This window comes from Dermacentor silvarum, chromosome 5 (genome assembly GCF_013339745.2).
Source record: "Dermacentor silvarum isolate Dsil-2018 chromosome 5, BIME_Dsil_1.4, whole genome shotgun sequence".
Taxonomy (NCBI): domain Eukaryota; kingdom Metazoa; phylum Arthropoda; class Arachnida; order Ixodida; family Ixodidae; genus Dermacentor; species Dermacentor silvarum.
Window position 1 is genome coordinate 13,505,960 of NC_051158.1, and position 222,445 is coordinate 13,728,404.

A 222,445-nucleotide genomic window follows, 5' to 3' on the forward strand; every position below is an offset into this window, starting at 1 on the left:
TAATCGGGATACTTCTACTTGTCTAAGGGCGTGTCACAAAGACAAACACTTTAAACTCAAAGTGCCTAAAGTAGGCAAAAACGATTTATTCCAGTTCGTTACTTATGTGAAGTACAGGGATTATTTCACGTTCCTTTGTCATATGCGTGTAGGCATATCCTGCATCGGCGAGATGTCGCTGCGACTCTTCCATTTCTCACACCAGTATCACCGGCACCAGCCGCTAGGGTCACGAAGAACATGATACATTTCAGGAAGCTTTACCAACACCTCTATTATAGACAGGATTTTGGTTTTACGCACAGAGCTTTCCACAGCCCAAAACAAAGCCCCTGCTTGCGCTCGGGTTGTGCTGTCGTGTTAAATGAATGAATGAATGAATGAATGAATGAATGAATGAATGATAAGTTTATTTCCATACGAGTACAAAAACATCCCTGCTAAGCCACCTAGGCTCTTGCCAGGACAGTTAAGGCTCATTCACACCGGCGACTGACAGTGGTCGCGCGACCAAGTTGGTCGCAAAGCGACCAGTCGCAAATGGTCGCAAATGGTCGCTTTTCTCGAAAAGCGACCATTTTGGGCGAGTCGCTCACTGCGCGATTTTTCAGTCGCGCGACCGTGGTCGCAAAGCTGCTCAACCAATCAGCGCCGCGCCGAAAGTGATGTGTGTCGTCGTCCACGCCAAATGCAATGTCCGCGTCACGATATGCAGGCTACAGGCCGTTAATTGGTGTCTTGTTTTGCGATTCTGGGACGCAGCAGTTGCAGCAACGTGTCGAATGTACGCGGTCGCATTCGCTGGAAGCTAAACAGCAGGAAAAGAAAGCACAACACAAACCCTTTTTCCAGCTGCCGTTCGTTGGATGAGCACGCCACCCAAAGGTGAACAGCGGGTGAACAGCTTTGGTTTAATATTATGCACCGAATAACACACAATGCGAACTAGAAATTACAACTTGCTCTCGATAATACTCGTTGTCATGCGCACAAAGTTCGGGCAGGACGCGGCTTGCGTGGCCGGTCACTTCACGCGAGCGGAGGCACGGGCGCACCCACGAGCGTCGCGTTTTCTTCGGAGGCTTCCGCGCTGCCACAGCTGACACCCCGGCGGAGCACATCAGCACAGGGACGACGTCTTCCTGTTCGCTCGAATCAAAATCCAGCCATCGCTCGAATCAAAATCCATGGCTGTTGCCGGAACGCGAAACCAATTTACACAGTGCCAGCGAAGTGCGCGCTAACTGCGTAGATCCCTAGAATTCTCGCTGAAGAACGAGAATGTCCGGGATTGCGACTTGCAGGTCGCGCTCAGCCGGGCTTGCCGGTGTGAACATCAGTCGCCTTCGGTCGCTTTTTGTTCGCGAGTCGCAAATGGTCGCGCGACCTCCTCAAGTCGCCGGTGTGAATGAGCCTTTAGTTTTGGGTCCATGCAATTGATACAAAATAGTAGCTTAGCCTTCGAGATTAGCATCTGCTACTCGATGGGAGGTGTCAACGGGGAATGGATTTGGACTCCACATATTGCTGCACTTTAGCCACCAAATTTATTTTATTCATGTTACTGGGTCTTTCCTTGAAAGTAATTTTCCTCTGCGCTTCTCTGACTTCGAAACAGGCCGAACCCATCGCCTTTTTGCCAGGTTCGTGCTTGTGGTATGCAAAAGCACTGCCTTTGAGATCGGCAATTCTTATTTCAACAAAATAGTTGCTGGAAGATTCCATTTATGCGGGTGTCACAAGGTGCACTTTAGATCGTGCTCAATCCCGATCGTCATTGTTCGCGATCAAAATAGGTGTTGTCCAAACCAGACGTCTATGATTTGTTTCCGGCTCTCAAAATTGCTTCCGCCGTATTCAACCAGCAAAACCATAGGCTTTAAGATTGGCATTTTAAATCCTGAGGGCGCCACCTCATGCGGCAGTGAATGTAGAATAATTCAAATGAAAAGCATATAGGCGTACCTGAGTAACTCAAGCAGGCTAGGTGACTATTTATTGCTACTTATCACCACCCCTTTTCGAAGGGAATGCATCATTATCATCATCATGCAATTGGCCCGCTTCTATGACGTGTTTCTGGCTCCCAAAATCGCGTCTGGCGTGTTCAACCAGCAAATGCATAACCTTTGAGATCCGCATTTTAACTCCAGATGGCACCGTTTATGAGACGTAGAGTTTAGGGAACCCCTAAAATGTAGGCTCCCTGAAGGGAGCTTATACAGTCACTCTAATGAGACTTAGATTTGGACACTACCTACTGGCTCCCTCCCGTAGCTTACACAAGGAGCCAATCGCAACTGAGAAATTTGATCCGATCGGGCTCGATCGCGATCGAAAGGGCACCGTACATCCTACCCGTATGACGGAATTAGGTCTCACCACAACGAGCGGATCTCACGTAGCACGTAAAACAATCCCGGAGGCAATCTAGTACACCATACCAATTAGCTGCCAAAAAACGTCAGGACCGCCATTTTGCAAACATCATCATCACCAGTTTCAGCCACACCAGTCACACTTCTAGTAGCAGCCAAATCCAACACCTGCACCAACAAGTCCCAAATAGTACGCGTTTTTGCAACCGCGGCTACTGGACTGCTTTCGAACTGCGTTACCTCTGCTACAGCCTTTGCGCGTGAACTCATCTGTAGCCATGGCTCCAGCCGGAACTCAAACAGTATTCGGCTATGGTAGCAGCCTCGACTGGCGGCCCACATCTTTCGTGAGCCCGTTTCCGTCAACCAGAGTGTGCAGCGCCTGTGGACTGGTACCCCCGGCGACGGCCATGTTACACTGCTGTCACGTGCTTTGTCAGCCGTGTTTCGACTGCCTTGGCCGCGACAGTTGTGGGAGGAAGCGCTGCCCTCTTGACAAAGAGTGTTTTGGAGATGAAGACGTGACGTGGTCAACGCACAGCAAGGACAGTGTTATGAACAGCCAGGTACGCTGCTGGAACACGGTCAACGGTTGCGACGCCGAGGACAATGCTTCTGCCATGCTGGATCATTTCACAAACACCTGCCGATTCCATGCCGTAAAGTGTCACATGTGCGGCGGCAGCGTGCTGCACCGTGACTTTGCAAACCATCTTCAGTCAGGCTGCATTCCTACGTGCTACGGCAGCGAGCAGCCGCTGAGCGAAAACTTTGCCAACGCGTTCTTGGAAGTGAAAGACGCGCTGAGGAAGATCTCGGATGATAATGTGTCATTACAAGCTAGTCTTAACACGTTTCAAGAGCGCCTCGACTCCCAGAGAGACCGTGCCATGGCGTTGCTGTCTGTGAATGTCAATGACACCATGACAACCGCCGTGGAAAGGATCAGAGAGTCTTGTCAAGCGTCGCTCGCCGGCCATTTGCGCGAAGTGTCCGCAGAACGCGGGCGTCAGCACACTGAGAACCGGCGAACCATGCAACGGCTCCTAACCGGCGAATTCAACCGGAACATGGTGTCGCTGAACGCCAAGATAGACAAAGTATTTGGTGAAGGGTGTACTCGTGAGACTAGTGATGATTCTCCCTCCAGCTTGGCCAGCTACGTGACTTCCAGCATAACCAGAGAGATTAACCAATTCATGAAGGAGCTCTCTGAGCGTCCGACACTTTCCGGGAGGGACGCGTCCAGGGTCCTCAAGCTATTGGCTGCTGCTGCCTTTGGTAACAAGAACAATGCTCTAGTGGAACATCCACCGTCACGTTTTTGGGAAATAGATGACTGGAATGATTTCTGTCCGGAGTCTGGCGGCCGAGGTCGCCAAAAGCGTCGAGATAGGATCGGCACTCCATACTACTTAGGTGGACATCTGGTGGTGCCACGTTTGTGCTTTTACCCACGCACTGATGATGTTCAGTATCGTCCCTACATTATCAAGGGTTTGTACGATGAGTTCTTGGACGAGCCCGAGGAGGCATCGAATGTGCGCTTTGTTCATCCCACAGATTCTTCGAGAGACTTGGGATTTACAGGTGACTTCAGTTGGGTCAGGCCGGATCACTACTTTGAGTGTATGGGCAGTGAAGTGCTGTACATAGGGTGCAACTCAATGGCCATAGAAGTCCGCACATTGGAACGTGGTAACTTCATAACTGATGACTCAGCTGAGCTCGAGATATGCCACTCTTAATATATCGCATTGTGTCATTTTGCATGAAAGTTTCTACAAAATTTCACCATGGTGATTCGGGGAAGATGTTACCTCGACAGGATAAAGCTGGACGGCTGACCTGTGTTGTTAAGAACAGATAATCACGTTGCCTGTTTATCTTCGTTAGCCTTTTTCATTTAAAACTTCTTGTACTGATAACCTTCATTGTTCAACTCATGTTCTTGTGTGTTTCTAAAGTTTACGTTGCTTTTATTTTTTGGATCACCTTTAGTGCAACAGAGTTGGTGCCATATGTCTCTCAGAGCATGCATAAAGCACATTCTGTGCGAGTTGGAGGTGCTCACTTTAAAGCATGATTGTCTTTTATTTCATGCTGTGTCTTTGTCGTTTGTAAACAATGACTTGATGTGTGTGTGTGTGTGTGTGTGTGTGTGTGTGTGTGTGTGTGTGTGTGTGTGTGTGTGTGTGTGTACGAGGGAAGGGGGCAAGAATTCCCCCGCCCTTGTGTCCTAACTTTGCCGAGATGTCTTATCAGTGTCTTCCATGCAGAAATATTAGTGGAGCGCACATAAGACGGGGTCAATAGAAGGCACATGAACACACAGATGGTGCTACGTGTCTGCATATTCGTGACCTTTGTTGTCCATGTCTTGTATGCGTTACACTAGGGGCGCGATCTTGTACGCGTTCCAAAATGGAACGGAGGCGTTCCATTCCATCGAGCCGCCCACGATTGGTCAATTTGAACCGCGACGTTCAAATTGACCAATCGTGTGCGGCTCGATGAAACGGAACGCCTCCGTTCCATTTTGGAACGCGTACAAGATCGCGCCCTAGTATTCCAGGATAACATACCAACACGCCTGCATGCAACACTAGTTGGTTCCATGCATGGTTGTTCTATCTCTCTTTGGATGCGATGCATGCCTTATGTTATGACTGCCATTCTGAAAACAGTGACTTTCACACTTGCCTGCTTCCTAGGGTGAACAATGCTCAGTGATTCATTTTCTGTTGTCTAAAGTTGGAGTTTGGCGGGCTATGCTGAGCAGAACAAAATTACATGGCTGTACGTGGCAGTCATAATGAAAGCTGTCATGCTGAAAGACCGATTCAGAACCAGCCAGTTTCTTGCTCACTTCTACCAAACAGCTTTCCTGGCATGTACATTGCATTTATATGAGGCCAGTGCCAAAAATAAATAAAAAAGAGTCACGCCAATGTTCACTAGATGTGATCTTGGATGAATTGTCTACAAGTTGGCCATACCCCGTCAAAACTGAAGCATATTCAAACTTGCACAGCAGTAATTGGAAAGTCTGTGACCCCACAACATTTAGTTATAAGGTATTCGTGGCACTGTGCTTTTCTTGCAGTATTGGCAGTTGAAAAAAATGCTTCAGTATTGAATTCCGCAAGGAAGCATACTGGGGCTGTTATTTTGTATGTTGCGTGGGAGGACATAAGGCAATTTATCTGCTGTACATGAAGCTGGATTCAGTGCAAACAGCCAACTCCACCTGTAATTTGATATTGATGGCACAGCTGCACGAGAAGATGCATGCCACAGTTGTCCTTGGTTCCATTCTTCAGATGTTTTCCTTTGCATTAGCGCGTCTCCATATTCTTCTGGATTGACTGTGGCCATTTAGCTGCCTTCAAGTCATATTGGCACGCTAACAGCTGCACGACCATGCTAGTCCTTTACTGTGAGTGAGAGCTGCCTTTCATAGCATGAGGTGTGCCAAAAAGAGTGACTCAACAGTTGTGTTTGCAATCTATGCAAGAAAGACTTGCTTGTTACAAATGCTTCTAGAATGTGGCAAGTTTAGGTAATTGTTTATAAGCAGAGGAACTATCAGCTGTTTTCACACGTTCCCTCTGAGCACTGCCCTCCATAACATCACCCAGTAGCGCACCCAGGATCTCTGCCAGGGGGGGGTTGACAGTTTGCCAATACCATCTAAACAGCACTAATTTTGATTTCTTCATGGGAAATTGTAAAACAAATGCGCTTTTTGCAAGTGTGCAGATGATTGCGCGTCTTACATCTTAATTGCAGTACTCAAATGCGTAAGGAAAGAAAATGGGTTAAACAAAAGGGGGGGTTAGGTCGGCCTCAGGGGGGGGGGGGGGGGGCTAAAACCCCCGAATCTCCCCCCGTCGGTGCGCCACTGACATCACCTAACTTTGAGGATATTTGAAACAAAGGGCAAAATAAAACTGAATAGCAGGAAAATGAAGCACTCAAACTGAAGTGGTGTGCTGCCATTAGCTACCTAAAGGACATATTGTGTATGGTTTGTTTCCTTGAGCTTGTTCAAAAGCAATTTGATGATTTCACTAAGTTCGCATAAGAATTGATAACTTTTCATCTTGTGTATTGCTATCAGTGTTGAGTCCCACAACTACTTTTTGTATGATGTGTTGTGCCCTACGCTGCAATAAACATCAGAATGTGCTCTTGATTTGCAGTTGCATGCTTTGGCCACAAAGTATCCGACTTTTTTCGTAGATTCCACATTCTGTAACTTTTCTGTAAGCAGGTGTCATGAAAGGAATTAATTTTGCTTGTCCTTTGTGTGGGTGCATGCAGGCGGTGCACGTGTGTGTCTGTGGGCATGCATAAATAGAGATGGAAAACTAAGAACTCTTGGTATTTTGGTCCACTGCACCATGAGCTTGTAGAATTCAAAAGGCAATGCAACTTGTCATGGTTTTTTGACACACGCAAACTTGGTGCCGAATCACTCCAGTAGTCTTGGATGTTGCAACCGCCGAAAGAAAGACTGAGCCATCCGAAAAGCAAGTTAATGTCTTGCCTAGTGACGTAATGTGTACAAACCAATCGCATTGGGCACATGTCAGCGCACCAACTAATACATAGTGACACTTCCCATTAAGAGATGGTGCCACAATCAAATACTTCCAGCCTTTTCCAACACCACTGCTCCATCATTGCAGACCAGCTCCCATCTGGACCTGTACTGGGACTTGGTCCCACTCCTTTGCTATTCCTCTGTGCCCGATATCAGAGAAATGACTTTGAGACCTACGAGACAAACACAGCCCAGAGCCTCCATTACTTTAACCATGCCAACACCGAGCTCCCTTTCCAGCCTTCTCTGCTTCTAGAGCTGCAGCCATTCTTTGTAGCATAAAAATGATCAAACCAACAGATGAGAGTCAATTGGCCGAATGCTGCTCAATTATCTGCTCACCAAGATCACAGTTTCAAAGCAATGCTTTATACAGCTAGGCGAAACGAAAAAGCGTCTGTTAGTCGCCTGTCCACAGAAAACTATCATCATCAGCATTGGCTTGAGCGTCGTCTTGCGTGGCTGGTGCGTTGGCGCCCGTTGGGCTGCGCTCGTGCTACTGCTGCCACGTTCGTCGTCGTCGCCTTCCACAGCTGGCTGTGTTGCCCCTTATCATTCCAGAGTAGAATTTCACTTCTCTTCTGCCGTTGTAGTGGGGAAGCCGCGTTTACGGTGTTATGAGCCATTCGTTGTCTTACATAACAGACAGATTTAATTGTGAAGCAATTTAATTTCAAAGAATCGCAAGCGGCAATAGCGGGCGAACGCTGCTAACCACGCCACCGAGACATCGAACGCAAGCGTCAACGGCAGACTGCGGACCTACCGTCAGTGACTTCGTTCTCTCCGTCGCAGCTGAACATGTGTAACCTTATTAAGAAACACAAAGACGTAACCAATAATTGAGAAATACTTTAATGAATTGTCGGGATTAACCCAGTGATAAACACCGGGGTCGCACGTTTCAGCTTCGCTGGTTAACCATCTGTACGAAGTGCTTGGGCGGTGATTTCCTTTTCTTTTTTTTCGAAGAGATCGTGTTGAATCTGAGTTTGAGGGCTCAACAGCACCAAGAGTAAAAATTACACATTCAGGTGCTACTTTCACAGATGTAAATCTCTTCAAATAGGTTTCACCTGCTGTGCTAGCTCAGTGGCTACGGTGTCTGTGCTGAGGTTGTGGGTTCAATTCCCATCCACTGCACTTGCATGTCGATGGAGGCAAAATGCAAAAACGCTTGTATCCTCTGATTTGGCTGGATGTTAAAGAAACCCAAATGGTCAAAATTAATGCAAAGCCCTCCGTGATGGCGTTCCACATTGCCTCGGAGTTGCATTTCGACATTAAGATCAATCAAATGTGTTTCACTAAACCACAGCTACGAGTTCACTGCACTTCAGTGCCAGCTTATCTTTCAGTCTTTTGTGAGCATTGTTTAGCATTTAGGCTTGAATGTTTGAATCTACAAATCATCTTATGAGGAACTTTCTTCAGTACAGTTACACCAAGAATATATAACGATGTTTGAGGACCGTTAATGTGTCATTCCCATGCTTCAGTCGAACTGCCATTGTTGGCTGGTGCAGACACCCCTAATTTCTCTCTTTAATGTTTGACACAGTTGTTTCGTCTTGCACAAAACTATGGTACATTAAATCTATTTAGAGCTTTGTTAATAATGCCCAGGCATGAAACATTTTATTTATTTATTTACAACATATCCTGCAGCGCCGAAGCATTACAGCAGGAGAGTGGGTACAGATAATAAAAAAACAAATAAGCAAGACAGACAAACAGTTCAAGATATGATGATTATAAAAACGAGGCATTCGTAATTTCAGAAACTGTTATACAAACCATAAAACAGCACAGTGCAAGAATAACTATATTAATTACAAGTTATTGATCAGATGAGCGAAGTGGACACCGTCAGCTGTGACCACCTCCTCTGGTAAAGTGTTCCATTCAGATATTGTATTTGCAAGGAAAGAGTGTTTCATGTAATTTGTACGACATTTAATTTCTCCAATTTTACGGCTGTGATCCCTCCTGCTTGAGATGTAGTGGGGAGGTTTTATATGTTTAAATTCGTCCATACGAGTTGAGTTATTATACATTGCATGCATTAGTTTCAGCCGGTTTTCCTTCCGCCTTCTGTCAAGAGGTTTGATTCCAATGCTGGCCTTCATTTGTGTGACACTAGCTCCCCGGGAATATTGTTTTAATATAAACCTCACCGCACGAATCTGTATAGCTTCAATTTTATCAATGAGGCATTTTTCATGGGGGTCCCACAAGCTGGACGCATATTCCAAGTGTGGTCTTACTAGTGATCGGTACGCCGCCATTCTCAGTATTTGAGGAGCCACGCAGATTCCGAATAACAAGGCTAAGCATGCTGGCTGCTTTTTTAACGGTGTTATTGATATGCTGATGAAATGAAAGATCTTCCGAAAGAAGCACCCCTAGATATTTCACTTCGGGTATGTTTCGAAGTACCTTATTACCAACTGTGTACCTTGTGTTCAGTATGCACTTCCCTTTGCTAAATGTTATGTGGCCGCTTTTATCTGCGTTGAGATCTAGTTCCCATGTGCTACACCATAAAGTGACATAATCAAGATCTTGTTGAAGTGATTGCATGTCACTATCTGTACTGACTGCCCTGTATATTACGCAGTCATCCGCGTATAATCTGACACTGGAAGAAATATTAGACGCGATGTCATTGATGAAAATTAAGAATAATAATGGTCCCAATACCGAGCCTTGTGGCACACCCGAAGTCACTTCCACAAATCTATATTGTTTTCCCCCCAGGACGACGCATTGTTTTCTGTTGTTGAAGTAATCTCCAATCCATTTCAAAATATTTTGATCAATGCTGAGAGCAGACAGTTTGTGCTTTAATAGTTCATGCGAAACAGAATCGAATGCTTTTCTAAAGTCTAAGAATATTGCATCAGTCCGCAATCTATTGTCAGCCGCAGTGGCAAGGTCATGAAATAGCTCTATTAATTGGGTGGTACATGAAACACCAGCACGAAACCCATGTTGATTCTGGAAGAAAAAATTATTAGTTTCTAAATGTTTTATCATATTACTGTACACAATATGTTCCAGTATCTTACAAACTATACAGCATAAGGAAATCGGCCTATAATTGGCTACCATAGACTTCGGGCCATTCTTGTGAATGGGTACAACCAAAGTCGTCTTCCATTCTTCGGGAACAATTGCAGTTTCACGCGATTTTCGATATATTATGTACAGGTATTGAGACACAATATCAGAGCATGCCTTTAGTACTTTCAGGGATATCTGATCTGGACCAGCTGGTTTGGAATCATCTAATGAACGTAAACATGTTCTGATACCCTCAATTGTGATTGTTACAGGAGGCATTAAACATTGCATGTTGTATTTAAGAGTAGGTAATGTATAATAACGCTTTGGTTTCAAGAAAACTGATTTAAAGTAGTCACTGAAGCAGCTAGCTTTTTCAGCATTGTCTCTTAATTATACTCCTTCATGCAAGATATTGGGGGTACCGGTTTTCTTTACGCGTTCTTTTAAGATAGCATTTTTTGTTATAGCCTCTGCTAGTCCAGAGAAGTAACCCTCCTTTGCCATTGCTATAGCCCTCTTATACTTCACGTCCAGTTCCTCCAGACGGGGCTGAACAGCAGTAGGGTTTCTTTTATATTTCTGGTATAAGCGAGAGCGTTTTTTTATCAGCTTTTTCACATCACTGCTTACCACGGCTTATCGACTTTGCACTTGTCTTGCGCATACTTAGAGGGAATGTATTTTTCAGTCAGTGCGGATAGCAAGTTTTTAAAAATGGTCCAGAGGGTATCGATGTCTTCGCCCTGGGATTTAACAATATAATCATCCAGAGCTTCCTCTAACCCATTTATAATTTCATTATAATTGGCTCTATTATACATATATACTTTTCTGATGTCGTGGCTCGTAGGAATTAGATGCGGAAGCATGAAGGTAGCAGTGACCATGTTGTGGTCGCTAATGCCAGGAAGGACACACACTTTTTGCACAATGTTGGGGTCATTAGTAAATATCAAATCTAGGATGTTGCTTCCGCGTGTAGGCAAAGAAACGTATTGCTCGAGGCCGTATTTAACAGTTACATCATAAACTGGCGAGGAAGCTCCTACTCGTGGTGTCTGATCATCCCATTGTATGTTTGGTAGGTCTCCTGCAAGGATGATGCGTTCATCGGGAAGAGTGGCCAGAATAGAGCTGTCTATTTCACCACTGGCTCCAGGTGGACGATAGAAAGAACCCAAAGCAAGGGTACCTCCATCTGAAGTCCTCAGGCGACACCATACCGATTCTGTTTCATTGGCGGCAATGTCAATTTCCGTACTGTGCAAGGATTCCTTAACCATTAGAAATACTCTGCCGCCACGACGATTCCTGTCGTTTCTATAAACTTCATAGCTTGAAGGAAAAATGTCGCCATTCTTAATTGACTCATCGAGCCATGACTCGGTCGCAAAAACAATATCGGGATCCAGTGCCCCCAGTAGCCCGTTAAAATCATCAATTTTATTTTTTATGCTCCGACAGTTTAGTAAAAGAAGTGAGCACTCTGTCACTCTGTTTTTGGGTTTCTTAGCCTGTGGTCACTTTTTGTTTATTTTAGCTACAGTCTGGGCGTCAATATCCCAAGTATAGGCTTCACCATTTATGATCAGCTTATCATGCACAAGTGAAACTTTGTCCTTTCCATTATTCTTCCTTAGTTTTGCAAAGGACCACAGGTTGCGTCGGATTTCCTTCACACGTGTCGAAAAATCTCTGGATATGCCGTAGATAGTGTTTTTCAGTTTCCTGCCATTGCTTAAAGCTTTCTCGGTGGATCTATATGATAAGAAATTGGCGATAATGGGACGGTTGCGGTTTAAGGAATGACTCCCTATCCTATGTGCTCTCTGGATTGGTCCTATGGTGACTCGCAGTTTGTCCCGGCAAATATTCCTGGTCGTATTTTCTGATGTTTCCCAGCTTTCATGAGGATAGTAACCCGTTACTATCCTCTAGGCCATAAAAGACAAGATTCATTCTGCTGCTGTGGTTCTCCAGTTCATCTATTTTTTTGCCCAATGCTTCTGCGTTTTCGGATTGCATTTGAACTTGGTTTTGAAACTGTGCAGCATGTTGATCCGCATGTTCAAGCTTTTCCACCCTAGATTCTAAGAATTCAAGCCTAGTCCCAACATCGCTCATTAGAGTTTCCACCTTTGTTTGTCTTTTTTCTATGTCATCCAGTTTACTAAGAATAGTACTTTGGCCATCCTGCAGTTTCTGTAAAATGTTAGTCAGTTCATCCGTAGGCCCAGGATTTTCCTCAATGTCGCCAGCTACTAACAGTAGCCTAGCAAAAAACACTTTCACAGATATGAACAAATTACACACTCTTTGTGGGAAAGGCAGCAGCAATAGAAACCAATCATCACTACGATAGCAGGGAATGTCTGCTCTTACCTGCATGTACCTGCTCTTACCTGCATTTCATGAGTTGTAAGACAAAAACTAACAAAGTTTCACACATTTCGCTGTGCAAACTGGTCATTTGTGTGGTACAGGCTCAGTGCGTTTACTTTCCCACTGCAACCATAGCAAGTTTGTGATGAAATTGCATTGGTGTACTTAGACTAGACCGGCATCAACACGCAAAGCCCTGTTTCCGGCTCATTTATTTTGAGCAAAAAACATGCGCTTATATATACAGGACATGAAAGTATTCTCAATATAAATTATTTGAAAGTAGCACTTTGTGTGTCCTGGTGCCCCTTCTTGCGTTTGTGTCTGTCAGCGCCAATTCATTCATTCACTATTTATTTATTTATTTATTTATTTATTTATATGTATTGTAAAGGAGAGAACAGAGACAACACCCGTTAACTGGGCCGGCTGTTCTATTCTCTGCCTCGTCGTCTTCTCCTAGCGCCTGTCGCGTGAGCACCCGTGCCCAAGTATTGCTTTTCTTTTTCATTACACTCGACCATGCTGCCGCAAATGGCGCTGAGAAAGAGAGTTCGCCGAAGATGGTTCTGGTGGGTGGCATTGGCTGTTTCGGGACGGCCGCTGTTGAAAAAGTTCGCGATGGGATCCTGGACATTGAAGAGCGTCCGGCCACACCGACGTGCCATACAAGCAGCGAAACCATCTGCTCACTCGTCAGGTGCATCTTAGCAGCGTTGCTAATGCACTCAAACTGCCCGAACTCGGCAAAGTGCCGCGTGTCGCCGAGTCTTACATGTACAATGATGGAACTAATGGCAATTCCTGGTCACCGTGTCATGGGCAGCTGCAAGAGCGCTGTCGTTGCCCACTGGGAGGTGGTCATTTCCAAACAGGGGACAGTTGCGTCTGTGCAAAAACCTGTCTCTTGCGCGTCTGATAGGTAGACTTGAGCTGCACTGGACAATCTTCGATTATGATTTTAGCTGTGTTGGTCGCTTCGACTTCTTTGAGCAAGATATCGCAGCGCGTGGCACGAAGGGACGTACCTTCAGCTCATGGCTGCTCTGAGAAGCGGAGATATGGCACCGGAGGGTCAGAAAGTTTCTCGTTTCAGTGGTCCGTAGACCCGTTGGAATTCTAGAGTAGCAGGACATTGGTAAGAGAGAAGCTGGTGCCTCACTGTGCCTAATCATTGAAAAGAGCAATGACCAAGTCAACAACTGCTGAGGACTGAAAGTGGTCATTGTCTCTGGAATTGATGGTATGGTGTCAGATGTTACAACGGGGCAGGTGGCGAGGCAATCGGCCAAGACCTTCCTGGGTGCAGCTGCAGCTGCAAGATTGTGCAGCTTCCGAGCATCGCCGGGTTTTGTTCACATCAGCTCAGTTGACGTAGTCTGCCCTGGGAAAGTAGCAGCGGTGACCTGCTGCGTGTTTAGAGGTTGTGGTGGAGCTGATAGTGTCGGTGGGTGACTAGCCACCCGATGCTGGGACGACGTGGGAGCGGTGGTCGCCATGGACTTCCCACCATCTGCGTTGAAGCCAACAGCAAAACCCGGTGAGCCAGCGTCTACGGCGGGGCAGCCTGGGGCCCTCCCTGTCGAGGCCTTGCTGGGTACACCTGCCGCAGGATCGAAGCGGTAGCTCTCCTGAGTCATGTGCACAGAACTGCGCTAATTGGACTCGCCGCAGGCATAAGGAAGCGAGCCGAAAGCAGCCATCAGAGCTGCACTCCATTCAGGCCATGACCCCTGCTTGATGCCTGCGTAGTTGTCCCATGCCTTGGCGGCACCACAAAGTCATTGTGCTGCAACCAGCCATCGTTTTCGATCTCGCCAAGCATGACGATCGCCCAAGGTATTGATAGTGTGAACCCAAAGGATGGCGTTGTCTTGAAAGCCGTGAAACGGCAGTATTTTTACGTAAGCCGGCTGCTGGAGGTCGTAGCGCCTCATTTCTACCAGGCTGCCTGTCCAGCTGCCCAAGGAACCAGAGCTGGTGTCCACGAACCCATTGTGGTCGTTGTGGTAGTCGCAGCAGCCGGTTCTATCACCAAGGAAGCATCGACAGCATACCTTGGTGGCTTGGAGGTTGAAGTAGCACCTGGGAGAATATCCTCGCCAAGAAAAGAGTGGACGGCGTTCCCAGGCAGGACAGGTTCAAGAGGGGTAGGCCAAAGCACTGTCTCAGTAGGAGGTCGAAGTACGGTGCAACCGCTGACGGATGCAAAGGCGCTCGTCATAACCTGGCGCTGTTTTGTCAGCTTGGCGATGGCTTTGACGAGGTTACTGGTACAGTCCTGCCCTAGAGCTGCCGAGGAGACTTGGATGCTGTCCCCGGACGGTGCAGTGGGCACTTGCGATGGTGGTAGGGTGGCGGGCTCCATACATGAGGAAGTGTTTACGGCATTCCTGTGCAGAAGGGACCTGGCATGCCGAAGAACCGTGAGGACATACTTAAGGCTGGAAAACCTTAAGGCCACTTCGGTGTAGACTGCGCCATTGTAAAGGAGAGAACAGAGACAACACTCGTTCACTGGGCTGGCTGTTCTATTCTCTGCCTCGTCATCTTCTCCTAGTGCCCGCGCCCAAGTGCCGCCTTTCTTCTTCATTGCAATACATACATACTTCCTTTCTCCATGACTTTAATTCAAACAAAACAAAGGTCCAATGAATTTGGAGACATAGATTGATCAACAGAGTGAACAAGCTATGGCAGCCTCGCCCTATTTTTCCTGCGGTATTGTCATTTAATAAGCAACAACCTCAGCCTGAAAACATGTTGTCGGCTTGGCTTGCTCTGTCTTTGTCCTAATTAAGAAATCTGGTCAAAACGTTGGCTCCAGGCTGACCCTTCCCTTGCTGGCTCGGCCGCTCTTGACCATTGCATGATCGTACGAAACAATGCAGGAGGCCATGCTAGTGCCAAAATGTTTGCTTTGACTAAATGCCAGTGCTTCGCCTCACTCACGTGAGTGCTGTAACTTGAGCTGAACAAGTGGGTGAAACTTATTGCTCATGATCGTGTCTAGAATAAGTGGCGTTCAAAAAACACATTTCAGAGCTTCCCAATAGCATGCAATGTTTATAATAGTGCTCCAGTTTTATTGCACTGTTGTTGTTAGTACACAATATTACTACAATGTTCAAGCTCAGCGTACTCCTCCTTGTTGCACTGCTGCGTGTTGCTATTGGAACTTGGGTAACATTTTACCGCCGGCAGACAAGGACAGAAGAGAAACGTAGACAGCACAGTGCGCTGTAGTGCACCATGGTGTCTATTCTAGCCGCTGTCGTCATCTTCCTCGGCTGCCTTTATATATGCGCACTCCAGTGCGTGTCTAGTGCTGCGAGCTACGAGGTTAGAAAAAAAAAGGAAGAATAAGAGAGCTTCTGCTCCTGCCATCGGTCCGAACGGTTCTCAGGTCTTTCGCCCGCTGACTCGTATATATTGTAGTGGAACTAACCGCGGTCCCTGTATATGTGTCTCCCTTCTGTCCTTGTTTTCTGGCACTAAAATGTTATCCATTTATGTCTTGTTTTATTAACAACTAGGGAGGTTCAAGTATGAATATTTGAGAAAAACTAATCTGCAAAAAGAGCTTAATTACATTATTTTCACATGTACTACAATTAATTACCCTTTCCCTCACGCCCAGTATAGAGTAGAAACCCGGATGCTAGTCTGGTTGACCTCCCTGCCTTTCGTCTCTTCTCTCTGTAAGGCATTTAACAACTGGATGTTGGGTAACTTAAGAAGCTTGTAAATCAGAAACGGCTGAAAGATTATTGTATCTGGTGCTCCAAGACAGTGACAACAGTGAAAGAAAGGGACAGCATGTTATTGCATGCACATATTAGAGTGTTATGTCCTTTGAAGGAGCCACGTGTAATACTGCAGAACTGCACATTGTGCTGAAGGAATACAAGCAGAGTGAGATTGGCCAAATATAAGTTGCTTTGTCTAAACTGAGCCAACAAATTTGTAGGCTGGGTAGGGCAAGGTGAGCTAATAACTACTGGAAGCTATTGCGCAAAAATGACCTCCTCCGTTTGCTCAGAAATTCGTGCGTCTGCACAGCGGTTAACCGCAGCTCTCCGCATGCGTTGCTCTTTCTCCTTGTCAACAGGAACACTGTTGTTATCCCTTCTAATAACCATACAGAAATGGATATTCAAAAACTGCAAATAGTCAATTCTCAAACCGAATATGAATCTATTCAAGAGGTTGTTCGATTTTATTCAGATTTTCGGATATTCACACACCCCTGCTTTGAACAGCAAAACGACATTGTGAAGGTAACCTGAATAACATGTTCACATAACATTCAACAGGAGTTCCAAATTATGTGTTAAGTGCAGTGCACAACTAATATGTAATATATGTCATAATTATATGCTAACTGCATAAATGTTTTCAAGAAAAGTTTGATACAACGATTGTTCTTTACACTTAGGTGCCCTGTTCATTCTTGTTTTTGTAGTATCAAATTACTTTAGCAAAGACTTGCCTGTGTACCTTCATTATTACAGCCAATTAGGACAGTACCAGTTACCTCGATATTTATGAATAAAGTTGTGTCATGTTTTCCACCTCTATTAGATGTTAGTCTATGACTTTTCCATGTGATGTTCCAAATTTTTACAAAGTGATGTTTTGTATCACGGTTTCTGTATGAGGGTTCGTTATATTGGTACACTCTGTTTGTGAGGTGTGTGTTACTTACATTTGCATTGATTGAAGGATGCTGTAGTGTTCCTGTGCTTCAAAGGGGCTTCACATTATTGGCTGCTGCTGCCCTCAGTGTCAGAAATTATGTACTTGAAAAGCCACAGACACTTACGTGGATACTATATGGCTGGAATGATTTCTGTCATCTGCTTAGTAGGCAAGGTCAACAAGAATGTCAGGCTCAACACGGCACTCCCTACTACTTAGGCGGATGCCTAATGGTCCCGCGTCATTGTTATTACCCGTGTAGTCATGTTGTTCAATTTCACCCCAATATATATAATCAAAGGTTTTTATGAAGAATTCGTGGGGATTCTTGATAAAGAACCGGAGCTGCGCTTCATTCATGCCACGAATTCCTCAAGAGACATGATATTTACTGGCAAGTTATATTGGGAGGGGCCACAACACCAATTTCAGTATATGGGTAGTATGTACGGCAAAACCCACCACCCATAAAGGTCGGCACATTGGAAGATGATGCCTTTATATCAGACAAAAAAGCTGAGCTCCAAGTATTCCACTTGTAGGATATCATAGAATTGCCAATTCGCTCAGAACCTTCTTCAAAATCCACCAGAGGCGATCGATCTGGGAGAGAAGTAAAGACAGTATTGTGACCATGTAAAGATTGACAGCTGACCTGTGTTGTCAGACATAATTATGTTCAAGCACATCTTCGTCATTCTTTTTCTGTTTATACACGTTATATATAGCTTCTGTTGTTTTCAGGATCTGCACACTTCTGAAGTTAGCAGGTTCTTTCTGTGGGGTGTATATCTATAAGGTTGGAACATTTTCAATGCAACAAAGTTAGGGCCATACATCTCTATGGAAGCTTAAATCAACTAGGCTTGGCTGTGCTGAGTTGCTGCATTGAGGTCTAGTTGGAGGTGCTCACAAACAAGATTTTCATCTGTTATTACACTCTGGCTTTGTTGTTAGTAAACAAATGACTTATTTATGGTGTTTTCATACAAGGGTGTGTAAAACAATAACCCACACATTTGTTCTCTGTTTGCCATGCTTTCTTATCAGTGTTTGCCATACAGTGTTGGTGTGTTAGAATGTGCTACATGTGTTAAGTCCTGAATGCTGTGCAAGAAACAGTGGCTTCCTCACTTGATTGCACCTAAGGAGTGTGCAGCTGTTTGTTTTCTGTCGTCTGAGGAGTTCGACAAAGGCTCTTTCGCAAAGGACTGTTGTGGGCTGTGCTCTGAATTACATGGTGGTATGTGGCAGCCAAGGTAGAAGCTGCTGTGCTGAAGGACGCGGTGAGCACCAGCCAGTTTGTCACTGTCTTGTAAACAGCTTCATTGGGGCACACTTCATGTCCTTACCAGGCCAGTGCCAAAAATGAAGAAACGCACCACACTGTGCTCCACTGGACGTGCTCTGCGATGTCTTTGTCAAAAAGTTGTCCACTGCTGTGTACAGCACCAGGCTCTTATTCAGACAACAAGCATCTGATATCGACATGTCTGCACAGCTCAAAAGATGAGGACAGAAAGAAGAACACAACACAAGAACCACAAGTGGTCAAAAGTAATCTGGAGCCCCCCACAAAGGCATCCCTGATGAACAACTTTGCGGTATTGGAATGTTGAACACAAAAATTTATGAAATGTTGCAAGCACAAACAGTTCAATCTATCAATCAATCATATTTTTTAACCGTATTACAGAGAAAATTGGGAATGCATCCGGATCCCTAGCCATGGAGATTGCATTGGAATTCGTTAGGTAAATATCAGTTTATTAGGTCAAAGAAACACTAGGTACAGTAAAGAATTGTGGAAAAAAAAAAGGGTCCGGAACTCGTACAAGGCAAAGAAAAATAAACGCTTCTACAAAAGTAGGAAGGCATACACCCGCCGTATCATGGCTGTTGAGGATTAATGTTGAGCTCCAAAAACATGCTTTATGATAAATTTTCTGATGCCCAGGTGGTTGAAATTTTGCAGAGTCCCTCACTACGGCATGCCTCATAATCATATCACGGTTTTGGCACGTGAAACCCGAGAATTTAATTTTTAAACTAAATTTTCTATAAGCACCACTGTGCGGAGGAATACCTGGAATTAGGAAATTTGCACTGCAAGCTCGGCGGCTAGAATTCACGCAGGGAAGCTGGTGCAGTTGGTTATTTGTATTTTGCACCGTGGTTCACCTCTGCAGGAACTGATGAAACAAAGGAAGGTCATATGGTGCAGGAGATATGTGGAGTAAGTATAACATTTGCCCTGTGTGCACCTAATGTGTTGGAATTATTGTCTGTGGCATTCTGCTAAGTGCGAGGCTGCAGCTTCGATTTGCGTCCGTGGCAGCTGCATTGCCATGGCGAAATGAAGAGGTGCTCACATAGTACTCAGATTTAGGTGCACAATAACCACACAGTGCCCAAACACCATTCTACATCAAGGAAAATTAGAACAACTTGCAAGGATTGTTCAGCTTTATAATCTGGCCATGGAAGGTACATTTGTATTTAAATGAAACAGGTAAATATTACTTGAGTTCCTTATTTTGTGTAAGTGATTAGCGATTCGTTTTCTGTGCTATCCACTAACGAAGCGCATCAAAAGCACTACTGTAGGATTTGCGTCGTTCCCACCATATTTATTATTATTGGCTTGGGTTGCCACATTGCATAGCTTCAGAATGAAATTAAATATAAACATGTAAGCCCATCAAATGCATACTGCAAAAGGGGTTTATAAAATGTGTTTGAGTCAGCATCTAAATCATAATTTAAAAATATCAAGGTCGACATGTCAAAAATGATATGTAGGGCTTTGTGGGTTTCAGGAGCACCAGCGAAAGTCCATGAATCGGCACTCAGTGAACCTGTCTCTGAGCATATCTTTGACCTGTCAGCTATTGGTAATGCATGCGATTTCTTCTTCCAAAGGTGGTACTAAAACAACAAAAAAGCTTGCAGCAACTCGGCTACAAGAAAAGGGCATACGTAATTAAGGTGTGCAAGACTTATGCTGCAGTCAATTCTTGGCATTTAGAAGAAATGTTTATTTATTACTTGTTAAAAAAAAGGTCAACGCCTTACGTATTCTGTTGGAAGATTTGTTCGAACAGCCATTTCAATGTCCGATAAAATGACACATTGAATCGTAGTAGTTGGCATTCATTTTTTCACAAGTGACTGCTAAAGCAGTCCAAGTTTGCTAGAGTTTCCTGGATAATTTCGTGGCTGGTAAAATTATGCCCAGAAAGATTTTATTAGAAATCAGCTATTCACTAGGAGCATTACTGCCAATAAACAAATCTCACCCTAGTAACCTAAATGTCTCTGCTCGGGACTCAACCGCAAAGATAATTATGCAGATTTTATGTACAGTGTTGAACTGCGGCGCACATTAAGGATGAAGGACACAGATAGAGGTAACAACCAACCACTAACAAACCAACTCCGCCTATTTCATTCATCTTTTGTGTGCTGCAGTTCAACATTGAATCATTACCAACTCGCTCAAGTTTCAGTTCTATTCCAGTGCACATGTTAGATTCTGTGTGTGGTGAAGCCTTCGTGATGTGGTTAATTAAATGCTATGAAACTGTTCTTTCGTATGCCTTTCGCAGTATAGCAACTACATACCTAAGCAGCAAAACTCTGAGACTTTCACTATACGACCCACATGAGCCACACGTTCACGGATTGCACTGTCTACAGGATTGGCCCACCTTTCGTTGCACGACGTTTGGCATGACATTAGCCACTTTACGTGCCGAGAAATGGACACAGCAGGCGTGCGAAACTCCAGAAAGGAACGTACTATAGAAAACTTCGCTTTAATAAAAAAAAAGGTAATTCGCTTAAAGGCTTATATTTGTTACAGTGAGTATACTTAGGTACCGTTTATTGTTTCACTGCATAATTCCATAGAGAGCAGGACTAGCCACTTGCAGATATGCAAGGGTAGTACAGTTAGTTATATACAAACCGATTCGTTGTAGTCTCCCGAGACCCCTTGTACATTATATTGCATGTTGCCTTAAATTCTTCTCAAAGTTAAGAAGGAAGCGATAACGTAACCTATTCCTTCGGATGTGATGTCAGGTTCGTGCGGAACTTTACGAGTGTGGTTTAATTATATCCTTGCCACCAGCTTTCGAGAAAATTGACACTAATTTGGCATAAACCATTGTGGCATCACAGAAAGCAAAAGTGCGTTTCAAATACCTTGACTTGGCATAAAAACCGAGGATACAGTGTCAACATGACAACGAACTACGCAATGTTGCCTCTTCATCTCTGTGTTTATGCAAAGAAAAATCAATCAATCAAAGTAACTTATTTCTCGATGAGAAATATGGGGATGATGGAAAAATAAAGCTGCAAATTGCAGCTTGACAAGGCTCCAGCCCCCTACAGAGCTCAACAGCAAATGAACCGCATTGCACTTCCAAATAACACATGTGCGGGAAGCAATAAAAACATGCTAGGTGAAACCATGCACTAGCAAAAAAACAAAGAAAAACCCAACAAAATAATGACGAGTCCTTATGTATGAAACATGAGGAGATGGTTACTTCCTTTACGTGCAAGGAGGTGCTGTTCTGGCATCTAACAGAGGCACTTAAACAAAAGAATGTTTCTTCACATTCGTAAGTATAATGTCAGTAATAAAACAGACTGGACGACAGCTATGTTTCTAAGCTTTTTTTGGGGGGGGTCTTAGGAGAATATAGCGCTGTCCTGTATGTGAGCTTCATAAGGGTGGCCTGTTGGGCAAGCTGGTACATGGTATTTAATAAGGGTGTGCCAGCAAACGGAAACGATAACTAGAGCACCTTTCCTGTTCCTTTCTCTATGTCTTGCCTCACAATGTTTTCTAGTTATTGTTTCTGTTTGCTGGCATACCCTTACCAAATGTATGTGAGCTATTGAGCAAGACTGCAGCCACAGTCAGCTAAGTTCGGAAGGGTAACACAAAGCTAGCTTCTCTCTGAAATAGGATGGCAGCTCCGAAGCTTTTGTGAGCACCCACTGCGCTTCACTTACCTACCATGGTGACTTCCGTGTGAGAAATTTGTAACTGGGAGTCCTGGGCATCGCATGAGCAAAGTGTGCTTCTCAAGTAACTCCGTCGTAAGAATAATCAAGATGCGTTATTCAAGTGCAGAAGGAAGGCACTGTGCTTCACTTGGTGCGGTAGTCATATTAATTGGGTGTTTGTCTGTTAACCCTCTCAGGTCTCTTGTGACAATGGCGTGTGCAAAGGTTAGTGCGACAAGAGCAAAAGCATCGATGTAATAAGATGTGCCATACGTATTGAGACACTTTTAATTGAAGCTGCTCAAAGTGTTTTAGTAAAAGGAGTTGGGAGGTACACATCTGACTGTTTGATCTTGATGCCAGTAGGTCGCCGTGTAGAGGGCTTGCTTCTTTCATTGTTTCTGCCACTGTTTTACATCAGGCATGTTTTTTCAAATGGCAGGATGGGTGCTTTCCAATGATTCCAATCTGCCCAAATGAGTGAAAATTAGTAATCGTCATTGCTGCAGTCCAATTTTGATGATTTTGAAAGTGGAATAAATGTGGTGAAACAAAAATTTTTAATAGACAGAATTAATTAGTATCTGAAAAGGATAGAAATAGAGAAAATTTCTGCTGGCTGCACTGTAACTACTTAGCTGAGTATTTAACAGTGACCGGCACAGGGGTATGGGAGTAAAGAACAGGGGTGAGAGGGTAGCAGTAAGGATAAATAAGGAGGGAAAAAGGACAATTCACAAAACTATATACAATCTTTAACCTCATCACAGCAGTCTCATCCGACATGAAAAAGATAGGAGCACATATTTGTTTACGCTGACATTAACAAGACACTTTTCCTATTTACATTGCTATATCTGGTTATAATATAGTGACTATATACAGTGTTGGTCAAAAGATTATGGATAACAGGCTTTTCCTTTAAATAGGTGACAACTGGATGTGTGAGCGTTAGAACCAATACTCAGAGTATCCATGTTTGTTAGCAACCTGAGCTGTTAATGCCAACTGCCTTGAAAAACACAACCCAAGATTTTTGTGGAGGTCGTTTTTCATTTATTTGAAGGTGCCACTTTTAAGTGTCTTTGTGCTAAAAGGAGAGTTCAGAAAAGAAACCTACACATTGGTGATTGCGTGACAATCAGCATCTTAAAGGGGAGCACTGCGAAATAGTTTGGCCTAGGGTGCCTCAGTGTCCTTATCGTCCATTAATTGCTCGATAGTGACTGAACTATATATAGTACCATCAACAGTATTCCACCTCTACCCGCAAGTATTGCCACTATGCGACGCATTCAGGCTGTGTAGGTGGCAGCATTGCTTTGCAGCTTTCGGTTTCTTCCGACGTGGCCACACTGATTGAAGTGGAAAGGAGGTGTCCACCGAGGGTGGGATGATGATGAAAACATTTTATTGACAGGAAAGGGAGAGGGGAGTTAGGGGAAGGGTGGTCGGATCCTTATTCCGGGATTCCGTTGGCTAAGGCCGCCGCCCTGGCTCTTTTCACGAGGGCTTGCTGGTCCTCGAGGGTTGAGCTGGACAGGGCTGCCTCCCATCCTTCCCACGTTGGCTGTTGTGTGGTTTCTAAGGCACTATTAGCCTGACAGGCCCATACCATATGGTACAAATCTGCTTTCTGCCCGCAGAATTTACATTCGGCTGAAAAGGATTGTGGCTCGATAGCATGTAGCTTTACTGGATTGCTAAATGACATGGTTTGTAATCTCCGTAGAAGACATTCTTCTGCTTTATCCAATCCTTTGGCAGGGCCCGGGTATTTTCGTCGCGATAGGCGCAAGTGCTGTAATACATCTGCATAAGTTAGTAATGGCAATGGGTGTTCCGGTTCTACGGGGAGGGAGGAGGAGGGACCCCGGGGGAGGAAAGCTCGGGCGGCGGTGACTGATGACCTGGCACCCAAGTCAGCTCTTTGCGCGAAGCGAAGACCCCAGATTGTTTCAGAATCCTGCAAGCTAGCGGCGCAATTCTGCCCCGCATGTAATTTCTATATGCAGTTTGCGAATCCGTAATGATGTATTCGGAATTAGGATGCGAAGCTGCCATAGCAATCGCCACCTCTTCCAATTCTGCAATTTCCCCGTGCCGAACAGAAAGTCCACTGACCGTCTTCCCTTGATGCACAACGGCTATTGTCGAGACCCCTCCTACAGGACCCGCAGCATCCACGAAGAAGGCTCCCTCTATTTTAGAATAGATCCCGTCCATCTTCTTGGCTCTCGCCCTCCTCCTTGCTTGATGATATTCAGGGTGCATGTTTTTCGGCAGGGGCAGTGTCGCAAACTTGCTCCTCCACTCTTTCGGGATGTCTTGTCTTGCTGCTGTGTGGTAAGGGCAGCTGATTTTCAAGTCCTCCAGCACCTTGCGCCCCGTTTTTGTTCCTGCCAATCTGGCATATTGACTTAATAGGTGGGCCTCAATTAGCTCATCTGTTGTGTTGTGCACCCCCAACTGCAGCAAGCGCTCCGTAGATGTTTTGACCGACAGTCCCAGCGCCTTCTTATATGCTGTTCTAAGGATGACATCGAAATGATTTAAATCGCACTTCCTCATCCGAAGGTACGGAGCCACGTACACGATTCGGCTGAGTATAAAGGCTTGGACCAACCGAAGAGTGTCGTTTTCCATCATCCCTCTCGTCTTATTGGTGATACGAGTGATGTGGGAGAAACGGAGGGCTGAAGGTATACAGCGTCGGGTGAACCATCCTCATCACGGTGCAAACTGCAGGTGTAGAACGCAGGAATATGTTCACTTGTAAACGGTAAGTAGAACAAAAATAATTTGGCAGTTTGCCTGAAGGGCGCTGCATTGAAATTGATAGCAAGGTTTAACATTGCTTGAGCTCCTCGGACAGTGTTCTACACGGTTCCAACATGTTGGCACGGTGCAGCTTGTGCACAAGGCAGAAAGATAAGGACCCGGGTAGCTACCCAGTCATCTCACAACGAGGGACGTTGGAGGCGTCGCACCTTGATGGTGCCTGAGTTGAGAGCGACGGTAAACCATCCGCATTAGTCAGCGCCCAGTGAAAAAATGTTATCTCGACACTTACAGGCCATTCCGCATAGTAACTCACCAGGAAAGCTAGTGTGCTTATAGTATATATACAGACCTTGGTATATATGCCTGCACACAATGGTCATACCAGCAGCGTAGGGTAGAATGCTGGCCTGGCGTTGACGGTGCGTCCACTGCGCTACGTCATTTGTGTACTTCTAAGTGGCTCGTTTTGAGAAAGGTTGGCGCTATCTTCTGCAGCCCTTGAGGGAGCACGGCTCAGTGCCAATTATTTATGTAGGAAAACACACTCCGCGTCTTTTATGTTGTTGTAGTAGTTGCCTATCACGTATGTGGCTCCGACCCACGGTGGGGGATTGGCGTCTTTTAAAACCATCTAACCCTCCACGCGCGAGCCGCGCATGCGCCGTCGATAGCGGGACAGCACGACGACGTCGCGAACGCGTCTTGAGCACGACCTACTGAGTTCCAGTAGGTCGTGGTCTTAAGCCTCCGTGTAAAGACTCTTGGTGGTTTTAAGCAGCGACAACTGAACGACAGTGGTGAACATTGTACAGTTAGAAGCGGGAAAGGGAATAACGACGCTTGGTAGACGGGTCGTGTTGAAACGGACACCGCACCTACAACGAAACATTTGCGTCATCGCGTTACTTCTCTTCCGATCGCGATCGAGCCCTATTCGGACCGAAATTCTCGACCGCGATTGACTCCCTCTAGCAACTTGCGCAAAAGGAGACAATCACGGTCAAAAATTTCGATCCGGATCGGGCTCGATCGCGATCGAACGTGCACCGTGTGACAGCTGTATGACATTGCACACCGATCTCGAAAGTCATGCTTTTTCTTGATGCATCAGCCTGAATGACGTCATATTTACCATGTTTTTGAATAACATCCTTTTAAATGAAAAACACGCCGGATGTCCAAGGAACGGCCGTGACGCCACTCACGGAGTGCAATAGAAGAATACCTAGAATTATAAATCAGTATTTTGGGCTAGTGTGCTTTGATTTTGTACAAACTCTGCCACTGATAACTGCGTTGGCGCTTTTGTCGTTCTCCTGCGACGGCAGTTGCGCAAGCAAATCTCGAAGGCCGTGCTTTCGCCTACCTTCAGTGGTGCGCTTTTGTCATCATCATCATCAATAACTGGCGGGAGTTGCAGGTGGTGGTGGTTGCAAGTTCGTTCCACTCGTTCCATTCCCTGGGTTAACTTTGGTCTGGTCCACACACGCGGCTACTGTGCTTCTGTTGGAACTGCATTAGCCTTCTGGTCTAAGCATATTTTCGGCGATGGCTTCAGCAAGTACTCAAACAGTATTCGGCTATGGTTGCAGCCTCGACTGGCGGCCCACTTCGTTCGTGAGCCCGTTCCCATCGACCAGACTGTGCAGCGTTTGCGGACTGGTGCCCCCAGCGACGGCAACGCTTCCCTGCCGTCACGTGCTCTGTCAGCTGTGCTTCGACAGCTTTGACGGCGACTGCCACGGAAGGAAGCGCTGCCCTCTGGACAAAGAGCTGTTTCAAGAGGAAGACGTGGTATGGTCGACGCACAGCAAGAACAGTGTTCCTTAGCCGCCAGGTACGCTGCTGGAATGCGGGCAATGGTTGCGACGCTGAGGACAGCGCTTCTGCCATGCTGAATCATTTCACGAACACCTGCCGATTCCACGCCGTGAACTGTTCCACGTGCGGCGGCAGCGTGCTGCACCGTGACTTTGCCAACCATTTTGAGTCGGGCTGCGTTCCTACGTCCTGCCGCAACGAGCGGCCTCTGAGCGAGAACTTTGCCAACGCGTTCGTGGAAGTAAAAGACGCGCTGAGGAAGATCTCGCAAGAGAATGTGTCCCAGAGAGACGGTGCGATGGCTTTGCTGTCTACCAGCTTTAATGACGCGATGACAACCGCCGTTGAACGTATCAAAGAGACGTGTCGGGCGTCGCTCGCCGACCATTTGCGCGAAGTGTCTGCGGCGGTCAGGCGTCAGCAGGCTGACAACGAGCGAACCATGAAAGAGTTACTAACCGCGGAATTTAACCAGAACATGTTGTTAATGAATGCTAAGATTGCACAAGCCTTTGCTGAAGGATGTGACCATGTCCACGGTGCTGCTGTTTCTGCGTCCAGCTCGACCAGCTCCCTGGTTTCCAACTTAACCAGAGAGATTAACGACTTCGTGGAGGACCTCTCTGTGCAGCCAACTCTGTCGGGAGAAGATGCAGCAAGAGGCCTACAACTGTTGGCTGCTGCTGCCCTCAGTGTCAAGAACAATGCACTGGAAAATCCACAGCCATGTATGTGGACACTATGTGACTGGGATGATTTCTGTCTTCAACTTGGTGGCCGAGGCCGCCAGAAACGCCGGGATAGGTACGGCGGTCCTTACTACTTTGGTGGACGCCTGGTGGTCCCACGGCTTTGTTATTACCCAAATACTAATGAGGTTCAGTTTCGCCCTTATATAATCAGGGGTTTGTACGATGAGTTCTTGGGGATTCTTGACAAAGCAGTGGAACTGCGCTTCATTCATCCCACAGATTCCTTGAGAGACGTGGAATTTCAGGGACACTTCTACTGGGAAAGGCCAGGACACAAACTTACGTGTATGGGTAGTGAAGTACTGTATGTAGGGCACAACTCGTTGCCCATAGGAGTCAGCTCATTGGAAGATGGGGGCTTCATAACAAACAACAAAGTTGAGCTGCAAGTCTTCCAGTTGTAATGCATCACGAAGTGACATTTCCAACTGTAAGCTCCTGCAGAATCCTACGGAGTCAATCTGAAAGAAGCACAGACTCGTGACCGGGTAAGGACTGACAGATGACCGGGTGTTGCCGAAGCAAGAACAGATAATGTCGCATGTAGATCATTGACACTGTTTTTTTGTTTAACAGTTTATCTGCATATAGCCTTTATCATTTAAGTTGCTGTGTGCTTCTGAAGAGCATTCTTTCTTACTTTTTTTTCTTTTTCTAACCTGAAAGGTTGGAACTTCTTAAGTGCAACAATGTTGGTGCCAAGTTACTGCATCCAGCCCAACAGGGTTGTGCTCACTGTGAAACAGGATTTTCTTGGGTTGTTACCTTGTGGCTTTGTCATTCGTAAACAAATGCTTAACTTATTGATGCTGTGTGCATGCAAGTCTAAGTAAAAAATTACCTGTACTTTGTTCTTAAAAAAAAAAAAAAACCTCCACTGTTATATCTTATCAGCATTTTCTATGTGGCATCGCTGTCTCTCCAGCTGCCGCTGTGCAGGTTTGGACATGCTTTCTTGTATTAAGTTTTGGTTGCCTAAGGGACAGCAGTGCTTGGTGATTCGTTTTCTGTAGTTTGAAGTGGAGTTTTACAAATGGCTCCAATGCAAGCAACTGCTGTTGGCTATGCTGAGCAGCTCAAGATTGCACGGCTCTCTGTGAATAGCAGTCATGATGGAAGCTGCCACGCTGAAGTATTGGGCGAGCGCCCGCTGGATTGTCGTTGTCTTCTGCCTACCAGCTTTGCTGGCACACACTTCATGTTTCGACCAAGCCACTGGCAAAAAAAAAGTGTGCTGCACAGAGGTTTTCTGGATGTGCTCTTCAGTATTGTCTTTGTGACCAAGTCGCCCTCCACTATGTGCGCAGTCAGGCAACGAAAACAAATTACTGCACACTGTTGTCGTTCGGTGCTGACAAGTGAGGCAGTTGTCTTCCAATGCTGTCAGAACTGAAGTGAAGAAGCATTCCTAAAACGTACACAGCATTGGCTGGAGAGGCAGTGAGCCCACATGGAAAGCGCTAAGGCAGTGCTGCATATAAATTTTGTTAGGAAACGGGTGCGGATTGTTTTGCCCTGCCCTCAGACAATGCACAGGCATATGCGGCTGTATACAGGGTGTCTCATCCAACATGGAGCAAGTTTTAAAGGAACTGACTACCGATTTTTGTTAGATGTGTTAGCTAAATATACAGAAATACTGTAAAATTCCTAAAGAGGTTAACAACATGCAAATGCTTTTGTCTGCATGGGGCGTGTCGATTTTCTTTAACTTGCTCTTATGGTCTGATATACTGTGTGCACTCTTTATTAATTTTTATTTTCAAACAACCTGCAGTCAATTGAAAGCAGATTGGTACATACTAGTATTAGCATAGTTAAGTATTGATAAGAACAACAAAAACAGCTTATACAAAGCATAGACTGACAGGTTAGATTAAGACATTTCGGTTTTAAAAATTATTGGTAGACACTCGAAAATTTGCAGCATGCCCATTGCGGCTAATTCCCAATGCCAAAAATTATGTAGCGTAAATGACATAAGAGTACAAGTTTACACAGCAGATATAGAAAAATGGTCTCAAGCATTGTCTATGTGGAAAACAAACAGCTGCAGACACTCAGTGGTAAACAGTGAAGCAATGTGCTTTCTTTGAGTGCTTTGTGTGTGTATGCACACATTTGAGACAGGCACAGTGTACAAATCTCTCACCTCATGTTTGCAACTATGTAATTGCATTACAATATTTTTCATTCTTCTGTGTTCATTATAACCTTTTCTTTTTTTCTGAACAATGTGAAGCCGGGGTCTACATCTGAAGGTTCCATTTTCTGCAGCTACTTCCATCATCCATCTCTGTGGTCCAGTTTAGTATACTTGTCGATCATGGATTTCTTCCACAGAGGCTAAGCATAACACTACTGTGTAATAAAAGTATTTCTGCTACTACTAAATGCATGCAAAAGACAGTGCCAAAGTATGTTATACAGTACTCAGTGGAATGAAACGCAACACAGAAACTTTAAGTAGAACACTTCGTAAGTGCGATTACTCGAGAGTGCCATGTTGTGTTGTATCGGCACAAATATGGACACCAAAGGTGATACGGACTCTAAAAGTGTACGGGCCAGAATCATGCTGACGTCGCATGAACTGTATAAGGTGTAAATGAAAGTATGTGCATAAGTTTGCCCTAAATTGACATGGTTCATTCCGTCAGCACTGTACTTGTATTGCTTTATATACCGAGAGTTTCAGTTAGGTAAAACCAATAAATATATTTCAGTGACAAACTTCAGCAATGTGCACTACAATGCAACGCCGCCTCATGTAGTCTTCGCAGTGCAAAAAGAAAGCTATGCAAAACGTGTCTGTGTTGTGCTTGCATGCCTTTCCATGGCATGAATACCGATGAACACAGTCAGCTCTCTAGCATTCTAAGCTTATGTAGGACTCTCGGGCAGTGGCACACCAATGGAGAGGGAGCTTGGGGCTTGGGCCAGGTGGCCCTTAGGTCACCTAGCCCACCTCCCCATTCCTTCCTGGAAGGTTGTCTTTTTGGCTTCAGCATGTGTGTATATATACATATAGTGTGTAATAAATACCATCATGATGTCAAAACTTGGGCAATGAATAAGTGATAAGAAAGCCTAGCGTTGCGCTCGAGTTTCTCGTACGGTGTTGCAATACGCAGGGGTGCCCCATTTACGCAACACTGTATACAACGCAATGTTGAGCAGCAGGAACAGCACCCTGGAAGCTACCAGGCATCTCGCAATGATGGCACGATAAGCAGGCGTTGCACCTCAATGATGTGCGAGTGAGACTGACGGGGCATTTATTCGGCCTGTGCCAGCAGTAACACTGTAGAGCCAATTGTGGAGACCTTCTAGCCCTCCAAGCGAGGGTCTTGCAGGCATCATTACCATGACAGCATGCCAGCAATATGAATGCACTTTGAACGTTAATATATGGGGTGCTTTTTTTCACCAGTAACGGAATGTTTAAAAATCGTCCATGGCATGTAGCTCAGTTTTACCTCTTGAGCTAGATTACTTCGAGAGGCAGACATTATTTGCATGATAAATTGAAATGATTATTTCACTAATCAACAAAGTATTGCTAATTAACTTCTGAACAAATTACATTCCGGCATACATTGCAACTTACGAATTGTAGCCGGTGACTTGGAAGTCATACCTACTTCAACCAAATTCTGAGGATGACACCAGTTCAAGATGTTTTCCCAATGTTTGCGACGAAATGCATTAATGTGTCAGTAATTTTTGAGCTTCAATGTATAAAAAGGCATTTGGGTAAAAAGTAATTGGAACAAGAGTGCTTTTTTATCTTAAGAATGACCACGCTCATCTCAAAACTGGTGCTAGTTTAAAATTTTGTTCCAAGTGGGTGTGGCTTGTGAAATTGCTGGCTTCAATTCATGTATTGCAGTATGTGTGCAAGAGAATCGGTTTAAACGTTTATTAGTTAAATTTTGTTTATTAGGCAATTGTGCATATTGATTTTTAGTATAACTAACGTGCACCTCTTAAAATAATTCATCTCAATGAGTAGGTTTGTGCTGTATGTCGTAGCCGATATTTAAATATTCTGTTAATAAAACAAAAAACAGTGTGCTAACGCAATAAAAAGTCAGTGTCTGCTTGAATGCACTAGAGTGAATGCATGTTTCTTGAGCAACTCCTTGTCGTAGGAGTGACAGAGCAGCACCCTTGTAAGGCAATGTCGTCTTCTGTCGAGAGATGATGCTGTGCTCGAGTTGGTGCAGTTGAGGAAGCCCATTTGTGAATATAGTAGGGGTAAGATCCGTTAGACCTAGCGGAAGGATGTGCCAAAGTGGCAGCAACGCAATTTGAGTATGCACTATGTACATTATGTAAAGCTTAAACCTGCAGCAGCATGGCAAGCTACTACTATGTTCAAGCCAATGCATAAAAGGCAAAAGTATACTTATCGGAGAAGCTTCCACGAATTTGTATGTTTGTATTTGTGAACGTACGGTAAACCATGCTAACCCCAGGGAAATGTGCGACTGCTGAAAGAAGCATAGTTGGACAGATCACGCGATACTTGAAACGGAAAATCGATGGTCTGTTAAATGATGGAATGGGTGCCAATAGGAGGAGAGTGCAGTCTGAGACAGCAGAGCATTACGGTAGGTGGCGAGATTACCTATAGTAGGAAATTTGTAGGCATGGGATAGAGGGGGCTTATGAAGGAGAGCGGATGATGGAACAGGCCTTTATTCTGCAGCAAGCACTATATATAGGTTGATGTTGATGCTAGGCAGTGGACATTTGGGGATGTTTTTCATCCTGTAGGCGAAACGGGCTCGCCTGGGCGACACTTCGGGAAGGGCGCCAGTGCATCTCTTTGTCCCTTGCATCTCTTCACCAGCACGTTTAACTAGCAGGCCACAGATGTTGGATTCCAGTGTGTGCTAGCTGGACTTCACTTTGCTATTTTATGTGCTTCCTCTTTATTGTTCACGGAACAATAAACTGATACTAGGAAACTTACATGCTTTTTCCATTACAGTATAATGCCTCATAAGATAACTTTTCAATTTTTCAGTAAAGGTATATAAATTTGGCAACAAAGTGGCAAAATAATTTGAATTTGCCTAAGGTGGCAAAGTACACCTCAGCTCTGCTGTGGAATTGCAGTTAGTCAAATTCATGAAGGATCTGAAGCAGGAAACAGCAGAGAAGCAAAGAAAAAAAAATAGTATCTCACTCAGAATTGTCAGGATAGTTGCAATCTTTTTCTCTCAACAAACAATGCTGTACTTCCACATCTCCTTTAGCCAAATTTCTTTTTGTATATGCTTCAATAGTCCTTATATACTCTTAAAATTAAAAGTTTACACCCTTTGGGGCTTGTCTTGTCCCACAACAATAATGGTCATCTACCTCGCTCGCGTTTCCTTTCCTGAAAACTCTGCGCTGGCTACTTTCTTGTCGATAATGCTATGTCATTGTGCTAATGCACATGCGGTTCGTGACCTGGGAGTACCAGGGCACGTAGCGTTAAAGAAAGGAAATGCGGGCAAGATAGATGACGATTATCATTGTAGGGGACAAGATAAGCCCCAAGGGTGTAAACTTTTTTAAGAGTGTAGTGTTGTGTTTTCGTCTTGTCCATAAGTTGCAGCGCTGTTGGTGGAGGAGCCGCTATTATGGCTTAGCGGCTGTGGCATTCTGCTGCTCAGCTTTAGGTCGCGGGCTTGACCTCCAGCTGCAGCCGTCGCATTTCGATGGAGGCAAGTGCAGAAACGCTGTGGGCGCGTTAAAGAACTTCAGGTAGTAAAAATTAATGCGGAGCAGTGTGCTATGGCTCCTCTCATTGCCCAAGTGTTGCTTTATGACATCAAACCCCACAAATCAATCAATCATTGTTGGTGGAGGAAGTGCGACTGGCTTTTTAGATTGCAAGGGCAAATCTTATCCGGTGCCCAATGATAGTAGGTATCGGTAAGCTCACGACTTATCATTCATGTAAATTGGCCAAAATGGGTCGCTCATATGCTGCTTTCTCCCCTGGAATGCATTCTTTGCAAATATGGGTAGTTTGTTATTTTTTTTATTGCTTCATAGGTGTTAATCTGCATTCTTTGAAACACGTAATTCACTAAAAAGACTGTTTGTCCTTAATGAACACTGGCTAATTAAACGAGGGAAGCTTCAGCTTGGAGCCAACATTTCGAACAGGAGCCCCTGACTAAAAGAAGTCTGCAAAGTGGTTGTCAGCCGGGCTCGTTGGTACGACGACCTACTATGGCAAAGAGCGTGAAAGCAGGACTGAGTTTAAGGGAACAGACCACACGGACCCTGTGTTGTCCGTTCTCTGAATACTAGTACTACTATTTTCATGGTTTGCCATATAAAAACAAGTCTCCTTGTTAAAACGTTCGGCCATTGTTGATCACTTCAACAATCTTTATCTTTCTGTTAACGCTTTGTCCTTCTCGTACTCGGTTTCACAAGGACTTCATTGTAGCATTCCTTGTGTGATAAAAGAGACACTCATTTTGAACAAAATCTTTATTGAGGCAGCCAGCAGGATAACTGCTCATGTGCTGTGCACGGTCAAGCAGCATAAAATGTATTTTCGTAGCTTTTTGTTTAAACGCTCGAGTAAATTCTCATTGCTCCTCGATCCTGACTAGTTAGATGTTGTGCTGAAGTAAATCGAGATAGCCCTGTAATTTCAGTGGTCCTTGCCTTTTAAGCTATTCTTCCAATTCATGTTTTCATGTAATAATGGCTTTTTTGTCTTGCTGAGTGGTAAACGACTACTAGCCCCATTATTAATTTATTCTATCGAAAGCAAACCATCACTGTTTACCATTATATTGAGCGTTACTGTTTACAAATCTGGCTGGGAAGATTCATACAAATTATTATCGTGAGTCACTTGTATAAGGCTTGTAAAAAAAGGTAAAAACTAATATAGTATGTCAAATCTGTTCTGAGGAAATCCGCAAGGCAGACAAACTTTCACGAAAGAGGAACATTGCCGTCCATCCAAAACTAGTACAGTGGTACAAAGGAAACAACGGGTTTCACTGAAAGAAAGCTTCAGAGTTTAAGGAAAATTCATCCTGGTAAAGGTATTGACCCCGGGACCAACGCCTTTCTGGGGTGACCGCTCTATCAGGGATGCTAGCAGGTCGGTGGGCGATGACAAATTGATAGACAACACGAAGCACAACCCTGAATATTGCAAATAACTTAAATGCTTCCTCTTTAGCTTCATACTACCACCAGATGGGCGACAATTCTGTGATAAGTAAACATCCACGCAGCTGTCATTCTCCAGGTGTCGCAACTCTCTCCTTCTCTTTACACACTGACATTGCAAAAGAAATCTCGCGAACAATATAAATACCGGCTTTACACTTAAAGGACAGTCGGCTAATTCAAGCATCAGCAGAACCCCCTCCTGCCCTTCAGCATGTCGTTCGAATTGGCCTCTGGAACATTTTTTGTGTGTTGGTCCTTTTCCGAACGGCACCATTGTGTGAAGGTGGGCCCCTCACGTGTGGCAGTCACGCCAGGTCATCGTCTCGACCATGCGACTTTGGAGGTCACCTTGACAGTAGTAAAAACTTGAGTACTGTGTAGGAGTGAGTAGGACCCTGTCAAGCGGTGTCCAGAATGGAAAGGATGAGCTTCTTTCGCCGCAAGTGGTCCCTGGAAGAGAAAAATGCAAGAAGCAGACTTCGTTAAAGTAATTGAACTAAATCTTTTCACAATTGCCAGTCTAAGTGGCTCATATGTGAACTAGATAGAAGATAAACAAATTTGACAGAATTGCCTATCTGGTTGAAGCACTTATAAATTAAGAAAGCAATGGGCATTTTCCTCGTTTTTCAGGTTCAACGATGGATAGTGGTAGAGTTGGCTCCAGAACTTCAAGTTTAACAAATCACATTTTTGTTTGAATGTATTACCAACTTCATATTGAACAGAAAGGCCAGCAAACAGATGCTTACACAGAAGAAGTGTACAGGAAGAGTGCTCTGGACTTCGTTAACTTTATTCTTGGAGGATTTTGAAAGATCTTCCACAGGTTAGTTGTAGCGAAAGTCCAGCACTTCTCCTGTCTACTTTTTCCCTTGCACATGTGTCTATTCACTTCATTCCTGTTAATTTGCCAGTACCATGTAGCAATTCACCAAGAAGAGACTCTGCTGAGCCGACCTTTCCCAAACAATTGACAGCGACAGGATTTCTTGTCTCAAGTTTCAGCTTATGCTTACCTCAACTAACAGTGCAAAGCAGTGCCAGTGACAAAGTGTGGTGACATGGATGCAAGTCATTTGGGGCAAGAGCACTCCATATATAGCCATAGCTGTGTAATGCCTTTGCGGGTGCCCTATCATTCGTAAGCACTGTCAGTCGAGTCACGCAGCACTGTCTGGTGCATTTGCATAATTATTGAGGTGCTGTGGGCACAACTGTTCTCGGAGAGCCATGCGTCGTGCTAAAGTGTACTATATTTGCCAAGTGGATGCTGCATGAAACCCATACACTAGTCAAGATGCCCAGATTGGAAACAGATTACACATTATCTCGGGATGTGAATGTTGTGTTGCTAAGAAAGCCAGGCATTGATGACTCTTCTGGCTGCACTTTGAAGATTTACCCTCTCTATGCATTTCGTAACGTATCTTGCTTCATGCCATCTTTATACATAATGTGACGCAAAGTGTCTAGTCTCTTGATCATCCGAGAAAAATATTTTTTTAATGGATGAACAGCACGAGAACAGCAGCTGGTGCTTTCAACAGAAATGTTTAAAGCAGTTTCCTGACACTCTTTCCTTAAGAAAAGGGGTAGCTGCATAAACATCCGTTTCTGTTTTCTTTGCCATCTTCAAAAGGGCCCTGTGACTTAGATTGGTCATGTAGTTTTTCTTTATTGTTGGGCTTAGCATTGTTAGGCGATTACTCAAGTGACGACACCAATGTCAGGATATTTAGTATTTTTCATTGACTGCAGCAGCATCTTTAGCAGTGTATGTGATGCAATATTGACACATGTACATTCTTTAGTGTTTTCTGGTGACTGTTTTTCAATGTCTTGGAGTCCATAGGCAAGCCGAAAGCACCAAGAAGGCTATACCTGTGTCCACATTTTACTCTGACTGGATACATTCTGATAAAACATGCCAAATGGTTTCTGCACTATGTCCACATGCTATGCAAGAATCTCCATCATTGATGATGAGTGGAATTTCCTTTGAAATGGGGTGGTAGGATCACCGCTACCATCCAGCATAATCAAGTTCTTATGCATCATTAATGTCACTACATGCTCCAATTTCCACTCCTTAGTGTCTATAATAAGCACATGATTACGCTATGCGGTGTCCATCGGCTAATGTTTATTCAAAGTCTATGTATACTTCTGTGGCGTCAAAACTTATCTTGCCAATGTTCACTGTGCCGATGCTTACCCTCCAATTTCTGCCTCTAAACTCTAGGGCTTCATGGAGGACTGACCACATTTTTGTCTGCTTCTGGATGTAGACTCGGACATTGCAGAAAAATATGTGTTTAAGTGCCTCCGCTGTATTTTTCCATGTTAGGCAAAAGTAATCTTGGGTAAATATTTTCTAACTTCGCATTCTTAGATACCCTGCCCTAACCTCAATAAGAAGTTCACTTCTTTTGAGTTATCTGTTACCTTTGAGATTTCTTCATTATCTTTGAGTGAGTTATGCGTCACGTAAAGCGCCATTTTTGTTTTCAATCATGCAGCTTGTCTATTCTGCGGTGTGTACTACTCACTCGACAATCTTGCTTGCGCGGTAGTGCACATCCGCACTGGGAAATCCGTTGAACTGAGAGTTGATGGTGATTGTGTAGGCGCCCATGTTCTCGAAATAGAGCCACTCGCCAACTGCCAGATCAGGAAGCTTGCAGACGGCCTTGATCTTGTCCACGCCGTCGCAGGTGATGCCCCACACAATGGTCGGGAGCAGTGGCCCTTCCACGTCCTGCAATATGCATTCGCAGGCTTTTACTAAGTGGTGCATGGTGTTGCAAAGATGTCTCTTGCTAACATAGGCCTCTGGGGAGAACGCAATTCATGACACTTCCAAGAACATCAGGTTGGATCATTAATCGTCCTAAGCAGCAGCCTGTCGCTCCATGGCTGCATGGACGAATTTATATACGAAAGATTGAGAATTCCTAAGGTGCAGATACACATAAGGTGCATTCATGAATGCACCTTATGCTAACTATATTTACTTTGTCGACCTCACATGACAGCACAAAGCTTTTATTATTTTTTATTGCTTTTTTTTACGCTAATCTGCGCATTGCCGCCTATCCCCTCTCCTCCTTTTTTTGCACACATTCTTATACTCAGACCAACCACAGCAACGTCATCTAGTCTGTGCATTGCATGAAATTTGAACTAGGATATCGCCTATTTGTGTCTGGTTTATAATCTGTAGTGTGGTTTTTCTGCCCTACCAAGTTGCACCTATCACTTATTTCCAGTGATCTCTACGTGGTTCTTAGCGTTTTTCAAGTTTGATGTTGACGACAGCAGAGCAGTCGCTGTCATTCATGACTTCCCTGGCAGAGTTTGTCAAATGCACACCAGGCCAATTGTATTCTCATAGATATCTTTTTTGTTCCTGTTTTTTTTCTATTGACCAGGATTCTATGTAGCCTACGTGATAAGTGGTTGGGCATTATTACAACAGCAGTACAAATGGAACTATAACTCGCTGAAAGCACGGTTGCACTAATTATCGAGATTAGCCAATTAAGGAAAAGAAAAATCTTAGCTGCAAGCAATCTGCCGCATTAATGTTCGCGAGCTGAGAAATATGTGCTATAAGACCTTGGTGCAAAAGCCAAGGCAACTCCTGCTCACCTGTAGTGACTCTGGCTCAACAGGTTCATCGTTGAAGAGAGAGACGACGAAAGACTTGTAGACAGATTCGTTGACGTAGTACATGCGCTCTTTGGGCTTTGTGTCTGCAACGAAAGTATACAGTCTCACTCCTTGAGAATCGATTGCGTACTGGCTAGCATGCCAGAAGCTAACAATTGGACATTTTGAATGATGGTCGCCAGCTAGCTTTCCGAAAACGAATTATGTTTTGGTAGCACACTTTGCTGGAAAAATGGTCACTTGAGTCAATGATAGTCTTCCATGTCACACAGACTAAACAGCAGGCTGAAGCACTCTCCACAGAGCTACACATGGATGTGCAAGTTAATTCTCGTAGTTGCATGAAGTGCCGACCATCAAGTGGTGTCTGATGAGTTAGTCCAGATGCGTATAATGTTTTGGTAAAAAAAAAAAAATTATGCTGAACGTCGCGTAATAAGAGCGTCATGTACCATAGCATGCAATTGACTCTTCGGGCTACGCCGATGACTCGTTTGCACTCAAATTTCGCACAGAGGCTGCATTTCCTGATGGACTCATTTTAATACCATGTCTGAAGGCATCACTTACATGTTTAGCGTACAATAAATCGGAACTACGCGTCTTCTGCTGCGATGCCAAACTGAAAGTTTAGAATTGGTGGGAATGGAACTGTGGTGCTGTCTGTCAGTTTAAATGCGAAACAAGACGAGTGCGTCGTGTCCTCCTAGGCTGCTACAACCTAGGAGGTTATTGACACCCACAAAACGCGTTGCACTCTTCAAGGCCATAAGTCATAGCAGAGCCTCCAAGATTAAACAATGTGAACTGCCCAATCTCGGAGGCTTTTATGATTTTGTCGATGAATATTGTGAAGAAATGGAAGTAGGTCATGCGTACTTCTGACTTATTCTAGACGAAAACCGGCAAGAAGTTCTCCAAACCTGATGCGAAAATGAATGCACCACGAAATGCAACTTCTGTACAAATTTGAGTGCGAACGAGCCGCCTGTTTAGCCGGTAGAATGATGTATACCAGCCGGTCCTATTTGCGAAACATTCTGGGGTACAACCCACTTCGTATGTTTGTCACGTCACGCAATGTTCAATTTGCTGTGTGCGCGGGCGCTTACCGTCGTAGCTTTCGTTCAACCGCTTGCCGATGATCTTCGTGTAGATGGTGAAGGCGGATGCCACGAAGAATGTGCCCGGCTCGCTGATGATGCTGACGCCGTAGCTTTCTGGGAAGTGCTTGTCCAGGCCTGCGTTGATGATGTCCGCAGTCTGCAAGAAGACAGGTGAATGTTGATTCTGCTGATGAATATGTACGGTAGAAGAGACTTATGCACAATGAGAGGATGAGGCTAGGATTGGTGGAATCATATGCCTTGTGGCGCTTGCTCGGTCTCAGTTTAGAGAGTTTCATATAGCTCTTTGTCAAATGCTGTTCGACGTCTACTTCAAAGAAACACCCCGTTTACGTATTTGTTCATGCATGCACATAAGCAGCACAAACAAGCACGTGCACAGGAATATTGACACGTGTACTTGTTTATCTTTCTTCAGTGACCGCTTTCACCAGCTAATGAACAAAATATCCAGCTAGCTAACAAAATATCCATATTAAGTGAGTTTTCTTCTTTTTGTAAATATAGACGAAAGTCGATGTTAAAAGAATGAAGCACCACACTAACGAATAACAGATATCGAAAACCTGTAATTCCATTCACTAAAGGGGCCGACTTGAGGGGAAAAACTTAATGCACTAGTTCGCGCGAGTTTGTGAATACTCCAATTAATAAATGAATGGTATATATGTATTAAGACTTTTAAATAACGTCCCAGATTACAGTTAGTTTCGGACGTCCTTATGATTGAAGGTCACACTAATGTGACATATGTCTTCAAGGCGGAGCTGCAGAGCTGGAAACATGCAGAATTTTTTTTCCACATTTTTTTATATTCTAAAATTGGTGTCGAAAATATCGCTAGACTCATCCGACTGATTCTCTTTGCTCAATTGCTACGAATAGTAGTTATGAGCCCCTTACTCCTGGATACATTCAGATAATCCTGCGGGGACATCGGACGCCCACAATTTGTCCGTACTATTCATCAACTGCAGTCGACGACTGGCTCACAAGGTGGCCTCTACACGCTCTCCAAAGGCTCAAAACGCCAACATGGCGGAATTTGTGTGCCCGGAAGAGCACCCCCGGATTAATCCGGAGGTTGATTGGTGCAGTAAGATTTGAAAATCTGCGATGGTCATTTGTTTCACGTTCTCGTGACACGTTCGACCAGCCATGTGCAAAAAACGTTGGTGCCACATACGTTTAGGAATCGACTAGGGGTGAGGATAGTGAAGGCATCCCGATTAATTTCGACCACCTGCGGTTCTTCAGCGCGTGCACGAGCGTTCTCGAAATGCGACCGCCGCGGTCGGGAGCCGAACCCGCGACCTTGTGCTCAGTAGCAGGGGACGTATTCTCGGACGATCACCATCGCCTTCGCGAGACGTAGTGCTCAACCAGCGCGCGCTGATCATACTGAGAGCAGTATGATGGCTAGCATTCTAGTCACCATAGCGATCGCATCGCCGAAAGTGATCGTCCCAGAATACGCCCCAGAACGCCATAGCCACCGTGGCACACGGGCACTTCAGAGGTAAGGTTTTCGTCGTAAGAAAAGTCGCAGAGAGAGATTGTAGAGAGGAAGGGGCACTCTGCCTTACCTTGAGGAAGACAGTCTCGAAGCCCTTCTCCCCGGCATAGCCGCCGCCGATGTCTAGCAGCCTCAGGTCGAAGCCGAGGTCGCGCCCAGCGTCGAACGTCCGCCTCGCCGCCGCTATGGCTCCCGTGAAGGCTCCGGGGTCCTGGTTGGTGCTTCCCACATGGAAACTGGCCGTGAGAAAAGGAAGGACACGTGGAATTAGGTTGCGGTCGTTTAGTTAATGATCGTTTAATCCATTCTGCGACCACGGGGCTACAATGTGGTCTTTGGTTTACGCCGTACCGAAAGACGCCTAATTAGTTTTTAATGCGAAAGCATTATATGCCACATGAAGCGGGAAAATGCGGCGTCCGTCGTTAACATCGGATGGTACCAAAAACCCTCATGACCAAGCGATGACGTTACGTTCCCGAAGCTGGACCTGCTGCGGCTCGCACTGCAAAATCTCACGGTGAACAGCCACGGCGTCGGACGGACGCCGTGCCCCCCCCCCAAAAAAAAAAAAAAAAAAAAAAAGGCCTTGCATAATTCGAAAATTGAGTGGACCCACGTTCAATACCGACCTGGCTCATTCCCAAAATGGACTTGGCCCACCCCCAAAATTTCGTTGGCTCAACCCCAAGATTGAGTTTACTCAATTGAAAAATTGAGTCACGTCAGCCAACCAAGACAGAGAACCAGATGAAAGGCTCCTTCACTGTACGCGTCTGATTCCTCTCCGCGCGATGGAGACTGAATAGAAGTTTTACGGAAAAACTAGTAGCGTTTAACGGGCGAGCACCCTCTTCCTTTGTCTAGAGCAAGCAAACCACTTTCGTTATCGATTGGCTCGCACGAGTCCTAGCTCGCTGCACCGGCCGCACTGAGACGGAGTACAACCGCACGCCGATGGGGATGCATGCGCACCTGCCATTGCCTTTCCACTTTCGGATTTTGGCAGTGGAGTGCGATGTTTCGGTGCGAGGAAAAATAGAGTTTATTTATTTGCTTACTCGTTTCTTTTTGTATTTCTAAATTGTAGGCGAGAGGCGGTGCGTGTGCGACCGTCGGCAGCCGGTGCTTTGAAAGCAGTCTTCGCCACACAAAGTCTATCCTTGTGGAGAAGCCCGTCCAACTATTTTAGGTTTGCAGGTAGTCAGCACGTAAGACGCATTTATGGAAAATCAGTTTTGGCGGAAGCCTGCAAGGTGGACGAAGGTTGAGGAAGGTTCATTTGTGTTGGTCCTCCGACCAGGGCAAATTTTTCTTCAGCTGCGAAGCTTTCTGTGAGAAACCTGTATGGGTTGCCTGTGTTGCTGCGTGCTTATAGAGATAGAAAGAGGGAGATTGAAGTCAGCTAGAATCCACGTAATACCTTTTTGACCGGGTGTATACAGCCCGCAAACAAATGCCATGAAACAAAACGCCCACAGCGCATGCCTTTTATGTTAAATCTTCTCAGACTGAAATAATAAAAGTGCGAAATAAATAATAACTGAAACCTGAAAATGATGTAAATATTCTGGCGCGGTTCTGCACTACCTCCGGGATCGGCCCACGCAAGAGGCCGCGTTTCTACCACAAAGCTCTCCTTCGTGCATAGCGTTCGCCGCAAGCGTTTCCCGGTAAACATTGCGGTTACATGAGCCGCAGTTGCCGGTGAGAAGCAGTCAGGGATCTTTGAACGCTGTCACGTTCCATTCTTAAAGGCGAACTTTAACTCCTTCTTACGGCATTTACGCCTAAGGGCACTTTAGTATGGCTTACCAACGAGCCCAACGTGCTACCTTATTCTCTACAGAGAAAAGGCTACGTAACGCAGCTCACCACACGCCCACGACGGTGAGGTCGAGGTCCCTGGCCAGGTGGAGCAGGTTGATGGCCTCGGCCTCGGAGCAGCCGAACTTGTCGCCCATGGCGAACAGGGCCTTCTTGTTGTCGATCTTGAGACGCAGCACCAGACGAGCGCATGGATGGTGCTCCTTGATCTGTAGCGATGAGAGAGAGAGAGAGAGAGAAAAAAAAAGGTGGTTGATGAATTCAGCGATATTTGCGGCTCGGAAAGGGCGCAAGAACAAAAGGCAGGTGGCGACGCCGCGTTGAATGAAGTTATCGCGCCAACCAGCAGCCGTGACGTCACGAATTTTTCATGACGTCTCCTGAGGCGTAGTTAATTTTTTATGTTAAAAATAGAGTACGTATACATTGCGTTCTAAGGGAGCCAAAGAGCGAGCTTGGCAAATTTCAAGAACTTTTACTTAGCCGCAACGGCCCAAATACAAGAAAAATACTTTTGAAATAAGTGACGTCACACTGAGGTACCGGCGCGAAATTTAAAAAAAGGCAAATTGAACGTACGTTAACCTTTATTTCCTCTTCGAATAAACAAACCATTACCGCGAAATAGACGAGAAACAGTGTTTTCAAAATATTGCCAAGTCAGTTTAAGCTGATTTAGTGTGCCTGTATTTAGTGTCCCTGTTAAAAGCTCAGGCGAGTCGGTCACTGACCTTGTACAGCTCCTCGGCGCAGTCGAAGGTCATGAGGTCGACGCCGAGCTCGTGCGCGCGGTGCAGGTAAGTCACGTGTTTCTGCGGGTGGGCGTAGATGATGCGCGACGGGTCGACGCCGAGCGACATGACGGCCTCGATTTCGGCGAGGCTGGCGCAGTCGAAGCCCAGGCCCAGACCCGCGAGCACTTCCAGCACGATCGGGTTGTCGTTGCACTTGACAGCTGTCGGGAAGGGAAGGAGACACGCGCATTGAATTAAAGCGCGGCTCAGCCATCTTGCGCGCAGTGCCTCCGTTAAAGGCTCATCCACACGACGCCGACATGACACCACTTTTAACGCGATGGCGTTAAGGGCGCCGTGCCGGAGGAAATCCGGCGTCGGCGTTAGCGCCGGCGTCGTTGGCGGAAATAATCATCCCGAACCACCCCGACCGGGCAGGCCCTTCGAGTGGTGCAAGGCGTTAGTGAACAAAAACTGAATTTCTCAAAGTAAACTTCGTCAGAAAAATCGTAAAGTACGACTTAGTCACAACCTACAGACGTGATAGCGTCGGATTGTAATTTGAATATACGAGAAAAAAGCCTGGTAAGCAGCCAGGGATCTTTGAATGCTATCGCGTTCCACTCACTGTTAAAAGGCGAAGCTTAAGCGTCCTCCAAATTTTGGTCTGCCGACTGTTGGCGGCAGCAGTTTACAGGAGGGAAACGCTGTGGCCAACGGTTTAGAGGAAGGAAAACGCTGTCGCCAGCAGTAGGCAGACGAACATCGGTGTCGTGTCGGCCTAGTGTGAATGAGCCTTAAAGGGACATGCAGTGGCACTACAGACACGGGCGTCTGCGATGGTTTATATAGACATTGGTGCGCAACTTCAAGTGTGCGCGCAGCTAATATGCTCTCTCTTTTCAAGCCTTTGTCCACTTCGACAGAGCAGGGTAGCAAAATGTTTATAAACTGTGCGAAGAAGACGAGACGTGAGCAGAAACATAGAGGCACACACAAAGCGGAGACTTGCAGCTGACTTTATTTCGTGAGGGCAAGGAACTTATGAGGGTCTTCAAAATAGCAAAACGAGCGCTTTGTGTGTGCGTCTATGTTTCTGTTCACGTCTCGTCTTCTCCGCGCAGTTTAAACATTTCGCAGAATCTATGAACCGACTAGCCCAACAACATGTCCTTACTTCAGGCTAGCAAAAAGGCAGTGCGTCTGGTTAACCTGTCGCTCTTTCTCTCTCTCTCTTAAGACAAAACTTTGTTTGACAAAACAAAAGAGAAAGACGAGTGGCGACGCCGCCTTCAGCTTCCCGCACCAGTTCATCGTGACGTCATATATTTCTGATGGCTTATTCTGGGGCTTAGTTATTATTATTATTATTATTATTATTATTATTATTATTATTATTATTATTATTATTATTATTATTATTTTATCTACAAAGATGGGCTATATTGTAGAGCAGCCATAGACTGAACTTGGCAAGGTCTGAGAACATTTACTGAGTCGCCGAGGCCCATACGCGAAAAGAAGGAAGCTTTGAAATTTGTGACGTCATACTGACGTACCAGCGCTGAGTGTTCGGCGTGACATTGAAATAGGAAGAAACAATAGTAAGCCTGAGCTTTGGTTTAGCTTCTAATAATCAAACTGACGTTAAGGGACAGGAAGAGAGCGGTGTGGATCAGAGAACAAACGGGGATAGCCGATATTCTAGTTGACATTAAGAGGAAAAATGGAGCTGCGCAGGTCATGTAATGCGTAGGATGGATAACGGGTGGACCATTAGGGTTACAGAATGGATACCAAGAGAAGGGAAGTGCAGTCGAGGACGGCAGAAAACTAGGTGGTGTGATGAAGTTATGAAATTTGCAGGCGCAAGTTGGAATCGGCTAGCGCAAGACAGAGGTTATTGGAGATCACAGAGAGAGGCCTTCGTCCTGCAGTGGACATAAAATAGGGTGATGATGAGGATGAATCAACCGGTTACCCCGAAATTAACCAAATTAGAATTTCTAACAAATACTTGATAAATCCAAACTCAATGAATGTTTCTTGTTAGAGTCTCGTTTTCCCTTTCCTGTGTATATGTTTTCAAATCAAATAATAATAATAATAATTAAATGTGTCATGGTGTAACCCGTATCATTTCATTAGGTGCGTCGCACCATGGGAGAGTTGCCGGTTCCTAGCATGCCTTCGCCTGTGACAACGTCCGTCGTTCCTTGCGCTTGTCAAACATGTCTGCGTGGGTTTCGGTACAGCTATTTAGCAAAATGTAGAAATGCTGCAGACGATGTCGAGAGACTTAGACAACCCTTTAAAGCACTGTTGCTGCACTGCGTTGTTGACTGTCATAACACTTCGTAATTGCTGTTTGGGAGAAAATGCGAAGCCGAATTGGGCACCTTCTAACTAGAGTACTTACGCAAGGTAACCAATAACGCCTACAGCAAACATCGTTGAACCGTTTACAACCTGATACCTGCTGAGGTTCTTGGTGTGAACTTCACAACTTACACCTCCAATTATAATTTTTTTTTTATCGTCAAAGAAGGTAAGACGTGCAGACACGGACGCAAGAGAAGATAACCAGACAACACAAACGCCGTTGTGTTGTCTTCTCGTGTGTCCGTGTCTCCACGCCTTACCTTCGTTCACGATGAATCCCCAGCAACTAGCTCAACTTTCCGTAGTTTTAATTTTTTACGCGTGTGACGTCAACATTGCTATCAACACATTAAATTTAAAGAACCTCGGGAATAGAGCAAGCTTACCGTAAAAAGCCTTCACCCGGGGTATAGACTTGCGCCATAGGTCGACCTTGTAGAGTAAGTCGTCAATGTCCAGGATGTAGAACGGGTTATCCAAGTCATCCTGCGGTTACGCACGAAACACAGTTCAAACGCGTATGTCGATGTTACCATCGGCGCAAAGGCACCTGAATACGGAAACCATCAAAACGATACATGGATCAATGTCGCTTGCTAGAAGTGGTGGGTGATCAGCTGTTCAGATAAACATATTTTTTAATTATTCTTCTCAAGGCGCAAGAGAATTGACCCCCTATAGTGGCGTGCTGCGATAAAATCTTTGTTTCAACTATACGTCCAAAGGGATTCTTCGCGGTAAAGACAGTTTCGACTGTCCATTTGACACTATACACAGGTAACGCACGGCATACCGCATGCAGCATCTGTAAAATATGTGTACTATTTCTATACGCGGACACCGGATGGGCGATGGGAAATTACCTATAAACGACATTTAGTGGGCTCATTCGATATACCGGTTATTTCGCGGTAGAGGATGCTCGACTGTAAAGTGCGGTGCTTCGATGCTCGCTCTATACAGTAACGTTTTCTATAGAAGCTCACAGTTTGAACAAGTGAAGGGGGAAAAAAAGAAAAAGAAAGAAGAGAAAAAAATCAGCTTTTTATTCTTCGATGTCCCCTCGCATGACAACAGGTCAAGACATTTCGCTAATACGCTTCTTATCTGCTTGAAATATACTACTTCTAATCACAGGTAACCACGCCGTTGATGTCATCGACAGGATATCAGTGGAACGAAAACAAAACCAATGCTACCAGAAGACAGCTGAATTTTTCTCTTTTTTTTCCATTCGAATATTCGATGGTTCAACTAGACCCGATGGTCCCACTTTCTTTTTTCATTATTTTCTTTAAAAGGTCATTTAAAGATCAACTGAACCAAAATTATTGTTTTCTTGAAGGACGCGCGAAGCACTCAATTTTCCTCACAGGTCAACAAGCCGGAGAACCGGCACTTCTAAGCAGGGAAAAATCGATGGTCTTTCACTTCCCTCTTGTTTGGATCGTAATACAACGTGAGGGCTTTAGGTTAAGAGTGAGGGTAAGAGTGAGGCAAAGAGTGAGGCAAAGGGAAGCCCATCGTTTTCGTGAGCACATTAAAGGAATTGCTCGCAGCTCTGTGAGACTCCTAAAGTAAATTTAAGATAACAAGAAGACACCGGAAGCCTAAACAAAAGAGTTGATCACTTGTACTAATAGCCGCTTGAAAAATATGTTGATCTCTCTCTCAACAAAATGTTCGTGTTACAACAATATTTTGCCAACGAAGAAATAACGAAATATATAGTGATTTTACAGCTTGTATTTCCGTAACGCTTACACAACTATACGAAGCCGAGGAATAAGCAGAGGGGAAATTATTTGTTGTTTTAATTGAAATGCAGAAATGTCAAGAGAGAGAGAGAGAGAAATAGAAGAGAGGAAAGGCAGGGAGGTTAACCAGACGCACGTCCGGTTTGCTACCCTGCACTGCGAGGGACATCTACAATGACAAGGTAAATAAGGTTCTCATCGGGTCAAGTTAATTGTTGTTTTCGTCCACTTTCATTTTAACTTATCAGTTCTACACTTCAACTAAAGCTACAAATAACATGCCTTATGTTTTCAATTGGCTTCATTATTTATTGGCTTCTCACATGGTTGCGTCTAACAGGAACAGTGCCCCTCGATTTGCTCCTCCTTCTCGTTCTCCATAGCCTTTACAGCCACACTTAACCCCCGGAATTGGCGTCACAATTACCCAAAACGCTCAAACGAAGATTTATAAGCGTGAAAACAAACTGAAACAAGAGGAACGAATTGGTGCCCTCGTTTCCGTGCGCTGATCCGAGGGGATTAAGGGGGGATTATCCGGCGGCGTTGGTCGCTGCATTGCGCCATAAACAGCAGACGTCGTCTTCGCCGTCTCGTGGCTCTTATCTCGGGTGTGTTATCTCCCGAGCTTTCAAACTTCAGTGTCAAGCGAAGAAGCTCAGCAGCGTTCAGAGAGAGTCTGCGTTCCCGCTGTTTCGGTGAAAAAGGGGGGCATGACCTCGTCGTAAATTTCACTGCCTGTAGTCGTCGAGAGGAAAAAGCAAACAAAGAAGCTTCTAACCCCGCGCTTGTATAAATATACGTAGAGTGGGGCTGCGTACAGGTTCTTGCTTTAGAGGATTCACGAAGGTAGGTCCTTCGCTGTGAATATATGCGACAGTCGCGCTGAGGAAACACCTGACATATTCGCTCCGTTTTACGATCGTTATTAACCCCGCACGGCGGAAATACCAGTCCACGTGAAGCAAGACGAGAAACAAATGTTATTCGCCTCTAGTTATAGCCTGTGGAGCATATACATAAAGTGGAGCATTCGTACATAAAAAACAAAAACGAAAAAACAACAACAACAGTGACATTTTTTTTCGAGCTCTTATCTGTACCCTAACCTCTTTCCAACAGCAGCCTTGTGTGAACGTGTATCCTGCAATTTCATCTTCCTCGCCTTTGCTAGTGCTGTCATTTGCCAAGTGTGAACGCATACCAGCTTGTCCAAGTTTCCATGCTAACGAAATGTTCTTCAGTGTAAAATTGATATACTGCCGAAGTCATGCCACCTTATACTTAGGGATCCATGTCTGCGGGACATCACCGCCGCGACGACAACAAACACGCGGGATCAGGCATTCCCGCAACTGTCAAACTCCGAGCATTTAGAATCTGGTATATCACCTTTTTATGCGCCATCGCCAACAGTCTACCAGCGCACGGCACAGTAATGCGTAAGGACTAAACGTCTACACATGGTATATAGTCGACAAGAAGTGGCTGTGACGACGCCGATTCACTCCACGGTATATAACAATATATCAGTCATTCGCAAAGCGTAATCCCTTCATTCAGAGCGTCACACTCGCTCACTAGATGCAACGCCAAGTATCGTTCAGAACCGTTGTCATCCCTGGTCATAGCTGCAACGATACGCAGACCCGCCCTGGTGGCGTAGTGGGTTTGACGTTGCGTTGCTGAGCCCGAGGGCGCAGGATCGAATCCCGGCCGCAGCGTCCGCAGTTTCGATAGGGGCGAAATGCAAGAACTCGTGTACCGTGCATTTTGTGCACGTGAAAGAATCCCAGGGAGTCCGAATTATTCCGGAGTCCCCCACTACGGCGTGCGCCTCATAATCATATCGTGGTTTTGGCACGTAAATCTCAGAATTTAATTTTAATGATACGCAGGCGTTGATCCGTCGATCATCACTGCCATCCACAACGCCATCTATATGGGTGCGTTGGTTATCATCACGTTACTGTCTCGAGTTCGAAAATGTATTTTACGTGGCGCACAATACCCACACATAGGTCTCCCGTAAGAAAATCGCGGTGGTTGCAAGCACAGGCTACCGTGGAACGCATAATGAAACAACCACATGAAAGTATTTAGAAAGTCCTCACCCACACAAGCCAACTCATATGTGGGTGTCTTCGACACTAATCAGCACATTCTCGTCATCATTGGGTTAAAAGACAAACTATAGGTAACACGCACCAGACGCACCAGATCGCTCGGATTGCCGCAGCAGCACTTTCACCACGGTCTCTAAGACGAGCCCACCCACGTACGGGCGTCGCACATCAATCACCACTTTTCAACACCCGTTCGCGCTTGTCATATTCATCGTACGTGTCTTTTGTATGTGGTCGTGTAGTTACGACTTCGGCGCAGTTAGTGGCACGGTTCACTACGAACTAGGCCATCTTGTCGCTGTGTCAAGCAGATGTCACGAGCTTAAGGGCAAGATGTATTGGTGCACGACAATCAGACATACATCGTATAGCCCACCGGAAATGCGGGGCTGTATACTTCGGGCACAAGCAAATCAGAGTGAACACGCTGCGATTACTACCGAATCACCCAACAAACCGAGCACCCGCTGCACTGCGGCTCTCGGTGCTATAGCTAGGCCTCACCTTGTTGGTCTTGCCGACGACTTCCTGGGCGAACTCCCTGGGCTTGAGGTTGCTGAAGAGGATCGCGTCGTGCCTCATGGTTGTTCGAGATGTGCTTTTGGAAACGCTGTGCGGCTGCTTGACCCTCGACGGGCAGTGCTTCTTCTTGTTGTTGTTGAGCGAGTGGTGGCCGGCGGCGCGGTGCTTGTGGTGGTGGTGGTGGTGGTGGACAACTCCGGATGACTCGAGCACGACTTCCTTGCCCATGGTGCCGGGGACGGTGGTGGCCTCGGCTTTATATCGCAGCGCTGAAACCTTCGATGGCCCCTGGTTGCAACAGCAGCAGCAGCAGCAGCAGCGGCGGGACAAGCAGCGGGGGGCTCGGTGGGAGAGGAGGAACAGCCTTATCTGCGAGACAGAACGACCACGAATGGAGCAGTTTGAGAATACGGCATTGAGATAGCGGAGTAATATTGCCGTTGTGATCCGTGTTCTTTGCAATCGTTAATGCTTTTTTTTTTTTTTTTGCTTCGTGTCGCGGCGTGACCACTACCATCCGGCCGCCGCCTCGTAAACGCGAAATGGCTTAGAGTAGTCGTATGCGGTGGAAGGCAATGTTGGGAGAAGGAAACGCGGTGGTCCAGGACTGCGCTGAATAGCGCCGCTGTGCACTAAGCCGTTAAGCCTAATACCAGGGGGCTATTTGGGGTAAACTGTCAAATTCTGCCATATTGGTTGTTTTGAACCAATCAGAGAGGCCGTAGAAGCAATGTCAGCCAATCAGCGCTGACAAGATGGCGAATATTATGTAATCAGGTAGTGTCTATAGTATAGCACCCCAGTCGTGGTGAGGAGCCGGCCTGTTATTCTAGGTATTGTCACATACGCCATATTGTCGAATTTTGTAATGGTGGCATTTTGAACCAATCAGAGAAGCCGTAGCAGCACTGTAAGCCATTCAGCGCTGACAAGATGGCGAAATTTAACGATGTCCCGAATAGCCTCCCTGTTGCCTTAGGAAGTTAAAAGAAGACGTTCTAAGGGTTATGCAACAGGGTCATGTCTTTACACGTCACCTCGAAGCTTGTAGAATAATGACAAGTGCATCTAACGAAACGCAGAGTCATCTTTACGTAGGCCTAGTCTTGTCATTACTAAGAAGAAAACAAATGTCCGGCACCGTTCTGAAACGCTTTCGCAATAGAGCAATTTGCCACCGTGCACAGATCACTGATCGGGATCTCGTCGATGAGAATCGAAAGGAGGAGTGACAATCCTCTGAAAACTAAAGGTGTCCCGATATATTTTAGAGTTCCCTAGCCTGATATAATTGCAAGAAGCCCGGCCGTTTCAATCCCAGATACAGAAATGGTCTCCAATTGCTCCGTGTAGTGCCTATCCTCGCAAGCGCATTTGAAGCCTAACAAATGAGAGAATTTGGAGAAAAACACCGGGAATTAGCAGCTGCACAAAACCCTGTATATATATATATATATATATATATATATATATATATATATCATCCTGGGGTGCCATTCTGGACATCGTAAGATTTCGCTATATTATCAAATTTTGAAATCACGGTGTTTAGAGCCAATTAGAGAGATTGTGGGAGCCTTCTGGGCCAATCAGAGCTGACGAGATAGCGAATTTGGCAATATGGCGTAATTTGGCAATGTCCAGAATCACGTTCAGAAACACAGACTTGATTTTGAACACAGTGGTTCTTTTAAGCGAGTCCACTGAAACCATTCTAAAGGTCCATTTTACGTCATTAAGCCGTTCCATTATCACGATAATCTTTGGTTGGGTTTCCGCAGAATGACAGGGCGACATGTCCAGTGTCTATACGAGACATATGACATCAGCGCCGATGGCGGGAACTTGCGCATGTATTCGATTGACGTAGGAAAATCGAATATAACCTTTTCAAAGTTCGAGCCACGCTTATCAACAACGCCAACGTCAACAAAATACCCGTCAGAGCCAGAACTGAAAGAGTAACAGGGTGCGTATAGTGTGACGTTTTCATTTTGGCTTTTGCTCCCGTCTTCACACACTTTCGCCGGCAATTACTGTCCCACAAACACTGTTGACGACAAACTTACTTCAAGGTAATGAACAACCACCCTCTCGTCCGGTTCTCGTTCGACATTTCCTGTCGCATTTCCTGCCCGCTCCTCAACAAGCAGCCAGCACCGCCTAATTTTTTCTTCTTCTTCTTTTTATGGTTTCTTCGCGTTTCCTGGCCTCAGCCAGTTTTGCCTTATCATGGTTCCGCGTCTGAGTTACCGCTACAGCCGGCCGGGAGCCATCCCGTCGCGGGGCGAACCTTGGATCATCGTAAAGAGGAACCTGGCGACGAACTCCGTGCACGAGCCTGTCACGCCCTGCCGTCGACGACGATTGTTGTGGATATCAGCAGCGTGGCGAGATGCCTCGGCAACCGTAAAGTACTTTCGTTTTGTTTCTCTTATGTTGCTCACGCCGTCGTCCCCGTACGCTCGTGGCGCGAACCGACAGCTTTACAACCGTCCCGCTCTTTCCTCTGTATCGTATGTATACACACACACACTCCGGCGCGCGCTTCCAGCACAGAGTTTTTGAATGGTGGCAGTGCGAGGGCATCGGGATTACGTAAACCAGTAAGAAAACTGTCGCTGCATCCCCTGCAGCTGCTAGGGTTGTCCGCGTTAAGGCTGGTTCACATGCTGCGTACTGGAGCGAAAAAAATATCGGTGCAGTCGCGCAGGCGTCGCAATGCGATTTTTTTTTAGAGCGATTCATACGTGGCCCGCTGAATTGCGACGTGCGCGCGTCGATTGAAATGCAAAAGGCGGTGTGGGTTTGGGAGGCGAAAAAAAAAATGATGTTCGCATAAAACTGCGACTGAAAGGTATTCTAATAGCAAATTCATGTCTATTTCGCGTACGCGATCTTGCTAACCAATCGTCGCTTCAGGTGCGCGCATTGATGAACTCGCGCTATAGCAAGGGGCAGATACATCGCGCCCTGGCCTTGCCGCTATATGTATTTGCCAAGGTGGGGAATTGTGGCGTCATCTACGTAGAATGCACTCGGCCGAATGACGGCTGTTGTCTCCGAGACTTCGGTGCGCTCCTTTGCGTCTCCTTCCACCAATTTTTTTTTTCGGGATTAGACGTATGGCATACAAGAGGCTTGATACATGTTGGCACGAACTAGTGCAAACACCGAGTATAATCTTACTATCGCCAGTAAAATGTTTCCTTATGACTCATCTCGGAGGCACATATGACACACTATAGGCTTCAGACAAGAGGGTTTACAGACTAGCGCAAAGGCTATGTATAACTTGCTATTGCAAACAAAAACGAAAATAGGAGGAGAAGGGGGAGGGCTTTGGACGATGCCACACTCGCCATTGCATCCTTACTAGTAGTACGAGTAGCGTTGTTTAATTTTTATATTTTAGTGCTTCTGGCTTCAGACGTTTTTGTGTCCTTACTTCCTAGGTTTTGTCTGCCTTTATTGAAATTTCGAAGCAGTCCTATCTTTACAAACTCGGAAGGCAACACGACTCCGCGCACATGCATAATCCGAATTTTATCGCGCATTATCAATTTGCGAAGTCACAGATCAGTCTGAAACCAGAAGGACGACGTTTAGGCAAATCCATGCCTAATCATCATTGTCATGCTTGGAGGTCCCATAAACGCTAGAGCCAGAGTTCTTCCTATAGTAATCTTGTAGGAAACTATGGCTGATACATTCATAGTATGATAGTTATATATATATATATATATATATATATATATATATATATATATATATATACTGTGTGTGTGTGTGTGTGTGTGTCGACGCGACCTTCCCTCATATCACAATATCCTATGCTTTTCAATGTCAAAGCGATATATCTGGGGAGTACTGACACAGTCTGCTTCCGTTCCTTCCATCTTTGAGCCCTACGTGGCCTGATCCACCCCTACATGCCGGATTAATGTCAATAAAGTCAATTTCTCTCTCTCTCAGCTCATTAATTGGATCGACTGCAGCAGCCTTTCACAGCGGACGCCGCCGTCTTCTAAAAAAAAAAAAAAAAAAAAAAAAATTAACGCCCTTCGCGATCGATGCACACAGTCATCGTTCTCGTATACGCTGTGGTATTGCCCGTTGTTGCCTCCGCAGGAAAACCCGTACAAACAACGCTACTCATATACACTTGCAACTCCCCGCACATATTAATTGCCCAGTGCGAATGCTTCGCGGTAGCGCAGTGGTTGGAACGCGCACTGTTGCCGATGGCTGCCGGGGCCGAAGCTCGACCTTCAGTGGCGATGCCGATCGGTGTTTTTACTTACAGAAGTTTCTGTCGCTTTCCTGCATGCAGCGGCGGCGGTGAAGGTCGTGATCCGTATCGAACCTCATTCAGAGAATAGCCACCGACGCAGCCTTACTATAGGTACACTTCATCTCACAAGTCGTTTGCAGCGCTGCCGAAGGCACGAGGCGTGCACAGGCCTTGCGCAGCGGAATACACTTCCGGGCGCAATTATCCGATTAATGGCAGGTTTAGAGACGTTGTTTTGGCTTAGAGCGATACGTTACGGCGATACGAGACACGTGAGGACGTTTGCGCATGCGCGTCGTATATCAACAGCCGCTGAGAAGACGACGCGACGCGGATGAACACATTGTTCATCGATGGCTTAATGCACGAACAACAAGACATGCACACAACTTTTCCCTTACGCCAATATTTGCTGAAACAACATCTCACATGAATAGTTTTTTATCCGCGTACTATAAACGAATGGAATTCCCTCCCTGTTGATGTACTACAATCGAGGAACTTCACAAAAGAGTTGGAGGACTATTTGTCCCATAAAATTAGCGCAACATTAAGCAGTATTTGTAACTATTTTCTCGTTTTTATGTGAGATTTCCTGCATTTTGTTATGTTTAGTGCCCGATTGTGTTTTGGCACAGCGTTTTTCATCCACATGTAATTTCAACTCTACGGTTCTTTTTGTTGTTGGCACTGTACTAAGGCGAGCATTTAGATTGCTTTGTAACGGGGCTATAGGCTGCATCCTTTTCATGCACTGTTTATATTTTTCTGTTTTTCTCGCATCGTCGTTAGCTTGTCACTGCATTGCCCCTTCTGCACGGGCCAGTATCTTGGCCTCCAGTATGAATAAATAAAAATAGATGATAAAATAAATAAATCACGAGGGGCATTCGAACTTCCTATTGGCTGAGGAGTCCCGCAGCTTCCACAGTGCTGAAAACGACTTGTGAGATGACGTATGAGCTCGGATTTGGTGGAGCGTCTGAAAGGACTCGCACCCGTATATATTGTGAAGCGTTTGCGAAGTCTTGGGTAGATTTCAGGCAGTGGCGAAACAGATGGGACTTTTGTAGGGCATGCATCTGCGAAGACTTTTTTAATGGTATTAACATGCTATGGGAACTTCACTCATTCTGCCGTATGCCTCTATGTCCGCGCCTAACCCTCTTCCCCGTCAACTTGGGTCCATGGGTAAATGGGTAGAGCACCAGGCTGCTTTGCTGGGGGAACCGGCCGTTCAAACGCAACCGTCGGATCAACTTGGATCGCTGGCTACGTAACTGTGGATACCTGCCGCTCTTCCAAGACATCTATTTGATGCCAAGACTCGGTGTGTTTGACTGGCTACGTGCCGCATTTCGTAATAATGAAACTAGGTACCATTGTTTAATGACCCTCTTTCACGCCAACTTGCTTCAATAGGCACGCGCTATTGTTTATGTGCCGCTTTTCAATGAACCTCTTTGGCGCCAACTTGGTTCACAGGTGTATTTGCCACTGCGTACGTTGCGCCTTTCATAATAACCATTATATAAAACATCTCAACAATTACCCGCCAACCGTAAGATAGATTGCTAATAGCATTAAAGTCGCCAATCATCTCTAAAGAATGGATGCAGTGACAATCTTTTTTTTTTTTTTTTTGTATGGCTGTCCGGCCATACAGTTATTTCACTCACTCATGTCACACGTAATCCATCTCTACAATAGTACAAATGTCATATTTATTAGCGCTAACACTTAGAATTGCTCATCGTGAAAACGATTAAGTGTCGACAACCGTAACGGAACGGATGGTTATCGGCGTGCCAATTAGGCGTGATCACTTCACCGCTTCTTAGGTATTTAAGCTGTTTCATTGCTGATTGATGGCCCGGCGTCGTGAATAGGGTTTTCGTATATAATACCGAAACGCCAAGATATATGTATATATATATTGTGTTTTATAGTCAGTGCAACGATTGTAAGTTCACGATAAACGGGATTGGCTCCCGTTTTGAAGCCCAACTTTTCTTCTTATTTCTCCACTGAATTGCTCTCGTCGCATCGTGCCGAACTCAACCCCCGGAGCGTTCCGTAACCGTGACACACACAAACCCTCAAAAAAAAAAAAAAAAAAAGGGGGGGGGGGGGGGCAAGCAAACGTTGCTTTCGGGATCACATTGCACACTGAAGCATCTTTCAGTCGCGGAGGCCATGCAAGAAAGCATATAACTTGACACATTTCCGCGCTGAAACCTCTCAAATACCGTGGGAATCATAAGTTCTGCATAGCTTTTGCTGTAAGTTACAGTATGTCTCAGTATTTAACATCACAACGTTAAATTGATAAATAAATGAAGCACGATGATAGGTAAAGTGAAACCTTTGAACTATTTAGCAGTTTGCTTACCAAACGCGTAGTATATATATAACTTAACAAAAAAATCACAGAAGATAGATCACATTCTTCGTAGTCTGAGATGAAAACAGTCATCCACGGATAGCCGAAATTTTTAACAAGAACTGAATGAGGGGAAAGAAAATTACGCTCGAATAATCTACAAAACGAAGGCAACTGAAATGTCGACCAGAATAACTAGAATGTAAATAGAGTATAGAATATAGAACATGCGACTCGTACGTCACCCACCCGTTTCGTCTTTGGATAGCCCGTACCACTACCAGAATGCTTGCAGATAACATCAACATCATCAACGACAATAACAACCACAACTAAAAAGAGCTCCAAGAGCGTACGATCACTGTTTTATCTTTACACGAGCCGCAACAGCTCTAATCCCCGACGTATTCTTGCCTTATCGAATTCACTTCGTAAGTTGATCGTGTGTACTCACCGCGCAAACTGTCTCAACTCCGCTCTGACTTACAATCGCCTTCCTCGGCACTTGGTTGTCGTTAAAGTAACAGCGCGCCGCCGAAACCGAAAACACTGCGCGTAAAATTAGCATGCAAAAGCGCGCACATGTGGCCTCGATTTATTCACCTCACGAGCGTGGCATTCGACACCCAGTGATTAGGCGCGCCTCGAAGCGGTGGCGTCGGCGGTGGGTTTGGCTCGTATCGAGATTGCCGCATTGGCTGTGTGTGTGTTTTTCGACGGAGGGCGAAATATGGCGAGGAGGAAGACGATGAAGGGGGAGGGGGAGCGTGTTGCTCATCAACACGTGTGCTGTACCGCGCTCAATGAGCCGCAACACGTTGCCTGCGGTGCTTGCAAGGGACTCCGAGGCTGCACGCCGGCACCGCCGTACACTTGTAATGCGTTCGCATTAAGAGTGTCAAAGTGTCACAAAACGGCGAGCAACGCGAGAACAAGGTGAAAGCAGCAGCCAACGTTTCCCCAAGTGGATTTTTTTATTATTATTTTTTTTTCAAGGCGACATATGCTCTCCTCGGCACTGTATATATAGGTACGGTTCTTCTTAAGGGGAGAAAGGGTAAGGAGGGTGGGCGAGGGAACGATCGAGGGTGTGTTAGCGGCGAGGGTGACAGAATTGAAGAGAAAGAGGTGCTGCTCAAAGTCGGAGGAGGAATGTGAGGTAGCGACGTGTGTCAGCCGGTTGACATGTCATTGTAGGTGCCACTTTTCGTGGAAGGGGCCTGGGCGACGGGGGAGGGGGTATCTGCGTCGATGATCATCGATTCTACACCCTCGCCGCTAACACACCCTCGATCGTTTCTTCCTCACCCTCTCTCCGTACATAAAGTGCCGAGGAGAGCGTATGTCGCCTTGAAAAAAAGACAAGTCCACTTGTCGAAAGGTTGTCTCCTGCTTTCACCTTGTTCTAGTTTTGCTCATCGTCTTGAACTTCCATTTACCGCCTTCCCCGTGTTTGAAAGTGTGTAACAAAAGTGTTCGTGAAGAAGCCGAACACGTGGTGTAGTGCAACTGACGGTGCTCTGGTCCGGGCCACCGTCAGTTGTATACTTTGGCCCTCGAAGAGGCAGGACGGCTGTCGAGTGAGCTCCTGAACAGCGAACACTTTGCAATGCGGTGAACGCTGTTTAAATCATGGACCCGGGACCTCGAGGAGGCGCGACCGTACTGATTTCTCTCGCATTTACCGCTGAATCGCCACTGAATTTTTAAATCTCGTTCCACGTAAATTTCACAAAGTGGTGCATCTTTGCAAATAATGTTACACTTAATTAGCGGAACCTGACGGGGGCGAAATGCGATTACAGCCGTGTACTTAGATTTAGGTGCACGTTAGAGAACCCCAGGTGGTCCAAATTAATCCGGAGTCCCCCACTACGGCGTGCCTCATTATCAGATCGCGGTTTTGTCACGTAAAACCCCATAATTTGATTAATTAATTGGTATAACCTACGCGAAATTAGATTGAGATGTGCCTCTTACGAAAAAAAAAATTGTGTACTAAATACGAGTATTTGGAGCCGTGTTTTACTTCACCAATTTTTCGTACACTGGTTATCTCGCTCCACATAGCTAAGGTTCCACTTACATAATTAGGTGTAACATTAACTCATATCTACAAAGATGTTCCAGTGGAACGTTACCACATATGAGGAAAATGTGTGCACTGATGTTACACCTAATTAGGGGAACCTCCGAGGAGCTAGATTAAGATGTTCCACTTAGTGTAACTTATGCGGCGGTAAGAATGTTACTATGTATAATGGCAATAACCTCCACTAAAGGAACAGGCGACGCTCAATGACACTTGCAAACATTTTTGAAAACATGTTACACTTAGTTAGTTGAACTTGTGTGGAACACCATTAATAAAACAGTGTACCAAAAATTGGTGAATCGAACACACGGTTCTAATTACTGGCATTTAGTTCACCAATTTTTGGCGCGTCGGCACCGCCTAGCATTCTCGGAGCCTCTTGTACACCACGGGCTACACCGTGTTGGTATACTCACAATGAGCGCGACTGTAAGTGGAAAAACGGGGGCGCGCAGTAGGCAGATGTCATATACAGTAGAACAAATAAAATAATAATTATAGCAATATTAATGATGATGCAGCGGCCGAAATACTGAGACTCCCGCATGGCCTGATCCTCGCGATAAAAGTAAGTCGAGGTAATCAATACGCAGCTGGGAACGAACGCCGCGCAATATAGTGGATGTGTTATAGCTCTTGCTTCGGGTGCACCAGATGCGAGTCTGTGCCGACAAGCAACTGCGCCTGGCGATGGGCTTCTTTTTATTGGTGAAATGTTGCGCGGTGCAGCTCATATTGGTGTCACATATATTTTTGCTTGAGCCGCGATACGGAGCTTGTACTGCATCCGTTCTTGGCGGCATCGATTGTAACTGTCAGTGTTGTTGCTCTCGATGTGTCGTGTCCGAATGCGGCGGAAATAAAGAAAGTAATAAAGATAGATAGATAGATAGATAGATAGATAGATAGATAGATAGATAGATAGATAGATAGATAGATAGATAGATAGATAGATAGATAGATAGATTCATTAATTTATATTCACCCATTCATTCATCAAAATACATAATTCAAGTTACAGTGGCGCTGCGTAATCATACTTTCAGTCTGCTGAGTGCGACGTTATACGAACGGGAAAGCCTGCGCCCAGAGGCCGCGATACAGTTCTAATTTCGTTTCGTGGGTAAAATAGACATAGCGAAGTTTCCCTCCCGTGATTTTTCCTGAACGCCACCTTTCTTTTTTTTTTTTTTTGTACGATAACAAAGGGGTTGGCAGCGTGAGCTAAGCAGGACACCAGCTGCGCTTCCAACTCTACCATATCGCGGACGAAAATTTCGGTCGCGCTTCTGCGTTCGTGTCCCAAGTTTATATACAGGGTGTCCCAGCTAGCACGCAGCACGATATAAAAAAAAAAAGGGGGGGGGGGGGGAACGGCGTTACGCGAAGCAAACCTAGTGCGTATTGTTTCCAGTGCAGTGGAGTAGCCGCCCGTAATTTTTTCTTTACTGAGATTTAATTACCTAATTGTAAATAATTATCTAACTCGAGAAGTAATGTCCTATAATTATGAAAGTGTCAATGAGAAAATTGTATAGCAACCTGAAAAACTCCCGATACAGCTTTTTGTTGCTCAGTACGTGCTACATAAAAGTGTTTTTCCGAGCGTGAGAGCAGCCCGCGAATACACGCAAAGTCCTCGAGCGACCAGTCGCGCGGCAATTCATCGTGTATTCGCGGGCTCCTTCCACACTAGGAAAAACACATTTATGTAGCACGTACTGAGCAACAGAAAGCTGTAGCGATAGTTTTTCATGTTGCTCTACAATTTTCTCATTGACACTTTGATAATTAGGGCAGCACTTCTTGAGTTAGATAATTAATTACAATTAGCTAATTAAATCTCGGCAACGAAAAAAATTACTGCCGGCTACTCCACTGCACTGGTAACAATATGCACTAGGTTTGCTTCGCCTAACGCCGTTCCTCTTTTTTTTTAAATCGTGCTGCGTAATAGCTGGGACAGCCTATATATATATATATATATATATATATATATATATATATATATATAAACAAAAAAAAACGTGAGGTTTTACGTGCCAAAACCATGATCTGATTATGAGGCACGCTGTAATGGGCGACTCCGAAATTATTTTCACCATTTGAGGTTCTTTAACGTGCACCCAATTACGTGAACGTTTTGCGAACAGCTGTTATGATTCTTTATACAAGGAAAAAATCGTTTTTATCGCGCGAAACGCAGGTATACGAAGGAAGAAGGCGACAGGACAGAGCGGCCTGTCCTGTCGATTTCTTCCTTCCATGTTTTGCGTATAAGAAAAGGGTTTTTGCTTGTCTAACGAATGTTTCACCAACCAGCCCAAGCAGCCACCCTTTAGCTGTTGAGATGCAGAATGGGTGAACCTGTTCGTGCGACGTCGGTTCGCTACAAGTTCAAAGAAGTTTGACTCCACAAAGCCCAAACACCACCCCCGCATCAAGAAAAGTTTTAAACAACTTGTTCACCATTATTTCTTATTCATGAAGATTACATTCGCGCCAGGAAAAGTATGAAAGGTTATTTCAGCTATAATTAATATTCTAATTACCTAACTAGTAACGGGTTTTCTGAACTATCCACAACTGAAGCTTCACTCCAGCGTATAGATCTCTTGCAGCACCATACCCATGGGCGCCGCCATATTTGTTCACGTGACAGCGCCCGCCATTGAGCACCTTCCGATCAGTGCGCGTTCGCTTGTTTACAATGTTCGCAGCGGCTTCAGGCCGCCGTAAACATTGCTGCTGGGAGCAGGCCACTGTGAATATCTTTCTGCAGCAGCTTCGTTCTGTAATAGGTGTGTGCGCGCATGCAAAAGATCTCTGTTTGCGACCTGCTCCGACCACAGTTGTTGGTTCCGATCGCGTCATTCTCAACGCCAGCGCTGATCAAATAACTCAGTTTGGGAAAAGTTTTTCTAATTATTTACAGCGCAGGTGAAAATGCAGTCGTGTTATGCGTGGATGAAAATGTTGCAAATGGCTGAGCGATCATTCGTCTGCTGTTTGATTCACGGCGCTGAAACAAAAGTCGTTGTGCACCCCGCCTATTATCTCAAAATTTGACTTCACTGCTGTGGAAAGTGAAGTTGCCCGAGAAAGTCAGTCGCGCTTGTGTAGAAAGGACGTAGCGCTGACTTTGCATGCCTAAGTTCGACATTCTGTGCTATATCGTGCCAGGCGCAGTGGCAGTAACGCTTTGTTGGTCCTGCAGGCGCTGTTTGTCTGCAAGTCATTACCGGCATTCGGTTGACGGTCATTGCCACCAACTGGCTATAGTTTTTCGCTGGTGGTTGAGCTTCGTGTGCACGCCTTCAAAACGTGTGCATGACAAACGGTCGTAAAAACTGGCCTTATTTGTGCAGCTGAGGCTGAAGAAGCTCACACGCAGTCTCGTGCTATATACATTCAAGTACGTGGCGTAGTTCTTGCAGTTGACGATCGAGCTCGTCTTCCTTCTGCTCTTACACATTTTAAATAAACCGTACCGTAGTATTAAACGATCCCCCGGTCTCTCGGCGGAACGCTATTGGAGCGGCCGGCTTGCTCCCGAATCAAAAGGCCTTCAATGGCCGCGTGTATATATGGCGGCCTCTGGTGCTCAGCGCGCAGACTGCTCGCTGTAAAAGTGCTATAAAAGAGTTACTGGATTGAGTTATTTATTAATTTACTTTCTGTGAAACAAAATATTTCGAATGAAAGCATTATTAAAGGAACAGAAAAAGGCAAACACTGATTCAGTCTAGAATATCTGTCTAGCTATACACTTCTAGAAAAGTCGCACTTTTGTTCTAAGCTAAGATATTGTTGCAGATAAAATTTAGGCTATACAGTACACTTCCGTTTAGACGAATCCGGTTAAGCCGAATATTAGGATATGAGGGACAATGTGTGAATATTTGGTTAGTTTTGTATATACCCATTGTGTGTGCGAAAACTTTTTATTTGCAGAGCTATAGAAAAAACCCACTTAATTAACACGATCCGCTAAGTAGGTTAAGCCTAACTTTTTGGGGATTTCTGGTGGCCTGTTGCGCAGTTGAAGACGAGTGTGGTAGTAAAGATATTTAGGAGGTGACTAGCGCTAGATAACCCAAGGAAGCAAATGGTGTTTCTGTGGACTTATCAACAGCTGTGGCAACGTCGGCGATCACGTGGGGACATGTATCGGCTGTCTCTATGGTGTCAGAGACAAGTCATAGGAGGTCCTCAAGGTTGTTTTGCAGTCTGATAATGATGATGACCACACTGCCCAGGAACCATTAGATGCACCGGTGTTATTGACGCACGATGCAGCTGACAATGCCATTAACGGATTGGCGCACATTTTTTTTTCAGCAATAAGGGTTTTCATTTCTTAAGCAAAGCTAGTGAAATGTCCGCTTTTGTGATGGCGCACAGATTTTCACAACACTGACAAGTAGAAACTACTCCGTGGCTTAAGAGTGCATAAAGCAACGCAATTTCCATTATGCAAATTTAATAAATGTCCCCCTTGTACATCTACATTTTGGTCTTAAATTGTAATTTATTGGTTTAGATAGCGGATGTAGTTTAGTATTGCACGCAGCAAACTGTGTTTTATGGGCCACTTCTTTCAAGACAAACTTCTGGTAAGACGAACAAATTTTCATGGATCCTTCGAGTTGGCCTTCACGGCCGGGAGTCTACTGTATACTGTCGAACCCAGATATATCGAATCTGAAGGGCATAACAAAAAAGTTCGATATATAGGTAATTCGATATACAAAATAAAATTTTTATACAACAGTTTTCAAGGGGATTTTACGGCTGTTCGATGTACACAATATTTCGTTATATACGTGGGTTCGATATATCCGGGTTCGGCTGTACACACTGTAAAAATAGAAAAATAAATTGGAAGGCGGTACACATGGCAACACGCAAGCAAGGTGCAGTAAACGAACATTTCCAGCTCGTTTGTACGAGTCAGGACGAGGGCATGTGCCTGGCGCGTGTGCAACAACGCAGTATATATATACGGCCACGCGACGAACGGTGATTCGTTCCTTTACGACGCCGTTATACACGACCGTTACGACACCGTTACAACGTCCGTTACGACGGCGCATCATGCGCGGCGCGTCCCGTGCTGTACTCAACCGTTTTCAGGGCCAACCAAAAACTACGACGACGCCGTCGTATACGTCTTCCTTCAGCTTCCGGGTGTCTCGCCGGACGACCGCGCGCTCACTGCCGCCGTAATTCCGCGCATTGCTTTGAGAGACGAGAGAGCTTAGCCCGTATGCGGACGTTTGCTCGGCGCGGATAATTTGTTCATTCTGATTAATTGATTTGAGATATACGTCATGCGTAGTTACATGACACGTATTGCGGGGAGCATTCGTCGCTGAACGCCGGCTGTCTTGAGACGCACGTCCTGTCGCGCGAGAGCTTAGTTCGTCTAAAGGCTTATGTCCTGTGGTCGGTGGTGGTGGCGTTTCGCGTTTCTACGCCGCCTAGGCTGAAAGTTACAGGGCGCGAAGTCCACTCCGCGTCTCTTTGTCGAGATGCGCCCAAATGTTACAATTTCAATGCGATATACAGTCGAACCTGGATATATCGAAACCATATATAACGAATTATTGTGCATAACGAACGCTAGTAAAATCCCCTTGAAATGTTTGTATAAAGCTTTTATTTCATATATCGAGTTACCTATATATCGAACTATTTGTGATCCCCGTCAGATTCGATATATCCGGATTCGACTGTTACTTGCAAACCTATTTGTGACTACTTCCACAATTTTTCATTACACTCAGCAGCCGCAGCTCCTGCAGCAGCCTTGTTTGGTTCAGAAATCAAGTAGTCCTAGTTTTCTTTTTATTTGTCTAACGTTCGGTGTGTCATATCGCCAAGCCAGAGGTTTGTATGACGTGTTATTACGCCATACAAGCCATTGGTAGTTCCAACAGAGAAATGGGGGGACAGGGAGGAATAAGTTAACCAAATCACAATATCCGGCCTGCTACCCTGCGCTGGAAGAAGGGGAAGATGTGAGGATAAAAAGAAGTCGCAGTTTCGCCCGAAAGGCGAATCATCAATTGCAATAGCAAATTAGTAGAGAGCTATACGTAGTAAAGATAGTATACTGTTTTATCGGCTTTATAAACTTGGACACATTCGCTTACTAACAGAATTAACAAGTATGTTGTCAGCATGCACAAGCAAACATGAATAGATCACACTCGATGACCGCAGAAAACCACTGTCAAAACGCTGGCGTGAGCAAGCGCGGGCGGGCCGCGAGCGAAGGTTCGTTCGGTCTATCGCTTCAACGGAAACAGAGCGGCGAAAGCACAGCGCATGCAAAGGTAGGAGCCGTGTGGAGATCGCTTTCAAGATAATGTGCGCACGACAGCCCGCAGCCGCGCAAAGTACAAGTACGCAGTTGGTGACAGAGTACAAGCCGCGGCCCCTCCCTCCTGCACTGCCTTCCGGCTTTCCTCCTCTCGCGTGGGAGATTGAGTTGCCAGTTCCCCTTTCGCCCGGCCGCAAGATACGTATTTGGTGCCGCAGCTAAACGTCGCCTCCCCTGCCTCCCTCCCATCCCTCGACGGCCTTTCGCACGACGGAATACGCCGCGTTTGCTCTCCGCCGTGCGTTCGCTCTCCGTGAAAGCGCGCGTCCCTCGCGCGCTTTCACTCGCACATACAGCATACGGCGCGCGGTGACGGTTTTATCGCCCTTGTACTTTACACGGAACCTCACGGCGACGCCGACGGCGGAAATCCGTTTGGAGGGTCCATATAATTGCTATCGCAATAAAATTAAAAGAATGAAGCGCGAGTAGAAGGACAACACATGCGGGAAATGAAGAAACAGGCTGATTGTGCTGTCGTTCGCGCATGTCCGAAGGAAGCTCACCATTTTCCGTGCTGACAAGCGGTGAGGGCGCTTTTGGATTTTCTTTGCAGACAAAGTGATCGTAGCTTAACCCTCTGGGAGCTTTCCTTACCACGCCCATAGAGCATGGGTCATCTATGTCGCATACGCGCTGCGCGAAAATTTAAGACTATATGCCGGCGCTCCTACGGACTGGCTGTGCCATCTAGTTTATTGTCGAAGAACTAAAATTTCGTTTCCTGAGTGGCTTTTCTTTCCCGACCGGCGGCGAGTTGTGACAGCGGTATCATCATATCGCTGCAGTAAGCGGTACAAAGCGCGCTGTTCGTATCGTTTGATCGCGAAGATATTCCTTATGGCCTAGAACGTTGAAATTTCCAGGTGTTACCGGCAATTGATGAGGGGGGGGGGACATTTTGTATATTTCACAAGTATTGTTTATTTATTCTTTTTATGTTATCAACGCAATAATGTCAATGTCTTATCCATCTTTCAAGAAATATTGCTTTTCAAAAATATTACACATTATGCCCTAACATTTGTTTAAAACCATTAGAAAGCACAATCATTTACCTTTCTATTGATATACAGCATGGTATTGTAATCATTATAATATAAATAAAGAAGCGTTACTAAAACCTTCAAAAGGTGGCCACTTTTCCCGTGGTAAGGAAATAGCTTAACACAGCTCGATGTAAAAAAAAATGTTATCTGAGTAAAAATATATTCACTGTCGTAATTAATTGGTAATTGGTTTTCTGGGCTATCCTGAACTGACAATTCACTCCAGCGTTTCAAAAACGCTATTATAGGCTACAATAAATGTAGGACAAAGGAAGCAGACACAAGGCAAGCGCTACATTAGCTTTAAATGAAGCTCGCACGCTTTGGAGGGTATTTTTGTTCTACAACCATATTGATAATCTTTCGTGCGTGTTTTTGGTTTCCATTACGCTGCGCGCCCGGTACTTTTAGGTTACGAACAACGTGCTCATAAGCGTCTCAGAACATTCTTGGCAGGGAAGTATCGAACGCAGAGTTTTCAAGAAAGGAAATGCAAAGAAAGATGGTTATTATTTGGGGGCAAGATACGCCCCAAAGGGTGTAAACGTCTTTTAGAGTACAGTTCCTTTGTCCCGTCTAAGGTGTGCCTGCAATTATGAACCAAAAAGCCCATCAATGCGTTATATAAATGACACTTTGGGCACTACAAGGTCAAAGCACTACAATGGTTGAGCGCTCGCATCCTCCTATCTTCCGGGTCTTCACGCGTTCATCGGTGGGCTAACGCTGCCCGCAACTAGTGAATTGCGCAGCGCATGCGCATTATAGACTAATGACGTCATAAAGGAGAGGGACGCCGCACGTTGTATATTGTCATTGTTATGACGGCGAGCAGTTCGTATGCATACGGAGCAGCGGCTGATAACGGAATAGGATCGTTACGACGAGCCGCCACTGCGCAAACACGCAAGGCGGTCGCTGCGCAGGGAAGCAACGCCAACGACGCGCGTGATCGCGGAGTCGGTGGGTTGTAGCGGGGTGGCGTATATTGTGAATCTTGAAGGCCTTAGCAACCGCGGTTGAACGCGATTGGATGAAATGCGGCCGGCAACCTTGTCATGTCACGCCGTGATGATTATTGCCTTTGCGTGTCGCCCATGATAGTTTAGGTTAAGGTTAGGTTATACTTAGGTTAGGTTAGGCTAGGTTAGCGTAAAATGCGTTAGGTGGCGTGGCGTACTCTCACAGCGGTCGCAAAGGGCTGTGCCTTCTTGGCTGGTTGGCTGGTTTCAGCCAATCGCGTTCTACCGCGGTTGCTAAGGCGCTGTACCGTATAGATTTTCAATATATGCGATCGTCAACGAAGTCTGACGTGCGCCCGCTTGGGTGCACGTCAGACTTTGTTGACGGTCACCTCAGGGTAGGATATACACTGGAGAGACGTGCGTCATCGGTGCATTGATTAATGTGGTTTTACGCCATTGGTTGATCTACCGATTGACTGATATGACGTGACGTGACGGTATACGTGACTCGCTGGCTGAGTCACGCCCCAAAGCAATGCAGAGGCTACGACGAAGACCGCAGTAGAGGCTTCCGGATTGACTGAGTGATCGACTGATGGGTCCATCGATCGATCGATATTATACCATCACACTGGTAACACGGTGGCCGTATACGAGAGACGCCACAGCGGTAGGACCCAGAATTTTTAAACGCGCGACCGAGGCTTACAATTCAAACTTATTTTTTCTTTACTTTCCACCCGTAACGGGATGTGCAGCCCTGACGATGGGGGAATCGTACCAGCAACCAGCAGTAGGGCACCATAGCAGGCCGGGGAAATGATTTTGACAACCGGATGTTCACTTTAAGGGGCAATAATGACAGCGTAACCCATGGTGCGCCTCTCTCTTCCCTCTTTCTTTCCCTCTTCCCCTTCCCCCAGCGCAGAGTAGCTGGCTAGAGGAATGTACCTCAGGCCGACCTCTCTGCATTTCGTAGCGTTAAACATTTCTCTCTCTCTCTCTATGACAGGGTAGGTTCGGGTGTTAAATCATATTTCTTAACGTACAAGCTGTGACCATGCATGGGGGGAGACTCGGTGAGTCACAAAATAGTCAACACCGCAAAACACGCGTCGCCTATATATACATAGAAGTTCTGTCGCTCCAGTCGACCGCTGTACACGGGCCGGATAAACAAACAATTAACTCGGTCACTGTCCGCTAAGTATTTATTATTACGCAGAGAAAAAGAATTACAATAGCAACATGTTGCTCACGAACGCGTTCCTGCACAAATCTTACACGAACAGTTAAAAAAAAAAAAAAAACGCAACAGAGGTAGCAGTCACGTAATCTTGCTGTTTATATCGGGGCATGACCGGACTTTTTCCGACGAAGATTGAGCGGCTTGTTTTCGGGTTCATTTCCGTTAAAAACACCATACCGTCCGTCGTGCGTAGCGCGCTGGGAATCAGCGGCATTTAATAGCCTCGGCCCTAAACGCGCAAGCTACGAGTGGGCACATTAATGGGTGTATTTACCGCGTTGCGTCTTAAAATTATGGGGTTTTTCGTGCCACGAAATGATTATGAGTCACGCCGTAGTGGGGGACTCCGGAATAACTTGTACCACCTGGGCTTCTTTAAAGGGCGCCTAAATCTAAGTATACAGGGGTGTTTTTCGCATATTGCCCCCATCTAAGTGCGGCCGCCGTGGCCGGCATTTGACCCCGCGACCTCGGGCTGCAGCCCAGCACTATAGCCGCCAAGCAACCGCGGCGGGGTCGCGTTGCGTCTTAAAGCTTTCCTCCACGCAGGCACGATTCATAGTTACGCCAGACGCTTATAAAGTTTATTCCTATCCTATCCTTATAAAGTGCGTGCGGGCGAGCGTGTGTGCTCGTGCAGGCGTCTGTACTAGTGTGTGTGTGTGTGTGTGTGTGTGTGTGTGTGTGTGTGTGTGTGTGTGTGTGTGTGTGTGTGTGTGTGTGTGTGTGTGTGTGTGTGTGTGTGTGTGTGTGTGTGTGTGTGTGTGTGTGTGTGTGTGTGTGTGTGTGTGTGTGTGTGTGTGTGTGTGTGTGTGTGTGTGTGTGTGTGTGTGTGTGTGTGTGTGTGTGTGTGTGTGTGTGTGTGCGTGCTTGCTGCTGGTGCTTGTGTTTGACTTTGTACTTGTGTGCAAGTATCTGTGTGCGGGTGCGAGCTTTAACCTTGGATTGGCGTGATGACCACACACACATGAAGGACGCCACCGATGAGGCATCGTCGCTGACGTCTTGTGCCAAGCACGTACTACCTCAATTACAAAGCGAGGACGCTGAGCAGAAGAAAAAGAGGGGAAAAATAACGTGGGCAGCTTGCACTAGTGCTGCAAGGCTTGAGTAAACAGCGGAGCTCGTGATCAATCTAGTTTCTTCCAGGTTTTATTAGGCTTGGCTAAGTACAATCAACCTCTCTATATGGCTTTCATAGATTATGAAAAGGCATTCGACTCAGTAGAGATATCAGCAGTCATAGAGGCATTGCGTAATCAAGGAGTGGAGGAGGCATACGTGAATATCTTGGCAAATATCTACAAGAATTCCACAGCTACCTTGGTTCTCCACAAGAAAAGTAGAAAGATACCTATCAAGAAAGGGGTCAGGCAAGGAGACACAATCTCTCCAATGCTATTCACTGCATGCTTAGAAGAAGTATTCAAGCTCTTAGACTGGGAAGGATTAGGAGTGAGGATCGACGGCGAATATCTCAGCAACCTTCGGTTTGCAGATGACATTGTCCTATTGAGCAACAATGGAGAGGAATTACAACAAATGATTGAGGACCTTCATCGAGAAAGTGCAAGAATTGGGTTGAAGATGAATATGCAGAACACAAAGATAATGTTCAATAGCCTGGCAAGGGAACAAGAATTCAGGATCGCCAGTCAGCCTCTAGAGTCTGTAAAGGAGTACGTTTATCTAGGTCAATTACTCACAGGGGACCCTGATCATGAGAAAGAAATTTACAGAAGAATAAAATTAGGTTGGAGTGCATACGGCAGGCATTGCCAAATCCTCACTGGGAGCTTACCACTGTCGTTGAAAAGAAAAGTGTACAATCATTGCATTCTACCGGTGCTAACATATGGGGCAGAAACTTGGAGGTTAACAAAGAAGCTCGAGAACAAGTTAAGGACCGCACAAAGAGCAATGGAACGAAAAATCTTAGGAGTAACGTTAAGAGACAGGAAGAGAGCGGTGTGGATCAGAGAACAAACGGGGGTAGACGATATTCTAGTTGACATTAAGCGGAAGAAATGGAGCTGGGCAGGCCATGTAATGCGTAGGATGGATAACCGGTGGACCATTAGGGTTACAGAATGGATACCAAGAGAAGGGAAGCGCAGTCGAGGACGGCAGAAAGTCAGGTGGGATGATGAGGTTAGGAAATTCGCAGGCGCAAGTTGGAATACGCTAGCGCAAGACAGGGGTAATTGGAGATCGCAGGGAGAGGCCTTCGTCCTGCAGTGGACATAAATATAGGCTGATGATGATGATGATGATGATGATGATGATGAAGTTTTGCTAGGAAATGCTAAGTGCTGCTAGGCACGGTATTCCGAATCGGCTCGCCGCCGACGCGCAGATTCTCGCTTGGCCGCGTGACGCGTTTCAAGATGAGCGGCTTCATCTTCGGGTGTCCGGATCTTCTTTGGTCGTCCCATGTCAAGGCTACATGTACGCGCCACAGAGTTAACGAGAGTTGTGCCGCCGCCGCGGCGGCTCCGAGCTTTATCTCCCCGGTGACGTCATGGCCAAGCCGCGCCTCCACACTTGCCGGAGCGTGGCTGGTCGAAACCTGCCGAGCCGCCGCCAGAGGCACCGGCAACAGTCACGGACATCGCGCGCGTTCGGCGCGAACGCGGGGAAACGCGGACGGCGTCGGCAGAAGCTCTGCGTGTTGCCTCGTTGGTGCTGCTACAATTTCTTTCTTATTCTCTCGCTCTCATTTTCTCTTTCTCTCTCCCGAGCATAGCGCGCGTCGCGCGCATGCTCTCCTTCCATCTCCTTAACGTCCCATGTCAAGGCAACATGTGCGCGGCAGGGAGAGGAGGCGAAGCACACGCCGGTGGTTGCTAGGCAACGCTCGGTGACGTCATCGTTCAGCGAGGTTTTTTGACGGTCGGCTTAAACAGCTCCGCTGTTAAAAACGAGAATTGCATTGGAAAGCCACCGAAAGTTCAGGTGTACGTTTTTAAATAAATGTAATGTGTTCATTTTCAGTGTACGTTTTTGTAGCGTGAGCTACACTGGCCGAGGTTGAGCAGTTTCGCGTGGCTCCTGGAGAGCCGTGCTGCTCATGCGCGAGGAGCAGTGACGTCACACGGCGCACAGCTGGCGCTGGCCGTTTGATCGTTTGCGCTGGGCGTTTGCCAGTGTGATATAGCCATGGAGAAGGAGAGCGAAATGGCTGCTCAGCGGCGCAGAAGAGCGGAGAAGCTTAACTCATCGGATCCCGAAGTAGTTGCCTGGCAATTAGCCGTTGAGCGTAGGAATAACGAACATAAGGCTAAACGTGCTGCGGAGACACCGGAGCAAAGGGAGGAACGTCTTGCAAAGCGGCGTCGCCAGGAGGCTGAGCGACATGCCCGACCATCTCAGCAGCAGCAACAAGACGCCGTCGATGACGTCAAGGCTCGCCGATTGACTGACTATACGGTGAAACTTAGCGAAAGCGCCAGTGCGACTCGGACCTTCGAGACGGGCTTCGTAAACAGTCCGTTTGGATATGTGCTCGACGTGTGTGAAAGGCTGTGGCACATGAAAGACTTGACGACGGTAAGTAGTGCCATGCGTGAAACGTTGAGTTTAGCGGCGCCGCCTGAGAGGGGTGAAACCGTTGCGCGGGTTTGTACAACGTGCAAGAACTTTCTCGTTAACCAGAAGATTCCACTCTTTAGCGTTACGAATGGGTATCGTTGCCCGCCCATGCCACCAGGTGCACCGGTTCTGAACGATGTGGCCGAACGCTACGTATATCCTGGCATATAGCCGAGCTAAGCCACTGCTATATATATTTTTTTTTAGAATGGAGTTTCGCAGTTCTTCCCCCAGCTCGAACGCCAGTCTTTCTCCCTTGACGACTGGCCGACGAACCTCGGCCTCCCGTCGGCTCCTTATCTGGGTCATTGAGTGCCGCGAGCCGCAATTTGGAGTACGTAGGCAGTAACGTTCGGGTGCGTGTTCGATAACGGTGTGCACTCGGGGCAGACCCCATGGGTGACGTCCGTGCAACGTCTATAAGGCCGCCCGAAGGTCCGCGTCCCGTTGGGGCGTTCACGTTTTGACCGGTCCTCCCATTTGCTTCGCTAAAAACGCGACCACAAACACCCACGCCTGGTGAACTGAAAGACGGGTAACGGTATTTTCCGGTGGGCGACCAGGAACTATCAAAACTGTTCAAAGAGTGCTCTTGCGAGCGCTCTTTGCCGTCGGATCGCGCTGCAACTTTATTGCGTCAGACCACGGAGAGAGACTACGAATGCTAGAATACTAGAATGCTAGAATACTAGAGTGCGAGCTGCTGTCTATCAATTTACCTTCATTCTTGATACGATCTCAGTGGTTACGAAAAGTTCAATCGAAAGACGGTCACAATGACGACTTCATTGCATCGTGTGCTTACAGAGAGAAACTTCTGATAACGCTTCGCGTTCAGTCTTCGCTGCATATAAGAGCGTGATGGAGTGGAGGAGACATGTCCTCCTGCAACCTGAACACAGCTCAAAGACACCATCGCTTTTCAAGCTGGTTCTTATTACTGTCTACATGTTAACGAACGTGAAAAGAGAATATGTTTTGTTTGTTTAGATGTCACTGTTAGATATCAGAAGCAGCGTCCCCATGTACGTGGACAAACTAACATCGCCTCATGTTTTATGCGGTAAAAATGTCATTTCTTTGCTTGAGCACAGAGACAAAGATCAAACATTGTGGGGCATGTTTGCCATATTGTCGCTTGCCCTGGCTTTTCATGTCGTTTTCGTGTTACTCGAAAGGCACTTTATGGTTGTTTATTGTCGTCTGCGATGACGATGACGGCCTATATCAAAATGGTGTCAATTTTCCCGAAAGCTAGCTATTTGATTAAACCACTTTTGCGCGGTTTCGTAAGCACTTTCGCGCATCTGACATCACATCCGCGGTGTTACGTAATCTATACGTTGCGTAATCGCTTCCTAGTGAATTCCGAGAAGGACTGTGGGCAACATAATCTACAGGATATCGTCAATAGTAGCTCGGGTCGCAATGCACATCAAAGACTCTCCATAGGAATTTATCTACAAGAACAACCCATATGGTATGCGAGCAATTGTGAAGTGCTTCTTACGAACACATTGCCATGCTTTCCTTCTTATTTCTTTTTTTTAGCACTTCATCATGAGCACTGCGCATGATCCGCATAAGTTGCTCCTGTTTCCCACTGAGCATGCGTAGATATTAAGTTACAGAAATTACGTCGTTCTTAACGTTCGTTGCACTCTGACCACTGCATGAAGTATATACGCTATACTGAACTAGGTCAGCGACTCCATCTCCGACGAGATCCAGGGAGAACCGTGAGTGACGACATGGGCCTAAGGCGTTCCGCGAGTACGACTCGCTGAAAGTATAGGCTCGTGCAACGAAGTTAAACGTTGCATCGGACATCGCTACATGAACTCCTACAGAGGCCATGATTTCACACCTCGAGTTCCTCTTGTACGTCCGAGTAGGACGGGGAAGCCACGTGTTTAACCAACGTAAAGTCGAGTACCTGGAAGGGAGGTGCCTAGGAGCTTGCGCCCACCGGAAATTCGGACGGCACAATCAACGGTAACAGTGCATCTCGGGTATTTTACTGCTGCGGACGCTGAGCAACGAAGGAGCGCATCGGATCGCCCATGGATCGGCCACCGGGTTCTCTTCGAGCATACGCTTTGAAGCCGATTCTCAAAATCAACCCAAGTACCGCAGCAGCAGACGCATCTTTCCACCACTATACCCACACAGCTCTCCAGAAACAAGGCACACAATCATCCATCGTGCGTTATACCCAATGCACGACCACAACACACTACACATGCCATGAACATCATCATCCTCGCACCTGGGTGTCTCACCTGTGGTGGACACACTGAGACGCCTCACGTAGCTGTAGGCCAGTTGGTGATTTATGATTTTGGAAGGTTTATCGCAAAAAAAAAAACGCATTGTACACAGTGCTTTCGCACTGTGGACCAGCCCCTCCCAATACCCTCCCACCCGAAAACGCACCGACCTCCTCACCTAACCCCTATAATGGCTGACGACAGCCTCAACACTTGATCGACAAGTGAGATTGGCTGGCTGCATGGACGCAGAATTGGTGCCGGCAGCCAGCGGATCCTGGACTGAGGATTTTCAACATCGCCTCCTCTCTGTTAATTTTCATATAATGGAATTAGGTTCCGTCCTACTACTACGCTTACTTCTATTAGGCTACGTCACTAGGCCATATATCTGCAGTCACTTAGCACCATATTATGTCACTTAAGGTCACGTCGAGGACGTGGAAGGACCTGCCCTCGCGCACAAGGTGTCCCGCAAGAGATATATACTATAGTTGAGGCGCCGATCGCGCACTTCACCGCGAGTTCTCCGCAGCAGGCGTCCTTCCTCGAGGAAACGTTGTCTCAGGGAGGTCTCGAGCCTCCTTCTCGTAGATCAGGTGAGCCGTATTTCAATGAACCAGAGCCGTTGACCTGAACCGCTGACGGGCAGCAGGCTGACGGGCCCCGGTTCAGTGTGTCAGCGCCTCGGCAGGAGCGCGCAAGCAACGCCGGGGGCCCAGCTTTGACCAGAGGCTTCCCACTGTCGCTTGGGGACCGTATGGATCATTCACGTGCGTGGCCAGGGAACGTACAGAAGGACCGCCTTTCGCGAAAAAAGGTGCCGGTGAACCAGGGATTCGCTTCTCGTCAACGAACGATGTGCGAGCCGGAGTTCGCGGAGAACTGCTGGGTGTCTACGGGTCCGGAGGCACTTCGAGCCTCTTATACGGTGACAGCGCAATCTCTCTGCCTCTTTTATCCCTCTCTCTCTCTTTTGAGCTGAGTCACTGCTGGGGACGAGGGTTGCAAAAAAACTAGGCGCCTGCTCTCGGTAATTCTGTGCCTTCTTTACTATCTGTTACAGACCGGTGTAAGCCGGTGGCTCGCTTGCGAGAGAGAGCGAGAGAGAGAACCGTTTCACAGGATCGAGGTCCTTCCGATGTCCATCGGCTGCTGCTACTGTTGCCCAGAGCGTCTGATAAGCCTTATCGGTTTTTCTTTCCTCGCTCACGCGCCTGTTCGGTAGGCTGCGTACGGTGATACCGATGAGCTCTCAACGACGTCGTCCCCACCTCCAACCACTCGGGTCCCCTCACCCATCGCAACTCTCACCATCGTCACTGCGCAAGTGCCCGAGTCAGTGCGGTGCACACGGTCGCCACCACGTGACTTACGTCATCGGTCACTGTACATTGCGAAAGATTGCGAACGTTGACCACTCGTTGATTGACTCATCATCGAGCATTCGCGGAGATCGCAGGGATATAGACGCTGGCGCGTATGGGTGCCACGTAATGGCGACCGGTTGCAGTACCATGGACTTGTGCTGTCAGAAAGGCGCCTGCTTATAGTTTCGTACTAAAATCGCTAGAGCGAAAGCTGGCGCTGCAATCGTTCAGCTATACAGCGGGAATGATGATGAGTAGCACGTGGAACTGTCTGATATTCTTGCTTGTGACTTCGAACGTCCTTCTGACTTCACTTATCGCACTTACTTCATTTTAGCGCCCCAAAATTTCCAAGCATAGCATTGTTGCACATTCAAGTTGCGCAATCAATTTGCTGGTTGTAGACATTCCCGCTATACCTCTAAAGCTATCAAAAAAAAAAAAAGAAAAAAAGAAAACCTGGAGAACGCTTAAGCTTCGCCCTTAAGAGTGGAACGCGATAGCATTCAAAGATATCTTACTGCTTCTCACGCTCCCCGACAACTGAAGGTTATGTAACCATAATGTTTGCCGGGAAACGCTGGCGGCGAACGCTATGCGCGAAGGCGAGCTTTCTGGTAAAAACGCGGCCTCTTGCGTGGGCCGATCCCGGAGGTCGTGCACAGTCGCGCCCAAAAACTTGGGATAATTTTCAGTTTTCTTTTATTGTTTCGAACTTTTAATATTTCAGTGTGGGAAGATTTAACATAAAAGGCATGCGGCTGTCGGTGTTTTGTTTCATGACGTTTGTTTGTGGGCTGTCAGTCTCAAAAATCCGCGGAATAAAATTTGTCAAGAATGTAAGACAAGTTATGAGCAACTTAAGCGACAGAATGGCGTGGCAGTATAACCCGCATATACCGCGTATCATATAGCAAGGTGTGGCATAGACATATACTTTATTTGTGATACATATACCTAAATGTATATTTTTCTAACGGATGACGCCGCCGACACCGGATTTTCTGCGACGCGGGACCCTTAACGCTGTCGCGTTAATATATCGTCGTGAAGTCACCGAAGCAAACTGCAGTTCACAAACTAGGTTGCGTTGCCGGAACATCGCACAATGCCATGATTGTGCTGTATTCACGGTCCTGTTGTCGTTACGCAAAGCGAACAAAGGAAAAACGGAGATACAAAATAAGAGAATTAACTGTTTCGGAAGATATCGCCGTGCAAATTTGTTATTCTAAGGAGAGAAGGACCCCCGGGAGACGTCGCTTCAGTGCAGTCCTTTTCGGTCACTCATGCCGACGTCGACTTTGGATTAGCAATCATCTGTTGTTAATTTGGATGGACTTTGTTTTATGTCTCTTGGCTGTGTTCGCAAACGCGCTCGACGATTCATCTCGGAACAAATTTGAGCCTATATTTCTCTAAACACCAAGACCGTGTGGCGCCTTCCATGTTCTGGCTCACGGCAAGTTAGCGCAGCAACTCAAGATTTACTACCTTCTCGGGGAATTTGAAGGGCGCGTGAAGTTTGTTTTTCGGGCTTTCTGGTTTTAAGCATGAAATATGCTTTAGCTCCCGTTGTCGGCGACCTTCAAGTGACCTTGAGTCAAAAGCAAGAGCCATTATCCGGGCACTCAAACGAGAACATCCGGGCCTCGTTGCGAGAACAAAACGAGATAATCCGGACAACTATTCAGAAGTTACAAGTGGTTACAAGTTACAAAAATAATATTGCTTCCGATTTCTTTCTGGTGTTTGTTAACAGTATCACTCAAGCTGTAACTTCTAGTACGCTGAAATCTAATTTGTCATTTCCAATAGCGACGCGTTCAAAAGGCAGATACAGGGCACCATACAAGTGTATGGTGCCCTGTATCTGCCTGTATGGTGCCCTGTATCTGCCTGAGACAGGGTTGCTTGTGCTCACTTCATTGCCAGCGGTCCGTGAGTTGGCCGCACATTTGCAGCCGACCACTTCGATGCGACAAGAAGAAAAAGTAGCGACAGACGCTGAGCGCGCTGCACTGCTGGAAGCGGTTGAAGACGGCGGCACCACAGGCAGCAAAAGACGCGATGTGGTAGTCATTTCATGCTTACATCTACTCTCCATTACGGGAGAGCATTTTGTTTTTTTCTTTTGTAGGTGGAAGCATCGGTTGTTATTTCCAGAAATGTTATATGTAGATATACTTAATCTACATATTCATGATTCATTGTTGCAGGTGTTTGCCAGGACAGCATGCAACGTAAGTACATATTGTACATATGTATATACACATACCCATCTGTTGCATATCCATCGTACACGTGTGATCATATATGTGTGATATATCATTTCTCTATGCTGTTGCGTCCGTTTCATTCTCTATGTGAGTTAATCTGGTGGACAATATACTTAAGTAGCGCTTGTGGGGTTTGGTTCTTTGGTTAGTACGTGCCTCTGCAAGTATTTGCGCTGCTTACCATCATGGTCTATACTGTACCATTTCGTGATTCTTGTGGGACACTCGTGAAACTGAACACACGGGATGCGTTTGGTGATGCTTGTGGAACTACGGTGCACCAGACCAAAATCACCTAGATAGCACAAGGCCTGTTCACTCCGATCCATGATGTCATGCTTCCTGGCCCGAAATCTCCATTGCCAAGGCGACGAAAGCGGTGACGTCAAAATCACCACGGCTTGCTCGGGAGAATCCCCATTAGATTCCATGGCAGTCGGGCCAGGCAGCATGACGTCATGGATCGGAGGGAACAAACCTTGTGCTGTCTAGGTGGTGTTGAGCAGACTTGCACATTCGAGGACGTACGTGTACACAGATACCATCATCAACATCAGCCAATATTTATGCCCACTGCAGGACGAAGGCCTCTCCCTGCGATCTCCAATTACCCCTGTCTTGTGCTAGCTGATTCCAACTTGCGCCTGCAGATTTCCTAACTTCATCGCCCCACCTGCCGTCCTCGATGGCACTTCCCTTCTCTTGGCATACATTCTGTAACTTTAATGGTCCACCGTTTATCCATCCTACGCATTACATGACCGGCCTAGCTCCATTTTTTCCCTGTTTGTTCTCTGATCCACACCGCTCGCTTTCTTCCTGTCTCTTAACGTTAGGCCTAAGATTTTTCATTCGCTCTTTGTGCGGTTCTTAACTTGTTCTCGAGCTTCTTTGTTAACCTCCAAGTTTCTGCCCCATATGGTAGCACGGTATATTCTTCATATAGCACTGGTATATATTCTTCATGCACATTAATTCATTGTTCCGAACAACTGTATTCGCGCTGATCGAGTCCGGCTTTAAAGGACAAGCTATGAGCTGCTTTCCCTATATCTTGATCCACAAGCAAATCTACATAAATCTCATAAAGAATGCAATTGTTCTAACATATCGATACCTGCATGCTTGTTTGCGCTTTTTTTCTAAAGGCCTCGCTGCTGTATTGATCCTGCATGAACTTCTTTCAGCCGTATGACAGACGACAATAGGATTTACGGTTTCGTCAGCTCTTCACTAAAAGCCCGCATGTTGATGAGCTCGCTCGTCGATCAGACATGTGTGCCGTTCGGACGAGACATCTCTCTTTCTTTCTCTGTATCGCTCAGCAGGAAAACGTCGTTGCCACTGAGCAACCACGACAGATAGAGTCAGCAACTGCGATAACGAGACTTCCTGCATATACATATACGAAGGTCACCCAGAAAATAAAGACCGGTTAGTTGCACAAAATGAAAAACACAATATTTATTGAAAAAGAACAACAATTATGTTACATGCACACTTTATCTTTTGGGGGTCAACTAGCTTCCGTAACGGCTGCGCTCATAACGCTGTTAGTGGAGGTTGCACGAAGTCGCCCTTGTGCAGTTGGTGTAATGTGGCTTAAACGAACTGCGTGATTGAAAAATCCCGCCGACTGTGAGGTAAGGAATGTTGTTCGATTCCGGAACGCTCAAAAGGTGAAACCGGCATAAATTTACCGGCAACTGAAAGCAGTATATGGTGATAATGTAATGGATGAAATAAACGTGAGAAAATGGTGTGAAATGTTGAAAAATGGATGAACAAATGTGCATGATGAAACTCGACCTGGCATAATGAATTGGCGGCAGAAGATTATAGCATGAAAATTCTGAAGCTCCTGACCAGATACGACAAATGTTTAGATATAGGAGGTGATTATGTAGAGAATTGAAGGAAGCTTCATATATGTAACAGAATTGTTTTTTAAATAAATATTATGTTTTCATAATCTATAACTAAACGGTCTTTATTTTCTGGATGATTCTCGTACATTGCATATAAGTGCAACGGCACAGTAAACCATACGTCGACATGCTCACTCACGACTAAATTGATTCGAACTCACTCCAGTTTACTCCTATACACTCCGTGTAGGAGAGCTACAAATACAGCTCCTACATTTCTCCTAGCACACGTATAGGAGAGCTGTAAGCACTCCTGCAATTGTGGATTTTTGGGGTGCTTTTTGAGTATCATCCTGTCTCGATCGTGTCAATGTGCGCACAGAACAAAATGGGGTACTTTCATTTGTCAAGAGAAGTTGTCTGACCATTTCGTTGTTGATTGTCTTTTTTTTTTCTTTTTTTTTGTCGCCAGGTTTATGCCACGTACGATATTTGGTTACTTTTTAGTTTACAGATAAGCGGACGCGAGACGACTCGCTGAAAAACAAAATGCGATTGGTGTCATTTCTATAGCGTTCTGTGCCGGAAAGCGAGTTGCATGATTCCTTTGTTTGTAGTAGTAGTAGTAGTAGTAGTAGTAGTAAACAACTTTATTTCGGAAAGTATGTTTGTATCTTTTTCAAAATTGTCGATACTTGCACAAGGGTAGCGCCCATAAAAACAGCGCTGGGCCAAATGCCAGCGGATTAACCTGAAAGTTCTTGCAGCTGTGGAGGAAATAGAACTCGATTGGTCACGTTGCCGGCATTCACTGAATAACAATGTCCTGCGCGTGGAGTGTAAATAAAAAAGCGAGAAAAAGAGCGCGGGTTTTGTATCTTAAGTTATGAGGTCGATGACCGCCAGCTCTAACCACTCACCAGCCGCGTGAAGTGCTAACGATATTGACCCTGGATGCGTTGCAAGCTGTCCTGCAAGTATATCGTACTGAGAGCGTTGTCGGGGAAAACGCGAGCGCATCGTTTGCTGTTTAGGCGGGCAAAACGGCGGGAAAACGTTATCGGGGCCCAGGTACGAGTGCACGGGAGGACTGCTTGTGCTGAAGTGTATCAGGAACGACAGAGTGACGGGTGAATGAAAAGAGACCAAGGGCGCGAAGAGCCGCCGCCGTGGAATGGCGTCAGCCATTATACGGCCTCGACACAAGGGCATCGGTTGCGCGAGCGGAGATGTAACGCGCAGATAAACGTCACGCTCGAGCGACTGCACAAGAACACAACGACGAAGATGAGGCATATTGGACGACAGGACGGGGTTCAGGCTTCGAGTACAGTTGATAGAATCAACAATTGAATGTACAAGTATATATGGGCAAGCTATATAGTGACATGCGCCCCTAATTGCAAGAAGCGAGCATCGAATACGCATTGATTCGAGCATGCTCAGCGCGAAGCTACGTTGACGGTGGCCGGCAACACGTAATTATCCATCGCGGTATAAGCGTTAAAAGCCACGGACAAGGAAAGAAAATATGAAAAGAAAAGAAAGAAAAAAAAACACTTCGTAAGAGCGTAATGACACGTGGGGAAATGAAGCGAATAACATGAGCACAAAACAAAATATTAGAATTTGGTCACATGATTAGGGAGCACGTGAGCAAAGAAGTACGGAAACGCCATCAACAGATGTAACGGAAGTAGATAACGACTAATAGACATGTAAAAAAAAGAGATATGAACCTGATAATATTGTAAGAACCAGACTAAACAGCGAGCATTAAATAAGTCACGTCACGCAGACCTCTGATTCAGATAACGCGGAAACAAACTGCAGAGGGTGAAGACCGTGGATGTCCAACTCGGAGAGAACTTGTATAGATATGCGCTATCCAATCAAGTTCGCTCGTTTTCGTGACTTCACAGCGCAGGCGACCACCTTTATAAATTGGCGCGCCTCTGCATGCTATTATGTTTGAAAGTATAAGGCACATTGTCGACCACTTGAGAACGGTAATTCAGAGGTTCGAAGTACCATACGAAGCGTAAAAATCAAGAGGGGTATTCTGCAACAGTCCACCTAGTGGACTGTCCACTTCGGCTGTCGCGATTGGCTCCAACAGAACGAGCGAGAAGGAGACTGGCTGTCCACTAGGTGGACTCTTACAGAATGTCCCTCCTGTTCAATCTGTGAGAGAAGGATAAGATGCATTGTGAACTTCATTGGGAGCTTTTAGGGGCGAAGCTCCTTACGGTCGAGCCTTGTCCGCCGTGGCGCCGTCGTCGCGCCGTTGTAGCCACGCTAGTACTCGCCGCTCCCGCTAGTGGCGCAGCTGTGCTCTCTTTCTTAGGGTGCCTCGATGCCCAGCGCCGCCGTTCAGGGTGGAGACAACCCCGCTGGCGCCGCCATATTGAGTCACACGAGCTGAGACTCAGCTACGCTTGCGTTCATAAATAGTGTTACTCGCGGCGCACTTCCAAGTGCTTTGCCTTGATGAGGATTTTTTTATCGGTATCGCATCTGCACATCTTTATAACCAATAGCCGTTAACTCGTCGAAGGTCCAAGACGTAAATGTATGGCGCCGGGAACATGCCCCAAGTTGCCTAATTCAATCACATTTAATATGCCGTGTGTATGTTTGAAATACGCACTATTTTTTTTTTGCGCTTCGATGCTTGGTATATAAGGTTTGCGACCCCCTGTGTGTGGAAGTTTTTCTTTTTCGCTGTTGTATTTTGGTTTACACGTCACGTCTCCTTTACCGTAGCCAGCCACTCGCGCACGGCGGTTAGTTTCCCTTGCGTTGCGCGTGCTCTTCGCGTTCGTTGCAATTATTTGACGATATCTACGCGCAATTTTGCTTTTTTTTGCCCACAAAACTGTGTGCTGACAGGATTAAGCTGGTGTAAAGATAACTTCGATGTGAAAATAAGCTTTAGTTAGTGCTGTAAAGAAACATGTAACGTAACTTGTCTGGGGCAATCTTGCGTAGTACACACACGAAACCAAACGATGCACAAAATACATTTACTTATAATGTCCAGTACAATCAATCATGAAAGAGATATGTACATGAAAAATTCTATGTACTGTGTGGCGCCTGAAGGTTATGTTGAAAGACGAGATAAAAAAAAAAAAAATTCGCAAGGTAGGCTCGAGACACAATTCGGGATAGGGAGAGTTCTTTTTTTAATTTATTCATTACATGGGGGGGGGGGGGGTTCAAGTGAGTACATTAACCTTATTACACACAATATAAATCGAAAACAAGAATGCAAACAAGAAAACGCAACCGCGGGTAATATTAATCACGATATCCAGCCAGAATACACCAGCTACCATCGAATACGTCGCATCAGCCGAACACATCGATGGCGAGTGCCGAACATCTTATAAATAACCATTAGAACACTGATAACTACATTGAAAATATAAAAAACACTGCATACATATCGCGTACAAAAACCGTAAATGAAACTAAGACAGTCAAATACAGATTAGCAATGTTTTTCACTTCGAAAATATAGTCCATGATGATGTAGGGCTGTTGACTTTAACAGACGGCGCCCATCCTGTCGATTTCCCTCGTACTGGTCCTCTTCAAAGTGTTTCTAAGTACAAGTAAAACAACAAAAGTGATTATTGATATGAAAAGTTGCCTTGTAAATACAGACAACCCATTACAGTGCCTAAAAATAAATTTTCACAGAAGTAATGCTGTATTACCTCGCTTCACATGTTTCGAAGAAATGCACAGGCTACAACAGACACCATGCCAGAAAGCGCCGAAACATTTTGGTCCCATGATTCCCCTTAACTCTTCTACACCTGGGCATACCGTGCACAGGCATTTAAAGACCATCACAGTACCCAATACGATCGGGAATGAGCACGAATGACCATCGGCTTACGAGCACCACGCTACAAATATATTCGTGTAAAAAATCAGCTATATAACGTAACAACCTGAGATACGCAAGATATCTGCTGAGAATAGAGAAAATCACAAGGCTTCTCGTGCCACGTACACAACAGCCGCTCTCCCCAGAAGAAGCACTGCGTTCTTTAGTCCCAAATAACCAGTAGCGAAAAAAGAAACTGAGGGGAAAAAAAAAAAAGAAACAAGAGACACACGATGTGTGCTTCCCGTGAAAAAGTTAAATAGGTGGTTTACATGACGATTTGTAGCTAATGTAAGGCTATTTCGCGGCGAAGCATTTTCGTCAGTCCTTAAAATAAGGGTACTACTCGCATAGACTGCGCCGATCAAAACGGCAAAAGCCTATGCGACGCGCGCTCGCAAATCATAGGCTACTCACACAGCATCGGTGCAGTGCTTAGTTCGTGAGCGAACGTAGGTACGTGAGCGAGGATCAGAGAATACTTTCTTATTTAAATGAAAAACACAGTGCGATAGTCTAAACTTTCTTGACACTTACCTCGCAAATGTAGGAGCTATCCGTTGCCTTCCAGTGATACCGTTTTACTTGGGCTTCCCATCTCTTCCTTCGCTCTGGGTCCCGGGGGAAGCGTAAACAACGAAGCCCTTTACGCGTCGATCCGGTGCACTTGGGAACACAACAGCCCGTCATGTCCGACTCGATGCACTTGACAAGCTTGTCATTCATGCGGCTGAACACTGTCCAGCAAGTAGAAGCGTCAGCGAAGCATCTGCGCGCACTGTGTATCGAACTAAGCACCGGCACCAAGCACTCGTAATCGCTCGCTGTGACTCAAGATGGCGTCGCAGCGAGAAAGCGGCGGCGCGGGTGCGGTCAAAGGATGGCACCACCCTGAACGGCGGCGCTGGCATCGAGGCACCCTACTCTTTCTCTTTCGTTCCCGACGCGCGCTCTCTTTCTTTCTCGTCCGTAGCTGTGGTTTACCCGAATGATCCCCCGGTGGTACGCCCGTTCATCATCATTCACGTCGTGGATATGCGGTGATTTTTTAAATATTATTTCTTTACTCGGTTAAATACGCAGAATAAAAATTTGATTATTTAAAAATGGAATTTGAGTAAAACAAAGCTAGCTTACCTGATTCACGTGATACACATGCATTAGTGCATATAATTAAAGCGTGACACGCGCGGTTTCTCCATTGGTGATAACAAACGTGCCCCATTTTAAGGAAATCCATAAGGGGAATTGTTGCACTTTTTGTCGTCGTGTTCGAAATACCTTGTCCGCGTTTTCAGGTTACCGCGATAGCAGATGCTCCGACTAATTTGAAAAATTCGGATCATTGAAGAAAGCGCGCGACGGCAGATCCACCGACCTCTTAAGCGCCAGCAGAAATAATTTGTAAAACGAAGAGCTTTCATTGGCCCTTTCGGCCGTTTTCTTGGTAGGTCGGACTCGGGAAGCAAAACGATCGTTCAATCTCTCTCTCTCTCGCCCGGTCATTTTTTTCTTTCGCTCGCTCGTGCGTTCGTTGGGGCCATTCGCATACATTGACAGCAATCGTCGATGGTTTCTGCACATTTTTTTTTTCGTGTGTTCTTGCAGTTCAGAGAAAGAAATTAACAGTCACTTAAGTATCCTTACGTGATTTCAATGCGAAAGCATTATGACTTCTCTAATTAATTGGTTACGTCCATGATACGTGATGTCATACATTGTCACGTGTCCTTCACAACTCCACCTTAATCCACTTTAATCAACCTTGCTCTAATTTGTACCAACCTTAATCCAGCTTAATTCACCTTGACATTATTTGTACCAACCTTAATCCACATTAATCCACTTTAATCCACCTTCATTCACTTTACTTCACCTTAACTCACTTTACTCCACCTCTTACTCTAACTTGTTCTATCTTTAACTGTGTATTGCTACTGACGTCATGCAAGACGCTGATGACGTCAGTAGATGACGACGATAATCTTTGGTAACAATCGTTGCCTACAACGCCGGCTTTTCTGCTTCATGGGACATACAGCACTTTCGCATTATTGTTGCATTTTCTGCAACAGGTGGCTCTGCCACGCACAAGTGTGGCGGTGTAATACATGTAGGCAGGGGCATGCGAAGTCACCGAATGGCCATGATCGAGGTGCACCCCGCGCAAAAATGGGCCGCGGTCATCAGCTGACAAGGCCAGATACGCACTCACAGGCCTTGATCCACTGCCACATCCTGCGGAAGCCAACATGATTCTCGATTTAGCGTCATTGTTAACAGTCTTCGAGGTTATATCCAAGTGCGACGAATGAATTGTGTTCACTGACGCGTCTGGAAAGAAAGAAATATCAATCGCGTCCGTCTGCTGCAAGCCTTGGCGACGATCACGTGACAGGGTCCACGTGGAAGCGCCCTCACTTGCCTCCTCGCATGACAGGCGTCAACACAATGACTACCGTAGCGAGTGTAATTGTGAGCTTCTTGGCGCTTCTGTTCGTATAACGTCATCCTTGCAGTTAGCATTATCGGCAAGCGATGTACAAGAAGGAACTTAACACGACGCATGCGACTTTATAACTACTAACACGTGCATGGAAATGATGGGTGTACAGTTGTAGAGAGAGGAAATGAAACAAGACTCTAAAGGCGTCAGCAGTGAATGTTTTAAGTTGGGTGTCCTGTGAGAGGGGAGGATTGTGTGGGCAATAAACAAGGAAGGGTATAATAGATTAGGTAATACGTTCTCATTCATCACTTTGTTGCATTTCTCTTTTCGTGTCACTTATTTTTTTACTTATTTAGCTACGTGTGATACATCCTCTTAATATCCACATGTTCGTGTATTTAATAACGAGAGGCCCCATTTCAGTATTATAATCTGGTACATCATTCTGCACACTGCTTTACAGTGCAAATATGTAAAAAAAAAAAGATAAAGAAAGCACTACTACTAGTAAAAAAATTTTTTTTTCCTTTCTGCAATAATTCTTGTCGGGATTTGCGGTATGTTTAAATAAATAAACATCCACACGTAAGACTAGTATTTATATGAGCAAGTGCACACCGCTTGTACTATACTGTGAGCTAGAATTTGTAACTTCGTATTATTACTGGTTCGTTCAACTGTGTCGTTTGTGAAATTGGCTAAACACTGGAGTGCTTCAGTCGAAGCGCCAACAGCACGTATTTTGCAGTATAGCAACCGATCCATCGGAGCTCCCTTTTGTATAACTGAGCAGCTTTCACGATGAGCCGTATCAAACAATTCCCATCGACTCGGGAGGACAGCCGACCGGCCGCCCTATTGTCCTGCTTACCTCACCTGATCTGATCAGCCGATATAAGCGAATCTAATGAAGGTGTAGCCGCGATAGCTTACTAATATTTTCTACAACGCGAAGTACTGGCTCCTGGGCGCGCGTTGCCTCTAGCTGTCCGATATGATCCTCCGGCTTTATCTTATTGAAGATTGCAGAGGAATACAATGAAAACCACCGAGCACTCTTGGCGCGGCAGACGCCCTTTGATATAGATATCGTTGTTCTTTGTTTTGCGCACGTTAGCGATATTGCCCTGCACCTATACAATGCGCTGTTAACCAACGGCAGCTTACCGATACGCTTGAGGATAATTGTGGATTGCTGCGTTCTATACAATAGTGCTAAAATATATGCAGTCGGAACTTGGAGGATAACAAAGAAAACTTGAAGAGAAGCTATATGTATTATGCAACTTTGAATGACTGAAAGCTAAGCAAGTATTCAGGAGTTCATGGTACGAGAAGGCCAGCGTGCAAGCACGGGTAGAACGAGGACAACTCGAAGGCCGATCTACACGTACCGTGTGTATTGCCACCGTTCTACCACGTGTCCGTGTTTGCGGGCTCCCCTTCCTGTGGCGTGAGTATACCGTGTCACGATTGATGGAACAGAAAATTATAACCGTACATAATTAATTACAGCGCCCCGTTTCGAGGCGCTTAAATAGCTGTTGGTGATAATGATTACTATAATAGGAACAGCCAAGAAACGTGATTTTAGCCTTGTTCCGCCCACTGACTTTAGTCCCGTTTAATTGCGCCGAAGCTGCAATGTCGGGATATAAATTATGGGGTCATCATCAACATTAGAATTTCTTAGGTTCGCTGCAGGGCAAAGGGCCTTTTCCCGCGATCTCCAATGACCTTTCCTTGGTTCAGCTTACTCCATGCCTGATCTGATTTTGATGACACCGCGGCAACTGAAATTCACACAGACGCTAGCAACGTAGGACTCGGGGCTATTCTGGTTCAATGGCAAGACGGCGCAGAACGTGTAATTGCGTACGCGAGCCGTAGTCTTACAAAAGCAGAAGCTAATTATTCAACCACCGAAAAAGAATGTTTAGCAGTCGTGTGGGCCATCAGCAAGTTCCGACCTTACTTATACGGCCGGCCATTTCGAGCAATCAATGACCACCACTCGCTCTGCTGGCTGCCAATCTACGAGACCCGTCAGGTCGCCTCGCTCGTTGGAGCCTCCGCCTCCGGGAATACGACATGACTGTTGTCTACAAATCAGGCCGTAAGCATAGTGACGCTGACTGCTTGTCACGTTCTCCTATTCCCTTGACATCCTCCGACTTGGAGCTAGATTTGCCGACCAACGTGCAGACTCTGAACTGCTTCCAGTCATCTGATATCTCGAGGGAGCTGACGTTGTTGTCCCACGCCCACTTTCACGAGGATTGACATTGTACTGCCTGCGGAACGATGTCCTGTACAAGAAAAATTTCGAGAACAGCCAAGAAACGTTCCTTCTCGCCGTTCCGACGGCGCTGCGCGAGGAAGTTTTACAGGCGTGTCACGACGATCCCTGTGCCGGCCACTTAGGCTTCGCAAGGACATTAGCGCGCATACGGCAGAAATACTATTGGCCACACCTATTTTCGTCGGCTCAGCGCTATATGCGAACGTGCCGTGACTGTCAGAGGCTTAAAGTCCCACCCGTCAAGCCTGCCGGTCTCCTTCAGCCTTTGGATCCGCCTCCGGCGCCGTTCCAGCAAGTGGGAATGGACCTTCTTGGTCCGTTCCCCACGTCTTCCTTGCAAAACAGGTGGATAATCGTGGCAACCGATTATTTAACTCGCTATGCGGAGACAATTGAAGCTGTGCCGCGGGGAACTGCTGCTGAAGTCGCCAGCTTCTTCGTCCACAACATCGTGCTTCGTCACGGTGCACCCGCTGTGCTCATTACTGATCGCGGTGCAGCGTTTACAGCGGAGTTGTTGCAACAAGTCGTCACGCTGACGCATACCGACCACCGAAGGACCACAGCCTATCATCCCCAGACTAACGGCTTAACAGAGCGCCTGAACAGAACATTGGCCGACATGCTATCCATGTACATTGATGTGGAACACAAGACCTGATCTGATATCAGCCGCTTATATCGGCTGATCAGATCAGGTGAGGTGAGCAGGACAATAGGGCGGCCGGTCGGCTGTCCTCCCGAGCCGACGGGAATTGTTTGATAAGGCTCATCGTGAAAGCTGCTGAGTTATACAAAAGGGAGCTCCGATGGATCGGTTGCCTTCAAGGTCATCTGGTGCCTTAACGGTATTTTTTTTTCTACGTGTCAACGAGTTCACTTAACAGCCCTTCCTGAGGCCAATATCCAATATGTTACAAGCGATCGCCACACCTCGATCAAAAAAAAAAAAAAAAATTCAGAGCCCTTCCACTACTGTGAAGATGGAAGCCAGCGAATCTGTGACTATGGTGGGTCTGCTGTAGTGAATATTGCTATAGTGAATTTATATATTATTATGACTGATTATATTGAGCGTCTTCAGCATGTTCGTCAAAGAGCAAGGACACCGGCGTCTTGCTTTCGCCCGGCGCGATGGCCAAGTAGGGCGTTTGCTGCGCCAACTCCGCCCCATCGTCATAGACTAGCGTATGAACCACAGCGTTCACAGCCGCGGCACACTGCACGGCAGCCTCAGGATCCCGTGAGATCTCTCCCGCTCGTATACTCTCGGCGGCTCATACCCACATATCCAATGCGGGTGTTAACCACACGTGGCTTCTTTCTTACCTTCTGTAAAGGCGTTTATTGCACCCTAGCGTTAGGGCCGACCGTTGGGTCAGTTCAGGGAATCCCCAGCGCGAGTGGCGTAGTCCGAGCCACGGCCGCTGTTTTATCCAGCGGCCGTGTCCGAGTGATGTGCTGCAGGAGAGACTGACCCACTAGCCTGCGCTGGTGAGGATGCCCCACTGTATCGTCCCTCTTCGCTACAATTACCCCAGGGACGAAAAGGGAGCCTTCCGATGACCCAGCAGCTCGTCACTATTAGTGGATCATAATATGGCTTGAGGCTCTCGATGCTGACATTGTCTCTTCCACGACGGCGCATGTCCGAAGACGGTTGAACGGGCTCAATGAGGCTGCGCTGGTGAGGATGCCCCACTGTATCGTCCCTCTTCTTCGCTACACTTTCTTTCTTTCTTTCTTTCTTTCTTTCTTTCTTTCTTTCTTTCTTTCTTTCTTTCTTTCTTTCTTTCTTTCTTTCTTCTTTCTTTCTTTCTTTCTTTCTTTCGTGTCCCTGGCTCATACCCGCATATCCAATGCGGGTATGCACTTCACGTGATTTTATTATCGTTAATCGTGGCATAATTTATGAGCATATGATGTTATTGATGTCATGACCAATCAGTCATGTTAGTCATCCGTTTTGACACCTGTGCTAAGGCACAACTGGTGGGAAACCGCCACGCACATGGAACCAAACCACCACGCACATTGAGCCGAAATTGTTTACACGCCGGTCGGTGTACGGTCGCGATCTGCGCGTGTCAAGCTCGGCACGGCATCCAACGGCACGAGTACAAACTGAGGGGCGCCAATGAGCCAGCCATCTGCGCAAGACGACGACGCTCGAGCTAATGCTGATGATGATAGTTTTTTTTTCTACACGCGGACACTGTCCTGCAGGGGGAACTAGCTCTTAACAGCTTCGATGTAAAAAGAGGACGCTAACTATAGTGTGACCAGATTCCTCTGACGCCAAAGCTGGACGCGTGAGGGGTTGGAGATAGGAACGGGATTCAGCATCTATTCTCAGTTTTGTTTATGTGAAGGGAAACTCCATGCCAAGTTATTGAGTGAATTTGCGCTTGCGTTTCGGCATTATTCCAAGCGCTTCCAACACTAGACGCGTGGCAAACAAGATGGCCTGAAGTCGGTGGTCGGTGCTCTTTGGATTGGCTATGGATCGAGAAATCCATTGTGGCTGGATCGAGAAAACGTACGAGCCGTAAGCGATCGTGCATTCTACGAAGGGTGAAATGTAATAGCTGTTCGAAAAGCGAACCGTTCTCTTATTGCCCTTCCTTGCGTGATTGATCAGGATCGCGCCTCCGTCAGCAAAAGTGCCATTCTGACCAGACCCACAGGGCAAGGGGACGGTTCACGTTGCGAACCGATATAAAATCACAGGTGCGCAGGAACTTAGCGCTGCGACACTTCAGCCACCATGGGAATTTGAGTAGTATACTTGGATTTGTCTGATCTGTGTTCTTGGGGCTTCAAACGCTCTTGTGGCTTCGTTTATTACGCTTTATCTGGGCCTAAACTGGCCCAAATTTCAAAGTAATTTGTACTTTTTTGAATGCGGAGAGTAATAAGACTCTGCAAGTGCGCATAATTGCGGCTAATTGCAGTGGTTCCGCTTGTCCATGCATCCGTAGCGTAATGGTTTCAATATCGGGCTTCTGTGCTATAGAGGTCCTGTGTTCGAATCCTGTCGTCGGACTTTTTTAACGATGTTCGGTTAATTATTTGTAACGCAGCACTTTCTTTGAAAAATGATCATCTTGCAAATTCACGAAGCCATTTAAAGCCAGAAGGACGAAGTTTAGGCAAAATCCACGTTCTGCCCATCATTCCGATGCTAGCTGAACTGCCCTGCTTGCAGCTTCCGTCGACACTAGCGCCACTGTTCCCTCTAGTGATTGCTATGAAACTATATTGTTTTGCCACGGCCGGGCTCGACTGGCGCGCGCGCGCCAGTCGTGGTTTTGCGGACTGCCCCTGGAGTCTTTTTGAAGGTGGCGCCACCACACCCGAAAACGCGAATAGCTGATTCGGCACCGCAGGGTGGGCAGGCATTTCGGGGGCACTCAGGGTCCGAAGGGGCCGAAGCGGGACAAAACACCGTCCCACACGTAAGCCGTGGGACAGCGCGACTACGGCGGCAAAAGCCCGCTAAATTGGGACGTCTGGTCACCGGAACGTCTGGTCTAACCGCAACTGTTTCTCAGGGTAGTTCTCTCGACATCGGTGGAACTCTTATTTCCCACTGCCTTACTTCTTAACGCGAAACTAGATTGGTTAACTCATTGCTTTATTTCACTTTTTGATTGTTCTTTCGACTGTCTATTGCGGTGGAGTAATGCAGTCTAGGCATCGACCCGCATCCACTCCTGCACTAAGAGCTTTAGCCAATTAACAGTGTGGTTGAAACAGTTCACTCAAAAGGGTAGAACATTTCTTCAACTTCACGGCGAAGGACTGGGTTTTACGACGCATTAGGCAGCCATGCAGTCCGAAAAACAATGCGTTCCTGCACCAATAGCGTTCACTACACAACGGTTGCCAAGGAAGGCATTTGTTGCGCTGACGGAGACAGGTCACCTTCTCGAAACGTTGGCTCCAAGCTGAGGCGTCCTTGTTTGACCGTTGTTGTCATCACGCACGCACACACGCATGCACACACAACACAGAAATAAGCAAACAAGAGAGAGAAAGCAAGGAGGTGAAAGGCAGCGAGGTCAACCAGACAGTGTCCCGGTTTGCTACCCTACACTGGGCGTAAGGGGGAATAGAAAGAAGAAAAAAGGAAGGAGAGAGAGAGAGCGGCGCGCACACAGTAGGACGCACAGCAGTACCACAATCAGCCGCTGATGCCGGTGTTTCTCAAAAAAACTGCAGTAGCGCCCGAATAGCTCTCTGTGGCATCGACGGATGGGCCCAGGGTCCAATAACTTTCGTTTCAGAAAATGCAATAAGCAAACAAGGCAAGCGTTTGTTCAGATCTATAGGCGTTAGATATAAGTAGAGGTAGCAAGACTTTGGACCAAACATTCCACAACAACCTCTCTTGCATACCTGTTGTAAAAAAAAATGATCAGTTATTCTGATATACTCGCCGTGGTTGCTCAGTGTCTATGGCGTTGTGTTTACGAGGTCGCGGCGGCCGAAATGCAAGAACGCCCGCGTACCATGCATTGGGTGCACGTTAAAGAACCCCAGGTGGTCAAAATCAATCTGGAGTCTCCCACATATGGCGTGCCTCATAATGAGATCGTGGTTTTGGCACGTAAAACCCCAAAGTATATATATATATTTTAATTCTTATCTAACGGCAACTACTGAAAGCTCTATTGCAGAACAATCAAGGAAGTTTGTACCTTACATTAAAAATAAAAAAGAAGGAGGGAAAAAGAAAACGGGCCAATTTCGCGATTGAGAGAACCGGATGAGATATATTTCGCAAGCTCTTGGAGCTATCTTATCTTGCCGCCGGTGCCAGAGTGGGGCACGGCTCTTCCGAATAGGCGCGCCGTGTGCAACGGTTTCGGACGTTGCCGAAGAGCTCTTTTTTGTTTTATTTTATCTAGATCGACTGGTCGGCCCGCGTGATTCACGTCATGGGCCAACGATACCTTCGCGAACGTGTGCCTCTTGTTACACTTCCGTGTAATTAAGAGATACCGGTGAGAAGAACTTTAGCGTTGCGTATTTCGGATTTCGCCATAAGCTGATACAATATGTTTGCTCATCAAGCTCGCCCTATCTTCCACCATTACACGCCTATGAGACCAAAACCCGAAGAAGAAGCTTGAAAGGCAGCTTTGACGAGTGATTCATCTGCGCTTGTGATAACTTATGAGCACTTGTACGAATTATCTCGTATTGATGGAAGTCGTAAGTTAAGTGTTCCCTCTTTGATTTGCAATCTCTTTTTTTCGCACTATAGAAGAATTTCTTTCTGATCAAGACGTTGGGAACTTGACGTCGCACATCGTGCCACTGAGACGCTGGGGCGTAAATTGGGTTGAAGTTACGCTAGCGCGTAGAATTGGGTTGGAGTGCATACGGCAGGCATTGCCAAATCCTGACTGGGAGCTTACCACTGTCGTTGAAAAGAAAAGTGTACAATCATTGCATTCTACCGGTGCTAACATATGGGGCAGAAACTTGGAGGTTAACAAAGAAGCTCGAGAACAAGTTAAGGACCGCACAAAGAGCGATGGAACGAAAAATCTTAGAACTAACGTTAAGAGACAGGAAGAGAGCGGTGTGGATCAGAGAACAAACGGGGATAGCCGATATTCTAGTTGACATTAAGCGGAAGAAATGGAGCTGGGCAGGCAATGTAATGCGTAGAATGTATAACCGATGGACCATTAGGGTTACAGAATGGATACCAAGAGAAGGGAAGCGCAGTCGAGGTCGGCAGAAAACCAGATGGGATGATGAAGTTAGGAAATTTGCAGGCGCAAGTTGGAATATGCTAGCGCAAGACAGGGGTAATTGGAGATCGCAGGGAGAGGCCTTCGTCCTGCAGTTGACATAAAATATAGGCTGATGATGATGATGATGATGATCGCGCCAGTAGAAAGCCACAGGAGCGATCCTGCGGTTTCTCAAGTCAACCGGATTGGGTGCCTGCCTGTAAAGCAGTTGTGAAAATTTCCAGTACGTGTGCATTTCTATCCAGCGCCTTCAAGCTCTGTCCACCCCTTTTATTATCTCTCTTTTTCTCCCCTTTCTCCTCTCCAAGTACAGGGTAGCCAACCGGGATTGGTTCTGGTTAGCCTTACAGTCTGGTTTTCAGCATATCTCTCCCTAGCTCTTTTCATTCAATAGATGCCCCCAATGTGCATCCACTTGTCAAATTCTGTCGCTAGAGTCGCTGAAGTCTTCCCATTCTAGACTCTTACCGGAAATATTTGTGACGCGTCAAAACAAGAACACCGCGGAGGTCAGACTATCAGATGGAAAGTGATCAGACTATCAGGCGTATTTCACGACTTACCTTTCACGGAACCAGCTCAGACAATCGGTAGTATCGATGATGACAAAGGCACTGTGCGAACTAGCTCTGCTCAATAAGCTAGTTTGACTCTCTCAAAGTGCTGTCCTTCATTTGGATTAGAGCGATGCGAAGGACAGCGCGGTTCTCAGATACCGAGCGGATTAAGGACGCTAGAGGTCGCTCACGGCCATATTTCTTCCTTCCTTTAGCACGTGACTATCGAAGGCGATACTAGCATTTTCCTTTTTTTTTTTTTTTTTTGCCATGTGTGACTATAGTCCTGCCCGGGAAGCCATCGGGGGTGGGTTGCTGGTTTAGGGGTGGCGAAGAAAAAAAAAAAGAATAAGAGAATGAAAACATGAGTCACTTTCGATTTGTCCAGCAACGTGACTCCCGTGACACACTAAGAGAAGCTGACGAAATTAAGCTCGATATCTTTGTGCACCTGTTGGCAGGTATCACGTTGCCCTGACGGTGTACGTCACGGACTGGATGCGAAAAAAAAAAAAAAGACAAATTGCCTATGGTCGTTCGAGACAATAGTGGGGCGTGTCATAACGCGAGGTGTGATTTCACCATTCCCGAGGCGGCAATCGCGCCTCGGTGAGAGACACCTGTGAAATACAAGTATTGTAGGATTTCCTACGCCCATGTGCGTCCGTATTAGTCATCTTTGGCGTGCGGCTATGTCATGAATGAGAGACCTCTGAAAAATAGAAAGTTTCAGCATAAAAAGCGTGTCAGGCTTTTTTTTTTTTTTTTCTTATTAACGCGCGCGAATACAATAACAACTTTCGCAAACGTTGGAATACGCGCAAGCGTGAATACGCGCACGCACACACGCGCACGCTCTAAAAACGAGATTAATGGCGAACGGACAAAAAGCATTCGTGCGATTCATGCGGGTAGCGACTAAAGGCTTTGGTAATGTTCGCATGGTTCCGTTTGTCTAAATAGTATGATCGTCCTTTTGTTTTTCGTTCCATTTTAAGCACAGAAATGCACATTACAGCAAAAAGATCAGAAGACTACGTCAACAGTTTTTTTTTTTTTTCGTCGATGTTTGTCGCTCCTATGTAATAATCTTTACCAAGTAACTTGTGAAAGCTAAGCCACGTCTGTCAATTTTGTCTGCCTGGAAGATTTACGCTAGTGAAACAAGTCTTCTTTGTTATTTATTTATTTTTTATTTGCTTGGTTATTTGTTTGTTTGTTGTTTATTTATTGGTTTGTTTGTTTGTCTGCACTGAATGCGATGGCAGCATCACCGCATCTTTGTGACGTCACGGTTGGCAGGCCACCTTTTGCATCCCGTTGGAATGTTTGAGGACGCCTTCTCTATGCATCACTGATAGCATTTTTGGTATAGCTATAGGTTTGGGACGCGAAACTCAGTTGGCCACTGGACCAGTCAAACAGTAAATGAATCAAGGGCATTTCGTATTCACGTAAGTGTCCTCGCTGGCGTTATTAATGGACTCACTGACACTGCCAGCCGCAAAGCACGGAGTGTGACAAGTTTCCCCTCTCATAGTTTAATGAGAAGCATCATTTGACTCATACTTTGGGGTAGGGAGGTTTCAGCCCCGCCTCGTGTCGGGCCTTTTTGTTAAAAAAAGAAAAGACACGAATTATTTATTGCATTAATGCAATAAATAATTCGTGTCCATTGGTTGAATTGAACCAAAGTCGCCCTATGCGACCAACCCAATGCTGTGTGCTAAAGTTGCGGAATGGGGTCCTCAATTCCATTCCCACTCCATTCCAGAGAGTTGAGATTCTCCTTTTAACTCCTCGGAATGGTGAGAATTTGGACCTCTCCCCAAGTGGGTAACACCAGAAGTGTCACCCACTTCTGGCGTCGCTGAGCTTCCATTCCGCCAATTCCAGTAACGATTGCTCTATGATTGTTTACATAGCACCCTTGCGTGCCTCGCAACGTAAAACATGTTTTTTTTTTTTTTTAAGTCTTATCAACGTTACAGATAATGCACTTAGAATTGTTGCTCAAGAAACGTGATTTGTGGCCTGTTATTTCCGCGGCGCGTTGTTTCCTCTGACGTAGCTCTCTAATATCTACTGTTTTTTTTTAAATAACCCTTTTGTCAATATTGTACGTAGTAGGCAAAAATGTATTTGCCTATGTGCTATCAAGAATATCATGAGCGCGCAAAGAAAGCATTGCGCGAACACTCGGATGAGCCTGGTCAATACAGTACCCATTTAAGGGACCTTATTTCAAAACCACATATACAAGATGAGTATTCAAGACAATTACACATGTAATACGACTAGACAAAGAAATACATAAAGTGTTATTACATAAATTTTATTATCTCGCTTGTCAAGTTACGTCAACAAACATGCGTTACCTGCGCGGTTTAGAAGTGACGAATATGGGACGTGATTACAAAATATATTAGGTTCTTGTAATCAAAATATCTCCAAAACATGTAGATTTGGGGTAACAACCTGTCATGCAGACATCGTGGTTTTGGCACGTAAAACCATATAATTTAATTTAATTTTTTGTCATGCAGACACCTCTTACGAAGCCCTTTCCCAGTCCGCACATAAAAAGAGAAAAAGAAAAGCAGACATATATAGCAAAGGCTCACTCTCTAGGCTTCTTGAAAACCATATTTTAAAGAAATGTGCAGGCTGTAGCGGGGAGGCGGTCGCAGTGGAGTACGTGAAACGTCTTGTGCGTGCTGTTTGTATCTGCATTAGGGTACAGAAATGGGAGGTAACGAAATACACAAGTGACTTACTTATTCACGCATTACAAAGCTTATAACACGCTTAACTTATGATACAGCTAGTATGCTGGGTGCCTTGTGGTCTAATTTTGCGATTGTGCCCGCTCCCTATTATAATCGTAGTGGGGCCCGCCGTGGTCAAAGGCGATTGGCGCGAATTGGCGTCCCCCTGTTTCGCCGCCGAAATTTCTTCAGAACTGCCAGCAATGGTTTTAAACAATACCGCCATTTTCCCCGTGAGAGAGAATGGGCGCTGATATCAACCGATTAAGAAGTGCTTGGTCATCCGATGCGTGGTGCAAACGCTCGATGTGACGTAGAGCTCTGTGGTCTGCTTGTAGCCTTTAAAGGGACTGACAACCGATTTTTAGGGACCCAGTTTTTTATGGCGCAACGCAAAGCTTACCCTCGGTAGTGTTTACACCTGCAGCGGTTACTTCAAAAAGCGCGTGAATATTTTGTAAGCAGAATTTTTCTATCTGAGCAGCCTCTTGAAAAAATGAGAGCCCTTCCTTACGGCGGCTACCCTACTCCAGCGACGCTGAGAAGTGATAGCGACGCCGATAGACCGCCTCGCAAATTGTGAAAACCGCCCATCGTTCTACTTTCACAGGATTGAGTGCAACTATGGTTAACAACCTGCGTATTGACCTTTTCAACCACTTTTGAAAATAAAAAGCTGGTACAATAAGTTTGCATTGTCGTACAGACCTTTCTTATACTTGTATCGCCTTTTCCCCCAAGTACACGCCTACGCAATGGTAGGGTGGCTAGACTGGCCATAGCAGGCTGGTACACGCGTCGTTGCTATTCTGTCGATAGACGAGCCAAGCCAAGCCATCGAAAACGAATGCGAAGGCAGCGCCACTTATCTACTCGCTACATACGACGCCTATCTGCACATAGTAAGTTATAAAAACTTATAACAGAAAAAAAGTGTATGCATTTGAATACTAATAAAAAGACCAGGAACCGCGTACACTAATAGAAGGTCAACGTGGTAGACCTCATATGCAACTTCATGTTTTTGCCACGTGGGGCGCCAAAGGTCATTTTTTCGCGACTTTTAGTGAGGAAATGAAAATATAAATTCACGTTTAATGAGAAAAGCATGGCTCGTTTTAACCAGTACGATAGGAAATCTTTCCATCAGTGGGATTATCTCGATTCATGTTGTGGAGCGGTTGTTGTCTGTCCCTTTATGGGCAACTAATGTGCTTCAGTAAGTAATGGATCTGATTGTGCCTCGCGAGGTAAGCGAAGCTAAGCAAGTCTCGGAGGGCAACCCGATGGTCACGTTCCAGTTGGGCCATCAAACTAGGCGGCACGTTCCAGGCTGGCAACGTGTACATCGCGTCAGAGAGCACGGATGATCGATACACCGGTAGTGCTGCCGTTTGGTCGCAGCCGGCACCCCTAGCGATCAAGACGACCACACATTTGAGGAGGGACTGCGATTTATTAGACCACAGTCGAGGAACAGTCAATGGACGCGTGTTCAATAGTAATTCGCCCTTTCTATACGTGTAATGCAGTGAACACCCCATGGAACAAATAGCCCTTTCTCTGCTTGTCATTTCTTTACTGGAGATGTACCGGCGTGCAGGCCAAATAAGAACGTACTTGTCGCTGCTGGTGTTTTCGTTCTCTCAACTCTCTTGAAAACGCCCCCTTTCATGTCCTGTATAGAAGATTACTAACGATCGTTGAAGTCGTACAGCGGGAGAACTATAAATCGCACACGCGCTCGTATACAACTCATTCCCACTTACTTTCAGCCACGTCATGCTCAGTACACCTGTCCTCGTCCGATTGGGCCACAGACGCACGCGTATACAGTTGCCTCGTGCCAACCAGCGCTTTCAGAGGACTGGTACGTGCGGCACGTGGCAGTGCAGCGATTTTTCTTGGAAAAGCTCGAACACGTAGCAGCTCCAGCAGCCGCGGGAATGAGGACGCGATAATATTTCTCGCAATTTCCACATTCCTTCGCGCGCGCGTCACGACGCATAGCAATGAGTTGTTTATGAAAAACGACCAGCGTGCGAGTCGCCCGTATCTCATCGCCACCGGTCGCCACGGAAAAAGTTGTAGCGTTTATTCTCCGGAATGCAGATACGATCGACTGATCCGATGAAATCAATGAGAAAACGAAGCTTTCCTGAATTGGGGTAATCAAATGCGGTAAAACTGATCATGTTCAGCACTTTTTTTTTTTTTGCAGCATAGCGAATACGTATATACGTGCCTTTCCTGCAAACCAGCAAGACGCGGAAACCCTTCACCACCTCGACCCACGTAACTCACGCGACCGCGGATTTATACACACAGTCGCCGGTTTATCGACCCGCCTTTCATCACGCTGCCTACGGGACCGACCCAGTTTACTACAGCGAAATCCGCATAACTCGAACTCTCTTAATTCGAATTCACGGATAACTCGAGCTGCTCTGTGATAGGTACCGGCAATATGTCCCGTGTATTTGAATAGAGAAATACTCCCGCGAACTCCAAGAACCTCGCCACGGTTATTTCGAATAAAATATCTCACTGTCGTGCACCGCTTTTCGGACAAACCCGAGCCAAAGGCGAAAATTCGATGCGTCGCAAGCTACCGTAATTTCGCGTGTCGTAAAAATGACGAGGAAGGACGCGCGGGGAGCCGAGAGAGAGAGTGTGTGTGTGTGGTTGTGAATAGGAAGAGGCGCTGTTTTCTGCAGCCCTTTAGGAAGTACGACTCAGCTCCATAGGGAGCCGATACCGAACTGCAGCAAGCATAGCAGTACGAACCCTCCTTTCCTATCCTTCTTACAAGGAGCAGAAAGGAGTCCCCCAGCGCGCGCTTGATCACGTTACCGCTTGTACGAGTACGTGACCATAGGCACCCAGAGAAGCTGGTCTACGTTGCCCTAGTAGGTGCAGGGACGTCAACCGGCTATACCGCACCAATGTCAAGGAATATCGCACATTCTATACCACGCCCGAGAGAACCTGGACCGCGACCTTCTGGACGAGTTTCGGCTGCTAGATAACCACCACCTTCCCACCGTCACCAAAGCGTGTGCGCCTATATAAACTTGCCAAACCGCAACCATCTCGCTGGCGTCTCTCAACGTCAGGTCGCTGCGTCTGCACGCACCGGACTTGGTCCACGACGCCATACTCAGACGGCTATCCCTCTTGTGTCTCTCCGAGACGTGGTCCGATTTTTCGTTCAAGTCGACGGCTACATCGGCGTCGCGTGCCACCGTCGAGTCGACTCCCGAGCGGGCGGAGTTCCATACGCACGAGGAACGACGTAGCCGCCGCCGTACGACGTTTCGTCCACCACCCAAGAACTAGAAACCGCACGGCGCGTTGTGCCGACGTGTGCGCCGTAACGACCGCCGACGGACGGTCGCTGCCACCGTGTACGTTCGACCTGCCTCTTCCAAGCGTGACGTAGAGGACTTTATGAACGACCACTTTCAATGGCTGCTCGATCCGGCCGACGACGATCAAACTCCAGTCCTCGTATAGTTGTCGACTTCAACGTGGACGTGTCGCGGCCAGATGGCAATTGGATGCTCTCGTTTATGCTCGAACGATTAGGGCTACAGTACTATACACCGATCCCAATAAGGTGCCGACGACCACGAGGTGCTCGCGTTTGGACTTAACTTTCGCCAAGAACCTGTCCATCGTCGTCACCTGAACCCTTGGCCGTCTACCATAGCGACTACAAAGCAATAGTAACTTGCGTGAAAAAATAAACAACGCCAAAACATTTATGTATCTCTGTGTTGTACATTTAGATATACCATCTATACGGCTTCGCTGGTCATCCACCTTCACAGAGTGGAATGGCTCACGAATTTCTTTTCCGCAGTCTTTCTTCAGCACGCAAAAAAAAAATAATAATAATAATAATTACGTAACAAGTAGGAAGTTAGAACCTGCTGAATTAAATGTTTCTAGAACGCTCTACAACTTGTTCATTGGAACTTTTGCCATAAAGTTGATACTTGTGAACCTGTTCAGTTATTCTTGATTAATTATGCAATTAAGCAGAATACAAGAAATACTGTGACTTGTTCCGTACAATAGCCAACACCATGCATTGGGTCGGGTCCTTCAAGAGGGCTTCGGTGTATTTTTTATACCTTGGCTAAAGTTAGCTGGAACAATTATGTTACAATACAGTACAATATACAGGGTGTCCCAAATAATCATGCACCGAGATTTAAAAATATGCAAATGCCACGTAGCTGGACAGAACCAAGGTAATATTGTTTGCCGTCGCTCTGGGATACTCAGATTATTTCTTGCATTCCGCCTAATCGCATAATTAGTCTTAATTAATTAATGAACTTCTCCAATATTATAATTACATGAAAAGTGTCAATGAGAGAATTGTAGAGCAACATGAGAAACTCTCGCTACAGCTTTCTGTTGCTCGACACGTGCTACATAAAAGTGTTTTCCGAGCGTGAAAGAAGCCCACGAATACACGCAAACTGTCTCGAGCGGCCAATCGATCGCGTCGCAATTTTGCGTGTATTCGACGGGCTTTCACGCTCGGGAAAACACATTTATGTAGCACGTACTGAGCAACAGGAAGCTGCATCTGGAGTTCTTCATGTTGCTTTACAATTTTCTCACTGACACTTTTCATTTAATTATAATATTGGAGAAGTTCATTAATTAATTAAGACTAACTATGCGATAAGCCGGAATGCAAGAAATAATCTGAGTATCCAGGAGCAACGGCAAACAACATTACCTTGGTTCTGTCCAGCTACGTGGCATTTGCATATTTTTAAATCTTGGTGCATGATTATTTGGGACACTCTGTACAATGATCGCTGAAATTGTTAAAGTAAAAAAAAATGCTGGATCTCCCGTAATCGACAGTAGATGAAGGCATGAATTGGCTACCGGCAAAGCAGATGGGTTGGAGATGATACTAGCCACAATCTTAAAATGGCTATAGTGCATGTTCGCAAGGGCACACCACACCACACAACCATCCGCGGCGCGCCGGACGCTGCCGGCCTGGTCACGCAGCGTGGCGCCGTCTCTCGAAGGAGGCGGCGCAAAACCCGCGCCGCGGAACTCGCGGACCGCTGGCGATGAAAAGAGCACAGGCAATCCTGTCTCAGTGCCAAAAGATGACAATCAAGTGTATGGTGCCCTGGATCTGCCTTTTCAACGTCGCTATTGGAAATGACAAATAAATGTTTAGGGCAAGGGCTGGGCCTAACGGTGCCATCGTGGGTGTGGCCCGCCTCGGCTTGAAAGAGTCGAGCCTCAGGACTTTTGTAAATAAAAAGTTTTCACACACACACTAGACGTTACAACTTGAGGGACATTGTGAACAAACATTAGGAAGAACTCGGAAGCAATATTTTTTTTGTAACTTTTTGGGCAGTAACTATCGTATGCAATGCGGTCCTGTACAAATGATTGGGGGCCAGAGACCGCATTTTCTTAACTTTTGACTGGTTGCCCGGATGATTTCGTTTTGTTCTCGCAACGGCACCCGGATAACGGCCCTGGCTTTTGGCCCAAAGTCACTCGAACGTCGCCGACAACGGGAGCTAAAAGCATATCATGCTTAAAAACGGATGTAGACACCATCATTCACTCTCTCTGTTCTACTGGCCGTCACTGTATTCTTTTTTTTTTTTTTTGCAGGAAGATTGAGCAAGTTCTGCTTACCGCTAAAAATAATGTTTTTTTTTTTCGTTTCTTTTTCGTCAGTTTTTGATGCGCAACAGTAAATTGCCCGGTCGGTGAAACCCCGCAGGGTCAGTGCGTGCTGCGCATACGGACTGCAAAGCTTTCCGGGAATCCCGACAGCTGGCGGCGTCATCATGCAGTTTGCCGCGCCAGCAAGAGAAGCACACGTGCCAAGCGTCCACAGCCGAGAGAGACGCAGACAGCTATTAAAATTTCACACGTCCCTTACGCGTGACGCAGATCAGAGAGCCGGAAATAAGTCTTTATGCCGCTTTTACAGCGAAGCTTTGCCGCAGTCGTGGCCCGCCTCGAGTGCGGGATGCCGCGGGTCCGACTCTCGCTGCCGCTGGTCACCCACCGGTTCACCTGCCACTGGTGGGCGCAAGCATACCCCGAACTGACACTCAGGGGTGAATACGCTTTGAAAAGGAGCCTGCAACTTGAAAGCATGTTACCTTCAAAGCATGTACCAACAGGCCCTGCAAATAGCCGCCTTGAAAGCCCGTTGAAACACTTGAGCTTTCAGATCGGCTGCTCCTGGACGCAAAGGGCGTCCACCGTGGCACCGGTCTCGTCAAACCGGTTGATTATCCCCACCTCGTGTGCCGCGCGTGGAGCTTTCGTCTCCAATATCCAACAATATCCAGTGCTCTGATGCCGTGTCGATGTCGAATTACATTGATAGGACGTAAGCTGCAGGATAATCGCGAGGGTGCTTTGCTTCACTTTGAGGGCGTCGCGCTACTTGTCATTAGTAGTAGTGGTGGAATACGACATCTCCGTCTCACAGGTTCCGATCTTGTCGGCATGGATTTCACGCATCGATCCTCGCAGCGTAAGCTCCTGCACCGGCGTAGGTCTCGATTATTTCAGTCGGCAGGGCACGAGGGCACTTTGGCGGTTGGGACGGAAAGTCTCGGTCTAGAAAACGCGAGGGCGTCGAAGCGCGAAGCCCAGCCACGACGCACAAGAGACGCGAAGGGCGCTGGTGATGAGAGCACTTTGCTAGGCTTGACACAGCGGCGGCGTCCCCACAGCCGGTAGCGAATAGCATGAGCAGTCCGAATATCGCACGTGCACACAGACGGAGAAAAAAAAGTGAGGCCTAGCACTAGCCGCAGAACACGTGCGTACAGCCGTTAAAAACAAAACACTTGGAGAGAGCGAGAAAAAAAAAATTAAACAGTCCGAACATCCACGTGCGCACAGCCGGAGGAAAAAAAAAAATCAGGCGTGACACTAGCCGCAGAACACGTCCGTACAGCGGTTAAAAACAACACACCTGGAGAAAAACAGTCCGATCAGTCTGAACACAACACGTTGGCACAGCCACGGCCTCTCGATCGAGCGGCCGTGGCACAGCCGGGGCGCTCGGGAAGAGCCAGGCGATAAAGCACCGAGAACGAGAGTAGTCGTTTGGCGCCGTTGCTAGGAGTGACATCACAGCGTCCAGCAGGCGTGTAAGCCAATAGCGTGGCTCTGCGGTTGGCATGCGTTGAACCTACTGGATATTCCAAATATGCAGCCGGGACCTACAGCCAGCTGAGCACCTACCAGGCGAGGAGGAAACGCCGGACGAAGACCGCCATCGAACAATAGAGCTACAGTGTACTAGAATTCTAGTACATTGTAAATAGAGCCCTTGGAGCGTCTCCATTGGCCGAATATGACGCCACTTGCGCGGGACCTTACGATTGGAGGAAAATGACGACACCTGAGCGGACTCTACGATTGGTTGAAAATGACGTGACCCCGAGAGACCGAAGGGGTTAAAAGAGAGACAGATCGAGAAAAGATACGTTCTTTTTGCCACGGGCCGCAGCGTCCGATTGGCTGCTGGCCGTCGATGACTTTATTACTGTACTTTCCTTTGTGGTAACACTGTAAATAATGTAAATAAACCTTCAAATTCTCAAAGTCCTCCTCAACGTCGCCCAACTCCCGCACCCAACGGCAAGATCTAATAACTGGATGGCAGCGGCTGAGATGGCACCTGGCAGCCGACAGCAAATCCAATACCCCGGACGGTACCGCGCGCGCCGCACTACCAGCTCTGCAATTATTCCAAGGAGAGGGCTTCTCTATTCACATCGTTTCGATTCCCGGGTTTTCCTGCGGTCTCGGTGTGGCAACTTCTGTTCGCAACTTCTGTTACCGCCTTCAAGCACCTGTTTAGGTTGTTGCAGAACACGCGAGCGATGGTACCAGACATGGCCGTCGGTGCGAAGAGTAAAGACACGTCAGAAACGCTCGAATTGACGTCAAATTTCTCAGGGAGGTTCTTGTAAACAAAGTAAATTGATGGCTCTGAATAAAAAAATGGTTTATTCCGGTCTGGGTGGTAATCGAACCTGGGCCTCCGGGGTGCGAGCCGAAGACGCTTCCCCGATGCCGCGATGGCTATTTTTTAGTGCCATTTCACAAAGACAATATATATATATATATATATATATATATATATATATATATATATATATACAAGCCACAACTCGGCCAATGTATGTGGTTTAAAAACGCTTCACAGAAGCCCATTGGTCTAGCACAGGTAGCCACTCTGTGGGTTTGCATTGTCCTCTGAACAAGTCTCGTGTGTACATCACACTCTCAACAAATAGTGTCTTGCTGAGTGAGCCTGTATATGAGCATGCCTGATATCCATTCTCGTCTTCCATAAGCTATGCATGCAAAGCAACATTAGCATATCACTGCATGGGCACTTCCTCTGTATCGATCCGCACGTGGAAGAAACCGGATTCCAAAAGGGCTTAACGGTAATTCTTTTTTAAGAGTTCCTTGTAGGACATCGCACAGAAATACGGCATCGTGGCAGTTCAGAAAAATATGCTCAATTGTTTCCGGTCGGTTACAGATTAAACAGTTTAGTGACCAAGGTACAAAAAGACCTTTGCTTTGTAAACATGGCTGTACAGGGAGACTGTTGGTATCTAGTCTGAAAAAATAATGTTTTAACTGAGGGTCTGACTTGCATTTTTTGAACACGCTTTAGTAAATCGCGCTCAGGACCTAGCTTGTAGACAGCTTGATAGATAGGTATTGGTAGGAACAGATCAAGAATATCGCAATACAAACACTTTTTCGTGACATGAGACCAGTATTCATATGAAGATCTTGCCTTGAGCAAGCGTACAGACATAACTACTTCACACAAATAAGAACGAATCGGTCCAACTTAAAAAAAAAACGATGATACAACAAAATCAGGTAGATAATCATGTAAACGTGCTTGGATCATAGTTCTTGAGAAAATATCAGTTTGATTCCGCACAAAAAAGAATCTGTTCGCCAACTGCTCGAAGAACAGGTGCGGGAAACCTGGACCCCCATTTTTCACCTTATGAAACGAGGACCACAAGAACCCCACTGTTGCGATGTGAGTAGGACGCCTGGCCACGCAACCCCCTTGAAATGGCGGCTAACTTTAAATCTAGCCTACGCGTTGCGACACTGAATGTGAAAGGACTGTGTTCGCGCAGGAGGCAATGCCAGATTAGACGCATTCTTTTGGGGGAAAAAAATGTTGACCTTCTGGCTCTACAAGAAACAAAAATTGAAAGTGAGGAGCAAACAGAACAATTGGTTCAGATTTTTCGCTTTAGATGCAATGTATGTGTTTGCCATGCTGTTGGACGGTCAGGAGACTACGTCATTTTTACTCGCAATAGCATCGCGGTTGCTGAAAAAGTGTCCACTTGCAAGAACGGGAGGCTGGTCGCATGGGATTTTATTTTTGCTGGATTACTGCAGCGCGCTGTGTGCATTTACGCACCAAACAAAATGCACGAACGTGAAATCTTCTTTAGGTATGCTGAAGTGTTTTTGAAAACAGAACGAAATGTTGTGGTTCTAGGGGACTTTAATTGCGTCTGTAGAGCTGAGGACAAAACGACGAATTTCAATGTGCGCGATAGAAGCGCTGAGCTGTTGAGTGCAATAGTGATTGCGAGAGAGCTCGAGGACATTGGTTATGTAATGACGCGAGATGGCCAAGCACGGTACACACATTTTCAAGGTGATTCCCATGCGAGGCTAGATAGAATATACATACCGACGAAGTTTGTACCTCTATGTTCCTCTTATGAGGAGCATAGAGGTACACAGATGTACAGATAGAAGTATCTTAGTTTTAGTGACCATTGTTTGGTCACGCTTACCATTGGCGAAAAACGAAAGGTTGTGAAGTTTATTTGGTTCCTATGGAAGTTTAATGAGAAACTGCTGCAAGATTAAGTGTTTGCCACAAGAGCCAAAGAATGTCTTTCAAATGCCCTGCATACCGAAACTAACAGCTTCACGCCAGTGTGGGATCAGTTTAAATGTGATATAAAAATTGCTGCAATAGATAGAGCGTGTGTATTGCGTCACAAAGAACGGCAACAAGAGAAACAGTTACACAGTGAGCCGGAGTATATGTTAGGCGTAGAAAATGGAGCGCCTGGAGCGTTTAAAAAATAAAAAAGGGGTGAAAGCAAAGCTGGAGTTTATCGATGAAGATAAGTACCGCGGCGCAATGATAAGGGCGTGTACTGAAAGGTTGTGGCTGGGCGACACGCCCACTAAGCGTATGCTCAGTGAAGAAGCATGCAGAAAATAAAGAGAGAAATTAAATTTCATATCGCAACAAAATTACCCGAGAAAGTGAAGAGATAACCCTTGCATTCGTTGAATTTTACACCGAGCTTCTTGGCCAAAAAAATTTATGACCCCGAGCACTTCAGAGTTGACTTTCTGTCCCTTATGCCAAGATTAGAAGACACTGTTAGAGAATCACTTGTATCTGAAATTACCGTGGCAGAAATGGAAGCGGCAGTAGACGGGACTTAAGTAATGGCAAGTCACCCGGGCTGGATGGGCTGGGTGCAGCCATATACAATTTTTTAAAGACAGAAATTGCAATGGCTTGATATCGAGGGATCGCTGAATGCTATGAAAAAAAAAAAGCAAGCACCTCTCTCTTTTAGGACAGCGCACGTAGTACTGATCCCCAAAACTGATGACCCTGCAAAATTCCTTTCAGTCGGCTCTTACCATCCCATTAGTTTGACCAATACGATGCCACGGTGGCTCCATGGTTCTGGCTCACTAAAGGTTTGCCTAGCGCGTGCGTCATCGCACACGTCACGTCGCAGGTGAAGGACGCTTTTAGGAACACTTTACCAAAGTTACGATAATATGGTGCTTCCGCTCATCTATATACAGGTATGATGCCCGAGAAAATAAGAGCGAACATTATTTGGTACTGTGATCACACAATGTGATTATGACCGCAAGCCTTCGGAGAGATCAGAGAAACAAGCTGCGATTGAACTCTGCGCAAATTACGACGTCACGGTTTCTGTGCTGGCGTTTGCGGAGCTTCTCATCGCGTACCTCCTGCATTATGCTCGGTCTCTGGATCTGGAAGTGGAAGGTTCTGGGGCTGCCGCATTTTCTCTTTGAACGAAATTAGTTTTTAACATCACGCTCAATCATGTTTGATCGGAAGCGTGTGAATTTCTGTGCAAGGAACCGACGGCTGCACCCCCTAACTCTGCAGGAAATATTAGTTCGCTTGTTCCTGAAATATTGCCAGCTACGGCGTAAGCGGTTGTAAGAATGCATAACTAAGCTTCAGGAAAGGCGAACGACAACAAGACGTAATTACACAATGAAGCTGTAAATTCAGCACCAAGTGCAACATCATTGCTCCAAACGGAGTTCTTGCTCGCCGTGATGGCTCGCTGGTTATCATTGTGTTGCTGATGATGATGTCGTGGGTTCGTTTATCTGCCATTGCGGCCGCGTTCTGACTGGGTCGGAATACAATACACTCGTGTTCTTAGGTTTAGGCACACGTTAACGACTCCCAGTTGGTGCAAAAAGTGTTCCGGAGTGCCCCAATGCGGCGTCTGTCATAGCTAGCCCGTGTGCATCTGGACGTTGCACCTTATTATTTATTTGATTCAAGCGATACTTGGCTGCACCAAATCTGAGAAAAAAACTACTCACTAGTTCACAGCCTAAAACTTCGAAATAATTCCGCACTCGTTCAAAATAGCTAAAGTACACAGTAGTATGAGGTTCTTGCATAGAAGCTAAAAAAATTGTCCCAGCACTTCGTGTTTTCTGACAACAGCACACACACTTACCCATACAGCTTTGCTCGCACTTCGCAGGATGGTATTTGAAGGATACATCATAGCTGAAATCAGCGGCAGCGATATCCTCAAACACGCATTTTGTATTCCCTGGGTACACACACTCTTCCCTGCGTACGGAACGACGAGCGCAGGAGAACCGCTCTACTGACTGCAGTGCAACTTTTACGTCATGATGCAGAGAAGTTTCGAACTACGTTTGGTCGGCACGCCTGCTCCTCTATCCACCATAGCAGAGCTGTAACGGCACTCACAGTGACCCGTGATTTTGAGAATTATTGTAGGCAACAGCAGTTCTTTGATCTGTTGCTTCAATAGGCGAATTAAAGTTGAGATAAAAAAAATGTCACAGTTTCGCCCTAAGGGCGAAGCAATGAATGCGATCGCAACACAGCAATGTCATACGAAGTAAGGTGAGCAGCTTTGGTAGCAATATGAATTGTAGTAAACATGAGCTGATTAAGTAAGCAGGTGTGCTGCGGCGTAAGTAGACCGACATGAAGAGAGACTCGATGACCACGAGAAGGCGCGTGTGAAACGGTGGTGTTGATGAGAAGCGCTGCCTGTGGGCAGCGCGTGCCAAGGGACACACCTGTAGCGCTGCACTGCCGATCCGGGCAGCATTGCATGTGTTGGAAAATGTGGCCCGACTATTACTAACTGTGGTGTGAGCGCGCACAAACAAGCATGAATAGATCACACTGAATGACTGTAGACAACGACTGTCAAAACGCTGGCAGCAAGCGCATATACGCCGCAGCGGGCGAAGGTACGTGCGGTCTATCGGTTCAACGGAAACTGAGCGGCGAATGCACAGCGCATAAAGGTCAGAGCCGTGTGGAGATAAGAGACGGTGCGAGCGAGCGACGAGCGCGGTTGTTGGCAGAGTAGAAATGCGACCCCCCCCCCCCCCCCCCCCCCGCTCCCTCCGGCGCTCGCTTCCCGCTTCCTTGAAAGTTGAGATAAATAATAAAACCCACAAACCGAATGTCCGCGCGTCTTAATTTTTTGTTACTTCCTACCGTAACAAGAGAGATGTACTTCCGCTTCGTCTGCTTGTTCCCAGGCAATGCTGTCGTGAGCGCAGAGAACGATAAAACTGTCAGTTTCTACCGTGTTCGAGTGCGCGCTCACGCTGTGATCCGCTTGCGTCTACCTCGGTGTTCGTGAACACTGACGTATACCACTAGTCAGGTGTTCTCGTGCACACCGCTCAAAATCGTGCGCTGCGCGAAACGAGACACACGTAACAGCTCGCTCGCGGGACCGTCAGTGCAAGTGCGCCGCGCAAAAAAAAAAAAAAAAAATGTGGTTGATCCCTCTTATATAGGAATCGGTATAGAACACGAAAGTGAAACGTGTCTTCACAGAAGTACTGTAATGTTTATTGCACATTGATATATAATGTCTATTGGTGTTTTGTGGCTAAAGCGCCCTTAGGCGTTGATGCACCCACGCTGACGCCTGGTGGCACGTCTCCTCCATCACGACTACCAACGTCGATGACCATGAGCAACCGTCGTGCATATGGAAGCTGCACTACGCTGCACACGCTAGCACAACGCGAAAGACGAAGCACGTAACTGACACACTAATACAACGCGCAAGACAAAGCACGTAACTGAATCGTCACCGAGTCAAATCAGCGCGTACAGCGCGTCGTAATTGCAGCCTCCGCGATCAACTTCAGAAACATTTTCAGAGCTAATTGCGGAGGCCACGCTCCGCTGTGCTGAGTACGGTGAACGCCACCTAGGTGGCGTTGGTAGTGCTTCTTGATGCCAGCGTCCCTTCGAATGCTGGCATCGAGGCGTCGTAGTGCTGAGACCACCGAAGCGTTCACTGTCGGTGCGCGTTAGTGTCATAATGCAGTACTTCTCTTTTCTGCTCGTAGGCGGCGGCACCGCCCCGAGCAAGAGCGCGGGTACACGGAGGAGTGTTAGATATATAAGGCGCGTCTGTGTAGCTCTCTGCAAATGCGTTTGTGGCGCAATGGGTTAAACGCTCGGCGATCTATCGTCGCGGACCGAGAGGTCGTGGGTTCGATTTCCAAATTTTGCATGTTTGTGGAACTTTTTCTTCTGGTTTCTTTCTTTGTATTATGTTCGTGTACATTGTAAGCTGACGTATTTCCGTGACGGAAATACGTCAGTGAAGTCTTGGTGGACCCCGGCATAAAACACTTTCGTGTTAAAAAAAAAAAAACAGCTTGCACTAGTGGTGCAAGGCTGGAGTTAACAGCGGAGCTGGTGAAAGACCTAGCTTTTCTTCCAGGTTTCACTAGGCTTGGCTAAGATTTACTAGTAAATGCTAAGTGCTCCTAGGCATGGTATTCCGAATCGGCTCGCCGCCGACGCGCAGATTCTCGCTTGGCCGCGCGACACACTTCAGCGGCTTCTTCTTCGGGTGTCCGGATCTTCTTTGGTCTTCGCATGTGAAGGCTACATGTACTCGCCACAGATTCAACGAGAGTTCTGCCGCCGTCGCGGCGGCTACGAGCTTTAGCTCCCCGGTGACGTCATGGCCAAGCTGCGCCTCCACACTTGCCGGGGCGTGGCTGGTTGAAACCTGCCGAGCCGCCGCCAGAGGCGCCTGCTGCAGTCACGGACACCGCGCGCGTTCGGCGCGAACGCGGGAAAACGCGGACGGCGTCGGCAGCAGCTCTGCGCGTTGCCTGGTTGGTGCTCGCAACAATTTCCTTCTTTCCTCTCTCCCGCTCTCATTGTCCCTTTCTCTCTCCCGAGCATAGCGCGCGCCACGCGCATGTTCTCCTTCCCTCCACACGAACACCTCCTCTGCGCCTGTCCAGCCCTAGCACAGGAACGTTCGAAGGTCATCCGAGCCTATAGACTGCAGGGACTTCCTGCTGACTCACTGACCAACCTGCTGTTCCCGTCCCGCTACCATCTCCCCGCACTACACAGCCTCGTGGAGTTCGTGGAGGCGAGTGGGATAGCAGCATACCGCTGAGCGTACCTGCCCTTGCCGGTCCCTGCCGCCTCTGCTGCCTACCCATGTGCGGACGAGCCCCCTGAACTATCTCTCTTCTCTTTTTCTTTACCTCCTACTCCCCCTATCCCCTACGACGCTGCGCCGTGCTCCCTTATGGGCTGCAGAATTAAGCGTCTCTTCCTTATGTATAATAAGCACCTCTCTCCTTCCCTCTCCAAGGCAACATGTGTCAAGGCACATAGAGGAGGCGAAGCACATGCCGCTCCGCGAGGTGGTTGTTAGGCAACGCAAATGACCTCATCGCTCAGCGATGTTTTGTTCACGACACACGGACTGACGGTCGGCTTTTTAACAGCTCCGAAGCGAAAAAGAAGGCGAGGCCCGTGACGTATGCGTCACGTGATCCTCCGGCTCCGGTACGGGAGAACACAGGGAAGGAATTTCGCTTGCGGAGGCTAGATGGGACCAAGTGGAAAGAGGGTCTGTGTTGGCGGTGACTCTCGCCTCCTGAAATCATGGGTTCGAGGCACTGAAATATTTCTACCTCGGCTATTAACCCCTTAACCGTTTTATTATTTTGACAATTTCTGTGCCCAAACTGCAATTTTTTTTATTTGATATTTTTTATTTGAAAAATATGCGACAGCTATGGAGGAAGAAAAAAGTTAGGAGGGAGCATCGCGCAACACGATTGAAGTCAAGCGTGTCGGCCCAACACGTGACAGTGACGTCTGAACGCGCGGTGAATTTTAGGGCTCCCGCTCTGCATGCAACGCTGCGGCAGGGCCCCAGAACGAGTGCTCATTGATTTAATAATAATAATAAAAAAAACTCCGGGCACCAAACGCCGCGGCAAATCTCGATTCTTGAGCCGTGATCTCGACCCAAGAGGTCACGACGTGTGGGGCCGAGACTGAGCAAAGGGCTGGCGTCACGTAGCGTTCGCTTGGCAAGGCTAGCTCTCTCCTAGCTTTTTTCCTTCCTCCATGGCGACAGCACACCTCAGATTGTGACGTCTGGATAGCTGCGCGCGTGCGTTGGGTCACGGGTGACCTTGCACTCTCTCATAAATCGAAGTGGCGTTCTTTTTTTTTTTTTTTTACATACTTGCGATTTCACGCACACTATAACGCGCTCGCGTACGCTCAGCACACTTCGAGCTTTCCGCTGTAGATGCATCCAAATTGGTTGAAGTCCGCCTATAATGCCATAAAGAAACGTGCGACCGAAGGCAGGATCGGAACTCATGTCTGCCAGCGCAGCAGGCCATTGTTCTAACCATTATAGGCCACAATCGTACGCATGCTCCTCTCGTGCCAAAGTCGTCTGGCGCGCGCGTCACGTGCCATTTTCTCGCAGTATTCCATCGTGACAGCTCGCGCTTTGAGACGCTGTGTTCGACTGGGCTGCCTTCGGGACTGGTTCACATTTCTTGTCAGAGGAACGCGATTCCTCCAAAGTGGGTGAAGTCAGCCTGTAATGCTATTGCATCAAACATTAGAGCTATTGGATTTCTGTACCAAACTACTGGTTATCGCATTAGCTGAGGCTGATGGGCACTCTACGAGAACCGTGGAAGCAGTCATAAAGAGGTGTGCAAACAGCACGTGGTCAGCTGATACTCCCAGTCTGCGTGCCTATGGCGTGGTGACAGCGCTTCTATAGCTCGTTCCGAAGGACCTGTGCCTGACGCTCCCTCTGGCGGTGTAACACAACCGCCAGAGGTATGCATTGTATGCTATATTGTACCTTTTTTCTTCTGTCAAAATAAACTACCTATCCTATCCATCGAGCTCATTGCCGTTGGTGCAGCACAAGTGCTTTAGCTAAACCAGGTGCTGCACTTCGGCTTGGATCAAAACGAAAATTGAAACGTTAAATGTTTCTTTAGCCACCACGTGGTCAGGACCGATCACCAAGGATGCGTTTAGTAGTCTATAAAGATTTGTATAATAGTTATGACGCGTTCAAGAAAGTCTTCGTACTACTATGATTCTTTCTGCGGGAATCCCAGAACGTGTCTCTAAGCAATGCGTGTTGAATCACATCTCAAGTGCTCATCCGCTGCGACGTCCTGGCGTAATCTGTCTTTCCACGTGCGGTGTAATCTCCTCTGACGTCATGCGTCACGTATTATTTGAGGAGGACTCTTCCAGTTGCGATCAATATTGACGGGCCAATATGCTACGACACATTTTTTTTTCTAATGCGCCGTTTCGGTGACTCAGCGACCATGTTGATGCGCCACCTCAAGCACATGGCCGTGGGTTCGATGTATGCGCGTATTGTCACGTGATAGTGACGGATGTTGGCCGTCAGGCAGGCAGCGACCAACCGACTTGTATGAGAGCGAAACAAAACTATTTAATAATCACGGTTATAGCAATGATATAGACCCTCAAATCCCCTCGGCGGAAGAAAGTTGGCTGAGTTGGGCTTTGGAGGAAAGCGATAGAGGTCGGGGGGGGGGGGGTCGACGTTCCCATAATATAACCCCATGAAACCAACAGATAATGTAGCCAGGAAAAGCGTAGGGGAAATTATTTGTAGTTTTTTTTAACTGAAGTGTAGAAATGATAAGCTTACGAGAAATGAAAGTGGACGAAAAAACAACTTGTTACAGTGTCCTTTTATTTTTATGTTTTTTTTTTTTTTAGGATTTATCACGGTTTTGAAATGTCACTGGCTGTAACGTGGGCTGTAACGTGGTCTGTAACGTGGGCTGTAATACATATCGAAGTTGTTGTGTCTATACATTTCACAGTGACTCGGCATACTTCAAATACATCGAATACTAATTATGTACTACTCTACCTTACTATTTCCAAGTATCTTGTATCCACTTCTCAAGGCACTCGTATGGTACTTCCGAATTAGTTGCGAGGCCGTTCTCACTGCCCAGTTGCTGGCTTCAAGAAAGTGGTATTCCGGCGAGCCAAACTAAACTTCTTGCAAGGTTGTTTGTTGTCTTGTTCTTGCATTTCATTGCAAATCGTACCTTGGAAGCATCTTCCAATTGAATTTACAAAGGTATTTAGACCCCTACTCAACCATTTATCGAAATTCGCAAGTACTGTTTAAAATTAAGTATTTCCGAGATACGCAGTAACGTAAACACATATTTTATCAGTGTCTCGTACAAGCCTGCCGGTTCCTTAATTCTATAAGCAATGAAAAGCGCAACGTGCACCAATGGTAAAGATGAACGGTGGAGAAGATAACTTCAGAAGTGCGGCCATAGCAGGTCTATTCGTATACTCTATAATTTTTTTTTCTTGCGTTCTTTGAGGCCTGTGTTTGTCCTCAAACAACAATCGGCATCCGCCTTGCGTGAACTTTTGCTAGCGCTGGGTGGCTAATCACGTGATTTCTCGTCAGAAACGTTATATCACGCTGATACGTGCATGCTGTTCGTGACCTGAAAGTACCGGCTATAGTACGTGCAGCTTGGAACAAAGTAAATACATGTTAGATATGAAGCTAAACATTTCGACAGAATTACCTGTCTGGTTGGGAAAATTGATAAAGACTTAGATATTGACTCCAACCAAATAAGGAAATTTACTAGCCCGACGTTTCGGAACCAATTCGGCTCCTTCTTCAGGGGGTATTCTTTTGAGGTGGTGGTGTGCCGCTTTTAAAAGGTCCGTCGTAACAAAGGAGAGGAAGGGGGAGAGAGCGTAAGGTGCGGAGACACTTGGCCGGGCACCTGTTCTAGACAGACAAAATAGGTGGTGGGGTAAAGGGCGCCCAGCACCGGTCATCCCAGCCCACCAGCGACGCCGAAGCCCCCCCCCCCCCCCTCCCCCCACCACCTATTTTGTCTGTCTAGAACAGGTGCCCGGCCAAGTGTCTCCGCACCTTACGCTCTCTCCCCCTTCCTCTCCTTTGTTACGACGGACCTTTTAAAAGCGGCACACCACCACCTCCGAAGAATACCCCCTGAAGAAGGAGCCGAATTGGTTCCGAAACGTCGGGCTAGTAAATTTCCTTATTTGGTTGGAGTCAATATCTAAGTCTTTATGTTAGATATGTAACCAATATTGCAACTCAGTTCTGCGGAAGCTTGCAAGGTAGAGGAAAATTCATGAAAGAGAAAACTTGTCACCCACCCGACAGTAGCACGAACCTTTACAAAGCAAACCCAGAAGGGTCTCGCAGAAAGAAATGTTCGCAGTTGAAGAATAATTGGCTGAGGTTTAACTCTTGCAAACCTGGTTATCAGGAGCGAAAGGTCTGTTTGGCTTGGTTAAATTTGCAAGGAGTATGCGCACAGTGTTTCATTAATGCACGCTTCCACGCTTGGTAAGCTTCTCTATAACGTGCTAATCTGGCCTCCCTTTGCTGCGGTGTTTCAGCAGCCAACTTTGGCTTTGCTTGAGATTTCGCAGCCTACCGTCTAGCTATATCTACTGGATGAGTGGATTCAGCCTGTCGCTTGCGCTGAAGCGCACGCGCAGACGGCCCAGCCGGCGCGCCATCCATGGCGAGACTGAGCGACCAAGTGCCGGCGAAGCAGTCGTTAAATCCTCGCCTAGTCACGTGGTACTGCAGTGGTGAAGCTCCTAGCGAGTGCACCTGCGACGCCTCTCCGCAGCGGATCACGTGGCGTGACGTCACGCCTGCCACACTTGTGCTTCAGCGGCTCAAGGTCATTGCGACGCGATGAATGACCTTGCGAGACATGGCGTAGTAGAGCTTTCGCTCTAAAATCGGTCCTGGTCCGGGATCCGTTCTGGTCCTCTAGCTGTAGCTTCGTGCTTGTCGTCCGATGGACGACAAGTTTTCTCTTTCATGACCAATGTTATTGTTGGGGGACAAATTCAGATAAACCCCAAAGGGTGCAAATTTGCAAAAGCGCAGACTAGGGAGCCTACATGCTAGCGCTGTGTGTAAACTCGTACAATTCACATAGGCTCTATGTCTTTGGCGGCTGAGGGTAAAGTTTATTGAAGAAATGTGATTGCCTGCACGGCATAAACGATTGCGGACAATGGGACCTGTCTGGATGACCTCTCACCATTTCGTATCCCACATTTAGCGCTAAGTTAATTTGAACGCCCCCAACTTAGCTTGCGGTGGCTAATACCCTTACAACCCCTTATACCCTTATATCAGAACCCGGTGTTGTTTCTATGTTACTTAATTTAAAGACAAAATCTTCACCTGGACCTGACAATATACCGAACCCCTTTCTTTGCCGGTATGCCGAGATACTTGCTAAATTTCTTGTCGTTATTTTTCATGCGTCCCTGTCCACAGCTAACATTCCTACTGATTGGAAAACTGCTAGAATCGTTCCTGTCTTCAAAAAAGGATACACCATGCTATTAACAAACTATCGACCAATCTCATTGACGTCATCATGTTGTAAAATTCTGGAGCATGTCATCGTGAAGTACATAAACAAGTTTTTAGACGATAATAACATAATAACCCCGTTTCAACATGGTTTTAGAAAGGGGCTCTCCACAGTCACCCAGTTGACAACAGTTGTTCATAGTTTCGCCTCGGTTCTGGATAAGTCGGGTCAGGTTGACGTTATATTTTTAGATTTTAAGAAGGCATTTGATCTTGTATGTCATGCAAAACTAATCTTAAAGCTTCAGTCTCTAGGCTTACCCGAATTCATAGTTTCTTGGATTGAAGCGTATTTAAGCGACAGAATGCAGTTTGTAAGTATTGATGGCCATTACTCACAGCAACTACCAGTGAGATCAGGTGTACCACAAGGAAGTGTCCTTGGGCCCTTGTTGTTCTCAATATACATAAATGATATTGTTGATGTAATTAGTGAGCCAGTTTGTATCCGACGTTTTGCAGATGATTGTGTGTTATTTAATGAAGTGAAATGTTCTGAGGATCAAGCATTGCTGAATTATAATTTACAGAAAATTCATAAGTGGTGTGAACAATGGGACATGGTTCTTAATGTCCAGAAAACTGTTTTCATGAAAATAAGTAGAAAATTCCATTGTTGCTCCTTTCCGTACTCGCTTGCATCACAGCCACTTGTTGAGGTCACAAACTTCAAATACCTAGGTGTAACCATAACAAACACATTGAAATGGAATTCACGCATATCAAACGTTTGCGCGTCCTCCTTTCGCAAACTCTGTTTCCTCAGACATAAATTAAAACAAGCACCGGTCGAGGCAAAAAAGTTAGCATATACGTCGCTTATTCGACCGAAGCTTGAATATGCAGCTACTGTTTGGGATCCGCACACGAAGCTTAACATCGATGCACTCGAGAGGATCCAGCGGAAAGCTATCCGGTTTATTTATTCAAAGTACCGACAGACAGACTCCCCGACCACCTTAATGCGTCAACATGGCATTCAAACATTGCAGCTTCGGTGCAAAATTCAGAGATTAAAGTTTCTTTTTCAGCTGAAGCACAGGAAACTAGCTTTAAATCCAGATAATTACTTATCGCCCCTCCTCACCCGAGAAACAAGGCATCGCCACGCTGAGTCCCTTATCCCTTTCAGTGCCAGAACTAATGCGGTCAAATTTTCTTTTTTTTTTCCACGCACGGTAAATGAGTGGAACATTCTTCCATCGGCGTGGTTACACAGCACCGAGATAATCGAGCAAATGGTTACATAGCACGTAGTATTTTTTCTTTCTTCTTCTTCTTTCTCTTTCTGCTTTGTTGGTATCTTGTTTCCTTATGCGCTCATTTGTTATTGGGATGTTGTTGCTTTGTTTTTGGTACAGTATTTGGTACCTTTTCGCTACCCTGATTGTATAACCTAACCTAACAATTGGGTCCTTTATTGTAGAGCTTATAGGTGTGTAAAGGCATCCTCGTTTAATTTCGGTTTGTTACTAATCTTTCTGCCTTATTTGGTTTTTGTTGTTGTTCTAGTACTTGGTGCAATTCTATTGATCCATCTGTATTGTATGTACGCGTATACTTGTATTACTTTAATATACCCACTCCTGCTAGGGCCTCTTGATGGCCTGCAGTATTCTCTAAATAAAAAAAAAAAAACGCTGTCAAGCCCCTAAAACTGCGCTTGCATGTAGGTTCCGTATAGTCTAGGCCGCTACGAGCGGGATAGTAGGAGTACGTGAATATTAATCTTTGAGAGCGAATCAAATACGAATCGACCAATGCCATAAGGGAATCGAACCGAATATCGAATACTTTTCGACTATTTTTCGAATTATGACAGTTGTTTTCACAATTTACATAAGACGATGTTCAAATCCTATAGTATTTATAAAGTTAGCACTAGCTGTCGTGACATTGCACGTTATGAAAGGTTGTTTATTAAAAGCGCATATGGAGCATTAGAAACAAATAAGCAGTTTATTTATTTATTTTTATTAGCTACAACACTGTTACACTGCGGGCTGTTACAAAAGGTGGTAAGGGGGGGGGGGGGGTGTTATACAATACTATGTACAAAGCAGTTGCAAATGTTGCTGATAACATCTGTACGACTCTTCGGGGAGTGCGAACTGGTCACTGCACAGCCGTTAAGACTTGGCTGCCTGAGTGACGTAGCCTGCTCCACTACGTTCATGAGTTCTCACTTATTATGCCTCACTATGCCCGCGGGGATAAAATGTGTCGTACTTCTGCTCCAATGTTATGTTTGATTGCGAACGGTCGAAGGTTTGAAATACTCGTTAGTTATTCGAAACTACATCTGTATTTACAAATAGTGACTGTTCGATGAACGCATCGAATAGGACACTATTTGATTCGTTATTCAAACGTTTCGAATATTCGCGCACCCTATATGCTTTGGAAAGCGATAGCGTTAGGCTAAAACGATCTCTTGCTTCTCCAGTGTATCAGTGGGAGACGCGCATAGCGAAAACAGTGAGTTTGCCAATTTGCTCGCAAACGTCCTCGACCAAACAGCTAGAATTTACAAACGACTAAAAATACTTGCGTTGCGAGCAAAACCAACTATCGGCCATTGCCAGCGGGCATTCTTGCAGACGAGGGGATAACGAGAGGCCTGGTGTGCTGTCCAGCCTTTAGAAATGCGCTGAGTGGTGCTCGTGCCATAGATTAGATAATTACTTACTTGTCGGACGAACTGCATGGACTGTGCACGCGGTCCGGCTTTCTGGTTATCGGTGTTTTACGATCGACGCAATGTAACAAGTGCTAGTCAGCGCGTCGTCACGTTTCAGCTTCTGTGTGCCCTCTTGTGAGCGTTGTTTTCGTGGACTTGATGCAGGAAGGAAAAAGCTTGTGAGGGAGCATCGCGCAACGCGATTGAAGCCAAGCATGTCGGCCCAACACGTGATAGTCACGTCAGAACGCGCGGTTAAATTTGAGCGCTCCCACTCTGCATTCAGCGTTGCGACAGGGCCCCCGAAATGCCTCCTAATAAGCGCGCATTGATTGAAAACCTACGGGCATCAAACGTCTCGGCAAATCTCGATTCTTGCTCCGTGATCTGGACGCAAGAGGTCACGTGTTGGGCCGACACTGAGCAAAGCAGGAGCAAAGGGACTGGCGTCACGGAGCGTTCGCTGGAAGATGGTTGCAATAAGATCCGCTTCACGGCATTGGCATCGCCCTCGGGACGACGCACGTGCACTCCTTGACGGCGATAGTGAAACGAGCTCTTGACATGTACGGCTGACTTCTTGCCCTCCACGGGCATGTGTGCGAGTCACCCAAGAAGACACAATCTCTGATTCTGCACGGGGACGCGTTGGTCAACTTTATTTCTGCTGACAGCCAGCAACAACTGGTCATCGGCCTGCTTGCTGGGTATTCCGATTGATCGCACAGGAGCTGCATTGACATGGTTAAGCCAACGCACTCTTACATGGCGCAAGATTTCCCACTTGATCCGGCGCATCTCATGGCGAATGGAAGGAGCAAGTACAGACATTGCCCGTCTCCCTAGCTGTGAAGGTTGTCCTCACCTCCAGGGCGCATATACGGTGCTATAACAGGGTGTTTCACTTAACTTGGCCCGAACTTTAAAATTATGCAAATGACTACGTAGCTGGACAGAACCAAAATCATGTTGTTTGCCTGTCGCTTGGAGATGCTCCGATTATTTTTTACATTTCACCTAATTACATAATTAGTCTTAATTAATTAATAATAAACTTTTAGAACAATGTAATTAGATGAAAAGTGTCAATTGTAGAGCAACATGTAAAACTCCCGATACAGCTTTCTTTTGCTCAATACGTGCTACATAAAAGTGTTTTTCCGAGCGTGAAAGAAGCCCGCGAAAGTGCCTCGAGCAGCCCGTCGCTCGGCAATTTCGCGTGTATTTGCGGGCTTCTTTATGGCCCGCGAATAGCCAAAACACGCCGATGCCTCGCGGTGGCAGTATCGGCGAGGGCAATATTAAGGCAATAAAGGTGATGGTGATGACACCTGAAAGCATAGAGGGTCTCTGGCAATCATTGTCCGTTGGTTTCATGTGGTTATGTCTTGGCGAAAAAAATCCGATTCACTTCGTTCTCGACAACGACACGGGTGACACGCATAGGGACACTGACACGCCAACATAAAACGTGCACATACCTTGCGCACCTTGCTTCAACAGTGAGGATGGTTCATTGTACAGTCACAAGAAGCGGAAGTCCGGTAGACGCATTCAGACCCGAGGAACTCGAAATAACGTTTTAATGTGCTTCGACGGCCGGGGGCTGGCTGGGGGGTATGGCATGTGTGCTCGGTGAAGACATAAGAATCCACTAGAAGCTCCGCCCACTAAACCGCACTCCCCCTGCCTCCTCTGTGCCTGCGCGCCCCGAAACGTCATAAACATAGTTTCCGAGAGACGGCCATATTGAAAGGAGTTCGTCTCCGCGTGACGTCACGGAAATGAGCGAGGGTAATTGGCAGGCGCATGTATACATATTCTCCTCGAGTTGGACAGCGGTGGCATATACACCAGCTAGCCCCGGTCGAAGGGCTTTTTGTTCTGCAGCTCATGTTTGCAAGAACCAAAATAAACGAAACAATCTGCGTGAAATTTTAGCGTCGAACGTACCTGGGGCTTATTCGAGTCTCCTTGAGTGACGCAACCATTTATACTCGCATTCCTAAGCGTCCCACCACTCGACCTCGATTTCAGGAAATCGAGGCCATCGCGGCCCGTCGCCTCAAGTGGTTCACTGCACTTCAGTGACGTTCCTCGGCTGCTGATGAGCTGAAATCGTGTAAACAGGCGCCAAGCGTCTTTCTCGATGTCACTAGGGCGGAGAGAAGGTGCATCTGGAGCCAGTGGCGTAGCCAAGGGGGGGGGGGGGGGGGGTTCAACCCCCCCCCCCCGAAATTTTTGCCCCCCCCCCCCCCACACACACACACACTAACCCACCCTTTGCTCTCGTCGCTTCGCGCTGACATATTTCAAGAAACCGGTGCTACTTTCACGCTTTCATTCCTGGGCGCTTCCGTTTGGGTTGGTAATTTGCAGCGAATCATGTCGGCATATGAAAAAAAAACTGTCACGGTGTTTGTCAAGGCCTTGACACTCTGTGAGGTTTTGGGCGCGAATGTGGCGGCCGCATTCTGAAACAACAAATGCGCAACAAATGAGCCGCATTTTAGATGAAGGCGAAAATGCTCGAGGCCCGTTTACTTAGATTTAGGTGCACGTTAAGTCCCCAGGTGGTCGAAATTTCCGGTATACATTTCCGCCGCTTCCCTTCAGGTGCCGGTTAGGCCGCGTTCGCGTAGGAACTTGGTCTCGAAGCTGGCGGAAGCGGCAAAATCTTGCAAAAATCCGCCCGCCCAGGCGGCAAAACAGGCAGAAAAACAGGCGGCGAGCCAAATTGGTCTCGGACCGATTTTTTCGCCATGGCGAAGCGGAAACGTGGCGGAAAGTCGTTCTGCTCGACCGGAAGCTACACTAGCATGTAAACTTCCGGTCGTAACATTGAACATGGCACCAAAAGTGTAGGCTGCAATGCTGATCGACGCGATCAAGAACCACCCCTTGCTCTACGACAAGAGAAGTACTAAAACGTACTGTCAGCAATAGTCGCGGTAGAATTCAACGTCGCGCGACAGGAGGTGCGGCAACGAAGCCTTGGCGTGACCCAACTTCTTACACTTTAGCAAAGCCAGGCAAACCCACCACTGCCGTTTCCGAGGTTTTCTTGTCTTCCGTTTATTCATTGTCCATTTCTAGAAAACAAGTAGGTAGAAGTATAAAAGCCATTTCTTCTTCCACTTCCATGACAGACAATAGTTAGGCAGATTTCTCGTTGGCGCTCCATAATTCTCCTCGCACGTGCACGGTATGTTGCAGAAGTCCCGGGGTGCTTTTCTCGTCGCGACGATAGATTGGGAGCGTAGGTCTCACGTAGGACGCGCAGGCTTCGGCGAACCTCAACACAAGGGCCAGCCCGGGTTTTAGCTTTGGTGTTCCCGTTGCCGCTTTCGTGTCCTGGAGGCGCCGAAAATAATACGAAATGATGAAATGTTATTACAACTTGTAAATAAAAGCTATTAAAGAAATATAATCACGCCTAGGTAGCAACCTGTGACACAGCGCTACCGCGCCCGTGTGAGGAGAATTACGGAACGCCAACGAGGAACTTACCGAAGGTCGCAGATGACACGCGAAATTGCGCAAGATGATCACTTTTGATGACGGGTGGGTCAGTGAATGAACATACCGCTCGAAATAATGCGATAATGAGCGCCACCACGCCGACAAACGTACGCAGACTAGATGGATGTGGACGAAAGCGGCAGCGGCGGCCGCGGTGGCAGCAAAACAAATGTGAACTTGGACATGCGCGGAAAAGATTTTCCGGCCGCTTTGGCCTCTCCACCCGCTTGCCGCTTCCCAAGGGTGAACGTAGCCATAGTCTGCAGCGCAAAACGTCTCTCGTTTGCGATTGCGCCCCTACGGAAGGCTGGTAGTTACTGTTGTGTTGCTGAATCCCAAACCAGCAATTACGAAAGGCTGGTAGTTGCTGTTGTGTTGTGGAATCCCAAACCAGCAATGTACACACGAAAGGGTTGATGCCAGCAGTGAAATTCCACCGACTCGCAACAGAATGCACGAAACAGACAGCCGACAAACATGGATTACTGTTGTGCGCAGTACAGCGTAAGTAAACTCTTGTTGCAGGCTCTGACAGTTCTCGTCGGAGTTCACGCGTCCTGAGAAATTGATTATGTGCACTATACACTGAACAAGACCGGAGTTAATTCCTGCATCACTAGTACACCAATCAGTCGAGATTCTGTGAGGTACAAGGCCGCTTCCTGTTTGCACCGGCCTAAGTGAAGCAGAAATGACTCGCAGGCACTACTTAAAATGCGTACACATGCCATAACTATGCAGTGCGGTGAAATATTCTGTACAATTCTGAATCTGTTGACGTAAAGGCAAATGACGGCTGCACGCTGGCACACAGCGGAAGACACAGCGGCCCATGCACTTGCCGCAGGAAATGCAAGGCGACGAAAGCTTCGTAAAAAAAGCATTACTCGTTTTTGCACGTATTTAAGTTTTCTAGCGCAAAGACGCAGCGAACAAGCTATTGCTATGGGAGTAGGTATAGCCTGGTAACACGTGCATTTTCACATGTATAGCCGTCCTTGACCTGTGAAACGCACTTCGCCCCGACGAGGACGACGCCATCTACGCTTAACGGAGATTAACAATTAATGATGTCTTCTCCGATCGGGCGGGTCGTCTCAATGATGCGTTTTCGAAGACTGGTCCATTCAGTGGAGCGATGAGAGACGGTTGCTCCAAACGCCCACTGTACCTGTCGTACTTACTGTATTTTACTGAGCTTACATTACTTTTTAATTAATTTCTTCACAAGCACACACACACGCGAGGGGGGGGGGGGGGGGGGGGTCCCATGTCTTTGATATACATGCACAGAGTCTGCTTAAACTACCGATATTTATTATCGATCACGTCACGTAGAGGAAAGCAGACGCTTTGCCCCCCCCCCTCCCCCCCTGTCGGGCCGATGAACCCCCCCCCCCCCCCCGAAAAAAATTTCTGGCTACGCCCCTGTCTGGAGCAAACTCTTTCATATAACTTGCATGCTGCTGGTCTAGTCGATTTATTAGTGTTGTTGTTGTTGTTGTTGTTGTTGTTGTTGTTGTTGTTGTTGTTGTTGTTGTTGTTGTTGTTGTTGTTGTTGTTGTTGTTGTTGTTGTTGTATTGATGCTTCAGAAGATGCTGGTGCCTGTAGGCGGCACTGGCTATTTCTTCTTCTTAGGGATGGAAGCGTTAACTGGTCACCAGTGCAGATAAGCAAGAGACGTTTAGAGTATTGTTGGGGGAAAAAAGACGGTAAGAAATTGATAGCACCGAAGTCGTTACAGGTTATAGGTAATTGCGCAGTTAAGAGAGCGAGGTTTTAATGAAGAAAGAAAAGATCAAGGAACGATAAGCGAAAGGCTGGACTGCGACAGAGGTATTAAAGCCTGATTAGATCAAGCAGGCTGGGAGACTATTTGGGGCCGCCCCGTTTCAAAGGGGATGCCAATGAGCATCATAATCATCATCTTACGAGGCCCCCATCGCACATACGCAAGCGCTGGCCTAGGCGTGGGTATGAATGCTCTCTCTACCTCTTCTGTTAATGGGCAGATGTGCACCAAACGATGCAAAAGTTTGAAATAATACGTGACATTTGGCACAAACTAGACATCCCTGCAAAAAAGACGGACCTCCCTTTTCTTTTGCTTGACTAAGATTTTATGATATCCGGCCCTTTCATTGGCCAAGGACTCGAACTTCTCACCCATCGCAGCTAAAAGAAAAAAAAATGAGAAAGACAGGGCAGGTGCTTGCTCGTTCACCTGTTCACCTGTTTTGAACATCCTTTTTATGCCTTATATTATAGTAAACACAAGCAGAGGCAGGGAGCTTAACCCGACGGACGTCTGGTTGGCTATCCTACACGGGGAAGAGGCGATGGGGGATTCAAAGGAGTACTTCTTGTGGGGCAAACGAGTGAAACGTAAGTATTAGAAGAGGAACGCGAATGGGCACACATGCACAGAAAATTGATTAACTATGGTAGAACAAGGAACGTTGCCGAGACCAAAGTTTCGACAAATGGAACGCATCTTCGTCAGGGCAGCAACTGTACACACAAAAATATTCAGAGAAGGACGGACAAAGGACGAGTGCTTCGTCTTGTCTGTCATTCTCTGTGTATGTACTCTATTAAAAGCTACTAGTATTGGAAGGAGTAAAAAACAAAAGGAGAGAGAGAGAGAGAGAGCCAATGTGCGCTGTAGCAAACACAGGGTGTCTATAAGCGCCTTTTCAGATCCGCTCATTTTAGAAAACTCATGAGAGCACGCGTATAGCTTTCTGGGTTGATGATGGGTGGGGCGACGCAACCAGGATGATTCCAGATTAATTTATTGATTGATCGATTTCTTATCGGTTTATCACAACACATGTGATGGGAGGCGAAGGGAAAAGTCATTCAAGGATGGCTTGAGGGAGTCCTTGAGAGGTCAAAATTAGGCTAGACAGAACGCGTACAAGTCAGATAATTTTACTTCGCGAATATCGATTTGTTTTTCATTATTATGGTAATTAGTAAATTTTTCATTATAGTAATTTAGTAAACGCGGAAGTTTGTTGTGAAGCATTTGCCGACCATAACCAGTGCGACAATGCGGAACATTCCATATTGTCTCACATTGTTCTTGTGTGATATGATACTTCTTGATTGAACACGCTGCGAATAAACTGACCTTGGACGCCGAAGCGGGTGCAGCCAGCCATTCCAATGAGGAAGGCGTGCGAATTTCTGAAAGTTGCCCCCAGTCGTAAGTGCCATACATGTCATGTCGCTACGAATCTGGGGCCGAATTCACGAAGCTTCTATTTCGTTAGCACTTATTGTAAGTACACAGCAGTGTATGTGTTTGTATATAGTTTGCCACAAAGAGTGCATCATACTAGTGAAGAAAAAACTTGAAGGACGCTTAAGCGTTGCCCTTAAGAGGGGAACGCGATATCATTTAAAGATCCCTGACCGCTTCTCACGCTTACCGGCAACTGCAGCTTATGTAACCCTAATGTACCCGTAAACGCTGGCGGCGAACGCTATGTATGAAGGCGAGCTTTCTGGTTCTTTTTTTTTTCTTTCTCCCGCACGTCGGGATCCGCCAGTGTCGATGATGCGCGGAGGCGAGCGCCATCTGGATGCTGTTGCAAGGAACCGAGCGGGGCCTCAAACGACAGCAGGAAAAGGGGTTTGTGTTCGAGTTTTCGCGTAGCAGGATTATGTTTTCTCATATTTTCAAATTACAATACGATGCTACCATGTCTGCAGAGCACCGCTCTATAGCAGACACAGCATTTGAAAACATGTCTAGTTGAGGCGCGTCTGCGAAGACGGGGGTTAAACACCTTAATCGCTAACTACTGCACTGATGGAGACATCGTCGTTTTACGCGGACTGCTGCTGTGATTCTGCGATAGAGAGTTCAACACTCGAGTGAACCGTGGTCGGCAACACAATGGGGCTCACGCGCCATGTGCGTTGCCGCTATCGCGTTGCAAACCCCTGCCACGCGCCACACTGTGTACGTAATCAAGGTAAATAATGAATTAAGATAGAAAGTCTCACGAGCTGCACACACTGATCTGCAGGTCTTGTTTATTTTATTTTTTACTTTTTAATCTTATCGCGCAAAGCGTAAGTGGAGTGTACGACACTGTCGACAATGAAATGGAACCGCGGAATGCTGTTGATTACACGCGTCTCTGATAATCGCAATGTTTGCTGTAAAGTGCAGAATGCCGGATTTCTAACGAAGTCTTGGAGCAGAATTGAGCGCTTAATATACAAAGAAGAGACGAATCCTTTATCCGTAGAGGACAGACTTCGACACCTTCATCATCCTTGAGTCATTTACTGCGCGGTATATCAGTTGACTTCGGAAAAACGACGTCGACATGACGACAGCATTATGACGCAGGCACAACGACGGCAGTCAGGACGGTAATAAAACTTCATTGACTGCATATCAGACAGCGAAGAGCTGTCTTTCTGAGGAACGCTGGGGATGGCTATACTGCGTCGAAATTCGCGCAGCGAAATACTGCGCTTCACTTGATCATGAGCTGCCCCACTTTAAGCAATTGATTGTGACCGCGGTAATTAATGCTCTTCCTTTAGCATTTTTCACATATCTTCAGTTCCTCGACTACTTATTGGCCAGATCTCTCCTCCAGATCTCATCTCCATATCGCTCTGAGTCTGCCCACGAGAATGATATAGTGTGTTCGTTGAGTGTTACATCATCATCATCATCATGATCATCATTATCCTATTTTTCCGTCCACTGTAGAATGAAGGCCTCTCTCAACGTTCTCCACTTACCCTTATCTTGCGCTAGCTGATTTCAAGTTATGCCTGCAAATTTCCTAATTTCCTCACATCATTTAATTCCCCAGCGTCCGCGAGTGCGCTGACCTCCTCTTAGCACCCATTCTGTAACTATTAACAGACCACCGGTTACCTGCCCTACATATTACATCCATATGTAGCTCCATTTTACAGTGAAGCTACATATGACTACCCCGGCAAATTTTCTGCGTCCGTGCGTGTACACCATCGTATCGACAAAGAAAATTTTTCTCTCTAGAGCTAGTGTAATTTTGAGTTTCCGCGTAACAGAATTATGTTTGCTCGAATGTTCAAATTACAATCCGATGCTATCATGTCTGCAGGTTGTGTGTAAGTCGTAATTTACCAATTTTATGACGCACTTTGAGAAATTGAATTAGTTCAATAACGCACTTGCGCCAGGAGGATGGTCCATACTAGAATGAGGCGCACGATGTGTGCCTCATTTTAGTAGACCCTCCTCCTGGCGAGCGTGTGCACACGATGTGCATCCGCTTTCCCAGGGTAGAATGGAGGCGGAATTTTTTTCTCTTAATGTCGATATTCTAGTTTACATTAAGAGGAAAAATAGAGCTGGACAGGCTGTGTAATGTATGACATTATACGGACCCCCAGGTGTTGTGCGTTAGGCCTTCACGCAGAAAAAAAAAAAAAAAGGAAATGTGCAAAAAGGATGTATGCTCCGAAAACTCAGGTGCGTGTGGTTACAAATTGACTTCAGTTCAGCATTTGTTCAGTGAACGCGCTCGCATTAAAAATAACGAATTACATAGCGACTGTTCTAAGAACTCAGCTGCTCACTCGACATTGTATTTAGTAGGTGTCTGCTAATGATACGTTATACACGAAAAGTCGATATAGTGCCTGGGGTCATTGCCGTCAAAGGTCGCTTACCATGCTAGTTTCACACGTGCAAGTGAGCACATCACGCGCTTTTTTTTTTTTTTTTTTTCCAAGCACGGATGCCCAGGTCGTAGGGTCGAGGCGGTGATGCCAGGTCAGGGTCGAGCACGCAAGTTCCAATATGGCGGCATCTAATGCGCGTCTGCTTCGGCCAAGTTTTGAGCTCGGATGGCAAGATGAGGTGACAAATGAGCCAAATTAAGAGATTCATTCACACGAGGTTCCACGTATACTGGCGGCGAGCGATCACTTTGTGAAAGTACAGCGTCATGTCGTTAGCAATTCAAGGTATGGCCTTCATGCAGGAAAGTTACAGTTGAAGTTCCTCGGCGACGGGGGTTAAATGGGTACTGACAGGATATATATATATATATATATATATATATATATATATATATATATATATATATAGCTTTTATGCTTTCCCACGCAGCCGCATGCGTAACGACGCGCGCGCCGTGGCGCGGCCAGCTCATTTTCCTCAGACTTGGACTTTGTTTGGGCCAGCACGGCGACGGCAAAAATGCGCCTGGCATAGAATAGCCCAGTCTGAGGCGTATTTACCGAGGGGGCATGCGGGGCACGCCATTAACACACTGGCATGTGCCGCGCTACAATATAAACATCTCGCCAACTTGGCTCACTGAACTTGGCCACTGAGTGTGCGGAAGGCGAGCGAACCGTTCTCAGTGTTCACAGGCACCGACGCCCCACGATTAGCGCGAACATTGTTTAACAGCGCGAACAAACGGACCACGGAGACGGCATGGAACAAGGACGGGCGCAGACTTGCAAATAATGTTTATTCCACAACGACCACATATAAGTACAACCCAGACATACACCACTGCGCGTACGCGAAAAATCAAAGAAAGAAATAGAGAAAGAAAGAAAAAAGATTGTTTACGCAAAACGCAACCTACCTACGCTCGTCAATAAACTTCATCTCACTGTTGTGCAGGTAAGTTGAGGTGCCGCTAAAACAATCTTGTCCCTTCTTTCTTATGTGGTACGCCTCGAGTAGCTCTCTCGTTCGGCTATCTCGGCAGCGACACAAAATCTTTACTTTTTTTTCACGATCGACTTACACGAGCTTGCCAAACAGTGGACAGGAAGGTGCCCATTCGCTCTATTCCTAATTGACAATTCATGATCACGTAAGCTTTGCCGCATGATAGAGGTATCTGATACACTACGCCAACACTGAAATCTATGTGGGAATCGGTGTGCTTTGTTCCGCACCCTTGGAACCTATCTGTGCTTCTTCCTATGCGCGAGCATATTCCAGCGAGCTTGCCGGGAGCCGAGAACGCTACCTCAACTCCATATCGTTTCACACCCTTTTTTTAAGTTGTGAGAAGTCTTGTGAACATAAGCCATAACTTCACGCTTCTTATCTTTGCGCTCCATTGCGTCTTCAGTAATATTGTTTTCCGTCTTTATCTTCTTAACCACTGCCTCCCCTACTGCTGAAATGACTGATTGCGGGAAACCTGCTTCTTCTAACCTTACAATCTGCCTGTCAAAGCTTTCCTGTATTTTGTGAGTGAGTGAGTGAGTGAGTGAGTGAGTGAGTGAGTGAGTGAGTGAGTGAGTGAGTGAGTGAGTGAGTGAGTGAGTGAGAGAGTGAGTGAGTGAGTGAGTGAGTGAGTGAGTGAGTGAGTGAGTGAGTGAGTGAGTGAGTGAGTGAGTGAGTGAGTGAGTGAGTGAGTGAGTGAGTGAGTGAGTGAGTGAGTGAGTGAGTGAGTGAGTGAGTGAGTGAGTGAGTGAGTGAGTGAGTGAGTGAGACAACCTTATTGAAACCAGCGGATTGAGGCCTGGGCTTAGGCCGCGCCAGGGGCGGTAGAGAGACCCTGTCTCCCGGCCGCCTCTCGAGCTCGCTGGATGGCCCATAGTTGGTCTTGCAGATCTGAGCTGATCAGCGCGGCTTTCCACTGCGCCCCAAGCTGTTCTGGGGAGACTGCATGTTCACCCGGAACATGTGCGCAATCCCATATAATGTGTTCTGGGGTGACGTGTTCTGTCCTACATAATTTGCACAAGTCATCTGGGTATAGGTCGTGGTAGATGCGATGTAGGTGCTCCGGGTTGGGGAAGGTTCTAGTTTGAAGTCGCCTCCAGTAAACCGCCTGAGATCTGTCTAATTTGGAGCTAGGAGGTCGGGCATGTGCACCTCGACTTTCTATAGATAGGGTAATGTCGCATGAATGAGAAAAGTCTAGCCCTATCCGTCCGTTCCATCTCCTCCTCGGCCAGAGCGCCCCCCCCCCCCCCCCCTCTACTAATCGGGCGCGGGTAATGAGTCCTCGCGCAACACGATGGGCAGACCCTTGTTGGAGGTGGCGGTGGAATCGCACTCTGTGTGGGCTGGGAACCAGATGGTTTCCTTGTCGATTTAATTTTGAAGCAATTTAATTTCGAAATATCGCAAGCGGCAATGGCGGTCGAATGCTGCTAACCACGCCTCCGAGCAAACTCGAGACATCAAACGCAAGGGACAACGACGCGCTGCGGGCATACCGTCAGTGACGTCATTCTCTCCGTCGCAGCCGAAAGTGTGTGTAACCTCATTAAGAAACACAAAGACGTGACCAGTAATTGATAATTTTTTAATGAACCCTCAGGATTAACCCAGTGATAAACACCGGGGCCGCACGTTTCAGCTTCGCTGGTGGAAGCTTCACCGAGTGGAAGGGCTGACGAAATGTTTTTTTTTTTCATGTTCCTCTAAAATTTCCTCATTGACACTTTTCATCTAGTCATAATATTTAAGAAGTTTATTAATTAAGACTAATTATGTAATTAGGCGGAATGCAAAAAGTAATTTGAGTGTCTCCAAGCGACGGCTAACAACAATACCTTGGTTCCGCCCAGCTACGTGGCATTTGCATATTTTTAAGTCTGGGTGCATGATAGATGCATGTAAAATGTCCAATATTGGTCATACTAGCCTACACATTTCAATATATCGGTACACGTCACCCATATGGCGGCCCGTATTTCCTCCAAATTTGAAATCTCTGCCCTTTTGGGGGTCAGAGGTTTGGTTTTCCCATGGAGGCGGCGAAACTTTGTGTAAGCGCTTCATATAAAGCCTCGAAACTGGCCGGAAACGAAGGTTTGGTCATTTTTACTTAAGCCCTTGTTAACACGCACACTTCAAAATTCGCCTGAATATCGCTTCTAACATTCCCCACATTTCAGCAAAATATAAGCTTCGTGAGTGATCAATGTTTTTTTTCTTTTCTTTTTTTTTTTTCACGGAACCGTGAAAACAGGCACATGACGTTTTTCAGCGCTCCTACGCGCTGCTTCGCTGTAAAAGAGAAAACAAACTTGGACTGCGTGTCCTGCAGTAAGCATATTGCCCAGGTACGCGGCAACGTTTTGCAATCGAGTACCGGGAAACTCGCACTTGTGTCTGATACCCCAAACCGCATGATGGCTGCAGGTACCAATACATGACAACTCGCGTACTGACGCCGGTGCCAGTTTCGCGAAGCTCATAGCACAGGTGGGAGGATATATAGACGAGTTCCTACGTATGCGTCAGCGTTGCACATCCGTTCACGGAATACGAAAAGACGCTTTAACGGATGTTTCGAAAGTGGAACTTTTTGTCATTATTATTTCACATCATTTCTATGAAAAAAGTTCCATTTCATTCATGATCATTCATTCATTCGTTTATTAATACTGTCAGCTCTATTACTGAGGCTTTTACAGGAGTGGAAAGCAAGAAAAGGAAAAATAAACGTAATATAAAATTGGTATAAATGTACATCTTGTCGCGTACAGACTAAAATAAAATCAGGGGCACTTAGGTATCCATACGTGGATGAATGCGAAAGTATTCAGACTTCTCTCCGATGACGCCTCGGCCTCGTTCGCGCCGTTGCGTGGACGTCCAAAGGAGCCGGTCGCAGCTACTGACTGAGAAGTCGAAGGTTCATCCATCGCAGCACACGACAGAATTCACCGAAATCACCGCACCGATTGGTAGCGCCGCGCTTGTGCAAACCGGTCAAACAGTGCCGCTTCCCGGCAACTGCAGCTTATGCTACCGCAATCCTTACCGGGAAAAGCTTGCGGCGAACGCTATGGGCGAAGGCGAGCTTTCTGGGTCTTTGTTTTATATTTACCCCGCACGGCCGGCGGCGCCGCCACGTATGCGCGGAGGCGAGCGTCATCTGGTGGTGCTTCAAGAAATCCAGCGGCCCCAGCGGAGCGCGCCTCCCGTTGGTCGGCTGAGACCACGTGACTTTTTGTTCCATCTCCGAGAACGCCGCCGGATTTTCCGCTTCGTAAGCCATATAATGCTTTCGCATTAAAACAAAAAAATACAAAGGCGCGGATACACGGATCATCAGCTTGGCAATCGTAACATATACAGGCACGACCACTCGATAAAAAAAAAGGTTCTTTTCTTTTATCCAGTGGCCGCGATACAGGTCAGGTCATATACTAGTGCACACAGCTATACGAAACACAACCGACCAGCTGCGCATTTTTCATACATGGAGATAGAACAGAATGCTATACGGCGCATTGCTAACTGACGCTTTCCAAAAAAAGGCGCTTAGTGTCGTGGACCTCTACAACAGTATCCGGCAGGCTGTTCCATTCCGCAATCGCACGAGGGAAAAAAATAAAATAAACTTAAAACAGTCTTTGCGTATTCTAGGGAGAAGTATATATGCCTGATGTTACGGTGCCTTGAAGGTTCATTGGTATGGATTTCGGAGTAATTATCACCGTTTACGTTAATTATCTTATAAATAAGTGGATAAAGAAACTTCAGTCTTTCCTACTTGGTTCGCAACTCCATGTGATGGAAGATTGGGACGTTTACATAATTCACTTCGGGAATACAAGGTGCAGTATTGATTAAATATTAATCTGGTCGCATGGCGCTGTACTCTTTCAAGTTTACGGCAATGGGTAACAATATATGAATCGCATACGATTTTCGCGTAATCAACGATGGGCCTTACTGATGTTTTGTAAGCGATACATTTGATTTCCGGATTTGCACCACGAAGGGTTTGGAACACAGCGCTTTTACGGAAGTGGAGCATACATGATCTATGTGCACATTCTATCCTAAATCTGTGGTAATTTTAAGTTTAAGCTCAAATATTTGCGCTCTTAGACACTTGTAAGTAGGTTACCAGTTACGTGATGGTCAAAGCTTAGGGCATTTTTCCTTCTAGTTATCGATATAAAGAATGATTTATAAAGAATGAATCGATAAGAATCATAACGACATTTACCATTCGTTGCACCAGTTCACTATATTCTCAATGTTCGAGTTTAGGTTGATCTGATCATCTCTGTTTTGAATCATGTTGTATAACACACAGTCATCGGCGAATAGTCTTTTTGGAACGGATACACCTTTAGGCACATAATTAAGGAAGTGTAGGAGAAGGAGGACACTACCTTGAGGTACTCCGGAGATTACAGGGGAATTGACGCTGATTTACAGCAACCGATCCGGACAAATTGTTTTCTGCAGCTGACATATGAAGAGGGTCACTGCAGTGATGCTAGGATTTCTACAGGTGGAGTCGATCTTAAAAAATGATTTAGGATGAAAAACATTATCGAATGATTTTGCGAAATCTAGGAATGTAATATTGGTTTGACTGCGGCAGTTAATGGTTTCAGAAAGGTCGTGGACAATTTCGATAAGTTGAGTGAATGTGCACAGTCCACTTCAAAATTCGTTTTGGCGTTGATAAAGAAGATTATGTTCATTAAGGTACTCTATTAGATGCTTAGCTAATATATGATCGAGCAATTTAGAGCAAGTGCTCTTCAGGGAAATATGACGATAATTGGTAACATCGGAGGTACTTCCACCCTTGTGTACAGGTGTTATTTTTGCGCACTTCCATGCACTGTGGAAAGAACCATTGCAAACAGATGACTGGAATATTATAGTAAGATATTTAGACACTCATTCAGCATACCGATACAAAAACTCGTTCGGAATTACATCGGGACCAAGTGACTTTTTCATGTTTATGTGAAGCAAAAGGTCGCTTGCTCGCTTAATGGATACGTCACTTAACCCGTCTGTCAGATTTATCTATAAAATTTGGGGAATTCACCGTCGTCTGTAGTAAACACAGACGTGAAAAAAGTGTTAAAGGTATCCGTACGTTCACCGTTATTTTTTTCTACATGAGGTTTGTGCGATTTAAGAGGACTGGAAGTACAACGCCAGAACTTACTCGTCGCTTCGCTGAGAAATTTCTTTAGTGTTAAATTTTGAAATCGGCCTTTATTGTTTTTGATTAATTCCTTCAAGTCGGTACCCAAACGACGAATATATCGTTTTATTGCGATAGCAATTATATGGACACTCAAAAGCAGATTTCTGCCGTCGGCGTCGCCGTCGCCGTCGCCGTCGCCGTGAGGTTCCGTATGACGTCAATGGAGATGAAATCGTGGCCGCGCGCCGCCGAACGCTGTATGTGCGAGTGAAAGGGCGCGAGGGACGCGCTCTTTCACGGGGAGTGAACGCACGGCGGAGAACAAACGCGCGTTCTGCGCCGTGCTTCCTTAAGGGCTGCAGAAGTAGGCGTCTCTTTCCTCCTTTACAATCACCATATATGTAGAGCAAACGCGCCTTCTTCCGACGCGCGAGAGGCCGTGGGGGAGGGGGGGAAGGGGGAGGGAAGGGAGGCGACGTTTAGCTGCGGCACCAAGTGCCTATTTATATCAGAGGCTCCGGCAACAGTCACCAACGCCGCACGCATTTTGAGCGAACGCGGGCAAAACGCCGACGGCGTCGACAACAGTTCTGCGCGTTGCCGGTGCTGCTGCATGTCCAAGTTTATACAGCTGATAAAGCTAACATCATTACTCCGTATAGCTCTCTACAAATTTGCTATCGCAATTGATGCTTCACCTTTCAGGTGAAACTGCGACAACTTTTTCTAAGGAAGCATTTAGCGAACGGGCTTTCCTCGTGCGCTTCAGTTTTCTTTTTGCTTGTTTTACTTCTGATTACTTCCCTGGTAAGCCAAGAGTTTTGTTTCTTGGTGCCTTTCAAACGTTTAGGTGCGTAATCATCAACACACTCAACTGCTAAAACAGAAAATAAATCCCATAGTTTGTCTCTGCTGGCTCCGTACTCGTCGAGAAGTGTAAATGTATCATGCGGACACTCAAGATGATCAAGTACACCAACATCGTCAGCAGCCCGGAAGTCAAAGGCGAAATGTTTTGAACCGCTGCATGAAATGTCTGCACTCATGCATAACGGCAATATCATGCTGTTATCTGACAGGCTCGCTCTCCCTCTATCACGCTTACAGAAGCCGAAATCGAGTCCGCAGGACGGAATGGGTGCAGTTGAACCCTGTGGTTCTGGCTATCGTGTTGTCACATGACGTGCTAGTGCCCCTCCCCCCCCCCCTTTTTTTTTTTCACTTTGTATATTAATGTGCTGCCTAACAAAAATAAAGAGTTGGTAGTACGTTGGCGCTTCGTCCGTCCGCGTCCTTCTACCCTGCTTCGTCATCTTTTTTTTTTTTTTTTTTGCCAGTGTAAAACTCAGCGCAACGTAATCATGAACATGCGCCAACTAGCCCCTTTCATCGCCGTTTACCAATGTCGAGTGTTTCGCGAACAACACAGCTTATCACGCCCTCCGATAACGTGTAACTTACAGAGAATTTGACACAAGGACGTGTCGTATGGATGGGCTCAGTGCTGGCGCAAATAGATGGCCGAATTTCGGCATTTTAGAAGTCCGAGGCCACTCGTGAAATCGTTTCATTTATGATGACCCTAGGAAAAGGCTTACCAAGCCAACTCCCACGGTATACATGAGTGCTCGTTTCGCTGCTGCAAAAGCGCAGTTTTCTGGTGGAGAATAACTTGTAGCATATTCGGGTTGTCGTTGCTGAGCGCTCTGACAGCGTTACAAAAACATTGCAAACGAGCAACAGACGTTACTGCTACAGCATAAGCAGGCTCCACTGATGATATGGGGAGCAGGGAATTATCACTTTCTTAGCCGGTTATTTTCACATAATACAGCGTTAAAGCTGGTTTTTCACTACCCTCGTAACACTGCCAGAGCGCTCTCAAACAACCACCCGAATGTGTCATTAAACTTTCCTTTTTAGTGCAGTTTGAAGGTACACTAAAGACTCGAGAAACACTCAATCAGCTTAAGCTGACAAATTATCCTCTCTATACACTGAATTTCACGGGTCTGGGCTGTTTATTGGAGCGAAGACGAATGCTAAAGTTTCATTTTCTTTTATTCGAGCTGAAAACCCTGCGCCGATGCGTCAACGTGACGTCACGAAATTCAAAGCATTTTAAAGCGCAGTTCCTTAGGTGCCCGTTCCTGCGTTGAGCGTCGGCGTCCCTCGGCGTAACCGAGTAAGCGAGCACCGCGAAGGATGAAAGAGCCATAGAGTTTCACACTATATTACCTAGAGGGAAAACTGGCGCTGCTGCGCTGTGGTATGCAAAAGAATGCCGGTATATTGTGGATTCGGATTGGCATCGTTCTTGTAGAGCCAGAATGCCTTGAAGACGCGCCTGGCTAGCACCGTTCCGTCTGTCACAATGATTCATTTCCTGCTAAAACAGGACGTAAAAAACTGCTTTAGCTTTACTATTACACAAAAACATGTTTTGTTTAATTTTGAGGACATACTATTGGATGCACAATTCTATGAAACGTAAAAAGTATCAGCTGGCCGCTAAAGTTGGAGGGCAGACGACAAGATTCTCGCTCGCTTTGGAACAACTTGTCGTCTGTTCTTGCTTTTCTTCGCTTGATGCTGCATTGTAGGTGAGTAAACTTTATTGAGAGATGTAATATGGGTGAATGAAAGCCTTTTATGTAGATTTTATTTTGAGAACGCGTTATTTGTGTAGCCAAAGCCATGTTTTAGACGAAGCCTCCTACAACACCAGCCAACACAAGCCTCGCAGACACATATCCCGTCATTCCCATGAGGGCACGGAAGCCCTTTAAGAAACTCGCATAGACGGTGGCACCAGTTGACCCTCTAGGTGTTATAGTGAGAAACTCTATGGCAAGAGCGAACGCGGAGCGCAGCGGGGGATGAAATACGGCGAAAGCGATGAGAGCGCGAAGTGGAAAGTGTGCAGCGGAACCATGAGGCGGAAAGCGGAGGAGGAGGCTATGGTGAAAGCGTGAGAAGAAAAGCGTATAGTGCCGCGTAAGACGTGTTCTGCGTCGACCATCGCTACGAGATGCCGCCAGAGTAGCTCGCGTCGTCCGTTCACCGATGACGCCACCGATACCATATACGGAAACAAAGCGCTGCATGAGCGGAGGTCTGTCTGCGGTGGATGCTGGACCGTTGCTGGACTGTCTGCGGCGGCTGGACCATTGATATGGCTCAATAAAAGCTATCGAAGCTTGTAGAATTCGGTATTTGCTCCCTAATACTACAGTGTAGCGCATCTTTAATTACGAAATGTTAACTAGGCCCTACAGCAGACGTTTTCACCATCCATGTCGTCACTGTGCGGTAACTTGAAGGCAGCGTCGTCACCTGTGTGTCGGTTTTGCTCCTTTTCTGACAAGCCATGCAGGCGTAATCTCACGCTAAGAGCAGTTTCTTTGGGTATCGCACAAGGGCAGTTTACTAGTATACAGCCAAATTTATTTTTATATTTATCGTTCTTTAAAACGCAATATGTCACGAGGGAGAGAAATCGGCTCATATAGCAGGATGACAGGACAGAAAGGCAGCGGCGTGAATGAGAGGACAAACAAGGGTAGCCGATCTTCTAGTTCATATTAAGAATTAGAAATGTAACTGGGCAAGTCATGTGATTCATAGGGCAGATAACCGGGGGTCCATTAGAGTAACAGAATGGGTGTCGAGAGAAGGGAAGCGCAGTCGAGGACGGCAGAGAACGTTGGTGGTTTGATGAAATCGGGCAACTTGCAGGCATACGATGGGGTCAGCTGCCGCTACACAGTGGTAATTGAAGATCGCTGGGGGAAAAAATTCCAGGCCTGCGCGGCACACGCAGCACAGTCACAGCGTAAGCTAGACGAGCGTTTCGACAGTACTACCTAGTAATTTGAGTGAATGCGTCAGGAACGCGCTTGGGACGCCGTCGTGCGTGCAAGCCGACGCGTTCCATCACCGATGGCTATCGCCGTTCGGCCCAGCCAAGCAGCCGACAATGCAACTACGGCTGTCACATTCGCTCCCATTGCAACGCGCCCGACGCGGCCTGCTTGGGACGCCGTCGCGCGTGCAAGCCGACGCGTTCCATCGCCGATTTCGGCCCAGCCAAGCAGCCGACAATGTAACTACGGCTGTCACATTCGCTCCCATTGCAACGCGCCCAATCTAGCGCAATCAACGGGATCCCGAGCGTCCGTCGGTATGTTACCGCCATCTAGTTAAGGCGGCAGCAAAATTTACAGTGTCTGAAAGGTTGCGTTTGCCGGCGCCTTAACTAGATGGAGCCACCATACCGGCGGAGGCTTGGGACCGCGTTGTTTGCGTTCCGCGTCTGAATCGCACCTCGTCGTCTGCGCCTGCATAGAGCGCGTTTATAGTACATTTTCCCGCTCTCGGATAGGAAGCGCTTGCGTGGCTCAGTGGTAGAGTATCCGTCTCCCACGCAGCGGGCCTGGGTTCGATCCCGGCGTAGCGCGGTACTTTTTTTCGCATGCGATAGCGGCTACGGGGCGACGGCGGCGGCATCATCGCGTCCCGAAACGGCTATTGGAATGAGCATAACAGCTTAGGCTGTAAAATTATTAAATTCTATGGTATTACGTGCCAAATCCACGATCTGATTACGAGGCACGCCGTAGTGCGGCCTCCGGATTAATTCTGACCGCCTGGGGATCTTTAACGTGGCCTTCGTCCTGCAGTGGACATAGATAGGTCATCGATGATGATAATGGTGGCTATGATGATATAATAAAGATGACGATGATTGCGTCGAAACGTAAACGAAATAGTGAACATTCTCGTTTGACAAAAGCGTTCCGCTCGCTTCTTTGTATCTCACGTGCGATGAGTGCGCGCGAACTGGACTGTATGGCCTGTCGAGAGGGTCAGGCAAACAAGCGATATCGGGCCCCGAGAGGGAACGGACGAAACACAGTTTGTGCGCGAGGTCAGAGCAGCGTATCCATTCCGCTGCGCCCTGCAACACGCATCGCTCGCAAAAAAAAAAGAAAAAAAAAAGAAGAAGAAGCTGGCCCCGCCCACCGAGGGGCCTCACTGGCGTTATGCTGGGGTCGTATTAACGCAATAGTGGTAAGGGCCCCGTGTCGCAGAAAATTCGGCGTCGGCGTCGGTGACGACGTCGGCGTCCGCGAAAACCATCCCGAACCACGCAGGCGCTCCGCGTGGCGCAGAAGCGTTAGTGAACTATAGGTGACCCGTAAAACTAGAAATCGCAGGGAATTGTGGGGCGCGCCGTCTGCTAGCAGCTTCCGGTTCGACGGACGAAGCGGCGGCATCGGCGACATGCCCGGCGCACGTGTTTTTCTACGCGGTTTCAACTGTCAGTCGTGCGAAGCTTTCCGTCCGCTTTGTCGACCATAAATGTCGTACCATTCATGCAGCTGATTTCTAGGTTTCAGTTCACTCTGGGCGCGACGATGACGAGCCAAGGAAGGCAAGGATACGCTTTTACTCATCAAGGAAATCTGGTTTTCGTTCCGGCGGCCTGTTTTGTTACTGCCAGGTTTAGTTTTACGACATTTGCCGTTGCTTGGACGCACCGTCACTGACTGCTCTGTCTGCGGGTCAGTCAGACAGGCGAAAAAGTTATCGTTATCCGATAATTTATCAAGCGTATAGAAGCATTACTTAGAAAATCGGGTACTGAGGCGATGGCTACAGCGGTGCATGCTGCTCAGTGATCGTAGCTTATAAAAAACCGATATCGTCGATATAACGGCGCAGCCAATGCTGAAAATGATAACATTGCGCGCTGTCAACGGCATTTCTCCGTCGAAACTCTACGTTCATTTGAAGTGGGACGTAGTTAGACATTCTCGCTTTTTGTCAACAATGGCAGTATCACCGTCATATTACGGCTGCGCATTACCTCTATCTGTGCTGAAGGAGCTAAGGTGGGCTAGTTGGTTACGAGTATTATGTATGTATCTCGCTGTGTCCCGCTTAAATTTCGCGCCGTAAAACCTCGTTTCATAATACCTTTATATGTGCATGCGAGTACTAAAATAGTTCTGGTTGCCTGTACGCCTTTCCAAGACCAAGACAGGAAGACACATACTAGAAAAACTATGTATTGGGTACCATACTCAAAACGGAACCAAAGTGGACATCCCGAATTGTGTCAGGGATACGATAACCGTTCCCCCATTACCAAAGAACATGCATCCCGTGTACCATAAAGGCAGAAGAGAAAGCAGAGCAATGGTCATACAAAAGAAATTTGGGAATAGTAAAGACGCAGTATTTGTAGATGCTGCTAGATACAAGCACAGGCGCGGCTTTACAGCCGTAGTAATTGATCATGAAAAGAAGTGCAAAACATGCGTTACGGCAAGCACAGTAAATATCGAGACTGCGGAGGAGATAGCTATTGCGCTAGCAATATCACAGACCGAAGCGGACGTAATAGTCAGTGACTCTCAGGCGGCAGTACGAAATTTCGCTAATGGCCGAATCTCTCCTGAAGCACTACGAATCCTAATGGCAGGTACCAAAAGTCAAGAAAAAGATGTTTATTTAATATGGACACCCGCTCACACCTCCACCTCACCAGGAGACAGCAATAATAATAAGGTGGCGCATGACGTGGCTCGAGGGCTTACGGACCGAGTCACGGCCGATAATACGGCCGGCACCTTAGCGTCTCCTGAGAACGAGGATGGAGAGGAGTGGGAATGGAAGGATCGTATGACCAGATTTAATGACATCACACAACACTACAAATTGCAAAGGTGCATTTTCCCACCACCTCACCAAAAGCTCAGCAAAAAGCAGTCTGTCGAATGGCGGCAATTACAGACCAGAACATATCCGAACCCGGCGATCTCACATCTCATTTACCCAGACATGTGCAAGACAGATAAATGCAAAAACTGTGGTTCTAGAGCCAATCTGGAACATATGCTATGGGAATGTCGAGGCATAACAAACATTAATGGGGATGCAGCCTCTCGCGATCGCCTCCGCGTGCGCTGGGAGACTGTGTTGCTCAGCTCTGCCCTTGACGACCAACTTTGGGCTGTCAATGTTAGAGAAAGAAATATCTTGGGGAATCATTCCGTGTCGGCCCTTACACAGCTAATCGCCGCCTGATAAGTGGCACTGTACGTTCATTTTCTTTTTGTTCACGGATGGTCTCTGCCTTGTTAGTTTTGGAAGTGGCAGCCATTCCTCTGATGCTTGGGCACAGCTGACTCAGCAAGGCAGTAGTTACATGCGTTCACCTTTAATGCTTGAATTTTAGCAGCCAACGGCGGAACAGCCAACGATAGTTTTGCTAGGCACCTGCAACCGGGTAATCTTCGAGTGGGACAAAGCCGGACGAGCTCGCGGGATCGAATTCCGGCCGAGGCGGCCGCATTTCGATGGAGGCGAAATGCGAAAACGCCCGTGTACTTGCGTTGTAGTGCATGTTAAAGAACCCCAGGTGGTAAAAATTAATCCGGAGCCCTCCACTTATCAGAACTGATTTTGGCACGTAAAACCCCAGAAAGAAGAACGGACTGCAGGCGCATCAATGAACTTCAACGGCGAAGCGATGGCGGCGGCTGCGCTAAATCGAACCGGAAACAGCTAGCAGACGGTGCATCCCAGAATCCCTTGCTATTTTACGGGTCACCTATTGCATTTCTCAAAGTAAAATCCGTCAGGAAAATCTAAAGTACGACTTAACCACAACCTACACATATGATTGCGTCGGACTGTAATTTGAATGATATACGAGAAAATATAATTCTGTTACGAGGAAACTCAAACACAAACCCCTTCTCCAGCATTTCTACCATTCATACAACGGCGCGCCTGGGTATGTTACGTGCAAAAACACCATCCAGATGGCGCTCGCCTCCTCGGCAGTGTAAAACGGCAGCGGTACGCAGAGGCGAAGGTGTAGAAAAGTCTAGTTTCAGGGAGTGTTGACATAAAGAAGTCTCTGAAAAACTAAAAAAAAAAAAATCCTACGCTTGTGCAGTTCAAAGCCTGCTCAAGCCCTGCTCTTAATGTTGTTCCAATCCTGCTCAAATTCTGCGCTTGTGTAGTCCAAATCCAGCGCTAATGCAGCTCCACTAACGTGAAACCTGGGGAAGTGTGAAGCAGTGAAGCGCCGGTGTTTCCCTTATGTTATTCTTGTGCTATTCTTGCACAAGTGAGGAGGAATCAAGCGCGTGTGCAGTGGTGGGGCCCTGTCTTGCGCTGCGCTGGTACCAGACTGGCGTTCCGCAAGCGATTTTCACGAGTTTCTGCAAATTCTCGCATATCCCCTGGCTCATACCCGCATATCCAATGTGGGTATGCGTCACACGTGATTCTATTATCGTTAATCGTGACGCAACTGACGAGCATGAGATGTCATTGATGTCATGGCCTAGCTATCAGTCATGTTAGTCATGCATTCGTACCCTTCCATGCCAATTTTGCTATATACCAAGTGAACGAGACGCGAGTTTTCCGGCAGATCTTGTTTTTGCGCGTGACCACGATGACATGACATCACATTAGCGCCGACAGCTCGGTTTTGCTCAACCAGCCACTCAACGCGCGCCTGATGGGGATACTGTCGCCGAGGCGATACTGTCGCCGAAAGTGATCGTCGCAGAACACGTCCCCTGCTTAGCACAAGTTCGCGGATTCGGCCGCAGAGGCAGCACTTCGACGGGGTCAGAATCACGTGTTGAGAATGCAGAAATATTCGTGCACTTCAATTTGGATCTATGATTTAGGTCCAAGTTAAGGATTAATTGCCAGGTATAGTCACAATAATTCTTGAGCCGTAACTACGCCGTCGCTCATAACCACCTGTTAAGCTCTAGGACATTAAAGCACCATCAGTTAATAAAAAAGGGGGAAAAGATGTGGAGCAAGTAAATTTTAAAAAAATTTACCTACGGACCAATTCATCTTTTTTTTTACTATTCAATTTCATGTGAAACGCATAAATGCTCTCATTACCCTACCGCTGAAACAATTTGAATGAAATTTGTTGCATATATTATTGCAAAAAGCTTAATTGTACGGACTCTTAGAAACGCGATTCTAATTTAGCGCCAGAAATATTATGGTTTAATTGAACAAATGGATCGTTTAAAAATACGCTTTCTGGGTGTGAATAAATTGCTTTTGTTCCTTGTGTTTTGTTTCTCACGCATCTCTCTCAATAATTTCGCCGCAGAATTCTAGGACGTATTTGCCGAAGGTGGTTTTTATTGTTTGTTCCAAGAAAAGTAATATCACCAGATGTACATTCAAAAATTGCTGTTACTTCAAGCTGCGATGTGCCATTGTTATGGTGAATTAAGTCTGCAAATTGAGCTGGTTTGATTGGATTCTTAGTAACCAAACAAAGAAAATTAAAAAAAAGCTCAGCGCTAAGACATGGGACGAAGAAAGAAGTTTGCTCGTGTCGTGCACTTCTTTAACGCTGAGTTTTGTTTGCTGCCCTGAATTATTTATGGTGTAGCCCACGCGCGACGACGTCATATTCAAAAGTTCCACTGAGCGTGAATCTGGGCCCAAGTTGTTAATTCGTTGTAAACTTGCCAAAGTGTGTTACATGCGGGGCATAGGTTGTTGTGCCAGTTTCTTTGGCGTCTGTCTTCTTGCCGCGCTGCTGCAAGTTTACTCAAAAAAGATGCACTTCTTCAACCTGTTCGCACTCCTGAAGGTCACAGATCTATTCACACGGATGCGCTGTTTATTCCCACCGCGCAGTCGGGTCAGAATGACGTCTCAGCTTTACGTTATAGATCTACTATACAACAGCGGCAGATACCTCCGCGACGTGACGTCATGTGAACGTCACGGCGCGTCACTTAATCCGTAGCCGACGACGTTATACGAGGAGCCACACCAAAGTGCGCTCCGAACGGCTTGCGATGCTCCGTTTGAACAATACGGTTTTCCTATACTCACGGGAATGGGACTCTTATCATAGGTTGCACCGAGAGTGACGGCCGGGACAACTGGCGTCCCAGCTTATCGGGAGTCTTATCAGCAGCGCGGCCGAGTCAGCGCGTGGGTCCGTGGATTGCATCGGCTGTGCGTAACAGCCCCTGGAAATTGTTGCTCGAGATAGGCGCGACGCAAGGCGCTGCAGTTCATTCTCGTCTCGAAGATTACGACATCCCCCCCTGGGTTCTAGCGAATACGTGTGTGTACTACGTATAGTGAGCGTGTACGGAAGCGCGTAAGTATGACAATAAGGGGGGAGGTATGGGTGAGAGAAAAAAAAGCACTGAGGAGCAAGCGCATCAGTTGTTTACTCGTGTACACCTGAAAGAGACGTTATCTGCGTGTATAAACATCTAGGTGGTACAATATGCAGTACAGAGTAGAGGCACTGCACACGAAATGCCGCTTAGTACACTAACAGCATTGCTATGGCTGCGCGACACTTTTTCGTAACCCTGTTTGGAGTGGATGGTGTAGGAAGCCTCTGCGTTCTCTATCTTGTTGCGCAACGTTCTCGCGATGACGTCACCCCGGAGAGCAGACGACAAACTCGTGTTTGTGAAGACTCGCGTTGTCGTATGGCACTGGTAATATGGAAGCCCTTGCGGTAGGGTTGAGAGAGAGATAAATGAGATGCGAAAGGCAGGGAGGTTAACCGCAAGGTAGATATCCAGTTTGCTACCCTACACTGGGGAAGGGGTAAGGGGAGACAGAAAGATAAAGAAAAATGCACACACACGCACGCACGCACACAAAGGAACTCAGGAGCGTCACAGTCGTTCAAACAGGTCGCTTGACCGGAGGAGCTTCAGTAGTGCCCTCGTCGCCTTCTGCTGTGAAGACCGTATCAGCCGGCATTCTAAAATCGTCTGCTCAGAAAGCGGCCGGTCGTCGAGGCGTGCCAACTCCGTTACGAACGACTGTCTCTGGGAGCTGTAGCGGGGACAATGACACAGGATATGTTGGACTGTTTCCTCGCTGCCGCAAGTATCACAGGCAGCACTGTCGGCCATTCCGATGCGGCAAGCAAAAGCATTCGTAAAGGATACTCCAAGCCACAGTCGGCAGAGAGCAGTTGTCTCGAGTCGAGGAAGTCCAGATGGAGTGCGTAGTCGGAGGGATGGGTCCAGGCGGTGCATTCGAGTATGTTGGAAACCAGGTGGGTTCCACGTGGATCGTGTGGAATCGCGCGCGAGTATATATGCGAAGCTTTGTTGCTGCGTCGGCTCTTGGTAACGGGATGGGTTCCTCCACAGCATTTTCGTGAGCTCTCCTCGCAGCTTCATCGACCTGTTCGTTGTCCATGATGCCACAGTGGCCTGGGAGCCATTGAAAAGTGATGTAATGTCCTTTTTTTTTTCTGCTAGTTGGTGATGAAGGTGCATTATTTCCAGCACAAGTTGGTCTTGTGGTCCACGACGAAGAGCGGATATAGCAGACAATGCAGAGCTGCCTTTGAATTTGTAAATATGCTCCATCTTCGTGGTAAGTCTTCGTGAATCATGCGAAGTTGGACTTAATAAATACATCAATAACACATTAATAAATAATGTGTCAACTGCTTGTATTACCTGTAGCATTATCGCTACATGTTTATGTCGATGTTTATGTCGATGTCCTATTCTATTTATCGAGATGTCTGCCTGCCTTTGCTTGCCGTGTTACATACCAAATTGTGTTCCTGCTAATTTGAATGTTCGCCCTCCTCTCATGTAAAGCCCCTTCAGCAGGGGTATTTGAGGTATTGTAAATGAATAAAAAAAGTGCGTAGCGAAGTGAAGCAAGCTCCGCAGCAGTCGACGTTGTCCGGTGAGAAGTTTGAAACTGAAGGGTCACAGCTTTTGCGGGGAAGATCACAGCCCCTGTAGATCCGTCAAGAGTTGTCGAGCCATCAGTGTAAATGTGAAAATGGTCCTTGTATGTCTCGTGTAGCATGAGTAGTGACAACTGCGGCAGAAGCCTCGAAATGACCCCTAACACGTTTATCGGTTGATCGTCGCCTGATCGGCTGCGAATTAAGAAGCCCTATGCGGTTGCTGACAACCCCGCAACCATAATATTATGTCACAGTTTTTGTACAGTGGTGGTGGTGGTGGTGGTGGTGGTGGTATCAGGCTGAAAAGTGGGCCGATCCTGGCAATAGTGGCGAAAGGGTCTCAACGGCACATACCCCTGTCGTGTGGGTCGATCCTGATGATAGTGCAGAAAGGGTCCAAGCCCAATGGCGCATACCAGGGACGAAAAAGAGAGAGAGAAAGAAAGAGAGGAAGAGAGAAAAAAAAGAAACAGAGAAGGAAAGAGAGAGGGGGGCAGATAGAAAAGAGAGAGAGAAAGCAAATCACCCCGAAGGTCAGTTTAACACACGACAAGCTTCGCTTACCCCCATTTTCTCGACAGGGGAAGGGCTGGTGATTTTTAATGTTACAACTGCACTGACTTCAGGAAGATCTAGGACGGCTGGAAACAATAGAGAGAAACAACATCACCTGTGTTTTTTTCCTTGATGTGTTGCTTCCTATCGTTGTATGAAGGAGGGAGGGAGGTTGGTCGGTGTTCACTCAGAGCATGCAGTGGTAGCTGACCCGTCAGCGGCAAAGGCGATGACGGCACGATGGATTTGAAGCCGGGAACACGTTGTAAAAATCCCATTTATATTTCATTGCCATTTTCTTGTCGCGCCGATTAAGTGATTCATGGTAGCGATATCGGCGGCACAGCGGCTTCCGAACCAATGACGAAACGAGAAAATATTTGAAAATGAAATAGTTCGTTGCAAAAAACCATTCGGGCTCGACGGGTGATCAGAAAAGAATGGAACCTAAAATGAATGGTTAGAAAATAGACGGTGCGACGTACGATGAGAAAACGAGAATGTATAAAATTAAATAGCCATTTCGACGATTGGCCATTTTGTGACGAGCCATTTCATTTTACTACTTTGTGCAGTGAAATTAATCGTTACAAAATAGTCGCTCGGTTCTAATAATGCAAAATGAAACGGGTTGGTTCAAAATAGCCAGTCGGTGAGACGAATATGATAAAAAAGAAGGTAGCGAAAATAAAATTGATAATTACAAATTACGGCTTCAGGGTGGAGATATATGCAGGGAGTTTCCTTTTATGACTTCTGCCATGGCGCATACAGGATGACGGTAGTTTCTTGCCGCGTTATGGACAACAACATGGACTTCAACATGTTAGTAAGCTTAAGTATCTCGAGGTCATAATCATGCACAATTTGAATTGGAACGAACACATTGAAAACATTTGTGGTTCTGCGCAACGCAAACTCGGTCTCTTAAGGCGAAAGTTGAAAAATGCTACACCCGAGGTGAAGCTCAAGGCGTACAAAACAATTGTACGGCCCACACTGGAATACGCATGTATTCTCTGCAGGATCCGCACCAAGTAGGCTTGATAAATAAACTGGAACGGATTCAAAGACTATATGCCGCACGGTTTATCTTTTTAATGCTTACCAAAGAACGCAGTCTGTAACTGCGTTATTATCCGTGCCGGTTTATCCGAACTTGCAACGCGCAGAAAAATAGCCAGGTTGAAATTCTTGTATCCAACGGTATAACAATAAATTTAATTTGGACTCCAGACTATACTTGCGTCCCCCCGGACGAGTGTCCCCGCGTACAGGTCACCCTCATTCTGTAATGCCCTATGTGCCACGCGTTGATGCCTTCAAATCTTCCTTTCTTGTGAAAACTATAGTCGATTGGAACAGCCTTGACGCAGGTGTATTTATTGAAACACACACAACTGAATCACTTGAGCTTAAACTGCCATTATGTGTTTGCTGAATGCATTGTTTGTTTATTGCGGAACTGGCGTTTCGTGTTTGTTGAAAATTCTTTTTCCTCACCCCTGTAACAGCCCGCAAGGGCTAACAGTATTGGAAATAAATAAATAAATAAATAAATAAATAAATAAATAAATAAATAAATAAATAAATAAATAAATAAATAAATAAATAAATAACCGAGAGCCGAAGGAAACGACGAATGCTAGCTGCAGCTGGGAGCGCTCGAGTACTTTTATTTAATTGCACATAAAGAACCTCAGATGGTCAAAATTAATTCAGAGCCTGTCCGCTACAACGTCTGTCATCGCTCGATCAGGCGTATATCTTCCGAACTGTTATCACACGCACTTCCTCGTAATAGGGTAGCAAACTTGACATACGCATGTTTCGCGCTGCCTTTCGTTTCCTCTCTCAATTCCTCTCTTGAACTCCACAAATCAATTTTCAAGAATATTTGACACCCACCCCTGAAACAGGCGGTGACAAAAAATATTAGCATGTTGCAAGAAACACCATAAGGAAAAAAAAAAAAGGAAAAACCTCAGCTTCCACTATATCTTAACAGGATTCCACGATGATAACCCGGTGGTCCACTATCACGAAAAGCAAGCTTCTTAGTTTTTTAACAAATTTGCACAGGTCGCATTTTACCATGACCTCAGAAACAGGAACCAAGGCAGGAGTGAGAGAGAGGTTTAATGATACGAAATGCAGAGAGGTCGGCCTGAGGTATATTCCTCTAGCCACGGCCTTGGGGGAATGGGAAGAGGGAAGAAAGAGGTCCATGATGGGTTACGATGATGAGAGAAGGAGGATGTAAAACATATGGCAAGCAATTTGACATGCTCGAAGCCTACAGTCCAGGCCCGTACTTTCGTACCTTTTATGATGACCTTTTATGAATATGCACTATGTGTATATTCTAGCCCTGAATATGCACTGTGTGTATATTCTAGCCATCATATAGTTAGGACCTCTTGCCTGTTGTGCTGCTGAGCTCTAGGTCGGGGGTTCGATGCCGACTGCGGCGGCCGCATTTCTATGGGAAGCTAAACCCGCCGGGGTGGCTCAGTGTCAGCTAAGGCGTTGCGCTGCTGAGCACGAGGCCGCGGGATCGAATCCCGGCCGCATTTCGATGGAGGCGAAATGCAAAAACGCCCGTGTGCTTGCGTTGTAGTGCACGTTAAAGAACCCCAGGCGGAGCCCTCCAATACGGCGTGCCTCATAACCAGAACTGGTTTTGGCTCGTAAAACCCCAGAAAGAAAATGCAAAAACGCTTCTTTTTTTTAACAGCCCTGATACCCCCACTACGGCGTGCCTCACAATCAGATCGTGGTTTTACCCCGTAAAATACCAGAATTTAATTATTTTTAAAGTGTTGTCTGCCTGAGCTATGTCGTATAAGCACGCAGAGCATGACCTTCTTCCGAGCCTGTGCCCTTATCAGAAGCCGCGGGCCTTATCAATGTCTTATCCCCGAAATCTGCGCCAAGTGTCCAAGGGAAACCATCACGCCACAGCCTGAAACAGGTTTACTCCTCCAAGACACACAGTAGTAAACAGTATATTGCAACACTGGACTGCCAAGACTCAGAGAGAGGAAACATAACTGCAAGAACCCGTCACAACCATGACGGAGAGATTTTTCTTGGCTCGGAAAGTGCCCGTCATGGGATGCGTGAACGTTATTTCGCCGCGACCAAAGTCTGTTCCCCGGGGCTGCGCGTTTATCGCGGTTGCGTCCCGTGCTCGTGTTGCGGATGGATGCGGACAGATAACCCGGCAAATATGCATGGATATAGGCATACGTTGCGACTGAAGGTTCCGCGGGCGTTACGTATGTAGTACATACTACATATGCTGTATTCTGGAAGGAAAATTGTCATCGGGTTGTTCTTGACTGGTTGATCGATTGGTTGGTTGCATGGTTGCTTATTATACAGTATATATTAATAAATAACTAGAAAAAAAGTAAGATTGCACACGGGAAGAGAAAAGTAACATCTGGACATGTTTCGTTCTAAAACTAGCTTAAACTATGGCCTATACTCGTTTCAACTAACTCACGAGTCATTATACGCAAGGATTACGTCTTTAAATTCTCTTGTAGAGAAGATTCGTTAAAGAATTTATTCAAATTTTTTTTTAATAGACTTGTAAAACAGTGTAACAGATTGCCCAAGGGTGTATCTATGATGTTCAATGAGTTTTTTGCGTCATCGCTGTGAATCTGTGATGTTAATTGTTCTTGTGTTTCCCGACTGCTTGCCTTTTGACACAATTGCTTGGATTGTTTTTCCAGTATTTGTCAATCACTTGTGAAAAGAGCCGTCTGTTTGTGTATTCTGCGCACTTATTAAGAGCGCGAATCAGTATGGCCAGCACCAGGCCATTTTATTCAACGCACACCACGAGTAGGGTTTGTAGACGTTCTGAGAGGCGTTGCCACTTTCGGCCTATATGAGAGGAGGCCTCATACTAGACCTCCTCTCAAGGTAAGAGTGGTCGCTTTGTTGTTGCAGAGGTGTAGCAATATAGAGCTTATAACACATGTCCGTCTTCGCGGCTTACTGACAAAAAAAAAAAAAGAATTAAAATAGCTTTGCTCTGGCTAAATTCACTAGTAGTGTATTGTCAAATTGTAGTGATGGTGAACAACCACAGCGGCGAGCCCACCCGTCGATCGTCGAAATCTGATTTGCGGATCAGCCGCGCCATCTCTATTTATACACGGCTCAGTGAACATTCCAGCGTAATCGCTTGTGTGCTCGCGTAAGTTCTAGAATGTACACTAGCATTCTCGTCGTGCACGGAGTTTGATTACACAAGGCTCGGCGTCAACCTAGGCAACATACAGAACCATCGATAACATTCGAGAAACTTCCGATACAGGAATGCGCTTCTTGCGCTGAGCGATAACGTTTAACATTAGTTGGCCGGTGTAATGCGGTCATGACCGGATAAACATTAACAAGCATTCGTGTCAATATTACTACTGAATCAATCTTGGGAAAGCTGCAGGGCTGGCAATTGTTCTGATTATTTCTTTTTTCTTCTTAACAGCCTTTAAATAGACGGGGCACACGTGATTTATGCCTCCGTGTGTCTGCTAACTTGCTCTTATTCTAACTCGGGTGGAGGAAGTCTCTCTGCGGGCACTTCGGGCTTGGGACGGTCCTGGCCCTTACTCTCTTCCGTAACCTGGCGCCCAGCACTTCAAAGTTTCCCTGCGAAGTGCCCAAAGTTCTCTGCGCCCGCGTCTGCAGCAGATGTTCTGTAAGTGTCCACATGGACATGTCCATTTCGTCTGCTGCTGAAATTATGATTGGCTGGGCTGAGTACCCTCCCCCCTGCTGTGGCATGTGTCGAGGCACAAAGGCCAAAAGAGTCAATAGAAATAGTTAGGTTAGAGGACGGAAGCCGCACCCAAGCGCTGGGGGACGCAAACCGCCGGGCCTTACGAAAGAATCCCAAGCGAGCACAGAAGAGCGCGCGAAGGGCCACACAATGGAGTTTGCTTCCCCTAATCTACAACTCTCTAATGTGCTTACGCGTGCTGGAATACGGACAGACAAGCCCATGTGTTGCGAACTGCTAATTATGCACGATGAGTTCCACGAGCCACTTCTGCAGCGTCTTCGCCAAGAATGACTGCACGCGCACTTATTTATTGCCGTATGCGATCAAACTATTTTTTTACAGCCCAGCTTTATATGTCTAGGTTCTGGCGGATCGCGTCCGCAGACAAAACTAGATCATCGAAGTTTATTCGAACGAGCTCGAATTACTTTGTTTTGCGGTACTGTGTCACCACTTTCCCTTTTCGCTTTGTTCACATTTCTAATTTCCATTGCTAAAAAAAGAAAACTAAGGTGCAATAACTACAAACGTGCATCTGTACCGGACATTCCTGCAAATTCTCCTATGAAGTCGTGAACGGGGAACAGTCACGGGAACAGTCACGACTTCAGGGGACCATTTAGTTGGTTGGTAGGAAAATTCTGCATCGGAGAAGGGTGTGAGAGCAGTCCTTTTTTACAGCGAAGCTGTTAAGGGCTCAGTCTTCGGTGGTCGCGTCCGCATGTAGAAACAAACTCTCATTGGCCGTATGCTGTATGTGCAAGTGAAAGCGCGCGAAGGACGCGCGCTTTCACGGGGAGTGAAAGCATGGCGGAGAGCAAACGCTACTTCTTCCGTCGTGCGAAATGCCGTGGGGGGGACGGGAGGGAGGGGAGGCAACGTTTAGCTGCGGCACCAAATGCGTATCTTGCGACCGGGCGTAAGAGGAACTAGCAACTGAAGCTCCCACGCGAAAGGAGGACAGCGGTAAGGCAGCGCGGGAGGGAGGGATTGCGGCTTCTGCTCTGCGAGCAACTTCTACTTTGCGCGGCGCCGGGCGGTAGCGCACCATATCTTGAAAGCGATCTGCAACACGGCTCCTACCTTTGTATGCGCTGTGCTTTCGTCGCTCAGTTTCCGTTGAAGCGATAGGCGGCATGAACCTTCGGTCGCTGTTGCTGGCGCGCTTGCTCACGCCAGCGTTTTGACAGCGGTTGTGTGCGGTCACACAAACAAACGCGCAGAACTGTTGTCGATGGCGGCGGCGTTTTGCCCGCGTTCGCACCGAACGCGCGCGGCGTTGGTGACGTGCTTATGAAGAACATGTCAACCTTTGCCGTACACCCTATGGCAGTGTACCGTAGCGACCATAAGGCCATGGTCCCTGTGGTCACTAAATAAATGAAAACCACCGGATCAAATATATTTCTCATTATTTAATAGTTCAAATAACCAATTACATCATCACATCTTAATAGTCGTAATTGGAAATACATAATTCCCACCATAGTACAGCTTCGCTGGTCTTCCATCTCCACCCCACTGCACAGCGCACAAACTATCAAAGACAACGAAAAGAGGACGGAACAAGCCCGCTTTTCTACTCTACTACAATTAACAGCTGTTTCAGTGTTGGCTCTTGACTGTCCATGCTTTTAAAATAGTAGGTCTCATTCAGTTGGCTTTTGCTGCACATTTAGGCTCGTGCCAGAGCGTTCGACTTGTCTGAGTTGTAGATATTGTACAATTCTAGCCCGAGTAAGATAGAGCAACAGCGCGGTGACATCGCACTGTGTCAAAAGCATGGCCTTCAGAGTAGGTCGCACCCCGCAGCGACGATTCGCTCACTTCCTCAGGCAATACGTAATAAAAGTATAACGCTTTCGTATCACTTCCTGACCTGTTTTGCTACCGAAATCATGCCATGGCGCAGCGCAGGCATTTTCTACGTTTGAATTTCCCACTTTTCGAAGCTAAACATTTCAATATGCCGGCCATGACGTAACTTCTACCCTTGCAATCCTTAGCTAAGGTACACAAAAACATGGCCTTAGAAATTGGCTCCTATTACTGTGGCTATCTGAGAAGTCTTTAAGCGCGCAATAAGCATGAAATAAACCCTATTAGTGGTAAAAAAATTCCAGATTTAGCAAACTTTAAGTTTTAATTTTACTTCTGCATCGTGGTTTCCAAATCCACGTCCCATAGAGTAGCGCACTTTGTAAAAATGTACATCTTAAAGGCTATGCTTTCGCTTGTCGAATGCGGCGGAAGCAATTTTGAAAGCCGGAAACACGTCATGTACGTCGGATTTTGATACAATTTATTTTTTTGTGACTTGTCTTGACTCGCATATGGAAGCGTAAGCGAAAGCCAAGTTGAAGACACGTGGTGCGCAATTCAATCATGCCGGCGAACCTGTAGCTGTGTTTGTGCTGTGTTATCATTTTTCGGTGCCTTTTAAGCAAAACTTAGCCATTGAATTATCTGCAGGATGAATCCTACGTCGGAGGAAGAAAAGAAGAGACTGACCGAGGAGCTGTAAGCTTTTCGATAACTTTTACGCCGTCTGTAAATGCTCGTGTTTTCCGGTAGTCGGCTGTCGCATGTCAGCTCGTATAATCGTAAGAGGAAGTGTCACGCTGATTGGTTTATGGAATCTGCACGCATACACTCTCGGGAAAAGATCGCATCCGAGGTCCAGCATTTCAACTGCTTACCAAGAATTTCCCAGCTGTTTACTTAGCGTTCGCCGTATTCCAGCTGTTTAGCAAGCGCCTGAGACACTTCGGTTTGAATCGTAGCGATTAAGTGGGCGGGATACTCAAGCGCCCTGCAGCACGCCCTACTACAACTATAGCAATAGTAAACGGCGGCTAGTCGCTGTCCGGTCGGTCCCGTCTCAACAATGTGGAGGGCGTTAAGATTTTCAAGCAAAGGGCGTGGCGCCACCTGTCCGATGCGTTGAGAAACACTGATCTGGCGGCGCGATGTTTTGAATGGTGTAGCGGTAGGGTGGCTAGTAGCGCCTCGACATCATGCACTTTGATTTTTTTTTTTTTTTTTTCGTGAATCTTCTAGTCTTTCCTTATGCCTGACCGAAATTAACTCTGAATTAAACTCGCATATGTAACTGCAAACAACACAAAACTCTGATTATTTTTCTAATAAAGCTTATCTATCCTATCGAACAACAATGAGCCACTCAATGATAGAGCATTGTTTTGCTCTGGCCATAGCCGTCCGGCAGCGGAGTCGCCAATGTGGCAAAATCTAGCAAGTCGCGCACTGCAGCGTGATTCAGCTACACGCCGTGGTTTGAACATAAACAAATGAATGAATTAATGAAGGGTTGAATGATGAATGAATTAATAAATGAATGAAGCAAGCAAGGTTTTATTCAATGGAAATATATATCAACAGTGTGCATTTCACCTGAGTTCTTAGCATGGCTGATAGTAATTGTCACAGTTTTGTGGTTTCCCTGATTAAAAAAAAAAAAATGATATGACAGGGCTTTTTGTTTGTGTGTGTACTAGAGCATGTAATCTATTTATAAATATTTCATATTACTTTCTACAATACTTGTATGTTTGTTCTGTGTATGCTTCCTTAACCAGTGTTCCTTTGGGCAGGATAACTCAAGAGCATCAATTGTTATCCATGGTTTCATCGGCTGCTCATAATTTTTCGATCGAGAAGGCGTTGGAGAATGAAAGTGTGCAGAACACTCAGCACTGCGCTACCCTGCAAAGATTTGCAGTCCTGCTTAACTGCTTAACAAGAAAGAAGAATTGTGCTTTGACAAGAAGTTCGCTGACCTGCTAAAAAGCTGTGTACACATGAAGCACATATGAAGAATTCAATTTTAAGGTCTTGATAGCTCAGGACGGCCTCTTTTGAAGAACGATGACCAATTGTGGCAGTGGTGTTTAGGTGCGATTAGTTTCCTAGGTCAGTCCACAATTTCTCTGCCTGAGCACATTTCTTTCTTTTTCTTTCTGTTGAAGGACACTTACTACATGTGCATTAGTTCAGTGTTGCACGGAAACACAAGTAAGGGGTGTGAGACTCATTTCAGCATTATCTGATGTGTCCTGTAGGACAAATTAGTTGCTGTATGGAGCTTGATATGCAAATCCACCATCCTCTCAGGTAATTATGCAGGTTGCACCTGCAGGATGAAACAAAATTGCTAAGAAAAGCCGGCTCGCAAATACTTATGTGTAAGGGTTGTGCTGATCTTCGCTAGCATGGGGGAAGGAAAACTGAGCAGTGGCCCCAACAATCACAGATGCATGATGTTATTATTGCTAATGAAACCAGGTGCTCTTTGCAACATAAAGTAAGACAACTGTGGCTATCGCAGCGGCTGGATTGGCATTTGCTCTCACTGCTTAGGTGATTACTCCATGTACACCATGGTGCAGATGTCAACAAGGATGTTTCATTTTGACGTGGCAAGCCTCAAATATGTAAAAAAGACACCCGAGAAGGACAGCTGAGTTTCCTCTCACCACGCTTGAAGCCTTTGTTGGCCTTCGTTGGCAAGCGTGGAAAAGGGGTGCTCGGCTGCAGGCAAACTGGTTGAGGAAGCTGAAGGTGGTGCACCGTGGCATGGTTCATGTCAGGGTGTCTCTCCTCAACATTTCTCTTCCTGTTTGGCCTGTTTACTTGTCATCCTCTTCTTCACGCTCATTAAACTTTGTCGGTGCAGTATGACTTCTTAAAGACTTTTTCCTGTCACAAATAATTACCTTAAGTACAGTGCCTAATGTTTGGGAACTGTTTTTTATGGCCATCCAGTTTATTGTCGCTATTGTGTTTATTATTGAAACCTATGAATAGTCACTTCAGAGAGATGTGCTTTTTAGTGTAATGAATACTGCTCGTGACATAATATTCTTGCTTTCATTATGATTTGTTCTTGTGTACTTGTATAATTTGTATTAATATGCTGTTCATTCTATAAATTTTGTGTTTCATTTGTGTATTTGTATTATTTCGGTAGGGTTCAGTATGTAAACATCTGTCCTCAAAATATTTCTTTGCTATTACTGCATGGATCCATACTAGCATTTGACTGCAGATCCAGACAATGATGCCCATGTATTGTGTCAAAGAAATGGACGTAATAATAGAAAAAAATCCAGCTAACCTAGCAACAAGTAGTCTTAAGGCAGTGATAGAAGTGCTGCTCCAATTGCTCAAAGCTTCTCTAAAAGAGAAATGTTGCAACATGCTGCTCATTTTTGTTAGTAACTGCTCTGAACCTGCTCCGAAACGGTGCTGTGAAAATGAAGACGAGGAACTGCAACCGTGTGACCAATCCGTGAGACCTAAAGAAATTGAAAACAAGCTGTATACTATCATAATTTTCAAAAACGCAGTGAAGCCAATTGTAGCCTTGGATGCAGCCGAGCCCGCCGAGGCATTTTTCACGCTCATGGTTTCCACGCCGCCTATAGTGAATTGTGTGTGACAATTCTTCGATCTCATGCTGATTACCAACTGCTGCTGTGGCAACTGTGACATGTGACTGATTACTTTTACATTGTGATGCTCAGGTTTATCAGCTTTGATCTCATTTCTTTGATCTCATTTAGCTGTATTTTTGAAGTTGGCATGCAGACTATTTTGGTGAAATGTGAAAGTGACTGAGATTACTTCAATTCTCATAATGATTATCAACTGCTGCTTTGGCATCAGTTATATGTGATTGTGGTTACTTTTATAATGTGGTGCTCAATTTACTGGTTTGATCTCATTTCTGCCACAAGTATTGGTATTTTAAATATATAGCTCGTTTTTCTGCGCGTTCGATAACCATCCATCTTCTTAGTTGTTTGTTTCTTGCGATATGCATTGATTATTATGTGCAATGTTTCATAATAAATATTGATATTTATGAGATGCTTCAGTGATGCTTTTAACTCTAGGAGTCGTATGTCATATTTTGCCATCTGTTCCAAAAACACCAGTAGCTTCTCCATATTAGCATTTTTTTCTGCTTCGAAAACACATATGGCTGCTCCAAAGTGGCATTTTTCCTGCTCGGAAATCTGCTCCAAAAAGTAAAATGTCGCTTCCATCACTGTTAAGGCAACATGGTAAAGGGGTCCAGCAGGAAAAATGCAGGAACGGCAGAAGACCAGATGCCACAGTCAGCTCTTGTGGTGTCTTCTCTTCTGTCGTCGTCCTATTTTCCCCACATTTACCTCTTACTGTTGATAAGTACGAACATGCCCAACTTTCCATCTTGAGTCATCTTGAAGTGACACTAAAGAGAAACACTGGATCAGTTTAGAATAATAAATTAATCTTTAAAACTATATATTTTTTATTGCACAGTAATAGATTGATTATTAGAAGAGAAAATGAAATTTGAAGTTAAATTTTTTGTTTCATGCTAATACTGGGAGGTATAATGAAATACTGAAAGTATTTTTGGGCAATATTGGCTTAGTAAAACTTGTTGAAGCTTGCTAAGTTTATTTTTGGATCCTTTAGAATGAAATATAGTTCCATCTTTACCAATAAAAAATGAACTAGACCCGAGGGGACTCCACCAAAATCCATAATGTCGCTGCAAGCTGGTGCTGGAACTTGAAGGTGCCGTCACCACCCATGTCTCGGTTTTTTCTATTTTCTTGCTTACCGAGCCTCTACGCCTCTTCTCACAGTAATAGTGGCTTTTTTCAGAATTTCAGAAGGGTAATTTACTAACACAGCTCAAATTATTTTTTTAGTGTCCTTTTGTTATTTTTACCTTCCTCTGTTTTCCAGCCTCACATGCCTTTTATGGTCTCTGCCTTCCCCATTTCCGAGTGCAAATGCAAAGGTAACAACTTATTTTTGGCTGCATTGTTTGAAATCTGCAGGAGCGACTGCACGGCCCGCCTTCTCAGAATCTCGGAGCAGAGCTGTCGGCTGAAACACACAAAGCGCACAGATTACCTCTCATGGCAAGACTACTTCATGTCCTCAGCTTACCTTGCAGCCATGCGTAGCAAGGACCCCAATACGCAGGTAAGAACGAGCTCACACTGTTGGCTCGGATTTTTCAGTGGTGCATAATTCTTGTTGCTTAGTTTGCTTTACTTCATTGCTGGTTGAAGGGTAATTAGTGATTTTGGAGAGACTGTGCCAAGCAGGAGAGGAATGGTAAGACTTGCCAAGGCTCTTTGAGGATGGCAGAATCAGTGTGTCTGTATGACTTCATTTATTATACCTTAACATGGGGAGAAAGGGGGGAGGAGGCGCATTTGTGATAGACGAGGTGAACAGCAAGGAAAAAGAGAAAGAACACTTCTTTTTTTCTCTGTCTTCGTGGCACTTAAAATGGGGGTGGGGGAGGAGCTAAGGTAGCCTGTGCAAACAAAGCAGGAAGTAACGAAAGAAAAAAAATGTTGGTGTCATATAAAGACTCGTGTTGCCCAAAGTGATGACTTTGTGAGCATTACCGTTGTTCGTAAAGTGTGCTTCCATTAATGAGGCCACTATATTGTCTAAAAAGTCCAACACCTGTGCATCACTTCCAGACACATATTACCATTGGCACACCGGGGCCGGTATTTTGTAACGATGTGTTATGCTTTACTCTATACTAGTCTTATCATCCACCGCTCACGGCCGGCTGATCCAGTTGATAACGTGAGCGGATTGTCGCTCTTACCACTGACCAAGCGCGAAAAGGCATTAGCATCGGAAAGGCATCGCTACAAAATAGCGGCCCAGGCCACATATTGCAGCCATTGCTACATTTATTTTATGTTGTTTTGATTGTATACACAATTTGTCTGCATTGTGTGAAGACCTGGAGCCTATCAGTGTTGTTGGGACACTTGTAGGTGCTGTCCTCGTACGATGTCACTAAATGTCACTAATGGCATCTCGGGCACTTCCAGAGTACAGTCACTCATATTGTTGCCATTGGGTGTTTTAGTACACTAAAACCGACACTTTGTTGTATCAAGCGTTGGGCAGACAACCAAGGCACCGACGTGCCACCATCTCGAGAACCATGCAAGACTGTCACATTTGCAATACTTAATCGACCAACTGTTACCAAGTTGGCGAGCTCTTGATAAAAGCCCAATGCCTGTGCATTGTTTTTCTGACATGTACTACCATGAGCACACCAAGCCTCAAATAGCAGATACTTCTCCATTTGTCTACCATCTGTCTACCATCTTTTCCATTCAACATGCCAAGGGTTCACAATGTATGATGAGGGAACTAGAAGCTGCCCCGTGTGGTTTTGACACCACCTATTCAAAATGTCTAATCTACCATTCTGGCTTGAGTTACAGGACAACTTTCTGTGGAACTGATGGGAAATCTAGGGAGGCTAATCGCGCAAAAGTAACAGAGATACTGAAAAAATTCCCACATTATCATCCACGTTAGTTTAAGCTGTGAGGAAGAAAACACAAATATTTTAAGTTACCACAGCAAAATAAGACAAAATTCACCACTGAGTGTTAGCAGTTGACTTAATTTTCTGCTCATCTCTTCAGATTATGGGCGCACAGCCAATCCGTTGGACGTGGAAGCTACGCTTATTCAGTATCTGTTCCGAGAGGCTGAAAGCATTGTCAAATACGGCCTGACTACTTTGCACAGTAACACATCTAATAAGCTCCGCTCCCATAGCTTTGCCTTCATTGCCATAAGTTGTTGTCCGCAAGTGTATCTTTTGTTTTCGCTTTAAAGAGAGCCTACTGTATTCCAGTCTATCCACGCGTCTTCAATTTTCTACAATCTCTATCTAATGCAGGTGGGCTGTGTAATCGTCAATGAAGAGAATAGAATCGTCGGAGCGGGGTACAATGGAATGCCGAACGGACTAAGCGATGATGAAATGCCTTGGGGCAAGTCAAGTGACTCGCCTGTTGATACCAAGTATCTGTACGGTGAGTATTTCTGAGCTTCCATGCTCCCCATTTTTGCTTAATAGTGACAGCTGCAAATTTTTTTTATGAAGAAAAAAAATAATAAACAGCTAGCAGACTTTAGCAATTTCTTTGGCTTTGAACTCATTCATTATGACAGCAGCATTCTCTCGAAGTGGATGGTCGCCATCTTGTTTGCTTGCTTTCTTGCTTGTATCTCCAACAATTGCACTCATTCACACAGGGAGAATTGCCAAGAAGCCAACTGTTGCTGGGGGGAGTAGGGGCGGGGTGGAGTTCACTTAAAGAGTAGTGTGTTAAATGCAAGTAAGAATGTGTAAAGAAATGAAATATTTGACATATTTGAATAGATAACTATAGAACTATTGATATTAAAGAAAGAAAAGTATTCACTGTGTCCTTGTCTATTGTGCGCCTAAATATTTCACTATGAAGAAAAGTATTGTTTTAATAAATCATATTCATTCATTCCAAACACTGTATTGGTTTACCTCCTGTTGTGAATGAGTGAAATTGTTAGAGATACAAGCAAGCAAGCAGGTATTATGTTGTGTTTATAGTTTGATTGTGCAGAACACATGAGCTCACTGACATCACTCTGTGGGTCAAAATTTGTTTTCTATAAGCCAGTTCGTTGGTGCTCAAATTGTCTGCAGTGCAAGCGATGTAGTAGCTGTGTTCTTTGCCCCAATGCGATGGGGAAGCTAAGATTTAGGAGGCAGCCTGATGATGCCAGAATAATGACGTTGACAACAGTGGCCATCGTCAATGTAATTGAATTGACAGACTGACAGACAAAGCAAACCCAGTTTCAATTACTTCACTGTTGTCACAGTAAAATTAAAGCACTTAGTGCACTCAGCCACTGTCTGGACCTTCCGATTCCAGGACAGGTGCTCATTGAGCCATTGAAGCGTTGGCACCAGCAAGCTTTAGGAGAAACCGTAATAGGCTTCCTTCAAGAGAAGCAGAAACAAAGGGATAGGGCCAAGGTGTTTGACTGATGCATTGCCTGACTTCACAGGTAGATGTAATATACATGCTTCTTAAAAAAAAAAAAAAGAATAAATTTCATGTTCACTTAATATGGCTAGCTGAACGTTCGAGTTGTGTCTGCACCACCAAGCATTCTGCTGTTCTGTCCAGAATTATTCTAATGATTTTATATCAGAAGGGAAACCTCAGCAACATAGAAACTCGAGCTTCAGGTTAAGCATGTTTCAGAGCTCCCTAAATGGCAGGTTGTTATATACTAATACAGTGTTTGGAAACTGGACACGTGCAATGAAAGTGGAGAGACCCAAGCATCCTTTCCGGTTCCAACGCCAGTGAATTCCAATAAGATGGACTTTCAATTTGTTCTTTTTTGATTCACTAAACGCCATTTGCAATGAATGTTCACTTTTTCAAGATCAGTTATAAATTATTAGTATAGACTATCGAAACAATCTTTGCAGAGTTGCAAGGCTGGTAATTGTCCAATTTATTCATTGCATTAGCAGATCTTATTGACAGGTTAGCGGATATGATGCATATCCAGAACCATGGCCTCTGAGCCATGGCACTGTCTAATCTCAGAGGTCATGCCCAGCCACCTTGCTGTTTTGCAGTAATTTTTTTCTTTTTCTTTCCTTTCTTTGTGCGTGTTTTTTGTATCAGAAATGTCTATTTTTGCTAGCTTTTTGTGACACATCCATTCGTATTTCAAATGCACAATTTTACACCAAGGCTGCTCTTTATCTTCACTATCTCTATATCACTATCTCTTTACTATATCTTCTCAGAGCACAACGCCTTCTGCTCTGGGACCTCTTTCTGTAAACTTATCAATGTATTTTTTCTGTTCGTGAAATAAACACTGATTGATTGATCAGTTGATTGATTGATTAATTGACCTGAAACTAAGAATTTTACGTGGTTCAAAGTTTATTTGCAGTTGGCCTTTAATGCAAACTCTTGCGCAATTTGTTACGATCTGTGTGCCACCTATTAACAGCCTCCTCACTTTCCTGCAGTCTGCCATGCAGAGATGAATGCTATTTTCAACCGCAATTGCTTCGAGTTGCGTGGCTGCACCCTGTACACAACGCACTTCCCCTGCAACGAGTGCGCCAAAATGGTCGTCCAGTCCGGAATCGGCCAGGTGGTCTTCCTGTGCGACAAGCACCCCGAAGAGCCGACCTACGTTGCATCGAGGCTCATTCTTACCAAAGCTGGGGTTACCTTCAGGTTAGCTCGCTGCTGTCTTTCTTTCTTTGTTGTTTTACAGCAAAGTTGTTAATGACAGTTGTGCAACGGTTTTATGTGGTGGTGGTGTGTGGCGGTGTGGCCAGTATTGAATGTCTGCCAGCAGTACAGTCTGCATCGGAGCCCCGAAGTAGCCATGTATCCAGGGCATCCATCAGAACATTGAGTCAGACACTGGAATCATCGATGAACAGTCACTAAGAACAGCCAGAATTGCAGCCTTGCCAGGTCGTTGGAACCCAGGGGCCTGTGTCGGCATCATTGGAGCTGGCATCCACACAGGAACATGCAGTGTACAGGAATACGAGTATAGAAGCTCTAAGCTAACATGCAATGGAATGTTTGAAAAAACTTCACTGGACATGGTGAACCATTTGCGAAGTCTTAAATAAACTTCTGGCAGTGGTAAGCCAGACGCCTAGGAGTTCCGAAGGGTTTGAAAACTCCCTTGTACTGTTTTGCTTTCTTTAAAGCGCGAGTAGCTCGACTCGACATACATCTGCGAAAGCTTTTATTGTTCTTGCAAAATCAGTGTAAGCTGCTATTTTATAAAGATTATTTTTCTATTATTCTATTCACTTATCTGTCCAGCCTGTCAATCGTGGCATAGCGGGGGTGCAACTTCGTGCGAGCCAACACCGAAAGTCCAAAGAACTGGAAAATGAAAAGATTCATTGCAAAATACATACCCTGGACTGATGACAGCCTGCAGTAGGAAATTACGGTTGAAATTAATGTAACACGTGCATCATCATCATCAGCCTATAGTTTATGTCCACTGCAGGACGAAGGGCTCTCCCTGCGATCAACACGTGCATAGAACATAGTATATAGGGCTGATTTTACATAGTTGTGTTTTTGCTTCCAACTGTTTCTGTCATGTTTGTTTGTCTATGCTTTCCTTCGCCCCTCCTGCTCAGCCTTCGGACTGCAGCATGTACTAAATATGAATCAGTTGTGTGGAAATCCGGGAGATGGAGAAAGTTTTATTCAGAGGACATATGTTGTCATCCACCCAAGCGTCGCAGGAACCTACACTAACAGGAAGCTCTCGGATGGATAACAATTTTCCCTTCCATGTATGCAGGACATCCTGCTTGTGTTCCTCCATCCTCCATGTGTCATTTCATGGAGCAACTTCCTTTAAGAAAGCTGCACATCGTACTAGATAAACAATACTTCACATTGTAGGGACGGTAAAGCATCAGAAACACTGCCGAAAGTGTGAGTCAAAAATCTGACTCTTCATCAAGCAAACTTGTGCCCAGAAAGGCAAGCAAAACTCAAAAGCATAACAATAGCGGTGAGCATGTTCCTCAGCTGTCCAATGTAATCTCACTGTGGAAGTGTGTGTGCTATTGATACATGTCTCGCAGCATTCATTCTGGTGGTGTTTGCATGCATTCAAAGATATACAACACTATGCAGAACGCACGTATAATGGGATAAAATATACCTCCTTTGCTGTAGAATCGGCGACAGTGTTAAAGAACTTCTGCATACTGTATGCATGTCTTGCACCGAGCGAAAGCTTGATAACAGTGATAATCTGATGAAAACAAACACAGGCAAAAAGAGAAACAACGACGCACAGCAATTCGTCCTAGTCAACCAACAGGAAGAATTCCTTAGTGTGGAAGGAATGCAACGTGGTGCGAGCTTTGCAGGAAAAAAAATGTGGTTGATCCCTCTTATATAGGAATCGGTATAGAACACGAAAGTGAAACGTGTCTTCACAGAAGTAGTGTAATGTTTATTGCACATTGATATATAATGTCTATTGGTGTTTTGTGGCTAAAGCGCCCTTAGGCGTTGATGCACCCACGCTGACGCCTGGTGGCACGTCTCCTCCATCACGACTACCAACGTCGATGACCATGAGCAACCGTCGTGCATATGGAAGCTGCACTACGCTGCACACGCTAGCACAACGCGAAAGACGAAGCACGTAACTGACACACTAATACAACGCGCAAGACAAAGCACGTAACTGAATCGTCACCGAGTCAAATCAGCGCGTATAGCGCGTCGTAATTGCAGCCTCCGCGATCAACTTCAGAAACTTTTTCAGAGCTAATTGCGGAGGCCACGCTCCGCTGTGCTGAGTACGGTGAACGCCACCTTGGCGTTGGTAGTGCTTCTTGATGCCAGCGTCCCTTCGAATGCTGGCATCGAGGCGTCGTAGTGCTGAGACCACCGAAGCGTTCACTGTCGGTGCGCGTTAGTGTCATAATGCAGTACTTCTCTTTTCTGCTCGTAGGTGGCGGCACCGCCCCGAGCAAGAGCGCGGGTACACGGCGGAGTGTTAGATATATAAGGCGCGTCTGTGTAGCTCTCTGCAAATGCGTTTGTGGCGCAATGGGTTAAACGCTCGGCGATCTATCGTCGCGGACCGAGAGGTCGTGGGTTCGATTTCCAAATTTTGCATGTTTGTGGAACTTTTTCTTCTGGTTTCTTTCTTTGTATTATGTTCTATGACGTATTTCCGTGACGGAAATACGTCAGTGAAGTCTTGGTGGACCCCGGCATAAAACACTTTCGTGTTAAAATGATAATAAGAGAGTGTGACAGTCAAGCATGCCACGGGTAGAAGTGTATGAGAAACAGACTACAACTAAAACAATTGCCCCCCCCCCCCCCTCCCTAGAAGAAAGAACTTCTCGAATGCATTTTCATGTTTACAGGTTCACTTGCATAGATAAAAGAATCAAAAACTTGCACTTGGGACTATCCCACGCTTAGCAGAGCGATTACGCATTGCACTTCCATGTATTTGCAAAGAACAGCCACTCTCATCAACTGTTTTCTATTCGCATTTCAATATATGCTACTCTACAAGCATGATTATGCTACTGTTCTTTACTTTTAACAAAGAAATAAGGGGGGGGGGTGAGGGGGGGACTTTGCGTGATGAGCGAGGCACTTCGAGGCACATGCAGGAAGTGAGCATGATTAGTGCTGATTAAAGCGAAAGGAACTAATCATGGGATGTGAACTTGGGCAAGTTGGTAAACACAGCATCGAGTTTGTTGCACTTTTGCAAGTTTACAACGGTTCATGGTAATAACAACTCTTTGCTGTCTAAGAGGCAGGAAAACACAATTGGTTTCGAAGGTGGAGTTATTCCTTATACAACCCAATGATCCCTCCTTTAATGTGCACCTTAATCTAAGTGCAGGAGCATTTTTGCATTCTGCCCTCATTGGATTGTGCCTTGTCAGTGAGGAATCATGCCCACGAACTCGTGCTTTGCAGCTAAATGCTGTAGCCACTGAGCACTACCTAATCTTCTGCTGCACTCAACTGCATTTCCCATCCCTCGGCACTGATTCTGCTGCTATAACAGACCACTAGTTATTTGCTTTATGAAGAACTTTTCTGTCTCCATATCTTCCTCTTAATTTCATCTAGAATATCAGCTTCAGCCTTGCACTCTTGAATATATATATTGCCATCTCCCAGTCTCAAGGAAGCATTATCTCATGTTATTCTCTCCAAGTATATGAGAACTCGTAAATTATTTTGCTCGGCACCAACTACGCGGAAATTCATGAGGTTTATTGCATTACCAAAAAAAAAAAAGTTAAAATCTACCAACTCCAGGGAGTAGAGTTTTGCTTAGGTTGCTGAAAGTCATAAATATTAAAGAACTGCAGCATCCAGCTTTTTGCTCTATAGTTGAAGCATAAAAAAAAGGTGGTTGTCACAATTCTATAAACTGCTCTTTTTGAAACATCTAAAATGGACAAATTGATGCAATTAATGCAAGTGTCCACTGCGTCATAACCTTAGCTGTTACTGTGCCATAAAGCCTCGCATAAATAATCGGCATTATACACTGCTCTGAAATATACGACTATAATTTGTGAGTAGGGCTTTTGCGAAACTCTAGTATAAGTAAATATTGTAACAATATCATGTAATTTCTAAACCCACTTATGTATCACATTTGTCCACTTAAGATGCTCTAACAAATGCAGTTTACAGAATTGCGACACCTGTTTTTTGGTACAGAGTATTGTCTTCTACAAATTTTCAATCACTTAGGTTAGTACTGGTACACTACAGTAATTTATACTTTTCATTTGAAAGATATCAGTAAGCTATTGAGTACCAGGGTGTTTAGTTGCAACCATTGGCCGAGCACGTCCATGGCAAACCTGCCATTTCTTATGCATCTACATGTGAATGAGGATGTCACGAAAGTGAGAGATTTGGTACTTGAAATCTTGTTCATTAAGGCTATCTTCTCCATGCAATTGTTGACTCCATGCAGTTGTTGAATGACCAAACCTGTTTCGAGGCCTGTGCGAACCAGTTAATGCACTTTAGTTCATTTGAAACAGCTAAGAAATCACGTTGTCACAGTTCATGCTGCACAGTCACTCTAGAAGTAGCTTTAAAGTAAAAGCTTTCTTTAGCTACTTCAGCTACTTTGGATGGTTGGACGATCTTGCACAATAAACAGCGGCACGTATCCAGTGACCTAAGCTGTCTACCAGCTTGGGCCGCTAGGTATGGGCTAACTGCTGTCTTGTCGAGCAGACAACATGAGTCCCCAAGTATGTGCCTGAACAGACAACTTCGGCACTGCATATGTGATAGTCGTATGTCCTCATTCTTGACCGATCCCTCAGAATGGATCTGCCAAGAGAGAAATCAAGGAGAGGAAAGGCAGGGAGGTCAACCTGACGAACGGCCAGTTTGCTACCCTACACTGGGGGTAAGGGAAAGGGGGAATAGAAAGAGGAAAAGAGGAAGGGAGTGAACACTCTGACACCAAAGCACCGTGACACCAAAGTCAAGGCCCATAGATGGTGGTGTACGTTGAAGATATCTGGGCCGGTATTTTGTAGCAATGCGTTATGCTTTATTCTATACTAGTCTTATCATCCACCGCTCACGGCCGGCTGATCCCGTTGATAATGTGAGCGGACCGTCGCTCTGACCACTGACCAAGCTCGAAAAGGCATTGGTATCAGAAAGGCATCGCTACAAAATACCGGCCCTGGAATGACCCAAGGGCCAGTGGTCGTTGTGCCCCATAGCTGTGGATGATGGGGATTAGTATTTGAGACTTGCAAGTACAGGATTTAGAGCATCCAGCACGTGCACTGTATCATTTGATGTGACTGTGGCTCCGACTGTGGCATTGGCTGTGGCATTGGCTGTGGCTCTGGCTCCAGCTGTGCCTTCAGCTGTGGCTTCAGCCGTGGCTTCAGCTGTGGCTTCAGCTGTGGCTTCAGCTGTGGCATCGGCTGTGGCTCTGGCTGTGGCATCAGTTGTGGCTTCAGTTACAGCTGTGACACAAGGGGTATGCAGCCTTAAATACATTAAAGCGATAGTGCCCCATTCACAACAGACACCTCGGCGTGAAGTGCAGCCACTTCATGGGTAGCCACTGCAACGAAATTGCAGCCAGGGTACTAGGGATAGTGGGGTTTGCTAAGAAGTTTCAACTGGGCTACAGTGATTACAACAAGGTATACTGTGTTTTGGCATCATTCGGCATTGTGGTTGGCAGCAAGATTGCCACTTTGTGTGGTTGCTGATGTGCCCATAAGATTTGTGATTCATGGATGGCATAGGGGTATGTTACAGGTTACACATGAAAGCTCACGCTGACTTTGACAATCATCTTCAATGGTTTCTGCCAGAATTTTTTCATCTCATTAACTTGATGTTTCATCAGTGACAAGAGAATCATGTTGGTGACAATATCGCTAGACGTCTTTGAAGGCTGTTCAGGAAATTTAACATTCCACTGAGCTTTTCTTTCACTTTTCTTTTTTTCCAGGCAACATGTTCCCGAGACTAAGAAGATTGTAATTGACTTTGAGCAGTTAGCTGTCTTCAAGATTTGAAAATCATGCTACTCTATCATCACCAACATCACCAAATGATTTTGTCCATATTAAAACACCTTAAAACTTTATATGAGGATAATCTGAGTTACTTTTTTTGTGTGTGATCTCACTTATTTTGTAATTACACAATATATCCACTAATGTTATTGTTTGTGAACTTCCGAGTCAGCTATTTTACAGGTTCAACCACTTTTATATTTTCCAAACCTGCTGTGCAAAATTAGTAAACCTGAATCCTGAAAGTGGATGTTATAGGGAACACTCTTTGATATTGTTGCCATGTCAAATTGCATTTGTATATTGGATACATTTTTTTATCTGGTAATGCAAGGAGGGTTGCAATGTGGACATTGCATTTATACACAGCTTAAAATAGTGAAGCCGATCCTTTATTGCCGGATATTCCTTGTACACCTCTTTCGTACGTACTCCGTCAAAATGATGTTCAAACTTTTCATGTGATCGGTATTGTTACATGAAGGAAAGCACAGAGTAAACGTCACTGAAAACTCCTTAAAATTGGGGCCTTTTGGTAAAGTATCTTTAAAATTATACCCCTGTCAAGCGGGAAAGTTAAGTGCACTTACGGAGAGTGTCACTCGGTTTAAGTGCACTTTGCCAAATCTAAACGGCGCAAGCGGAGTGTCACTCGCAGAAGAGTGCACTCCGGTCGGAGTGCGTTCACGAAACGCACTTTGCTGGTCGAGTGCGTAGCCTCGCCGCCAGCGGTTTGAATAGTACAGAATGCAATGCATAAAAAAAGGACACAGAAGTTCGTTTTAGTTGTTGAACAGCTAAACACAAAATAATTTGTGTTTAGCGAGAAGCGAAACAGCACAGTAATGAACAAAATTATCGTATACGCAGCTTCGTCGCACGCCGCCATGTTGTTCTGGATTGGCTAGGTATTCGTCTTGGCCGGCATTGACCTTGCAACACCTCATAGTAAAATAAATGACGTTTTTGTTCAGAAAAAATAGATTAAGTTTGTTTTTATTTATAATACCACGTAAAACAATCACTTTTTAGAAGTTTTTTTTTCTTTTTTATCTACATATTCAAAAAACGCGCTCGTGTCTGTCGCCATGTTTCTTTACGGCAAGTGCACTCCGTTTTCCCGTTTAGCACCGCGTAGCCTAAAGTGTCACTCAAGGTCCCGAAGTGCACTCCCCGTAAGTGCACTTAACTTGCCCGCTTGACAGGGGTATTAAGTGGCACAAACTCAAATGGATAGAGAAAGGATTTACAGAGCACTTGTATGCAATTCCATCTCTGTGCTACGTCTGAGTTTGTGCTGTTCTGTTCTAAAGACAGGCAACTGTGTTTGCCAGTAGATTCCTGACCTCAAAGTCACTGCCATCTGGAAAACAATCGCAGTGCTACTCTTAAAAAAAAAAGGAAGAAGGGTGTTTTAGAGTTCACTAATGGGGACGCTGAATTCTGTGTTGTGTTGGCCACATTGAATTCATGTCATTTTTTTTTAGCCTCGCATTTCACAGAGCCTCAGATTTCACAGTTGAGACATTATGCTTTATGTATAATTGGATAAATATGATGTAATGATTAGATATAATATAGTGCACTGTACTGTACCTGCATGCATAAATTTTGTATGAAGCTGTACGCCTGCATCAGTGACTGTATGTAGTCCACTGGGTTAGTCTGCACCACGAAACGTAGGAGCAGTGGAAGAAAGCCAACTCTAGAGCTCATGCGATGTTCTGTTGGCGGTCTTTCCCACGCGCCTGGTGTGCTAAGTGGCGAAGCGCTGTGCTACAGTGGCAGCAGGAACGGGCTTGGGGCAAGTCATATCGCTTACGGTCGCTAAGGGGGCATATCTCGAAGTACTTTTTACATGCATGTTCACATGCAAACTGCCTTTCAAGTTCTGTGTATAGCTTTGGCATATTCGAAGTGTTGCAGCCATCCGCCTTTGAGACGTCTCTCGTGATGGCAGCGCTTTTGGCGCACCTGGTGAGTATCTTGCGCGTTCAGTTCGTTTTCTCGCTCGTGCCCAAAGTCTCTCTGCTAAGTGGCGTCGCGCCCGTTAAATTCACGTTTGTGAAACTTTGAAATTAGCTCCCAAGTAAACGGTTCGCAACCGTTTAGAAGTTGTTGTTGTCAGAACTCTTCGAATTGGCCCCGGATTTAGCCGTGAACCCAGAAATGAACAAACCGGTTCAGGTAATTCGTGCCGCGTAGAAGTCGCTAGCAATGACAGCGCTTTCGCGTACTTCAGTGGCCACATGTCTCGTTCGATCGGTTTTCACAATTTTCTTTTTCTTGAACGACCACACTATATCGCGTGTGTAGGATCGACCATCTGTTTTTCCGAAACTTTTTGTGGGCGTTGTTTGTCCCGGACAAACATAGCGAAAGTTCCGCGGTGCCTGTGGAGCCGCGTATTTACGAAGGCGCCCGGCATTGAAGTTAGTATATGATCAACGACGACCGCGAATGTGAGCTGTGCAGGACGACTGCCGAAAACACTGCCGTCGACGACGACGATTTCGAAACTGTTCGGTCAGTGCGATGATGTACTGTCGGCGTAGAGGGAGTAGCTGAAGCCGAAGAACGAAAACGCTCCGCACTGTCGCGCTCCCTTCGCATCCGCGGCCGTGTCGGTGAGGAGGAATCCCCTCCGAAGTGCTTTCCTTCGCCCTCCGCGTGTGGTGTATAAAAGGCGGCCGAGCGCCCTTTGAACACCGATAAGACCGGTTTGAGGACGCGGAGTGCTTCGCGAGTCTCACTCGAAGCGTTTTGCGGCGTGCGCTAGACGCTTCCTTCCGCCGCCGTTGTGCGACCGATCAGTTGAAACGCGTGTTTCTTTCTGTTGCTGTGTGCCGGTCCCCGAAGTTTCGTCGTCCGCAAGAAAACGGCGATGGCATTCCGCACTTCGATGTGCTGCCTGGTGTTGGTGGTGACGATTTTACCCTGCCTCGGACTACACAACGGCGTGGCCCGTTATCGACACTTCGATGGTAAGCGATGTTTTTCGAACACCGCGCGTGATATGCTCGCCGTGTCACCGTCGTGTGTGTGACGTGTGTGCGCGTGTGTGTGACCGGTCTGTATCTTATCGTTCGCGATCGGTTGCGGCGGTGTTACAAGCAGATAGGTGCATCTTAATCCAGCAAACTGTACTTAACGGGTGTCCTCTCTGCCAACTAGTGTTCCGCAAATACAGGAGTTAGAATTCTTATCTATAACGAATAGATTACGGGATAACGACCGAGTCGGTTATCTCGGTGGTTGATGTGAAAGGGCAGGCAGTTGGCTGGTAAATGCAAACAAAGCATCGCCCGTCAGATGTCGGTCAACAGACGATGTTCCTGACATCGCCTGATCGATGCCATACGAAAAGCTTCGATCTGTTAGTTGAGCTTTTTTTCCCCTTAATTTAGTAATTGCCGCGACGATTCAAGAAAGATACGTCGAACACTCGTATGGTGCACCTCTCGTGACCTTGTCTTGTAGCGCAGCTTTCTTCTTCTTCTTCTTCTTCTTTTCTTCTTCTTCTTCTTTTTTTTCTTTTTTCTCTTTTTCTTTTTCCCCTTTTAATTTTTATTTCAGCACAAGCTGGAGTGTTGTATTTGATTCCCTCCGTTTGACAATTTAAAGCTGCTCGGTTTGGTAGTGATCTCTACGATTACATACGAGCTTTCTTGCTTGGAGTTTCATTCGCAACTGTTGGTGCTTCTCCGTAGTTAAGTGGCTCGCGTTCACGCTGGCCTTGTTATGTTTACATCCGCAAATCTTACAGCGAAGCCACACAATCGCGTTCCTGACGTATTTTAGTTGTAACGCGCTATAGCAATCAGAACGCATGTCGCGGAAGCGCCTGCGGACTGATACGTGACTTCCGATATGTTGTATGGGGATTACCGATGCCCGAAACATTGTTGGAGCAGACGACATTCACGAATGCAGACGACACCGCTGGCGCGCTCCTGCTGACCGGGCCGGCACGCCATAGCAACAGCAGAGCCACACACACACACACACACACAAAAAGAGCGCGATTCGAAAACGAAACTTCCGTTAGCCTTCGGCCTCACATCGCTTGCATGATTAACAGCCCGGAGAAAGCGTTTATGGAAAGCACAGGAAATTGGGCACCCGAAATCGTGCTCGTCGATCGTTGGCAGCTGTCCGCTCTGTTGCTTCCTGTATAGTGTTCGCGAACCCGGTGCTTCTCTCGGCCTAGTTTCGTAAATGGCTAATTTCCTCCGGGGGAAATGATGATCGAGCGCGCTGCCCCGAAAGTTTTCCATAGGATGCTTTCGGCGTTTTCCGTGTTGTAGGAAAAGGATCAAGATGATGATCCTCATCATTAGCATAGCCCAACAATCGGGCGACAAGACGAAACGTTTCGAAAGGCATATATGTGCACTAAGGATACAGGGGAAAAGATGGCAAAAAGAAAGATGCCAGAAACGAGGAATGTTGCGTATTTTAGCAGTCAAATTGAAACACTTTGTACAAGACTTACTGATAGCTTTCATGTGACGTCACGTATCCAGCTTATCACCGTGCCGATGCACCAGCATAATAAGGCCACCACTAATATATATAACTCTCACACACACACCGAGAAAAGGAACATTTGTGTCTTCGTCGCTGCATTTGCGACCTGACATATTTGAGCAGTCAGACTAACTGAAACAACATTTTTGGAAAAGAGGTATTACAGAATAAAAGATAAAGAATTGCGGTAATGAAACATTTAAAAATACACGTTATTCGTCTCTTCTGTCGTTGTAAACTGGAAAGGCGATGTGTTATTCGTCCCTGCTTGTCTATCGCAACCTGCGCATTTAGCAACCAGGTCGCGCGTTGCTGAAGCCTACATTTCTTATCGCTGCTGTCACACCTCAGTGCAGGTGCAGCTCCTTCCCTGCTTGTTGGGAAAACCGTGTACGCATTCATTCCGATGCGCCTTGTATAACTGGCTTTCCTATCTCTGTTTTTTTTTTTCTTTCTTTTTTTTTTTTTTGCTTGCGCAAATTTTGTGGAGCTTTCCCTAAGACCCAATGCCCTAAAAAATTTCAGCAAACTCGGCCTTCAGACATTCATACCTGATTCATGGTGAATCTAGCAGCAAAGATGAGGACGAAAACGGCACTTTCTTCTTTTCACACTTTCTTTGTTTTCATCAGAAATAACAAATCATGTTAATATTATCTTTTCTTAAATATTTCTTCAATTTAAGATAACAGACATCAGATAATTAAGTTACTTTGTTGTAATTGTTCGTTAATGTACTGTTCACATTCCTTTAATATATTTTCTTTAATGTTACAAAATTACTTCATTTTTTTCTTTAGTTTTTTTTTTCCCTACTATAGCCCAATTCATGGTCAACCCCCTTTGTGGTTAGGTGTAACAGCATTTTTTACCGGCGTTTTCTGGCGTTGCGTCTCTCAGCGTCGTCTCAAGAATTGCGCCAGAGAGGGCGAGCAGACACACGAGCGTCACGCGGACCAGCGCCAGCGCAGCGCGTCGCACAATGTGACCAGATTGGTGGTCATCGTCACATCGTCAATAACACTAGCACAGACTGTAAACTACAGATTAATTCCGGAAATAGGGTTAATATATACGTGTCCTATAGCGCATGCGTCTGCGAGGCAATGAAACCAACTTGAAAACCGCATGCAATTCGGTCAGCTTTCTCTTCATCCCTGGTGTTCTGGAGATGGAACGTTCAACTCGCTTCTTCTGAGGCGTCGGCGTTGACTGCTATTTGTAATCAACAAATATATTGCCTCGATGCATTCTGGAAGTTGTCACGGCTCGTATGACAAGGCGGAGTTGTGTACGTTGCTCGGTCGGGACGCGCCGATGACAGCGGTATAGACGTTTGCCGGCGACTTCATTGGGAAGTGTATATAATGTATGACCCGTGGATACTGCGACAAAAATTACTGTAGAGTAACCATAGCGCTGCAGTCGTTCAACCAATACGGAGATGATGGATAGTATATGCAGTCGAACTCGGATATATCGATCCCGCATATAACGAATTATTGTGTATAACGAACAGCAGTAAAATCCCCTTGAGATTTTTTGAATCATTTTTTATATATCGAATTACCTATATATCGAACTTTCTTTTGATCCCCTTCAGATTCAATATATTCGGGTTCGACTGTACATGTATTTGTCTAATCTTCGTGCGTGTAGTCTCAGACAGTTTTTGTGGCGTTACTTGTTGTGTGAATGAGAAAATTGTAGACCTTCCTGAAAAATTACCGATCCAGTTTTCTGTCGCTCGCTACGTGCTACATAAAAGTTATTTTTCCAAGCCTGAACGAAATCCCGCGATACACGAATATCGTATATCGATACACCATACACGCGGCCTCGCGAATATAAGTCCGACAGCACGCTGATAAGCTGTCTTAATTCTAACATATCTGTTTAGGTGCGAGTTAGAGTCACTGTAGGTGCTCCCTCCAAAAACAGTAACTCTAGTGCGAGTGACCTCGTGCACGAGTTTAGTACTGGACGACCTTCGATGCAAGTGGGTAAATGTGGCTCGCTCGAAGATAGTGTAAGCTAGTACACGCTGCGTATATGTTTGCCACGCGTGTTCTTTAATTTATGCACACGCGTCCTAATGGATTTATGCGCGTCCCGAGATACGGATCGGCGCGCTCTCCTTGTATGGCGTGATTGTTGACCCTCTCGTCCCTTTCCTCTCATCGCGCGTGCTTGTGCGAAAAAAAATGCGTTAAACCCGAGACCCGTGGTAACGAACGAGTAAAGCAATGTTACTTAAAAAACCGCGCTATACCGACACAGTAACATGGCCTTATTACATGCTTATTACATGTTCTGAGGACAGCCACGCGCAAACAAAGCGCGGAAAGGCTAAAAAAGAAAGACTAAGAAAATACACACAGGTGCACATGCCGAGATCCATTTAATCTTATCATCCGTACCTGCAAACTAGTTACTAAGAATGTCAATGTTATTATTCTATTTATCCGCACAATACCGAGAGGCAATACCAAACAATTCTGGCTACCGAGGGACTATTGCGGTTCTTAAAGACGGCTTAAGTTTACGGTGAACCTCTGAATGCGTGTTAGAAGTTCCGAGTGTCAATACGCTCGCATTGTTTGTTGTCCCCCCCCCCCCCTCCCCCGCCCATTTCGTAACCTTTGTGCCACATATTTCGCTTCTCTCAGTGTAGGATAGCAGACTTGGTAAAATCCTATATCTGTAGTTAAAATCCGTACATTTTACTCACCTTCCTTCTACATTTCTTAGGGAACGTTTAAAATGTTTATTACATGGGGACATAATAATCATCACCACACATAGGTGTATCCACTCTCTTTTGTGTGGTTATAGCGCAGTTTTTAAGTATACACCAAAAACCAGCAACTCGCCCAGTCTGCCGTTCTTCTCGAGTAAAAGCCAGAGAAACGAGCGTGTGCTCTAGCCTCGCCGAGACACGAGCGAGCCCTTATCGGCGGGGTCTCGTTCGAGCTTTTAAGTACCTCGAGTGGTGGCATTCTCTAAAACAGCGCTGCTCTTAAACTGACGCCTTGCGCTCCACGTTGTACTTGACAGAAGCATCTGCTTTTTCTGCGAACCACGGGGCGTCCTACCTCGGAGAAGATCGGGCAGCGGTTCTGAAAGCTTTCGATGTTATTATTGAACCTTTCTGTTACTTTTTTTTTTTTTTTCATGAACACACGGCCCGCGAAGTCTGCTCTGCAGCCTTGATGCAGCACGAGACGCCGGCCTCAGCTTCTTGGCGAGATTTTACTGGAATGGCGATAGCGAAAGTGCTTGTGACGGGTGACGCTGTATGTGGACATCGCCCTGAAAAGAGCGAGAGAATTGAAAAAAAAAAAAGAAAGAAAATAAAAAGGAAGCCTCGGGTTGCTCGCGTCATGTTTATCTGCCAAGCATCTGCTCTGGTCGGTTTAATCTGTCTTAGGCAGAGTGCTTCTGTTGAGGCCTCCTATACGTCAGGGCGTTTATCTTTTTATTCTGTTTTCTTTCGCGCCGTATATATGCGACAGCGTCATGCGAATGCTTGACGAAGTACAGCTATATACTTCCTCAGTTGTCTGTAGAGCTGCCGTGGTTCGTTTTCTTTGCTTTCCTCAATTTTTTTTTTCTTTTTTTCACCTCAACTGAGCACATATGGGACGTTTTCAGACCATGAGGGAGGGGCGTCGACCCGGCATCGACTTTCTTCTTTTCCTCTCGTTCCTTTTTGTTTATTCATTAGTAATATTTTTTTTTTTCCTGGGGGATGCGCGAGGCTTAGCTAGCTAGGTCTAGGCCAAGTTTGCGGAGTTTTGTACGACTCGCCTCATTAGCTAGCTCAGCTATTTCAATTTCTAGCACCGGCGGCCGCAGTTCGATGGAGTCGCGATTCAAAAAACGCCATGTGTGCTTTGACTTAGGTGCGCGAAAGAAAACGCACGCGGCTTTTAAAAACTATTATATGTGGTCGACATACGAAGTTCTCCGCAGTAAACATTATTCCGGAGTCCCCCACTACGGCGGGCCTCATAATCAGATCGCGGTTTTGGCACGTAAAACTCCATAATTTAACTTTTTTTAAAGTTCTCCGCAGTAGCTAATCTAGCTAAGGAGAAAGTCCTGATAGAAGGGAGCGTGGAGTATGCATAGCCATACAGTGAATACTATATCCATCTAAGACCCGTTGTACAATTTATTGCACATTTCGTTCAAGTTTTTCTTTTATTTCAATAGGAAGCTATGGCTCAAACTATTCATTCTGGATATGAATTCCGGTGCGGGTGGAACTGTGCAGACGTAGTTTATTGACATTCTTGCCATCCTTTTCCAAGAAGTTTGACTCTAGATTTATCTAGACCTCTGTGTTGTCAGTGAAGGTGGAAAACAAGCCGAAAGTGTGTTCGGAATTCTTTGAGATTGCGTGAAAATTCGGGATGCAGCAGAAACATGGCAATGTGCTAGACATAGTTCCATCTTCCTCTCTGCGTTTAGGTAATGCAACGCAGTTTTATCATAGCAAACATTAAGAAATGGTTACCTCTTCTGCGTACATGGAGATGGAGCTTATGACATTTTATCGTGCTATTTAAATTGAAAAAAAAATATATGTATTTCACGTTCCTAACACACCAGTATAGACAATAAAAACCAGCTTGAAGAGCGCATGCGAAGCACAGAGAACGCACCCACGTTTACACGGACGGTTCTGTCTCGTCCAAAAGTTCAGCTGGAGTGAAGAGCGATCATACCCCAAATCTGTGTTGGGGTCTCAGGAGGATATATTGCTATACAGGTGATCCGATTGGCCGTACTGTGCCGTTTGAGACTTCCTTGTCCACACTTTCGGAGAGAAAGCTCACGCCAGTGAGGGTGGTTCTAATCTGGGGTAATTGCGGCGATAAGCGTGAGTCGACGGTTCGGCGTTTGCCGATGCGTACCGTACGTACCCGATGCTTTCACCATGTCGTTTGGCCGATCGGCAGCGTGCATTACAACTATACTTGCGATATCCCGGTCGGCGCGAACTGTCCCTGAGGCTGCGTTCTCGAGGTTATCGAGGATGCCTGTTCTTACCTCGCCGTACTGATAAAGCTCTCGAGGGACAGCTCCTAGCTTTGCTCCGATATGTCGCCCCATTCCGAAGGGAAAACCCGTGGAAAACCTCGAGTGCCAGCGGAGATAATAGCACTCACTGCGTGTGTCGTCACACCTCGTCACGAGAACGTTTGCATATAGTGTCCACCAGTGACTTGCTGTAGAAGGCTGAGGCGCTTTGTCCAGAGGCCTCGCATAGCCAACACTGACCTATTATAAATGGCTGGCCGTAATTGTCCTCGTGTTTAAAGGAACACTAAGGAACAACCCTAAATTGCAGTTTATACTCGTATAAAGTGGTCTTTCGAAATTCGGCTTTCGCTCAATTGACGGCTTGATCGTATTTACTGGATAAATAGAAGGACCAAACTTCTCTCTTTCGAATTTCGCGCGGGAACCTCAGCGCTGCGCACGCTAACTTCACGAAGCTTGCGATCTTGAGTCTTCCCTAGACTGCAGTGTATATAGACTGTCACACTGTATGACATCAGGACAAACTGGTGCGAGAACTTTACGACGACGGTGCTAGCTTCCATTTGTCGCTACGTGGCTTACCAAGCTTCCTCTGACGCTAGAGCGTCCTTTGGCTAATTCACTAATATAGCTTAATTTAATATTCGTATCTAGTAAAGTCGAACCCGGATATGTCATATCTGAAGAGGATCATAAAAACGTTCGATATATAGGTGATTCGATATATAAAATAAAAATTCCATACAAAGATTTCCAAGGGGCGTTTACTGCTGTTCGTTACATACAATAGTTCAATATATCCGGGTTCGACTGTATTCGATAGGTTAAAAAGCGAGCTTGGTGGGATGTGCCAGCACCCCATTTCAGAGGGCATGCTCGTACAATCATCATCATCTTCTGTGTAGATATCTAAAGGGCTAAAGAATGTGTGCACAGAGGCGTGTGTCTGAATTGTGTTACGGATCGATCACATTTATGGATATCGCTTTCGGTGAACGTTGATTGGCTGACCGAGCGGGTAGAATCCCTGTCTCCCACAAGTGACAGTCCCCGAAAGATGGAATCATCGAAAATACGGCACCTGTTTGATACCGGCCGCGGCGCGGCCGAATTCCGATGGGGGCCGGAATGCAAAAACGCTCATACGGCGTTCATTGGTTGCACTTTAAGGAAATCCTGGTCGGTTGAAATTAGCCCGAAGCCCTCCACTGCACTACAGAGACCCTCATAAGCCAGTGTTCAGTTTCGGGACGTTAAACACCACAACTGCACTTAATAGTATGGTGCCTGTGGAACTTTAAAGTACGTAACTTAGTAACTGAAAGCATGGACCTCCATATGACGGGTCACCAGAGAGGACACGTGATAATATCGCTGTGAATCGCTGTTCATGCCACAGTTCGCACCGATGCTGCCCGCAGCCGTGTCCCGTCCGCCACAACCGTGTGTCTGTCATGAAACCATGTGTCCAGCCATGTTGCGTGTCCTCAACGAGAAGTCATTATTACGATCATGTCGTCGTATTAAGAAGTTCATAGAAAAGAAGACACCGCGACCTTCGGCTGCGAAATATGCGCTCCAGGCAACTCTATAGTATACGACAGCATAGATAGATGGAGTGGTGTGTGTGTGGTCTGAGGACTGGCAGCGCAAGGCGGGGTGCTGTGCGTCACCTGCGCATACCACGTGATCCCTCGCTGTTTACCCCTACAAAGGAAGGCAAAGAAACGCAGAGCTCGCGGAAAACCGCCAAGCTATCCCTCCCGCTTGTGCTTAACAAACACTCGATGAAGTGCGCGGTGCGTTGCATGGAACCCTTATCTGCGTCCAGATGGAGCCACTTTTGGCATGACATGTGTCACGTGACACGTGTGGGGTGCTAATCACGTGCACGATGCACCGTACAGCACTACCCGCGAGCACGGGTCAAGGTGAGCCAACACCTCCTATAGATAGCTTGTATAGGCCTGCGCGTCACGTGAGCAAGACGTCATTCGACGACCAGCTTATCCGAATGTGGTTGAAACTTTGGTCTTTAGGTCCGTGGACTTTGCAGGTAAAGATTAATTTCGCTAACGTCGCTAGTCATGATTGCACTCATTTGTCGAGTGGCAAAAAACTGAATCACGTCGGTGCGAATGCCGCGGATTGGCAATTGACCCCCCCCCCCCCCTCCTCTTTATGATGCATTATGCTGCGTTCTTGATCAACCGGCGGTCCTTGCGACTATTCGAGAAGATGCGACGTACATAGCTTACAACGTGGTCGGCTGTTCATGGATACACCTTACTAGTATTCCGTTGCTTATTACAGCTACTAATTCGCAAAAAACAAAGCTCTGTAGATTCACTGTTTATCCACTTTTGTATTAAGTAGATAAAATGTTCAGCTTATACTGACTTGTATACTGCTTAGGCGTTCCTATTAGAAATGGAGCGCACTGTATACATCTGCTGACTACAGGTACTGCGTGTGGGAACGCTGCACATGTGACGTAATGGTCATCTGAAACCGCTGAGCGCGTCTCGTTGAATAGCTGAAACTATAAATGCAAATGGCAAGTACAATAACAGTGACAGTGCGGAGAAAGCGCAAAAATACCTGCGACAAGGTCGAAATGTTTCCTGAACTAGTTTAATTTTCGAGGGCACCATGGGTCCCTTTTGTACTATTCCGCAGTATTCTATAGACGGTGACAACTCAAGAACGCTGCCGCAAGTACACCGCTGTCGAACACATCGACTGTATAGGTGAGCCAGCCAATTACGTTCGCTCATTTCTGTGACGTCATCGCGGAGGACAGATTCAGTGCGGTTTTGTGGGCGGAGCTTGTACTGAATTCTTATGCTGTCAATGAGTATTGGTCGACGGCAATTTTTCGTTACGTTGTACTTCCTCCACCGTGCGGATTTCTGCAGAACTTATTCGTAAAAAGCACCGATGCATGTTGCAGTATGCATCAACAGTTGAACAAAAACGCGATAGCATTCAAAGATCCCCGACTGCTTCTCACGCTTCCCGGCAACTGCAGCTTATGTAACCGTAATGTTTACCGGGAAACGCTAGAAAGTGAACGCTATGCGAGCTTTCTGGTAGAAAACCCGGCCTCTTGCGTGGGCCGATCTTCTGTTATTTGTCTGAGAAGATTTAACATAAAATGCATGCGCTGTCGGTGTTTTGTTTCGTGGCATTTTTATGTGGGCTGTCATTCTCAAAATTAATACGAATAACTTTGTCAAGAATGTAAGCAAAGGTATGAGCAACTTTAGTGATAGAATGGTGTGGCAATATAACCCGCATATACCGCATGTCATATAGTTAGGCGTGGCAAATACATATACCTAAATATATGCGGAAATTTTCGCTCATGGGACGCCGGCGCCGGACGCCGACACCGGATTGTCTGCGACACGGGGACCTCTGCATGGTGTATTACTTGTTTTGAACCCCGAGAGCGGGTGTCGGTCAGCGGTATCGGCCCTGCCGAATAGTGGTCAGCAGTTCAAGCTAAGCGAATGCCGTCCGATATTTCCGCAAGGCCGGAATCCGCATAAACAGCGCCAGGTGCGCGCACCAAACAACTCGCGGGACGATCCTTTCGGCTTGTTTGCTGGTCACGTGGCTCCATGCATTTCGTAAGGGACCCGTGTGCATGGTTGTTGGGCGGGTGGCGCGACCGGCACGTGGTCGCAGCAGATGTTCAGCACAGCGGGGTGGCGTGACCTTGCTCGCGCCACGGCCCGTCCTCCTCTCCTGGCTTGTCGAGATCTCCCTCACTCACGCTATAGCGATAGCTCCCGTTGCATGGACAACGATCCCGCCCGAAAGCCACAAACCGTGCCTCTGGCTCGGTTCTTCCGTGCAGCGCGGTCAGGAGCTGCGAGACTTACCCGCCGTGGTTCCTCGGTGGTTACGGTGTTGGGCTGCTGAGCACGAGGTTGCGGGATCGAATCCCGGCCACGGCGGCCGCATTTCGATGGGGGCGAAATCCAGAAAACACCCGTGCACTTAGAGATTTAGGTGCACGTTAAAGAACCCCAGGTGGTCCAAATTAATCCGGAGTCCCCCGCTATACGGCGTGCCTCATAATCAGATGGTGGTTTTGGCACGTAAAACCCCATAATTTAATTTTTAATTTAGCTGCGAGACTAAGCTGGCAATTGCGCGCAGTCTGCGGGTACTTTAACGTGCAACACCGCACAGAAGTGCACGGTATTGTGTGCACTTTTGCGACACTGTGCCACGGAGGCTCAGTGCTTATGGCGTTCCGCTGCTGGGCAAGAGGTCAAGTGTTCGATTCCCTGGCCCGGCGGCCGCATTTCGATGGAAGGGGTGGAATAGAAAAATTCAGATAACACTTATAGTTGTCTCTATGTGGATGAATGCGAAGGCATTGCGACCACCAAAGGTGCAGGGTTCGACTCCCACGGAATGGCGTGAGTTCGGGTTCGTTAATTAACTCTATCTTAATTCACTCTGCCTTAATTAACTTCGCCTTAATTAACACCGACGGAATGCGTTCGACTCCCACCAATGGTCGTAGGTTCTAGTGCCGTAATGAATTCTATCTTAATTAAACCCGCCGTAATTAGCTTTGCCTTATATATGCCTTAATTGACGTCATCAACTGCCTCGATTGTCCCACTTGGACCTTTTGGACTTTTCATCTCGTGGTCACGCCAACGCCGGGTTTTCCGCCTCACGAGCCATGTAATAATGCTTTCGCATTAATAACGCTCGTGTTCTGCATGTGCTTTGGGTTGCACGTTAACGAAACCCCAGCTGGTCAAAAATTAATGCGGAGCTACGGCAGTGCCTCGTAGCCTGTATGTTGCGAGTATACTGGCTCACGCTCGCTGCATACTAATTTCACAGACGTGAGATACGAGCACTAGCGAGCGCCGTAGGGTGCGAGTGTATAGACGTGAGTGACGAAGAGGAAAGTGAGTGCCGGTGATATTGAGTTGATGCGAGTATGAACAGGGAGGGAGGGCCGAGTGACGTGACGGTGAGTGTGAATTGAAACGAACACGAGTGAGGGTTGGTGAGTGTGACGGGCACGAGTATAGGAGCGTGAGTGATCAGTGCCGGCGAGGGTGAGCGCACGTGAGTTAGTCCGTCGGTTGGTCTCGAACACGTTCACTCGGCACAGCAGCCCGCTGCTGTATACCTTATTAGGCCATGGGCTACCCAGGGACACAAGTTTGCGGGAAATTGCTCAGAGACAAACATAGAAGTGCGTAAAGTGTGCCGAGAATGCTAATCCCATTAAAAGCCGGCAGATCCCACGCCCTGTGGGAATCGATGTTATGCGAAGCAGTGTGCGGGGAGCCTACCAAGTTATCGAAATGACCATGACAGCACGAAGACTAAGGCGGCTGTTTCATGACCTAGATGACACGCATGTCATGACATTATTGTCATGAGTCCATTTTGCTACGCCTAAAAGACCTTTGACTTCGACCATCAACCTTTAGCCTTTTCCTTCACTTGGTGCCGCATCCGAAACATTCCATTGGTTTTTGAGTGTTAATCGTTTTTCGCTGAGTCATTGTTATTTTTTCTCAGTCATGCTCATGACTATGACTTCTACCACCATCCTTTAGTGTTTCCTTCAATTAGTGCCCAGGTCCGAACCCATTCCAGTGGTTTTTCAGTGTTAATCATTTTTCGCTGAGTCGTCATTTTTGCTGAGTCATGGACAAGACTATGACTTCTACCATCATCCTTTAGTGTTTCCTTCCCTTAGTACCCACGTCCGAACCAATTTCGGTGGTTTTTGAGTGTTAATCGTTTTTAGTTGGGTCATTGTCGTTTTAGGCCAATTTTGGTACATACCAAATTACGTTTACGCCAATTTAGTTTTACGCCAATTTTGGTACATACCAAATTAACGAAACGACCATGAGAGCACCAAGACGTAGGTGGCTAGACAGATAGATAGATAGATAGATAGATAGATAGATAGATAGATAGATAGATAGATAGATACTGTCAAAGTGGCTAATGTTCGCCAAGAAATGCTTCGCATTTAAAACGCCAGTGTATTTACAAGTTAGGTGCAGGTTAAAGAATCCCAGTTGGTCAAACTCAATCCGGAGTCCCCCAAGACGGCGTGCCTCATAAAGCAGAACGTGCTTTTGACACGCTACACCCCAGATAATGTTTTTAATGCAAAAAGTGACCCATATAAGCCGATTTGGCATCAGGTGATGCCGTGACCAACATCGATGCTTCACTGTATAGAGCTGAAAGTATACGCAAGACAAACAGGCAGAGGAAATGACGCAGCTCTGTGTGCCGTCCCTTCCGACCGATCGGCCTGCGATATTTCGCCCTGCACAACTAATTATGAATTACACCGACAAGGCTGCAACATCCAACCTCGCGAACGCAGATACGTTGAACGCACTCTTCTTTGTGTTCACTGGGTGTGGCACGATTTGCGTTCCACGCTTCCACCGCGTAGCACGCAATTGCTGAGACAGATTCTGTCTAGTTTCCGAAGCAGGGGGCGACGTGCCTCCGCGCACGTACGGTTCTGCAGAACGGTAGCACCACACGTGCACGGGGTCACGTGGAGCCTCAGAGGAGGGGGGGAGTCAAACTGACCGCGGGCAGCCGCGGAGTCTATAACCGTTCTGACCCCGCTCTCACCTCCCCCCCCCTGTCCCGAAGTTCGAGCCGGCATCGCTTAGCGTAATTCCCTCGCTGTTGGTGAAATTTTCATTGCCCACGCCGCGGTGGCGTAATAATTGACTTCCAGGGAGCTCCCCGTGTTATGTATGCTGCCGCCTCGAGTGGTGCATGTTGCCGGAGGGCAGTGACGTGTTCTCGCGCGATCACTCGGCGATTGGTACGACTCGGAGAGTGCCGGCGATTAGCAGCAGCGAGAGAGAGCGCGCCAGTCTCGGCCAGTTTTGCGTGTCACCGTCATGGCGATATCGCGGGGTCAGATCTCAACTTGGTGGGTTTTTTTTTTTTTTTTTTTTTCAATGGGAGGATGGTCTGTGATGGCGAATGGTCGCCACCACGCACCGCCTAGGCCCTAGAGGGCCTGTTTTGTAAGATTATAACAAGTCCTGTGCGACCAAACGGCCTCGTAATCGTTTTCGGGAACTTCCTGGGCGTCGGGCGTATAGTTCTGTGCGTATAGGGGCGTTATCGCCGTTGTTGCAGTTAAGTATTGCGTATACTTTCGGTTGGCGGTCGTCGTTCCGCGACCTGCAGTCGTGTTTTCGTTTCGTTTGTGCGGCGCTTGTGGTGGACCGGAGTGGCATATATATAGTTCATCGAACCTGCACCACGTGATGCGGCACGTCGTTGAAAGACACCCGTACCCGGGTTGGGTGGCCGGTATTGCTTTGTAATCCATAGTTTGGACAATTTGCAGTTATGCATAATTATTTAATGCACTAAACCTGCTTTGGAGCTAACTTCGCGTATATGTTGTGAACACCATCGTAGACAACTGTCTCAGCCATCGAGGCCATGGATTGTAGCAATCGAGAGAAGACAAAAAAAAAATGTGTGGGGCTTAACGTCTTTAACCCTTTCAGGTGCCAAATGTTTCTCTTGATTAAAATCTTCTGGATCATAAAAAGCGTACAGCTACAGAATAAATAATTTTTTAATTCGTTATTGAGTTTTGTGAAGTTTACAGAATGTGACACTCCATGCGAGAACTAACTGAAGGAACATTAGATATGAAAATATAGACCATTTCGTGTCTATAGCAGGCTTGAAAAGCACCCATCCAGTCACTTGAAGATTATGCCTGACGTAACACATCAGTGAAAAACAATGGAAGAAGTGAAACCGCCACATACAACGACGTACTTACTCACATTGAACAAGAACACCCAGCCGTCTACCTTCCCACTCATTTTACCAAAGCATTTTGCACGTGGTATTCAGTCTTGCAGCACAATTCCAGTGAGAAGTGTTTCAAGATGTATGCGACACATTTTAAATATCGTTGCTTTCTTCAGTGCATTTGCTGTTGATGCACTAATGTTCTGGTACATAATTGTTTACACAGCGCATTAATGGGTTAAACAGCACTGTGGATTATGAGAGAGACCGTAGTGGCGATGCTCCATATGAATTTTGAACACCTGATATTTTTTTTATCTTCCACTAAACCAGCGGAACGCCACTGCCACCGCGTCAGCTCATTTCTCATAATCATGCAATGAAGTTCCATTGATTGATTGATTGATTGATTGATTAACCCTCTACAATTATTTCTCGTTCACGTTTCAAACTATCTGGTCAGTTCTCCACGGGAAACTTCGTGCTGGTATTCCCTATTTTATCGCTTCTGCAGTGCAACTTATCTCACCCCAAGGGAGAGAGATAGCGGTGAGGACATTCACGCCACAAAACGGGCCGTTTCGTCCTATCTCGAGTGTCACCCACTACAACGGTTCTGCACGAGCCAGTGCGCAAGCTTGGATGAATTCCAGAAACGAATATGATCACGATTCCGGTATTTTGTCCTGACGTCGCTTCTGACTTTCCCAGAAGGAGGAAGTGAGAGATGAAAAGCTGAGGGGTTCGCCAGGAGAGCTGTCTGGTTGATCACTGCTCTGAACTTGGGGGGAAGTGTAGAAGAGATGTGAACAGATGAAGAGAACTTGCCAGCGCTCACTCAATGAAGGCACCTGTCAACAATTACAGTATTTCGTTGCTTCTTAAAAAACTGTCTCTCTCTCCCCCAGCGCTTGTAACCAACTTCGAAGTCCAAATACCATTCCACATACCAACAAATTAGCCGAATTTTGCCACCTTCATGTCTCGCCTTGGAAAGTACATTCTAACCCAAAAACAATGGAATATTATTACTGTTATAAAATAATTACTATATAGTATACATTCATTGGTTTTCTTAGCTATCCACAACTAAAATTTTGCTCCAGCGTGTCAAAAACGCGACTACGAGTTTTGCGTTAAGTTTGCTTCGCTCAATCAGACTCTCTGGCTGTTTTAGCCCTTGCGCCATAAAACTCTATTAATAATAAGAATAAAACCCCAGCGGTGCAATAATGTCCGCCATGTACCGCTGATCTTCCAATGTGATGGCTTGACTTAGCTACCCGGCGTTTGAAAAAGAGGGGGGGCATGGGGGTGCGACCGATGGCCCACAGTCCGGGAGCGTTTGCGACGTGTCAGGGTAAGCTCCGGGCTTTGATGATGAACAGTGCAATGATGAACAGTGCGGGAGCAAGGGTACTCAAGGGGTGACTCAGCTCGCAGGCAACATTGGGACAGGGAGACTTGACCTACGACTTGGCCCTTTCACGAAGATAGGTCCTCCTATCGAAACGTTGGGGCCATCCTTTCTGAGTCACCTTATCCCTGTTTATAATCTTTATACCACGTGTGCTACTCCATCTGTCGGCCCCCTCCTTGACTTTGGACATCAATGAATGTTTCGTCTGAGCTAGTTCGTTCACGATTCCTGTAGCGCACAGCCTAAACTTGCACGCAGCACACGAAGGAGGCAACGCCACACGTGGCACACGCTTGTAGTGTTGCCTCCTTCGTTTCTTGTTTGTAAATATAGACTGTGCGCTACTTTCTAGAAAGAGTTTACACATATTGGGGCGTATCTTGTCTCCAAGCAGTAATCTTCGTCTGTCTTGCTTGCGTCTCCTTTTTTGAGAACTCTGCGCTCGCCACTTTCATGTCAAGAATGCCTAGTCACGTTGATAACGCACGGCGTTAAAGAAGTGAAAAGGCATGCAACACAGATTCCGGTTATTGTTTGGGGACAAGATATAGGCCCGAAAGTGTGCAAACTTTTTCTTAAGGGTGTTGTCACGAAGGCAAGTTCTCTTGTTTCCGAAGCGCTGGCTCCATGGCTGAATCTTCCCTTGTTAGCCCAACACTTCAAGTGTCCGTGTTCTTATAAACTTCCGTTCTATTTGGATTTCCCATGAGTGAGAAGTTCACTGGAGCTTCTACATAGTGAAGCGCAAAATGCAAATGTGTATAGAAGGCTTCTCTGCGGATGCTTCGTACTTGGGGCAGCCTTACACTTTCCAAGTCACGTGGGCCGGGGGTCAAACACTAGAGGATCCCGCGAGCTGTGTACCAAAGTGCTCAGCTCCATCGCCTGAGAAAAAATGAGAGCAGCTTGCACAAGTGGTGCAAGGCTGAAGAAACAGTGTAGCTGGGGGTCGACCAAGGTTTACGAAGTTTTGCTAAGTTTTTGCTATGTTATGCCAACATTTTACAGTGTTTTGCACTTGTTCTTCGCTTTCGCTTTGACGAAGATTCAACAGCATGGTATTCCGGGTTTGATCGCAGCCGTTGCTTTCGTTCACGAGCAGCCGTGCGACGGGCTTCCCGTCGAGCATCTTCTTCCTCGGGGGTTGCGTACTTCTTCGGCCGACCCATGTTTTTAGGAGGCGCAAACGATGTGCTCGGCCAACACCACCTAGATAGCAGAAGGCCTGTTCACTATTAGCCATGACGTCACGCTACATGGCCCGAAATTTCCTTTGCCAAGGCTGGCGTGACGAAAGCGATGACGTTAAAATCACTGTTGCTTACTCGGGAGCATCCCCATTAGATTATATGGCAGTCGGGCCAGGTAGCATGACGTTATGGATCGGAGTGAATAGGCCTTGTGCTATCTAGGTGGTGTTGGCTCGGCGCAGAGACACTAGGCAATGTGCCGCCGTCGCGGCGTCACGGAGCTTTATACGAAGACTGCGAACGAAGCGTCGTGCAGGGACATCATGTCTTTTTTTTTTTTCCGCCTACACGGCTGTGGAAGCTTGGCGATGTACGGGAAGCGGCGGTGCAGCGTGGCGCGGCGCGTCCCGGCGCAGACATGCCAGGTGGTTGCTAGGCGACGCATAGTGACGTCATAGCAAGGTGCAGCGTGGCGCGGCTAGGAGGAGCGATGCGGAAGTCGGAGCGGTGACGTCACAACACCTGTGCGAAGCTCCGCGAAGCCAGGCGCAGGTGTGCCAAGTCGTTGCTAGGCAATGCAGTGACGTAGCTCGGCGGAGTTTCTGCGAACGATTTGTAGCCGAACCTCGAGCTTAAACACCTACGCTGTTAAAAAAGTATAGAATAGCATACAGTCGGTACAATCTATACCAGTACTAACTGCTTTTAAGGCTGATGCTTGGAGGATAACGAAGAAGCCTGAGAAAAAAGCTATAGGGTGGAGCAACCAGCGATGGAACGGCAAATGATATAACGTTAAGGGACAGGAAGACGACTGTATGGGGATTAGAGACCAAGCGGGGTAGCCGATATTCTGGTTGAGGTGAAGAAGAATTGAAGTTGGCCATAGTCGTGTATGATACGTAGCTAGGGTAGATAACCGTTGGTCTATTAAAGATGCACAAAATGGCTGCCAAGGGAGAATGGGCACAAGTCGAGGACGGCAGATAACTAGGTGGCCTCGATGAAATGAGCAAATTTGTCGTCGGCAGACGCTCGTAGAGGTCTTCCGGTCAAATGATCATTTCATGCATAGTAGACAGGCGCATAACATACACAAACGCGCACTCTTAATAACCAACTATATTGCCCGAGGAAGACTAACCAGTGGCGATAGCAGAGCGGCCTATCTTTGTTTTTCAGCGCAGTTGGCAGAGGAATCGGATGATTGTGATGTACACATGTGTTTCCCATTTAAGAGCTGTCGCCTTGGAAAGCGGACTTCCGTCGTACGTCCGAACGCGTCTACCCTATAAATATATAGCTCGGCACCCTGAACGCAGCGAACGATTTTCTAAATGCCGGATGTGATATATGTAGCGACGATGGGGAACGATCTTGACGCAGAAGTTCCGCGTTGCTTTGTATGAGCGTTTGTTTCACAATCCGTGCGCCTTCGCTTTTAAAGTTTGTCTAGGCGATATCTCTCATCTTATTCCGCTTTGCCGGGCTTCCGTTGTCTTTAGTGCGTGATCTTTAGGACGTGATTCATGCACTGCCATCCACTATACATATATGCTGTTTTGTGTGCTTGGTGTTACCTTAAAGGGACCATTACCACAGAGTTTCCTGCAATACTCACAAGAGGGAACACTTGCGCTAGTGTAACTAGAGTTAATGTATATGGGAGCCATGTACAGTAACTCTAAGTGTAACTGTAACGACCGGATCCGTTACAGCTGCGTATATGTACAGGGTGTCCCAGCTAAAAGTAGCCAATGTTTTAAAAACGACGGAGTGTGCTAATAGGCTCAAACCAACTCAGTGTTGTTGGGTATCGCGTGTCTTAGTCTGCGGTATTTTTATCGTTTTGCAAAGTCAATTAATTAGTATAAACTAATTGCCTAACTTTTTAAATATTGGCTTCACCAAGAAAGAGCCGTTACGAAAGTTGTAGTTCACATTTAAAAATAGCCGACTGAAGTGTTTGCAACTAAGTACCATTGATGGAGCTTCGTATTGATTGTTGACGAAATCGATCGTCTGAGGAGAGCGCTGAAATAGTGGCGCTATCACGTGGTTGTTTTTGTATTTCGCGGGCTTTCTTTAAAGGCAATTACAATAAGCTCCATCAATGGTACTTAGTTGCAAACACTTCAGTCGGCCATTTTTAAATCTGATCTACAATTTTCGTATTGGCACTTTCTTGGTGAAGCCAATATTTCAAAAGTTCGGCAATTAGTTTATACTAATTGACTTCGCAAAACGAAAAAATACCGTAGACTAGAACACGCGATCCTCAGCTCCACTGAGTTGGGTTTGAACTTCCTAGCACACTCCGTCGTTTTTAAAACATAGGCTACTTTTAGCTGGGACACCCTGCATATGTAGCGGTGTACAAGGCAGATAGAGACGTTCTAAGGAAGAGAAAAAAAGGTTAGGTAGATGTATACAAAAATGCTAGAATGAAAAGCATGTATGGCATACCTGATTAACTCAAGCAGGTTAGGTGATTGTTCGTCACGGGCCCGTTTCAAAGCGGATGCCAATAAATAATAATAATAATAATAATCATCTACGGCAGCTGCAAGCAAGACTGCTCAACCAGCACGGGAAAGTGCGCCGATTTGGCTAAACTTCGTCCTAAATCTGGCTTCAAACGGCCTTATGATTTTGCAAGTTGTTCGCTTTCAACAAAGTATTGCGTCGTAACTGCAGCAATTCGTAATAATTCTGCACGTGCGCACAATTTTATTGCCTTCTGCGCTTGGAAAATAAAGGATTATGCTTCGAAATTTAGGCCGACGCAGGCAAACGAAGGATAGTAAATGGAGTCGCAAGAGCGTTTGAAGGCGACAAACACGAAGGTAGAGGGCTAACCAACATTCCAATATGCCATCTGTGTGCATGGCAGCGCCACAGTTCGCTTTAGTAACTTAGTACTGTGCATGGTCGTCCAGCTATGCTCAATTCATAATTGGAACTGGGTACATATGCTAGCCTGCTTAGCTTCCTCCTTGTACGGTGTTAATCTTTCCAATAATAATAATAATAATAATAATAATAATAATAATAATAATAATAATAATAATAATAATAATAATAATAATAATAATGCGCAGATCCAATGCACATCTTGTAATCTATATGAAAGTTCGTGAAGCGGTTAATTAAATGCAATAAAGTTATTCACCTTCAGCGCCGTGTTTTGCAGCATATAGCGATTACGTGCTCGCCAGGAAAGAGCGGAGACCTTCACCATTCGACCACCGATTACAGTCTCGTCAATAAATGTTTGACCTCTCTATCTCTCAGCCCAGTTTTAATTACGCCATCTGCAGGATCGACCCAGTATCTGAAGCGCTATATACAGTACTGATGGGACTACAAATGCATTAGCCGATTCATTATGTGTGAGGGCTGTCCTCCGTGTCTGGCAAGACCACAGCAGCAGCAGATATACCGCCAGAAAATTCCGGGAGTTTTCGCATACTCTCTCTGGAAAGGTTGCGTCCTTTGGGGCTTACTCTGTCCCCCACAACGATAATCCGCCACCATTTGGGGCTTAACCTTGTCCCCAAATAATAATAATAACCATTCCTCTCTTTAACACACTGCGCTCCTTCTATTCCTCTGAGAAACGCTATGTCACGCTGATACTGGTATGCCGTTCGTGACCGGAAAGTACTGGGAGCTAGCGCAGCGTGAAACAACGGAAACGTTAGATAGACGACGACCTTGTTCTGGAGCAAAATAAGCCCCGTAAGGGGGTGCACATTTTTCTAGAGATGTGTGTGTGTGTGTGTGTGTGTGTGTGTGTGTGTGTGTGTGTGTGTGTGTGTGTGTGTGTGTGTGTGTGTGTGTGTGTGTGTGTGTGTGTGTGTGTGTGTGTGTGTGTGTGAGAGTGTGAGAGAGAGCTGCAGTAGAAAAGGAGAAGGAAAGAAATAGCGGTCGCGTGATCCGAAAGACCAAGCTCGGGCCATCTTTCTTTCTTTTTTCTGACAGCCGCCGAGTCGATAAATATTGTCACTGACAAGTGCGTATGACCGCGTGCGGTGCGTGTTTCGAGCCCGTCTACGCCTCAGCGCCAAGGTTTCGCGTACACTCTGTTATCGTACAACCTTGGTCGTCTGGTGTTTTTCGTCCACACGTCTGCTCAATACATGGAGGTGGCTAAATATAGCCGCGTTCGGGTCGTTTGCCGGTTGGCCGAGGGGGTGACTTCCGCGCGATGGCACTGCGTTCGGTGTGTGTACACCGAACGAGACAGTGCTGGGTGACATGGGTTGGGGCTCGTTTGAAATCAGAGAAGCGCAGAGCACAATTAGTTTAGAAGAATAACTCGGGAACATGGATGGAAACAAAGGGGCGGCTAAAGTGCACAAGTATGTGTACCTGAAAAGCGTGGACACAGAATGGAGGAAGAGGTCAAGAAAGTTGGCAATCAAGTACAGGGTAATTGAAAGTGTAAATAGACAACCAGAAGTCATCAGAAAGAAAGTGAGAGAGACAGAGACAACGAATAGGATGAAAATAATGGAAACAAAAAGGACTGTGGAGATTTACGTGAATGAGAACAAAGAAATTAGAAGGGAGAATCTGTACCATAACAGTGCATTGCTGTTTGAGGCTCGAGCCGGTTGCCTAACCCGTTTGCCTAATATACCGGAGCAAATATTCGGAACCGAGATGAGGCATGTGTATGCAGCAAAGATCCGGAGACCACTCAGCACATCCTAATCGAATGCGAAGGGATTCAACCAGTGATACCTGCAGGTAACGTACACCTTCCAGAAGCGCTTGGGTTTAAAGTAGAAGGAAGCATCAACCGGTCAGCAGTCGAGATAAGCAAGAGGCCTTTAGAGTATTGGTGGAAAAAAAAATAGGGAAGATGTTGATACCATCAGATCCGTTACAGGCATATATGCCTGTAAGGTAGCTTTTGAAGAAAAAAAAAGATTAAGGAGGTGTATACAAAAATGCTAGATAAAAAAAACATGTATAGCATACCTTATTAAATAAAGTAGGCTAGGTGACTTCGTCACCGCCCCGTTTCAAAGGGGATGTCATTAAATCATCATCATCATCATCATACAGTCCGGGCACGATTAAGTGCAACCACTATCTCTGCATGGTTCGGCGACTCGCTCAATACGTCGATTATTATTACGAGACTCCTTGGCGAGGCGGCATCTTTAGGCCCGATGATTCATCTGGCATGGAGAGGCACTTGCGAAGCCAATTAGCTATTCAGATTTTTTTTTCCTTTAGTACACGAAAGACACAGGCACAGTGTAGACAGACGTGCATTCTTTTACATTCTTTCAAGCCATTCAGAGCTACGTATATACATGCCAATTCTTCCGTGTTTTCCGTAACGTTTACGGTTATCGGCTCGTATTACGGTTTTACGAACGTTGTGTCTAGTTTTACCAAAAATAAGTTCTGCTCGCGGAAATGTTTCGCTCGTCAGTCTCCGAACCTTCCGTTGGAAGTGTTCTGATGGTGAAAGGACGAAAGATGGGCACTTGCTTCTGGCAAGCTTATACAGACAAGTTCCCGAAGCAGGCGTAATCGGCAACAGCAAAGTTACTGAAAAAGTCACTGTGTGAACCAAAAAGAGCGTATTGCTTGTCACTTTGTGTGGTTCAAAATTTCCGTCTCTGCTCTGTGCTACGCCCGAAGGTAAATCATCGTTAATAAAATACATATGTGTCCCCAGAGTACGTGTGTGCTCAGGGCAAGCTTTAAAGAATGTGCGTGCAATAAAAGTTTAGTCTCTCTCCTGTGAACACAGCACCTTGCAAAGTTTCCAATTTACATTCGATGCACCCGCCGTAGTGACTCAATCGCTTTGACGTTCTACAGCTTAGCACGAGGTCCCGGGTTCGACTCTCTGCCGCATTCCGATAAGGACAGAATTTAAAAAGCGATTTTGTACCATACATTGCATGGGTCCACGTTCAAAAACTCCAGTATATCAATATTAATCCGGAGCCGTCCACCACGTCGTCGCTCATTGGCAGCGTTGGGACGTTGCACGCCACAGCTTTTTTTTTATATACGTTACCTAATTGTTGTTTCAAAGGTGTAAATTATGTACAGATTCATACATGTAATAATTTTTACTTTTAAGTGCGAAGCACTTTAGGAGCCCGGGCTGTCGGCGTCCGTCGCGTGGGATCTGTCGTGATCACGCTCAAAAACAAGTGCTCAAAGCAGGGTCAAAGCAAGTGCAGAATTGATCAAAACCGGTTAAAAATAAACTAGCATGTTTCTGACTAATTTAAAATGCAGGAATAATCAAGCATTAGGCGCATTAATTAGCAGGAACTCGGTAAAATTGGTTCCGAAACGCCAGACTGGTACCAGCGCAGCTCAAGAGAGGGCGCCACCACCCCACAAGCGCTCGATTTTTCCTCCCTCCAGCGCTACTCCAGCACCGGCGCATCACTGCTTCGCACTTCCCCAGGTTTCACGTTAGTGGAGCTGCATTAGCGCTGGATTTGAACTACACGAAGTGCAGGATTTGAGCAGAATTGGAGCTACATTTTGTTTATCAAAGCGCGACTGCATCGAGGACTTCAAGCACGCATCAGCAGATGAACGTCCGCGTCAGGTAGTGCCGCACGAGTCATTTTGCCACTGCGTTTCCTACAAAACTTTAACTATATGGGATACAGGCTGACTCTGCATTCGTGTAACTATCATGGAAATTAAGGGCACTGCGCGGATTTGTCTAATCTCTGCGCTTATGGTTTCGAACGTTCTTGCCGCGTTATTTACTACTTACTTTTCTTTATAAATTTCCTAGCACTCGTAGCTTTCTAACACAGCAAGGTAATCAGATTCTGCGCACATGCGTATTCATTGCGAGTTGTGGCATTTACACTGCAATATGTTGTTGAAAATTATCATTCTGTCACATATTTTACAAAGCCGTTTGAAGGCCGCTGAAGGACGAAGTTTGGGCAAATTTATTTACTGCCCATCATTTCCGTGCTCTCTAAGCCACCATACCTCATGTTTTTTCGGTGTTTGTTCTTGTGCTTGTGCTTACCTGTATCATCTTCTTGTGAGTTTACATTGTTTTATAGTTTGATGATTTGTATTGATGATTTGATTTGGTGATTAAAGTATTGTGTTAATATTGTATTGGTACATTATGTAATTTCATGTATTAGTGTTGTTTTTTTTTTTTCACAGAAATGTTTTTACCCCTCCCTATCCACCTGTAATGCTTCGGCCCTTAGCGTATAATAAATAAAAATAAATAAATAAATAAATAAATAAATAAATAAATAAATAAATACTTGCGGCTTCCCTAGAACAATAGCCAGAACTGCCTCTATTGATTTTTGTAAGACGCTTTATGGCTTTAGCGGCATGACGCGAAAGGATCGAGCGGATGCAAAACACTTGTTCACAGTTGTTTTTGCACACGATCGTAAAAACTTCTTCGATCGGGCCAAGCAGGGTGTTTATTTTTGGTTTGCTCTTCTCCGGTGCTTTCGCAGACTACCTGCGGAATATGGACTCTGAGGAACGGGCCATAATCACCGACGAAGCAAGTCCAGAGGGCTCTGACAGCAGAAGCGATGCAGAGCGAAGCATCACGACGATTCCGCCTACAACCACGAGTGAGTATATTCACACGTTGAACCGTCAGCTGAACGTGGCTGAATCGCCGAACACGTGACTACACGAAATGACGACAGAGTCACACATCTGGGGAGGTATTCTGTAAAGAGTCCACCTAGTGGACATATCTATTTCGTCTGCTGCTGAAGCGCTGATTGGCATGTGGCGCCTGGCTCCTGCTAAAGCGCACCCCAGCCCAGCCAATCAGATCAGCACTGCAGCCGACGAAATGGACATGTCCGCTATAGTCGGATACAACTTAAGTCTGCAGTGAAGCCCCGCCCACGCCCTCATAACCGCCAGCCACTGTTCGGGCCGCGAGGCTGCAAATATAGTTCGTACTTCGAACTTTCCCTGTTACCTAAATAAGGCGGTAGTCACAAAAATAAAATTATAAACGCGTAATTTTATACGTTTTCACTCGTCTATTATAGTGGAACGTACAGGTACGACAAGTACAGTCGTATCAAGTACGACGCCATTTTGGAAAGGTTGCATGACGACGATTTTGTTTGCTTCTGTGATTGACTGGCGGAGTAGCACAAGCCCGCGCGGTCCGTGTGCCTTTGTTGCCAACTGCTGTTTTTTTGTTTTAGTTGTATCCTACTATATAGGTGGACTCTTACGATATACCTGCCCTGGGCACCTGACTGAATAGTACGCGCCACTGAGACTGCCAACGCGCCGTCGAGCTGTACAGCACTGCGATGTTAGCATTAAGTGCTGAACACCGCATAATGGGATGGTCAATGACACCCTAGCCAGGGAAAAGAGTGCTTCGACGTGCGTCAGGGTACATTGTCTGGGGCGGAATCCAAAGAACACTCGTGTACCCATTAGATTCAGGTGCACGTTAAATAACTCTAGGTGGTCAAAATTAATCCGGAACCCCTTACTACGGCATGTCTCGTAATGAGATCGTGATTTTAGCACGTAAAACACTAGAATCTAATTTAACATCGTCTGTGATTCTGAGCAGCAAAGCCTGTTTGCACACGGTATTTTTTATTTTTTTGACCGATATTGCAAGTTTCAGGGATTGGGATCGAAGCTAGTAAATAAACATGCGGGTTTGTTACTATAGTAAAGCCAAGTTATTTGTGGCTCCGCCACCGTTTTCTGCGTGCCGTCTGGTCTTTCTCCCAGTTATCATGCAAGCAGACGATCTCTTCTGTTGTCTCGTCTGTGAGGCTGAAACCTTGGCTGCAATCGATGCTGACGACTGAATAGCGTGACTCGTTATCGTGCGTTGCGGCTTCGTTTGCAAACGCCGAGTCCTCGTTACAGGCTGATGGATGAGCACTTCGCGAAAGCGCAATTATATCGAGGGCCACAGGCACAAGCCACGTCTGTTCTCAGGACCTCGAGTGCTAAATGTCGTGCGTAAGAAAGATACATCAGCAGTAAAATCCGCTACCGATTCTTATTAGATATGTTTTCACCTGAAATTTGTGAACTTGTTTTGCTATATTTTTATTTCTTTGCGCGTACTGTCTCCCTTGCGTCTGCTCGGCTGCCGACGACGCTTGCTGAAGAGCCAGACGATCCTTCTGTTATCCGTCTGTCTCTTGTACGTCGTGCGCATCGATATTTATTTTATTTCCTTTCCCTTTGCATTTGCGCTCTTCAGCCAGTGTACACTCATCGCCGAGATTGTGGACGCTTCGCTTTCGGCTCTGCTCCTGCTTTTGTGCTATTCCGCGTGTAGGAAACTGTCTTGACAGATGAGTGAGGACTAAGTATTGGTAGCATCCGCTGCCTTTTTATTATTATAGTTTTTCTTGTTTCATTCTCTTACGTATCTCCAAGCCTTGCCGGTTTGGTTTCTCTTTTTTGATAACGCATGCGATGCACATAGTACGTCGACATTTTTCTCTTTTTTGTCTTGTTACATTGCATTTATGGCACCTTCCTTTTCTCCTGTTTCTTCTCGTTCCTTTGTTTCTTTTGACGTGTTGCTGTTTCGGCTTCACTAAGCGCACTTCACGTGGTATTGTATGGTACCAGCTACTTTAAGGGAAACTAAAATCAAAAGTATGAGAAGTATTTTAACGCAGGCGAAGCTAGACCAGAATCAAATCAGCTCACTCGAATTCTAAATCTCCAAGAATCATACCTCGGTGAACTCACTACGACTCACAAAATCCGAAATGAGACTTAGGCCAGTTCACTCAGACTCACAGGCTCACGGAGTCATACTCACGCAGGCGTACTCAGATGCGCGAAATCGCCTACTCACTAGGACTCACGGAATAATGGGCCGAGCCTCGCACGCTTTCACTCGCACATACGGCGTGATTATGTTATCGCCCTTGGACTTTATACGAAAGATTACAGCGACGGCAGAAATGCGCTAGGAGTGTCTATATAATTGCTATCGCAATAAAACAATTTAAATCATTTGTGATTCAGACTTACTTGAACTTACTCAAGCTCGATCACTGCATGGGACACACTATTACTCAGACTTGCGCCCATTTCGACTCATTCCGATTTAGACTCATTTCGACTCACTCAGATTGTTACCTATACTTAACTCACTGGAGCTCACGCCGACTTAAAAGGGTGTCGCTGAGTTCGGCTCAAGGGTGAGCTCGCCGACGTATGCTTCCGTGATACCAAATAGGCCGTTCTTGCGTTGTCACGGAGGCTTTGTAAAACGTAAATGACGCAATAATCATGGACGGGGGCCGACGACGCCTTGAAATTTCCGCACCATGTACCCATGACGTCATGGATGTCGACTTGTCGGGGCTCGTTAACTGTGCGCAGTTAAAGAAGGATTAAATTATTCGAAAATACTGAAATAAAGGGCTTAATCAAAAGGCTTAATCGAGCCACACAGCGCTCTGCGTGTCCTTTTCTGTCGCCTTGTATAATGCGCTGTGAAACATCGATGAACTTTTCTGAGCAGTCTTCTTTTCGCGCCAGAACGTCCGAACTACGCGAAAGTATGGTGAAATTCGTGACGTCACGTTTAGGCGTCGCGAAATTCAAAGACTGGAATTATGTATACCTTCATTTTCTTCGCCAGCAATCAACGTATTTCGTGCAAGCAAACACTGGTATAGGGCTTTGAAATGACGTTCTGCTATAGCATAACCTGATCTAGCGTTCCTCGGTAGTGTCGTCATGAAATTTCAGCTCTCGTTGCGCTTCGCCAACGCTCGTTTTTCGTCTTCGTCCTCGAACGCGCTCACTTGAGGCGCCCCGTGACTTCTTCTTTGGCGCGCGCGCGCCCATGGGAGAAAAGGTATTCTTGGCGGTAGAAACCGGCGGCGGTTGTTGACAGGGCTAAGGACCGATAACGAGCCTCGTGGAATCCTCAGCCGCGCGTCGTATCCGAGTTCGGGGTGTGGGAACCCGAAAGACGCAAAAACGGAGCGACCGGAAGTGGTCCGGTGATCCGTGACGGTCTTCTTCGCCTGGCTGTCATCCATCCATCGACTCGGCGATGTGTCGCAGACGCTGGGATGGCTACAGGCCTCGCGCCTGTCAAGGAGGGTCGTCAACGTCCGTCGGACACTTTGACAGCTAACCTTGGAAGGCTGTGACCTGGCGAAAAAAAAGACGGTAGGATCATACTGCTCCATCCGCTCCCTACCGCTTCGAGCGACGCCGAATTTGCCAGTTCCGGTTCTTTTACTGCATGCGACGGCAGTTGGGAACTCGGAACCGGCTTTGCTGTGTCGGTCCTTTCTATTACGCTGTTGGTTTGGTTGGTTGGTCGATTAATTGGGCTTGCCTCTATAAATGCTTCACACCCGTTATCATAAGAAGCCAACAAGCAAAGACACCGAGAACAGCATAGGGGAAATTACTTGTACTTTTGATTGAATTCAAGAAATGATAAACGAACGGAAATGAAAGTGGACGAAGAAAACACTGGCCCCGGGTGTGGCACGAACCCTTGTCTTCGCATTACGCGTGCTTGTTGGCTTCTTATGATATGACTAATAAAAAAATCGGGCCCCTCGGTTTCCCTTCTTCCCCTTCATACCCATTATGGGAGATTGGCCAATAATCGTCACTAAGGACTGAAATAATGCCCCCCCCCCCCGCCCCCCTGCGGCTTGAGTTTGCCGATTTTCTTTAAATGGCCCCTCACCAGGCTACATAGCAAATTTTGGTTAACGCTGGAAGTCCTTACGTGCCCTCTGAGAAGTGTTCTACCGCAAGCATTTTTCAAATTAGTTCGTTAACAGTAGAGATATGAATATTTGTTGTGCCGCGAACGCATGAGGAGACGAGCGTCACCGCCAACACAGACACCCTCTCCATTTGCCCCGTCTAGCCTCCGCAAGCGAAATTCCTTCCCTGCGTTAGGGTGGCTAGAATTGTTAGAATAGTTCTAACAATGGCTAGAATAGTTCTAGCCACCCTACCTGCGTTCTCCCGTACCAGAGCTGGAGGCTCGCGTGACACATACGTCACGGGCCCCGCCTTCTTTTTCTCTCTCTCTCTCTCACACGCGCGTTTTTGCTGAGTGGCGCGCTTCCGGTGACGGTCTCGCGCGCGAGCTGTTGCGTTTGTCTCGTTTCGCGCAGCGGACGATTTTGCGCGCTCTGCACGAGAACACCTCCTCAGTGCCACAATCACGAGCACTGATGCAGGCATGAGATGATGAAAGAGCACGATCGCGGCGCTGGAACACAGTAGAAAATGACAGATTCGTTATCTGCGTGCGCGACTGCACGACGTAGGAGCAAGCAGACGAAACGGAAGTACATCTCTCTTGCTACGATGCGAAGTAAAACAAAAAAACACGCAGACATTCTGTTTGTATGTTTTATTATTATTGCGACAGCAATTATATGGACACTTCAACCGGATTTCTGCCGTCGGCGTCGCCGTCGCCGTGAGGTTCAGTATAGATTCCAAGGGCGATAAAATCGTCGCCGCGCGCCGTATGCGCGAGCGAAAGCGCGCGGGGGACGCGTGCTATCACGGAGGGCGAACTCCCCCGCGCGGTATCACGGAGAGCGAACGCACGGCGGAAAGTAAACGCGACCGTCGCGCGAAAGGCCGTGGGGGTATGGGAGGGAGGGAGGCGGGGCGGCGCTATGCTCCGGCACCAAAGGCGTATCTTGCCACTCAATCTCCCACGCGAAAGCAACAAAGCGGGAATGCAGCGCGGGAAGGAGGGAGAGGGAGGGGGGGGGGGCAGCTTCTCCTCTGCCAACAACTTCTCTGCACAACTTGCCCTGCGTTGGCGGTCGCCTGCACCGTCTCTTATCTCCACACGGCTCTGACCTTTGTATGCGCTGTGCATTCGCCGGTCAGTTTCCGTTGAAGCGATAGACCGCGCGAGCCTTCGCCCGCTGCGGCGTTTTGACAGTCGTTGTCTGCGGTCATTCAGTGTGATCGATTCATGTTTGCTTGTGCGCGCTGACACCACGATTGTTAATTCAGTTAGTAAGCGAATGTGTCCAAGTTTATGCAGCCGATAAAACCACTATCCCTACTCCGAATAGCTCTCTACTAATTTGCTATCGCAATCGATGCTTCGCCTTTCGGGCGAAACTGCGACATTTTTTTTTATCTCTAAACTCTCACTCGTCTATTGAAGCAACAGATTAAGCAAATAAGTGATGTTGCCTTGAATAATTCTCGAAGTCACGTGTCACTATGAGTGACGTCACAGCGCTGCCATGTACGTAGGCGCACTTGCACGATCGAGGTCGACTCTCCGGCTGGGAGCGCGGCGTCCGCGCGAGGGAGGAGGGCCAACGGCGTTTTGTTTTAAATTTAAGCTCTTTCCGCGGCGGCGCGTAGGGATGTAACACTTAGCAGAGACGATCGTTAGCGCGCATTGTATGCACTGCGCGTGTCAGCTCGAAATGGCCAGACCTGGTGAGGGGCGCGCTAAGAGTGTCCCACGTACGACGTTCGAAATTTCGACAGAGGCTACGACATCGCGAGAAAGACGTGCTCGACGCGTCGTGTGGTCGTCCCGGAGGACTTATCTTCGCAAGCACGTGTCCTTGTCGGGCCGGCGAGAAAAAAAAAATCGCTGTTATGTGCGCCCGGAAGGACGAGGCAAACATGTTTACGCGTAACCGGGAGACTTTTCTTTCTTGTGGGGGCCGTGTCTCGTAACACGGCCGCGAGATTTCGAGCCGACGGAATCTTCGGCGAGAAGCCTTACTCGGTCTTTCTTTTTTTTTTCTTTTTTTTTCTTAAAGGTCGAGTGTAACAAAATGTTGTTGAACCGCGTAGCAAGCCTCGTTTCTGATAGTGTAGCTACAACGCAGCCTTCGCTGAAGCATACTGCAACGAATATCCTTAAATAAAGACAACAGAAGGTGGAAGGACATGACTAGTACGCACTCTAGACGCAACAATGTGTCCTTCCGTCCGTTTGTTTATCTGCGCTGTTCCTGGTAATGTGTCGTACTATACAAACCAGATGCATGTACTCACAGGTTGTTTTTGTTTCGGTTTTCCTGCTCTGAGGGTACTTTTTTTCATAAGTGTTTACTGCCATATATGTCGTGGTCGCCGCATTAAAGGCCACTCGGTAGCATCGGTGTCCTTACGTCGTTTAGCCGATTGTCCCATGTTTGAGCATTTTTTGTCTTTTTCTCAACATACGTACGTGCCTACATACATACATACATACATACATACATACATACATACATACATACATACATACATACATACATACATACATACATACATACATACATACATACATACACACGTACATACGCACGCACGCACGCACGCACACGCACACACACACACACACACATGCACGCACGCACGCACGCAAGCAAGCAAGCAAGCAAGCAAGCAAGCATGGTGCTGCATATTTTGCTTAACGTGTCCGAAAAAAATGTTTTGCACTTACCGCTGTACTGTTCTGGCATAAATTTTGCAGAAGGATTGCATTTTGGAGTCTACGTAGTTCTTGCGACATTTAATTGCCTGATTTTTAAGAAAGAAAAGTGCAAAGTTGCATTCGCTTATGAGGATGCGAGCCGCTGCTAGAGAGACGGTATACCGCATACAAATCGACAAGTTTGCAAACATGCTAGCATACCGTTGCACTGTGTTTAAAGGTACTGCACTTCATTCGTAGAGCAAATTCAAGGTGTCGTTCACAAAATATATCTCTGGAAGTGTCGACTCAACCGCCGGCTCCTTCTTGTCTTTCGTTGTGCAGGCTGGGAGAACCAGCGGGACATCACGTGCTGCATGCTGGGCCAGATCGCCGGCGACAAGGGCTACCACTGCTTTGCCAAGTTCTATGCAGCGCGCCTCCGGATGCGCAACAGGAACCGGGCTCACAACCGGAAGATGGGCTTCTACGGCCGAAACCGGATTCCGGACTACGGTCACCGGCTTATGCGGACCTTCGAGCAGTGCGTGGTGGGTGACCACGGCACCCTCTTCCACAAGTGTTGCCACATGGTAGCGCTCGAACGCCGAGACCGGGTTCGCTACGACACATCTGCGTCGTCTGCTGGGAGAAGCCACTCGTCTGCTGCCGAGCCGGAGTCTTCTGCGAGCCAGCAGCAGGGAGAGTCGTCTGCTCCCCAACACGAACGCGATAACAACCGCTATCACCACCCTCACCACCGCCAGCACAGGACGCAAGAAGAAGCCGAATCTGTGGAAGTCACCACGACGACCACGGAAAGCCCTCGTCACCAGAGGGTCCACCATCATCGTAACAGCGATGACAACGTCAGCACAGACACTGAAAACAGCAGACGGTAGAAAACAACAAGCAGCGTGGTCCAGACGACTGCATTTCTACGAAGAGTGGTCGAGATCAAGTCGTTCCTTGTAGTGGTTACCGGGGGATTTCTTTTTGTGTTTTTTTCTCTCCATGCAAAGTTGTTCAGAGAGAAATCTCTACATTCGAGCCAAACGAAAATACTTAACGAAAGCAGATGCCGTAATCGATATAAGTGCTCGCGATATGAGCTTCGTTTTGCATGAAATGGTTGGAAGTACGTGTGCCAAAACGGATAGAGTGGTGCTCAGAGCACCGAGAGGCATAACATGGACAAAGAAGGGCACATAATATTAGTGCACAATATTCCAGACCTTGCAAGTGGTACAAAGCCTTATTACTCTATGCATTGTAAAGACTAGTTCACATGCCAAGATTGGCACAATGCAGCACTAAATATGTCAGTGACGTTGTTCGCTGTAGGGGTTACAAACTTGTCTTCTCATTTTTGTTACCTGCGTCAGGTGCGCTAAAGATGTCAATGACCTTTCAATGAGAGCAGCAACGGTGCGAGTGGTTACAGAACTGCATTCCGTGTGCACTAATACGGAACCTACAGACTTCGTCGCGTGTCTTCTGCGATAACTTTGCCTAACCCGTATCCCTATGAAGAAAGGTTGCCACCACATATGCAAATATCTTCTCTAAGGGGCCAAAGTATCTGAGAAGAAATCTAAGTTAATGTAAAAAAAGGAAAAGAAAGAGCTTTCAGTTTGCCAAGCATTAGGTTTGCATTGGATTCCGCTTACATGTGCATGTGTGAGCGAACAGCTTGGACAAAACGTACAGAAACATGCTTGTAAGGCAAAATTTTGATCGCAATACTCTGATAATTGCAATTTTTTGCCATGCCTTCTTTCTTTGCTGGAGGAAAGGTCCTTGGACTTGGTCCACAGCACACGATCTTGCAGACTCAAAGCGGATCATATTTCCTCGACCCTCTGCAATTTTATTTTCTGTGCAAAGTGTAGTGAACTAGTGATGCCACTGTACAAAATCGCTATGATGACCGTGTCACTAATTCTTCCACTGAAACCCTCCTTACTCACACGCGAGGGCGCACTAGTTCATTGTGGCTGAAGTTGCTCTGAAAATGTGACAGTTTCTCTTAGACGAGCTCTGGCAACATTTCTTATTCTGTAGATAGGCTGTGCATAATTGTTGCCATTAGCAAGTACTCGTTAGTGTTGTGGTTAGTTTTGTCAGTGTTAAAGGAAGAAAAAGCGAGTGCACATTTTTCTGGTTTACATTGCTTGAGCGTTGCAAAAGCGTTACATTGCTTCAGTGTTGCAAAATCTCGAACGGATCAACTTGCTTCGCCTGTGAGGGATCGTCTTTGTAAACGCTGCAACATCACGAGCGCGCATGTAGTTTTGTTTATGAAATAGTAGTACTTTAGCGTTCATCATCTGCCGTTCTATTTTATTCACAATCATCAAGAAAAAAAGAAACGCATATATATATATATATATATATATATATATATATATATATATATTTCTTTCACATATTTGTTTTGTTTTGTTTTTATCTTCAGTTTCACCGAATAAGGCGCTGACTTAAAGGTTTCACAAGTGTTCATTTCGTATACATGTCTGACATCATCCAAAGGTGTACGCCATTTAAAACTTTCAAATATTTAATTTTTTTTTTCGTTTTAATGCCCTACTAAGCGTCATTTCTGCGTTTCTGTTTCCACGCATTGGAACGCCTATTTTACCTGTAGGATGCGTATTATTTAAACATTTCTGTGTGTACGAGCTATATGATGCTGCCTAGAGAGGTACGGTGTTGCCTATAATGTTAAAGGGAACCACTAATTACGATCCGGAGCAACATAACTGGAATGTCTCATTGACCCCATAGGGAGAAAAGTGCTGGATGCGACGCTTTAGGTTGACCTATGTTGGTAAAAAATTGTTGCCTATGCCTTCTTGTGTACACTGAGCTGTAATTAGTCCCAAAATATCCATTTGGTGTTCCCTTTAACACTGGGCCATGCTGTACATCCGCATCGCATATGCCTCTTGTTTCTGTGCTTTTGATGACTTAGGATGCAGTAGTTTTGGTAACTTGGAATCTTTGAGACGGTGGAATACTCTTTGGAAACCTACGTAGCAAGCAAGGGCGAAACACTCGCTTCGAATGTAGGCATAAACAAACTCTCTCTTGTGTGTTTTACTGCCACATATGATTACCGCGAATGGATCGAGCGGATTTTTCAGGAGCTGTACCTTTGACAACTACGCCAAATCAAACAAAAACTGACGACTTGGCAATGTTTAGCTCATCTGCTTTGAATGGTGAACTCATCACTGGATAACACACCTTGACGAAAACACGCATGCAAATGCGTAGTACAGCATTATTTTTGCACAAATGTAAATGTTTGAATATATCCCAACATGATAGTACACGTACACGTCATTTCGGTGGTACAGAAACGCCAGGTTCTCTAGCATTTACGCGTCTTTAGAGATTGTGAAATTTGCCGTTATTGAGTTTCTTTCTCTCTTTTTTTCTTTTTTTGTTTTTGGACAGTAGGAATGTCTGTGTGTAATAGACTTTTGTTCCCACCGAAATCGTTATCCACCTCCAAAGTGACCACTTAAGAAGAGTATTGCCTTGTTCACGGGGGGCTCTTTGATTATTTCAAACTGCGCAAATGAAAATCAATTTTTTTTCTTCAGACTTTACTGCGACTTTTTAGACAATTCGACGGCAGTCGCATAACGTATTTTCTATCTCATATCATATCAACCACGAACTCACATCCATCACTAAATGATATTTCTCGTCGCTATACGGCGCATATGTTCTGTTAAAACGACCTTGTATTATCTCTCGGATATTACATGTGTATCGCTGCTCTATAGAATACTGGGCCATATGTAGCGAATGTTAAGCCTGTGTTATCTCTTAAACAATGCACGTGTATCGCTGATACAGAGTACTCGGTAAGAAATAATGAATGTTAAGCCTAAGTTCGCTGAGACTCGAGCCTGTTTCGATGTCTTGAACTGTTTACTCTGACTCAATTTTTCTTTCCTTAACTCGTTTTTTAAACTAATAAGTGGAAAAAAGTATGTGCGAAATAACGCGTAATATGACGTATTACGCGGTCTTCCTTACCTCCTTAATGGGACGCTAAACGGAAATATTGAGTTAGACTGTAATAATAAATTCGTATACTGCAGCAGCAGAAAGGTCAGTCTTACCGTTACAGGATCTTTGGTGATCCAGAAAACATGCCAAAACGAAAGACGGCTAGCGCACCGCGCTGAAGTTACCGCACTAGCCCGCCGTGACGTCATTGATTCTGACGTCTGCTCGGGCACTGGTTAATTTTTTTACCGGTAAAAGTGGGCTTTACATTATAGCCAAATACATAGCTTAGGAAGTTTAGAGAACAGTCTACAGCGTCATAATGGCCTAAATACGAAAAAGAAAAAAAAAACAATTGAAATACGTGACGTCACTCTGACGTAACCGCAGTGAGGTATCGGCGCCAACTTAAAAAAAATGAAAGTGAAGCCTTAATGATTTTTTTTCTTCTAGTAATCACCCTTATGCAATGAAATCAACGAAAAATAGAGTTTCACAACGCTTTTTAATGAGTCGAAACTCATTTAGTGTTTCTCTGTATTGTCCCTTTTAATGTCTCGGCGGAGCGCACGGCTGCGTCGATGTATTTATCTAGTCCTTGAGATATACGGAAGCGGCGAGTGGCAAATTACCAGCTCGCTTCGGTACACGCGCAGGTATGAAGGGGCGTGTAACGGCCGGGGTGAAATCGGCGAGCTACGCATAGCGAGTCTAACGACCGAGAATGGGGCTCTTTTTTTTTTTTCTCGATGTTGAAATCGCGTTGGTTTCCTGAACCCATCCGCCGGCGCGAACGCGTCCCGTGTCGTGCATAGTATCGCGAATGAACGAGAAACCAGCAAACTGACGCTTACACAACGGAAGAAGGAAAGGGCGGGACGAGCGCTAGACTTACAACTGACTTTATTTAAGGCGAAAGCCTTAAGTGCCTCATCAGACGGTGGCCTTGGGAAACGCGGCGTGCGGTACAGGAAGTCACGTGAACTCGCCTCGCGCACAGACGCGCTCGTGCCACTCATCGCGCGTTCGTCGTCGTCTTCTTCCACAGCTGGCTCCGATGTCGCTCATCATGCCAAAAAAAGGCAAAGTTAATTAAGATGGGTTTAATTCAGACACTCGAACCACGACCTTCGTGGGAGTCGCACCCTCGACCTTTGGTGTTCAATAGGGCGAGCTTAACTAAAGCACCGTTAATTAAGGTGGCGTCGATTAAGGCACTCGAAACCGCGACCTATGGCGGGAAAAACAAGTAATAAGAAGTAACGCATCCGAATGAGAATGACGAAGTAATTTAATGAATGTCTCTTGAGCGCGCAGGCTTTCGCTTTCACTCTCATTGGCGTATGCTAAAGCGGCTGTCACTTTTTTTTTTTTTTTCTTGAATGGTCTTTCGCAGAAAAATCGACGCACGCGCAACACCATTTGGGAAGGAATAAAAGTATGAGTGTGATCCGTTGCCAAGACAATTGCACTATTGTCCTGTTCAAAATAACGATGGGGCGCTCACGCATCTTTCGTGACCCAACATTTTCTGACGTGATCCCCTTCGACAATCGACGCGTTCGCGCTGTTTCATGTCGTAGTCCCGTCCACCTTGTGTAAGCGTCCGTTCGACGGTTTCCTGTTCATGCACGAGTATGTGCCGGCTCGCCCAGCAAGAAACCTTGCCGTATATAGTTCTACGAAACAGACTATCGTCACTTCGCTCTCACTGGCGTGACCAAAGAAACATTCACTTCGGTGCGGTTTACCGGGCGCTGCTGCTTCTAAAATATTAGCGGCGGTTCACGTCCTCTCTCTCTGTTTTTTTCGAGGCATCACTCAATAAATTTACTTAACACATATGTGTGCATGGCAGGTTGAGAATCGGGAATTTTTTGCGCACCTGCAAAGTTTTTCTTTTGAACGACAGCTATGGTCCTGGCGTTAGTATAGACGCAGCTCGCAGTCCGCTTCTCCGAGGAGCTGGTGTCGGTTCTCTTTGTGGGTTAAGCTGCATTGAACCTTCTGCTCGTAGCCAAACGATGCCATCGGCGCAACGACCGCGTTCTAATACTCTCCGCACTTATTTCCGTAATAGTCGTGAATGGCATAATAGCATCTCGTATTACGGACCGCCATAAACCACGACGGGGCCCTCCTGAGCAATTTAGGCCTCCTCGTCAACTCGTATGTACAGACGATGCAGACGAAGCTGTTTCCAGCCTGGCCATTCTAAACTAGATGTCGTTGTACTCATCGGTCGGCTTGGCCCGGACCACTGTGCCGTCGAAGCACTCACGTGACTTTTTAAGCACGTGACGACAGCCCAAGGTTACGTCCAAGGACTCAAATAATGTCTGTGTTCCGAGGCTTTGCTTACAAAATTGCTGCTCCACAACTGTATGCATCGTAGTTTGTGTGCCTGTTTTGTATACATATTATATATAAATTTATATATTGACTGTTGTGTGTTGTATTTCAATGAGTGCGAAAGAGTAGTGTTTCTTTTCTTTATTTGTTTGTTTTAAAACTTTTTATTTTATTTTTTTCACTATGGCAATAAAAGAAGTGCCGGCAAAAATGGCTTTTGTTGATATATTAAACTGGAAAGTTCGCACTTTCTAGGTTTTCTAAGCACCCGGCTGTTGTTATTGGAGTTCTTTTGTCTTTTTCTATTGAAGTTCCTTGTATTGTTATTGTCGCAAGGGATGCGTGGCTTCGCAACTTTCGGCAGGGACTGTACTTCAATCTGTGCGTATTTCTCTTACGCTCATTCTACTCTATGCAATGCATCATTACGAATCGTCATCAGGGGGCTTTGAAGAACGAAAGATAATCGATCTCCTATCAAACAATTATTTTACCAGCTTAATCATATCTCTAGAATCCTAGACTAGGTTTTTCCGTTTACCTGTACATAAACTGTAATCATCGTGTGAACAATTTATTAGTTATGTAAGTCCATAAATCCATATCTAGACACTTCGCAGTTTATGGAGTGTCTAAAGAGTGTTTATTGGTGCAAATTTCGTCTAGAACATGGGCCATGGAGTGTTTACGAACTGTCGAGTGCCTACAGAAATTTGTCGGTAGTGTACAGACATAGCTGAACCATATGTATAATTTGTGTATGCAGCAAAATAAATTATTTTGATCACAAATCAATTAAGAATGGTCCCAACGGCAGCGACACATGTTCAAGCATCGCGAATGCAAGCGTAATATACATCAAGATTTTATGTAGCCAGACAGCGTTCCTGACCTTGCCGCATTATCAGCGTTATTTCAACCCAGCGAGCACCTTCCCCGTTCGCAAGTCCAAGGAACGATTTATGAAAAAGATTGCGACGGGGCGTGGGTAATTGCTTCTTCTGGCGCCAAGCCGTCTCGGCGTGCCAGCCGGCGCTATAGCCTTGGTGAAAGCCTTCAATTACGACGCCCTTACTGCGTGCTTTGGTATATCTACGCAACATGATGTGCAGGTGAGCGTGTAGTTCCCGCTGTGAGCTGCAATGCGATACCCTCCCTCTGCTTTTGGACAAACACGTTTGCATTTTCTTTTCGCTTGGGTCATGTATAACGGGTGGAGCTGCTTCTCTTTGCTTCGTTTTCTTCTTCTTCTTTGGTGACGTAAGAGGGTCCTCCCGGTCACGCATGAGAGATCAAGCAGCGCTGATGGATAAAGTGAGGCCCGAAAGGAACCTGCTCACGACGCTTTGGAGGATTCTCGCAAGGTCTGCGAGGAAATTTTTGTTATTTGCACCTGTAGTTGTTCCGAGCGGGCGACACCCCGACTGAGAACTTGAGGGAAGGTGCATCGCAAGCGACGGCGATGAACAAATAGGCTTGTGTAGGCAAATGGGGGTACGAAGCGCAAGTTGCGGCGGAAGTAACCAAGCGTGTGATTGGCTTCGTTAGTGATGTTCGTAATATGAGAGGACCAAGAAAAGTTATTAAAAAGTGTAAGGTCAAAGTACTTGCATGACTCCACAGGTGATATTTCCGAGTTGCAGAGAACGTACTTCGGAGTATGGTGGAGCTTCCGTCGATGAAAAGGTACTAGTAAAGTCTTTGTAGTGTTCAGTGATATTAGCCACATGTTGCACCAAGTGGTAACTTTGTCAAGATCATCTTGCAGTGCGCGGTTGTCGGTACCAGTGAGGAATGGGCGATAAATTACCCAATCGTCAGCAAAAAGGCGAATGTTAGAAGAAAGACTAGCCGGTAAATCATTAATATGTATCAGGAAGAGAAGGAGCCCAAGAACTGTGCCTTGGGGCACTCCGGAGCGGACAGGGCTCTTAGAGGAGGAGTGGTTGTTAGCATACACAAACTGTTGTCTGTTAGTCAAGAAATTTCGTATCCAGTCTAAAACAAGAGGATTAAGGTGCAACTGAGAAAGTTTTAGGAGAATACGTTGATGCGGAACTTTGTCAAACGCCTTTTTGAAATCTAAAAAGAGGGCGTCATGACACTGGGATGTTTCAATCAAGGTCAACTGGATGTCATTTATAAAGAGTGCTAATTGGCTATCACAAGATAAACCTTTACGGAAGCCATGCTGGTTAGGGTGGAAGTATGTGTTCAGTGTGACACAGCGAGCGATCTTTCGCAGTCGTAACTTTAGATAGGTAGGCTCCCTTTCTCTGTGCAGAAAGTGCTGAGACCCTGGTCGGGCTCCAACAAACAGATGTTATCTAAGAGGCTCCACGGGATTTTCTAGTAGACAGTGACTAGGTAAAATTCTTGTGAAAAGCATAGGTTATGTGCATTTTTTATTTCCTCTATATGTTCACATGGCCTGTCGATTCATGCTTAACCTTGTTTTTCTTTTTTTTTTCTTCCCTTTTTCATGATCCATGGCGAATTGCTCTGTTACTGTTTTCTATTTTGTTATAGATACGTCTGACAGTGTTTTGCAATTTCATAATCTTTTTTTTTCCCTCTAGTTATGGATTTGGGATGCCAGCGCTTTCTATGGGGCCACACTTGCCATATTTCACGTTTAATAAAGAACAAGACCGCCTCGCGAACTCAAAAGTCCGCACCGGTGGACACGAGACGATCTTCACGTTTAAGAATCCCGGCTGACCAAAAATTAATCCCGATTCCTCCCTCATAGCCAGAATTGGGCGCTCTATCTAGGACGTAAAATCCCTTAATTTTTATTTTTTTTTTTTGAAATTTACCCCTGGGACGGTTGCAAATAGATGGGGCCGATGGTTAAATCGTTTGCACATGGTAAGCGAAACTCGAGGAAGCGACACTTGAGAAGGGCGTGGTTGGGTTGGTTGCGTAAAAGTTGAGCAATGGACCGCGCTGTTGAGTGCGTGTGTACAGAAACCGGCCTCCGCATAATCTACACAAAGCTTTTCCTTCTGGCCCTGCAGCGTCATTAAGGCACGCCTGGGACATAGCCGGACGCCGTGAACGGGATCGTTTCTCGGAACGCACGACGCGTGTCGTGTTACGTCGGCCTTGCGCGCGCAAGAAAAGAAAAAAAAAGAAAAACAACAAAGAGAAAATGCACCCGTGCTCTCTCTGCTCATCTCTCTTGTCACCGAGGAGGCAGGCATGACGAGTCGCCGGTGAGTCGTGGATGCATTAGCGATGATCACGTGCACTGCTCGTGCTTGTGAAGCACTTCACCGAAAAAAAAGCGTGTAGCAACAGCGCGAGCTCGTGACGGGTTGAAAGTCGAGCGCAAGTGCGGGTCTTGTGACTGGTTCCTTTAAGCATGGCCTCCGAAATTGGCTGCAACGCATCCCGATTTCAGAGGCCATGTTTTAAGCGTAGTGTCTTAGAAGATTCACCAGACTGAACTGTCTCGCAATAATGTCTATGGGGGAGCCGGCTATACAAGCATGACAGTAAATCCAGTATTTTAGGGATCCCGGTCTGCATTCAGCGCTTCTGCAGGGCCCTCAAAATTATATTAGGGGCTTTACCCGAAATGCCCCCGAACAAGCGCGCATTGATCAAGCGCGCAGCCAGCCTCGACCGAGGCTGGCAGCGTGATGTAATTCTCCCTCCTAGTTTTTTTTTTTTTCTCCATGTCGGGAATGATGGTTAATGTTATATAGTCACGTTGCATGTCCATTTTATCGCTTCGCACCCACGCAAGTAGCAGTGGCCTTATCAGGGGTTTATCATCCTATAAAAGGACTGTGCGTCAATATGTATAAACACATGTTCATTGGCACCTGGGCGTCCGGCTTATTTACTACAGTTAGCATATGGATTTGACTGGACTTCGTCCTTCCGGCTTGCATACACGGCTTTGTGACTTTGCGAATTGTTCATTTTACTGCGTTATAAAGTGCAACAATTCGCAGTAGTTCGGCATGTGCGCAGAGTCTTGTTGCCTTCTGCGTTTAGAAATGTATGATTGCTTCACAAACTTGGGCAGATGTACTGACCATCACTATGTACTGACCATCATTGTCATGCTATATAGCTGAACGTCAGCAGTGCCAGGATTTCCTCAGTAGTAATTTTCATAGGAAACTCCATGATACCGTGGGAATAATTTGGATACTATATAAATTCATTCATTTGGACAGTATTCCGCAGCGCCATTATTGTCAGTATTGTGGGGAACACAAAGCTTCATAAAATGGTTCGACTACCCTGCGGCAAGCACATCTCCTGGAAACTTACTCCACTTAGTTATGTTTCCCGAAAAAATATGAACACTTAGAAAGATCTTTCCTTGAGGCGTGAGGCCCGACCTTAAATCCTACTTCCCACTCAAATCATACTCGCCTTAAAGTGTTCTCTCTCCAGGATAGTTTGAGTTATCCTCCCGAGAGCCGCAGGTAGCTCTAGGGCATAATGGGCGTTTCAACAGTGTCTCCCCTTACCCCTTCCCCAGTGCAGGGTAGCAAACTGGATACCTACCCTCCGGTTAACCTGCCTGCCTTTCCCATCTCATTTATCTCTCTCTCTCTCTCTCAACAGTGTCTCCGCGTGCCTGCACAAATTAACTTTTTCCTCATGTTTGTTACGGTAAAAACCCCTTGGCCTTGTCACGAAGTAACATTGCGTAGCAAAGCGTTGGTTTGGGCTAGTTGGTAATCCATACTTATTACTGTTCTAGCGCGGAACCTACAAAATCACAAAGGAATCACAATCATATATTTCTAAACGCAGAAGGCAACGAGACTCTGCGCATAATGAATTGTTGCAAAATGAACAATTCGCAAAGTCACAAAGCCGTATGGAAGCCGGATAGCGCCTGTCCCGTTCGCGTTCCTTTGTGATTTTGTAGATTCTGCGCTTAAATAGTAATACGTAACATTACGTGTTGTGTTGACATGTGGATGCGGAATACCGCATATTCAGATCGTCACGCGCTGTTCGCAACATTTCTCTTGGGCGCTTAGCGTCCCCCTAATCTAAAACTCTCTAATGTCAATTTTCCGGAACGTCCTCACGCGCACTAATTTGACTAAAGCACTTGCATAAACATCCGCGGGCATCTGACTTCATATTCAGGATGAATACTTTATGCAACAGTTCCCGAGTTTACTTAGGATTAAAGACAATGTGCAATATCATGACTAAGGGGTCCCTGGAGGATAGCTACCATATATAGGCAGCCTGGTGTAACTTGTGAAAGTCGCACCTTCGCGAGACCTATAATAGCGTGAAAGAGCATATGCTTGGGCGTGTTAGTAAGCCGTAGCAACAATTTCTTTTTTAGCGCACAAAGAAGAACACAGGACTACTTCCTTCCTTTCAGTCCTGTGTTGTGCTTTGTGCGCTAAAAGGAGTTGGTACTATAATAGCCAGCGAACGGCACAGCCGCACGCAATAACGCTATAGCGTCGGCGTCCGCCTCAATCACCGACGTGTTATTACGTCGTCGGCACGCAAGCGCCATTCGCGGCGATCGTGGTCATTTCCGGTTCGCATTTCGCGCTGTCGTTCGGGACCCATTGTTTCGCGGTCATCATCGATGACTCGATTCGCGCGACCTTTGCTCACCGTGGTGCAAGTCGCCCCGCCGAGTGAATGCACCCGTTGAGCAAACCTGTCTGCGAGCGACTGCGCATGCGCATGGTGAACTACGTCTGCTTATACGACCACTCGGCAGCTAACTGACGTTCCACCAAATACGAGACAAAGGGAAGCTGTGTTGGTTTCGCGCAGTGGGACTTTATTGAAGTAGGCTGGAAATGACAAACATTTGGTTGTAAAAAAAAAATGAAAAGCGACGTCTTAAGTGTACGCTTTTCACATATGTCAATGTATCGAGCTTCACTAATCCTGTTAGGGGCATTCGCTTCAATATAGTTACGTTGGCAAAATATTCCAGGTGGCAACACAAAGTGAGGTTAATCTTGTGGTCACGACGCTTCGCACTTTTTTCTCCTACAGTTTGGCGGTGCTGCAACTAATAGATGAAGTAAAACCGGATTAAATCAAGCAGGCTAGGTGACTAATTGTCCTCGCCCCGTTTCAAAGGAGGATGCCAATAAACATCTTCATCATCACCAATAGAGAGTGGAAACAAAAAAAAACGATCATGGAGATTTACAAGAAGGGCTAGAAAGAAATTAGAAAGGAAAAATTGTACGATAACACAAAGGGCAGTGCCTTACTATGTGAGGGTGGAGCTGGTTGCCTAAGGACAAAAACATATCGGAACAAATATTCATAACAGGGCGAAGCATATGTATCTGCTGCAGCAAACAACCGGAGATAATCAGCACATCCCAATGGAAAGCGAAGGTATTCACCCAGTGAGACCAGTAGGTAACGTACAGCTTCCAGAAGCGCTTCCATCTAAAGTCGACGGAAGCATCAACCGGTCAGCAGTTGAGATAAACAGGAGGCGTTTAGAGTATTGATGGGAAAAACGCAGGGAAGAGTTTGATACGACCGGATCTGTTACAGTCATAGGTAGTGGTACAATGCAGATAGAGAATTGTTAAGTAAGAGTGAAAAGATTGAGTAGATGTAGGCAGAATGATAGAGTGATAAGCATGTATAAATTACCCGATCAGCTCAAGCAGGCTAGGTGACGATTTATCACAGCCCCGTTTCGAAGGGGATGCCAATAGATCATCATCGTCACCTCGAAGCTTCTGTGATATTGGCGTCACATTTTTCAACATGAGGCTCATCGAAACTTCAGTAACCGGCTCTGGTCAAAAACGTTCTGCGCTTCTAGTCTTCTATGCGACTGGAATCATCAGCTCATTAGGGAGGCCACGCGTGACCCGTCGAAGCGTCTCATTTCGGTCGTCATTTCCATGGCATACCCAGCCTTCAGCTTGTCACTGCAGTTCAAAGTTATCCAATAGTTAGGTATTGACATTATCCCGCAAACGATTTGAATGAACAAGTGACATTTTAGTGTACTCCGTATTTATTAGCCCTGCCTCCCCCGAACAGCTGCCTATAAACCACGGAGTTTCCAACAAAAAATTACCACAGGCAATTGCGGCACTGAAATCATTCGTCCACCATGTGAATGATGTTTGACACGTATATCTTGCGGCTTCAGACACTCTTGCAGTCTTATTTTTTTTACGTTTTATCTTTCTAAATTTCCAGGCAATCGTAATGTTCTGAACACAGCAAGGCAATAAGTCACTGCGTTCATGGAATTGTTGCATTTACAACGCAATATTTCGTTGACTATGATCAGTTTTACAAAGCCGCAAAGCCGCTTGAAGCCAGAAGAACGACGTTTACTACGTCGTACTGCCTATCCATGCTGGGGTACTATTTTGGAGATTTTTTGTCGAATTCGACATCTTCTCAGCTCTAATTGGCCCAGAGCGCTGGCACAAGCGCTCTGATTGGATCAAAATGACGCCATTACAGAATTCGACAATATAGCGGAATATGACGATCTCCAGAATAATGCCCTCGGCTGAGCCGACGCGTGCTAGCGGTTCACTAAAGCGCCAGAGCTTTCTCCAGCAGTTTTTGTAGGAAACTTTATGCTATAAACCAGCTCGTGTCGTCTTACCCGCCGTGGTGGCTTAATGGCTATGGTGTTGGGCTGCTAAGCACGAGGTCGTGGGATCGAATCCCGGCCACGGCGGCCCCATGTCCATGAGGGCGAAATGCGAAAACACCCGTGTACTTAAATTTAGGTGCACGTTAAAGAACGCCAGGTGGTCCAAATTATTCCACTACGGCGTGCCTCATAATCAAATCGTGGTTTTGACACTTAAAACCCCATAATTTAATTTTTTTAATGCCAATGCATTTCTGCGAAATGTTCGGGAAGTGATATCTCGAAACTGGTCGCGTCGTGGCGACCAGTTTCGCGTCGTCTCGCATCGACCAGTTTCGACCAAATCTCGCGTCGTCGTCTTAGGTTGCGAGTCAAGAAGTGTCTTTTTTTTTTTTTTCGATCGGTATATGTGGCAGTTCTCAACGACATCACGTGACGAGGGACAAGTGGTGTGACATAACGCGTCGCGTTGAAAAAAAACGAAGGCGATGCCAGAGGACTCGGCGCCGAGAGCTTTTTGCCCCGAGAGGGGTTTGCGAGCGCGGTGTTTATTCCGTGGGAGGCGAGGCGTTGCGCGAGGAATGCGAGCCGCGGCGCCTTGTCGCTCTCGCGTCGAGGGTCGCACACACGACATCCGAGACGATACTCCCGAGCGAGGTCGTCGCCCGCACGGCCCGCTTGCTGTCGCGCGGGGTGGTTCTCGCAAGCTGCCTGTCGAAGCGTCTCCTAACGCGTCTCACAGCACGCACTCGCTATTGTTTCTGCGCTGCTTCTGCTGCGGCCAGATAGACAAACACAAAAGAAGAAGAACGACACCGCAGGCATTATATATATATATATATATATATATATATATATATATATATATATATATATATATATATAGGAAAATCAGAAGCACAACTTCGCGGTTATCTTAGGTTTATTATTTTCCCAACAGTTTCGGTCGGTGGACCGACCTTTATCAAGGTATATATATATATATATATATATATATATATATATATATATATATATATATATACACGCGGTTCTAGTGTGTTGTGCGCATGCCTTCGCGCGATGCGTGAAGTGGCGTCGAATATGCGTGCGTACAGTCGGCATCAGAAGTTTACGGACCGCGGGACCTGAGCAAATGTTGAATATATTGACGCAGCCCGAGTACGCGGCATGGCATTCAGGCTGGAACCTGTACTCCTGTATATGCGAACAACGTAGTATTGAATGGCGCTATGGCTACGGCCACAAACGGCTCGGAAACTGGAACGTTTTCTTAAACCGGCCCGGTTCGTAAACTTTTGAGGCTGACTGTACATGTGTGTGTGTGTGTGTGTGTGTGTGTGTGTGTGTGAGAGAGAGAGAGAGAGACAGAAGAGAAAGAGGAGTATTTCTCCTACCCGAAAAAACACAGTCGGCGGCGTGACTGCTTTCGAAGGCCGCTATAGCATGAATGTTTTCCTTTTTTTTAATTCCGTGCTGCAGAGACGTGGCATGTGGCATGAGCGGTCACCTGACCAGGGCCGTTAGAAGCACCACACACACAACACAACAATAGGCTGAGCGGTCACAACTGCGTGTCTCCTGTATCTGACCCTCGCTTACTCACCTAATCCATCCGACGGCTCCGGGTAATCAACTTCATCATCATCATCAACAGCCTTGTCTTATCGCCACTGCCGGAAGAAATACTTTCCAGTGATCTCCTGTTATCGTGGTCTCGAGTCGGCCCCGGGCTTCATCTTGTACGCCTACAAATTTCCCAATTTCACCCGACCGTGCACCTATAATCCTCTACCGTCCTCGACAGAGCTTTACATCCCATGGCACCGGCTCTGTAAATCAAGCATACCGCTAATTACCTCTGGCCTGTCTAACTCCAATTCTTGATCTTAATTCAGCTAGAGTTCTAGCTTAGCAGAGCAGAAAATTGGGCTGACTGGTGACTGACCTGAACCTGATGTGCTGTTGCGCGGTAGATGCTGCAGTGTAGCGCGCCTGTGCGAACACGGCTATTCAATGTGCTGCTTTCCTGAATCCTTCTTCACGTCATATTGTTCGCACCTGGTACAGCAATACACCACGTGTGGATGGGACGTCAGTCACTCTTTGGGGAAAAAACGTTTGTTCTCTATCGACACCATGGCACGATCACAAGGGAGGTCGCGGAAGTGTTACTTCAGAATCAGAATCGAATTTTGTTCTCCCAAGATTTGAGAGGGACTCCAAACAATAAGCCACCACGTTCAGTAGCTTAACTGGGTCTCGGGCCCTAGCTTACATGGCATATGGTATGGGAGGCAGGAAATAAGAAAAAAAAAGAAAACAGCGAATGAAATGTGCACGCGAGAGGAATATCGTATTACATAGTATTTCCATGCACACAAGTACTAAAAAATGAAACAAACACACACGCTCAATCATTCCAGCCACGACGCGTGTAAGTCAGGTTTCGGTATCATTGTACCAAGAAAAAATCGCCTTTATAGACGCCATGTGAAAGCGTTGAGTTGCTGCTTTATCTTTTCATTTTAATGCGAAGCAATGCTTCCTTCATTCCAGACACTCTGCGGTAGTTAGGTAGGCAGGTAAGTTCCTAGCTCTCTCGCCTCATATCGGACCTCCATAACAAAAAAAGAGATGCATGACCGACAGTGGAATCGAATCTCGGCCTTTGAGCACAGCACCCTGATGTTCTAACCCCCAGGTCAAGTACGCACACGTACTCCACTCGTGCCAAAGCCGACTAGCTCTTTGAGACGTTTGGCGTGCGAGACAATTGCGTTTTTTTTTTTGCATCAGTTTGCCTTACGGCATCAAAAGGAAGTATTACACATAATTGTGTAGCTCTGTCTCTCGCATAAAGTCCAAAAAGGAGCGGTTATGAGGCCCAAAGATCCACTTGTGCAAGTCTCGCGGCCGATTAGGGTGGAGGCCTACACGGCTCAGATGACGTCGACGAGCCGATTGCAGACCAGGGCATGTCCATAGAAAGCGCTATAGGTCTGCCTCCCGTACTGGCGCGTTCTCGAGTTCTTTCTTCGTGACAGCACGCGCTTTAAGACGCTGTGTCAAGGGTGCACCATCTTCAGGATCGGCCCACATCACCCACTATTTTTCTTGCAGCAGCTAACCCTACCTACCTAGCAACTGTTCAACGCTGTACCACCTTCATCAGCAACCCATGTCGATCACGTTTTAACGTTTCATCGCTGGCGTGCAAATGCCATCGTCGTTTTTAACATAGGCTACATGCAATATGTATAGGTACAGTGCTCACGGAATGAAACACGTCAATTTATGGCTAACTAATGCGCATACTTTCGGTTCCACCGTCTACAGCTCGTGTGACATCGACGTAATTTTGGCACGTACACTTAGATCGGAGTACGCATCACCTTTGGTGACCAGATTCCTAGCGACATGACATGGTACTCTCGAGTACTTGCATAAGGTTCTACTAAATGCTCCCTGTCGCGTTTCACTCCGTGAGCACCGTATGTACGATTGTATAGCACTAAATCGCAGGTGGCGTTCCAATCCGTGTATCTGTCGTTTACGCCCTTTAAATACCTATGAAGAACCCAACAATCAGCATGTCGTATAAATTCGCATCGAACAGAGGTAG

General features: G+C 46.2%; 5 protein-coding genes across 8 annotated transcripts; 4 read left to right on the top strand and 1 right to left on the bottom strand.

Moving 5' to 3' along the window:
- The first annotated feature begins 2,543 nt into the window (after positions 1-2,543).
- On the top strand, positions 2,544-6,576 carry LOC119452895 (uncharacterized). Of its 2 annotated transcripts, none has more exons than XM_049667368.1 (2): positions 2,544-4,551; positions 4,590-6,576. In XM_049667368.1, exon 1 carries the CDS (start codon positions 2,657-2,659, stop codon positions 4,124-4,126), a length of 1,470 nt encoding a protein of 489 aa, XP_049523325.1. In that variant the 5' UTR covers positions 2,544-2,656; the 3' UTR covers positions 4,127-4,551; positions 4,590-6,576. The 2 variants fall into 2 exon arrangements, with proteins under 2 accessions (XP_049523325.1, XP_037570778.1); XM_037714850.2 differs by having other exon boundaries at positions 2,544-4,545.
- A 19,765-nt stretch (positions 6,577-26,341) lies between these two features.
- On the top strand, positions 26,342-31,933 carry LOC119452761 (uncharacterized). The gene is given in 2 exon segments (XM_049667369.1): positions 26,342-26,772; positions 26,774-31,933. Coding segments are annotated over 2 exon segments (1,428 nt in total). The 5' UTR covers positions 26,342-26,496; the 3' UTR covers positions 27,926-31,933.
- A 2,074-nt stretch (positions 31,934-34,007) lies between these two features.
- Positions 34,008-75,571, bottom strand: LOC119452896 (ornithine decarboxylase). Its single transcript, XM_037714851.2, has 10 exons — positions 75,197-75,571; positions 50,376-50,762; positions 46,375-46,474; positions 43,604-43,827; positions 42,921-43,081; positions 41,116-41,281; positions 39,515-39,665; positions 38,382-38,485; positions 37,280-37,488; positions 34,008-35,177 (listed from the first exon to the last, which is right to left on the bottom strand). The coding sequence occupies exons 2-10, from the start codon at positions 50,619-50,621 to the stop codon at positions 35,126-35,128; spliced, it is 1,413 nt and encodes a 470-aa protein (XP_037570779.1). The 5' UTR covers positions 50,622-50,762; positions 75,197-75,571; the 3' UTR covers positions 34,008-35,125.
- LOC119452898 (deoxycytidylate deaminase) lies at positions 52,591-170,452 on the top strand. Of its 3 annotated transcripts, none has more exons than XM_049667371.1 (5): positions 52,591-52,807; positions 160,239-160,386; positions 162,137-162,272; positions 164,288-164,501; positions 170,317-170,452. In XM_049667371.1, the coding sequence occupies exons 1-5, from the start codon at positions 52,626-52,628 to the stop codon at positions 170,381-170,383; spliced, it is 747 nt and encodes a 248-aa protein (XP_049523328.1). In that variant the 5' UTR covers positions 52,591-52,625; the 3' UTR covers positions 170,384-170,452. The 3 variants fall into 3 exon arrangements, with proteins under 3 accessions (XP_049523328.1, XP_049523329.1, XP_037570780.1); XM_049667372.1 differs by having other exon boundaries at positions 52,687-52,802; XM_037714852.2 differs by lacking the exon at positions 52,591-52,807 and adding an exon at positions 155,722-155,898.
- A 2,410-nt stretch (positions 170,453-172,862) lies between these two features.
- On the top strand, positions 172,863-211,425 carry LOC119452899 (uncharacterized). The gene is made up of 3 exons (XM_037714853.2): positions 172,863-173,367; positions 197,887-198,009; positions 205,182-211,425. The coding sequence occupies exons 1-3, from the start codon at positions 173,268-173,270 to the stop codon at positions 205,736-205,738; spliced, it is 780 nt and encodes a 259-aa protein (XP_037570781.1). The 5' UTR covers positions 172,863-173,267; the 3' UTR covers positions 205,739-211,425.
- The last annotated feature ends 11,020 nt before the right edge of the window (positions 211,426-222,445 follow it).

Bases quoted from the DNA above. Each gene is read 5' to 3' on its own strand.
- LOC119452895 (XM_049667368.1), top strand. From the start codon at position 2,657: ATGGCTCCAGCCGGAACTCAAACAGTATTCGGCTATGGTAGCAGCCTC.
- LOC119452896 (XM_037714851.2), bottom strand. From the start codon at position 50,621: ATGGGCAAGGAAGTCGTGCTCGAGTCATCCGGAGTTGTCCACCACCAC. The intron at 39,666-41,115 runs GTAAGGCAGAGT...GTCTTCTTGCAG, and splicing joins TCGAGACTGTCTTCCTCAAG to ACTGCGGACATCATCAACGC. The intron at 35,178-37,279 runs GTGAGTAGTACA...TTTCTCTTCCAG, and splicing joins CGCGCAAGCAAGATTGTCGA to GGACCACTTGCGGCGAAAGA.
- LOC119452898 (XM_049667371.1), top strand. From the start codon at position 52,626: ATGGTTCCGCGTCTGAGTTACCGCTACAGCCGGCCGGGAGCCATCCCG. The intron at 160,387-162,136 runs GTAAGAACGAGC...TATCTAATGCAG, and splicing joins GCAAGGACCCCAATACGCAG to GTGGGCTGTGTAATCGTCAA. The intron at 162,273-164,287 runs GTGAGTATTTCT...ACTTTCCTGCAG, and splicing joins TGATACCAAGTATCTGTACG to TCTGCCATGCAGAGATGAAT.
- LOC119452899 (XM_037714853.2), top strand. From the start codon at position 173,268: ATGGCATTCCGCACTTCGATGTGCTGCCTGGTGTTGGTGGTGACGATT. The intron at 173,368-197,886 runs GTAAGCGATGTT...GTGCTTTCGCAG, and splicing joins CCGTTATCGACACTTCGATG to ACTACCTGCGGAATATGGAC. The intron at 198,010-205,181 runs GTGAGTATATTC...TTCGTTGTGCAG, and splicing joins GATTCCGCCTACAACCACGA to GCTGGGAGAACCAGCGGGAC.